This window comes from Nomia melanderi, chromosome 2, assembly GCF_051020985.1.
Source record: "Nomia melanderi isolate GNS246 chromosome 2, iyNomMela1, whole genome shotgun sequence".
NCBI lineage: Eukaryota > Metazoa > Arthropoda > Insecta > Hymenoptera > Halictidae > Nomia > Nomia melanderi.
Window position 1 is genome coordinate 9,073,399 of NC_135000.1, and position 228,120 is coordinate 9,301,518.

The 228,120-nt window shown below is 41.3% G+C and overlaps 17 protein-coding genes and 2 long non-coding RNA genes across 29 annotated transcripts; 12 read left to right on the forward strand and 7 right to left on the reverse strand.

The window, feature by feature from the left end:
• Positions 1-44,888: 44,888 nt before the first annotated feature.
• LOC116425774 (uncharacterized) lies at positions 44,889-66,967 on the reverse strand. Of its 3 annotated transcripts, XM_076374228.1 has the most exons (4): positions 66,714-66,967; positions 66,440-66,544; positions 52,582-53,008; positions 44,889-49,158 (listed from the first exon to the last, which is right to left on the reverse strand). In XM_076374228.1, the coding sequence occupies exons 3-4, from the start codon at positions 52,798-52,800 to the stop codon at positions 48,295-48,297; spliced, it is 1,083 nt and encodes a 360-aa protein (XP_076230343.1). In that variant the 5' UTR covers positions 52,801-53,008; positions 66,440-66,544; positions 66,714-66,967; the 3' UTR covers positions 44,889-48,294. The 3 variants fall into 3 exon arrangements, with proteins under 3 accessions (XP_076230343.1, XP_031829772.1, XP_076230342.1); XM_031973912.2 differs by lacking the exons at positions 66,440-66,544; positions 66,714-66,967 and adding an exon at positions 57,767-58,507 and having other exon boundaries at positions 52,582-53,002; XM_076374227.1 differs by lacking the exons at positions 66,440-66,544; positions 66,714-66,967 and adding an exon at positions 57,767-58,507.
• On the forward strand, positions 64,411-66,357 carry Max (MYC associated factor X). 2 transcript variants are annotated; one of them, XM_076374229.1, is made up of 4 exons: positions 64,420-64,588; positions 64,644-64,703; positions 65,130-65,364; positions 65,446-66,357. In XM_076374229.1, exons 1-4 carry the CDS (start codon positions 64,550-64,552, stop codon positions 65,625-65,627), a joined length of 516 nt encoding a protein of 171 aa, XP_076230344.1. In that variant the 5' UTR covers positions 64,420-64,549; the 3' UTR covers positions 65,628-66,357. The 2 variants fall into 2 exon arrangements, with proteins under 2 accessions (XP_031829844.1, XP_076230344.1); XM_031973984.2 differs by lacking the exon at positions 64,644-64,703 and having other exon boundaries at positions 64,411-64,588.
• A 3,774-nt stretch (positions 66,968-70,741) lies between the features above and the next one.
• Positions 70,742-75,132, forward strand: Hex70c (hexamerin 70c). The gene is made up of 6 exons (XM_031973890.2): positions 70,742-70,963; positions 71,117-71,450; positions 72,055-72,473; positions 73,192-73,508; positions 73,731-74,086; positions 74,744-75,132. Exons 1-6 carry the CDS (start codon positions 70,742-70,744, stop codon positions 75,130-75,132), a joined length of 2,037 nt encoding a protein of 678 aa, XP_031829750.1.
• A 4,530-nt stretch (positions 75,133-79,662) lies between these two features.
• HEX70b (hexamerin 70b) lies at positions 79,663-85,359 on the forward strand. Its single transcript, XM_031973889.2, has 7 exons — positions 79,663-79,881; positions 80,723-81,056; positions 81,751-82,000; positions 82,478-82,646; positions 83,205-83,521; positions 84,021-84,373; positions 84,935-85,359. The coding sequence occupies exons 1-7, from the start codon at positions 79,663-79,665 to the stop codon at positions 85,357-85,359; spliced, it is 2,067 nt and encodes a 688-aa protein (XP_031829749.2).
• Positions 85,360-88,194: 2,835 nt separating this feature from the next.
• Positions 88,195-93,869, forward strand: Hex70a (hexamerin 70a). The gene is made up of 7 exons (XM_031973982.2): positions 88,195-88,457; positions 89,041-89,377; positions 89,933-90,173; positions 90,769-90,937; positions 91,452-91,768; positions 92,395-92,747; positions 93,395-93,869. The coding sequence occupies exons 1-7, from the start codon at positions 88,239-88,241 to the stop codon at positions 93,796-93,798; spliced, it is 2,040 nt and encodes a 679-aa protein (XP_031829842.1). The 5' UTR covers positions 88,195-88,238; the 3' UTR covers positions 93,799-93,869.
• A 1,185-nt stretch (positions 93,870-95,054) lies between these two features.
• Positions 95,055-97,947, forward strand: LOC116425817 (WD repeat-containing protein 43). Its single transcript, XM_031973983.2, has 7 exons — positions 95,055-95,431; positions 95,765-96,259; positions 96,335-96,776; positions 96,851-97,157; positions 97,247-97,491; positions 97,562-97,771; positions 97,870-97,947. The coding sequence occupies exons 1-6, from the start codon at positions 95,234-95,236 to the stop codon at positions 97,756-97,758; spliced, it is 1,884 nt and encodes a 627-aa protein (XP_031829843.1). The 5' UTR covers positions 95,055-95,233; the 3' UTR covers positions 97,759-97,771; positions 97,870-97,947.
• A 172-nt stretch (positions 97,948-98,119) lies between these two features.
• betaggt-II (geranylgeranyl transferase type-2 subunit beta) lies at positions 98,120-100,294 on the forward strand. Its single transcript, XM_031973815.2, has 6 exons — positions 98,120-98,310; positions 98,629-98,733; positions 98,817-99,173; positions 99,244-99,388; positions 99,572-99,747; positions 99,813-100,294. The coding sequence occupies exons 1-6, from the start codon at positions 98,308-98,310 to the stop codon at positions 100,029-100,031; spliced, it is 1,005 nt and encodes a 334-aa protein (XP_031829675.1). The 5' UTR covers positions 98,120-98,307; the 3' UTR covers positions 100,032-100,294.
• LOC116425737 (protein-lysine N-methyltransferase EEF2KMT) lies at positions 99,663-101,942 on the reverse strand. 2 transcript variants are annotated; one of them, XM_076374461.1, is made up of 6 exons: positions 101,694-101,942; positions 101,479-101,622; positions 101,223-101,414; positions 100,640-101,141; positions 100,436-100,569; positions 99,663-99,781 (listed from the first exon to the last, which is right to left on the reverse strand). In XM_076374461.1, exons 1-5 carry the CDS (start codon positions 101,838-101,840, stop codon positions 100,460-100,462), a joined length of 1,095 nt encoding a protein of 364 aa, XP_076230576.1. In that variant the 5' UTR covers positions 101,841-101,942; the 3' UTR covers positions 99,663-99,781; positions 100,436-100,459. The 2 variants fall into 2 exon arrangements, with proteins under 2 accessions (XP_076230576.1, XP_031829674.1); XM_031973814.2 differs by lacking the exon at positions 99,663-99,781 and having other exon boundaries at positions 100,317-100,569.
• A 252-nt stretch (positions 101,943-102,194) lies between these two features.
• LOC116425784 (CUE domain-containing protein 1) lies at positions 102,195-104,816 on the forward strand. The gene is made up of 5 exons (XM_031973937.2): positions 102,195-102,518; positions 102,600-102,755; positions 102,871-103,243; positions 103,336-103,431; positions 103,524-104,816. Exons 2-5 carry the CDS (start codon positions 102,624-102,626, stop codon positions 103,658-103,660), a joined length of 738 nt encoding a protein of 245 aa, XP_031829797.1. The 5' UTR covers positions 102,195-102,518; positions 102,600-102,623; the 3' UTR covers positions 103,661-104,816.
• A 131-nt stretch (positions 104,817-104,947) lies between these two features.
• Positions 104,948-116,930, reverse strand: LOC116425730 (WASH complex subunit 4-like). 4 transcript variants are annotated; one of them, XR_004234766.2, is made up of 10 exons: positions 116,781-116,930; positions 116,205-116,378; positions 115,864-116,125; positions 115,394-115,761; positions 114,332-114,489; positions 114,140-114,242; positions 113,922-114,062; positions 113,669-113,834; positions 111,537-111,810; positions 108,775-111,075 (listed from the first exon to the last, which is right to left on the reverse strand). XR_004234766.2 is itself a non-coding variant. In XM_031973809.2 (9 exons), the coding sequence occupies exons 3-9, from the start codon at positions 116,084-116,086 to the stop codon at positions 111,008-111,010; spliced, it is 1,227 nt and encodes a 408-aa protein (XP_031829669.1). In that variant the 5' UTR covers positions 116,087-116,125; positions 116,205-116,378; positions 116,781-116,930; the 3' UTR covers positions 108,775-111,007. The 4 variants fall into 4 exon arrangements, 3 of the variants coding, with proteins under 3 accessions (XP_076230553.1, XP_076230552.1, XP_031829669.1); XM_031973809.2 differs by lacking the exon at positions 111,537-111,810; XM_076374438.1 differs by lacking the exons at positions 113,669-113,834; positions 113,922-114,062; positions 114,140-114,242; ... (3 more) ...; positions 116,205-116,378; positions 116,781-116,930 and having other exon boundaries at positions 104,948-111,072; positions 111,537-111,690.
• On the forward strand, positions 116,876-121,204 carry LOC116425733 (centrosomal protein 20). Its single transcript, XM_031973812.2, has 4 exons — positions 116,876-117,025; positions 117,598-117,653; positions 117,736-117,945; positions 118,027-121,204. Exons 2-4 carry the CDS (start codon positions 117,626-117,628, stop codon positions 118,161-118,163), a joined length of 375 nt encoding a protein of 124 aa, XP_031829672.1. The 5' UTR covers positions 116,876-117,025; positions 117,598-117,625; the 3' UTR covers positions 118,164-121,204.
• LOC116425729 (something that sticks like glue) lies at positions 118,353-131,582 on the reverse strand. Its single transcript, XM_031973805.2, has 16 exons — positions 131,268-131,582; positions 130,463-130,645; positions 130,143-130,377; positions 129,821-130,060; positions 129,577-129,743; positions 129,127-129,483; positions 128,103-128,364; positions 127,783-128,026; positions 127,392-127,701; positions 127,241-127,310; positions 126,873-127,160; positions 126,539-126,766; positions 126,124-126,417; positions 122,172-122,414; positions 121,604-121,837; positions 118,353-121,363 (listed from the first exon to the last, which is right to left on the reverse strand). The coding sequence occupies exons 2-16, from the start codon at positions 130,626-130,628 to the stop codon at positions 118,924-118,926; spliced, it is 5,778 nt and encodes a 1,925-aa protein (XP_031829665.1). The 5' UTR covers positions 130,629-130,645; positions 131,268-131,582; the 3' UTR covers positions 118,353-118,923.
• A 912-nt stretch (positions 131,583-132,494) lies between these two features.
• Der-2 (Derlin 2) lies at positions 132,495-137,239 on the forward strand. The gene is made up of 7 exons (XM_031973811.2): positions 132,495-133,045; positions 133,145-133,210; positions 133,294-133,461; positions 133,562-133,684; positions 133,753-133,916; positions 133,989-137,024; positions 137,123-137,239. Exons 1-6 carry the CDS (start codon positions 132,953-132,955, stop codon positions 134,089-134,091), a joined length of 717 nt encoding a protein of 238 aa, XP_031829671.1. The 5' UTR covers positions 132,495-132,952; the 3' UTR covers positions 134,092-137,024; positions 137,123-137,239.
• On the reverse strand, positions 135,971-138,469 carry LOC116425731 (protein phosphatase PTC7 homolog). Its single transcript, XM_031973810.2, has 5 exons — positions 137,876-138,469; positions 137,435-137,614; positions 137,153-137,351; positions 136,743-136,999; positions 135,971-136,156 (listed from the first exon to the last, which is right to left on the reverse strand). Exons 1-5 carry the CDS (start codon positions 138,102-138,104, stop codon positions 136,107-136,109), a joined length of 915 nt encoding a protein of 304 aa, XP_031829670.1. The 5' UTR covers positions 138,105-138,469; the 3' UTR covers positions 135,971-136,106.
• A 728-nt stretch (positions 138,470-139,197) lies between these two features.
• LOC143176925 (uncharacterized) lies at positions 139,198-150,759 on the reverse strand. Its single transcript, XM_076374455.1, has 6 exons — positions 150,540-150,759; positions 147,890-147,961; positions 144,014-144,147; positions 143,151-143,583; positions 141,942-142,127; positions 139,198-140,142 (listed from the first exon to the last, which is right to left on the reverse strand). The coding sequence occupies exons 1-6, from the start codon at positions 150,749-150,751 to the stop codon at positions 139,425-139,427; spliced, it is 1,755 nt and encodes a 584-aa protein (XP_076230570.1). The 5' UTR covers positions 150,752-150,759; the 3' UTR covers positions 139,198-139,424.
• On the forward strand, positions 143,746-159,220 carry LOC116425736 (uncharacterized). Of its 3 annotated transcripts, XR_013001477.1 has the most exons (11): positions 144,142-144,338; positions 144,502-144,575; positions 144,648-145,357; positions 147,103-147,185; positions 149,006-149,150; positions 151,309-151,620; positions 152,165-152,232; positions 152,332-154,147; positions 154,662-154,810; positions 154,911-155,043; positions 158,672-159,220. XR_013001477.1 is itself a non-coding variant. In XM_076374462.1 (6 exons), exons 1-3 carry the CDS (start codon positions 143,889-143,891, stop codon positions 144,778-144,780), a joined length of 303 nt encoding a protein of 100 aa, XP_076230577.1. In that variant the 5' UTR covers positions 143,746-143,888; the 3' UTR covers positions 144,781-145,795; positions 147,103-147,185; positions 149,006-149,150; positions 151,309-151,438. The 3 variants fall into 3 exon arrangements, 1 of the variants encoding a protein (XP_076230577.1); XR_013001478.1 differs by lacking the exons at positions 154,662-154,810; positions 154,911-155,043 and having other exon boundaries at positions 152,332-152,518; XM_076374462.1 differs by lacking the exons at positions 144,142-144,338; positions 152,165-152,232; positions 152,332-154,147; ... (1 more) ...; positions 154,911-155,043; positions 158,672-159,220 and adding an exon at positions 143,746-143,984 and having other exon boundaries at positions 144,648-145,795; positions 151,309-151,438.
• Positions 153,078-225,335, reverse strand: LOC116425764 (mind-meld). Of its 2 annotated transcripts, none has more exons than XM_076374440.1 (19): positions 225,184-225,335; positions 179,982-180,032; positions 173,265-173,407; positions 172,952-173,008; positions 171,406-171,485; positions 171,005-171,074; positions 170,772-170,918; positions 165,842-166,042; positions 164,400-164,474; positions 163,525-163,697; positions 163,276-163,445; positions 162,530-162,693; positions 162,259-162,426; positions 161,167-161,474; positions 160,933-161,046; positions 160,212-160,293; positions 160,013-160,108; positions 159,529-159,688; positions 153,078-153,853 (listed from the first exon to the last, which is right to left on the reverse strand). In XM_076374440.1, the coding sequence occupies exons 1-19, from the start codon at positions 225,266-225,268 to the stop codon at positions 153,078-153,080; spliced, it is 3,120 nt and encodes a 1,039-aa protein (XP_076230555.1). In that variant the 5' UTR covers positions 225,269-225,335. The 2 variants fall into 2 exon arrangements, with proteins under 2 accessions (XP_076230555.1, XP_076230554.1); XM_076374439.1 differs by having other exon boundaries at positions 165,842-166,045.
• LOC143176926 (uncharacterized) lies at positions 159,580-162,559 on the forward strand. The gene is made up of 4 exons (XR_013001479.1): positions 159,580-159,717; positions 161,135-161,491; positions 161,953-162,316; positions 162,447-162,559. It is a non-coding gene; the product is annotated as an uncharacterized LOC143176926 (long non-coding RNA).
• Positions 163,692-170,617, forward strand: LOC116425735 (uncharacterized). The gene is made up of 5 exons (XR_004234769.2): positions 163,692-163,808; positions 164,103-164,193; positions 164,253-168,459; positions 168,526-168,676; positions 169,432-170,617. It is a non-coding gene; the product is annotated as an uncharacterized LOC116425735 (long non-coding RNA).
• Positions 225,336-228,120: the final 2,785 nt, after the last annotated feature.

The window sequence follows — 228,120 nt, forward strand, 5'->3', positions numbered from 1 at the left end:
CCGGGCATAATTAATAACTTCGGGGTACCCGTTCCATCGCGCTCTTTCTTTTTTCTCCTCCCACCCCTCCCCCTCTTTCTTCCCTCCCCCCGGCCTCTTTGTTCCCCAGGGAAGGGCTGATTTATGATATCGGCCACGGCACTTATCGAAACTTTAAGGATAATAAAAGGTCGGGGAAGGGAGCCGGGAAGGATTAAGGAAAGTGATGGACGATGACCGATCAGCGCCGTCACAATAATGATCCGCGTAAATAATAAGACTCGTTATGGCTCCCTCCGCCTCGGCCGCCATTCCACTCTCTTTGTTTTTCGTCCTTAATAGCGATCGGGCCGCGTTAACCCCGTCGGGGAGCCGGACAACGCGGGATTACGGTAGTGAGCGTGACGCGCCACGGGGAAAGAGGAGCGAGATTTTTTCGCGATGGACACCGGAGACGGTCGTTGCCGCGGGAACGGACGTCGCTCCACTCCGCTCGGCGGGGACAATATGGACGACGATTGTGGTTTCGAGACTATTTGTTTTCGGTCGGTGTTTCGCGTTTCTAATTAGCTTGTATGTAGGTAAATAGAGATTTGGGAACGAACGTTGCTCGACTACGCTTGATGGGGACAATATGGACGATGCTTGTGGTTTTGAGACTATTTGTTTTCGGTCGATGTTTCGCGTTTATGATTAGTTTGTATATAAGTAAGATAGAGATTTAACCCTTTGCACTCGGAAGCCTTTCACTAGAAACGATTCAGCACTTTCCTATAAGACGTAGACGACATTATTTGAAACGAACTAATGAGAAAACGTACGTAAATTAAGAAACAGAGCTATTTTATATAGATATTTCACATAATATTATATATGACATTTTGTAATTTTTTATATCGAATGAAATGGTGACTGAGAGTCACCTCTCGAGTGCAAAGGGTTAAGGGTTATCGAGAAGTCTGATGGCCGGTGTTATGTTTTCAAGTGGGTTTCGCGAGCTGAGTTTGATTCGGTGTTGGGAACTTGTGAGGATGAAGGAGGATTTTAAGATAAGCAACTTTGGATGGTTGGAGGTTTAATTAAGGGATTAATGATGCTTGGGAAAGGGTTTCTATTGAGTTATTGAATTGAGTGGTGAAGTTCTAGTCGAAATCTGTCGCAACGTTTGTGAATTTTTCATTGAATCTTTGGTTCGATTTTACGGTGGGTGATGCTGTTGAGGTCTCTGGAGACTAGTGGTGTTGACTCTAAGTTAGGGCTTGGTAGAATTGCTTCTTTCAGTGAAATTTGCAAGTTGTCTTTGAATAGTTACGTTGAATCGACGATGGTTGATGTTTCTGAGGTCTCTGGAGACTGGTGGTATTGACTTTGTATGGCTTCTTTCAGTGAAACTTGGTAATAGCTTTGAATTGTCAGGTTGAATCGATGATAGTTCATGTCTTCAAGCTTCCTAAAGACCGGTAATAACGACTCTATCAATAAAACCATATCAAAATCGCATTTCCGACACAGTGAATCCTCAGAATCCATTTCCTCCATCGAACACCGAAAATACCAACAGCGTAAAAAACTCGAAACCGATCATTTCAACGGTAATTCCAGCGTTAACCCCTTGCCGTATTTACTTTTGCTACTAAGCTCGTGCAAAATGTTTCTATTAGCAGTTTAGAAAAAACGCAAAGAAGTTATCCACTGCACTTTATGTACAGATTTACCTTCAAAATAATATATTGGTAATAAAATAGTTTTTTGTTTCGATCCATGCGCATTGAACAATATTGATATTTATCAAACTAATCCTGAAACATTCATCACGAGTCTCACTCGTCATTATACAGTAAGGGGTTAAAGAAATCAGTCCCTTGTCGCAAAGCATCCGACCTCATAGAATTCACACGGAAACGGAACCATCCGTCAGAACAGTCCCACGTGAATGCTCATCAGTCCCGCGACCCAAGTTTCACTGGCCGCGTTAATCCCGCTGTTTAAGCCCTCGTAAGAAAGTCTAATTGCCGTTGGGGCATGAGACGAAAGGAAAAAGGAGGACCTCCCTCCCTCTAAAAACGTATTACAGGAATTACCGGGGCGCAGAAGGAAGCCACCGGTGGAAACGGTCCCTTACCCACGGTCCGAGCGAAGAAAGGCCCCGAAGTGCGCCTCCCACCGAAAATGCCAATGATTAAGCAGCGCGCGTAGGAAACGGAGTCGCTTATTTCGCGGTTCCAGGTCGTTTCCCAAGCGAGCATTACCGGAATTAATGCGCCGCGATGTGCCATTCCGATGCAGCTGAATAATACGGCCGTCCCCGGCGTCTGAGCAGCGCGTTTTTCGGTTCAACGTGCGCGAGACACATTGTCTTCGCGATGCTTTCGACGCGGCCCGTGGAAAACCGTTGACTGCTCGCTGGCTGCCCCGGCCGGCCGCTCCACCCCCGCAGCCCTCTTAAACTCGCGCATATCCGCGTATCGCGGTTAATGTGCATGTTTTACGGTCGCAGGCTATTGTTGCTGCTCTTCCTCCGCCCTCCCACTGACTGGTTAACCGTGCATAGGTCGGGGGCGGTTCAACCGCTGCTTTCAAGGTTCTCGATCGATGCTCGGGGATGTTAAGGGTGGGATTGGGGCTGACTTTGCGATTGCTGGTTGATTGATCAAGGGTGGAGGGTGGATTGTTGTCGTCGACTGTTGCCTTTTGGGGTTCTGGAAGGAATACTGAAGAAGTCTGGTAGCTTTGGGATTTGTAGGATCGTTTATCTATTGTTCTAATGAAATGTTGCTCTCTTTCTGAGTATAATCTAGTCCTCCCAAATAGGAGCTTCTATCTAAGGCCTCACAAGATTCATCATATCGTTAAACCTTAGCTCCTACATCCTCTAAACCTCAAATACTCAATAAAAAATTAACTGCACATGATTCGACACAACAAAACTCTGAAGCTGAGTGTTTAATATTTTTAAACTTTGCATTGCTGAAACACTGAAATAATACCCTTGTTGCTCAATTGATCTATGAATGATCCTTAACATTAGAACTACGTACCAGTCAAAATGACTGGTTTCGATTTGTTTGTTTAGCAATTATTGATATCTTCGAAGCAGTGAATATTCGAAATGATTCTGAAAATAATCTATTGTTACAATTTCTATAGGAATTGCATATTAATCGTATCAAATGCTCGGTAGTTCTAGTGTTAAAATAATTCTGTTGGTTTTGTTAAGTTCATCGATTCATTTCGTCGATTCTGATTAATTTTATCGATTCTGATCAATTCTATTAACCGTTTGGATGCTAAACTTTTGTGAACATTTACTAAAAACGAAGTGATTGGGTGTGTATGCGGAAAAATGAATAAGAGTACTTATCTAATGAGATCACAAATATTGTGTTATTACAGATATCAAAAAATAACATTTATTCTCTACATCTCATCAGAAAATCTTGAATACTTTCGCAAAACCTTCAAGTGAAAAGAACAATAACCAATGAAATACACCAAACTATCTTCCAAGTAAAACCAAGAACACCTAATCCCGCCGACTTCCCTGAAAAATCCCCACGAACGCAACGACGGCAAGAGGGTAGCAAAGTGCAACGCAGCCCCAGCCAGCCGAAAGTTTTCCGTGAAAGCCGGCGCGGTGGCTGTGAAAAGGCAGAGGGCATTCACGCCGATTATCCAGATAATGGGCGTCAAGAAATTTCGGTGGTCCGTTCCGTGAACGAGCCGCGGCCCCGTGTTGCCCCAACAACGGGGCGCGCGCGACTCCGTCTCTCTCCGGCCACGATTCGCCGGAATGATTCACGGTCCGGCGTCGACAAAGCGCCAACTCGGCGGTTCGCAAGAAAAACGAGCCACGGGCAATTTATTTTAAATATAACCGCCCGATTCGCCGAGTCCGATTTGTTCTGGGCATTAAAAGGGTAACCCCTCCCGCCTCTCTGGCCCCGGGCGGCAACCCTCATGCACGAGCCAGCAATCCGTACAACGCTACCCCCCGAAAACATGTCTGTAATTCGTATATAATGGACTCGGGGTCTATCCAGACCCTCCGCCGACGACGCGGCACCCTTCGTACGTGTTCCGTGTTTCGGTGTTTACACGCACACCCGTGACACGGGGCTACCGATGGCTCGGGGGTTGCAGGGAAACGCTGGCGGCTGATCTTTTCACTGCGCAGCTTCGCAGGATTCGGATTTTTCGGGGTAATCGGAAGTTTAGGGGTGGAAGTGGATATTCCGTTGGAATTCTGGTGCATTCTGGGATATGAGGCTACTTTTTCGTGTTTGTTGAGAGAGGTTTTGCGTTGCTTTTGGATTGTTGAGGGGTAGTTAACCGCTTGCGCTCGAAAGATGTGTTATGGTTGAGATGTTTTTGGGGTGAAATTGCTAATGAGGTTTTAGATATTGATAGTCTTTTCTGACTAGATATTGATAGTCAATTCTGGTGCATTCTGGGATACGAGGCTACTTTTTCATGGTGGTTGAGGGAGGTTTTGCGTTGCTTTTGGATTGCTGAGGGGTAGTTATCCTCTTGCGCTCGAAAGATAAGTTATGGCTGAGATGTTTTTGGGGTGAGATTGCTAATGTTTTATGAATTGTTTAGGGGAGGCATGAATTGTGGGAGGTGAAAGTGGAAGGTTGAAGCTTGAAAATGAGAGTAGGTGTGGTGTTGTACGGTTTTGGTTGTAGAAGTTGTAATAATTCAAAGTATTGGGGGAATTATGAATGCCGAACGATGCTGATTAAGCTAGTATGTTTTGAATTGTTGTAACTTTATGGAGAAAAGTGGTAACATGATCTCTTTAGGCTCATTTTACAGGGCGAAGCTTCTGTTATAATACCCTGTAATTTGTTTTAATTTTATTGTTGTAAGAAATACAAAAATAAGCATATATCCTCGTAGAACATTGTGACACCTATAACCTATATACTAACAATTCGAACATTTCCGGAAACGTTGAAAAATTATTTAGGTGGATAAATCCAGCATAGTCTTAAAGCTTAGAGTCTCCCCTTTGTAATGATCTAATAACATTCGTCCTACGATTTTTTTTCGCCAAGTTAATCGGAATAATTCATATGTAATATGTTAGAGATACTTGGTTCTTTTGGAATGTAACACTCTGTGGAAAATAGTTCATAGGCGAAGATATTGAATGTTTTTGAACATTATTTAGTTGTCGACTTTGATTCAAGGAGCAATACTCTGAAACTATTTTCGCGATTTTTATAGACGCGAAGTTTTTTAGGGACAGTAGAATACAATGTAGAGTAAAAGTTTGTAAATCTAGTTAAGAAATTTCTTAAGAAATAGAAGATTAATTAAGATAGGGGAATCCAAAAATATCCAGAGATCCTGTTTCTGAAGATTAATCAAGTTCTATACGATTTTTGACAAAAACGAAACCAGGTACTTAACAGAAGTTAAAGAAAAGATGTTTTGTTAATCACAATATTTGAAAATGAAAACTGAGGTATTATTCAAGTGCTCTTATAAGACATTCTATTTTATGCTAACCGCCGGAAGTAAACGGAGCAATGGCGTGCCGGAGTCACTAACTCGACGTTCAAAGAAACCTCTAAGAAAGACGTTATTTTATTGTTACATTGTTATTTTACCTCCATTTTATCACTAAAACCTTCTAACACCGAGTTTAATTCAAGTTAGCAAACATATCCTCAATGAAACCTCCAAAACAATATTCCACGTCAGTTCATAACAACAAAACAAATAATTTCTATACCATAGTATCTACACAAAGTAAAAATAAAAGATTCCAGAGCAACAATTAACAAAAAGTCATCTCAAATTAACGTAAAGCACAAGAAACTGAAATCGACCCAAATCTTCCCAACGATTCATTCCATCGTTAGTAATTCATTAGAAAAAGAACAAACGTTGATGCTTACGTCTAGATAATAGAAAAATAGTGTTTCATTTATATTTAAAACTAGTAAACAACATTTAGATCCCTCAAATTCAATTGAAAATGTTCGCCTCGAGTCGAACACGACATTAGGCGAAGGAGTCAATGAAAATTTAAGTTATTTCTAACTTAAAAATAATTCACGAGCCATTCTCGTAGTGTTTCTCTTTCGCGATTCCGTTTCCAAGATGGAGGCTCGTGTCGTTCCGTCGATTCCCGCTCCGTCCAGCTCACGATAAAAATTCCGATAAAGAGTTAGAGAAACCGAGCGGCCGATATACTTGGAAAAACCACAGAACGCGGTTGGAAGGGGGACAACTGCAATCGAACGCCATTATTCTCAAATTATAGACTCGTTTCCGGTTAATGGCGCACCGACCGCACACGCTTATCAAGACGTTCGCGCTTCGTACATTACAGAGTCGTTGCCACTTCGATCATCTCGTCGTAATCGCTTCGATTTCGAGAAAACTGAAATTTATACGTCGGACGTTTCTCGAGCGACTTCATCGCTGTCGCGTGCGACTTTATGTCCATAAATCGTTGATCGAAGCTAGAAGCATTGGAATTTTTCAATTCCAAGTTCTTTTTGATAAAATCTAATGTTTTAGAAGCTCGTCAATGGACTTTCGGTAATTATGATAACGAGAAACGAGCGTAACGACCGAAAAATCGAGTTTCGAAGTTGAAAAGCACTCGAACTTTCAGCTTCAGTCACCTAGAAACCCAAGTGCAACGTGGAATAATCATTTCCTCTAGTATTGCTGTGTCAAAGAAAATAATTAAACTCCTCGTTAGTATATCACGATGATTGAGGAGCCCATTAATAGACTTTCAGCAGTCGAAACATCGAAAACCGAGCGCAACATCTCGCGAATATTCGCCGCGGGTGATTTATCATCGATTTTTCGTATCGCCGGGCGACAAAAATACGCGTGCCGGCCGCGGGGGACTGACGTCGGATTTTTCGACAAGCGGAAAATCAAATTCCCCGGACAGCGGGGGCGGGGAATCAATTATTCGGCCGCGAACGCGGCAGATTCTCATTCCGGCCGGCGCGGTGGTTTATTAAAACCGCGCTCTATTTTCGAGAATTACACCGGGCCGGCGACTATAAATCCAACACGCGCCGCGAGCATCCGAGGATTTGATTTACCGCCGGGAAACTGTAAACGTAACGGCGGAAAATTTCATGCCGGATGCTTCGCTCGATTCGAAAATGAATTTCCACGGGAGTAATCAGAGTGGAATCGAAGGAGTTTTGATTTTAAAAATATTATAACAATTAAATTTTATGAACTGAATGTTCCAAAACACAAGAGACATTTCCAGAACATTCCCTAGATGCATTAATTACTCTTCATTGTCAAGCAACGATATTAAATTCCTTAGTTTACGTAAATTCCGTGCAGCGCTCGTTGAGGAACGCGAAAGAAATGAAACATTAGAGCAATTAACAACGTATCGAACATCCGAGTACCCGAGGAACATTTCGAAAAGACGTGCCAACGAAGCGGATCCCCCTGGGATCGACGAACCGCCGAAGAACGATCATCGATCGGCACCTCGCAAAGGACTCCGTTAACGGGTGCGACGAATCGTGATTGTCGTCGTCGCGATATTGCCGCGACAACGGAGAGGCTGCGTGCAGAAAAGAAATCGAGACCGGCGATAATATAAATTGCCTGTACCATTTATATAATACATAATATAAGGGAAATTATGAAACGCGGCCGTAAACGATGTGTCTCAATTTACATACTCATTAACTCCGCGAGAGATCGTATCGTCGCGGTGAGCTTTTTCATTTACAAGCAAATGAAGTTAACTTTTAGCGGCCGCTGCGAGTAATAACCCAGAAAGAGAGGAGAACGAACGAGATAGAGGATACGTATATACATATATATATATATATCGTTACGATCGTAATCGTCGGCGGTGTGTAAACGTGCACGTGTGACCCAATTCAATTAGGCATTAGAAATGAACCGCGATTACGCGGCTGGCCACGATCGTAACGGGCACGATAAAAGCCGGGATGTTCGTTTGCATTCTAATCAATCGGACGGCTGAAACACGAGAAGAAGCAGTGACATTTTAACGATTCCTACGAATTCGATCGTAATTAATTATGCAGATGCTTCAACGCCGAGTTAACACCCGAACGAGCCAGCCGCATTTTCATTCGAATTATACGACCTCCTTGCGTACGCTCGTAATTAGCGCGCGAAACGTAAATCTCGGTACCCGTTGTTAATAATTAGATGGAAGTCTGCGCGTTTCATTCCCAGGAACCGAGTTTTACTTCTCGCGAGACTCGCGGGAACGTTACGCGCGTTTTTCGTTGATATCTCTGTAACCGAGCTGATTATCGGGTCGTTGCTCGGTAGAGTTATTGAGACGACGTCTGGGAACTTGTAAACGATGGCTGGAACTTGAAAATTAACGGAGAAAGGAGTTGTCGGCGGTTTTTGGGGGAATTGACCGGTTCGGACGGAGATTTCGAGCGCAACTGATCGGTCGGGAATGAGAATTTAATGAACGCGGTTACACGCGTGGAAGATGGTTCGTTTGATAACTGAATATTGTATAAACATTACCTGATTCTCAAAAATTCAGTAACGAAGAAGGTTATTAGAGGTTTTCTCCGAAACTGACCGGCTGAAATGCAGATTTCGCGAGGACATACAGGTGATCAATCATAAATAACGATTAAACAAATGCGACTGGACTTACGTAAAATACCTCATTTATTAACTAAATATCCCAGAAACATGGCTTTGTTTCCAAAAATTCAACACCGCACGAAATTCCTCGAATTTTTCACGAAGTTAGTCGGTCGAAGCGCAGATTTCGTGAGAAGCGGATACCGACGAACAAGCGCAAGTAACATTTAAACAAATTGGACGAGAGCGTTCGTCGGCCGGCGAAAGAACTGTCGGATAGGCGGAGAAATAAATAGAGAAGGCAGATATATCGGCGGTCGCCGGCAGCAAAGAACGCCAGCGGAAGAAACGAAACAAAGAAAGGCGAGGCGCGCACCGTAAAAGGGTGGCTCGACAAAATGGCCCCCGAACGGGCTCCTAATGGCCGGCACGGGCCGTTTGCGCGGCCATGTTACATAACTCTCCTACGGAGAGAGCGTAAATACGGTCTCTCTTAAGGAGAGCGTTACGAGGCGTGCTTGCTCGCCGGCATCTCTTCTCCCCCGTGCTGCGAACGCGGCGCGTACGATTTTACGAGCGACGCTAATGCGCCCCCTTCGCGGCCCCGCACCCTTTTCTGACCCCCTCGATGCTATCGATAGGTATCGACGCGAGTCCGAGCCTCGCTGGATCCCCTATAAATAAATTATTCGAGAAATAACGCCGATCTCCCGTCGAATATCGCGGAAAAATTGAATCCCTGCCAGACGCGGCGCTAGTTTCATTCGAGTTCCCTCTATAAATAAAGGATTTCACAAAGATCATTCGGTTTTTAAACAATTTTATGAAATCACTGGATCTAGAGGAACTGTACGAGTTGATATTTATCCATTTTAGCGAGCTGAATGCATGATACGAGCCGCAACATTCGTTTTTTCTGAAATATCGTGGAAAAATCGGATATGGCTGAACTGCTTGAATCACTTGTTGTCGATGTTTCCGACATAAACAAATGACTTATCAGCAATATTCGTGTTCTATGAGCTCCTCGGAACTTCGAATTACAAAGCACTAGACGATAAATAATATTTCCACGACGCTAATCTAAATTCCTAAATCAAGCAGCGATCGTTTCGGTCGAGTCGCTTCAATCTTTTAGGTGTCGCGGGGGCATAAATGACTCTGATCGAGTTATTATTACGCCCACTCGGCGGAACGATATTTCAAAAAGCTACGGAGAATAAAGGGGAGGCAATGGAGCCAGGGGTCGCGGCACGTGCCGGCCGGAATGCTGATGATTTAATGAATTCCGCAAAGAACAACGCGCGCGGCCAGCGGCCACGGAGAGGGTGCCGGTGTCACGCCGCTGGAAAAGAGGAAAGCCGTAACAAGCTTACGCTCTTAAGCCGCGCACGCCGAGTTAATAACAATGCCACCGAAATAACAAAGCCCTGCCTCGACTCAGCTTTCTTTCGTAATCCCCTGGTAATCCGCAATTTGCTTCCCAGCGACATTGGGTCAAGTGTTTTGGCTGCTTCAGCAGTTGAGGGTTGATGATTGACTGCTAACTTCTTTGTCTGTTGTTGGAACAGCTGTCGTCATCTTGAGAAAGTGTTTTAAATCATTCAGGATATGGATTAATGGGGGTATGGCTTTTTAACTGAAGACTGTTGGCTGGCTTTGTTGATATTGAAAAGCTTTGTTTTTGTTTAAGAGGTATTGTAGAAGTTTCTCTACTTTCTAATAGCTCTTCCTCTGTTTTCTAAAATTTTAGAAACTTCCCCTATTTAGTAGATTTTGTAGAAACTTCTCTATTTAGTAGATTTTTTAGAAACTTCTCCTCTATTCAGAAGATCTTTTAGAAACTTCTCCTAGCTTTCTAAGGTTTCTAGAAGCTTTTCCTTATTTTCTAAGTTTTCCAGAAACTTTTCCCCCATTTAACAGGTCTTTTCGAAGTTTCTCTTAGCTTTCTAGGGTTTGTAGAAGCATTTCCTTATTTTCCGAGTTTTCCAGAAACCTCCCCCCATTTAATACGTTTTTTCGAAGTTTCCCTTAGCTTTTGAGAAGCATTTCCTTATTTTTCGAGTTTTCCAGAAACTTCTCCCCTATTTAACAGGTTTTCTAGAAGTTTCCCTTAGCTTTTCAGAAGCATTTCCTTATTTTCTAAGTTTTCCAGAAACCTCCCTCTATTTAATAGGTTTTTCCGAAGTTTCTCCCAACTTTCCACGATTTCTAGAAGCTTTTCCTATCTTTCTACATTTTCTACAAGCCCTTTCTCTTTCCTATGTCCTCTAAAAGCTTCCATAACCTCAACTAGATCCAATAAATAAAAATCCCAATCCGCTCATACATTGCTCCCTTAAGAATTAAAGCACCCAATCTACCCCTACTGCCAGAAATAGTAATCCCAACGTCACCAATGAATCCAATGATCAGATTCACACAACGGGCGGAGCTCGCTGAAACAACGGAACAAATCGTCTCGCAACATAACTATCGATTATCTCGCCCCATGTCGCGCCGCAGCCCCGTCCCATCGAAATCCATTTAGCCGGGGGTTTCCCCAAACCTTTTAACTTCGGACGGTGTTTGAACGATCGTCGTCGGCTTGGCAGTTACGGCTGGCAGCAAGCGGCAAATTGGATCATTCAAAACCTCGGCCGGATTCTTAACGGTCCACCGAGCTCCGCGGTTTGAGAAATGTCACTGTGAAAGCACGTGAACGGCGAAAAAGAAACGAACGGACGCAACAAACGGCTACGCCGGCCCGATGGGAACGGATCACCGACTGCGTTCGACCGATAACCGCGACCATGGATTTTCAGCGGGAAACAAGCTTCGCGACAATGTTTCCTTCGGACGAAGACGAACGCGAAAGGTGGCTGAACTCGAGTAAATAATGAAGTGTATGAAGTTTCGAGTACGGCTGACTGAGGCGAATCGAATCGGATCGATTTGGAATTAACTCTTTGCACTCGAAAATTAGAAACTACGTGTTAATCTCTTACTGTTTTAGTAATTCGATCATTTGATTGCGACTCAGTGTTGGAAACATGAAAATTTCATATCAAAATGTCGACATTCGTCCGCAAAGGGTTAAATTCACCCTTTTCAAACGTTCGTCGAATGTTAACCCTTTGCACTCGAAAGTTTTTCACTAGAAATATTCAATATTCGATGAGATACAGACGATGGTCTTTGAAACTAATTAACGAGGAAACGTATATAAATTAAGAAGTTATTTTATTTCAATATTCCATATATTGATGTATCATATAAAGTTTGATATTATATACAAGACTTTATAATTTTGAAAATCAAATCAAATCGAGACTGAGAATCATCTCTCGAGTGCAAAGGATTAAATATCAAAGTTTAACAGTTTTGCTATGTCAAATCAAGTGATGACTGAGAGTCATCTCTCGAGTGCAAAGGGTTAACAGCGAGAAACTAATGGTTGAATGGAATGGATGTTTTTTCTATAAGTTTGTTATGAATAGAGGTTCAATGTCGGTGACGGAAGTTTTCAACAATTGGAGAATCGAGTTTACAAGCGAAGTGGAAATGGGAAAATAGGATTCACTTGAAATTCTGGGGAAAATTAGTAGTTGAAATACAGAATGAAGGTTCTTTTTTAGATTTCTTGTTAAGACGTTTAGTATTAGTATCGGTGGAAAGAGAATTGGAAAATTTGGATGCCTTAATAATCATATTAAGTAATTAGAGTGATAATTTATCGTTTGATATCGCGAAACTTGTCTTCGGTACCATTGAAATTTAAATCGCGAAGATCACAGTTCGATCTACCGTGCACATCGTTTCTACAAAATTCAAGGAGAAGCATTGCAAGCAGAAAAATCGATTGAAAGGAAAACTCGATTTTCGAGGGTCCAACGAAGAAGCTAACGCGGATCGAAGAGTTCGGTCGCATTCATCGACCGACGATCGGGCAGCGGATTAATCGTCGGCGCGGCAAAATCCGTAATTCACGGTTTAATTGTTTAACGCGGTTAATTTTCCAGCGATCATCAACGGCCAATTGACTTTTATTCGCCCGTGGTTCGATCCGCCATATAATTTCGCCGTTAAGGAATCCAATTAATTATTCATCTGCGCCGGACTATTCAACGAAAACAGAGGAAAAAACCGTTTCCATTATCCCCCACGATTAACATCGCAACACTAATTACCCGTGCGCGTCTCGAGTGTACACAAAGGAGGAACGGCAAACATCCGAGCGGAAAGGAAAAGGAAAAAAAGGGGGTGGGTGGGGGAAAAACGAGAAAAGAAACAGGGACGAAAAAGGAAAGGAACCGATGATGATTATCGTGTGTGTGTACAAAGCGTACGTTAGATAGAGTAATTATTTCAATAAAATGTAATTACGGGGTTGCCGGCTATCCGATTACACAATAGTCGATACACCTACCCGCCGTTAACCCGTTCCTTTATTTTTGTCCAGGCGAATCGCACGCGCGCGCGAGCGCGAACGCACGCTGCTCGGGGTCCAATTAAAGTTTCTTCTCACGTGAGGAACGAGACTTTTCATAAAGGGATTAAAGCTTAATTAGTTGATGAATTACATTTTACGAGGCCGCGTTTTATCACTTGCACGTCACCGAGCGTGTATTTTAATTACTTTATACGACTTGACGCGAGAAACCGCCGCGGATCTAATCCCCCGAACTCCCGACCGCGAAATCCATTCGACCCGCGTCTTTTGCAAACAACAGTTCCACCATCGAGAAGTTAATCGCGATTCCCGCCATCGCGCGATCCCGACGATTGATTGCGCGTACAGTGGCTCGGGAAAATGTTTCTGGCACCTGTGGAAAGCTGACGGTTCTTTCGGGAATCGGTTCTTTCTAGTCTCCGTTAACCTAACTAAGGATTAAGCGGTAAATTCCAAGGAATGCACGGGGAGCGAGGTGTGCTCGGTCTCGCGTTTGTTCAAGGATGAGGAATTGTTTAGGGGAGGAATGAATTGTGGGAGGTGAAAGTGGAAGGTTGAAGCTTGAAAATGAGAGTAGGTGTGGTGTTGTACGGTTTTCATTGTAGAAGTTGTAATGATTCAAAGTATTGAGGGAATTATGAATGGTGGACGATGCTGATTAAGGTGCTATGCTTTAAATTGTTGTAACTTTGTGGAAGAAAGTGGTAACGTGATCTCTTTAGGCTCATTTTAAAAGAAGAAGCTTCTATTATAATACCCTGTAATTTGTTTTAATTTTATTGTTGTAATAAATACAAAAATACGGATATTTCCTCGTAGAACATTATAACACCTATGACCTATATTCTAACAGTTCGAATGTTTCCAGAAATGTTGAAAAATTATTTAGGTGGATAAATCCACGGCAGTCTTAAAGCTTAGAGTCTCTCCTTTGTAACGATCTAATAAAATTCGTCCTACGATTTTTTTTCGCCAAGTTAATCGGAATAATTCATATATAATATTTTCTGTCTCTCGATGCGTATTTTTCGCAGTGACTGCATTATTCTGTTGTTATTTATTAAGGAATGAGCTTCCTAATATTTTTTCCTAATTCTCGATGACAAACACGGTCATTTCACAGTCCTGTAACACGGACATCTGCAACAGATTTTTGCCAGGGGTTGTATTCGCACGAATCACCGTTACGTTAATCGCAATGGAAACGAGCATTCGCATGGCGGCGGGAATGTAAACGGAGATCTCGACGCGCGGACACGATACAAACACGCGATTAACATTAACGCGGAGAACGAGGCCCGACGCACGCGGGATGAAAAGAATTAATTATGACGAGCAGCCCGTTTGAATGAGAATACCGGGCTTCCTGTTTTAACCCCGCTGCAGCCATCAATTTCCTTGCGCATTTGAAATGTTATTAAAGAACATAGGAACGGCTAATCATGTAACAATTATCTTACATAATTCTCGAAGGTAAAACACTGCTAAAAGTTTAAACATATCAAGCCCATTAGGAACGAAGAAACTATTAAAAAACAAAACTACTACTTACTATCAAATATATAATCTACTTTCATCAAATCGTCAGATAACTAGCAAAGGAAGTTAAACGTAACATTCCCAAAATTATAACTTTTCGACAAATTTCAGAAATCTATAGTTTGCCTTGACAGTCAACGTATTAACCTTTTGAACTCTGTAGGCTCCAGTATTGCACCAGTTATAATATTAAATATTTGAATAGATCTTAAAGAAACTACCATAAAATTATTCGATTTACCAAACTTCATGCTAAGAAGGAAAATGAAAGATCGAAATGTTACAGCATTTCTAATTTTCTAATTTTCAAAATAAAAATTAGTTGTAGTTGCTGATAGATCACAAAACAACCCTGAGTCCTAAGGGTTAAATGTAAAATATTTAACATTAATGCGTACTAAAACTATTCGATGTTCACATGCAAATTTTGTGCTAAGAAGGAAGATGAAAGATCGAAATGTTCTAGCATTTCTAATTTTCTACTTTTCAAAATAAAAATCAGCCACAGTTGCCGATAGATCACAAAACAACCCTACTAAGGGTTAATATCTCGAATCTCCACATTCGACGATTCGTCTAAGACGGATCTCCAAAGGGTTGAAAGTTCTCTCCACGGAAAACAACGAAGAAACGAGGGTCGGCCGCCTTGAAATCGATCGACCGCTAAGGAACACGCGGAACAAACACGGAAGTCGAGCCGATAGCTGGCCAGAATCATGATCACTGAGCGCTAATCGTCGCGGGTCGCAACGGAGCAAGATTCCCCGAGATGATCGCGGCCGATAAGCCGAACCGGGCGTCGGGGGTCGAAACGATCTCGTTTCTACACATGTTCCGGGGGTTAATGGCACGGGAATATTAGATTCGCGCTCGGCGGGGTGGTTTTCCTCCGACGCGGGTTTCGGTGGGGATGAAAACCAGATGCTTCTTTATGGCCGAGCCACCCCCGCCCACCCCGTCACGATCGCGCCGGATGATCTACAGCGAGGCGGGGAGTTAACGAGCCGATACATTACCCCGAATAATAGGCAGTGCAACACGGATTTCAACGTCGCGTTGCGGCTCCCTCGATTGCCGTATCGATTCTTCGCCGAGGACGGTTACTTTCTTTCCTTTCTGCTGAGATTCTCGCGCGGAATTTGTCGGTTATGAGTCTAACGCGTGAATGTGTATTTATTTATTATTGTGTTGTTGTTAAAATTAGGTTTTTATTAATATTGTTATTAATATTAGGGAACTAGTATAGTTAGTGTTATAGTATTGTTGTTACTATCACTAGTGTTGTTATTATTAGTATTAGTATAGTATTGTAATTACTAGTATTGTAACAGTATTATTACTATTACTGTACCCTTCACTACTGTTATCCTATTATTATTATTAGTGTAGTATTGTAATTACTACTATTGTAATACTATTATTACTATTACTATAGTATTATAATTAATACCATCTTACCAATAATTACAAGCTTTGAACCATTATTGCTCTTACCATTATCATCAACAATCACAATATTCCATACCACGATCCACACAATACCACTCAACTATCATCAAAAAACAAAAGACTCAACAATTCGATTTCCTCGCATCAACCTGCAACTACCATTTTCCACGATCCACTCTACCACTTCGCTCCTCCGATCCCTCGATCGAGGGTGGCGTTCACTTCTCTTAATCTCCGTCGCTCTCCGGATTCGGGCGAAGTCAATTGAATTACCCCGAAACAAAGCGAAACCGAGTAATCCACGAATTTATTATCCCCGTCGCCGCCGCGGCCGAGCGACCGGCAATCGCCGATCGAAAACGAAGAACACGAGGAACCGGGGGGGGGGCAATCTTCGGAATAATCATCGGAACACTGCAAGACTATCGGCACGACACGATAACTTCGGGGATAAAATCGCGCGGCGCTGCTTCATCCCGGCGCGTTTCGGCTTCTTACGTCAGCCGGGCTCGAGCTTGTATAAATATTTAAATAAGACCGACAAATAAACAAACAAATAGCCGCGCGGAAGGGGCTACGCGAGCTGATGAAGCACGAAAGAGAAAGAAAGAGTGAGACAGAGTAAAAGAGAGAGAGAGAGAGAGAGAGAGGGAGCAGAGCGTCGCTTCCACGGAGAGCCGCAGCCATGCGGGAATAAATAAATAAATGATTTTCAGCGTGTCGGCATTTAGACAGGCGGGGATGGCTTTTTATTTGTAGGAATTCGGGGCTCGCCAGGTTCGCCGCCTAGTAATCAAAACCCGCCGAAATTCCCAGGTTTCGCAGCGGTTATTACGCCTTCGGGCAGGCTGCTCTCTCTCTCTCTCTCTCTCTCTCTCTCTCTCTCTCTCTCTCTCTCTCTCTCTCTCTCTCTCTCTCTCTCTCTCTGTCACTCTCTCTCTCTCTTTCTCTCTCTCCCTCTCTCTCTCTCTCTCTCTCTCTCTCTCTCTCTCTCTCTCTCTCTCTTGCTCTGACTCTTTCTCTCTCGCTGGTCGCTGGTCTCTTTCCATCGGCTCTTTCTTCTCTGTTCATCGTTGGCCGGTTTGTTCGGATCGTTGATACGATTTTTCCGTCACGGTGCTTTGCCAAATTGCACCCTCGAAATTCCACGGGCCTTTCTTCCCTTGCACCTTCGCCGGCTTCCCCTTTGTCGGGTTCGAAGGACATCGTTTCGGTTGCTCATTGGTTCGATCGATTAACTCCGCTTTTCGAGTTTTCGGTTTTATTGGGTTTTGGTGGGTTTGAATCTTTGGGTTTCGAGGATTCGTTGGGTATTCTTTTGGTTTGGTTGAGGAAATGGTATTGGAACTTTGGTGTGAGATTGGTGGATGTGTGAGGACGTTGGTGAATGTTGGTTTATGTTGTTGGCTGTGCGAACTCCTTTTTGCAAACGGAACACGTATCAGCAGGGCAGAAGCATAGAAGAGATCAGAGATGATAGAAGATTCTGAATTCAAGGAAACTCTACTGCTCCAAGCCCATTCAAACTTATCCAAACCTCAGAACGCTTCTCTAAATATAAACTCCAAACAATCATACAAATCCTCAATCACCAGATACACCAGAACACAAAGAACGATAGCAAAGAAAGATACAAAACAAAACCAAAGAAACTCTTACTCCAAAGCACCTCCATCACCAACAACTAAATACCCATCCAAACCCCCAATCACCAGCTACACCAGAACACAAAGAACGACAGCAAAGGAAGACACAAACCAAAACCAACTACGAAAGACAAAATCAAAGAACCTCCACTGCAAACCACCTCTACACAAACAACTAAACACCCATCCAAATCCCCAATCACCAGCTACACCATAACATGAGTAACAGTGATAGCGGAGGAAGAAGATACGTAACAAAAATTGTTATCGAAGATCATCGCCGATGATCCCGAAGCCAAAGGAGTTCGAAGGGTGACGGCGAAGGGGTCGAGGGGCGGAGGAGGCTCCGCAAGGTAGAGTCCGCGGGAGGAAGGGGGGAGGAGAAGGGTGATGTTCCCATGATGGTAGGTGCGGGTTCTGGTTCCCTCGGTCGAAGATGAAAAGATGAAAGGCATCCCGGCCGGTGAAGCCACCGCTCTGCTTCTGCCTCCCTAACCCGCCGCGCGGCTGGACCTAACCATCCTGTCTGGTCATCAACACCTGACCGTCTTGCAACATCGTCTGCCAGCCTCCTTCTCTCACCTCTCCGTCTTCCCCCCTTGACTCCTCTCTCGCCCCGTTCGTCCGCTGCACACCGTTCCTAACGTCCTTCTCTCTAACCGAGCCGCATCTCACCGTCTCGTTTCGTTTCTTCCACTCGCTTTTTTTCCCTTTTACTCCGTTTCTCTTTCTCTCTCTCTTTCTATCTATCTATCTACCCTTTTGCTTCGTTTTTCTCCGTTCCTCCTTCACCCCCATATTTACAGTGAGTCACGGGGGGATCCGCGAGTCCAGAGCTTTCGGAGGGAACTCGAAATTGGTAGAGGGTCGGTGGTCTTTTGGAGGAAATTGGAGCGTTCGTCTTTGTTCGACGGGATGCAGGATTTTTTAGGCTTTCGACGAGGTTTTCAACTGTTCGGGGTTATGGTTGCATGCGAGTTGTGGAAAGGTTGAAGTTTGTTTGGGAAATAATGTGTTGCTGTGGTGATTCGGAATTAAGTTCGATGAGTTTTTGAGTAAATCGGAGCGTTTGTGTTTGTTCGGTGAGCTTTCAAGATTTCAACAGGTTTGATAAGTTTTCTAGCTATTCTTCTTATAGGTAACTTTAATTACAACGCTGTAGAAAAGTTTATTATATGTCTATACATAATACTAATTTAAAATTGAAAAGCCTCGATGATCTGCTTATACATAGTTTGCAGAAAATTGGATCGCGATTGGATTCATCGAAAATTTTGAAACTTTTCTCTATTACTACTAATACTACCTACTTAGTAACAACATAAACCTGCAATAATAACAACGCATCTCAATTACAAAATTTCATATTAGAGTATTTCCATTTTCTATATTTTTCTCAGCAAAATCCTGCGACACTCAACACGTTAACGATATATACTTCGAACAAATACACCAACGAAATTCAATCATAAAGCAAAGTGGTTAAATTCATCGGAAAACCAAAAGAGAAATTAAATCCACAAGGTACGTTTTGCTAATAATAAATGGTTCAAACAAATACACCAACGAAATTCAATCACAAAGCAAAGAGGTTAAATTCATCGAAAATTTTAAAACTTTTCTCTATTACTAGTAATACTACCTACTTAGTGACACTCAACATGTTAACGATAAATAGTTCAAACAAATGCACCAACAAAATTCAATCATAAAGCAAAGTGATTAAAAATTCATCGGAAAACCAGAAGGGAAATTGAATCCACAATATGTTGTATATGGTACATTTTGCTAATAATAAATAGTTCGAGCAAATACATCAACGAAATTCAATCATAAAGCAAAGGGGTTAAATTCATCGAAAATTTTAAAACTTTTCTCTATTATTAGTAATACTACCTACTTAGTGACACTCAACATGTTAACGATAAATAGTTCAAACGAATACATCAACGAAATTCAATCATAAAGCAAAGTGGTTAAATTCTACGGTAAACCAGAAGGGAAATTGAATCCATAAGATACGTTTTGCATGCGTTTTGTCACGTCCCGGACCGACAACCCCGGCAACATTCGCGAGCCCGGAGGAATTCCATCCGTCAAACGAGGCGGCCGAACAAAGTAGGAGGCGAGTGTGAGAGAGCCCGTCTCGGAGAGGCGAGAGAGGGCTCCGGGCTATACGCATTCCTCTCTCTTTCCTTCTGCCTCTGCCTATTTCTCCGTACACCTCGTAAAGCTGGTCCAGAAGGCAGGTCCCTCGGTGTTCCTTCGTCTTCCCTCCCCATTTGTCACTCGCCCTTTCTCCCCCCCTTTCCCCTCCCCCTCGCCGACGGTAATTCGTTAATTAAATACTACACCGAACGCGACAAGTGGGGAATACTGGGAACTTCTTTGCTGGATTCTTTCGATGCTACTTCTCTTTAGAGAAACTAAAGATTGATTGAAGATTGAAGAAATTTGGGAATAGAGGGACGTTGTTTGGCAATGTACACATTTGGTAACATTTCATTTTCCATTTACTCAATTGGTATTGCTCCTCTTTTTTCATTATCCTAGATGGAACTGGAATGTTGTACCTTCTAAGTTATCTTATTTGCTACGCCTTTTAATCCTTTGAACTCGAGAGGTGACTCAGTCACTTGATTTGATTGAACTATGAAATTGAATATTTAGTATTGTAAATGAAACTTTGTATTGCTATAGGAAATATTGAAATAAAATTACTTTGTCGCTTAATTTATCTGTGGACTATCGTTAAATTCGTTTCAGTGTCGTCTGTATCTTGTCGAAGAATGTTAGATATTTCCAGTGAAAAACTTTCAAGTGCAAAGGGTTAACCCTTTGCGGACGAATGTCGATATTTCGACGAGATGAAATTTTCATATTTGGAAGTCTAAGTAGTAAACAAACGATTTAATTAATAGAATCGCAAGAGATTAGCACGTAGTTTCCTATTTTTCTATTGTTCAAGTAATTGTTATATAATTTAGCTTCATCTGTTGACTACTCCAAAATCTCTAAACCGAAGAACACTCGAATCCGTACAAGTTACCATAAACGTCTAAATAATCCCTCCCAATGCAAAGTGAAAGCATCAAAACCTATAAATTCCCACATTGTCATCGTCAAAGCAAAACTCGCATTTACCCTCGAACAGTTAAACAACAGATCTCCAAACCAGACAACAAAGCTACGTCAAACCTCATAAAACCTACCTTCAAGCTCCTCCACCGAAAAATCCCCAGAAACCCAAAAGAACCCAGCAAATACGGTCAAAATGACACACGTTGTCGCAAGTAGCAACCCCAGTAAAACTGCGAAACGCATTTACCCTCAAACAGTTAAACAACAGATCTCCATACCAAACTCCTCCACCGAAAAATCCCCTGAAACCCAAAAGAAACGAGAAAACACGATCAAAATGACGCACACTGTCGCAAGTAGCAACCCCAGTATCCGCAGCGTAAATACCATCGCCGTCCAACAAACAAAGGCATCGTTTCGAGCGGCGAGCACCGACAGGCAACACGATTCCGAGCGATCCCGTAGATTTATTCCTCAAAACGTTGAAAAGGGGAATCGTCGAGTTCACGGTTTCCTGGCGTGCGTTGAAAGATCCCGCCGGAGGTGCGGAGCGAGACCGACTCGGGACCAAACGTATAAACGGAAAGGGACCGGATAAAAGAATCGACCGAGAAAAAAGACAAACGTACAATCTATATATATACATATATATATATATATATATATATATATATATATATATATATATATATATATATATACAAACACGGATACGTTAGTGCGGACGAACACAGGTAAGACAGTACAATTAGTCGAAACCCGAAACATGTCGTTCGCGTGAGGCTTGAATGGATCCGCATATCCGTTGCGTGCCGAAACGCCGAAAGGATTCTTCCCCTGCAACCACCTCTCCCGCCCCCCCCTCCTCGCCACCCCCTTTCATCCTGAATTTCAATGGGGGATTTCGCAGGGCCCCGGTCGCTAATTAATTCTTTGAACCGTGATTCGCCGGTGGCGTGTCCCTTTATTTACAAACAAATAATTTGTTCCTTTCGGGCCGTCGTTTATTCTTCTCGCGGCGTATTACCGATCGCCTCGACGGTTTACTTTGAAAAGCGGTGTTTCGCTGGCGAGATGATTGTACCGGTGTCCGGTGATTCGTTTGCTCGGGTTTCGAGTGGTTGGTTGTCGAGTCGAGGACGATGGGGTTGATGGAATTGCAGAGAATTTAACCCTTTGCTAGTTTTTCACTAGAAATATTCAACATCCTCCGGTGAGATGCAGACGATGTGCTTTAAAACTGATTAATGAGAAGGAAAGTTATTTTATTTCAATATTCCATATATTGATGTATCAAGTTTAACCCTTAACACTCTACATAGTTTTGTCATATGTCAGCAACTCCTACCGATTTTGATAGTAGTCCTACTGAAAATTAACAATGTTATAACATTTCTTAGACCTTTAATTCCCTTCTTAGTACAAACTTTGTATATTTCGAAGAATTAATAATCTTAAGGTAGTTTTCTTAGAATTCATTAAAATATTTAATATTAGAACTGCTGCAATGTTGGAGCCTACAGAGTTCAAAAGGTTAATATTATATGTAAGAATTTATAATTTTGCAAATCAATCGAGTGATGATTGAGAGTCACCCCTCGAGTGCAAAGGGTTAATGATTGATATGTCATCTTTAGAAAAATTGTTGCGCGTATTTTCTGTTTCTTCGATTCAGTATTGAACAAACACTTCAAATACATTGAAGTGATAGTATTTGAAAATCGTTCTGAATATTCGAGGCTTTAAAGATATCAATAATTGTGATATCAAAGTAGTTATGTTGAGCTACTTGATAGTTCTAGTGTTGAGTGCGAAGGGAAAATTGAAAGAGTGTTAAGTAAATGTAGAACAATCAATGACAATACCTTAGAATATTAAGAAAACGCATATCAAATATCGAAAGATAATAATTCAATTCGCATAGAAGCGAATTAATTTAATTATCAATAACCAAGGCGTCCAAAATGGCTGCACTTTTGCTGAACAATCGAAGAACACATTAATTCGGAGATAATTAAATGCCAGAGTACATAGAGTGGTATTTACTCGATGATTATCGCGCATCTGGCAGCTCCGTGCGCGATCCTCGTTCGAATTAATTCAAATTAATTAACTAATCAGTTAATAATTCAACGAGCACTGGCAGAACAGAAACGAAGAAGAAAAGGGAAACGTTCGTGATAGGTGTGCGTACGGTACTCGCCATTGTTCCCCCGGCCGCTTGCGCCATTTTAAATTGAACGACCTTAGCAAAGAAAATTACGGGTCGCCGGAGTACGCAACAAATAATACACGCCGCCGGCCAATTTTCCCAACAATTAAGCCCCGGCCGGGACATGTAGATTCTGCGTAATGATCTATTATGTACAAACTGCCGTATAACAATACGAAATTACTGTTACTAGAAATATCGGGCCGCCGCACGGAAGACGCGAGCCGGACGAATGAATCGGTCCGACGAAGATGGATCGTTCGGATAAATTGATGGGACGATCCAGTAAGAATCATTCGGCTTGTGAGAATTTACTCGTGCTCTTGGATAAACATTTATTGAGAACAATTGGCGTTTTAGTGGCAGTACCTTCGAAGGACAAGGAAATCGAAGGAAAATCGAAAAGTTTCCAAAGATTGATGCTTTCGAACCTCAAAGTTTTCAAAGATTGAAGCTTTCGAACCTCAAAGTTTCCAAAGATTGAAGTTTCCGAAGATGAAAGTTTCCAAACACCAAAGCTTTCGAACCTCAAAATTTCGTCTTGGATAAACATTTATTGAGAACAATTGGAGTTTTAGTGGAAATGATATAGTACCTTCGGAGGAGAATCGAGTGAAAGTAGTTTGGAATACTTCGAATGTTATAGAACAGAAGTTAATCATAGAAAATGAATAATAAGAGATGAAAGGCAGAAATTGTGTAAAAGGGAGACTTATGGTATTCCAGAGATCGTAAATTATAGTTGTAGTTGATTTTTATTGAAATCCAGCCAGCAGCTTTTCAAATTTCCTCGTGGAAACTTTCTCTGGAGTTTATGGCTCTACTCATCATTAGCGCTACTTTACTCTGGTTAGTTTATTCATTAATCTGATCGGTTTAAATCATATAACACTTGAAAGGCGGTGGGACATTGTTATTAATCAAAATCAACTGGCATATCGTTTTGGGCAAACATTCTTCGTAAATTATGGTAGGTTGTAACCATTAGACTGGCCGGAAAGCCTCGTCCCGTTTTTTAGGGGAAGTTTCGATGAGAACTTCACTTTCCTCGAGCTTTCTATTATCTTTTACTACGTTTATTGCGGTACTTATCTATGTAGTACAATATAGATACGAAAACAATCGATCAAATTATCAAATTTCAAACAGAAGTCGGGACAAAGATATTTTTGTTGTAAAATTGCCAATGATGTGATATACACTGTAGACTCTATTGTTTTTAATATTGTTCCTAGATTGTTTTGAAATGTATCACTATATATAAAATGATTAATGAAGGCAATGCAACGGTCGACTTTCTAAAGCAGGATCATTTGCGTCAGATACCCTAAATATCTATAGCCCCTAGAATGAGCACTCATAGAAACAAATATAACACATCAGTTCAACATTTTTCCACTCAAATATTAAATAATCTAAAAAAACATAGTTAGTCCTACCAGTGGACAGTTCACACACAAGTCGACGAAAGAACTATCGACTTTCCAAAGCAGGAATCACCAAATACCCTAAAACATCCATAGCTCCTAGAAAGAACACTCATAGAAACAAATACAACACATCAATTCAACATTCTTCCCCCAAAACTTCAAACAACCGAAAAACCATAGTTACTGCTACCGACGAACAGTATATAGAAGTCGTCGAAGGAACGACCGACTTTCCAAAGCAAGAATCACCTGCGCCAGGTACGCCGAAACGTCCGCGGCCCGAGAAATAGAGGAAAAAGTCCGAGAGCAGGGATGGAGGGGCAGTAATTCGCCTCGGCCGAAAAAGTAATGGAGTTTAGAGAATTTGGGAGGTGTGGGTGGGCGCGGGGTAATGGCACACAGCGAGAGGAAGGAAGGAAGCTGGCTTGGAAGATGAAGCGCGGCGGAAAGAGTGGCACACCTGTGGCGAACAAGAGCCACGCTGTCTGGAAAGGTCGATCCTGTTTTCGGGCCTCTCACCTCTACTCGTGCGCTCGCGCCTCAGCACACGGTCGGCCGGTCGGCTGGCCGGTCGGCCGGTCGGTTTTCGAGCCCAACAAAGGCCCGCGACGATAAATCATCCGTCGGAGGTTAGGCTTCCAGGGCTGCCGGGGATCCGAGATCGAGATGCTCGAGCGATCCTTCGACCGGGAACGCGGATCGACCCGAATTCACGGTATCGCCGATGAATTAGGCACTGTGGAAGCTCTTCTATCCGATGAACGCTCTTTCACCTCTCGATCCCTCTAATTTGTTGGTTTCTCGATTTCCCAGGTATTTCCTAATTGCTTCGGCGTGTGGAATAGACAATTAGGAAAATTAACTGTTAATTACGGATATTGTACTTTGAATCGTTTCGTTGCTGGAGGATTTAGTTCCTAATGTATTCTCTGGTATTGAATTAAGTGCTCGATTATCTGAATTACTAATTCTGAGTTTTTCTACGATTTCACTGTTCTATTGTCTAATGTATTTATTACTGTGCTTGTTACTTTTCTAGGATTGACTCAATTGTTTTATCCTTTACCATCGAAACTTGATCCCAATTAATTCAATCGACCCGCTCTAATAGAGATTCGTTAAATCCGCTCTCTTAAGTAAGAAACTACACCAAACTTAACAGTACATCATACTACATAAACAGTAAACTGTTACACTAATTAACACAACACAAAGAAGCTTTCTCAATACAAACTCACAATTGTCTTTCAGCGAACCTGGCACTCTCGTCTGAGTGGTAGACTCGAAGGCGCACGCCTGATTGGCCGAGACGCTCGCGCCCACCAATCGGGTCGCGCGACGAAGCCTCTGTCCCCGCCCCTGTGACGTCACGAGCGCCAAGTTCCCAGCAACCAAGAAATAATCAATATATTCAACGCCAAAGAGGAACTCTTCGAGACGACAGCGTTCGAAAGAAAATATCAGGATCTCGCAACAGCAAAAAGCGACATCTGATAAGACAGACGAACGTTACGCACGTGTGGCTCGCCGGCAGAAAACTATTAATCGCGGTCACGATAATTATCGGCGGCACTCGGCACGGCGAAAACAATAATAAAACCCCAGGCGGAAAGGCGCAAGCGCGCCATTATAAATCGGACATTATAACGTACAATTTAAAATTCATTGAAAAATAATTCGAAACACTCTTTTACGCGTCCGAACGTCGCTACAATTTTCGAGATAATTGTTATCCTGCGTAAGAACCGCCGCCGCCGCCGCTCCAACCGTCGGGCACAATTTATGTTCCGCGAGCAACCCTGTATCGTTTTTGCCCAAGTTCATTACCCACGTATGGTTATAAAGTTGAATATTTTAATGGTTTTCCGTGACTCCCCGCCGCCCGTATATTAAATCGATCGATTTACTGCTGCACTCTACAACGCGGCGAGCGCCGCTTTCCGAACAAGCGCGGCCGGTTTAATTAAAACTTTACAGGCGTATTATTTCTACCGGGCATTAGGTGTCTTATCGCAAAGCAAATTTCTCGGTTTTTCATTCCCTGCCTCGCGAGCGAACAGCGAGAGCGAGCGTGCCTCTTCCCTCTCGCTCCGGCGCGAAGGTGAAGTCAAGTTAAAGTTTTCTGCTCGAGGAATCAAGGCGAAATTCCGCCGCTTAATTTCCAATTAAGACGACTTATTATGGGCTACGCGCTGGTAATTGTTGTCTGGTTACCTCTTAACGCGAACTGCGAGAACAACGTGCTCGCCGATTTTACCGGAGGACTAGACGATGCTTTTCGTAGGGTCTATTTGTGCTTCGATTGATTCTCGAATGATGTTGTGTTCTTCTGATCGTGATACTTTTTCTATAGGGATTCAGTTTTTGTTGGGGACTACAGCTTTGCAGAAACAAAGTTTCTAATTAATGCTTCGAATGAAAGTTTCTAAGGATCAAGGCTGTCGAACCTCAACATTTCCAAAGGTTGAAGCCTCCGAGATTAAAGTTTTCAAAGATCAAAGCTTTCGAACCTCAAAATTTCCGAAGATTGAAGCTTCCGAAGATGAAAGTTTCGAATGATTGAAGCTTCCAAAGATGAAAGTTTCCAAAGATTGAAGCTTCCAAAGATCAAAGTTCCCAAGCGTCCAACCTTCCAAGGACCAAAATCTCAAAAGTCCAAAGCTTCTTCTAACCCAAGCTTTCAAGAAGCAAAGCTACTAAACTATCCAAGCAAATCAAATGAAACTTTCCAATGACCAAAACACCCAACCACCAAAATCTCCAAGAATCCTTCGAAACTTCCACACATCAAACCCCCCTAAAATCCAGATTCCCAAAGCTGAGAACCTTAAAAACTCCCTACTCTGAAACCCCAACGCCCGTAAAGCTCACCGTTCGCAAAGCTGAAAGCTTCCGCTAATCAAAGCTCCCTAAATCAGCCTTTCTACACGAAAGCATCTGTAAATGAAAGCTGCCGCGAATGGAAGCTCTCGCAGATAAAAATCTGGACGAACCCGGATCACGGGCGAGCCCAGTTGGTTTCGTGAACGAGATCTTCCGTGAAGCGAAACTTCGCCGGCCGAGGTCGAGATTAGTTCAATTAAACGGCCGAGGTATTATTCGTGCCGAATTGAATTCAGTTTCATTTTACTCACGCGCGGAACACGCGATTCGTTTTGTAGTACAAGACAGTAATGACTGTAAAATATTACCCCTGTTTCTCAATAAGACATCGCCGCGCGTACCCAGGCCTGATTCAACATTCACCCCGAGCAAAATCAACTCCCAGACGAACTAAATTATTCCCTGTCCCGCGATCATCCGCCGGTGCGCGCCGCGAAATTACTGTATTCGCGCTTCCTTTCCGCGAATCCCTTTTCCTCCCGGGTCCTGCGGAAGCAGCGCCGCGCGGAACGCCGGCCCTTTTAACCCATTTCGCATCATTTATGAAAAACATCGCATCACCTGCGTGTTTCTGTCTTTCTTATTACACTCCTGCGATTAAACTGTGCGAGTTAAGTTCCGTAGGTAATATAATAGATGACTGTAATGATGAGAATAATAATTAGAATAATCTGGAATTTTCTTGATGAAGAACAATAGTATATTGGTTTATCCTTTTTGAGAGAATAAATCGAAGGATCTGATTAAAAAGGATGATGATGATAGTGATAACATTGATCAGTGATAATAATAATAACAAGGACAATCTGGTCGTTTCTTGAAAAAGAACAATGACGCCAACTTAACTCGTTACAAAGGGAACAGATCGTCGAAGAAAAGGATCTGACGGAAAAAGTGAAGTAACGATGATGGTAATAATAATAACAACAATATCGACTGCATTATTCATTAATTAGTTCTATCCCGAGATTGCGCATGCATTCTAACGATGCAAATGGGTTCACTCGCACGGTAAATACATAGATTAACCCTTTGAACCCGCGAGGGTAATCGTCGTTCGATTAAACCCAGGAAAATTATAAATTGTAGAATACAACGTGGAACTTTTGCATAACGCACCAACGCATGAAACGGTTTTTCTGGCAATTTCATTTGCAATAAATCTATTTTAATCGAATTACGAGCGAATGTGCTCGAGTTCCCCGGTACAGGTTCAATTAACACTAAAGCATCGGAATAAAATGGCCCATTGATTCGTGTGTAGATTATTCTTCAATTATTCTTCGTCGTTATCCAAGATTGCTCCTCGCATCAAAAGTATCATCAATATCTTATCAGAAAACAATGATCAACGCTAAAACTACCGAAGAAGAATGACATCTCCAGTTTCTTATAACAATCAGAACAACCGATTTTTAGAAGAAGAAGTGGAAATGCACTAATTTCATCGACGATCTTCCCCAAGAATGACTTTATAATTAAACTACTTGCAAAATAAAAATGTCAAAGTGTGTCATTTCCACCCATCCCTTCGTTCCAGTGTTAATTGCATCGTAAGGGTTATCAGAACAACCGATTTCCTGAGACTTGAAGGGTCTCAGTCTTGTACCTGCAGCAATACACTAATTTCATCGACGATCTTCCCCAAGAATGACTTAATAATTAAACTACTTGCAAAATAAAAATGTCAGAGTGGGTCATTTCCACCCATCCCTTCGTTCCAGTGTTAATTGGATCGTAAGGGTTATCAGAACAACCGATTTCCTGAGACTCGAAGGGTCTCAGTCTTGTACCTGTAGAAATATACTAATTTAATCCACAATCTTTCCCAAGAACACCTTAATAATTAAACTACTTGCAAAATAAGATCATCGAAGCGTGTCATTTCCATCCATCCCTCGTTCCAGTATTAATCGCATCATGCAACGGATTATCGGAACAACCGATTTCCTGAGAATTGTGTTAATCGCATCGTGCAAAGGGTGAACGTCGAATCGCGTCGATACAGTAAACAACGTTAATAACAACGCCAAATAATCTAATAATATTCGTCGCGCTATTCATCGTTGGCGCCGTGCAGACGCTAATGACGCGAATGGATTGGCGACGCTAAATCTTTTATTATCCCCCTGGGGAACGCGTTTTATTGGCGAAAGTGCGGTTACGCACTCGCAGGCGCGTTTAGAAATCGACATTTTCCCTCGTAATCGGACGCCGGTGCCGTTTTCACCCGATTCGCCGAACGACACCGCTGATAAAAGCGGAGCTTTTTACTCTTTCGCCGGCCCGTACCAATCGTCCGATATCATTGGATTACACAAGGACCGTTAAAGCCGCGGTGTTTTTACGGCGATGACATTTAACACCCGTTTAATGGACCACGCCGGCCATTTACAGAGGCGGGTCGTATTAGGTCGGGTAACTCGGAATGTCGGCCCCGCGATTATTCGCCAATCGACCTGCATTTGCTTTACGCAATTTTTCCGCGAAACAACGTTGCTGCCTTTTGATTTTGGTCAGAGACAAATGAGCTTTAAACGATCCGCCGGAGAAATATGCGGCGAGTGAGTTATGAAGAAAGTTGCTGGTGGTTTTGTTGAAGCAAGGAGATTAATCTGTTGGTATTGTGCTGTGGGAACTCGTCAGTGGAATTTATTTGGGCAGCCAGTCGGGGAAGGGGCTTTTCGAGAGCTTTGTGAAGAGCTTACTGGAGAATTTTATTAAAAGTTTTCTGAAGAGTTTCCTGAAGAATTTTCTCAAGAGTTTTCTCAACAGTTTTCTCCAGAGTTTTCTGAAGAATTTTCTCGAGTTTTCTAAATAGTTTCCTGAAGAATTTTCTCGAGAGTTTTCCGAATAATTTTCAGAAGAATTTCCTCGCGATTTCTGAATAGTTTCCCGAAGAATTTCCTAAACAATTGCCTATACAATATTCTACACAATTTCCTATACAATTTTTTACAGAATTTTCTATACTACAATGTTCCACACAATTGTCCACAGAATTTCCGAAAGAATTCTGAACCCAATTATCCAAAGAATCGGTCGAACAACTCAAAGTTTCATATTGCACGATCTAATACCAGTCTACCGTTTGATTTTTTAAAGTTTCTTCCTCGCAACGTAGAAACTGAAGTTCTGCTTCCACGAACCAGTCCATAGAAACCGTCATTTGCATGCGCATCCGCGATCTAATCGTTATTCATTAAAAATTTTCACCGTCCGTGGCGGAACTTATTCCCTACCGAGTCCAATAACTCCGAAACAATACGCTACTTACATCTGGCAGCTGGTCGTTGATTCAGCTAGTCGTGAACGTGGATTCCTCCCTTGAATTTCAGCCAATCCTCGGTTTCCGTCGGCGCGTCGTTTCCCCTTCGACACTCCTTGCTGCAATTCATTCAAATATAAAACAATTAACATCTGAAAACCTTGTTCCTTTTCGTTTCGAGAGACATTTCTATAATCTACTTTGCTATTAATTAGAACCTTATAATCATTTAACCCGTTCGCTGCTATTCGTTTCAACTGAGAATCGTTTCGATCGGAATAATTATATATTATATTAAATATTATATTTAATATTATATTAAACAAAATGTTGCCAATGGAAAACATGAAAGTAGCTGAAAACCTTGTTCCTTTTCGTTTCGAGAGACATTTCTATAATCTACTTTGCTATTAATTAGAACCTTATAATCATTTAACCTGTTCGCTGCTATTCGTTTCAACTGAGAATCGTTTCGATCGCAATATTATAGTAAACAAGATCTTGCCAATGGAAAAAATGAAAGTAGAACAGAATTATTAATCATTATAGTTCAAATATAAGTATTACTCAGTTCCTTTGGATTCTAATTAAATATTCTTCTATCAATTACTGTGTTGTAGATCAGACATAAAATATTCATAGGATTTTTCTCTGTTTTAGTAAATAATTACTGGCAAATTCTTATCGATCACTGTTGAACAATAAACATAACTCAAATAAAATGTTATTTTTCTCTATTCCAATAAATGACTGACGAAGTTGTATCGATCACAGTTGAACAATAAATATTAATTCCTTTAAACTCAAATAAAATATTATTCTTCCGTTATACATAGAATTCTCCTCCTTCCAGTAAATAATTACTGACAAATTCTTATCGATCACAATCGAACAATAAACATAACTCAAAGAAAATATTATTCTCCTCTTTTCCAGTAAATAACTATCGACAAATTCTTATCGGTCACAATCGAACAATAAACATAATTAAAATAAAATATTATTCTCCTCTTTTCCAGTAAATAATCATCGACAAATTCTTATCAATCCGAATCGAACAATAAATATAACTCAAAATATTGTTCCCTCATCCATAGAATTCTCTTCCCATTAAAAAATTACCAACAAATTCTTATCGATCCCAATCAAACAATAAACATAACTCAAATAAAATATTCTCCTTTTCCCACTAAATAATAACCGACAAATTCTTATCAATCCCAATCGAACAATAAACATAACTGAAAGAAAATATTCTTCCCTTATCCATAGAATTCTCTTCCCATTAAATAATTACCGACAAATTCTTATCGGTCACAATCGAACAATAAATCCTAGGGAAAAGAGTTGGTGATCCCACAGGAACACGGTTCGTTGTGATTCAGCGAATACCGGCGTTAGCCGAGACGCGAAAAACGCAGAAACGCTGAGACAAAAGGCGCCGGGAATCCGCGAAACGGAAGACAACGGAGCCCGCGCTGGCCCGTGTGTTCCGGTGGATCGACGCCGCCATTATCTACGGTGTGGTCCATTGTTGACCGTGCCGCCGACACGGCGATCCTTCACGGATAAATAAATAACGCGATGAGAATCATCGGCGAGACAGCTCTCTGATATTTCCAGTGTATCGTCGCGTTCCTTCTCGTTTTTCGTTCGATGCATCGCACCAAGAATGCACAGTCTGCACACCTTTCAACCCTTTCAACACTCTGGACATGGATATACACGACTTCCGATCTTTTTAATCTCACGTGTGCTATGGTGACAATCATACGTGATTAATGTGTCTCGGTATTATTCGATCTGCTGAAGTTGAAGCTAAATTATTACAATTTAATTACAGGTTAATTGATTGTGAATTGATAGAATTTATCTTGAGACGTAGAAATATTCTGCAACTTTTGAGACAAATTGAGTCATTCTTGTCTTTTTGTATTTATTGAGCAGATGGGATTCTCTAGGAAATTAACGAAGAAATTGGTTCAGTAAATTGATAGAGATCTGAATGGGGAAATTTCAAAGTTGACTGTTCAGTTTGACTGTTTGAAATTTGGTACTGTTGACACCAGCATTGGGGTTGATACGTAATCCAAGTGAAATTATGTATTTTCAAAATCATTTCGGGTATTCGATGCTTATAAAATAATAATTAAGGAAGAAGGATATTAAAAGATCGATCAATCTTTACTAGACTTGCAAATTAATAGGTTGCAATGCAATTAATGCAATTAGTGCAGGTTAATAGACTTTAGCAATAGCAAGGGAATATTAGGTACATCTAGAAACTGATGATTTTCAATAAAATAAAATAGAAATCAATATAAACACAATTTTTCTATGGTGGAGATTTTCGACTGTCAAGGGTTAAATTCTAATTGTGATCGCAAAAACGATAAAGATTGATTATCCTCGAGTTCTCAATAACAATGAGAGTATCACTGAAAATAATTTGCGTAGGCAAGATCCTTTAATTGCGTTGGTTTCATGGAATCTAGTTAACCTATGTCAATCTTGATGTACACGCCGAGCGTCGAGCTTCTGTTTTGTTTGTTTCGCGTTGAATGCGTCAGCCGTCGCTCGAAAACGCGATCGCTGGACTCGTGTTCGCCTCACTATCATACAACATCGGTGATTCGATAAATGACATTACGTTGGAATAGATAAGGACGTCATAACTCAAACAATTGCAATCTTCGATGGCTCGCTAAAAAAAGAGCTATTCTTTCTATCATTCGAAGATAATTTCATTACTCGATCCTTTCATTTAAATATTCTCTTTAATACTCACATTTCTTGCTAATTAGTAGGTAAATAGTATAAGTCATCGAAAAGAACCATAACTGTAATCATCGAACTACAGATCGTAGTACAAGTTCAAATTTCTAAGAGTACAATTACGAACTACTAAAACAATTACAAGCATCTCACTATAAAACATATAAAGTCTGGAAATTACCGTGTCATATGCATTTTGCGACGTTGTACTCCTAAATTTCCCATGAATGCATCAAAGTAATCATCAATATTAGCATTAAGATCTGAAAAATAGAGTTTCTCGAACAAAGAAATCGCAATCCACCTTTCTAATCCGATTTGAGCCGGTTATCTACGAATAATGTTATCAAAAATGTCCATGCAGGTAATGTGTACCTACAAAATTGCTCTGGAAAATGAATATTCCCTTAATCAGTTAAGTCATCGTAAAGCTTGACACGATACTAATTCTTTCAGCGATGAATTCTTGATTTCTCCACATAAACATTAACTTTGATCTTTCATTAAAATCTACTTTACGTGCATTCGTCCTTCGACGAGTACGCGCTCCATTTTTCAATTTTATTGCAGAACCAGAGGTTTTTCCAACTAAATTCCACAGTCAACACATTGCGTACTAATTTTCAGAAAACTGAATTGTGCAGATTTTCAGTGAGGTCAACTTATATCACTATACATAGAAAAACTCAGATATCGTTATGTAATATATTTTAAATAGATAATTCGAATGAAATTTAATATCTTCTTCAATGCTGTAATTAGCGAAGTTCCATAGCTAAGTGTCTATATAAAAACGAGATTTCTCTGCCACGGAGATTTCATATTTTGCTTATGAACTGTATTGATTTAAATAAAATATTAAGTTACATTCAAGTTTCTTTAATTTTATATATTTTGATATCGTTTCTCAATGTTTTCAATGCTTTGTAACGTATACTATTCTTGACCACGTGTCCCTCAAAAATATTTTGTTACAAAAATTAACAAAACACTGAACGTTAACCGACTGTTCCTACGAGTACACTCGCGACAGCCAAAAATCCTTCGATTCCTCCGCGAGTGTACTCGTCAAAGATGGCGAACCGGTTAACGATCCGGCCGAACGAGGAACAACAAGCCGCGCGTATTTACAAACGCGCGGGCGCATTAATAATCTGAAAACGCACCGGCGAACGCATGAAAACCCGCGGTCTCGTTACAGGAACACCCAATACCTCGGCAAACAAGACAAATTAGCTAGAAACGCGGGAGGGGGGAGGGGAGGGGAAGAGGGAAAAAAGCGAAAAGGATCGGCGGTGTGTATTTATAACCGAGCGGAACACAATCTGCTCTGTCTACAACTGCATTAACGACCCAGAGCGCATTCATAAATGCATGAAATCCGCCATACGTCTCGTTACCGGACGAAATACCATCGCGAACAAGATAAACCTGTTGCAAAAGAAACCGGCGCTGTTTATTTATAAACGCGTTAACCAGTCGGCCGTGTTGCCCGACGAGCGCCGGTCACCTTAAACTCCAAAAGCAACGCTAATTTACATCCGCAACGATTCATTATTTATTCCTCGTGATAAACTTTTCGATACACTCCTCCTCGTCTCGCCTCGGTTTTCATTGAATCCGATGTTTATCAATTTGATCGAGTTTATTACGTTTACTCGTTACTCCGCTCGCCTCTCTTAATATATTTGATTGTGCGGCAACGCTACCGTCTCGCCTTAGTTTTTATTCAGTTCAACGATTATCCGTTTGATTAACTTTATTACGTTTACTCGTTGCTCCGCTCGGTTTTCTTAATATATTCGATGTGGCAGTACTGCTTATAATCACTTCGTGAAACGTATTCGATTCTTGAAAATCTTATTAGAGAATTGATTGATTCTAATGCTGCTTAATGCTAACCAGCGAATGAGTAAATAGAGGATTAATCGATAAATGGACGAGATTAACTGCAATTGTGCAATACGAATGATACGAGCGAAAGAGGGCGAAGTGTTAATCTTCTACGGAACTCGGATTTTCAACGAATCCCATTATGCAAATCGCGAGATATTTTTGAAACTAAATTCCACAGTTAACTGGTTAATGAGTGCAGCGTGACTACGTGGCGAATGGAATGGCCGGCGAATAATAAGCGAAAAGAACGCTCGTCCGTCTTTCGAGTAAAAACCGCTGCGCCGGCTGGGTTCGTTTACAGATAAAGCAGAAAATCCACAGCGATAATCAGAATCAATTCAGTTGCTCATAAAATATTCATACCGATCGCCGGGAAAAGGGAGGTGTGCGCTCGCGCAAAAATCCCATTCACCTCCGCGAGTGATCACAGGATTACAGGCTCCGAGGCGTCCGCAAGTAGGCACAGTTTGCGCAGTTTTTTCCGCCGCTAACTACCAACCGAAGAATTCCAATTTTTTCCGAAGCACGTGAACGCGACGACGAGCTTTGTATTTCGGTTTTCGTCGGAGTCGACGTGTTGGTTGAATAGTTTGGCGGAATAACGATCGTTGCAGAGGATTCGGAGATTTAGAGAGATTCTTGGTATTATGGGAACTGCAGGAGTTTGAGATGTAAGATGGTGCAATGGATGGAAGTTTGATAATGGAATTTTATGGAGGTTTCCGAGGAGTTTTGGAATTTTTGGAATGGCTGAATTTCGCAATTTTTAAAGGATAGGATTTTCAGGCGTTTGATGGTTCTAATGTTTAAAGGTTTCTACGTTGGGACTTTCGAACGTTCGAAGTTTTCAACGTTGGAACTTTTAAACGTTCAAGGTTTTCAACGTTGGGACTTTTAAACGTTCAAAGTTATAGACGTTCAAAGTTTTCAAGGTCGAAATTTTCTAATTTTCAAACTTTCGAACGTTCAAAATTTCAGGCGTTCAAAGTTTTAAACGTTCAAATTTTCAAACTTTCAAGCTTTCAAAGTTTTCAACCTTGGAACTTTAAAATCTTCAACTTTTTATACAGTAAAGCTTTTGAACGTTCAAACTTTCAAATGTTCAAATTTTCAAACATTCAAGCTTTCAGACTTTCAAACTTCCAAACATTCAAAGTTTTCAACGTTGAAACTTTCAAATCTTCAAGTTTTTAAACAGTAAAGCTTTTGAACATTCAAACTTTCAAACGTTCAAAGTTTTCAACGTTGCAACTTTCAAATCTTCAAATTTTCAAACGTTCAAAGTTTTCAACATTGGAACTTTCAACCGTCTAAATTCTTAAACAGTAAAACTTTCGAACGTTCAAAATTCTAGGCGTTCAAACTATCAAACGTTCAAACGTCCGATATTTCAACGCAATATCCCTGCCCTGTCTTTCCAAAACACAACTCCCGTTAACGAGTACAACACAAACCAATAAAACTCCAAGTAAGTTGAAAATCCCCGTCAAATACATTAATCCCGACAGTGTCGAAAAAGAGAATCATACCGATCCCGATCGCGCTTCTTTTCACCAATGGAAAAGCACACAAAAGAGACTGGAATTAACGTTCCATCGGCGTGAAATAATTTCGCCCGGCGGATCGGCGCGAGATCAGAACGCGCGCCGACGGTAATTCGATTCACGGGACCCGAGGCGTCTTATCTATAAAACGAGAACAAATTCTCGATGATCGGTTACCACTCTCTCTGGAAACGATCCCGAAGAAAGCGCCGGCCGTTATCGCGCACAGTATGCCCAGATTTTTCGATGATTCTAACGAATCAACATTTCAAAGAAACCAACGGCAACTAAGCAATATTCATTTATATTCGAGAAATCAAACAGAAACATCGAAAACTCGGAGAAACAGCGAAATTCTATAACAAATCTAAATGCGATAACAAGAAATGAGGATATAATATTAATTATGATATTCCAGTTAATATTATATCATTATTTCTTGTTATCGCATTTAGATTTGTTATAGAATTTTGCTGTTATTCTGCCTCCGAGTTTTCCATAAACTAATTATGATATTCCAGTTAGCGAATGACTTCGATAAAATGAATATAAAATATCGCGATCGATATCAGGGTCTTCTACATATATTATTAGAGAATTATGTGGAGTATTATTCATATCCCGACGTAAACTCATATATTTTTCCCCGGTAATTATAACTTATCTTCTTTAATATCAATTTCATTAGAGTTATTTACGGACTCGAGAAGATTGGGACTGAATTATTCCCGTTAACACGTTGCACTCGACAGTGTTTCGATGGAAATAGTCAATGTTTCTCGATAACAGTCGGCATACTGTGAGACTGACTAATGAGGAAACATGCATATAAATTAACAAACAGATATTTCATTTGAATATTTCACGTGTCGATGGATTATGAATATTAACCCCTTGCCTTAGAGCAACGTTTTTAATGTGGTTTAACAAACATTGATATCATTGAGCTGTGTTAAATTCAAATGAGACATTATTGTTCTTATCAATCTGTATGGTTTGTACTAAATGCCGTATATTTATACTAAAATGGTTTACACTAAATGGAATGTTTTCTTTTACATTATTAATGATAAATAGTATAACAAATGTACCTACAAAATTCAATCCTAAGACAAGAGGTTAACCTTTTGTACTCGGAAGCATTTCGTTAGAAATACTTAACATTTTCTAATTAGACACAGACGACATTTTTTCAAATTAACTCAAAGAGAGAAACAAAGTTTTTTCATCTGAATATTTCACACGTCAATGCATTATATATAGTTCAAAGTTGAATATCAAATTTTATAGTTTCGCTACATCAAATCAAGTGGTGACTGAGTCACCTCTCGAGTGAAAGTTAATACAGATGAAACTCATCTCGATCGCTTCGATAATTTCGATCACTCTTTCACAAGAGCAAAGGTCAACTTCCGTTCGAGATCTTCACCAGAAATCCGACAAGACACTGCGCAAAGGAGGTTAAGACAGTTTCCCGGACTACCGTGCGGCGGTAAATTCGCCGGAATAGTAAAAGGCAGATTTAAGAAGGACATTTCAGCCGGCCAATTTATTAAGTGGGGCCCCCATAGAGGATGAATAGCTCGGCGGAGTTTATATTCTCGGTTTGTTCGCGGGCAGCGGCGCGCCATCGGCAGCAGCCCATGAGAAACTGGTTCCACGCTTACGCCTGGCAGGATATAATAACGCCAGTCAATTTACAAAAGCGTATTGACTGATGTTTATTGACTGTGTTTGTTACAGTTCGCCGTGCGAGCGGCGACGTCGTTCGCCGGCCATTATACCGTTGTCAACCGTCCCGATCCGCAGCAAATTATGAAACAATGTGGCCGGGATTGTCCTGGATATCCTTGTTTATTATGTGGCACTCGTTCCAAGGAGCGCGATTTGAATTATTACGCTTTTACGCTGGTTTTGGAACTGTAACCTTGATTTATGCGTGCCAGAGCACGCTGCGCGGAGGAGAGAAGGCTTGAATTATGGTGGTTTTACAGTTGTTTCGGAATTGGACTCTCGACCTGCACTTCCTCTAATCCTTCGGGAACTCTTTTTCTACGTGTACGTCTTCACGATGCGAATATCGATTGTTGAGTAGTATTTTGATAGGTTCGATCTTAGGATTTAGTGAATGGAATTGCTTCTTTTCGGGTGAAGTTCGTGGTTCTTGATGTTGGATGATTTAAGGGTAGGTTTGAGTTTTAAAGTTTTATACTGAAAATGAGTGAAAGACAAAGTTACAGCGACCTCAGACACACCAGATCTCAAAGAATCCTTCACGAAAATTAAAGATACTAGTAGTTCGAAGGATTTATCAATCAGACAGTTATCCTCAAATGCTAGATCTTCCAGGATCCTTCGAAAAGACAAAAACTAGCCCTAATTCAAAGGATTGGTGAATCAAAAACAAAGCTACAGTATCTTTATAGTATCTAAATCTCCCAAAAAACCAAAAATATCTCTAATCCAAAGGACTTTTCAAAGCCGAAATAACAACGTCCCAGAGTCCCGAAACGGGACCACCAGTCAAAAGAATCTCACAGATAAAAGACAGAGTAGCATCCTGAAACTGCGCAGGTCCCACGAGCCGGTAGAAACTAAAGAAAGAAAGAAAAACCGCGATCGAGGCAATCCCGCGGCCGTTTATTCGATCGACGAGAGATCCCGGGACAATCCCGCGCGGCAATCAATTCCGCCGGCAACGGCGGAGCCGGGTTTGTCTCTCCCCGGTTAAATGCAAATCAACGGGAAAGGGAACGGGCATGAAAGGCGACTCCATTGCTCATGGTCCGCGTCGGATCGTTCCGCCGGTATCAATCATCTAAACGGAACGGCGAGAGCCGGTCCGTCTGTTTTCCGCTCGAAAAACAGAGGAAGACTAATACCGCCGAAAGAGGAAGAGGAAGAGGACGAAGACGAAGAGGAGGAACGGAAGAAAAAAGAACTCGGTGGAAGCAGATGAAGAAGAAGACGAAGACGAAGAAGACGAAGATGACGACGAAGAAGAGGAAGAAGAAGAAGAAGAAGAAGAAGAGTAGCATTGACGATCGTCGAGAGGCGGTTCGAAGGTAGTCCTTTTATCAGGGTCTCGAGTGAACGCGAAGGAAGGCTCGTTAAGTCCGTAGCGGTCTACGTTCGAGCTTGCGCGGCGAGCAACCAAGCAACCAAGCAACCGGCCAGACTGAGCTATAATGGCATAAATAATGACCGGTCTCGGTACTTACGCCCGTTTTCTTCCTGCCACTCGACGCACGACCGCTCGGCCTTCTCTTCGTCTTCTTCTTTAGCTTTAGCTTCTTTAGCTTCTTTAGCTTCTTTAGCTTCTTTAGCTTCTTCTTCTCCCGGCTTCTCTTTTATATTATTATCCGGCTCAGAGAGGAATATCGCAACTACTGTCGCTACGAAATTTCATTAATGCCGAGGTGGTCACCGGCGCTACCGAATTGCTCGGGAATTATTGCGGATTAGCCCTTTGCACCTGGGAGGTTCACACTGTTGACGTTTCATGTGGAAAAGTTATTAAAACATTGCGTACCGGCTAATTTTCAGAAAACTGAATTGTGCGGATGGGAATTTTCAGTGAAATCAACTTATATCACTATACATACAAAAACTCAGATATCATATTGTTATGTAATATATTTTAAATAAATAATCAATTCGATTCGAATTTAATAGTTGTTTAGATGCTGTAGTAATTAGCAAAGTTGCATAGCTAAGAGTCTTTATATAAAAACGAGATTTCTCGTTACCAGTGCGCAATGTGTTAACACTAGGTTTACGGGCATTTATTGTACACTTCATTCTATTATTCCTAAAAGAATTGCTCGTTTATTTAGATTGTGGAAACTGGAGGTTTGATAGTAGGTAATTGGGGTACATGTGTGATCGCATCAATCAAAATCGGCGTAAACATTTACAAAATAATATTTCTAACATCCAATATGCGTCAATTTGACGCGTTCCGTAAACCTAGTGTTAAATTATGTTATTTATAAGGGTGGAATATGGAAATAATTGTATCACTTCGTGTTTCTGGTTAATAACTTTCCAGTGAGAAGAGTTAATGTGGAGGGGAAATGTTTATGGTGAGTAAATAGTAATACAGTAAGTGTGATTGTTGATAGTTAATGATAATAGCGTTCGTCGTTACTGTGAAGGCTGTGTTGTATCGAATTATTCGGTTTTGATGAGATCTATAAAGTATTCGATGATGTAACGCGATGATGGAGGTCGGGACTACGGGAAATCATTGGTAATTCGTTCTAGTATCGTTCGTCTTTGTTCTGAGGGAATCATGTCGCGACTATTAGAAGTTCCTTTGTTTTCGACTGTCTTTGCTCTATTTCGGTTGTTTAACCCTTTACTCTGTTTTCTACTGTGGATTTAGAGAATTGATTGTTGTTTCGTGAGACTGGAGACTCTTTCATCGCGCAGGGCAATCGAGTACCTTCGGATACTGACGGACGTGCGTACGCGCCCATACCTCCGAAAGGGTTAATCCAATTTGATCATCTTTCTTGACAGTTTACTTGCCGGGTTCTGACGGGAATCGGTAGCGACGGTAGCGATGTTATTAACGCCGGGCCGCGCCGGGGAACGCGGTGAGGAAAAAACGATTAGGGGAAACGCTTTCGACTGAATTCGAGGAGAGAATGTTTGGATGTTCGAACTTTGAACTATTTGAGATATTTCTGTGTTTCGATGTTCGGAATGTTTAATGTGTTTGAATGTTTGGATGTTTGGAACGTTTGGATGATCGGTATCTTTGAATATTTGAGTGTTTCGATGATAGAATGATCGATCACTTTGATGTTTCTGATATATTTCAGAGTTTGAATGTTTGAACTTTGAACTGTTTAAGATATTTCTGTGTTTGGATGTTCGAAATGTTTAATGTGTTTGGATGCCTGGATGTTTGAAATGTACGGATGATCGGTATCTTTGAATATTTGAGTGTTTCGATGATAAAATGATCGATCACTTTGATGTTTTTGATATATTTCAGTGTTTGAACGTTTGAGTAACAGAATGATTGATAATTTTCGTGTCTTTGGATATTGGAACGTGTGAGTGTTTGAATGTTTCAACATTTCAACGTTGCGTTTCAAACATGGCGCACAGAAGTGGCGGAACCATATTGTTTGGCAAAGTAATTTTGCTTTACGTTAAACACCACCGCTCGCGTGTGCCAAAGGCGCGATCAATCGATCCTGCGAAGGTAAACAGCAATGTTTCCAAGTAAACAGCCCTCCGCCAACAGTTACACTACTAATGAATCATTTTTTAAATTGATTCCTCATAGAACTCGCTAACAATATAACCAAACTTCCCATTACTGAACAACAATATTCTTCACAAACTTCCATCCACAAAAATCAACATTCTAAACCATACACATCCTCCAAAATTCTCCAAATACCCAAAGGTCTCAACAAACACTCAAAAATCTCACACCTAAACTCACTAATCTCAATCTTTCATCAACTCAACCCTTGATTTCGCACGTCCTTTCACCAAAAAATACCGAAAGGATCATGAAGACTTACTGCTTCATGACGTCCGTGCCATTTTTTCATCGAGCAAACAAGAAGATCTGTCGACATCCTCCAAAATTCTCTACTAAAATACCCAAAGTCTCATCAATAATGACTCAAAAATCTCACACCTAAACTCACTAATCCCAATCCTCTATCAACAACTTAACCCTCGATTTCCCACATCCTTTCACCAAAAAATACCGAAAGAATCACGAAGACTTACTGCTTCAGTGACGTCCATGCCATTTTTCCATCAAGCAAGAAAAAAACCGTCGAAAGGGGTTGCTGGGACCACCAACGATTTCGTTCCGTTATTGAATCTCGAAGGTATCGAGATTACGGTATAATCGTATTGATAACAGCGCCGTATCCCCGGACTCCGGTCGCCCTGTCCCCGGCGGTTTCCCATTTGCGAGGACAAAGCCCCTTTTAAACCGCTCCCTTTGTGCTCTTAATTCGTTGCCGTGCGTGAAATCAACACGTTTTTCCACTTAATTCACGGACACGCCTGTTCCTCGCGCTTTCCTCTCTCTGCCGCGGTGGCTGCTCTCTTCTCCTTCGTTCCACGTTTCCCACCTTTTTTTTCCCCTCCTCCGCCTCCTCCACTCCTCCGTCCCGCTCGCTCTCGCGCCTTCTGTTTTTCGAGGCTCTATCGGAGTCGACACTTTCGTATCGCCCGCTTTTCTGTTGTTCAATGTATACTTCCTGTTCCCTGCGGGCTACCGGCTTGGGCCGCAGCGCTCCGCTCTTCGGGGTGGTCCGGACAATGATTCGAGAAACCGTGATGATCGTTGCGTAAAATAAGGGGAACGTTTATCGGACGTTTGTCTTGGGAGACCGTTTTTCTACCGATTTCGGGGCGAGTGGAACGGTGCGATCGTGAGTGTCGCGTTGGTTTTCGTGTGATGGGAGCTTTGAAACGTTTATGGTGGGTTGGGAAATGTTATTTCGATTCTTTTCTTCCGTTAACCCTTTGCACTCGGAAGTTCCTCACTAGAAATGTTTAACATTTTTTGACGAGGCGAAGACGGTGTTCCTTGAAACTAACTCGAAGGGAAATCGCAAGTATATTGAGGAACAAAGCTATTTTATTCCAATATTTCACGTATCAAGGCATTATAGAAAGTTCAACATATAGTTTTTAGATTTTATAGTTTTATAGTTTTAGAATTTATATCAAACGTTAGACGAATACATTCATATCCTCATTTAGAGCCTTGAAATCTTTTCTAGATCAACGGAAGATTCTCAGACACCACTTCCCTATCCTCATTCCATCGATTCTCCCACACAATTCCATCACCTATTCTATCCTACAAACCTTCGCATCAACACCACAAGCAGACATTAACCCCTTGTACTATTTACTTTCGTTACTAAGCTCGCATAATATTTTACTATCGACAATTTGTAAGAAATACAACAAAACTTTGCATTCTACTTCAGGTGAAAATTTCATTTGAAGATAATTTCAATAATTTCAATTAGATTTCAATTGATTCTTGTTAAATTAGTTTAGAAATCTTCATCTCACTCGTCATTGTACGCCAAAGGGTTAATAAAGCAAAGCGATTCCTCCATTCACTATCTATTCAAACATCTTAAAACCTCAGACACCCATTCCCTTCAAGAAATCTCATCTTACTCATCTACTAAAAATTCGTCGCGTGAACTATTTAAACCCGGAAAACTCGAAAATCCATCGAACACGTCGAACAATCGAACCTCGAAGGTTTACGATCGCAACGAGCGTCGTTGCGCAGGGAACACGACGCGGCCTCGTAAATAAGGTATTAAAAATGCTTCCAATGTTTCGGCGTGCCGGGCAATTATTGCTATTAAGCGAAAAAGTACGAGCTCCGCTACTTTCCGGCTCGAAATTCCGTCTAATTTAATATCCCTCGCCGATAAATCATTCGGGGCTTTCTAATTTGGTAGGAGGTCCTGCGGCCTGGACCAAAATTGGCCCTTTGTCGGAGGCCCGGCCGAAGTGCGAAGAATCCCATTAAACGCCATAAAGGAAGAATTTCTTTTTTCCTTCCCTCCCCCTCCCAGGCCTCATTCTCTCTCTTTCCTCCTCTCGCCGTGCTGCTCGCCCTCTCCCTCGCTCCTCCTTTCGACCAGTCCCTCGATGATTCTTCTCAATTGTCTCGTGTTAATTATCTCGGGACTCGATCGACCAATTACCAGAACTGTCTTGACACCGTGGTTCTCCGCGTTGCCCTTAAAATTCGATAGAAGCGAATCGAGGGAGAGGGAGGGCAATTGAATTTTGGGGAACGGCCTGGTTATATGGAAATTTCGACGTTCGAGGCAGTTAGAGGGTTGGAATTCGAGAATTGTCAGGAATGTTGTGGAAAAATTGCTTAGGAAATGAAAATCATGGAAATATAATTCTAATGAAGATAGAAAATAATAAAATTATAAAATTGCTAGTAAAATAACATCACAAAAATGTGAAACATTGACAATTTTACTTCAGTGTCATTGTCTTTCCGACAATAAAACAGATGTTTTGTTCCGCTCTTAATTAAATTAATATCGAGAATATAAGCTTGTTGGAGAGTCCATTAACATTCAACTTCCGTCGAAATGGAATAAATTCAATCACTTCCAATAGGTCCATTAGGAGAATCGAATTTTTATTTGGAATTGACAGCACATGTTTCAGGTATATACAATAATTTATTTAACCACGAAGCAATGTTTACATTTACGGGCGTCTTCGTGTGAGTACGATCGAGTACATGAATTATATTGCGCTCGCTGATCATTCGTAAATCTCGCAGGTGAGCTTATCCAAACGAGAGAAAGGAAAAGAAACGATTTCACAGGCGAGTAGAAACACTCGTTTGCCAAACGAGAATCGAAAATTCGATACTTTTGAGTGTCGGTCGATAGAAACGACCCTTTCGTCGACGTTCGGTTTCGAAAAATTGCTTTCTTCCTCTTTCCCTTTACTTTTTTTCAATAAATCAAACGTGGAGGGTATTCTCCGTTCTGTTTATTTCTCGAATCGGTGCAGTGCGTTCGTTCGAAAAGTGGGCACGATCACTTTTTACCCACACTGTACACTTCCTCGTGATCCTCAGCGAATCTTGGCCCAGCTATAAATTATATAATTACCTATGGGGGACGATAGAGTGACTATTAGGGGCTACAAGTATAGTTACGAGCTCGTCGATTCTCGCGCGTTCGATTATCCAGTGAATTTCCATGTCTCGAGTCGAGTGCTTACAATCGCTCGCGGGTACACCCGGAGAAAAAAGTGCACGCGCACCTCTTCATCCTTTCTTTTCCATCGGGAATGACGTAGAGTTGTCATTTCGAACGTTCAATGAGATTCTAATGTCGAAAATTCGATAAATTTTGCTTGAGAATTCGACTTTCCGTTTGAATCGCGTTAATTGCGCTAGGAGAACGTTACTGTGAATCGTTGTGTGTTGATTAACCCTTTAATATTTCAGAAATTAGGGCAGATCGAGGCGAATCGGATCAGTTCAGATTTAACAACGAAAAACTAATGATGTTTTAGCTTCAATATGAGCCAAAAGAATTTTGGAAAAACTGAAAAGTGAGAAATATCCGACCCCAAATTTCGGAGTGAACTCCTACTCAAGCTTCCTCGATTCATTTTTTCTTTGATTCACCTCCCTCATAGATCACTGTTTAAAATCCTCATTTCACATAGACATTCGGTGTTCATAAATTCTATAAATTCTATGTTAAAGTCTCAAACATTAAGCAAAAGAATAATTTCCTCTCTCCTCACTCGAACGATTCACTAATTTCGCAAAATTCCTAATTGCAATCAGGAGGATTTGAAGTCTCGAAAATGAACGATATTTCCGGTTGAAAATCGAAGACCGATCGACCGATCGGCACGTTTCGCCTCCGACTGTACCCGAGACAATACGTTTAAAGTATCTTTACGTATCTTACGGTTTCGTTTGAGTATCTTTAAGTGTTTATCAGGTATACTTTACTTTACTTATCGCCTCTCAGTGTATCCGAGTACTCCTACATAACGTGCGCGTTACATAACCGCGAATATCGTTGCGCCGCCCGCTTCGAGGAACCGATTCCGGGCCATCTTTTTTGCATCGGAATCGTTTGCAGCCGATTATCCGGGTTTTCAGCTGTTCCATCGGCACGGCGGGACCTCCGTCGCTCGAAACAACGCGAGATCGCGACTTTGATTCGGTTGTAACCCCTTGCCCGGCGATCGCTTTCGCAATCTCGCTCGCTCGGATTGCTCGATCGTTAATAATCTATTAGGAAAAGAGAATAATTCCACGTTCATCTGTGTTCTAGTTCAACGCTAGAACTGCCGAGCACTTAAACCGTCTCGTTAGCATTCCTTTATGAATGCTACTAGCGTGAATTTATTAAGTTTTTATTGGTTTGTATTTCAGTTCAGGTATTACTAAATCAGCTTCTTTAATCAGTTCTTAAAGAAGTATCTGTACCTTTGTAATCATTGATAAGTTTGACCTACTTGATGGTTGTAATGTTAAAACGTAACGATTAATAATAGAAATATTATAATAATTTGAATTCGAACATCGTTTGAAGAACTTTTGACGCGATATTGCGTGGCAAGGGGTTAATATTGCTTTTTACTTGGTAGTGTATAATTAGAAAGTGTTGGTTACTCGAGAAAATAGTTGGAAACGTTTCAGTGATATTTCTATTGATTTCTTCATCTTTTAAATTTGAGTCTTTTGTGCTGAATTGATTCGATCTGTTAGAAAATGATAAAATTTGATATTGATTCGCTTCAAGTTCGAACAACGGAGAATCCACCGTGTATATTTACAATATTCAGAACACCTCGCTGGAAAATGAGTACACAATACAATGTCACGAGACAGATGTCCATGTTTCCGTTCGTTAAATACGTTACTAAACTTTAAATATATTAGTATATTCAATTTATCGTTTTATACCTTTACCTATCACTTCTCTCGTTCTTCCCGTCGTTAGATCGTAATCCATCATTTTCTTCTTCTGATTTCTCGGAACATCTTCGAAAATCAATTCCAATGATCGGAAATTAGAAATACGTTCCCGCTGATCTCGGCGGCGGATCGTCGGGAACAAAATGGCGGATCGTCGTCACCTTTCGTTGGGTTCGAGAAAGCTGTTGATTAATGGAACCATCGAACTTCAACGTCTTTCAATTTTAAAACTTCAAACTTTCGAACTTTCGAACCTCCATGCTTCAAACTTCCAAGATTTTGCATTGTACCACTATTGAAATCATGATGACGCTATTATAAGAAATTTCCCACAACGATAAGAAACGTTACAATCCAAATTCTAAGCGAATAACTTTAATTGCTCGATGGTTCCACCGCCAAACGACGCCAAAAAGCCAGAAGAAACAGCCATGTCATTCTTCCCGCGGCCGGTCGATGTTGGTGAACCCTCGAATAACCCCTGACCCGCGAAGAAAGCCGACGGATCCAGGAAAAACGCGATAACTAGCGTATCGACCGACTCGCTTAACCTAGGGTGACCGGGCGCCTCGACTTTTCGGGGTTCGCCCCCGTTTTCAGTCGAATCTTACCGTGCCCGATATTCAACCTCTTACCCTATCACTTTCTCCAGCGTTACACTCGCCAGAGCATCATTACTAGAAGAACAAAGTAACTCCATGTCCACTTTCTAATTAAAACTCGGAACAATCCAATCGCGTCTACAAGCAGCATTGAAAATCTTCAGCTTCGTCAAATAAACACTGAACATCCACAATTTCTAGGCTCGATTCTTAATTCTCCAATCATTACACATCGAAACATCATCATTCCTAGATCCCCTAAAAGCGCAGCAAGTCCTCTTAACTCTATCAACCTCCTCGCACCGCGATTCCCACCGATCACCCTAGAAACTCAGTCCAAGCGATCCGCCATTTCCAACGACCGCAACCGTCTCCACGCAGCGAAAAAAAAGGTTAACAATTCCAGACGCCGAATCCTCCCGACCAAGTCTCACGTGTCAAGAGTCCCTCGATCACAGACATCCGTCCCGTTCAGGTCGCAGTCTCGTAGGGCACCTTCGCCATGCCGAACGGGAATCCGCCCGCGTAGAGCGGCCGCGGCGCAAGAAGATGGCCCCTCTTGTCCTCGATATTCCTACTGATCTGCTCGTCGTCGGGAGCGATGATGTTCTCAATGGTGAACGGTTTCTTCTTCTTCTTCTCCGGCTGGACGGCGGTCTGGCCGGGCACGGCGACGTCCATGGGTACGCAGCCGTCGGCCATCTTGACGTCCGCGCTGGAGCTCCTGGGCACGTCGAGGAACGGCCTCGACTCGTTCTTCTCGTGGATGCCGGGCTCGCCGGCTGCCGGGCAGAGCTGCCTGCCTTCCGGTAACTCTGTCTGGAAGTAGGACAGCTGGGAGACGTACGGGGACACCTGGAACCCCGGGAAGCTCCAGTTGCCGGTCTGCAGGAGGTTCGCCGCGTCGTATCCGCGGAGGATCTCGTCGGTCCCGGCGAGTCTCTGTCGGACCTCCGGCGAGAGGAGGTAGTAACCGGAGCCGGGGTCCGGTGTCGGGAAGCCTGGTGAACCGTTGCCGCCGGAGGTCATGGTCAGCCGACGCTCCTGCAGCTCCCAGCGCAGCAGGTCGTCCCGCAGCCGGTGCAGGTTCGCCACGGTCAGGCTGCTCGACTGCACGCCGGGGCTGATCGAGAGGACCGGCGACGACTCCGAGTGTGGCGGAGGCATCGCCGATGCCAACGCCTGCAGCTCCGACTTCAGCAGCTCCTTGTCGGGCTTGTGCAGCTTGAACCGCTTCCGGCGCCGCAACAACGAGCCGTTCTCGAACATCGAGAGCGCGGCCGGGTGCAGCGCCCAATACGCGCCTTTGCCAGGCCGGTGCGGCCCTCTTGGTACCTGCAACCAACTAGTTTTTAGGGTGTGAGAGGGTGTTGGTGATGGTTGCTTTGGGTGGGAAGGTCCTTTGGATTCAACCTCTTGATGATTGATTTTTAAAATGTTCCTGATTAGAGGATTTCAATCTTCTAACTTAGGTGAGGATGCTTGGAGATGCGTGGTAATTGTTGTATTTTGGTGGAAAGGTCCTTTGAGTGGATTGAACCTCTTGGCTGGTGATTGATTTTTAAGGTGTTCCTGATTAGGATTGTATTTGGATGGGAAGGTCCTTTGGATTCAGCCTCTTGATTCGGGATTGATTTTGAATCTGTTCCTTCCTGGTTAGAGGTTTTTGCCTCTTGGCTAAGGCAAGATTCCTTTTGTAAAGGAGCTGTAGCTCCGGGTGGCGAGGTTCCACGCAGACTGCGCGTAATGAAAGTAGCATTGCGAACTGCGACTGGTGGAATTTTCCACGCAATTATGTCGGAATAGGCAACGGTTGCATAGCTGTCGGTGACGGAGAAAGAAGTGAGCCGTTATCCGCGAATTCACTGTAATGGCCTACGGTAGCTAAAAGGTTAGCTCCGCCGCAGTCATTGCTATCAAGGAAACTGAAGCCTCAGAGGCTCTATCGAACTTATCTATAGAAACAAGAAGATTACAAAGCAATTGAAGGAATTCTTGTTCCAAAGGTCAGTCGATGAAGCTAAGCTTCGATCCTCTTGTCTTCGACACCCTAACGTATCATTGGAAAGTACATCTTCCAACGAACAGAATCCCATCGAACCTATGCAACGCAAGATTGAAAAACCTATCAAAGCCTCCTCCCAGTTTTGTCCAAGAAAGTTGCTTCGACTGCCTCCACAAAGTTTCCTCCTTCACAAATCACTAGGATCGCGCCGAAAAACTAATCTGTGTGTTGTAACGATCCCCGATAAAACGACAGATAAACGAGCAACGAAGATAATAGACATTAAGAGGGTTGAAGAATTGAATTTCGAGAACCGGAGTTCCCGAGCGCGCTGCAGCGACACCGCATCGGTTTTTGCTCCTCGTTCGAGCTGCCGACCATCTGTTTCGCACCTGCCCCGGCCCGAATCGATCAGAAACGCGATCGCCGCGGCGAAGGATCACGAAACCGAGCCGTCCTCTTTCCCCGTGACTTTCCATCGCGAAATCTCCGTCCGCACAAAACCAACAACCCGCCTTTCGGGGCTTGTCTGCCATCATCGATCCAGATACACTCCATCGAACGGGAGACGCTGCGCTGCGCCGCGCCGCGCCGCCATTTTGGACCAGACCGAACACGCGTGGCTAATTCACTTTCACTTTTAAACGCCGGCAAATGAAACGGACACGTAATTCGATAAAATCTACACGGCCGGGAGTACAGAACACTCGCGGGATGCGCGAGATCGTATCGGAACGCGAAGGAAACGCTACAAGATTTTAATTCCCCGATGTTTATCCGTTTCAACAGCCTCTCGAAACATTCACCGAAAAATATCTGTTCGACCACTGTAATTTGCTATATCTTTATTAAACCGACTGTCCACTCGATGTTTACTTATTCACCGCGAATCCTTTGATTTTTATGTATCGACGCGCCGGTATTTTGATCGGGAACGTTACGATGTTATCTGAAAGTGGAACGAGGATCGCGTTACCGCGGATATTTATGCACACGCGGCGACTGTAAAATCGCTTGGCGCTTCTGTTTCAGCGAACCGACGGACGAAACCAAAAGCAATTCAAGGGGACGCAAAAACGAGAGCACTTTGGAGTTACTTCAGTAAATCGGCGGGAATCGACTGAAAAACTGCTTCAATTGTACTGTAAGTTTATGGTGATACTTGTAAGACACCCCTTGCCTTACAATGTTAGACCCGTGGTGAACATTTCCTTCGAATTCAAAAATTATTCTGTTACATGCAACTTCTTTCTCGGTTCAATAAATTAACCGACGAACTGGCATCGATCACACTTAAAAAATCAATCACGAGGCAAGGGGTTAACAAAGTTTCACGCCGCACGAGGAACCCGATCCTTCTCATCGTTCCGATAAACAGTTTCAACGTTTGTATCTCGGCGAACTCTTCAATCGCGAGAGCGCGGCTCCATTGTCGATTGTCCGGAATCATTCCCCGGCGTAACGTCGGCTCGGAATCATTTTTCCCTGTCCCCGGACCGGAGGAATCGACTTCCTCGCCGCGTGTAAACAATGAGCCGAAATCTAAAGAGAAGGATCGCGTCCCATCAATCATGTTCCCACTTTCTTTATCTGCGGCCCGATCAGCGCGGTTACCAAGCGGAAAAGAATTACCCGCCGGCTGCCTCTCTTTGTAGCGTCGCCATTGTTTCCTAATACTCGCGCGACCAATGGCCGTTTTAAGTTCAAGGCGAGCCGAACCAACGATTCCGAATCAACGGGCGTCACTTCGGGAGCCCGTAAATCCTGGAGAGATTCATGATCGCCGTGAATGCTCGAGTTCCGCGCGAATTCGGGACAGAAAACCGCCGCGTTAGAGGGTCGGCCGCCTCTAACGAGCCGCGACACGCGACAGGATTCCTCCGCCATCTTTAACTCGCCCCACGGCGCGGCCGAACGACCGTTTTCTGGACGAAACTCGATAACCTGAGAATTACGAGCGATACTAACAAATACTTCGGTCAAAAGTTGTAAGATAGAGCTAAACATACAGTGGTTACATTTTTGTTATCAAGTTTATTCGACAATGGACATTTCACGTTTGAATTCCAACGTTATAGATAGCGGAACGGAGTTCATTTGCATAAAACATTGATTTTTCAAATGAAGATCGCTTTGTATAGCAGAGAGTACGTAGCAACACATCGGTAACCTTCGATTTCAGGGATTATCGAACAAAAAGAGGCTTTACGCTTAGCATCGTCGAATTATGCTTGAAATTGATGACCACGGGGGACTCAGTGAACAGGAGTGATTAAAACGTGGACAGGCCGAGACAAATTAGCATCTTCGGTGAAGGAGTAATTAAAAGAATTCCGGGGGACTGTCGGAACGGGGACTTCCACGTGAAATCTTGGACAGATTGAGATAGATTAACGCGGGATTCAAAGATTATGCGCGTGAGAAACTGGAAATGACTCCTTGGGATTATTAATTATCCGATCGGCGGATTAAAGAGGATCGTACAGAAATCCAATAGAATCTATATACACAATGATCAAATGGCAAACGGTCTCAGCAAACTCCTATCATATTTCTAAACGCTTTGAACTTTGGAACATCTTGGCGCAAGAAGGTTCACCTAGAACCATCAAAAGGTTCAAACAGAGGACCCATCGAAATAAATTTGTCCAGCCCTCTCCTCGTCTACTATAAGACTCGAAAACATCAATCGCCGTTGGACACCTCTAATCCCTTAACAGGCAACGGCGAAGTCCTGAAAATAGATTACGAACCTTGATGAAACAGTCGTTAAAAGACAGATTGTGCCTCAACGAGTTCTGCCATCTGCGTGTGTCCTTGCGGTAATAGGGGAACCGGTCCGCGATGAACTTGTAGATCTCGGCTAGGGGCAGCATCTTGTCCCTGGACGACCAGATCGCCATTGCGGTCAACGAGATGTAGGAATAGGGCGGTTTCTGGTCGCCGTAAGTGTCCCTCGACGGTCGGGGCATCTTTCGCGCCTCCCTGCGTCACCTTGGTCCTCGCAGACAGACAGCTAGCGTCTGGTACACGTCCGTTCAGGCCCTCATCGCGGTTCCTTTGCACGGAGCACCGCCGTACGTCACATTTTCTCATCGCATTCCCCTTTAACCGGGTGGACAGCCGACGTCGGGCTCGATTTAAACCGTGGACGTCCTCATGTCAACCCCTGGCCTGGAACTACGGTTGCTATTTAGTCGGAACATTTGTCTGGGATAGAGGACCTTGGGACCGTGGACGTTTGTGCCTGGAACCTGGACGTTTCTCGCTGTTTCCTGAACTTTTGCTACTTGGAGACTCCTTCGAGGTTCAATTTAACCTTTCATCGGAAGCTTTTATCGACAAGTGTATTCATCGTTTCCTAATGAGATGTTAGTGGTTCTTTTCGCAACTGTACGTGATATACAGTGGTGGAATTATTCTGTTTCATTGTTTCGTTTGTAGGTGCATTGTATGAACGTTACTACCGAATCTCAACTTTGTTATTTCACTATATAGAACCAAGTGACTAAGTCGACTCTTAACCGAAAGGGTTAACGGAGCAATGCTATGTATAGTGGCGTGGGACTTTTATTTGCTGGGTCGTTAAGTGTTGTGCTAGGTCACTTCTGCGAATTTGTTTCCGCTTGTTGTCTGAGTTACGGCAGTTTTTGGTAAGCTTGAAATACTTCTGGTTCGTTAAGAGTTAAGGGTTGAATTGGATGGTTGAGATAGATGAAGCGATGAGAAGATATAGACGTAAATAGTTCGGTCATTACAGAGAATCTGAAGCCAGAATAATTGGAGGAAATGTTCCATTCGTTGCAGATGTTCTAAATATTGATAAGTTCCCAAGATTGTTTCGTAGATGTAAATTTCGGAAAGCCCCGCGAACCGATCAGACGGCTCGAAAATGGTCGGAAGTGAGACGTCGCCGGAAAATCGTGACGTTTATTGTGGGACAGGCTGACAAACGCGTAATAAAACTCACGAGGGTTGGCTCTATAGGCACCGTCATCGTTTTATGGGAATCGTAGCGATGTTCCGATCGCATAACGACGGGGGGCCATGGGTTTATAACTTCTCTAATTCCCGAGGTCTTCATCGGCGCGCCGCGTCCAGCTCATTTGGAGCTCGAACGCGAGAACGACGAAAACCGACGATCGTTTATGGGAGATCGGTTTCGGAGTCGTCTTCCTAGGTCAGAGGAACTCGAGCAGATGCAGAAAAGCCGACGGAAACATTTCTAAACCGAGATACGCGTCCTGGAAGCTGAACGTTCGAACAGTTTCCTCCGATAATGAATTCAATAAACAACTCGCCCGAGCACGAAAGGCGTTTCAATTACTTTCAATCAGTTTTTCCCTTTGTAATCCGTTGATTGCGAGTTTCAGACGAAAGTCCCATGCGACGCGAGTGCTTCGTGCAGCTGCGGATGCGCGAGAAAAATGCACGTGTTCCGTGCATTAGTCGCAGGATGATATGGATAGAAAGGGCAGTTGCGAGTGACTGACACGGTAATTGGCGACTGACGCACACTCGACGCGTTGCTCCCCGCGAATCGTGTCTCTGAATTATACGTTTACGCGCGGGGTCCATCGAGACCCGTATTTGCACACAGCGAGACTTAAATATATAACTTTAAATCAGTTTTTTCTTGATTGATTAACGATCGCCGCGGAACGTCGAGTAAACGCGCGTGTTTCAGTGTTGCGTTCGATGATTATACGTATTATTCGGCGAAATGGAGCTGGTACGTGGAATCCCTTGGAAACGAGGAATAAAAGGAGCATCATTGTTCACGTGCAGACGCGTTTCTCGCTGAATGACTGTAGCATTATTGCGAAAGAAAGGTTTGTCCGGTGAAAAAGCAACGTGACGGATGGTTCGACCGCGAGCAACAATGAAAGAACCTTGTTCCCCTCGGCGAAGTGACGAGAAAATATGCAAAGATAATTGCTGTCCGGAGTAGTTAGCGCTCGATGTCAATAATCATTTTTAAAACATTTTATTTAAATGACTCCCGTCCACGAGGGGGTGAGTGCTCGGTTATGGTCGGTGTTTTTACGGCCCGCAGGTGGGGCGCTCATTGTTTTCTCTTTTTCACGGTTCATTAAATATTTATTCACGTGCCGGGGACCGTAGTAAACCGTTTCCAAACAGGCGCCGCGATCGAGCAGTTTTTGTTCGGAATAAACGATCCGCAATTAGAAACGACGAATAATTGCTCGAATTAACGGGACGAATCGATTTAGCGCGGACGCGTGTCGGCAAGAGTAAACTTTGTGCTTGAATTATCGGCCGAACGTGAAACAGTAATTAGTTTCACTGGAAAATCGCATCGGAACCCCGCAGAATATTTATCTTTAACACTGCCATTCGACGAAACTAATATTGCCACGGATATTATCGTCTAAAACTGTAACACGTTACACTTGCAAGCGCTGTAGCTCTTTCTGCTTTCGATTTCCCAATTCAGAAGGCTCGTTGGATCTAACACTAGAACTACCGGCCTCAAAATGGCCGATTTCAAGATTTCGATTATCATCTCTTGATTATATCCAAGATTTATATTATATTTCCATTACATCCACCGATTTCGCCATTGTTAAAACGATAAAGCTTCTCTCGTGACGAATCTCAAAGCAAATTCTAATCTCAAGAAATCTGCTTTATCAATTTGTACAAAAATAGCTCAGTCGTATTGCTTGGTGGTTTTAGTGTTGATAAAAAAATATCGCGATGGAGAAAATCATCGCGAACGCTAATTGGAACAACGGTGGAGGATCGATGCCAGATAAAACACGAATTTCCCAGCGTTCTTGAAAAATGAATGAGTTTTTTCATTAACGATAACGATCGGCTGTTTCTGTTGTTTGTTTTTCGCGTGGCCCGTAATCCTTGTAGCGGTTTGAGGGGATCACGTCAGCATTAGGTAACAGAGAGGTCGGATTCAAAGGAGATTAGGCCGCGTTAGGTTGAGATAGGATCCGAGCTGTAGGCAGCGGCCTTTTTGGACCGAATATCCGGTTCTGACTCGGTTGTATCTCCAAGTTTCCCGCTGAAGTGGGTCAATGAAGATTGACACCGTGCACACAGCCACCGGGCACGGTGCAGCGACAATTATTTCGAGGAATCCCAACAAAAAGGGCTCGATGGGCCTACATCTCGTTTCGACTGAACGAAAAGTGAAATCTGGAAGGATTAAGGAACGAGACATGTGGATTTGTCGAGAATCGATGACTTTATGTGTTACCAACGATGTTTCCTGTTGTTTGGTACCAAGTGGATTCAATCTTTTGTTTATCTGATTCGATATTTAAGTCTTTCGTTAAGTCTAATCTGTTTATACTTGCAATAGAATGTGGTGACTTTGAAATTTAAGGGGAGTAAGTGAATGTGAATGTTCTATTGTTGAAGGAATGAAGTTAGGCGATGAGGATATGTTGATAATGTGTTGTAAAGTGTTAATTTGGAACTGAAGTTTATGCTGAAATTGAGTGTGACTTTGGAAGTATAGTTTTAGGGAGAATTCAAGTTTAATTGGCTACTGTGAGGTGTGATTGATAGAACAATTGAGGAACAAGACGAGTGTTAGTGTTTGTCAAGTTTTGTTGAATACTTTTAATGGTTGTCATTGCGCAGAAGTAATGGTCGCGCGAGGTTTCAGCGATATGACGAGAATTGTGACGAATTATTCATGGAATAATTAGAATTCTTTAATTTGAGACTATCCTGATGACTTTTAAACAAGCAGCGTCGCAGGTTCTTTAATGCTGAAGAACTACGACTGAAATGAAATTGTTCTGCGAATAACTGCTATCACCGTTGAATCAACGAAAATGAGGAGAATTAAACTAGTCACACGCCTAATCGATTTGTTGAACTGCATATAGCCTGGGCGATTCACTCAAATTGATCGAGACTCGTTTCTCCGCATTCCCCCGCGAATGGTCAGTCGTTACCGACGGAAACGGACTTCGAAAAGCGCGGCGACCGCTCGCGAGTCGGATCATTCTCGCGTGACAACGGTGTGTTGTGTGTCGTGTTGGATCATCGAATATTTACTTTGACTTTCAATATCGTGGAGTATAGACCGAAAAGGAAGTAACAGGGAGATACATCCTTTGTAGACGGTTTAGAAGAGAGTCTAATGAATTGGTTAGGTAGTCTAGAATGGTAGATGATAGTTGAGGATGTAATGTAGGGGATAGTCTAGAGGATAGATTAGGGGATGGTCTAGGGGACTATGTAGACTATCGTTTAGAGGATAGGCAGGAAAATGATATAAAGAATACTCTACAGAATAAATAGAGAATAGTTCAGAGGATAGTCTAGAGGATGGTCTAGACAATCAGTTAGAGGATAGTCAGGAAAATGATCTAAAGAATACTCCACAGAACAGTGTAGAGAACAGTCCAGAGTAATCTAAACAATAGTTCAAGGAATGGTCCATAGAATAGTCAAGAAAATGATCTAAAGTGATTTAGACAACCGTCTAAAGAACAACCTACAGAACGCTTTAAAGACCAGTCTAACAAACAGTCCAAAGACCAATCCAGAGCACAGTGAAAAGCATACCCTAAAGAACAGCCGAAACTTGACCATCAAAGAATCATCCTACAACATTTCGTTCAACTTCATCCCCAAGGAACTTCATCCTCAACGAAACCAACTGAACAATACGCAGCATTAACACTGCAAGACCTAACACGAAGGCTAGCAAAGACCCAAACGACAGTCTCAATTGTCCAACGAACAGCACCAGGTTCCCAGCGTGAAGTCCACGGATCCGTCGATCGTTAATGCGACCGTCCCGCGGATGATCGATTGTTTTATCGGGGAACCGCCCGCTCTGTTTGCGGATGCAAACGAGCGTGCTTTAATCACGCCCGCGGACACCGGCTAATTAGCGCGAGACGAGTTCCTGCTGGTTATTAAGTTGACCCGCACACATACCTGCCATGTCGGGCGGATTCCTCGAACCCGTTCCGGGTATATCCTTGCAACAACTCACTGTATCTCGTTCGTTTTATTGCGAGCCGGCCGCCCGGCGAATCCCGTGGAACCGTTCCTCTATTTTTCCCCGAGCACGCCGGACCGACTCGATCCAGGCCCAGCGCGAACACGGTCCCGGAACCTCCCGCTCCCTTGCCTCCGGGATGCGCTTATCGACGAGTTAATTGGTTTCCGCGACGAGGAATATAGGTTTCGCGCGGGTTCCACCGGAAACTCCCACCGGAGACTCGCAATTTCCTCGAACGAACCCCGTGAGACCGCTTCCTTTCAATTAGATTCCGTTTGCAACCACTCAAGCCGTCCGTCCTCCACCCGAAACCATCGGAACACGCGGAACTGCCCCTTTAAACGGCGCCCGGCTCCGTCCTCTTCCTCGGGGACACCGAACTGGCCTCCATGATCGATAGATTCGCCCGCCAAGTCCTCGGAACTCGAGTTTCCCACCAACAAAACAACACTGCACGCAATCCTGCTCAGAATGTCGCGTTCGAGCCGTGTGTCGACTGCAGTTTGCGGCGTCTCTGATCGATCCCAGTCACTCGCCCGCACTTCCGTCGAACGGCTCTTCGCCGGTGAATTTTTCCAGGCGACGAGATCCACGCGAGGCGAAACACACGCGGCCGGAAACCGAGCGATGGAAAAACCGGAAAGGAATAGGAAAATCGAGCAACCAGCGCCGCGTCTCCAGGGACACTGCGCTCGAACGGTACCCACACTACCGATGCAGCTGTTCGACCCCCTCCCCAGCACCGGCGAGCCCGGGGAATGAGCGATTGGCCGGCTCCGGCCGCGCCCACCGCGCCTCACTCGCCGCCGAGGCCGAGTGGGCGGCTCGAAATCCCTTCCGCGGCGATGCTCGCGTTTCTCGGTGCCGTCAGGCCTTCCACGTTTCGCCACTTCTGTCGTCGAATCACCGGTTTGTTAACATTGCTTTCATTAGGCATTGAAAGTCGATGATTCGGACCTGTTGGTGACTGCAAACACGGAAATCCCATTGGATTGACGGGTCTGATTTCAATGGAGTTCCTCGGGCTTTGTGGGTTTATGGTGTTACGTCGAAATTGATACCCGGATTGCCAACATATGGCGGGTTTCAGGTGTCTCCTGCTGGAATTGCTCGGAACCGAGGTTTTCGATTGCGGATCGTTGAACCGAGCAATTCGATCGATGAATGGGACGAGAGTTTTTGGAGAAACTTCGTGCCAGCTTTGTGGGAGGTTCCTTCGTAATTTAGAGGCGGTTGCGATTGCTTTGACAGGTTGTGTTGTGGTTTTAGATGTTGGGATGTTGTCAGGATGAAATTGGTATGGTTATGGTCAGAATATCTTCATTGTTGAAGCCAAATAATGGATGGTGGGGTCTTTCTCGATGAACGATGTACTGCTCCTTGAATTTTGTGCATTTTAGTATTGGGGAAATGATTGGAGAAGCTTCTATTTTGTGAAGGCAATATTGTTTGAACCCTTTCTTCCTGGTAAATGTGGAGCAACTACTTAATGAAGCGAGAACTTGCAGGCTACTCTTTGTCCAAGCTTCGTGAAACTTTTTCGGAGTATACTGATCTTCTTCAATCAAGATTTATGCCGTCAAGTCATTAATCTTATGATAATTCACTGTTTGATACGTTAGTTTAAATTCTAAGAGAAATGTAGGTTGACAATCAATGTGACATCATGATTATTCAGTTTCCTTTCCGAAGCTTCAGTGAAGTTATCTATCTAAAATTGTTCTTCTGGCACAATAGTCTATGAAAATTCGATTTTTGCTTTTGTGGATCAGTTAAATAAACAAAACCCTCGATCTATCATTAGTCTAGTAAGAAAATGTTGAGTCTTCAGTAAACAATACCAGCAAATTATTTACTCAACCAAACCCAATCATCTCCTTTCGATAATGCAAACATTACCCAAAGAACACAGCAAGAACTAACCAGAAATGCACATCAACAAAACACAAAAAACCATTTCAGCAACGGCAACAAAACGACACTCATCGAAAACGAGATACTCCCATCGAACCAGCACGACTTTCCCAAAGAAAAACGTACGAGTTTCCAGCGGTGAACTGAAAAACACCGAATAAAATCCGGCAACATTCCCTCCGGCCGAGGTATTTACACGCCGGCAGTCCATTAACACCTAAAATCGTCTTCTCGCTGTCGAAAAGAAACTGGCAAACTCGAGAGTCGCCCCTTCAACGTTCGGAGACAACCTACCCGACATCCGTCGCGATGTTTAATCCCATTACAGGAGACTAATGGGACGCTCCGGCCCGCCTCGAAAATAATTATCGCGTGCCCCGCGAAAAAACGATCTGTCCCGGGAGAAGGCTCGAAAAAAGTCCGCCGACTTCACGGAATTTTTACGAGCGTCCGGCCGACAGTTAAGGCGTTAATAAATCCCGACCCACACAGCGCCGGGGGAACGCGCATCCAACAAATCATGTACAAAAGACGAGCGTATTTTCCCCCGGCCCCCGTAAGTCCTTCGATTACGCGCATATTCAATCTCGTGATCCAACTAATCCTTCCCTCGTAGACGCAAAAACACACATTCGCCTGGTCTCGCCTCCCCCCCGGCCCCTCGAGCTCCGTTTACTACCACCCTCGCGTGGCGGTGCCTGCCTCCACCAGCCTCTTTATAACCGAGTCGTTAATTATTTTCGGTCGCGCCCCCCGCCAACCCCGTCCCGGCGCGGCGAGCGGCGTGGGCGTGGCCGGCGTCCAACCACGTCGCCGTTCTCCTGTCTCTCGCACGTGGTGGGCGCGGCCGGCCCACGCACCGCCGGTCCCCGCGCCGCGATTCGCCAGGGGCGTGGCCACGGAGGTTTCAATCGGAGTCAGCAGCTTTCGCGTCGTGACCGGCCCAGAAAAAAGCGACCGGGCTGCGGGAAGATGACGACGGGAGAGGCGAACGGGAGATGGGAGCACGGAGAACGCTCTCCTCTTCGAAAATCCCGCGCGGTTCCGCCCCGGCGAAACGGTAGCAGCCACGCGCGGAATATTTCGATCGATCGGCCCGAAACGGGCGTCGATGGACGTCGCTGACGACGGAGACGGTCCATTCCGACGTTTCGGACGGTCTGTTCTTCACGGATGCGACGTGTGCTTTGAAGATGGAGATTAAGGGACGGGAGACTTTGGTTTGAACGGTATTCTCGCGACTTTTTTCGAGTTTGACGGTGAAATGAGGAATTGATGCGATGAGAGTCGAAGTGGGATGGAAGTATTGAGGTTTGGAGAGATTTTAAGTTGCGATTGGGGAATTTGGAGTTGAGCTACTGCCGTGGCGAATTGACGATGTTGTTGGGTGCAATTTGTCGGTGGAAAAGAGATCATTGAGTTAATAAAAGGAGAATCTAGGATTCCTACTGTTTCCGCTTATTGTAGCTGGGTTTTTGATGAAGATTGATGAGAAAGGAAATCAACAGAGGTTAGTTTTCTTCATCAGTGGTTATTTGAAGTCGGGAGGGAGTGAATGAGTTTGAATAAGCTCTTAGCCTGTATTTTACTGCGCATTCCACTGTCAAAGGCGGTTAAACACTAATGGATTCGATGTTGTCGAATATTTTGTATTATTTTACGTCTATTTCCTAAAGGAGGAGGAAACCTGTACCCGCGCAATACAAATTAAGAAAACACTTTGAGTAATACTTACTAACCCTTCACCTCGCGATTTCTTTCGTTGCTGCGTCGATCAAAGTGAAAGTAGTAATAACCTCGTGTTTCCTTACTGGAACACCGATATTTACAGACTTCTATTTCAATCTATCATACAATCTGACTGGATGCCAATAGCAAGGGATCAAAATACGTTAACAACTTCTTTCACATTTCAAATCTATAATGACACAGTAATGCTCCAACCACTAAACAACTGGTCGGAAATACAAAATCACATCTGAACAACACAACTATAAATCAAACAACAATGTATCAAAAAAGTTCAAACATCGACACACAAATCTCCAACGCAACAGCAAAATTTACATTCACGATTCCTAACAATCCTAACAAACATAAAATCAACAACATTCTCTGCACTTCGGCTCCGACATTCCAAATCGAAAGCCGCAAACGAATCTCCAACCAAAAAGAATCATCCAAACATCCCGAGACCGATCCCATTCAATACTCGGACACACAATTTCTACGCAAGCCATTATAAAGATTCAAGACCGTGCGAACTGCAGGAGATCAAAGAAAAAGACACCCAATGAGCGTCGACAGGAGAAAAACGAAATTCCCATATCGCGAGAAAGCAGTTCCCACCTCGCGAGCATCGGCGCAGCCGTTGAACGCGATAATCCAGCTGGTCCACTTAGCGGCCGCTTCCACCTGCCAGCCTGTTTAGCATACGACTTCGCCATTCCTCCGAGGCCGGCTTCACAATAGCCTCCGACAATGCCGAAACGAGCTCGGCACACGTGCAATCATCGCGGTTAATGCATCGATCGGTAGCGGCGCGCTCTAACTTCCGACCGTTTATCCGCGGATCTGCTCGGCCCCATCCGTCTTTTTGCGCTGGCTGGCAAGCCAATTCGACGAATTCAATAACTCCGGTGTCCCGTGCGCTCCCGAGCAACGACCTTGCCTCCCACCCCTCCGACGGCGAGAGCCGAGCGTCGCGCGGCCGCGATTGGCCGCTGGGCGTGGCCGCCACGCCTAGCGCCGTTGCCAGGAGACGGCGCGAGGCGTCCTAGCGTTCGCCGCAAATCTATGGACGTGGTGTCACGCTCCAGAGAACCGGATCGTCGATCTCCGAGGCTGGGATATTATCCCGGCTATCGCGGGACCAGCCCCTAAGAACGGGCCCAACGAGGAACGCGAGTTATCGTTTCTTCGTATTGATTCTGCGAGCCCCCACCCCTAACGTGGACCAATACGACCGGCCGCGATCTTCCTCGATCCCCTTGTGCACGCTGACATTTTCTTCGCGGTTTCCGATTGATTCACGTTCCCCCGCGGTCTGTTGCCATTCCGAGACGAGACTTTTGCGAAGGGATTATGTGTTTTCTTACGGTCTCGCCGGCTTCCCTGTGTGTACAGTGCTCTGTACCAGCACGGGATCGGCAATGGAACCGTTATAATAGGCACGTGTTTTGCTGGCCGGTCGGGCTCTATTGAAATTTGAACATCGTTCGATGCTTCTGGGAATCGTTCAGCTCCGCGGCGTTGTTTTTCTCGAATAGAGATGGATTTGACTTCAGTTGTTTTATTTTGTTGTTGGGTTTAATGGGGTGGAGATGAGCTTTCCTTTTTAGGAAGATTTATGTGAATTTATCGAGATTCACGTTTTAATCGTTGATGCCAGATTTTTGATGTATTGTTTGCACTGTGTAACAGTGTGTTGGATATTCTGAGCTGTAAAATTAATGTGCAGTTGATTCTGATAGTTTGTATGCTACTGATCATTGGATTCATGATCCTGGAAGTTTTTTTCTAGGAATTTTTGTATGTACCAATGTTATTAACTCGTGTTCCCTTGGTTTGTTCACTGTATTGTTGCAAGTGATACATAAATTTGTCATTTCATGCTTGTAAAAGTGATACGTGCAATTACAAATGCAAAGGACAAGCGAAATTTACGTCAGTTGATAATTTAAAGCTATAGTAATCATATTATTGCATTAACCTAGCAATTATAAATAATCTCTTAGGAAAACCACCACTCTTTTGAAGCATTGACTTTCAGATTTCTAAAAAATGTATAGCTTCTATACTTACTAATTTTTTTATATATAATATAGATTTAAATACCCTGCGATACCACTGCAAAGGAAAAAAAAGCTTGATATACGAAGTCTCAATCTCATTGCACTTCCCATATGCTTCCGACAAAAATTTTAATTGCAATATATCATTAAAGTGCATTGTAGCGCCATCTAGCGGCAAAAGTGTGTACTAGCTGGCTAGTAGCTTGAACCTTTCTGCCACAGATGGCGCTGGACATTGTTTTGGTATTCATTAAGTAAATGATAATTAAAACTAGCACCAATCGTTAACAATTATCAATATCTTTACAAAGATCACGAAGAGCGGTTTACAATAAATAACATACGTTTGAAATATTCACTATGTTATATACTAATCTATTATTATTAACAAACCTAATTATCTAAATGAAATTTTAAAGCATAAAACAAACTTTTCATCAGATTTACATTTCAATTGTATGTCTTAAAATTAGAATATTTAATGACAAATGGTAACGTGTCTATTGGTCAAGCATGAAACCTTTAATAATAAAAAAAATCTAACAATTTCCCTTAGCATTCAAATGGTAATGATAAAATAATTATTTCTCAACTAATTAATTTCAATGAATTTCTGAACCTTGAAAACTATGGAGACAAAACGTAACTGAACTTATTAATAAACCTAATTATCAAGCATGAATCCTTGAACAATAAAAAGACACCTAACAAGTACCTTTAGAGTTCAAGTGGTAATGATAAAATGATTATTATTCCATGATTATTTTCAATGAATCTCCGAACCTTGAGAATTATAGGGACAAAACGTAACTGGACTTGTTACTGTAAAAATGACGAGGTTGGTAAACTTTGATGACCCATGTTTTCCTATCGAGTTGTACGTGTTTCTGTTGTGAACAGATAGTGTCCATCCGCACACAGTCCACCTACACACATGTATACGTGTTGTTCGGGTACTCGATAAAGCCTTTTGTTTACCAATTACTCCGGCAACCGAAGGGAATTATAATGAGTGACGATGACCGAGACATCGACATTGAGAGCGATGTAAGTCCTTAAAACCGTCCTACCAATGAGTCCTATTAAAAAGTTCGTTTTCCAGGAAGGCGACGATTCCGATTCTAGACAGAGACATTCGAATAACACCCAATATTATTCCCAGGTAAGCCTCCTATTTACTCTCTGACTGATTAATTCTCCTTTATTTTACGTTTTCATTCATTAATCGATCGGTTAAGTGAGCCAAACCGATCCTTTGAGCGTCAAATCGTAACGCCTTTGAGGTTAGTTTGACGTTTCTTACGTAAACAACCATAGAAAACAATCAGTTTTTGTTTGAGATGATTTGTAGAATCTCGTGAATTCATTGTGCATTTGTGAGGGTGGATTTTGTGCTGTTTTCAACTGGGATTATATGTATCTATTTAGATGTTTACGTGTAGTTGTTTGTAAACAAACATAAGAAGTAAAAGAAAGAACGAAGGAACAGTGTTGATCTGAATTAACATGAATCACACTGGTTTTTTTTAGAATAGTGTGATCTAAAGTAATGTGGTTGTTTCTAGAGAATTTTTATTTATGTTTGTAGGCGGAGAAACGTGCACATCACAATGCATTAGAACGTAAGCGTAGAGATCACATTAAGGACAGTTTCTCGAGTCTTAGAGACTCTGTACCAGCATTGCAGAGCGAGAAGGTTGTCAGCAGAGCACAAATACTAAAGAAAGCTGCCGAATATATACAATTCATGCGCCGTAAGAATTCCTCACATCAGCAGGATATCGATGACTTGAAACGACAAAACAATCTTCTGGAATCTCAGAGTAATTATACTTTTATTATTTTAACTGACAAGTAGAATTAAGGGCTATTCAATGTTTTGTACCAGTCGGAATTGTTTACAGTTCGAGCTCTGGAGAAAGCAAAAATAACGGGAAATTTCGCAGCCGAAACTTGTGAGGTCACAAAATCGGAAGGAGTACCAATGTCGGGGTACAATGACACAGAGTCAGAGTCTTCGGACAGTGAAGCAAGCAGAACCGTACGCCAATCAAAAAAACTGAAAGTTGGTGGACTTCATCATTGACCAATGGTTTGACCCAAGCTTTGTTGTCTTAAAAACTTATTTTCTCATGACAACCGAATTCTATATAGATATTTATTCCCCCTCCCCCCGAATGAAAAGGAAACATAAGGACATTTATTCACTGAAAGATGAAAGGGTAGAGGAGTGTGTCAGTGAGCCGTTAAATGTCTTAGAGCCAGTGTACAAAAGCGTACAAAATATAGGTAGCGTTATGCTTATTCGAAGATTGATATAAAAGAGGAATGCATTGTGAAACACCTTTGGGAAAGCCTTTTAAAGTATTGACTTTATAAATTTGTAGGATGTTTAGAGTTTTTAGAGTTATTTTATCGGCCGAATAATCATTTTCTAGAATTAATATTGTATAATAATATTATCAGATTCTGTTGTTTTTTTAGATTATTGGTAATGTAATGTTATTTTTGTAATTACGTTTCAAACGATCGTACTAATTCCGTGATGTTCCGACAGTTACGATCTTAAATTAAATTTCTTAATTACTCTTTTTTTTCTTTTTTAATAGTTATCCATTCGACTATGTATGTATCGTAGTCATTGTTTTTTCAAAAAAAAAAACCTTTCGGACACTGTAATTATTTCGTTAAAAAAAATACGTGCTCAATTGTAATGCGAAACTTGAATTTATTTGATCGTTTTAAAAAAAAGAGTTTAATTATATTAATACAAATTTTAATATTATTGTAAGGATAATAAAAAATTCGAAAAACCATTTATGCGATTGTCTTCACTTTCGTTCCCTCGCGTGTTGCCATAAAATAATAAAATAATATAATTAATATTTATTGACTTACCGGTCGGTGAACTCTTCGCCATTTTGGTCGTTGCAACCCTTTTGGAGAACGGCTCCACGAACCCCATAGCTTGACAATTAGATTCTTCCTCTTCTTGAGCACAATCTGTAACAAAATGCCATTAATTTATATAAAATGATAGGAGAATAAATAAATTTACATAATTGAATATTAGTTTTATACATAAATACATAAAATCTGTGTTATTTTATCGAGAAGGATAAGCTAATGCAGCAAGAACGTGGTACCGCGGAAGGGAAAATTTCAAACTTACATTTCCATTAAATAAATCTTTCTCGGTTATTTTCACGTTTTTCACTTGTTTCAACGACAAACACTCTGAAAAAACCACTTTAAACTGCAAATTATGCGGGAGCGAAAGCAACGCGGTTTCCTTACGAGAAATTCAAACGCACTATGGTCGCTCGAACGTGATTGGCCGAGAATATTGCAAACTTTTCCCGCCATTTCTCGCCACATTTGAATCGCGCGGGAATGCATGAAAATGTCAAACTCACATCTCGTTTAAATTATAAGAAAATTCGTTGCAATAAACGCCTCGCAATGATTTATTTATTATTAATTCTATTATTACTATATTATAGAATTATTTTCCCGCTTATATTATTAACAACAAAATAAAAATAAATAAATACAAAATATACATTCTCTCTGTTTCAATATTAAATTTTCGTCCATGACGTCGTTAATCAACATTTTAGAAAACTTTTGACTATACTTGTACCTCATTTCATTATATTTTTACTGTTTACTAATTAGAAGATCAGCGCCTGCAGATATGCAACCTTCTTGCACCCCTGTACAACACACCATCAAGTCAAGCTGACATAAAATAATTAAATCGATAACGATAAACTTATTAATTGTTTCAGACGATCATTAATTTATGTTTCTATCTATAAATTAAAATCCCTCAATTGTCACCTCGTTAAATGCAATTCTAACACAAAAATCAAGTGTACAGCACACTTCTTTGTTCCAAGATTCCTTTATTCAATTACTAGTACACTTTAATTGTACATTTTACATTGCTTTCTGCATTTATTCGTCTTGACGAAGCACTTACTGCTTTCCAATTTCATTTTATCCCATGGGAACGTGATATTGCAGACTGGCAGCTGAAGTTCTCGGTCCTGGAGCGTCATTGGTGTCCGAGGGATGTATAAATAATTAATGAAACGGGCGAATACTCTCAACGATGCTGCCTTATCGCGAAACGTCAAGATTCAATGAAAATAATGCTCGAACAAATCAATTACAATTCAATAATCAATGTATCTAACAGGTGAAACTTACTCTGCCAAAAAACTCGACTTCCTTCAAATATTTCTGTAACTTGGTCATCCACAAGTCGAATTGTTCGTCGACAGCAACGTTTGGTACATTATTTTCCACGTGGAACGTATGCAAACTTCTCCCGAGTCTCTTATCGTTCAGTCGTTTCAAATATTTATCCTTATATCGTCGCACATCGTTCTCCAAACTTATTATTCCGAACTTGGCCACCGTGATTAGATTAGCGAATTCTGACATTGCCAAACGAAGATCTGCTTCGGCCACGAGAAGATCCATCCTTCTCGGTTCTCGTATTTCACTAATTCAATTTTCCAAAGTATACATGCAAAATTTCTAATACAATCGCAAGAGAGAATAGATTTTCGAAATCTGTTTTCCTCGTGTCATTTATCGGTAACCATACAAACTTGTCCCTTGAAATTTCGCAACTATATTCAAACTGTAAAGCATTTATGCCAACTATAGTAACTATAATATAAAATTGTTATTTCTTATTTCAAAAAAATTTAGTTCCCGAATAAAAACCTTTGGGAAAAACACATTTATTCTTACAGTATACACTAACTATTCTATCATTTTTAACAAAACCAATGTTATTTAATGCGATAACCAAAGAAATAACGTTTCAAAGTGATACCGCCGTACTAACTTCATTCAAATTTCATCAAATCAGATCAAATTAGATCAAATTTCCATATTTGGAAGAGTAACTCGCAAACAAACGGTTCAATTACTCAAACAGCAAAAGATCAGTGTATAATTTCTTTTCATTATTTAAGCAATCGATATATAATTTAACTTCATCTGCTGAAGGTTTCGTATATTTCAAAGAATCTTCGTCAAAGGGTTAAAGGGTTAAAGTTAAAGAACAGCGGAAAATAAAGTCGCCCTCGTCAAACTCTTTGCGACCGAATCCAATTAAAACAGCGAATCGATTGGAAATTAACTTGGTCGCGGAAAGAAGGGAATTTCCCCAGATGGAGAAAGTTCCGCGATAGTTTCGCTCGGTTTTCAGTCTGCATCTTAGCGAAACGCAGCGAAAAACGATCGAACAATTGACAGAGGCATGTAAATGAAATTACGGACCAGTCACCCCGCAATTGCTCGTTATCGGAAAGGCGATTGCAATTTATTCGAGCGTTTTGTTGACCGCTCGGACGTGGAAATTTACGAGCGAAGCCTTCGGGAACTATTTACTCGCCGCCGCGAGAGATATTTACGAGTGTCAAAGGTGTTTGCTGAAATCTGAGGCACCAGTCGTTTTTTTATGGACTCCTGTTCTATCTTTATTATAAAAGTTCCTGCACGTCGGACGGTATCGTGCGCGATAACTTGTTCAAGTCGCTTTCATACGCGCAGATTGCAAAACGTCGAATTGGCCGAGCTAACGATGGCTGAAATCAGAGTGCATTAGGAAAATAAATGATTATCTGAGAACAAATCGATTTATTCGTATGATCATTTTCGTAAATTTATGTATTACAGTTATTCCATGGCGATTCCATAGGGTAAAATGAAATCAGAAAGGAATAATTGCTGCTTTAAGATGAATAAATGAGAAGAACAATGTGAAACAATTAAAGGGAACTAGTAATTAACTGAAGGGATCTTAGAACAAAAAATCTGTATTTGATTTTCACGTTCTAGATGCATTTATTGAACTGACAAGAATTCGATGAGTAGAAACATAAATTAGACGTCGTTAGAAACGATTGATAAATAATTTGATTTCGTTACTTTATTTGTGAAAGTTCTTAGAATAAAGTATGTTCGGATGGTAGAAACATCGATAGATAATGCGAGAGTTTTTCATGTGAATGCGAAGTTTCTGCAATGAAATTTTCAAAATGTAGAATGACTCATTTTATTAGTTATCAGGCTGATAAAGCAATTACATAATGTAAACATCTTGAAGTTCAGATCAAGAGAAAGTTTCGTACAACTTATCGGCTTCATTGATAAACGAAGAAAACACTTCTGTTTTTTGTAGAACGGGATCAACAATATTTATCGAAAATTGCAGTAGAGTGTAATGGAAGAGAACAGAAAAATACAATAGCTAGTGTTGCATGATGCAGATAATAATGCAGGCGTTAATATCTCCTCCCTTGTTTTCTTATTTTTCAGTTCAATTTTTGTTTGACGTGCTCAAGTATTTTCTTGACCATAAGATTACCATTTCACGTCGATGAGAAATTATTTGGGTCACCTTTTCATACTGTGGTTCTACTCAAAAAAGGAATTCTGTAATTTTTTGATAGAAAACGCAGGATTTAGGAGTTTTTGAGCTTACGACTTTCAAAATGTAGAAGTTTCGGAGTTTGTGTCTTAAGACTTTCAAAATTAAGAAGTTTTATGAGTTTAGAATTGAAGACATTTAAAATTTAGAAGTTTTAGAGGTTGAAACTTTTAGATTGTAGAAGTTCTGAAGTTTCAAAGCTCGAGACTTCTCGATTTCAGAAGTCTCAGAGTTTTAGATCAACTTTTTCGAATCTAGACGCTTTACGGTTTCAAAGCCTGAACTTTTAGATATTAGAAGTTTCCGAATCTCAGATTCTAAAACTTTCAGAATCCAGTAGTTCCAAGATTTCAGAGTGAAAGATTCCCAAGATTTAGAAGCTCCAGAGCTCGAAACCTCTAGATTCTAGAAGTTCCAACGCTGAAGGCTCCCAAAATTAAACGCGTCAGACGCAAGACTTGAGAATCTCGAGATTTTCAAGCTGCAGCGTCTCAAAGGTGAACAAAGCAGATATTTTTTTGGTAACAAAACATCTTTCGACAGATGCGTGTGCCAATAATCAATGGTAAAAACACGCGACACGTTTGGGGCGGTATCGTCGAGAAACGATATGGGTCAGAAGTTCAGAGCGATTACTTTATTCCGAATAAGTATAAAAGCGGCCGGTGCAAGCACACCCCGCCACACATCGTCCGATCCGGTGAAAGGTAAGGGCGTGCAAAGCTTTTCCGAAAGAAAAAGGGGAGATGCTGAAGATCACGTTGTTGCTGGCGCTCGGCGCCGTTTGCGCCGTGCACGGCGCGAGGTTCGAGGAGAACCGCACCGCCAACATGGAATTCCTGCACAAGCAGAAGAAGATCTACGATCTTCTTCTCTACGTCAATCAGGGGGACCTGATCGACGCTGAATTCTACGAGACTGGCAGAAACTACAACCTGGAGAGCAACATCGACATGTACAAAGACAAGGTGACCATTTTTCCTTCCTACGATTTCACGCGTTTTTCGAACGCCGATTTGTAATAGGTTGAAAATTAGATCCGAACGATTTACAGTCGAGCAACTGGATGTTTCTAAAACTGTGTCCAGCGAAATTCGAATCGATTTGTCGGTTGGTTTCAGTATGCCGCGCAAAAGTTCATCTGGTGGTACAAGCAGGGATCGTTGCTCAGCCGCGACGCCATCTTCTCGATGTACAACCAGGAACAACTGTACGAGATGCAACAGCTGTTCGAGCTGCTGTACTCGGCGAAGGACTTCCAGACCTTCTACAAGACAGCTTGCTGGGCCAGGCTTAACTTGAACAACGGCGTCTTCGTCTCTGCCTTCACTGTCGCTGTGATGTACAGGGAAGACTGCAAGTACATGATACTGCCAGCGATCTACGAGATCTACCCCAATCTCTTCTACAGCTCCAACGTGATCCAAGATGCACAGAACATCAAAATGTCGAAAGGTAGTGTTCTGTGGATAATTGTTCTGGGGAATATTTGTTTCTTTTACGTTTGAACGCCTTAGTTTAGGAGCTTCAAGCGTTGGAGCTTCTGAATCTTAGAGATCAGCTTTTAAAACCCTGAAGCTTTGAGATTTTAAAAGCTTGAAAACTATGAAGCTTCTAGAGTCTAGAAGTTTTAAGCTCTGAAACTCTAAAGCTAATTGTCAAAGGCTTCGAGCTCTGAAGCCCTAGAGCGTCGAAAATCCAGAAACTTCAAGCTCCGAAGCTCTAAAAATTCCAAAGCCGAAAAGTCTCAAGTTCCAAGACCCTAAAGCTTCTAAAGTCCAGAAATCTCCAGCTCAACCCCTAGAATGTCTAGATTCAAAAAGTCTCAAGTTCCACAACCCTAAAGCCGCTAAAGTCCAGAAATTTCAAGCTCAAACCCTAGAATTTCTACATTCAAAAAGTCTCAAGCTCCAAAACCCTGTAACCCCCAAAATCCTTAACAATCCATCCCTCGGAAAAGTCGATTTTTCGCAAAAGTCGATTTTGCTCCCTCAAATTCATTCTTCGAAGAAAACGGATTCCCAGATCTCAGCAAAAATTTCTGAAAACGTCTGTTCAGCTTTCAGCGGAGCCCCAGCGATCGGAAACGTAGAATCGTACACGATCTACGCGAACTACTCCAGAGCTTACATGCCCTACATCGACTCCGAGTACAAAATGGACTACTTCATGGAGGACCCAAGCTTGAACGCCTACTACTACTACATCCGACAGATGAACCCGTTCTGGATGTCCAGCAAATACGGAAGCATCTCGCAGGAAGTTCGTGGAAGGATTTACTACTACGTTCACCAGCAACTGATGGCTAGATACTACTTGGAACGCATGTCGAACGATCTTGGTAAGATCGAGGACTTCGACTGGTACAAGCCCATCTACCCTGGATTCTTCTCCACTCTGACGTACGCGAACGGTGTCCCCGTCCCACAGAGGAACAAGTACTCGTCCATCCCCTTCTACAAGTACAAGTATCTTAAGGTGAATATACTTAGCTTGTACATAAACTTGTTCGCTTAATGATTTCGATTGAGAACTTTAGTTAACAGTCCTGGTATTTTTGGAATTACTGTATTGTCTTGGTAGAGAATTGAGTTGAAATTTGAAGTATTGTTTCAGTAATTGTAGTATTGCTTTGAAAATTGCAGTATTGTTTCAGTAATTGTAGTATTGCTTTGAAAATTGCAGTAGTGATTCAGTAATTGTAGTATTGGTTCAGTAATTGCAGTATTGCTTTGATAGTCGAAGCATTGATTTGAAAATTGCAGCATTGCTTTGATAGTTGAACCATTGATTTGAGAACTGCACTAGTGATTAAGTAATTGTAGTATTGCTTTGAGAATTGCAGTAGTGATTCAGTAATTGTAGTATTGATTCAGTAATTACAGTATTGCTTTGACAGTTGAAGCACTGATTTGAAAATTGCAGCATTGATTCAGTAATTGTAGTATTGCTATGGAAGTTGCAGCATTGATTTGAGAACTGCAGCATTGATTTACTAATTGCAGTATTACTTCAAGTGTATTACTAGAGAAAGTACAGTGTTGCTTCACCAACTACAGTGTTTCAATAGCTAGAGTATCGAGTACAGGATTGCCTCAGTAACCACAGCTGCTTCAATAATTGCATCACTTTGAAAGCTACAGTTCAAAAACTCCTGTTAACCAATGAAGTACCAACGAACGATTCTCTATTCCAGGACGTCATGGCCCTGGAAATGCGCATAATGGACGCCGTCGACTCCGGCTACCTCTTAGACGAGGAAGGAAAGAGAATAAACATCTACACACCGGAAGGTTTGTACTTACTCGCGAACGTGATCGAAGGAAACATGGACTCCTGCAACAGGAGATTCTACGGCATGTACGACGCCCTCGCTCGCGACATCCTTGGCTTCAGCTTCAACCAGCAGAACAAGAACAAGCAGATCCCCAGCGCACTGCAATGCAATGCCATGAACATGAGAGACCCCTCGTTCTACATGCTCTACAAGAGAATCATGAGCTACTTCCTCAGGTACAGTGCTCAAACTACCTGTCCACTTCGAAGATTTCGTTTTCAACCTTTCTTATACAAATTAGAACAGTTCTTGAGATTTGAAGCTTTTCGTTGTTGAATTTAGTCCATAGAATAGTTTAACACGATCATGGTGATGGAATTTATGAAGTGACTGATTTAATAGTTCAAATCGTTGAGTGCTAAGTTTTTAACGTACAATTTTTCGTGTGATTTTTTCAGATACAAGAGAAACCAACGCATGTACTCCCAGTCTGAGCTGGTGCTGCCTGGAGTGAAGTTCGATTCCGTGAACGTCGACAAGCTGACCACCTACTTCGACTACTGCGAGACCCTTATCAACAACGCTATCGCCGTTGAGAACTTCAACCGTGGAAAATCCCTGCGCCTCAAAGCCCGCCGCCTTTGTTTGAACTACAAGCCGTTCTCTTACAAGTTCAACATCAACTCTGACAAAGAGATGAAGGCTATGCTGAAGATCTTCCTTGGACCAGACTACAGAGACGTGGAACAGGACTATGTCTACCTGAAGAAGTACTACTACCAGTTCGTCGAAATGGACAGATTCATTGTGAACCGTGAGTAAAATGATCTTCGAGGTTTTCGAGTTATAGAGGTTCGAATTGTAGGTTTCAAGTTGTAGAGATGTTTGGATTGTAGGATTTTTGAAATTATGGAGACTCCAAATGTTCGAACCATGGAGATTCGAATTATGAAACTTCCAAGTTTTAGAGATTCAAATTACGTTTTCAATTTATAAGAATTCCCAAACTCTAGAGAGTTTCAAGTTATAGAAGCTAATCCATAGAAACTCAAACTACAGAAATTTCCAAACTATAGGGATTCGAATCACAGAAACTTCCAAGTTATAAAGATTCAAACTATACTTACTCCAGAGATTTTAAAATAATAAAAATTTCTAAGCTACAAAAGCTCAAACTACAGAAATTTCCAAACTATAGAGATCCAAATCATAGAAACTTCCAAGTTACAGAGATTCAAACTACATTCTCAGTTTACAAGAATTCCCAAACTCTAGAGACTTTCAAGTTACAGAAGTTTCTAAGCTACAAAAGCTCAAACTACAAAAACTTCCAAACAGTTTCAAATCGCAGAAACTTCCAAGTTACAGAAGCTTCTAATCTATAGAACCTCAAACTACACAAACTTCCAAACAGATTCAAATCGCAGAAACTTCGGAAACCCTAATCTAAACCCACCCTCTTTCTTTCCAGTCCGCCCCGGAGCGAACAACATCGAGCGCCAGAGCTCGGAGTCGATGTTAACGATGCCGGACATGATGCCGATGAACATGTTCTTGGAGAAGCTGAACAAGGCGATCAGCGGCAGCGCGCCGTTCATGTACTCCAACAGACAGTTCGGTTTCAGCGAACGCCTGACCCTGCCCAAAGGTAAACCAGAGGGCATGAAGTACAAGATGTTCTTCTTCCTGAGCCCGGTCGACGAGGGCAGCATGCGCGAAAACGAGTACCCGATGTTCGGCAAGATCCTGACCGACGGCAGAGCACCTGGATTCCCATTGGACAGACCAATGTACGCCTGGAACTACACCATTCCCAACATGGCGTTCAAGGACGTGATGATCTACAACTTGGTCGAATAGACACCGGAAACCGGCCGATCCACACGTGGATCTTCGAGATTCTTAGATTAACCTTGTGACATGAGACTCGTTTAATAAAGAAACATGAATATATTTGTGTCTTTTCTTTTGTTGCATTTGGGTAACTTGGGAGGGATGGTCTTTTTGGAATTACTGCGTTATGGAGGTTATTGGTTCATAAGGAAATTAACCGTTCGGATGCTAAACTTTCGTGGATATTTACCGAAAATGTGATTGGGTGTATGCGAAAAATTAATAAGAGTAGTTATCTAATGAAATCACAGATATTGTTTTATTACAAAAGAATAACATTTATTCAAATAAATTTACTTTGATTTATTTCTTGAAGAACATCGTAAGAAAATTATAATTAAGCGTCGAAATCCAGTGGTAATGAGATCGAGCTGTTTTACCTGGAATTATGTTGATTAGGAGATCGAAGACGCTTTGATGACCCAGGCAATGACGAGGTTTGGCTGCCAAGAAGACATCTTGAGACTATTTTACGTTCATGAGAAGAAGTTCCCTTGAACCTTTATGTTATGTTATGTCAAAGAGGAGAATACTAAACTGCTTCTTATTTTTATTCATTTTAGTTTCCACTGATTCGAACGTATTTTTCAAGCAGCCTATACAGTTCCTCCGTTTCTCCCGTTCACAATATTTTCGTCAGCCTTCCGAATCAATTATCCTGCAGACATTTATCCATGAAATGAAACAAAAATTAGCTGAAGAATTTTAGATCTTCAAATTTTTCGAATCTAGACGCTTTACGGTTTCAGAAACTTTTACATATTAAAAATTTACGAATCTCAGATCCTAATATTTTCAGAATTCAGTAGTTCCAAGATTTCAGAGTTAAAGATTCCCAAGATTTAGAAGTTTCAGAGCTCGAAACCTCTAGATTCTAGAAGTTCCAACACTGTACCTCGAAACATCGAAGTAATTAAAAGCTCTGCCAAATGCAACAACGTTTGACAGTAATTTTACAGAATTTAAAGTGTCTCAAATTATTCGTTTCATTTCTTCATTCTGTAAAATGTTCAGCTGCTGCACGCTACAAGTCATTTTCTTAATGATACGCCATTTTTGACACATGATGTCATTTTTAATCGGTGTGCCGCTGAAATGGCTCGCTCTGTCAGATATCTTTGACATATTGCCGTCATTTCTTTCATTTCACATTTGTTTCTTGCAAACAACTTTCCCTAACATTCCACTGTACAGATAATTAGTAACATTAATTAGTACATCAATTCTTTAACCTATTAACACTAGAACTACCGAACACTAAAATTGACTTTCTGAAATTGTTCTAAGGAAACTCTAAGAATCTATCGAGATTTCAATTCATTTACAATTCAGTTTGCACAGTAATTTCTCAGAGAATTGACTGGTATCTTTTCAATAATTGTAAAAATAATAAACAATAGTAGTTTTAGTGTTAATACAGATGAGCATGCTGTGGAAATTCTTGGAAGACTGTTGTGAATATCAATAAATACATCATTCGCGAGATTTAAATGCAGTTTTCCTTTGAAACTATGATTATTCGATGATAACAGGCTTATCTGGTCCGCCGATGATCCGATAGGAGCCGGATGATCAAAGTTTCTCGATGATTATACCGAGCAATGATAAAGTGACACTTTCACCGAGATATCGGAGGTCAGAGGTCGTTGATTTCGCTCGTCGGAGAACGATGCGACGTTAAATGCCGCGTATCGGGCAGTTATCAATCGCGAATTACTCTTTATTGTAATCTAAATATATATAAATACTCATATTTTTAAATTTAAATACAGAGATTTCACTGGAGCTTACGTCTTCGTTAAATGCGATTAACTGAAACATTCGATTCAACTTTACAACGTGTTTCGTTGATCGAATCGAATGTTCCCCGCGCGATTTCGATGTATCGTAAATTCACGTACGAAACGAGAAGATATTGTTTGAACCATTCATATAATTTAAGAATCAAAATTGTGTCAAACATTTTAGAATCAGCATTATGTAAACCGCTTAGAAATTGAAACTATTTGAACGATTCAAAGATCGAAATCATTCAGACGATTTAAAAATCAAAATTGTGTCAAACATTTTAAAATCAGAATTATGTAAACCGCTTAGAAATGAAACTATTTGAACGATTCAAAGATCGAAATCATTCAGACGATTTAAAAATCAAAATTGTGTCAAACATTTTAAAATCAGAATTATGTAAACCGCTTAGAAATGAAACTATTTGAACGATTCAAAGATCGAAATCATTCAGACAATTTAAAAATCAAAATTGTGTCAAACATTTTAAAATCAGAATTATGTAAACCGCTTAGAAATTGAAACAATTTGAACGATTCAAAGGTCGAAATCATTCAGACGATTTAAAAATCAAAATTGTGTCAAACATTTTAAAATCAGAATTATGTAAACCGCTTAGAAATTGAAACAATTTGAACGATTCAAAGATCGAAATCATTCAGACGATTTAAAAATCAAAATTGTGTCAAACATTTTAAAATCAGAATTATGTAAACCGCTTAGAAATGAAACTATTTGAACGATTCAAAGATCGAAATCATTCAGACGATTTAGAAATGAACATCATTCCAAATATTTTAACATCAAAATCATGGATACCATTTAGAAACCAAGATTATTTGAATAATTAAAAAATCTGAATCCCTTAAGAAACTAAAAAGAATTGTCATTCGATGATGGAAACATCTGAACGTCTCGCAATCCGAACGCCAGCCAATAACGCGTTGTTTTCATTAACAATCTCCCTCCCCCGCGGCATTACAACATTGTAACATTGTTACGTCGTCGCGCGTTAGTTATGTATTTGTACCTGATTATGACAGAGTTTATCGAGAGGCGTCTGGTAAACAGGATTACCGCTTCATCGGATGATCTGTTTGTCATTTCCAGCGGATCCGTCAGTCATTTACAGCGTGCAGATAATGCAATCGCGTTGATACTCGTCCCAGTCGCGGTTCTGTAACACAATCAGCGAACGGTTGCGTAACGGACTGCAGCAACCGTGCGAAAAAAGAAAGCAGCAATTAACGTGAATCACTTAAACATGCGTTCACGTTGATAACGAGTGCTGCCCGTATTCTTTCGAATGTATGTCACCGTATCCGAGCATTTTCACGTATGAAAGCGTCATTCAATTGTAAATAAACACCTCTTATCAGTGGATTGTAATTGTCTCGGTTCATTGTATCCACGTTTCGCTGAATATGTTTACTTTCGTTGGACATCGAGGAGTTAATTAATGAAACGTACTTTTCGACTCGATCTTAGTGGTCGATCGTTTTAGCTGTTTCCGATTAAACGAGGATTGTTGAAGACGTTTCACATGAATTATTAAATATTAGAGTATGCGATCGTCTGTTGTTTATAGAATTTGATTAATTGATTGCGATTTCTCGCTGTAGCGGAGGCCAAAGGTTGAGTAAACGAATGAACGTTACACTTCAATCGATCGGAAGTGATTGAAAGTAATAAGGAAATTTTTAATGGAGTTATCGAAGTTAATAAGTTAATTATTGATGAAGTACTTGCAGTATTGTATAACAATAATTACAGCAACAGGATTATTAACACTAATATTAGATTAATACCATCAATTTATCGTTAAGCTATCATCAATCTCTATTTGCATTGTTTCCCATAACTCAACAGATGCTTAGTTAACTCAACAATATCAATATCAATATCATATTGTGTCAATAATCCTGCTGTCACTGTTATGTTAGTAATACTGATACTAATATTATTCCTCTGTAATCAATAATTTCTGTGAGATGAAATGTTCAGATTCGGAAGACCAAGTCATGGAAAAATGATCTAATTAGTCGAACAGTAAGAGATCAGCAGTTTTCTTTCTTTCTATTAATTAGGCAATTGATATATAATTTAGCTTTACATGTCGAAGGTTTTGTACGTTTCAAAGAATCTTCGTCCGCAAAGGGTTAATACCATCAATACCATCATTAACACAACACAATTAACACAATACTCCCATTAACCCTTTGCGGACGGATGTTAGTATTTCGGTGAGATGAAATGTTCAGATTCGGAAGACCAAGTCGTGGAAAAATGATCTAATTAGTCGAACAGTAAGAGATCAACGCATAGTTTCCTTTCTTTCTACTAATTAAGCAATTGATATATAATTTAGTTGAAGGTTTCGTATGTTTCGAAGAATCTTCGTCCGCAAAGGGTTAATACCATCAACTAACCCTTGCCAAGCTACCATCAACCATTTACCCACAATTTCCCATCATCCAACAAACTCCATACACACAGCATACACAGCACCCACAATAAACGCTAAATCCTTAATTATCTATCGACTATTACGATAATAGTCCGGCGAAAGCAGATAAACCAGCCTCGCGACCTTATCCCGGACCAGCGAACGATAAACTGTCGGGATTATCGTCGACCTGCAAGCATTTCGGCAGAGTATATAAGCCGAGGACGGTCCCAAAAGCAGTAACTCTGGTTCCTAGTCCCAGAATGATGAAGTCAGTGCTGTGGATCCTGGCCGCCGTGTGCCTGTCGGTGCACGCCGCGCACCTGCCCACCCAGACCGCCGACAAGACGCTCCTCCACCAGCAGAGGGACATCTACGAGCTGTTCTGGCACGTCGACCAGCCCACCGTCTACATTCCCAAGCTGATCGAGAAGTCTCGCACCTTCAACATCGCCGATAATGTCAACAACTACGAGGACCAGGTACGGAAAACCGGGGAACGCCCGTTCTCCAGACACGCGTCTCCTCGAATAACGATCGTTGACCCTTTGCACTCGAAAGTTTCTCACTGGGAAATATTTAACATTCTCCGACGAGATATAGACGACACTGTTTAAAACTAATTTAACGAAAATTCATGGATTTAACGAAAATTTCCATTGCTGATCGAACTCTTGAATGATTGGAGAAGAGAGAATTATACCGATCTTTCAGTGATTCGATCGTTCGCTCGTTGTAGATTGAAATGCTTGAGGGCAGTGGAGAATATGGAAGCTCCAATTGGAGAAACGGGGATTAAAGGAGATAGACTTGAGGAATATGGGGCAACTGGGACGTTTAATTGGAAAGTGCATTCAGGTTTAGTCTAATTGTTTCGAGAAGCAATGCAAGATTCGATGCATTTTTTAGGAGAGAGTCTTTTATTTGAGGAACTGATTAACTATCTGAAACGAGAGATATTCAAATTTTATTTGTCTTGATATATGAAGGACCAGTTTGTCGTTTCAACTGTAGAACTAAAAGATATTAGGGGAATACAGTTGGATAAGTATTTAGAAATCATTACAATTCATTTTCAATAACCAAACGTTCGGACTAACAATTTAGTCCATTTTCAATAACCAAACGTTCGGGCTAACAATGTAGTTTATTTTCAATAACCAAACGTTCAGGCTAACGGTTCTTATTCTCAATAATCAAATATTAATCTAGCAATTCAGTTGAACAGCGAAAGACAACGATCAAACTAAAAATCCTCAGATTTCATCTGACTCCCTCGATCCGAATTCATCCCCTAATTCTGTCTAATTCGATTGGTTGCAGGAAGCCATAACGGAATTCATGAGCATGTTGCAACATGGAATGTTGCCACGTGGGAAAATCTTCACGTTCATGGACCCGGCGATGAGGCACGAGGCCAACATCCTGTTCCGCGTGTTGTACAGCGCCAACTCGTACAACACCTTCTACAACACCGCTGTCTGGGCCAGGTTCAACGTCAACGAGATGATGTTCATCTACTGTCTGAGCTCCGCCGTCATCCACAGAGCTGACCTCGCCAACGTCAGGCTGCCCCCGCTGTACGAGGTCATGCCTCACCTGTACTTCAACGAAGACGTCATGCTTATGGCCACTAGGGTCGCCATGGGCGAAACTAGTTAGTATATACATTCTTCATATGAACTTTAGAGAGCCGAAGCTTTGAACTTAGCCTGACCTAGCTTTTCGATTTGTTAGATAGTGGAGCAGTTAGACAATCTTCGAATTTGCCTTTTTCATTGTTAAACGTAACTTTGTAGCTTTCAAGTTTGCTGTTTTTATTGTTAACGTAGCTTTTTGATTCGTTAGATAGAGATATTGTTAGGACAGTTTAGAGTTTCCTTTTTTCTTTGTTGGAAGGCCTAGATTCTGTTTTTATCTATGATTAGCTGAATTAAGGGAATGATGGTAATTAATAAGTCCTTGAAGTAGCTTTTGTTCTAACAGATCAGGCTGAAATTACAAATTTGGAAGGTCTAGATCATGTTGCTGTCTTCATCGTGTAATAATTCATAAAAAGTCACGATAATAATTAATAACCAATAATTAACGTCACTGTCGCACAGTTCGAGAAATTCCTAATATTCAAGACCTACGTTATTCCTATCTCTAGCGTATACTAATTAATTTAGAATTATTATTGTCAATTTCTATAAGTTTACAGCTTATTTCTAGTAGTTAGCATTTAGTTCAGTGGTTACTAAGTAGAACTAAGCAGTCATAAAACGATTAGTCCAGTCGTTAGCGCATAGAATCTCGAAGATGTTCTTAATCATTTAAAAGTTCTTAATAATTTCGTATTCCTTTTTCAGTGGAACCAAGCAAGGTCGTCGGTGGCGTAAGGCACTTCGTCCTTCCAGCGAACTACACCAGGAACTGGCTGACCACACAGGTCATTCCCGAGCACAGGTTGACTTACTTCACCGAGGACGTCGGTCTGAACTCCTTCTACTACTTGGCCAGCAAGAACTACGAACACAGCATGGCCTTACCGGCGACTACTGTTCGTGCCCAGGAACGCGGAGAATACTACTTCTTCCTTCACAATCAGCTGTTGAACAGGTACACTGGATTCTAGTGCAAAATTAAAATAGAAGGTCCATTAATTTCACAAGTTAAATTAGTAGTAATATAAAGTAGCCGCGAGTGCGGTGAATTTAAATGCACCGTCATTTTGCAGCTTTATGAGACTATTTATGTTACAACTCAATGTTCAATGTTCAATATTAATATTTAATATTTAATATTTAATATTTAATATTCCTTTGTAATTATAATTCGTTTGTAATCCCTTTGGAATCACAGAGTCCCTAATTAGAATCAGAAACAATGAGTCTCCAAAATCCAGTTAAGAAACTAAGTTTGAAAGTATTAATGAATTTAATATTTAATGTTTAACATTCAATACACAATATTTTCGTGCTCAGTTTCTCAAGTGAACTTTAAAGAATACTCATTACCTCGAACTCTAATTACTCTTAATCTCGAGAAACGAGAGCTAAAAAGGATTCACCGCTAACAACAGGCTGTTACTTTCAGATACAAGATGGAGAGACTTTCAAACCGCTTAGGCGAGATCCCATCCATCAACTCTGACAGGCCAATCGTCACTGGATACTACCCCAAAATGCGCTTCCCTAATGGCCTCCGCTTCCCAGTGAGAGAAACCAACGCTGTCGTGCCTCTCCACATGCAGCGAAAGATTCAGGTAACAATTTCGAATGCTCGAACGAGGCTTCTTCTTCCAATCTCAATTCAATTAACCCTTTGACTGCGGTGATAAAAAATGAAACCATCTAATCAAGTATCCATCCACTATAGAAGCATAATTTATAGGAACTATAATCAATTTTTGCGAATCTTTCGCGAAAGCAAACGAGTTAACGTGTATTGCTTGCTCTCGTTTAAAACAAAGTTAAAGGGTTAAACGAGTATTCAGTCTCAATTCGTTAAACTGTTCGTTGAAGACTAATCACTACTGAACAACTTGTTAACCAAACTACCAACAACAATTGCAATAACTCACGAAGACTCCCTTAAACCTTCACCAAAGCAATTCTTTCTATTCAAACTAAATGATTTCACCCATCCTCCGCCCAGAGATCGAAGAATTGCCAATAAACAAATATTCCCAAGCCTCGAGAATACTGATTGAATTCTTCCAAAGACACCTCCGAAACGAATTACTCCAACAATCGTCGTTCAACCATCGAATTCAACGAATCATCCATTGAGTTTCGTTTCAACTTCGCGTTTGACGTTCCAGCTGCTGAGAGACCTGCACACGAGACTCTCCGCCGCCATTGACGCCGGCTACCTGATCAACCGCAACGGAGACCGCATCAACATCTACACCAAGAAAGGATTGAACCTGTTGGGAAACACCGTCCAGGGTAACGCCGACAGCGTCAACAGGCGCCTCTACAAATCGATTGACCTGGTCGCCAGGGAGGTCTTCGGGTTCGGCGAGCTGGCCACCAGCAAATACGGAACCGTGCCCAGCGCGCTTGGCTTCTTGAGCACCAGCATGAGGGACCCTGTCTTCTTCAGCATCTACAGGAACATTCTCAGCTACTATCACAAGTTCGTATTGAGTTCCTATCGAAAATTCGCTCGGCAGTTGAAAGTAACTCGTGTCATTCAGACGAATGTTTCAGCATTTCAATGCTTTGCCATATTGTTCGCGTTCAGTATTTGAGAAAATAGCGATAACTTCAATATTTCACTGAATCAGTTTATCCAATCACCAGAAAATCATCTCTCTCTCTATCTCTCTCTCTCTCTCTCTAGTAATAGACGGAGCTGTTAGTTCTATGGAATCAGTTGAATGACACTCCTTAGAACAATTATCTTACTTGCAATTTACTTGCCACTCTCTCGACAAATGACAATTCTTCTTAGTGTTCCGAGAGAACTGTTGGTATCTATTAGTAACAATGTAGTCATTGTAAATATCAAAAATGCCAAGAATATCCCGCGAAGACAGAGAAACCGATCAAACCGTCGTTCCTCCTAGCGATCGAGTAGCAGACAAACGAAATGATGTCTGCGCTAGAGACTAAAGTGTATGTTTCCTGTGCAGGTACAAGGAGAACCTGCCCACTTACACGAACAAGACTCTGATGTTCCCTGGTGTCCACATCCAATCGATGCGCGTCGACAAGCTCGTCACCTACTTCGACACCTTCAAATCCATGCTGAACAACGGCCTGCCGATCCGCAGTCAAAAGGAAGCCGAGAGCATGCTGCTCCTGGCTCGCCAGCAACGACTCAACCACAAACCCTTCACCTACCACATCGACGTTGTCAGCGACAAGGCAGTCAAGGGTATGGTCCGCATCTTCCTCGGACCGAAATACGACTCGAACGGACACGAGCTCCAACTCGAGGACAACTACATGGACTTCATGGAACTCGACCAATTCAGCGTTGACCGTACGTATTACACGTTCCCCTTGTCATCAGATTGCTAACCCTTCTAAAATATCGAGTGAACATGAGGATCTTCGTAGAAGTACAGCTCCAAGTTAATTTGTAGAATCGAGTGATTTATACGAGGTTCCTTCAATCCTCGTCAAACTGACAAAGAGTCATTGAGATTCTTAATTACTAATATTCTAGTTTATAATCTACTGTTTACCTCAAATAACCACTGTCAACAATACCCTCAATCTACCGAATTATCTATATTATCTATTATCTATATATAAAGTAATCCTTGAAATATGCCGAACCTTCAGATGAAGCTAAACTATGCATCAATCTCTTAATCAGTCAAAGAAAACAGAATCTATACACCAATCTTTCGCTGTTCAAGTAACTAAATCATTCGTTTACGACTCAGTCTTCCAAATACGAGCGTTTCATCCCTGAAATGTCGGCATTCGTCCGCAAAGGGTTGAACATCTCCATCTGTCTTTCTTGAACTGACTCCCGACAACTTGACAACCAACTAAGGAAAGTAATTGCATAACTGAACTGTACAATCTCTTCCAGTGAAAGTTGGACACAACAACATCGAGAGGAACTGCGACGAGTCCATCTACGTCTCGCGCGACGAGCTGCCCAGCCACTCCTTCTACAAGAAGATCGTCGACAGCATCGAAGGCACCGACACCCTGACCTACACAGGCATGCCGTACGGTTTCCCTGACAGGTTGATCCTCCCCAGAGGCAGAGCAGAGGGTATGCCGCTGAAAATGTTCGTCTCGGTGACGCCGATCGACGAGACCCAAGTGGAGAGCATCCCGTCGCCGATCTTCGGCACACTGCTCACCGATGGACAGCCCATGGGATTCCCCTTGGACAGACCAGTCGACTGGGCACACCTCAACCTGACCAACATCCTCGTCAAGGACGTGCTCGTCTATCACACCGAGGAGCACGAGCTGAACGTGCCGTCCAAACGCGACTTCGAATAATTCCATCGTTTGCTTAATGCGTTTTTAAGTTAACTTTTGCTCATTGGCATTGATGATGCGCTCGGTTCCACGTGGGAACGGAGGAAAAGAGATTTGTAAAGAGATAGAATAAAGTTTATTGAGATATTTTCAACCTGCCTGTTGGATCATTTGCGAGATCTTTCACCCAAGAGTCGATCGTTTCGAGAGACGATCGGTTAACTCGATTTTCCTTTGTTTCGTTTTGTCCTTTGATGCGGTGGCTTTTTGGTTTTTCTTCGATTTCTTTCGTTGTTTGTTTTTTTTCATATTATTGGTTGATTTGTTTGTCTATTCGTTCGCATTGAACCTGTGTATGAAGAATCTGCGAAAGAATCGATGGAACAAGGAAGATTATTGTGAATACTGAGGATTAGAGGTAGAACTAGAGAATGTTAGAAAGTAGAAAGGTAAACTTAATATTGTTAATTTGTTACAATTAGATTTGCAGTGATCGAGCCACAGAACTGTCTGTGATTATAAATTTCTATGAAAGTTGTAGATCATGTTTCCTATTAATAATTAGAGCACATCGAATGTAATATGAAAGTAATTTGATTGAAACCTTACTCTGTCTTAACGATCTGTGTTGGTTATGAATTTATAGGAATTTGATTGAAAGTAATTTGATTGAAACCTTACTTTGTCTTAACGATCTGTGTTGGTTATGAATTTATAGGAATTACTGGTGTAATAAGTGATTTCGTTCAATAAAAACTTGTTAATTTTTAAATCGATGTTCTTACTCAGTTATTGGATTATAATTGATGAAGCACTCCTTAAAGTCACAATTTTTCTGTCCCCTTTCATTGAAGAGGAACAGCAGTATAAAAGGATCATTTAATAATCTTAATATATATTATACCATTAATTATAATTATAATGTCCATTTATACCTGTTATAAACGTCTACACAACAAAATAAAAATTATACATCGACCAATAGTGTGTTTAATTCCATGAAACAATCATTTACAACTCCCAATGTGCAAAATCCTCTTTATCAGTTAATTATTGAGTTATTCAATTATTAAATTATTTACTTAATCCATGAGAAATTACGATCTCCTTATAATTTCCAATAGATTGACCATACTTTCAGAAATCTAGCCGATTCCGTTCGAACAAGACGAATCGAGGCATAATTCACTCTTACATCCAATTAAGATGTCCGTTCGAACGATTTTTCAATTCTCCTAAATGGTACTCGTTGTATTGACAATTGTTAGTTGACAGAACGGCGCGGAGGATCATTAGGAAAATTATCGAGCGTGTCGAAGCTTGTTACGCCGACGAGAGACGCGTCTAATTTTCCGGCATAAATCACGGTTTTATCATGCAGACGAAAGAATCGCGGATTATTAATGAGCCGTAAGAATCGGCGAAGAAAAGGAGAGCTATGATACCGTGCCGGAGCAAGTGTTTCGCCGCGATAAAAAGGTATCTCCTCTAGATACCGTGCTTTCACATATTTATGTTTCTCGTCTATCGAGCGCTAACAAATCCCGATTAAATCTACGTAAACATTTATGCACTTTAATCGCGAGTGTTACTTAATCGTCGTGTCACTCGTACACAGATTAATTTCTCCGTACTGCGATTAAAACTATTAGGTATAAACTAGACCGAGGCGAATCCGAAAATTTGTTATTCATACACATTAAATTTGAATATCAGTGACATAAGATTTTAAGAAACTTAAAAGTCTTTGTTTCGTAAGCAAAACACTAAAAAATAAGAAATATCCTTTCATATTCTTCGACACTGAGTTCGCTTCGATTTTATAAACATTATTTATATTGTAGCAAACTTTTACAAGTAACTATCTATGTTTAAACCTCTAATTTCTAAGATCCAAGTGAACTTCTAGGACACAATAAAATAGACTACGATAAATGACCGTATACCTATTGTTAATAGGTAATTAATCTCTCTCAAATATTGTTCAGCGAAGAACCTTTGACCTTTCCTTAATTCATTCTCACCCAGTTCCTTTATCAATCATAAAAACCACGATACTGATTGGACTTTCATGATTTTATTTTGATGAATGAACGAAATTCAAAGTCTTGCGGCTTTCGACCCCGATATCAGAATGTCAAACGGATTTCGATAACTCGTTTGCGTGATTTTCGGTTTCTGCGTTCGATTATAGACGATATTGATACGAAGAATTGTTGTTACATAACGCGTCCATTCCCGCGAGCAACACAATCAGTTACGCTCGAATTGCGCGTAACGATTCGAGAATCGGAAGGCGCCCGTTTTGAAATTTCGCGGGCGAACGCCGACATAATGGCGACTCCAGCATTCGGCACCGAAGCCCTAAAACGAACGAATAACTCGATTGTTCGACTAAACACATTAACTATCATTCGATATTCACTAAAAGAACAATTCAGTCTACACAAAACTATTTTCTAGGTTTTTTAATCAACCAATAACAACGAAACTATCCAAGCAGCCATATATCAGCACGCGCTTCCCGCATTTCCATCATTCAATTTTCACAGAAACAATTTAATTACTCGATAAATCAATCGAGTATATGATTCACGTTACATTCAGAAAAGTGTGTTATCGATAATACTTATTAATAATACTAATCGCGTTAACTCCGAGATAAATTTCGTACGCCGAAGTATCTCATCGCGATCACGGGTTCAAGGACGAAGAAACAGCAAAAAACAGCAATCAGTTTCGCGGGTCGCGACCCGAAACCTTACAAAAACAGGGCCCGGGTGGGGAACGAATGTTTTCTGGCGAGGGATCGTTGATAGGGATCCCCGCGGGATATAAGAACGCCGATCGCCCAAGAGCCGGAGCGTTTTCAATCGTTGGCTTTTCAATCGGTGAAAACGATGTCGCGTCTGTGGCTGTTGGGACTCCTGGCGTTCGTCGGTTTGGTCGGGGCCAATTATTATGACACGTACACCAGCGACCAGACTTTTCTGGCCAAGCAGAAGAAAATCTTGAATCTTCTCTACCACATCCCGCAGCCCGATGTCGTGAACCCTCAGCTGTACAGCAAGGGCCAAGAATGGAGCATCGAAGCTAACATTCACTCGTACAACAAAACGGTAATTATCAAGTTCTAATTCTCTGGTTTCACTTTCGATCCTCCTTATTTTCCAACTTGTTCTTGTTTCATTCCAACCTACTAACTCTCCTTTATTTTCTATCGTCTACATTTACTATATATTTGACACTAGAACTACCAAAATGACTGGTTTCGATTCTTTTGCTTAGCAATTATTGATATCTTCGAGGCATTGAGTATTCGAAGTGATTTTGAAAATAGTTTCATTTGAGTGCTATAAGGAATGTCTGAAGAAACTGAAGATAATCTATTGTTACAATTCTTATAGAAATTGCATATTAATCGTATTAAATTAGTAGTTCTAGTGTTAGCCTATCGTCCTCTTATTTCATTCTCAATCCATCCCCTTTTATTTCCAATCGTTCCTTCGTTCAACTCGTTACATTCGCTTGAGTCCCATTGTTAAACTAGATTTCCTTCGCTGGGCTTAAAGTCCGTCGTCGATTTCTTAGGGAAACGATCAATCGATAACAAACAAGCTTCAATGAAATTCAAAGAAGTCGAATAGGATTTAGTAAACGTTCCAAGGGACTCGATGAACAAATTGTTCCTCGCGATTTCAGGAAGTCGCGGAGCAGTTCCTGCGGCTGTACAAAAATGGCGTGCTCGGACGCGGGGAGGTGTTCTCCGTTTACTACCCGTCGCAGCTGAGAGAGATGGTCCAGCTGTTCAAGCTGTTCTACTATGCGAACAGCTTCGACGTGTTCTACAACACAGCCCTCTGGGCTAGGAACCACATGAACGAGGGCGTTTTCGCGACCGCCCTTTACACCGCTGTAATTAACAGATGGGACACCGAGTTCATCCAGCTGCCGCCGTTGTACGAACTGTACCCGTACTACTTCTACAACTCCGAGGTGCTCACCAAGGCCCAGAACGTCGGGACTTACAGCCCGATAGGTAATCATCATCCAAAGTAAACGTAGTTTCCTTAACCCCTTGCTTTGCTAAAGTGTGCGAGGCGAAGATTTCAAATAGAATTTACCGAACATAAATATTACTTCCTTTCAATTCGAATGGAATATTATTCTGTTGTCGATTACTGTACTGTAGAGCGAACGTAGACAGAATGCCCATAGAATTCTCTATTTTCAATGAATTATTAACGGCAAGGGTTTAACACTGGAACTACCGAGCTCCATTGCTAGAACTTCATTCTTTCCTTCAATAGTTTTCATATATTAATGAAAGAAGATTTCGGAAATGGTCATTTTAGTAGCTACAGTATTAACCCTTGGCACTCCAGGTTTTGTAATCTATCAGCAACTAATTTTTATAGTATTCCTAACGAAGAGATCTTTTATTTTCCTTCTCAGTACGAAATTTGGATGCGTGGAAAATCAAATAATTTCAGGGCAGTTTCTTTAAGATTCATTAAAATGGTGCAATACTGGAGCCTAGAGTTCAAAGGGTTAAAACTCCAGCAATGCAATGATAACGAAACTGAAATTTCAGAGCTGAAGAAGACTGACGGATCAGACATGTACGTGATCATGGCCAATTACTCTGGCTGGTACATCAACCGCGAATACGATCTGGAGAACAAGCTGAACTACTTCGTCGAGGACATCGGTCTGAACGCGTACTACACTCTCTTCCGTTTGCAATATCCGTTCTGGCTGAGCAGCGAGGAATTCGGTTTCCCGAAGAACCGTGGCGAGGAGTTCCTGTACAACCACCTGCAGCTGTTGAACAGGTCAGTCTTCAACCCGTTGCTCTATGATCTCTTTCGTTCTATGATCTCTTAATTAGAAGTACTTCTAATTAAGCACAGCTGCGAAAGAGATCATGGAACGAGTAAGAAACGATAAGAACTCGATACTGACTCTGTTTACGTTCACTCTGAAGCAAATTGGAATTTGAAATATCACTTCATATATTTCGCAATATTTATTATAATATTATGTTATAATATTTAACCCTTTGCACTGTCACTTGATTTCACGTAGTAAAACTATAAAATTCGATATTCAATATTTAACTGTATTTGATCGGTGTGTAAAATATTCGGAAAAGCTTTGTCTCTCAATGCACTTGCGATTCCTCGAGTTAATTTCAAAAAATATCGTCTGTGCCTAGTTAGAAAATGTTCAATATTTCCAACGAAATACCTCCGAATGCAAAGAGTTAATATTATAACTGGTGCAATATTGGAGCCTACAGAGTTCAAAGGGTTAACACGTTGACTGTCAAGGCAAACTATAGGTTTCTAATCCTAGAAGTCAATTAGATTTAGTCATGTTGTATTATTGTTAAGGATTTCTATCATCAAACGATTCGAAATGAAACAGGTACTATCTGGAGAGGTTCTCGAACGACCTGCCAGCCGTCGAGGACTTCGACTGGAGCAAACCGTTCGTCCCCGGATTTTATCCGACCATGACCTTCCACAACGGATTGCCGTTCGCCCAGAGGCCAAGCTGGAGCCAATTCCCGGTCCACAAATACGGATACATCAAGGTAAGCGAGAAACCTAGTACAAATAACGATTAGACAACGATGAACCATGATTTCCCATGACAGCCGCGATGGGAATAAGAAGAACACGGTAACGAACGTAAAAAGGTCGAAAGACATGTCGTTTAACATGTCGAAAGAGTATTCGTTGCATTATTAACACAAAGAAAAAATATAATATTCAATCGTTCGATCGATTTGCATTATTATCATTGCATGTTCATTCAGCTGAATGTCACGAACGTAAAAAAGTCGAGAGACGCGTCGTTTAAACGGAATTGTCGCAATTTCATAGAGTAAAATACCCAAATCGAGAAAATATAATATTAAATCATTCGATTGATTTGCATTATTATTATTGCGTGTTCGTTTAGCTGAATGCCACCGCATTAGGCAGCATTATTTATAATATAGGAATCTCTTCAATTAATCATAGTGTAATTGAGTGAACTATAGTAATCCTATTCGGTTGGCGGTCATCGATGACAGTTTTAACCCTTTGATCCTCTGCGCGCAGAAAATCAGGGACATCGAGTCCAGAATAAGCACTGCCATCGACTCCGGCTACATTCTCAACAAAGACGCTAAATGGATGAGCATCAACACCCCAGACGGCGCTAACATTCTTGGCAACTTGATCGAAGGCAACGCTGACAGCATGAACAGCAACATCTACGACAGTTTGGACAGGCTGAGCAGAAAGGTCTTGGGCTTCAACCCGGAAACCTCCAGCAGAAACCAAATCTGGCCCAGCGCTTTGGAAGCTTTCCCCACTTCCTTGAGGGACCCTGCATTCTGGAGGCTGTGCAAGAGAATCAACGAATACTACTACAGGTAGGTCGTTTGGAGCTTTAGCTTTAGCTCTAGTTGTAGCTATAGCTATAGCTTTACTGGAGTTATAGTTCTAGCTTTAGCTTTAGCTTTAGCTCCAGCTATAGTTCTAGCTTTAGCTTTAGCTATAGCTCTAGCTTTAGCTCTATTTCTAGCTCTAGCTCTAGCTATAACTATAATTCTAGCTATAGCTATAATTCTAGCTTTAGTTCTAGATCTAGCTTTAGTTCTAGATCTAGCTATAGTTCTATCTATAGCTATAGTTCTAGCTTTAGTTCTAGATCTAGCTATAGTTCTAGCTTTAATTCTAGCTCTAGCTATAGGTATAGTTCTAGCTTTAGCTCTAGTTCTAGTTCTAGCTCTAACTTTAACTTTAGTTATAGTTCTAGCTCTAGCTATACCTCCAGCTATAGCTCTAGCTCTAGCTCTAGCTATACCTTTAACTTTAGCTTCAGCGTCAGCTTTAACTCTAGCCCTGGCTCTAGCTATAGCTAGCTCTAGCTTTAACTCTAGCTCTATGTCTAGCTGTTACTGTAGCTCTACCTCCAAGTTCTAGCTCCAAATTCCATCATCTTCCAAACCCAAATCGAGACAAGGATCGTACCTCCAACGCTATGGAATGATTCCAGATTCAAGCTCCGCCAGAAACCGTACAGCATGGACGAGGTCCTCTTCCCGAACCTGAAAATCCAATCTGTCACCGTTGACAAACTGACCACGTACTTCGATCAGTTCGACGCGACCATTAGCAACGGTCTGTTAATGCGCACCGCTGCCGAAGCCGAGTCCACCTTGGTCAAAGTTAGACAATACCGTCTGAACCACAAGCCATTCAACTTCCACATCACCGTCAACTCCGACAAAGCGACGAGAGCTGCCATCAAGATCTTCCTTGGACCCAAATACGACGCCCACCGCAAATTGGTTGAGCTGCCGGAAGGATTCAGATACTTCTACGAAGTCGACAACTGGGTTCTCAACCGTGAGTTTCTATTTTTCTTGATTATTTCGATGTTTTTGTTGAGTATGTAGAAGTAGACACGAATTGTCGCTGGAAAATTGGTGCAAACCGGTTGAACCTGAGAGATATTAATTGTTTCTTTCATTTTGATTGGCTAACTAAAGTGTTGGATATTAAATAGCAAGTTTCTTGTTCAGTATTCATTGCTGCTCTAGTTCTAGTTTTATTTTAATATTCATTGTAGCTCTAGTTCTAGCTTCACTTTATTATCCATTGTAGCTCTAGTTCTAGCTTCACTTTAATATTCACTGTAGCTCTAATTCTAGCTTCACCTTAATATTTAGTATTAAACTCTATAATTGTGTTACATCAAATCAAACGACGGCTCTACAGTACAAACGATCGAATGAAGTAAATACTTGGTGTCCATGTAACACGTCCCATGCCACGTATACCATAATTACCGCATAAGCAAGATACAACTAAAATTTCCATGGCACAGCATGTATTAATCAGAACAATACAATTGTATAAATGAAGTTTCATGAAATCGTAAGCAAAGAACCGCAGTCCAAACGAACATGGTATTCGGACTGTCGCTCTCTGCCACCTGAACGAAAAGCAGAAAGTCAGCTGCACATGTTAATCGAGCTTATTGTCTTCCACAGTGGACGCCGGTGTGAACAAGATCACCCGCAGCAGCAACAGCAGCTTCTTCTCGTCCGAGGACCCAGAGCCGACCGAGCTGTTCTACAAGAGAGTGCTGAAGGCAATCGAAGAATCCTCCACCGTCACCACCCAACGGAGAATCGCCGGCTTCCCCGAGAGGCTGTTGCTGCCCAAGGGTAAGAAGGAAGGAATCCCATACCAATTGTTCGTCTGCGTCAGCCCGGTGAACGAAGAATTCCAGTACGAGTCCAGAGTGTTCGGCAGCTACACCTTCGACACGAGACCGTTCGGCTACCCTCTGAACAAACCAGTGCCAGGATTCAACTACGATGCACCCAACATGATCTTCAAGGACATCATGATCTACCACAAAGACGACACCGACACCATGATCACGTACTAACCGGGTGTACGCTTCCCTTCGTTACTTTGGAACTTATCTTTGTAGCAACTAGGTGTTTAGAATAAATGAAGCTTTATCGGTAGAACGTTCCCGTTTCTTTCCAACTCGTTCCCTGGTTTTTTGGTTATTAATGCAGTAAATTGAAGATGGGAGTAGTTGGTTTGAGATGATATAGGTACTTAGCTTGGATGACTGCGATGGAGAATGCGGTAGGATCTGAGAATGGTGAGGACAACGGTTGAAAGATGGTTGCGTTTAACTTGAGTCCTGTTGAAACCAGCCGTCATTTTTCAATATTCAACATGTCAAATTAAAGCTGAGAGTCTTTACTTTAAGATAGAGTAATGTTCAATCAGCTGTGATGACGATAACATACTGAGAAATGCGATAAACCTCTATAAGGATACTAGCGTTATGCTTGACTTTTGAGAACCGTTCGATTTTAACTCATTTCCTACAGAAACAAGCAATTGCTGATTACCGTAGATTACCTCATTAGAAAGTAGAGACTGTCAGCTTTAATTTGGTATGCCGAACATTAAAATACATTGCCTGGTTTCGACAGGACATCAGTTAGAAGATCATCATTCAAAATCGAACCGATTTCCCGCTTGCGCAGCACCATCTACGAACAAACCGTTGAAACTACTAGCCAATTAGCTTCTTCCTTTCAAAGCTAGATGGCGCTGTTTAATCAACGCCATCTAGCGGCAGTTTAATAATACTATTTGGCTAGTAGTTTGAGCGTTCTGTTCGCAGATGGCGCTGCACGCGCTGGAAAATCAAAATTACTGCATAAAATGGATTAATTAGTAGAAACCAGTTGAATATTCTATAGTTTAGCAATTAGAAGATCTAAAGCACATCCTCAGCTACTTTTCTGTATAATTATCATTACGACTTTCGCTCGGATTAATTAATTATTATCGATTCTCCAGAACGTTGTCCCTCAGTCATCCAAAATTCTATACTAAGCTGCACGGAATTAATTAATTCTCTGTCTTCGACGACATAATTAGTGAACTTTTATGATCAGAGTAAGTAGAGTAGACTTCTAGCAACATTCCAGTACCAATTTTTCCAACGTCCGTCGTTTAATTAATGAGTTATTGGCGATTTTCGGAGTTCTTTCTTTTTCAATGCTTGTGACGAGTAAGACAAGGACAGCTAATTGTCAACGCCATCTTGGATAAAACTACCAAGCTACTAGCCATTTAGTATAAATTTTTGAACGTTAGATGACAGTAGAATATTTCTGTCCTTGTCGCACCTGTGTCTGACCTTGTCTGACTTGTTACAGTTACAGGAAATGTTCTCCAGTTTCAAGGTCAGCAGTTTTAATACTCGATTTGAATCGCTCGATGGCGCTTGAGCGCACCGTTCACGAAAATGCGTGAGACTCCCATAACCTCACCGCACTGCTTATGGCAGAAGCATGGCGAACGCGGTTAATTGCTCTACGTTTTCGTCCGACGGTGAATATTTCGCTAATTGCGGGGCCGATGGGAAATTGAAGATTTGGGACACGTCCACCGGCCGTTTGAAACAGGAGTATGTTTCTAATTTTCATCTGTCGTCCCCTTGTTGTGTTCTGACCTGGCTTTATGTCAACTCTTCATCAACAAATACCACGGTGAGCCATGTGCTTTTTTATTTCTGGCCCGATCGGAATCACGATTTTGTTGGATTTTGAATTTGCGCACGGCACCGGCCGAATGTTAATTAGAGGTTCTCGTAATTACGCCCGCGATCGTTTCTGTGTACTTTCTTTGTTTATCGGGTGAGTAGGTTTTACGACAAATTCGTAGGTTATCCCGGGAACGCGGTTTATAGTGTTTGTAATACATTTGTAGTATATTGTGCGGATTATATTTCATAGCCAATTTAAGATAAAATTTATACATGAAGATTAATATCCAATGATTTTGTTCCTGGTGGGGTAAATTAAATTTATATGATTGTTTAGCCTTCACCATGGAAGAAACGCAGAAAGAAGTCAATTTCAGAAGAATCAGCTCCCAAAGGCATCATTGCTATGGGATCCACGAATGGCAAGCTGACCCTTTATGATACAGCAACATCCTCAGTCAGTACTCAATTGGATGACCACAGCAGTACAGTCACAGCCGTAACTTGGTCTGAAACTGTTGGTTTATTCAGTGCAGCGGATGATCATCACATTATTCATTGGAATCTTAAGGAGAATGGAGTGAAATGCAAATGGAAATCTGGAAAGGGGAAGACAACGTCTTTAGCAGTTTCAGAAGATGGGAAAAGCTTGTTGTCTGGAGAAAGAGTTGTCAAATGGTGGAACCTATCTACCAAACAATTAATCAAAACGTTTACAGGTCATGCTAATCAAGTAACATGTCTGTCTACTGTAAAAATACCGTTTGGAAGTAACTATGTAATTAGTGGAGCATGTGGCGATGGTTGCCTTAGTGTTTGGACGTTAGATGAGGTGAGACACATGCTTTTCCGTATGCTTTTAGTATTTCTGAAATGTTTTCTGTGCATTAACGAAAAATATTTACAGCATAAAACTGAGAGAACAGCTGTGGCAAGCTTAGCTTTGCAAGATGATGCAGTAAGTGTTTCCGTGAACGTGTCAGAGGAGTCCCAAGTTGTTGTATTGGTAGTAACTAGGTCAGGTCAAGCACACATATTTCATTGTCAACAAAACGGTCGAACCAAACCTCTGAAACCTAGCTTGAGTATTGCGGTAGCGTCTGATATAAGTCAGAAAGACGGCGTTCAACAAATTCCTTTGTTACACGCGAAATTAATGGAAGACCAAAAATTACTATTAGCATACGGTACATATCTTAATCCTACGTTTGAAAGGGTAACTCCAGACTTTTCCGAGAAGGTGCAATGTTTGGTGCGCTCAGAAAATAGGAAAGCTAAGGACAAAAAGGAAGAAATTTCCAAGGTGAAGTCTACTATAATTGAGGATAACGTGGAATACCTTACACCAGGTATTTGTCTCCTATTATTTTATTCTGGTAAAGTAGTGAACTAGATTAGGTACTCACAGAATTGTTTTATGTAGGTTTAATAGAAACTGCACCAAAAAGGAATAGAAGCAACTCTGGATCGCAATTATTATTGAAAGATAGATTAGAAAACCTGAGTCTAAATGCAGAATCCAGCCCTGCAGGGAAAAGTACTAGTTCAGGTACTAATAGGACGCAACTTTTACTTCAAGGATTGAATAGTAAAGATAAAACAATTCTGAGCAGTGTATTCGTCACGAGAAACGAATCTATCATTAGGAATACTATAGCTAAATTGCCAGTACAGGCGATTGGACCACTAATTAAAGAGCTGACCATCTTGCTCCAGGGTAAAACTTTAACGTAAGATTTCCAAACGTTGAATGATAATGAATTGAATAATAAATCATTCAGTTTGTAAGTATTCATCTTCTTTCATTGGTTTCTTGTAGGAGTAAAATGGCTGTGAGGTGGTTGGAAGCACTGTTAATAACGCATGCAGGCCATTTACTATCACAAGCAGATCTCATGCAATTATTTGGACCCATTTTGAGTTTAATCGACGCCAAGCTAGCTCTTCTAACAGAAATTTCTAGACTCAGAGGTCGTGTGTCCCTCATTACAGGCCAGATCTCACAGACAGTTGAAGAACAACATAAGGAAGTTACAGAAAATTGTCTTGTCTATCAAGATTCAGGTTGTAATTGCATTGTAATCACTTTCACTGAATCTTCTGAATTGTATTTAACGGAGATAAATGCGAACAGATTCTTCAGAAGAAGATGACAGAATCGAGGATGAAGAGTTGGAAAGTGAGTCCGATGAAAATTGGGAGGAAATGTCAAATCAAGAAGACCAAGAGGATGAACAAGAAGAACAAAATGATCAAGATATCAGGAGTACAAATTCTGATGAAATAGACGAAAACGATAATCAAGACGATGATGGATCTATATCCAGCTAAAATGTTCACTTAGGTATAACTCTAAAAAACTTATGACAAAGTCCTGATTCATCTTCTATCCATTAAGTAACTAATGAAAATACTGAAATACGATTTTTTATTTTATTTCAGAAAGTATTCACTGGATATAAGGAATATGAGAAAGAAAAGAATATGAAATGTTAAATAAATGACGTTTTTCTACACCAATTACTTAGTTTTATTATCATTGCGTTAATGTCGATTTATTCTAATTATGAAATTATTATTATTATTAAATAATTACTATTGAATTTCTATTTCTGAAAAGAAAAGAATTTGATTAAAAAGCATTGAGAAACAGTAGGAAATATATATTATTTTTAAACGCTTGCGCCTTCTGCCATCTGTCACAAGGGGTGTAAACCTAGGATACGATTAAAGGTTTAAGGTTAGAGAGACATCGATCATTTATATGTTGCTTGAAAATTTATATAGAAAACTCGAAGGGTGTAAACAATTTTGCAATTTTTTAAATGTATTTAATTTGGTGAAATATAGTGACCTGGCATTTTTTTAAATCTTTATAATATGGTAAGTAAAAGAAAGATTAAAAAATAATTGGCTGGTATAGGTTATCATTTAGTACGAGCCGTAAACTTATTTTTTAAATATAACATATACGCGTGTCAACATGATTTTTCAAATCTCATTACTTTTTCGAAATAAATTTTTATTTTACAATTTATAACTTTAATACGTGAAATTACATCGTGACTTACAGAGTATAAATTTTATTTCTCAACAAGAGGTATTACTTGTGATTTTTATGTAGTAATGCGTTTTTTATTACAAGAATTAAAATGACATTGAGCATTATTAAAATTAAAATGTGTGTATAATATTTTCTAGCCAATGTTAGAACATGACATTGAACTTCCATCACCGGTTCCTGATTTGCTGTTGGATAAACATGCAAACTTTTTACTCGCATACGACAAGGATAAGGATGAATATGTAAGTAGTCATGTAAAACGTAGCTGATTAAAATTACTCGTACAGAAAGTAACTACCAAAATAAAGATATGTCTGTATTTCAGAAATATTGTATAACAGAACATTTACGAATGTCTGGCATGTACTGGGGATTAACAGCATTAGATCTTATGGGGAAACTTGATCAAACTAATCGGAGTGAAGTTCTAGAGTTCATAGCTCAATGTCAAACAGAAAGTGGAGGCATATCAGCATGTTTGCAGCATGATCCACACATTCTCCATACCTTAAGTGCAGTACAAATATTGTGCATCTATGATGCTCTCGATGTCATTGACGTGGGGAAAGTTGTGAAATATGTGAAAGAGAGACAACAGCCGGATGGAAGTTTCACAGGTGATATCTGGGGTGATGTTGATATCAGATTCTCTTTCTGTGCTGTGGCAACTTTGGCACTTTTGGTTAGTATCATGCCAAAGTAAAAATTAATTATATATAAATGTGAAATAAAACAGGACAATTTTGTTTTAGAATCAATTGGATGCTATAGACGTTGATATGGCTGTTAAATACGTGATGAAGTGTAAGAACTTTGATGGTGGCTTTGGATCAAAGCCAGGAGGTGAAAGTCATGCTGGCATGATTTACTGCAGTGTGGGTCTTTTGTCAATAACTGGTAATTCTTTCTTCTTTTTTGCAAGTTCCAATAACGAACAGTACTATAATTACATTCTTGTCTAGCAGCTCCTACTGTCTTCTCAACCTACATTTCAAAATCAAGATATAAATAATCTAACACAGATTGAAAAATCTGAACAATTTTAAGTTATTGTCAAACCATGTCAAATAATTCTTGTAGGTTGCCTTAATTTAGTGGACGCAGATCAATTAAGTTGGTGGCTTTGCGAGAGACAACTCCAGTCTGGAGGATTAAATGGTAGACCACAGAAATTACCCGATGTTTGTTACTCCTGGTGGGTACTTTCATCGCTCACGATCCTTGGACGACTTCATTGGGTCAATAAAGAACAGTTGGTACGTATTCTCTTAGATTTTCCACGTGGTATACCTGCGAGTGATTATTTAATATTGATTGACAGGTGAAGTTTGTGCTGGCATGTCAAGACACAGAATCAGGAGGATTCAGCGATCGTCCAGGAGACGTTGCTGATCCTTTCCACACCTTATTCGGATTAACCGCGCTGTCCCTCTTAAATGCTGATTATCCTCTTAAAAGGATCAATCCTACGTTTTGTATGCCGGAATATGTTATACAAAGGTTACAGCTGAAACCTTCCAGACTAGACCAAAGCAATTGATATTTAATTCCAAATAATGAAACTTTTACGGATCAATAAGAGAAGCGGAAGTACGGCATAAGTCTCTTGCACGAATTATTTTCTCTTCTTTATTTAAACACTGGAAAATTATTCATTTGTACGATGTATACCGAATGTATTATAACATAATATTGAAAAAAGAATGTGTGCTCAATGCAAGTTACTGCAAATAAAATTATAATTAAATCGGATGGACACAGGACAGTAAAAATATATGTTTAATGAAGTTACTTGGGAAATTATGATTGCTTCTTGTATCTCTGTTGAATATTTATTATTATTATTTTTATTATTATTATTATTTTATTATTATTATTTTATTATTATTATTATTTTTTATTATTATTATTTTATTATTATTATTTTATTATTTATTGTATTACCGTAATATATTACACTGCTAATTGTCATTCCCGTTTCTGAGAAATTCTTAGCACTTTAACAGGTGTATTTGTTACTTGTATGAGTATCGTTTGTTCCAGTGTACTGCATTCTTCATAAAACAGACCGTGTATTCCTAAAATGGAAAGAGGAATGTTATGATGTGTTATCATAATTTATAATGTTCATTGGATTAAGTAAAATACCTAAGAAATTCAAGAACAGAGAGAAAGTGTCTGCATTACGAATTGTTCCTGAAATAATGGCATATCTATTGCTAAAGGATAAAAAAGTCTTTAGTGCCAACACTAGAGCATTAAAAGAAAGAGGTTCATATACAATATCAGCTCCGATTATTACATCTGGCACAATCCTGCCTTCATTCAAATACTCATTCGTGTGTTCCCAGTTTAATTCCATTACTTCAACATTTGTATCTTCATATTCCATTTGAAATTTTACTCTATCATTTTCTACCCGCTTGTTCACATGCACGGCCTCTTGATTGTTTAATAAATTAAGCTTAACATTATTGCAAGCCATTTCTAAAACAGATTTGTGAAAATCCGTGAAAATGTATCGATTGGGAGAGCAGTTTTTAATTATGCACAGTCCTGTTAATCCAACTCCACAACCGAATTCTAAAACAACTTTATTGTGAAATTCATTTTTGTTCTCCATGCACCATTTACTTAGTTCAAATGCTCCCTATAAGTAACAAATAATATTACAATAAATATTGTTACTACTGTAATAAAGAGATAATTTTACTTTCCAACTACATAATACCTGCCAACAACATAATCCTGTTGTACCTTGTGATATGATATTTGTACTTTCTTGTATAGTTATGTAATCAGATACATCATCATCTTTCATCAGAAAATGTCGATAATGAATTACATCGCTTATTGGAGAAGATATTAAATTACAATATGCATTGTACAAGTCATCGTGAATTTCACCACCTTCTTCTTCAATCTAAGCAAAGAACAGTAACAATAATAAATGATATATAGTTTTTATGTAATTTGCTTTTCTATACCTTGTTCATAAGCAATTTTAAGAATGCTCTCTGATATGACCGTTTCACAGGGTACTTTTTTATTAAATCATTACCTATCGTATTGTCCAGAATTTCCTTTTGGTTATCACTTATAGGAAAACAATTAATACTTTCTTCAGGGTGCTAAAACGAATGTACAAACGAATAAAAAAATTTAATAAACAATTTAAAATAATAATTGAGAATTTACATACAAATATATCCATTTTATCTATGGGTGAGCAACAAAGAAATTGATTCATTAAATTGGCTACATCAAATAAATTCTCATTCATATTGTTTGTTGAATCATCTTCATTAGTCTGATGATCATTAAATACATGAGATAAATTTTCATCCATTTTATTTAATAAAGAACACGTTAGTCCTAGAACGAGTTAGTGCTCATGTAGCAACAATGCATGAACCATGAAATCATTCCTCAACCTATATATACATTACATTTTTAACTAAAAAAAAAATTTGGATTCTTTATATACAAAACAGATTTTATTATTTCATACTGCACACATGTCAATATTAATAATATTTCGATATTCGAATGATCAGTATTCGTTACTCTTTAATGAAAATTAATATGAAAAGAACGAACTAGAAGAAAGTTGTCCAGAACGAACCAATTAAACAGTAAGTACAAAATGTGATCGCCAGATCACACTAGATTTTCGTATTCATTAGAACGTGAAGGTAGAACGAGTTTTCTTTCTATAAAATAAATGAAGGGAGACTGAACGAACTTTGACAGCTGACAAGTCTTCCCTTGCATGTGTGAAGTGCTGCTAATATTGCATGTTATAATCAGTTATGTGCATACATATTTCATGTACTTCACCGGTGCAATATAAAATCAATTAATTACAACACATCGTAATATAATTGATTGATCGAAATAACACTGTAGAATGTGATTCTCATTTTGGAGTGCCATTGCATTGATTTAATAATCAAAAAATGATATCATAATGGACAACTTGAATACTCACGTTTTTAATACATTTTAGATATATGAATTTATTAAGGTAAGTTCCACTAGTATTGTATCGTAAAATTTATAACAACTCCTTTAAGACTTTACTGTTACGTGTGACTGCTCAATTTAGATAATCGGAGTATCTGTTCACGTAATGGCCTCTGCTATGGAGCAACAACAGCAGCAACAGCAACAGCAACAACAGCAACAAACCACCCTGGAATTCTACCAGGCGATGGCTGATTTCAAAAATATGTTTCCACAAATGGATGATGACGTTATAGAGGTAAAACTATAATAATTTATTGTAAACTTTTCATGTTTAAATTAATATGTACTTTCAATTTCAATTTTTGATAATTATGTTTTAAAGTACTGTGTTATTTGTATGTAATTTTTAGGCTGTATTGAGATCTAATCAAGGAGCTGTGGATACCACAATTGATCAATTGCTCACTATGAGCACGGATAATGAGAATGAAAAAATTAGAAGTGAATTAGAACAAAACGAGAAATCGCCGGGTACCTCTAAGCCTCCAAAAGCTGATTCAAATATAACATCAAAAGCTATACGTAAATGGCAACCAGCTTTCCTAGGACCATTGCCAGAAACATTTCTTAGACTTACACAACAAGTTCCAGAAGAGAATCTTGATCTGTACTCGAAAGAGAATACCATGTTGGAAGATGAAAGAATTGTCATGTTCCTTCAAAATGAAGAATTCATGGCAGAGCTACGTTGGAATAAAGATTTTTTGTCAACTTTAGAAAGCGGTATGTAACATTTCATTAATAAAAATGATTTACTATAATAATAGTGTTGCCTTATTAAATATATACAATTGCTTACTATATTTTCACTTTAGATTCAAAGATACCAGGAACGAATCTCGAAAAATATGGCCAAGCTGGCCACGACGATGAGGATCTCTTCAAAGAAAGACTAAAACATATGGGCAAAGGTAAAAAAATATATTAATTAGAACACACTTGTTACTCTATGTATATATACATAATCAGTAGTATTTATATGATTTTAATGTTATCCTTGTAGTGTCTCGACGTAAGTTTGCACAGCTTACCAAAGTGTTTACGCGTAGTAAAAAACGTGGAGGTAGACAATTGCTGACACCTACAGCTTCTTGTGATGATTTGCTGAATCCTGAGGAGTCATCTAGATCTCAGTCTTAGAAGTTTTACTGATATTCCTCGCTTCATTTAAAATGGGACAATTTCAGCAATTCATACTAATAGTAATACGTCGTCCAAAAATGAAGAAGAAGCATATCTATACTAACATACATAAATGAGAAACTACAGAACAGAAAGAATTGAAACTTGTTTGTTTATAAAAATGATATAAACTAGATATCAGTTAGGAACTCAGATCTGTTTGTCGTAACGTCGCACGCAGTGCTTAACGCATCGATATTTATTTCGCCGCTTGGGTATAATTTCAATCGGAAGCTCGGAAAGATCAAAATGCAAAGTATAGATATAAATCTATGTACGTTATATAAAAAATTGCAGAACTGCAGAATATTTCGTATTTTAATAACTTAGTACGTATAAGTACACAGTCTATATAGTAACAGTACAATAATTACTGCCATTACACTGTTAAATCTAAGGATTTGTGAAATGTTTTTTTAAAAAGGCTTTTATTTACGGTAAAGTGATCAATTTTACTTCTTTTGTAAATCGTCGTATTACTTTTACAATTCGTGATTTTAAAATAATATTCGTAATACTTTTAAGAGTTTTATAACTGTTTTTTCTTTTTTTCATAGGAAGATTTAAGTAATTTATTTTTGTTTAAGGCATTACTGTTTGTAGCGATTAACGAATGTTGTTAATGTATAAGGCAAATAATGTTCATAGATACTGAATAAACATAGTGAAAAAATTTAGCCAAAGTATTTAAAGAAAACGACTGCTAAGAAACTCGCGACTTTGCGTTCTGTCTATTGGCGATGTAAGAGTTTATTTGTAACATAAGGACGAACTTTTCAATTCCTTGATACGAGAAAGGGATCATCATCTTCTTTCATTATTTTACGCGTTAATGATAATTTCAAATGTGTACACGTTTGTCCTTTAGTACTTAGTTATTCGCAGCTGTAACTGGAAGTGTAATAAATTCTAGTCGGTTCATCTAGCCATTACTTAATTAACGATAAGTATCGAGCATTGCAATATTGTTGATATAGGAAACATTTATATAATTGAGCATAGGTAGAATATTTACAAATATGATAGTACATGCCACAGGCGTGAAAATAAATTACAAATACTGAGCTCAAATATACAGATATAAAAAGCAAATTATATTGTTTTCAATGCCCCTTCGAGAAACCGTTCTGTTTCTTTTTTATCTTTCATTCGTTAACTTATACTTTTATTCGCTCATTACTATGTGACGTATGATCAAGTTACAAAAGGATTACAAAAGTAAAATAAAATTTATAACGTATAAAATAGTTTAAAGCTGGTTTTATAAAGCATACAATAGTATCATGTATATTGTACAATTTTATGTTCGTGAAACAGTAGTGTATGTACAATATAAAATAAAGCTAAATTTAAAATTAATTAACAGTCTGACGATGCGCACCGTTAAAGCACCACTCGCTTCTACCATTACGTATCCGACTGTTTAAAGAATACTCTGGCCCCGGACAAACTATAATAGAGCAACTGAAACTCAGCGCTTCTCTCCTTCAAACGTTTCAACGTTAATGCCCTGGTTTGTTGCAATTTCTCGTCGCCATGATCACTTTTACTCTCCGCTCTCTCCTTCTCTATGCTCAGATGTTGCTCAACTGTTTTAAACCAATGCAAACTATCTAACTCCAACGACTGATTCAAAAGAGCATTTATGTACGCGATCCCCATTGCGAAACCGTCGTCAGTAAATGCTGCACCTGTTTGGTTTTTTTTAAACATTTTCTCTTTATTTGAAATCGAGTTATCCACAAAACTTAACGTTAACGGGGGTACAATAGCGTAAAATTGTTGTAAATGATGCGACTCGGTGTCTCTGAACGCAGATGCGAACACGTCGACGAGAAGTTTAAAGTATTGTATTCCCTTGGTGAAGTTCTGCACCAGACTTGCGATATCATTTTCCAGGCACCTAGCTGCTGCTTGAGTTATGGGGCTGTAATTCAAGTCCTTGCACATTTCTTCGAAAGACACGGACGAGTTGATGTCTGGCAGAAACGAGATGGCATTCGAACTAGCGTGTAGTCCACCAGATCTGATCAAACGTACGTATCCCAATGCGTTTCCAATTTGAGTTATCAATTGGCGAAACTGATCCAAATAACTCAAACCATCAGGCGTCATGCCAAGCTTTCTGATCCCTTTCTGGAATTTTTCTGCCCTTTCATATGTATAAGGTGTTGCACCGTTTTCTCTTTGAGTCTTGATGAACCGTATGTCTCTCATTAATCTGGATTTTATATGCTCGTCGAAAAGAAACTGCGAAAATGTATGCAGTTTCACGCGAAGAAACTGATACACAAAGTTGACTGTTGTACTCATAATACCGGTACCATGTGTCCTAATTGAATTGGCTATATGTCGAATTCCAATGGTGTTTAAATGCTTGTTGTTGCTGGTGTGTTCGATAAACGTTTGAGTATTTAAATTGTACAAATACTTTGAAACAAATACATGAATGTTTCTCATAATCTCTAAGGCATCCAGACCTTGTTCCAAGGTCTGTGTTGGTAAGTGATTTTGTACAGTATTCAGATTTAGTTTATAATGAGCAAGAGCATGCATCATACGATAAGTTCTCCAATCGTGCAGAGCCACTGTGGTGAGATTGTAAAATACATTATCGAGGTAATGTTCAATAAACCTTTTGGCATATATCATATTGTTAGCCAAAGGTAGCGGTAAAGATTCCACTACTCTTCCACCATCTTTTGCTCCAATATTAAATGGATTAGTAGAGTCTAACTTCAAGTGTGCATGAACATGCAGTCTCAAATTTTTCTCAATCTCGAGACAAGAGGGTTCCAATATGTTTTTTGTTAAAATCTCCTTCAACTGTAAGATCCACTTGCTTTTCAAATCTGATCCTTCCTGTTCGTTGATAGTACTATTGAATGCACCAAATAAATGAGCAATATGACTTATATTCAAATTACTGTCTGCTACGGAAGAGAGGTATGCAGGGATTATATTTTGGTGATGCAATAATATAGAATAGTCGCAAAGTTCATTCATAATATTATGTAACTTGGTAATGGTATCATAACTGTCTAATAAGAACCTTAACTTCAGCATATCTTCCTCTTTAAACGTATCCGTTAATTGGCTGGCACATGCTAAAGCACATCTGATTATTAATCTTCTGTCCGCGCTGGCTGGTCCATTTAATAATTTCATGCTCAGGTTTATGAGGGATAAAGTGTCCAGTCTTTCTTTGCTGTAACCTTTGTCTTTCTGGATCAAACTTTTCCGTGTGTTTTCTAATGTAATTAAAATGCAGTAGCTCAGGTATTGCAACACCTGACTTTGTGATTGCACTATAACTGGTCCCAGTATATAAAACATATTCTGTAAAGACTTTTGTATTTCTATTAATCTACAGATCAATTGAACAGTATTACGATACATTGGTTTAATGAGTGCTGCATGCATGTTCAATATAAAAGATATAGTTTCCTTAATTTGGGATAACAAAACAATTAAATCTATCAATAAAGATTGTTTTTGTCCAATGTCTGAAACTTGGAGACTAGACTTCATTGAGATAGTCTGTATTTCAGTGGACCATGTAACAGCTCTTTGAATTAAATTGTTTACAGTCTGAGATAGTTTTTGTGTCCTAGAGGACAATAGTTTCTCTCCTATTTGCGGACTAATAGCATTAGCAGCTTCTTTTGGTACAAAGTCACTCAAAAATTTACTGGGTATCCAAATAACATTTCCAATCAAAGTAACAGCATAAAATTTCTTGTTGTTCTCGAGCACTCGTTTAATTAATTTTTTATCACAGGTACCAAACAATTTTATTGCCACAACAAGACCGATATTTACCCTGATCCAATTCTTGGTCAATGTTGCACTATTGTTAAATTTGTTTTCTATATCTAAAATCAGGTTTTTTAGATAATTAGTAATCTGTTCGCTCATCATAGGACCTTTACTTACATCCATCACTCGTTCAATAGTTTTAGAAAAAATGCCCTTCTTCAACAAACTTTCTTGCAAACACTTCAGTAACTTATCAAACGTATGAAGTTTTGATTCCATTATACCAAACTGTGACGGATTGTGGATAATGGAACGTACGTTCATTCTATATTTCTTCCATTTCTCTAACAATGATGGTTGAGATTCAATGATTTCATCCAGGGTCAGAACAATTACGAACAGATCAATGAAGTGTTCTATTAGTACCGGTAAATAAACTATTACAGTGCTAGTGTTACCAGACAAACTGGACAGTTGCTCGGTTGTTAAATGAACAACGGTCCACACCCTGTTCACGAAAACGGACAGGTCTTGCAAGTCAGAAAGAAGAGACGTAATGTTCTTTTGATTATTCTCAGCATTTCTTTCCCCGTGTGTAAATAGCTTTTTATAGAAAGATTGAGCCTCTACCTCAAGAAGTCTGATCTCTCTGCAAACTGCGGCAACGGCGGCAAGTAATTTCGCCAAATATTTGTTCTCCATTTTTGTCAAAGATATAATACTAACATCCTCGACAGGCTTGTACACCAGCCGCAAAGGGCCCTCCATGAAATATTCTAACGTGGAATCAGCCTTCCACGTTTTCTCTGCCAATTGCTCAAAAAACTGACCATATTTTCGCAAAAGTATTGAACCTGCTGCTTTGTATATTGTTTCGTCCTTTTTCGCGTTCCATGCTGTTGATTCCATCATTGCTACGTCAATTATATTTTTTCAGGTACACCCACTGACATAGTGGTTATCCACCCCCACCACGGTCGCAGATAGAGCGCGTATCAATTCAAATTCAGCGCACGTTCGCGCCATCTGTACAAAAAAGAGACAAGCGATTCAGACTTGTTATCGACGGATCACTTTATCGTATAACGGTATCAAGTGAAATTAATATTTTCCCGTTCGTATTCTCGTTTAATACATTCCACTTATATAAATAACATACGCAATAAAATAAAGATAATGAAAAAGATTAGGACTCGCTCAATACGTTTACATGGTCACGTATATTTTTAATGTAACGGGACTGACTAGATTCTAATTAGACATGGAAGGGATAAGATATGGGTGCAGATACAAAGAATAATTTTGCATAGATCTTTGTTTTTTTTTTCTAAAACTAACTTTCTTTATTCCTTTCTCGTTAAATTTTTCATCATTGTATTCAATATGATTAAATTTCTTTCACTTCATCCATATCTCTTTGTGTTATCTAACTATTATACTAAAAAGACACCGTATATGATTATAACAATGAGAAACAATAAAAAAACAAAGATTACTAACGGATAATTTACATTCATCGAACAAACCATTTACACGTCCTTCATACATACATACGTACGGTATTAGTAGAGTAAAATAAAATCACATGATCCTCGGTTCTTTTTCCCCATAATTTTGCAGTGTATAGGAAAACAGTATGATTATCCAATAAAGTAGATAAATCAACGTATTCTTATATAATTAGAAAGAAAAACGAAAAATTGTAAGAATACCCCTTACACATATGATAGAATAATTATTATCCAACTTTTAAACTAGTTATAATATTTGGAATACAATATTCTCAGAACTATAATTTTACATATAAAAAGTCTTCTTAATAGTACGTATTACAACCTTAACTGGGCATGAATTAGATAATTAGCAACATTTTAAATTTCTTTAATGCATTCTGCTAAAGACTAGACAAAACTTGTCTTCAAAGATTTTCTTTGTTCCATTATAGTTTCTTTTCCTAAAACTGTATCCAATCATCGAAACCTGAGATTTTTATATTAAATTTCAGTACGTAATACTTTCACTATTTCCATTCCAAGTAAATCATAAATTACCAAAAAAATTATGTTCCATATATTCTCTCTCTTTTCGTTTTTCGTTTTTTCAAGAAAATGAAAATTTGCCTAGAAATTTCACACGCGAAACGTTCAATTTCACTGTGCGTGTATTGATTTTCTTTTTGCTCGTATCACTTATAATTATAATCGATTCTAATCATAATTACTGCTGGTAAGTAAAATTAGAAGTAACGCTAACATCGTTTCCCAAACGAAAGGAATGATAATCGTGACTATAATATTATTGTAACGATCCTCGATAATTTTACATCATTAACCGTTAAAAGTTATATGCATTTTTATTTCTCTATCCTGCAATGTATATCAATATAAATATTCCATCAATGTAGCTTACGTTGCAATTGTTTATTTTTTTTTTATATTCTTTATTATCATTCTGCGCTTTTTGGCGTAACTTCCTGTTTCATTCTCTATTCTGAACGCCATTACCCAATGGCATTATGAAATATCATTATGATTTGCGCAATAATTCCTCCAAAACTATTTGCAAACAGTTTTTAACTATCTTTAAATAGTTTTGATGGCAAAAACGACCAGTTGCCGACGGGAACTGTCGATACATTAGGTACTTCAACGAGCAGTAATGTATTATCTCAATGTACACGTTCAATAATGGACAAATCATTAAGCAAATTAATGTAATAATGTACGTAAAGTAAACATTCTTTGATAATTATATCAATAACAACATCACTCAAAATGTACAATGGGTAAATAAATATGTTTGTCAATTATTCTAAAATAAAGACCAGTTTAAATGGTCCCATTCTAGAAAGTGCGAAGGAAATCATTTACTGGAGGTGTATACGTGAGTTACCGTCGGCCACTTTCTTAAAAGATATTGAATGAACATGTAAATTAGTGCACAGTAATATTGTATATATAATTTCCTTAAAAAATGAATAAATGAAATGCAAGTAAAAAGGCACTATATCTGGGTATGGGAAACAATCAGGTATTTAGGCCTCCCTAATTTTTCTCGTTTTTTTTTATATACCATATACTTCCAGTAAATCACAGATCTTTCAGTAAAGAAGTTACGCCGTTGCGATCGAACAACTTTCATTCTATTACATACGTAAAGTCTTGTTCGTTTTGGTACTAAACATACACATGTCGAGAGGAAAATTAGTGTAAATTAGAAATAGCCACTCTTGAATCAGTTTGGTGGTATTCGATAATACATTGGAAGCATAAAGTAACATTTTTCCGTCATTTTTATAAACTAAGATGGAACCATTATGCTATAAACGATGAAATGTCCTTTTTTTGTCCATTATTAATAATACTTGACTAGTTACGGGAGAAATTATTAATTGGCAAGAGAATGTTCAATTGTTCCACGCATAGCATACCATGCCATGTTTTCAATGATGTTGAGAATACATTTCATCGTTATGTAAAAAGACCGTTGTTGTTTTTTTTTCATATTGACTGTCGAGGATGACACTCATCTAACAATCATTTTTCATTAAACAGGAGTTTCATGATCAGTCTCTTCAATTCTTCCCAATCTCCATGCATTTGGATCTCCAGCTGCTGCAAAGTAATAATAGAAACAATTTTTTCACTTATCTTATCTAACGAAACATCAGAATATTTAATGCAATTATATATATCTGTAACACATGAATCATGTTTATGTACAACTATAACAAAGTTTCTTCCACGATATGAATTCATTAAATGTAATACACCTAAAGCAATTCGCATGTGTAAGAGAAAAACCAATAACTAAATTAATCCTTCGAAAATAGCAATGAGAAAAGAGAGAAAATAAAGAGAAATGTACATAAGGTAGTATATATTACTATCAGAATTTATATTTCGGTTTATCAAAGTCGAACTTATTGTAGAATGTGCAACTACTATTTATAAAATTACGAATCACTGATCCTCTTTGTACATAATCTGATAGTAATAATCTAAATCGTATCTCGGATATCACTAACACGGAACAAAATATAAAACAAAATTACATAAGCACAAGGACAACTCACCTGAATACAATAACCAGAAGAAAATAACAAATGAAGTTACCCGATGATATTTGTATAACATATGGATATCCGTTGTGTAGAAACATAATACATATACATCACGTACAAATTTGTGCTAAGGTAATTGCACAGCCTGTGTCACAGGAATATTATAAGGAAGACTGAACATTATTGTGTTGCACAGGATCTAAGGGAAGTGTACGTAGGTGATTGATATGATGCAAAGTGTTGTTCAGCACTTCCTGAGTCGTGTACAGCAGCGGCATTCTCTCTTCTATCCAAAGCAAAATCAAAATTGATGCACAATTATATAAAGTGTGTCGTAACAAGTATATAAATATATGTTATTAGTGTCGTTGCAAACGCATGCATAATTTGCCATGCAACTAACAATTCCGAGTTATACTTTGTAAATAATTGGAGGTAATCATTTAATTATTTACATCCTACGGTATCATAGGACATATAGATATGCTATACGTATCTGTAAAAATTAAACAAAAAATCAAGTTTAATCTCGATCAGGATTGTTAAAACAAAATCTCGAAAGGAGCACGTTTGTCATGCAAAGAATGAAACGCGTGTAGTATTATTAATTCTAGGATCGTTAATTGAAGAGTGATTAAAAATATCCTATTCCTATTAGGAATAATTGTAAGATAATATAAACATTTATATTTAGCAAAATACATGCCCATGCATAAGTTTAACACTCAGACTGTGATGCCTGGGCCTGTACGGATCCCAGCTCTAGACATAATCATTTACATTTCTTAATAGTATTCAGACATATGTTGTATAAATAATAGAGTCCGAACAGACACCATTGTTTGCATCACAGCCTGGACAGTCTGTCATATGAGTGTTAAATTAGATAATTTTCTAGGTAAGAATCTTTATAAAATCCAAAGTACATTTGTATGTTAGTACATTAATACTAAAGTCAAAATATTAATATCTTTCGCAGAACTATGAATGTTTATAATGACTCTTACATCGGATATAAACTTATGTGTTTAAAAGTATTCTGTCAAGAACAACAATTAATTGACCTAATTTTTCCACACATAATACTAAAAGCTTACCTCCAACCTTAACTGATGTTCAAAGTATCTCCCCCCTCTGTATTCATACATCCAAATAACTTTCCGTGTAAAACACAAGGAAAACAAGACTAAAAATATACTAATATTCTGCAACACAAAAATGCAAATACATAGAAAAAACAAGCATGAAACAGAACTATTGTAAAACGAAAGTACACGTGGAAATGAAAGACCGTTCGTTTATTTCTTTTTTTCTTCATTTCAACCTTCGTTTTACATTGGTCTTGTTTTCGCGTTCGTTTTTTCATGTTTGTATTTTCATCAATTTTCTTGTACTTCTGTGTATGTACTATTGTTTTCTGTGGAAACTTATGTGGATATCTGTGTACAAAAGAAGGAGATGAATATTGAATACCAATTACAGGCAGAAGTTAAGTTTTCAGTATTACTTTTGTGAATCGAAACACTATGTATGAGAAACTTCTCACGAAAGATCTTATAACTGAAAAGTTATGCCTTATTGGATGTTCGTGTATAGAAACTCCTTTTAGTATTTAAACGTATGCAATTGATCCTCAAAAAATGTTTTGTGCTTTTACAAATATCTTATATAAGGCAATATTATTAATAATTAAACAAGAAATGGAAATTCTTTGAATTGTTGAGAATGTAAACAGTAACATATTTTTTTCTTGTGATTATAGGTATTGTCAACCATTGTGTATTCTGGATTATACATGTATAAAAATACAAATAACTTAGAAACTAATTAGTATTGTTAAATCTTTAGTATGTATCATTGTACATATATTACAGTATTATTTTGTTACTTTGTCAAGTATTGGTATCAGCTACGAAAACTACCAGGACATGTACATAAATATACAAATAAAACAGTAAAAGGTATAAATAAAAGAATTGTAGAAGTCTAAGAATACGAGTTTCTATATAAAACAATATATTAAAAATTTAACTTTCATAAACTTAAATATTGTGAAAAAAACGTTTAGATAAAAATATTAGTAACGAATACATAATGTTTTTTCAAACTTCAATTCTATGTTGTACAACATTGGAGATACTTACCTTGAAGTTGACGACTGATGAGAGCGGTAATACTTTGACTGTCACCAGTCTTTTTCACAACGAAAAGTTTGGTGTCAGGATCATTTTCTAAGGTTCCAATACCACCTAAACCAATTACTTGGCCATTTTGTTGTTGATGACTACTAGCAGCCATTGTTTCACTGACCTAGAATTGTGACATTTATACAAATGCATATAGATTAAAAATTGTATTAAACAGGCTGAATGTTATAATTTTAGTTCGTACATATACCTGCATCAATTTTTTGACTACATCCCTTCCCAAAATATGATCAAACACTGCCTGCAGAAATTGATCACTAATTATGCTTAACTTTAACTTGTCTCTATGCCATAATAATATTCTTGATTCTTCCATAGCTGTTATTGATACCTGCATAAAGAATTGTGCAGAATATTTTAATAATATTTTTACAATGAATAGATAAATTATGGAATAGTTTTATAGACCTGAAAGTATTCGTCCGTGGAGACACCAAACCATTCTGGAGAATCCAGGAACTGATGTGGGAAGACAATGTGCAATGCTCTTCCATTTTGTGATACTACTAATCTGAAAAATTGATACGAAACGATTACATAATTTGAAAACAAATGTGTTTATTGTACAAGACAATTTTAAAGTGTGTAATGTGTACTTACTTTCCAGAAAGTACCAAAGATAAAGAATCAACTTTTGTCACTTTTTCTTGGGCATAAACTTCTTGATATTTCAACTGTCGTATAACCTTCATACAATTTAATACTTTTTTAAACTGTTGACGTGATACCCTTAATGGCTGGAACACTGCAATATATACCTATACGAACAAGAATGAAAATAAGATATAAAATTTACACAACATGATTCAGTATAAAAAAATGAAAGTAAAAAAGTCCCCTTCACGAATATTTTGCACATATAGATATTCACATTATTTCTGTTAAAATTATCATTTATCATTCGGATTAGAATAAGTTATGTTAACACAAAATTATTTTATTTACAAAACTTCTTGATAATCGAATATTCAATTTCTTACTAATTAAGAAACGATCAGTTTAATACAAAAAGCATATTCTATAAAGTAGTTGCTCATATTACATGTATGAAGATGCAAATGAAAGATAGTATAAAAAAAATTCCAGCATAATGCAGATGCAATAGCCAAACGTACAAGCAGTTTACAATAATATCTATTTCTAATATATCTATCTATAAGGTCTAATACGATAATATTATTCTACCTAAGATATGTAATATTACACTACAAGTAATAATTTAAAAATATGGAAATACAATATGATTTTTTGCAATGTACATATATCAAATGTTGCTTTAAAGGTAAATAGACAACTTGATACCTGGAATTACTCATATCAATTTTACACTGGCATACAATACATCACTACCATAGTACCTATGTCAAACATTTCTAACTCTTGAAATATTTTTTATATTAACTATTTACCAAAAATGCATGAAAAATTGTTTGGACTATGTGTTTCAGAAAAAGAATGTATATAACTATAGTTATTTTAAGACATAGTAATTGTTATTTTAGGAAATATATAAATATCAATTCACACACCTAATATCGAATGTGGTTTGCACATTAATGCCTAAATGAATTGTACACGATTAAATGTATACAATGTATGAAAGCAACAATGTTCTATAATACTGAGTTAGAGAAGTTTTCCTTTATTCTTCTCTCAGCTTACCTCTTCAACTTCCCTTGAAAACTTGATAGGCCTGAGCTTGTAAAGAAGCGTGCATACATGGACGAAGTTGATGGCAACAAATAGAGCATTCCAGAGAGCAGCGTCCAGCCAGCAAGCTATTGTCCAGCCCCACAAAGCAAGAAAGGCACAGCCCACGAGTAGAGTGCACCTTAAATAGAGTACACCATGTATGCCACTTGGAGCAAGGTGTGACAATAGAAAGAAGGCATTTGCTAGTTGAAAGTAGATGTGGTTCACAGAAATTCCTTGATAAGGTTGGCAGGTAAGAACTCCGTACAGAAAAGTTGGAGGCACTATCGGCGAATGTGGAGAACCAGATCCTTGACTGACCACTGAGAGACCAGTAGCTGTAAAACATTTTAATATAGTCCAAACAATTCTAATAGAGCGTGACCCATACAAAATTTAATTATCATTTTAACGTGCGTGTATATATATTGTATATATACCCGCTCTATTATCAGTGGTCACATTCCTACATTCGTCGTTTTCATGATGTGTCGAAATTGGTAGTGATACTTCTGACGCAACAGTATTATGAGGAACATTAGATGCAGCTGCATTTGTTAAACTGGCATCAATACCAAAATACGTCCCAGAGAAGAATACAAGGAATAAAATAGAAGCACGCCAGCCTTCTCGGCTTCCTATAGGATCAAAACAGATCCACATCCCAGCATCACCACCAAACTAAATCAATTTCTTCTTACTCTGCAACATCGAAGTAAAGGTCCTTCAGTTTTGAATATGCGGATAACATAGATAAAATATGTATTCAATCATCGCATACTTATTCATAAAAGATATTAAATCGAATGCTATGTGCCACTCGCAAATGTCCTATCATCGTTCACATTCTACTCTCAGCTAAAATTAGAGCTTGAAGACAAATACCATCTTGCAGATTTCAAATTAAGGAAGGGTATTTGCATTACCAACAGCTGCAGGAAGACTATAGAAACATCTGTAATACAAATATACATATATACATATATATATAATATATAACACGACACATGCTTCCCTTGTATATTTTTCCTATTAATACTTCACATTTATCTCTTTTCCACGAATATCCGGGTATAATACATCCTAGAGACGTACAAGTAAATTGATAAAAAAATCATCTAACATTTTCCGTTAACATGACAGAATTGTTAACCAACACCGTTGGAACATACAATTAAACAAGAGAATATAAATTCCACTGTTATACGCGAAGATTTAAACTTCTGAAGTATGTCGAATTCATTAAGAAACAGCGTACATGGATTAATTACGTTCAAATTCGTTCTCGCAGTATTAGCGATCGAGTGTATTAAAGCACGTTGCAAAAGTATCGTATCGAAATCGATAAATAACTTACTCATGGAAAATTTGAAAGGATGAGAGCGTACGCAAGGCATACAGATGAAAAAATCAACTGTGACGTCGAGTGATATGATAGTTGAGAAATAAACTGAACTCGTACACGAAACAAACTTGCTTATCTAATGAACGTCAAACTAGCAGAAAGACGTTACTCTAGCAAGGACAAGAATACAAGCAACGGTGTGGAGAACTGGGAAGCAGAAAGGGGGATAAAATAGGCCACGCGGCCCCTAATTTAAGGTTCGTTCGAAAATTGACTAGCAAAAACTAACATGACACGCGAAAAATTACAGACCAAGCGCTCTTATGCTGCAACAAATTAACTATAGACTGAAACGTATAGGGTGGCGAATCAAACGCAACGAAAGCCCCCCACGCATTCAGTTTGAAATTCAAAGTTTTTACAATCTATGAATGGCGTTCAACCCGCATCTTCATTCATGCCTAATTATTCGTTACATCTAGGCGATCTATTAAATTTAAGCACGCATTTAACACGGCGTATTTAAGTTAATTTAAATCAATCGTTCACCCACGCACTACTTTTCGCGAATAATCATTTTACATTTTAAACAATCGTCATTTTACTAAACGTTAAATTATTTCGATTAATAAAATTTAAATTTAATTATATATTAAAGAAATAAGTAGCGTTGTACATGTTTCTACTCAATTTTTGGATATTTTTGAAATAATTATCATAAACTTGAAGATAGCTTTGAACTGCGCATATTATCTACGCACATAGTACCGCTTTAAATAAATTTAAATAATGATGACATTTGACTTATATGAAACTATTTTTTTTCTAGTTTTCTTCTACGCATCTGTTGAAAAACAATGGCAACGGAAAAGGATTTAATTAATGGTATTTATTAATTATAATTTGATTGAAAGTTTCACACATTATGGTATTCCTTTTTAATTTAAGAATTACTTTATTGATACAGCTGTAAGGGAATCACTTGTACGTACTGGAGAACTGTCTCGTATGAAGGCTGAAATGCACACAAAAATCATACAAATATTAGACAATTCGAACAGTGGGAACAAACAGAAATTACCAATACCACCGCAAGATATTACACTTCTGAATGAACTTATTCGTAACTACCTAGATTGGATGGGGTACAAATATAGTTCTACTGTTTTCATATCAGGTATTAAAGCATGTATTCTACACATAATATACATTATAAATGAATATTTATAAAGACGCTTGAAGAAACAATATATTTCAGAATGTAATTTACCAAAGCAGCCACCGGATAGATTTTTAATCACCCAAAGTTTAAGAGTAACAGAAGACGATAATGGTAGAGAATTACCACTACTTTGCAGTATCTTGGAAACAATAAAAAACATAAGAAGCACTTGAATATATTAAATTATTTTTCCAATGAAATAAACAAGATTAACGTCTTAAAGAAGTTTGAATCGAATTTAATAGAATTTGACACGATCAACAATGATTTTGGAAACAATGAAATTTTCATATTTCGCACGCGCACGATATTTTATTCAACAAGAATAAAGATAAATTAAAAGAATTTCGTCTTTTTATTTCGACATCTTTTACATATTGACAGTACATTACGAAAGTACAATATAATGATGAGATATTGGAGATCTTAAATATAACTGCTGTTACTTTCTAAAGTATTGTACCGGATTCCTTAGTGATAACCATTATCTACTGAATGCTATTAATATACATCACTTCCTGTAATGAATTTACTTACATCATTTTTATTCTTGAAAGTGAAATCGTGAACAGTTACATGTAAAGGCCTTAACAACACTTCGAAAATTAAATATAACAAAATCAAATGTCATATTTCGCTTATTCATTCGTTACTTCGTTAAATGTTTCATTCCCAAAAAGGTATTAACTCTATTCGTAAGTAGGTAATAAATCGATAATGACTGTTTCAAAATGAACTTTGAACACCGTTATAGCATTATAAATAGAGGAATAACTTTCTACTTTTGTTTTGCATCGGGATAATCCATCTTGTTTCGGTGCATAGAAATTCTAAATAATTCTGGTAGATTAGAATCTTATTATTAAAAAGCGTTCACAAAGAAAAGTTCTTGTCAGAATTCAACTTTAAAATAGTCAAGGATATCTAGCGATATCATTTGTGCTTCGACTTTTTTTTCTTCTTCGCTTGTTTATTTCTACTCTTTGATTTCTTTGATTTCTTTTTGTGTTTTTCCTCGTCGCTACTCGAGTCGGACGAATCCGAATAAGAATCTGAATCCGAGCTACTGTCCCTTTTAACGGACTTCTTTTTCTTGTGCTTTTTGTGTTTCTTCTTCTTCTTCTTGTGTGACTCATCCGAGCTGTCCGAGTCTGTACTAGAAGTGTCCGAACTACTGGATGAGTCTTCGCTACTGGTGGACTTTGATCTCTTCTTAAGTGCCTTCAGATCCATCTCTTTATCCATATCAGGTTCATCGAGTTTCAATTTCTTAGGAGGCAATGGCATCATTTTACCATCCTCTCCGTCGGATTCAGAATCCGAAGCACTATAGTCTGGTTCGAAGCTCGCTTCGTCAAGTATGCTACGCTTACGGTCAGAAACGAGTCTCGGGTTTTTCCGCTGCTTCTTCACGGTCTCAGCGATAGGCGGCTCAGGATTCTCATAACTGATCTTCGTCTCATTAGCCTCCGGTTTATCCTTCATAACAAGGCTGTCTTTATGTTTCTGTTTCTTCTCCAAATTCTTCTCCTTGTCCTTCTTGTGCTTCTTCTCCTTTCGTTTCTTGTGTTCCTTGGACTTGCTCCTGCTCCGATGCTCTTTCTTCCTCTTTTTGTCCTCCTTCGACTTCTTGTCTCTCCTCCTGTCATCCTCGTCCTCCTTGCTCTTTAGGAGACCCACCTTAGGAATCTCGTTTCTTTTAAACGCACAAGTCGGCGTTTTCCCTCTTCTCTCCCTGTCCCTCTCCTTCTCCCTGTCTTTGTCCATCCGGTCCCCTTTAGAATCGTTCCTATTCGACCTGAAGTCCCTGGAGTCCATTCTCGGGTCTCTTTCAGACCTCATGTCGTGTCGCTCGCTCCTGAAGTCGTTCCTGTCCTTCGAACGGTCTCCTCGGTTGTCCTTGCCATCTCGTTTCCTGTCGTCGAGGAACACCTTGCGCTCGTTGCTCGGCAATGACAGCGACGAGTCGACGCGTCTGTCCAGAAGAGGAGAAATCCTCTTGTCCCTGCTCCTGGGCGACCGACTTCTGGACTGCGTCTCGCTCTTCGTCTCGCGTCTCTCCAAGAAGCTCTTGATAGGGCTAATCTTCCTTTCCTTGTTCTCCTCTACCTTCTCGCCTAACCTCTCCTTAGCGGAGAGTCTCGTGGGCGAGTACGTTTCTGGGACTGGTTTGAACTTCGTCCTGTCCAATTTAGCCTTCTTCACGGGTTCGGTGATCTCGACGTTCCTCTCGTTCCGTCCGACGTTTATGGTGACGTTCACGCTCTTCCTCGGCTCCCTGTTGGGCTCGGGTTCGATCACCTTGGGCTCTGGATTCTGGTACAACACCTTCCTGCTTTCGCTGATCTTCTTTATCTCGATCGGTCTGATGGCGTTGATGGCTTTCTGGAATATCGCGTTCTCCGCTCGCTTCAGTACCTCCGACGTGACCACCTTCGTCGATTTCGATTCGTCCAGTTGTATCTTCTCTATGGAGGAGTCGCATACTTCGTCTGATTTCTCTATGGTGTCGTCCCTCTCCCATTTAGAAAGCTCAGGCAAGGGAGCTAAGAACTCGTCCTTCTTGGGTGATTTGTCTTCTAACAAGATGTTCTTCTCTTCGGCGTCGTTCTCGGAGAGCAAAGAATATTTCTCTGTGATAACGGTGTTTATTTCAGTGTCGTCCAAGCCGCTGTACAGACTGTCGATGGGTTTGATCTCTGATTTCAATTCTGGGATCGGCTTGAAATTTGGGTTTGGAGGGTTTGTGCCGAACTCCGTGTGATCGATCCTCTCCGGACTGGCTTCGTTGAACTCCGGCGGCTCCGGGTTCATAGCTAGAGACTTGTCTTCGAATTCCTCTTTCATTGCCTCCTCGATCAGAGCTTCCGTAGGGATGCATTCTATTCTACTTTCGATATTCTCGTCCTCGCTGATTGGCTTCATCGTGTCCACCTTCTCAGGCGACATTATCTCCTGCCTGTTCTCCACTATCGAGTCCTCCTGCTCAGACGATTTAATCGGTTCATCCTTCGTTACCTCCTTCTGTCCCGCCTTCTTCTCCTTCTTCTTTTTCTTTTTCTTCTCTTTCTCGTCGTCCTTCTTCTTCTTCTTTTCCTTAATTTTCTTCTCCTTCTTCTTCTCCTCGTTCTTCTCCTCGTGATCCTTCTCCTTCTTCTTCACGCGTTCGGGAGACAAGTCTTTGGCATCTGTCCTGGACTTCTGCGAGTATGGGGTCGGACTCTTCCTGGTCTTTTTCCTTTCTACGGAACGCCTCTCGTAACGCTCGTGTCGGTCTCTGTCCTTCTCGGGCTCGTAATCCCGTTCGCGCCTGTCCTTCTCACGGTTGCGATTCTTGTCGTCTTGTCTGTGACGGTCTCTTTCATCCCTGTAACTGAAGCATTAAAAGCATCATTTTATGTAACGAATAAATTACAATGAGACATTCTATTTCTGGACTAGTGCGTTATTGTGTTCGCTCGCCACCGACGTCGCATATTTGTGGTGGCTGGAGTCCTGTATTTTACATAATGAAGATGAAATTAATCCTATAGATATTAGAATATTAGAATATTACAATTGAGAACATCATCACTGGAACAGAAGCTAACACGTTAAAGAATAAAATACCCACCGATCTTTATCATAGTCCTTTTTCTCAACATGTCTGTCGTCGTCGCGACGATCACGCGTGTGCCTGTCGTCTCTCTCCTTTTCCTTTTCCCTTCTGTCACGTTCATCCTTTTCACGTGGTCTATCGTCATGATCTCTGGGCAATACTTGTCTATCGCGATCCTCTCGATCCCGATTCAGAACTCTGCGGTCTCTATCGTCCCTTTCACGCAAACGATCATCGCGTTCTCGTCCCCTGCAAAATTATTTCATCTTAATTTATAGGATCTTGTATCTGCCTTCTTTTTAACACGCTGTTAATATTTTATATTAACGATATACCCTTGTGCTGCAACGAAGAGCTAGACTATTAGATTATGTATTACATTACATTCAAATCAATAATATACTTTTGATCTATAGAATATATGAACCTTAACATTATATGTGTTGTTTTCTTTCTAACACTTTACAGTGTACACCGGCTTACTTAAATTAAATGGTGTTTTATTGCAATACGTTTTATAATTAAGTCAAAGTGGAAAGGATTGGTAAATGTTAAAATGTACACCACACAACTATTCGATTACCTGTCCTCCCTCAATCTATCTCTTTCTTCAGTATCATGGTCTTTGAGAGAATGCTCACGATCCTCTTGATCTCTCATTAAACGTCGGTCTCGATCATCGCGTGAAGATCTATCAGAATGCTCGACCCCTGGAGGTGATAGGTCATAGTAACCCTCTGTACCAGGAGGAGCAACGTCGTCGAATCTTTTGTGAGGAGTATCTCTCAGGGGGCTGCCAAAACGTTGAGTAGATGGTCCGGGATACCTGTTGACAAAAAATTCATAAAAAAACGTTTATATTATTGTCGAATCACTCCAAAAACGGTATTACGTATTAAGTGTTCTTTGTTTTTTCTTTTCACTATAAAAATGAATATTGTTGTAAGTTCCTTAGCTTTACAAAGTATTAAAATTCAAATAAAAATAAAAATTCTTATACAATTTCTCAATGCGTACCCTATAAATTTATGTTGAATTCATTCAAATTTATTACAGCGTTCAGATGTACAACTCTGTTTCAATAAAAATATTTATGAAAATATATTAGTGACGTTTAATTATATGTATATATGTATATATATGTATATGTATATATACATACATATATATATATACACATATACTTTGACGGTGAATCAAAGTACACTTTTTCTTTGTCAATTCAAATGAACATCGTTAAACAAAAGTTAATTATTGCTGTTTTCTTACTAAATCACTGCCATGGAAAATTGAGACCATTGTGAGAGAAAATTACACTAAAGCTGAAAAGATGAACAGATAAAATTACTTAGTACCAAATGGATTAAATGTATATTGTCTATTATATCATAAAAACGAAAAATAAATAAATCAACATTTATAACTTGAATTATAGTCTGAATGCAATTGAGGAAAGTGTGGATCATATTGATTGTACTTGTTTGTATATTAAAAGTACAGAAATTTACTCACCAAAAAATTATACCGAACCATACAAATACTACTAAATCAATAAACACAGTATACAATGAAGTTTGAAATTTTGGTTTCTATCATTTTGATAGCATATTCGAACAGGAAAGCGCATACTTGTAACAATTTATGCATCAAAGACTTAAAAACAGACAAAAGGAAATGTACTTTTTCTTATTTTTGTTATGTTACAAATGTTGATTTGGCCCTGAATTCACCTGATTCAGAAACCATGCAGATCTGTCAATCAGCTGGGTAGCTTCCAGAATCTCCATCCGTCCTTGTCGTATACACTTTTCCTTGCTTCTCTCTTCTTCTTTCACTTTTTTTTTTTGGTTATTTGTATATTTCATAACGTAATATCATTATGTACATACAAATAATATCTTATGTGCATGCAAATGATAAAATTATTCACTCAACGATTATAGAAATAAAACGAATTGAAAAAAAAAAAAGAAAGTGAACATAGATATCTGTGTTATTTTCAAAAAATATTTCCTTGTGTCGCGTACACAAAAATTACATTCTTTGTAATAAGCAATACAATTATACCACTATAAGGATATTAAAAGAAAACGTAGTATTATGAAATACAGTATTAAAAGGTACTTATGCTGCTACAAACGTGTATAAGACTCAGTGTTTACATATGTGTCCGAGTAGAAGTGTAATCTATGTTTTGATACTATAATCTTATGTAGATAAAACTGATGTTTATCGTAAAACAACGATTCAAGTTCATAGTTTGGAAAAATATGTTGGAATATGTATAAGTATCTAGCTTTTTGTAATATTTCCTTAAATCCCTTTGATAAAAATTATTTAAATATTAATATCACAGAAACATTTGATAAAATAAATATATTATGCAGTGCTAAAAATATTTTTGAACTATGCAAGACACAAATGTCTATCAGCATTTATCCCATTTGCCATTAAAACGATATCGATCAATACGTTTTTCGACAATTCTGTGAAAAATACTTAAACTTCTTTTAATTTAATATGTTAATTACATAAGCTAATCGTAATTCGTATAAAAGAATTCATAAACATTTCTCAATGTTCGTACTGTCAGTGATACTATTCTATGAATCAGTGTATAACAAAATTATATGCGATAATTACCTATATATAAGATATATAGCATATAATTATTTAAACGAACTGCTCAATTATGTAAAATAGGATTGATGAATTATCACAGGCAGTACAATGGCTTAATTTAATTCTAGATTGTATCGGTTTCCTAAATTACCTTACTGCAAACCAATACATTCAACATAGTATAATTTAATAACAGTAGTAGATTTTACATCGAAGAACATGCAATTAGAAAGGATCATTAAAAATAAAAACCACTTTGTTATATTACGAATTAATTATTTTTTGAAAAATATAATAAATACCAAATAAGTAGAAAAGAAATCGAAATATCTTACTGAAAGTGCATAGCACGTAATTAGATCCTTCAAATTGAATGTTTTTCAATTTACACATAAAACCTAAGTTGTTATTAAAACGACACGTATTATTTTAAAATCAGTATCACTAGCCTTGTCAGCATTAATTGAAAATTCTTTGGCATGCAGCCCTCTCCTTCCTTTTTTCAATTCTTTATAATATTATAATTAATAAATTTCATATGCATGAAACAAAGTTTTTTGTACTAAATACACAGCCTTACTAGATTCACAAATTGTTCACTATCCAAATATAATTTGGACGAGTCAGATTGTTAGATTAAAATTTGTGTAAATTATGAATAAAGTAGTAAGGTTCTAAGAATTGCCTAAACAAATCAAATATCATCTTCAAGAATCATTGGAATATCTTTACGAAATCTCTCTTCGTAATGTATACAGTGTCTCTGAATAAAAATACAGCAAAAGAATACAACAGAAAATACACATACTATATGTATAAGGTACACACACCAGACCACACACCCATGTATTAACTTGCATCGAGTATGTACTTCGTGTCTATAAACAATTAGGAGGATAATAACGTACGGCAATAAAAAATATGAACAGTCGTTAATACTATACTTTAGTGAGATCATTTGTACATAAGTGATTTATGCACCATAAATGTACTTATAAAAAATATATCTCATAAATTAGATTGTAAACGAGGCAACGACTGCTTTCAAATTAATTATTGATCCATAAAACAGTCGTTACGTTACGTACAATCTAATCATTGATTTTCAAATTGATATTTTATACTTCAATCAATTCATTACAGTCACGATTATTCATTAATAATAATCTCTCGCGTTCAATTAAATATTCGATTATTCTGGAATGAAATATGCACCTCGATCAGAGGAAAGATTAAATGCTTTACATTTTCTAGTTGCACTAGACTGATATAAATCGGTCATAGAAAATCTCACCGCACACTACTACTAACACATCACTTCGCCGATGGCACAAAATTTCTGTCATTTAAATAGTTGTATAAATCTGTCGTCCGATAGCTTTCATTTTATTAACTTTCATAAAAAAATGCATCTCAATAACGACATGATACTTGAGACTTAAAACTGTTCCATATCGTGCGTAAAACTTTCTTAAAAAAAGGAACTTCGTCAGTTTATTTAAATTGAAATACCAAAGTGACTCATAACACATACATACATAAATACACACGTGTATACGCTAAATTATCAGTTTATACAACTATCTTTGTGCGTGCGTGTGTATGTGTTTGCATATTTTCATAAACACGTATGCATATGTATGCTGGCGCACACATATATACATATATATATATATATATAATATATATACATATATATATACATATATACATACACACGTGTGTTGCGTAAGAAACGTATTTCCGTACACATTATTCTCTTCGAACAACATAAAATCAATCATATCGCTCGTATTACATATATCATGATTCCGGAGCGGTTTACTGATCTTAAACCGGGACAGCGGCATAAGGTACGGTAGACTGTCTGCTTAGCGTGTACATGAATTAAAGTACTATTGAGGCGGAAATACCTGTTGTAGGAATCATAATAGTCTTTCCTGTCCGTAGGTGGAGGTCCCAAAGACATAAGCGGCGGTGGGTGACCTCCAGTGACTAGATGCGGCAACAGCGGTGGTATATTATGTTGAGTCGGTTGGTTCCTTATAGGATATCTCGGTATCGGCCTGTCCCTAGGAGGTAAATCACGCTCCCGATCTCTGAATTGATAATCATGGGCAGGTGAATCATTGTAGTAACTATTATACCCTTCTCTGGGCTCGCGTGATCTTGGTCTCTCCCTGTCACGATCCCTCTCTCTTTGGAATCTGAAAGTTTCATTTCAATTACATTTCTTAAACATGTTACGGTACCATATAATATTATATTATAATGATTGTATCATATAATATTATAATTGTATAATAATACAATTACACATATGCAAACCTTAGAGGTGATCTAGCCGGTGATCGATATCTAGAAAGTACTTCTCTATCCCGATCACGGTCTCGATCACGCCGATCTCGGTCCCTTTCTCTATCTCTGTCTCGATCCCGCTCTCTATCTCTTTCTCTATCCCGTTCTCTATCTCTGTCTCGATCCCTTTCTCTATCTCTGTCTCTATCTCGCGACAAAGATAATCTAGGGGATTGACTACGCGAATATGATCTAGACCTGTAAAATATTCATGACAATATTCATGAAAATATTGTAAATCGAATATTTTATGCGGAGGACATTGATGGACGGTGACTCGAAATACGAGAATAATTTGATTTACCTGCTAATCGAGAAACTTCTGCTTCTTGATCTACGTTTCGGCGTGCGACTTCGCGCTCGCAAAGGTAATGGCGATCTCGAAGACCTTCTCTTTGAAGGAGGGCTTCTAGATCGACTTAAGCGAGCCGGGAATGGTGATCTACGGCCGAATGAACGCGATCTAGATCTACTGTAACTGCGAGATCTTGATCTTGTTCTGCTTCTTCTTCTATGTTTGCCAAGCCTCCTATCTCGTTCATCTTTCTCCCTCAACATTCGCTCGAAAGCTTCCAAAGGATCGTCGATTATACTGGAAGATAATGTTAATGACAACATAAGTTAATCGTCTTCAAATTTGTCACAATTTTCTTCTGGAAAACGTTAACTCACCCAGGTGGATTGCCATTGTGTATATTTCTACTTAAACCTGGTGGCGGCGGCTGTAATCCTCGGTAACTAACTGGAAAAACGTATGCGATAATTAAAACATGTTTAAGTCTTTTTATTATGTAAGAAAATTTAAATATTTTTAATTACTTACTATGGTGCATGCCTCTAATTGGCCGTGGTGGTCCATTATAGTTTCTAGGTGGTTGCGACGGTCTGTAACCTTGTTGTTGATATGGAGGTCTTTCATATCGAGGTGGTCCATAGTGAGATCCTTGTTGATGTGGGTACATAGGTATCCGATGACTCATATATGGATCTGGCAATAAAGGTGCATTATGTGGTGGTACATTAGGTGGAGGTTGGTTATAACTAGGTTGTGGAATACGATCTTCTCCTGGTGGAAACGGTAAAAGAGGTGGCTGATTGCCAGAAGAAGGTACATGTAAGTGTGGTTCGTCAACCTAAAATGTATATTCATGTTAAGCAGTTTGGCATCTTGGGAAAATTAAGTTCTAAGATTTTATTTGCTGAGAAATACATACTGTTGGAGTGCCTGGTCGATCTTCAGTTGATCTACGTATAGCACTATCATAATGCATACTAGGAGGATAGTGTCCATCATCTGGTGGTAGTCCTTGATAACCTTTTGATGGAGGTGGGTTCATTAAGTGCGACAATGGTGCTCCTTGAGAACTATAATCACTATGTTGAGAATGTCTAGGAGACAAGGATCGTCTTCTACTTAATGGTCGCAAATTTTCCATTCTACGACCACGTTCTCCACTTCTGAAGAATAAAACATAAAATTAATAATCTGAGAAGACTAGTGAGGTTTTGGTTTCTATTCATTCGATGTTTTTACCTGTCACGATGACCATCTCTGCTGAAACTTCGTCTACGTTCTCTTGGTTGCCTTTCTCCCAAGTATTCATTCTCACGATCTTTCTTTTCTCGGCTTGGAGGATCACTTCTTTCTCTATCCCTTTCTGGAGAACTACCAATAGCAGGAATTGGAAGCAATGGCTCTGTTCCAGGAGGTGGTGGTACCTCAGTTTCTTCGTCTGTAGTCAACTTTGTTACAGAATCACTTTGCAAATCAGATTCTGATGTTGATTCAGGAAGAGCTATTAAATATGAATAATATTTAGCATAATGGCTTAAGCTTTCCTTCTATTGCATTGAATTTAGAGATTTCCAATGATTTATATTTATAAACTTGTACAATTTAGTATTTTGTCTTTACATTTGAGGTTAGGTGCAGATGATATCTGCTAATTTATAAACATAAATGTAACTTAAATATTATATAATGCGTTAAATTTACGCAAAAATTGAACTCATTAAAATGTAACAAGTAATTGCGATGTATATTGCTGTATAACAGAAAAAATATTTAAACTGAATTTGTCGTATATGTTCTATAATGGCGGTGACTACCCGGCAACTTCAAAAAAAAGGAAGCAAATTTATAATAAGAATTCATGTTACAAAAATAATTAGTTTCTCTTTATCGTGATATTTTCTTGGTTTTAAAGATATATAAGTAAATAAAATTAATTTATATGTTCTTAATTATATTTACAAGTAAAGTACATGAATTATATCAAAAAATAAATGGAACAATGGGTAGTTTTCTAGGAAATTTATAGATTGTTTGCTCTCACTTAAAATTGATTATTTTTTTTATTAGAATAAAACAAGATCATTTCGAACGTTCTATCAAACATTCCTAGACTGATATGTTCCTAGTTTTAAAGAGTATTAATAAATAGTTGAATTAAAAACAATTTATTTGTAACACAGAAAGAAAATGCTTAAAAGTAATAACTGAAGGGTACTATAAAACTTACTTACAACGGATTATAGACTTATTAAAATCAACTTACTTGCTGTTTGTGGTTGTGCAGTGTTTACTGGAAATTGCTGAGGAGCAGACTCAAAATTTGATGTTTGTGATTCTGTATTTTCTTGAGAAGTTGCACTAACTGCAACTGGAGCTTGAGCGGGTTTGCTTTGATTTAACGTTTGACTGGTATTCTGATCAGGTTTTTGTTGATCTACTTGTCTATTTATTTGTGTCGGCTGCCTATATGTCTGTCTCTTAGCATACCCTGTCTCATTCTTAAAATTCATTACCGCATTTCGTAAAAAGCGATTCGGTATAAGAGTTTCCGGTGAAACATCTTTTTCGTTGCAATCTGGACATTCGTGTTCTTCGGATTCTAATAAGAATGTACGGATACCTATTGCACAATATACAAACACGATGAAAAATATTGGTCATACAGAGCGAATTATAATCGTTAATAATATAAATGAACAAGAAAAAAAATTACATTCGTCGCAAAATGAATTCCCACAGCATGGTATCATTACTGCATCAGTCAAAAGATCTTTGCAAATGTTGCACAACAAGTCTTCTGGAATTTCTGGTTTTTCCACAGCAGGCTCTGGATCTTGTGAAAATGGTGGCCGTTCTTTTTTACCTTCTTTGTACGCTTGACTGTAAAAATGAAATATTATAAATAATACTGGCAATGTAAATTAAACGAGTTCATTACTTTTTATGGTGAAACTTACTGATCAATGGCTGGAACAGCATATTGGCCTGTAGGAGTCATCATAGCACCAGGAACTCTTGGTCCTTCTACTGGAACCATAAAACTTCTAGGAATGCCTGTGCTTTTCTTAATTTCTATGGGCTCTTGGTTTGTTCCGAGTGGACAATTTTTTATCCAGTGACCGGGTTGATGGCATTTGTAACAGCGATAATTTGCAGGTACATCACCAGTTTGATTGGCTCCACGTATCTTCATGTAACTGTTAAAAACATTTATTATGTATTAATAAGTTAATATAGGAACTTCATATAGGAAAGACTTCTGTTTGAAATTTTGCTTACTTTGATGGATCATAATCTTGTGTTGATTGTGTCATCATTGCTCGAATTTTATCCTCTTCGGAGCCATCGAGTCTTGTCAGGTCCACAGCTCGACCAAGATTCGCTTCATCTTTTAAATTACTAAACGATGGGGTTTCATTTCTATCCCAAGATCGTTTCTGTTGTACTGTTAATGGAACTCTGGCAACAATAAGGCTAGTATTCTTCGCGATCAAAGCATTATCATCTGTATAATCTGAAAAATGAATTCAATATTACATGTTAACTTCAATGTTGCACTGTAGTTACTATAAAAAATTTGATAAGTATAATATATTTGCCTTCTTTTGTCTGCGCATTTGTTATTTGCAAATCAAAATCGGTATTCTTTCCTATACGTTTCTGATGGAAAATAGCTTTCTTTAAGTCAGCTACAGAAATGTGCAGTCCATCAAAGGACACAGTATCATAGTCCAAAGTGGACTTAAATTTATAATGTACTGACATTTTGTTATTTACTTATCCTGTGAACAGATATTAAAAATTTTAAAACTTTATGAAAATCTCTTTTTAAATAATATTATATATTTACAACATATAAGTATTACTAACTACATTATTATCATTAGTTTGTTCATAATTACAGACAATCTGAGTAATACAAAAAATGATTACAATGAAAATAAATAGTAATTAATAAATGAAAAATATTGTAAGGAGGAAAATCAAACAGTAAGCATACAATGTATATGTAACATTTTAATATATCTTTCATGTATTCTACCAAAGGTGTACTCATTGGATCTATCTTAAATATCATACAGCACACATATATATTCCATTAAGTATATCATTGAATTTGTCATTTGTAATATTGTAAAAAATCTCTGAAACATTTATGCACAAAGTTCTCCAACATTATACGACAAACGAACTCGACTGGTATACATACAAAGTAAGCATACTATGACTACAGAAAATGTAGAAAAGTAGTCCTCTTTTGTCATAATAGGTTAGTAGAATTAGATATACAATACTCCGGAGTGTTCGAAGTCGGTTAATTAAGAATGTATTCAAATTACTCGAGAGTTTGAGGCACAATGTTCGCGAATGAATAAAAAACGAAGATAAAAGTGAAATTATTACCTATTAACAAGTACTCACTACAAAATGAGTAAATTCAAATCGTGCAAGCGACAAACGTATTTTCATGGAGAACATACAAACATGATCCCCGACTTCTGACATGTTGCGGGGTCTAATAAATTTTCTGTGATATCTCTCGGGAATCTGAAAATCATCAGATATCTAACCTGTACACACGCGCGTGTAACGATTCCGATAAAACCGAGACACTACGAACAAAACACTGCAATCGCAAATCTGAAAAACACCAATTGACTATATAATTCAACCGTGAGTGTAGCAGAGACGTTCGGACATTGAATTTATAGATGGCACAATCAATAGGGCATACACGAATATAAGAAATACAGGGTGTCGTAAAAAAAATGTTACCATACACAAGAAAAATATTTCAGCGTAGTTCGTTATAAAAATTGAAAGAAAATTTAACGATATTTAATAAACACTTTATAAACGATCAAATTATTATAACATTCTTTTTGCGACACCCTATAGTTGTCCACATTTATTCCAACTTCCGCGGGCAGTTTAACAACGTGAGCACCCTCTATGTCGTTGTATTCTATGATCGATTCGTAGCGCCAAAATTGCTCGTGACAATAACAGTAATTAATTTATTATTTTGGCGCCTATTCGCTTCGATCGTATAACCACAGACGAGGTAACTTATCTACTATCATCGACGAGGTATAAGAATACGTATTGCAAGCTTATGGGATTTGTGTCACATGTTCTAAATTACTAATTTAGAGAATGGTGAATAGGAAAATTACGAGCAAAATGATCGAAGTTGATTAAGTAGTAAATATGGTAAATTGATATACAAATGTCACGAACTTGAGATATGTACCGACTGTGCATACAATGTATTTTTTTATCAACATGTGCCCAGCGTACACGTGTTTGAACCATGCCAGTTAATGTAAATGAAATAAAAACACGAATGGAAAGAAAAGAAAATTAAAATGGTACTCACAGTATATGCTCGTTTTTGAAAGGCACGTTTCAGAGGTATACATGTAGGTACTTACACTTGCTGCCTAATTGTTTCTGTTAAAACAGAACATCTTAAAAGATAGATCGGATTGTTAAGTAATTATTGCGCCATTCATAATTATTAAGATTTATGTATATTTGATTTGGTTAAGTAAATTTTGTCAGTGAATTGGGACACCTCCAACGGTGTCGATAATTCAGCATAGTCGATAAAATATTGCATTGCATGCTACGTCTCTTTAACTTTTTAGTCTGTGGTTTCATTATAGAGGTCGTTAGGTATGAATTAAACACGTATCATTGTCTATAAATTGTATAAATAAATTAGTTTGATTATTATGTTTTTTATATAGACCTTGGTATTTCTCTACGCTCGTTTGGAAATTTACAAAATCATTCCATTGTATAGGTAACTTGGGTGGTTTCAGGGAATAAAAAAGTCACAAAGTTGTTATCGATAGCGGTGAATTTTCTGCGGTGAATTCGAGAGATCGTGTTATTCGATTGTGACAAAGTTCACGTATTACGTGTACGAAGCTGAGAGCATAACAAATTTGTCGTGATGTGGGTAATGATTGCATTCAGATAACGCACAGTAACGAGCATCATGTGATGAGAAATTTGAGGGAAGATAAACCTGGGAAGAATATTGGTCTTTAGGTGTATGGAAGATCATAAATATTACACCAATGGCCTATCAATCGTTTCGGGAAGAATACATGCAAATGCCAGTAGTGACACGAGCTTATACAACAGCTTGTGTCATCACGACCCTCGCAGTGGTTAGTGCAAAGAATTGAATTACAGAGATTTTTCCACGTGTACAGAACACACTGGTTTGTGATACGATCATATATTCATTTAATTCTTTCTAATTTCAGCAACTAGACTTAGTATCCCCGTTTCGACTATATTTTAATCCAACATTGATTCTAGAACAATATCAGGTAAAAATGTTGCAAAGTAATCTTCATTCTATGATTCTTTCTTGAGGAATTTATAATTATCCTTGTTGTGTCAAATTTCCTAGGTATGGAGATTAATAACAACATTTCTGTTCTTTGGGAACATGGGTTTCAATTTCTTCTTCAACATGCTGTTTACGTACCGGTACTGTCGTATGCTGGAAGAGGGTTCTTTTCGCAGAAGAACAGCAGACTTTGTAATGATGTTCCTCTTCGGAGGCATATGTATGATTGTATCCTTTTAATATTGATTCAGTTAACTTCAGTAAGCTGTATAGAATACAAAGACATCGATAAAATGTGTTCAAAGAAAATTCCCTGAACTAGTTATAGGTGTTTGCGTGTTTTGTTAATTTATTATTTCTGGGTCATGCATTAACTATTATGTTGGTGTATGTATGGTCGAGGCGAAATCCATTTGTCAGACTCAACTTCTTTGGACTATTAAATTTTCACGTAGGTTCAATTTTGTCTTATGCTTTTAGCATTTAAGGAATATAGATTATTTTCATGTATTTTTTTAGGCACCATATTTGCCTTGGGTGCTCCTTGGGTTCACTGTACTTCTTGGTAATGCGTTGTGGGTAGATCTAGTTGGTATGGCTGTAGGACATATGTATTATTTTGCGGAAGATGTATTGCCACGTTTAAGGGGAGGTTACCGTGTTCTTAAGACTCCACAAATACTGTAAGTGTTATTACAAATAAGAAAGGAAATATGTTTTAAAAATGTTGCTAAGAATACAATGTTTGTTAACAGTAAGACTTTATTCGACGCACATCCGGAGGACCCAGACTATACCCCGCCACCTGGAGACCGTCCTGGTGGATTCAATTGGGGGCCAGAAGCGAATGTGCAATGATTCTAAATTTCAAGTCCTGCTTCCAAACCATCTCTTACCAATTGGCATATCAAGTAAATTTTTCTATTATTAGATATACGACATTGTTCCTTGATTTTCCCAGTTACTAACAAAAGTACTAAGTAATTACATTGTCTATGATACTATGCAAAGTATAGAAGACATCTATAACGACGATAAGACTTCCAATTTTTTACAGGGGTTACAATTTTTCACACGAGAAACTTTGGTATTAAGTGGAATAGCTGTCTGTTTTTCAGATTATATATTGTGCAAGAGATGTACACTGAGAATTATAATGAAAACAGTATTTCCCAGATAATCGACTATTGTGATACATTTATAATACTGACGATTTTTAGAGATGTATACATAAAAAAAAAAGAATCAAATTTCATGTTCCGTGTCTTTACATTTATTTGTGATGATTATAATAGGTATAATTTACGAAACACCTACAAAGTACAAAATTTAAAATATGCGTGTAAAAATAATTTTAACTGTTTTACCGTATTTTGCTTTGTCAAATTCATTTTGAAAAAATGTGTCTAATCTCGATAAATTTGTTTCAATGCTGTTTTCGTAGTTGTTATAAGCACTGTGCACAGTATAAATTTTTGCTGCAATGTTGTGCCTGAATAATATACAATTTTAACTAAACATAAAAGGTTGCAACTCTTATGCTCTTCATATATAATGCCTTTTGTTAGAAAAAGAAATACTTTTGTCATAAAATGTGAAGTACTATTTTTTACGTTTTACAGAGTCATGAAATTGAAACCCCTGATCCTAAAGAAGTTCTAGTATAAAAATCTTTAATAATTGAGTAATGTAAATACTTTTATTTATTCAGGTGCATTAGAAAATTCGTTTAATTTTACATTATTTACAAGGTAATATATTTGATAACGTGTTTGTCAACAGAATGCATAATACTTGCTAATAATAATACAATACATCACAGTCTTTTTCTTTCGTTGTGGGCATTTGATACTAAAAGAAACCAATAGAAAATACTTGTAAGTTATATGGTTATGCAGAAACCAGTAAATATTTAAAACTATTGGGAAGTAACATTGCTTTTCTTGTTGTTGTTTCCGTCGTTTCCATCATTTCCATGTATGTATGCACGAGTGGAAACAAAGCCTAACAAGTTGCGATAAATATTGTGTATATATTCCAATTGAATACACATGTTTGGGTATATTGGGTTACACGGTGGTGTGTTTAGGTGAATGTATAGTTATTAATTGGGAGATTTATTTCTATTTCTATTCAATAGAAAGGGTCGTTTATAGTGTTTTGTATCCTAAGGTATTACTTTACACTGTGATGTATTCGTATTGCCAAACAAACGAATGCATCCACAATACCTATTAGGAGAATACATTGGTCAAACCTTCTGCGACAAAATGCTTGTCTGCAAAAAGTTTAAACATTGCAATGAATTTCCACTCAAATAATTGTTTACAACTTACCAAATAATAGTCATTTTGTAAATATTAGATAAAAATGTTATTTATACGACCATTGCAATTAAATAAAATGGTTTGACTTAGTTTGACATATTACTGCTGTACACATTGTATGTATATCATTAATCTGTATGTAATAGTATATATACGTATTGAGTCTGTTTGCAAAAGATTCAATGCATTTATTTATTACAGTTAATTTTTATATAGTACATCTCATAGTTTGTCAGTTTTTACACGTTTTATCCATAATGCATTACAGTGTTACATGTTATTGTGCCATATAATACATAGTTATTATTTCACACAGTTAGTAAATAAGCAGTCATCAAATATTTGGTGCATGTATCGCTTTCTTATTATGAACACGAAGGAGATAAATGAAAGAAAGAAAAAAAACGAGATGATTTACAAAACCATTTATTTAGATTTAAATAATAAATGATTATTATAACAGAATATAATGATGTATAACTAGGTACATATACGCAATGACATGGACTATAATACAATGATCAAGATTCTATTGTACATATTTTATTATATTGCCACCGTTGCTAAAAGCACTGTAATGTCATCTGGTTTACCACCTGAAAAATACAAAACACAGATTGTGGATACACATTTACTTATTGATTCATTTGAGCTATCCTGAAAAGTAAACTTCCATTATTAAGATTTTCATTTAGGACAAATAAAATGAAGATCTTATTTATTGAATTTATTTGAAATCAACAGATCTTTCTCGGTAATATGTTTATTGTTAAATCAAATAGTGTATTCGTGTAAGTTGTTTGTTTTAGGTGTAAGAATTGAACAATATTTAAGGTACTACAAAAGGAGAGTAAAGTTAATACAAAGTCACCACCAAAGTATAAAAAATAGGTACATACATAAGACATAAGAAATTGTGAAATGTATGCTTTAAATAAATTGTATATATTTTTTATTGAAAATTATTTGTATTATAAGCGATCAGGATCATGTAATGTAATGTAATGTAATGTAATGTAATGTAATGTAATGTAATGTAATGTATAATGTAAAACGTAATGTAACGTGACGTAATGTAAAGTAATGTACAATGCATCAATTTTTATGGATTAGACAATATTGCCAATAAAATTGATGCATTCCTTTGTGGTATATTTGGTATATCAATATAATATTGCATACCTATAGTGTCAATTCCATTCTCTCTAGCACTTTGGGCGAATGGAGACATAAATGCGCCATCGAAAGCTAAGCTACGAGCCATCCAGGCTATTGAATTGGCAACTCCTTGTATTTTAGTGGGATCTCTTTCCCCTTGAACTTTACGCATTTCCGTAATAAGCAATTGGTCAGGCACATTATCAAAGACCCCGTCTGTTGCCAATAAAATTACATCGCCGTCTTCTACCCCAAAACTCGATGTATCTGCAGATTCTGGGCTGAAGCAGAAATAGAAACAAAATGGTACACTATACGTTAATGTCCTTTCATAGAAGTCTTCTATGCATACAAGTGCTTTACATAGCAAGTACCCCATATATTAATTCTTAGTATACCCCCAGGTATATTTATCTTCATAGAAAAGACTGTACCTGTCGCTAAGTACTAGACCAGAATGTCCTGGAGGTGGAAGAGACAATTGAAATGGAGTATTAAAGTAGTGTTGCTGTTCGGAAGAACGATGAACTACTTCCCCTTTTCGTACAACTACAAAACCACTGTCACCGATATTAGCTGCATAAATGCTGCTAGTCTCTCTATTGAGGACTATAACACACGCCGTACTGCTACCTGAAATAATATTTCTCCCATATTACAGAAAGCATAATATATTTCTAAACATTATCATCAGACAAAATGGATTCTCTTCATACCTAATATGGGTTGTTTATTTTCTAGTAATTCATAGTAACTACGTGCTAACAAACCAGCTGGTTCCGAAGGCTTGAACCTGCCCATAGAGACCAGTCTTTCGCAAGTTCTCATTAGAAAGCTAGAAAATTCTCCTGGATCGATTCCATAATGCCTCCATCCTCCTACACCGTCCGCTACACCTGCAGAATCAAAAGAAACATTTAATTATTCGATAACATCAGTTTGGTAAGCGCCCAAAATGTTAATTGCAAAAATACGCAAGAGTAATCTTGCATCTGATACAGGTAAATAAATAGCGTTAACAATCATCTAGCTAAACCAAATGAAAAGGAAGCACTAAAGAACAGAGAAAAAAAATAAAGAAAGAAAGCATCGGGGAGTAGAAGCATAGCAGTTTGTGTACAAACATTGTGAAACACGTATGCAAAGGCTGTTGTTACCTATCACTTCAACAGCTTTAAATTTGGCACTGAACCAAGCGTCGTCACCGAATTGCCCTTTGCGTACACGTCCTCGCGAGAAGTCTTTGGGAAAGCCACATACCGCTGATATAAAGGATGCTTCGCGATGTTTTTTCACGTTAGGGTCGGCGCACGCTGTATAATTTGATATACCATTCCATATCGCCCGAGACAGTAGCCTCCCGGTCCAATAAATGGACTGCATCATACGGTGAGGCTCAAACTCTTGTGTCGCACATCTTTACCAACTAAACAACGAATCTGCATGAATCGTGCAGCACGATTCACGAGTGTGTCGGAGGCATGTTTCTGAAAGAGGGTCTGATGCGTGATGAAACGTCAATCGGATCGATCCTCGTTGTTCCTTTCTGTTTCACTCAACATCGATTCAACACCGTCCTCGGAACCTGATCCACGATCCAAGCAACGAAGATCGGTCACCGCGATTCCTAATGAAATTATCTCCTGCTGGGGTTTGAAGCGAAAAAATCCATCCACCAGCGCTCCGTTAAGAAACCAACAACCTGAACCATCTTCAGTTATCTCACATCGATGAACAGAACAGTGCTCCCCCTACTCTTGAACGTCGAAAATCACTGCGAAGCATTCCCGTCTACTAATACGGTATTCCGTGGCGTGAATTGCACTGGATAAGTTAATTGTAAAGTTACCTTATTGTTCTAACTATTTTGAAGTTTATTTGGGAATTAATGCATGATACATATTATTAATACCGTATAATAGAATAATAAATGTCGCAAGGCAATTGAAATTTTAAAAGCGGTGATATTAAACTATGATGTCCGGTGTGACAACTTGATATTATTACGTTTCGTAATTAGAGATGTCACTCGTAATTTAAATGAAGGTATAATATTTAAGTTAAATTGTAATTACTGGATAATTGGAAATTAGACTGAAGAGGATCATAGTGAACTAACTACGAGTCAAAAATTGTGCTGCAATTCTCGAATGGGGTCCATTGCGATTCTCGAATGTTCCTTCGATTCTCGAACGTCGCTCTTTCGATTCTCGAATGGGAATTCAAATTTCATTGTGGGTACTCGTGCGCGTAACAATGTGAGCATGCAATTTTATTTTAATACCGCGATATTTGCAACAATTCTTGTTTGTATTGATGATAATTTATTTGAGATTTGTTTAAATATCTTCAACTATATGATTTTTTATATTTCAGATTTCTTTTCACGCATGTCGATGACAATAAAATAGAGGAGCATGATGCGAGGTAAGAAAACGGGAAGGTTTTAATATAATAAAATAACAGCGACACGTGTCTTTGAGTAAATCTCTTTACTAATGTTTATTAATAAACATTTTATATAGATTATTTTAATTCATTATAATTTAATACCTGTCTGCTGTTGTTGTTTTCTTGTTGTTGCTCTTGCTGTCGCGATCGAATAAGTTTATCGTTATATTTACACTATTCAGTATAAAATGCGAGTTCAAGATTAAATCACACCACTATGTTTTATGGACACTATCTGTCATCGATTAATAATTATCAATGCTTGTACTCGGGAAAATGCGAAGGGGGCAGTAGGGCAGTATTTTCGTTATCACTAGTGTTGTTGGTATTTAATTCTTTAGGGGAACCATTATTTATGTTACAATCTAGACTAAATGTATCGTCTAGTGGGCATTTGTTAATATTAGGCAAGTGATTAACATCGATTCCACGAACATCAGGGAGGAGCTTTTGTTGTTGATGGGATTGAGCATTTTCAGTCTCGTCATTGTCGAGACCATTGTTGTCAGTATGGGGTGGGGATGGATAATAGCCACGCTGCTGTATTGGCAGTTGTTCCACCGGCAGTTGGTGTTGTTGTTGACATTGATGCTGTTGTGACGACGGCTGCTGCTGCTGCTGCGGCTGCTGCTGCTGCTGCTGTTGTTGCTGTTGCTGCTGCTGCGGCTGCTGCTGCTGCTGCTGCTGCTGCTGCTGCTGCTGCTGCTGCTGCTGCTGTTGCTGCTGCTGCTGCTGCTGCTGCTGCTGCTGCTGCTGCGTGTGATGATGGTGGTGATGTTGTTGCTGCTGAGATTGTTGGTGATGTTCACATTGGCCATGATGATGGTGTTGCTGCAACAACTGCATCGAACCACCGTCAGTCATTGCAGGTGGCGGCGGTGGCGGCGGCGGCGGCTGCTGCGGTGGCCGGTGTTGCACTCCGTCCTCACTAGTCCATCGGGCTAGTTGTTGTTGAGCTTGAATAAATGCATCACTAGAAAATAACAAGATTACACGAGCCCATTGGATCTATTCCACGACCACTAATGCTGCATACGCGCGTCTAGGCCGCGGACACGCGGTTATACTCGCCTCCAACAAGCTCCTAACTCTCAGACTCGGCCTCTTACCTCGTCAAAGACCAGTGTTACGCGTGCACACGCTCTTTACTTGGGATCACAATCCTCTCCAAACTGTGCACAGGGTGAGAAACAGTATACTTTTCAAGATTGATATATTTGTACGAATATTTCAAATCGATATCTCTTTCCCCAGACATTCTACTTGGCAGACTGCCATTGACGAAGGCAGATACCATGAGAGACAAGATAAACATGGTAATTTTCAACTGATTCAACGAAGAATATCACAGGCGTACGTACACATATATACGTAAGCATATACTCTGTACACTTGGATAGAACTGGTCTGTTCGTAAAGGTAAATCATTAGAAGCAATATTCTCTCTGCGGTTAATTGATTGTTATAACGCACGTGTATGTACAGATCATCTTTCGTACAGCGGGAATACCTTGCTTCGAGTAACCGTTAGCTGACCACGGTAGATGGGACAGATAGATGACGCGTACATATACGTGGATGCGCATTACGTACACAGAAAGCCGTCTAGCCGTCTAGCGCGTGCGAAGCTCTGCAATTGATAAACAATGATCGCACACGGTGCGACAGAGGAGGAGAAAGGAAAGCTTCAGATAAGGATAAGTGCCCGATCGTTGTAGCGCGTCGTGAACCGCAGACAATCGATTTCCAGAATGTTTGTGTTCCCGATACCGTCAAGTAATGAACGTATGTACCCGGCATCGGTTCGAGCACGCTCTACAGAAATACTCGCTTGCGCATTTAAAGAGACGAGGCCCACAAGTATATACTCTAAGAATTTCGAGACGACTTGCCAGCACATTCACAGCGTATCGCAAAAGCAGCTGAAACAGTAGAATAAGTAGCATGCGAAAGTTGGTGTGTTCGGTTTGCATCCGATTCTGTGGAGGAGACTCGACAAACAGAGAAATATATACATATGTTGTCTTCGCCCATGTGATTCGTTTCTGTCGTGTCCACAGACCCGGCGAAACACTGACTTGGAAATTTCACCGAATATAAAAGACGAGGAATATATATGCCGAGTCTATTTATATCCCGTTTTTCACTTGATTCACATTTGGGATAATGTTCGTCGAGATGCTCGTGGTTTAGTGGTTGTCTTAGCTGAATCCGGTCTCTCTCGAGAATCCACGCGTTCCCGCGGGCATGCACCGATCCTTATCTGAATGAACGTTCACTGCGGTGATGGGAATTGATGTGAGGAGCCAACATTGTCACCGCCTCTTCAAGGTATCAATCATTGTTCTTCTTCGTACCGGATCGATAAGAGAATTCCCTCGAGCTTATTCGAGATTATTCGCACTCGATCATTGTTATCGTGTCAAGCGGTTTAGTCTGATAGCAATAAATACCCTGTGCTTTCATATTTACAGGAAGGAGCTTGAGGGGGTTGGACCTTGAAGAAGCTGAGCACGAGCCGCTTGCTACTCTAAGTACTCGCGGCGCGTTATCGAGGAGGGACGCAGTTTTCTGATCAATCGTCGATCAACGTGACGCGACCAGTCTCGTGCTGGATTAATTGAACATTAATCGTCTGGAAACTGGTGAGAGGAGACTTAGCGGAGGGATTCATGTACCGGAGGACTTCAACAACGACGGTTTTCACTACGGCTCGGTGGATTTCTGTATCTACGGACAAGCCCGTTTCTTATTGAAAGAATCTGCGGATACCTTTCACTATCGGGCGTTTCACCCCTAGCATTTGAGCCTCTGTCAGTGTCGGCAGTTTCATAGATACCCTCCTCCACTTGCATTTGATGGGAGTGTCGAGTGTGCTGATGGGTGCCGTAAGGACTCGACGACGGCTGACGGCATCGACCGTAGGTATCGTCGCGGCCGCGGCTACACCTTCTGCTTCTACGTAGGAAATCGAATCAGTTCCTTTAGAAGTGGCCCCATCTACTGTTTAAGTACGTCTACCCGTTAGATGGTTAAGATGGTTACAATGGCGACATTATTCGTCTTTGCTCTTTATCCGCGAGTCCCAACTATCCCAAATCAGAGTCTCCCTTTTGCTCCCTCCGCGTGGAGCCAAGAGAGACACGGTATAAACAGACTCTGCATTATGAAGTCGTGCGGGTAAACCTTCGCCGAGGTGTTACCAGCGACCTCGTGTGATAATACTGTCACTACGCTAACGCTACTAGTAGTCAGACGCGTGTCTGGATGGGTACGGTATTATCTCGTTGTCCGAACCGAGTCTGGCTGCGCGAAACGGTTCTGAGACAGAGGTGATCCTCGTTAGCGTTTCAGTTATTCTCGAATGAAGCTACTTCGGACGTCTACGGGACACTTTTATGTATTACGTATTCACTTGGATTAAGTAGGCAGCCACGTAGATACTCGTTTCATAATTATTCCAGGGGAACAACCGCCACGGTGACCGGGGAAGCTCTACCAAGCCAAGTGGCACGGTGTTTCTTCAACGAGACAATATCGTGGTCGTATACGTAATCGAGGAAAAGCAAAAGATACAAAGACAAACTGGCCAGAGAAGAGAAAATGTAAGCAACGACGCATCGGTGACAGAGTAAAATGTAACAAGAGTGAGCTGGTGGCAGCCGGCGTGAGACGAGTTCCCTCAAACTAGAGTACGTATCGCGACGAAGGTGGAGTATCTGAAATGTTCCCAATATTGTCAACCCGATTCCTTGGCGACTCCCCGTGTGACGCTGTTTTCAGAACTGACCGCAATTCTTCGGGGTCTCAGCCGAGGTCTCGGAAGACCGGCGGAGACGAATATATTCGGCTGCGAGATTCAAGCAAAGGACAGCCGTTCGAAACGACGTAGAAGCGACGAGAACGCGCGAAGAAGATAATATATGTAAGCGTGTGGCGAATGAAGCTTTCTTTTTGGATCTTTCGCTTGTCAGTTCTTACCCTTGGGAGGACTCGCTACAAACGGACGAATCTATTCTGTAGTGGCGATCAGCCTCGCTCTCGGATATCCGCATCTCCTCGGAGCCGCACGGACTCAAGTGGCTGATGTGACGAGACGAGTGACGCTCCAGCTGCTTGATGAGGTCCTCCAGATTGCGGATGCGGAGCACGCTGCAGGTCCCTTCCTCGCCCTCCTCCTCGTCGTCCTGGTTGTCGATGTCGTCCTGACCGTCCATGTCCTTGTGGCAGGTGTCCGGGTAGCCGCACTCCGTCAGAGGTTTCCGCAGTGTCTCGTCGTTCACCATGTTCCCGCCGGCGGAGGTTGTCTCCGACAATTCGCGGCGGATCTTCGCTTTCCTCAACGCCTCCATGATGTTCTCGTGGTAGCCGTTCAAGCTGTCCATGCGATCCAGGTTCATCACGGTACCTCCTTCTATACTCAGTCAATTATAACACCGATTATAATCAGCTCTGTTCAGCTGGGGGTCCTAGCAGACAGAGGGTTTGCATGTAGACACCTCGAACTTGTTTAACCCTGTGTGTTCTGATATTGTAATAATATCTTAGATACTTTAACAGAAATATTTGTCCAATTACTAGAGCATACGTAGGTTAAATACTTGTTTATACAGTGTCTCGATATTCAGTTTAGAAAAGAATCTATACAAGATAAGCTGTGGATTGATTTTAATCAAATTGGAGCTTTAAACTAGCCTCAGAACATAAAGGGTTAACGAAATGATTCGAACACAAAGTTATCGTTCTTTTAAAGGAACGCTGTCTTATGTCGAGGCGACAACGCCCTCCCCTATTGGTTTGCGTGGGAGTCTGTCTGTGAGTATAGCCAGCAGCTATTACAATACCGTAATCGGGGTTTTTCTTTAAGATTCCCTTCCCAGGCTTGTTCGGTACATCAATGAAAGAAACAACTTCCTCGCCTCCCGTACCTCCGTCTTCCTCATTAATGGCGAGCTTCCTCGACTGCAACCTGTGATCCCTGAAAATGGTCAGGCAAAAGAACAATTGGTGTCACGCATTCGACAGTGGTCATTCTACGGTTTTCTTGTGTCCGACGTTCGCGGATCCTCGAGACCTGCCGTTTCGAATCTAGACCTCCGAGCGTGTCGGGGATTAATTTGCTTCAAGAAATAATACCAATCTGTCTAGGAAAGGTGTACTCGACTATCTGTACGTACCGCGAGTCTTATCAATTCACGAAACAAGTTCACTTGTACCAATGTGTTTCATATCATTTGAATTTTACTTTGACCTTTCGGCACAGTCGCCTCCCCTTTCTTTTATTACCGTGCATCCAACGTGTACGTGCTCATATATTTCTCATATTTCTCAGGTGACAGTAGAGACGGACTTTCTTTCACTCGAGGACCAAAGGAGTGGTAATTCGCTCTCTCAGAAGCCAATGCAGTTAAGTAAATTCTTTGATACTTTCTAATTTTCATCAATTTTAATGTAATAAATAATCTTGTTTTGTTGCAGAGCCTGCCCTTTGAGCAAAGACTTCATATATTTCTCTGGCCAAATTAATGAACTGAAGATTCTCAAGACCAATGCATTAGGGGACATTAATTTGCTCAAATTTTGTTTTCTGGATTTAAACATTGGCTTCTGAGCGATTCGATTATTACACAAGAGCAAGTCCGCTCTTTCAACCAGCATTTCCTTCAGATAACTGGGATCCATTCTGTCTAAAATTACGCGCTCTCGATCTCCCCGCGAACGTTGCTCTCCTCATTAACAGTTCTCTTCCCGCGGGAAGCTGATTTTATCAGGGAGTGTCGTAACATTCGCGAAACAGCCTTTTTTCGTTCAGTCGCGATCACGTAGCGACGCGTTCCTTCGCCTTCACGCTCGTGTCTCGTCTTCAGTCGAGCCACCGATTGAACACGTGACACGTGTGACAACGCGAGCGACATTCAGCGTGTTTCCCGACAGTCTGTGAACCACGGAGAATGTCCAGAATAATTCAGAGATTGTCGCATCGACTCTAGGATCATGCCTCTTCAAAGAAAAAAAAAAGAAAAAACATTTCCGTATCCGTGCACCTCGATTCTTTCTTTTCCTTTCTCGAGCAGATCTTTTCTGAATCGTCCTGCGAACGCTGTTACGTTGTTGCGCACGAATGGCGGACTCGGCCAATTGTGTTCCCGTCGTTCTGCAGCGAGATCATCGTCGTCGGACTGATTTTGGTAAGCTCGCGTGGCTGTGAAACTCGCCGTTCCACGGGCAACGATCCGCGACGCGAGGCCGACGATCGGCGTCTATCGGTTTCGTTTACTCGATTCAGCGGGTGCAACTAATAAGCGAAACAGCGTTTCAAAATACAGTGTGATAAATGAATGTTCTCCTTTCTGCGAGGGTCCGGAACGAGAAGAGGTGTCTGCCAGACCGTGGATCTTTATGCGAGTAAGAATGCCCGAGAGAGTCTACCCTTTTCAAACGAAGCGAAATGATGATGAAATTCATTGGAACCAATGTAATTTTGGAAAATCGTACGAGCAACGAACGCATAAAATCCGTAGGTCCAGTAACGAACGAGGCATGCTCGAGGTGTGCCATTTCTGTGCGAGTGTTCCGTTTCGTACGACTGTGCGCTGCATTCGAAAGAAAAATCATGCGGTGCTGGGGTGAGAAAGTACCAAGCGGCAACTCTACGCATGCATCTCATTCTTTTCTCGTCTACGTGTCTGTGTGTCTGTGCGTGTACGTGTATATTCGTTTCACTCTGTACTCGCGCCCTCGTACGCGGCACTGTCCGGAATAGCGTGGCAAGATTCACCCTCGAATCGCTTTGCGAATCGATGGATCATTTCCTGATCGTGTCACGTTGATCCGTACCGTACCGCATTCGCGCGAGGAGCGTGAGTAGACGTACGATGCGCGAGAGAACAGAAATAGAAACGCGAGAGCGATTGAGAGATCGTTTCCGTGTGGGTCATGTGGATCGATGAATGGCTATGGTTTGAACGTGAGAATCAAGCGATCTATTCACGGGGAAAGTGACACGGGGAGGTGCTCGTCTCGTAGCACCTTGAAACTTTTGGGCCAAATGCATCGTGCCGTTATGCGATACGCTAAAACGAAAAGAAAAAGAAAAAGGAACGTCGGTTCTTGTTACTTCTATTCGAACACCGTTAAACCAGACACGTTGTCGTCGAACGCCTCGAAATCGTAAACGTGTCTTAACACTTAGCCAACCGAATTTCATTGCTGCACTTAGTTTTAAAATTGTGCCCGGAAATGCAGCTTTTTTAAAATTATTACTGCAATAGGAAATTGAACGTCAGTTATATGTTTTGACGTGGAAATTATTGAATTTTACCATAGTTTCTCAGCTCTAACTATAATTTGTTCATCATTACTTTTTTCTGTACTCAGAACAAATGGCTATAGCAGTCGTTTGCGGCAATGGGTTAACGCATTGTCAGTTCTGTTTATTTTCCTTACTTAGTCAATATTGAACTAAGGATATTTGCAATTTATTCAATTCTTTTCTCGCTGTTATAAAGAATAATTTCCAATGAAGTTTCTTAAATGAGTTTAATTGAAGTTAACAATAAAGGTTATAGTTATAGTTATTTTCTCAGGCGGTTGCTAAAGTGTTAACAATTGTTTTACAACTGAGAGAAGGAGTAGTTCGACTCATGCAAAAGCGAGGTGAAATTGGTTCATTTCTGGAATCATAGTTTCTTGAAATAATGGTTCTCCACGAGCAAGTTTTATCGTACACGACTTATGTCATCGCACAAAGGATCATTCGCTTTTCGCGTGCATCACTTCCGTTTCGAACAGAGAAATATTACCGTGTCAGGCTCTCGAGACCGATCAACCAAAGAGAAAAGGAATAAAGGCATACGAGTCACACGTTCGCTACCCAGTTATTCATCAGCTTGATGTATCTATCAGAACATAACCGAGTATATTTCTATTACAGTTATACAATGACGAGCAACGGTGTAGCGCACGCGAAGAAACTGGTCGATCCTCCCTAATCGCGTGTTTTCATCCGAATCGTATGTAAGTGAGAGTATGTAAGTGTCTCTGCCTCGAAAGGGCCACATACACTGCCAGTGAAAAGTCTGAAACCACTTGATACGTTACAGAATTACAGATTCGTATAAAAGAAAACAACAAAAATCATCTATCTCTATATTCAACTGACACATCTCTTTTGTTACAATTTCTTTTGTTACAATTACTGAAAAGCTACAGATGCTTCTCCAAGAAAAATTAAAGTTGATTCAGTAATACACTGAAATACAATTCAAAAGAGCTCTCAACAAGTACACAGAAGTTTTTTAAAGGAATCTAGAGAAGTCAGTTTATCTAAGTAGTTCTAGCGTTAAGAGAACTTCGCAGAAAGTTCCTCTGTGAACCAATCGATTGGTCCCAAACGATGCTCCGGCAGTGTACACACAGGTATAGAGTATAGAGTACAGAGTATAGTGTCTCGCCAAAGTGAAACACCTTGCGTTTATCCCACACGCGCGGTCCCTTTCCGGCCAAGAAATGAAACAAGCCAGGACTGCCGCGTGCGTGTCTTTCTCCTGCTGGGAGAACGACAAAGGTATCTGCGCGTGTGCCTGTGCGTGTGCGTGTACGTATATTCGTCCTGGCTCGTTCCGCTGGGATCGAGGATGTATCAGGGGTCGGGCTGGGATGTCGAGTCAGAGATCATTGATCAACTATGGTGACATAACGGCGAGACACATGAGACTTACTTGAGTCTTGGCCCGTCTGCGGTGGCGACGTTATTCGGGTACCGAAACAGCACGCGCTGGGTGTCGCTGCGGCTAGAAATATACTAATATAGGCATGCCGCGGGTATTTCACGATCCTAGAATCCTTTGCGGTCGGGTAAGGGCTGTGGGAACCCGTTGTCCTCCACGGGCAAACGGTTTCTCCGGGAAACCGATCAACGTTTCCGGATCGCCGACCGCAAAGGGTTGTTCAAAGCTGTGTAGAGGCGTATGGTGTGTCGTCGGTGTACGTTCTCCTGCGAACAACTCTCTCTCTCTCTCTCTCTCCCTCCCTCCCTCTCCCTCCCTCCCTCCCTCCCTCCCTCCCTCCCTCCCTCCCTCTCCCTCCCTCCCTCTCTCTCTCTCTCACTGTCTCTCTCTCTGTCTCTCTCTCTCTCTCTCTCTCTCTTTCTCTCTCTTTCTCTCTCTTTCTCTCCCTTTCTCTCCCACTCTTTCTTCACCCTTTCATTCTCTCTTTCTCTCTCGAGACACGACGAGCCGCCCTTGATCCGTATCTCGAGCTAACTATAAGATTCCTCCAAGTGTTCAGCGTTTCCTTCTTTCTTTCAACCTTTTACGCTCTGAAGATACTGTATCTCCTTGTAGGTAAAGAAGTGTAGGAGAGTATTGATTGTATTTTGAGTAAGAGGAATTGATAGGAATTAACCCCTTGCCTTATAATATCGTGCCAGGCTCGTGATTTCAAGTAGCACTGGACAAATAATATTATTTAATTTGTTTGAGTGCAAATTACATATTTCTCTGTTATCAATGATTATACCTTAGAGCACACGTTGATATAGAATAAGACTGGAATTTCTCTTATTTTCATTATTAAGAACAAAGTGGATAGATCACAGTTTACAAATGGCAAGCAGCAGTTTAAATCATAGGGCAAGGGGTTAATAAGTATTGTTAAGATTATTCGTGATAAGTGGCTATGGCTTGAAGTTGAAGTACTGTTACCATTGAATTGTTGCTTAAAATTCAATTTCATTCAGTTTAGCTTTATAAAATTAGGCTCAAGTAATGAAATATTTATCTGTAAGTAGATGTGGAAAGTAAGGATAACTGTAGTGATAACGATACTATTTTCAGGTGGTGAAGGGTCAAGAAAGAGAAACGGACACTGTCGTACGTTGCATGTACCGCGAGACAGGAAACCAGCGTATCAAGATAGCAGGCCCTACGCGAGACGACTCGTCGACGAGCTGCACTGTGACCTGCCCTCGACACCCTCGAGGCAAGGACCGTTTTCTTTTCTCCCGTTGTATGTATATAGCTCGGTGTACACGCGGAGAAAGTCGATTTGTAAACGAGACTTTTTGTAGGTGTCGAATGAATGCCGTGTGACCTGAATTCGTGTGACGCAAAACATTAATGGAAAACCAATAGATAAAGTAGAAGCGAGATGTGTGTCTTTAGCGATCGTTTATGGATCCTTTTTCAACACTAGTTTGTAGCAGGGGTCTTCCCTAGTTTGCCTCTGAGAAGCGTTTACGTATCGTATACATGTATATATATAACTCTAGTCTATCTGTTCGATGGAAGATTAGAGCAAAACGTAACAACCCTTCGAATTTGTCGACTCTGGATCACGTCCCTTTCAGATTTACAAATTTCTCTTAGCACTCGAGACAGGGATTCTCCCTGGTTCCCCTCTGACAATCAGAAACCCGTATCGTATACATGTATATGTTTCTATTCTGCCGGTGCAACGTAAGATTAGAGCGAAACCTGGCGATTCGATAAATCTCTGAAATGTTTCCAAAGGTGTGAATAGTACTCCGAGTCTTCTTCACTCTTTATTTGAGTGCAGCGTGTATTATGAGACTTTGGAAGGCGCTTGCAATAATTTGTATTGGTGTTTTCGTAAACGGTAAACATTAGAGAAAAACTGAAGAGGAGAAAGTAGTACATTTTACTAGCAATAACAGCAAATCTAAATTTTCTTGTATTTCCAATATTTCTCTAGAAACAAAGGTGATTTTTTTAAAAGGAATGCTATATTTCACATCATAGAAAAGCAGACATTAACACTGGAACTACCAAGTTAAACTGACTTTTCTAAATGTCTTTATAAAACAATTCTCTATTCATTACGATCTCAATTGGTTTATATTTCAGTGTAGGTATTAATCTTCAACAATTTCTCAGAGAAGCATCTGTGCCTTCTCAGTAATTGTATAAAAAGAAATTAGTAGTTCTAGTATTAAGACAACCTCAACCATCTACTATACTGTCCTTCAGACTCACACAAGCACAGGAATAAGAAATACATTTAACACTTAACGTTTTCCTCTAATGTTTATCATTCACAAAAAACCGATATTATTGCAAACACCCTGTGTCCTTTATTTTGCCCGTTTCGCACCAAGCGTACGCAGACCGGACAAGCGATAGAAAACTGCTCGCAGGACTCTCGAAGGGTTCACTGGACGCTTTCACCCGACGCTTTCCCTTCAGGGAAGCCTCGAGATCATCATCGACAGTTCAGAGCCTTTCTCGAGACTGCGAATGGTTCCGACGAGCCTAAATCACGCGGCCTATCAAGTGTGTCGTTCTAAACCGCCGGTTCGACCGAGGCAACAAAGGATGATTACGTGTTGTTCCTTATCGCGTACTGTCGTACCTGTAACCGGGCATATTTTGGAAGTTGAGAATGTCGCTGTTCACGTTGTCCAGCACCGCGTGCTCCGGGTGGTGGTTCTTCGGCGGCGGCGGTTTCTTCACGTACGGCTGATCGTACTTCTGGACGGTGCTCTTCCTTCTGCGAGAAAATACCGGATTAACGAAGGCAGCCGGTTCCCCGGGTTCGACGATACACCATATATAGAACATCATTTAAGAAGCGCATGCAGACTACGGGCTGAGGAAATTTTTCGTTCCTTTTAGCGTGAAATCTTTGAATAGACCGCATACGTGACTGTGAGTCCAGCGAACGTTACATTCACACTGTAACACGTTAAGCGCCACGAATCTCGAGCGTTTTTTTCTGTAGTTCTGCTTTTGTAGTAAAGCAGGGACAATGATTGATAATTTACAATGTTATCAAGTTATGGTAAATATCTTCATTTCACATTTGTTGTTTTGTACGATTTTAGTTATTTAGGAACGTCACCGGTGACCAACATGGCGCTTGACGTGTTAATAATTAGAACACATTCGTCTGTCACGTATGCTGTCCACGAGTCCTTTGAGAAATAAGAAATTTAACGTGCGCGATACTCTACAATAAATAAGTGTAGTACTTCGGTTTCAGGCTCTGAACGTGAGAATTCTTTGTATAGGTAGACGTTAAGACTTTGTTAATCAATGATCGAATCGTTTAATCGCAGTTAAAGGAACAGATTTTCTAAAGTAAGATGATCGAATCATTCATTTTGTATTATTGTTTCCAGGTGGTCAGAGGAAACCGAACGTTCCACTTGCGTCAACACTGAAATAATCGCATCGTATGCTCCGATCTAGCGAAGCTTTAGCGCTCGTCTATCCGGGATTCATGGGCGTGGTGTCATGCGTAACAACGGAAAGAGTTAACCAGTTAAACGGTGCGCCCCTCGGCTGGCTTTTCAGCCACCCTGGGTTCGCCCTCCGCTGCGGTACCCATTCATCGAATTCCCAGAATCGAAGAGTGTCTGTTAAGATACACGATGCGAAGGGGAGGACGCGCTTCGCTCCTCTCCCTCGTCGCGCGGCGCAACCGTGCAGAGGTACGTCCTACATGACCCGATTCAGTAACATTTAACCGTTTGCACTAAGAAGTTTTCCGCTAGAAATATTTGAACATTTTCTAATAACGATATTTCATGAAACTAACTCGAAGAGAAATTAATTAATGTTACTAAATCAATTTCCAGAGAAGCATTTGTTATCTTTTCAACAATGGTAAGAGAGATTCATTTTGACCCATTCGGTAATTTGTGGTAACCCCTTGCCCTATGATTTATTTTTCAACTATGATTGGCACAACTACTTTGCCATTAATAATTTATTAAGAGACAAATTTTAGGTATATTCTCCATGTTTGCTTTGAATTATAATAATTGATAACAGAAGGATATTTCATTTGTATTCACAATAATTGAGTAATATTTATATTTAAGTTCTGTTTAAAACCTTCAACGAGTCTCACGTTATAAGGTAAGGGGTTAAATATCAAATTTTATAGTTTACTGCATCAAATCAACTGAGAGTAGCTCTCTAGTGCAAAGGGTTAATATCATCTGTCATCAAAATGAAGTATCTTATCAACAGATTCTTTGGAACCTCTACAAAGCTTCAAGCCCAGTGAATTTCCACGTGTGGTTCTGTATAAGAACCAGGTACACAGTACTAAGTAAACCACTATTAACCGCAGCATTATTTTTTCAATGTAATTCTTTCAACGTTCAGATATCTAACACGAGACTTTTGTTATCCAGACGATTCTGCGAAAGCGATCAAGACATCTTTACTCTCTCCGAGTAGCCAAGTTTTGCCGGCGCGTTTGCTGAAAGCTTTTGCGTGGGAGTTTTGCGGAGATACAGGGAGGAGGTGTCATAGTCGTAGCAACGATCAAATAGCGACACGGTGTCATAAGGACGAGATCATCTTGTCACTCTCGTCGCAGTGAGTTTCGAGTTGGTTGTCAGTGTGTGTCGTTCGTTGCGACGAGTATCGTGCGCGTGTCGTGTCCGCGCGGCGGCGCGGCGGCAGCGGCAGCGGCAGCGACTGCGGCAGCGGCGGCGGCGGCGGCGGCGGCAGCTGCGATGATGCTTTCAAGCTATTGTCCGTTTTTCTTTTTTTTTGCGATAGAAATCATTGGCGAAGCGCGCGCGCGTCGGTGTTTCTCTCTTTCGTCGCGAGAAAGCACACGCGCGCGCATATACGTAGTGAGAACAAAGTAATAGAACACAAGGGTAAATCAAGATAAATTGATACGAACTGAAAATAAATCGTAAGCGAAAAAGAGAGACAATAAACAGTTACGGACTCTAAAGATATACATGTAAATATATATGCACGGTGGTCTGTTCTTGCGTGTTAGTTGGTTTAAAGGGTGACGAAGGGAATGAGGGAGCGAGGAGCAGGGAGGATGGATTGTAAATGTATCATTGTTTTTATTATTGTGCATATATAGATATATATATATATAGAGAGAGAGAGAGAGAGAGAGAGTGAGAAAGAGTTAGAGATAGAGATAGATAGAGAGAGAGATATATAGATTGATAGATTGATTGATAGATTGATAGATAGAAGATAGGTAGATAGATAGATAGATAGATAGATAGATAGATAGATAGATAGATAGATAGATAGATGGATGGATGGATGGATGGATGGATGGACGGATAGATAGATAGATAGATAGATAGATAGATAGATAGATAGATAGATAGATAGATAGATAGATAGATAGATAGATAGATAGATAAATAGATAGATAGATAGATAGATAGATAGATAGATAGATAGATAGATAGATAGATAGATAGATAGATAGATAGATAGACAGACAGATAGATAGATAGATAGATAGATAGATAGATAGAGAGATAGATAGATAGACAGACAGATAGATAGATAGATAGATAGATAGATAGATAGATAGATAGATAGACAGACAGACAGACAGATAGATAGATAAATAGATAGATAGATAGATAGGTAGATAGATAGATAGATAGATAGATAGATAGATAGATAGATAGATAGATAGATAGATAGATAGATAGATAGATAGACAGATAGATAGATAGATAGATAGATAGATAGATAGATACGCATACAAAAAAGTTTCTACGTGTATGTTTCTGCACACTAACCTGAGACAGAGGGAGTAGTTTTTATGTACTACGACTGACCTGTAGCAGAGAGCCATCAGAGCAAATACTATGAAAACACCCCCTACCACCGACATGAGCACAGCAACTAAAAATACAGTGTTAGAGCCGTGGTAGTTCTCTGTGACGATCGGACGCACGCGGGTCAGTCAGTCAATGTCGCATCGTGCCGGCGTGTCACCACGGTGTCAGCGATCGTCGATCGAGCCCGGCGCGATTTCGATCGAGATCGGTACACGGTATTTTTTTCGTAATCCGAGCGTCCCACAGCATGCAGACAGGCAGAGATACCAGTGACAGACAGAAACAGACAAGAAACAGAGAAGCCAGAATCAGCACATATACATATACGTCGTCGACACCGAACAGAAAATGGCCAGAATTCTCATCCCCTGTTGAACCTTGATCGGATCACGTAGGTTCACTAAGTAACTGATGTATTGGGATTTAATATCATTTAACCCTTTGCGGACGAAGATTCTTCGATACAACCTACAACATATGAAGCTAAATTATATATCAATTGCTCGACACTAGATTTACTTACTGTATTGTTCTATTATTAGGGAAATTGTTATCCGTTCATTCAGATCTTAGAAATTAGAGGTTTAAGAGTAGATAATTAGAATACATATTTGCATAACTGCGTTAAAAATCGAGGCAAATATTTAGCGAATAATGCTTGTAAAATTCAATGTGAGTCGAATTGACTAGTTCTGTAAATCTAGTGTTAATTAAGGGGAAACTATGTACTGGTCTCTTGCTGTCCGACTAATTAGATCATTCGTCCAAGAATTAGTCTGCCAAATCTGAACGTTTCATCTCACCGGGATGCCGACATCCGTCCGCAAAGGGTTAAACGCGTCCAGCTCAATCGAGCGACACCTGTAGTCTATAAATCTGATTAATCCAACGGTTTCACCTTGCAGTGGCTTTTCTCAGAGGACGAGGATTCTGGCCATCCCCGGACGGTGCTCTTTGAATTCGATGATGCAGGCCAGCAATTCTGGCACTATTCGACGAACATGGTTAATTTGATTCACACGTTCGCTACCAGCGTCACATATTCGTAACGGCGGTAATCCTATATGTTACACAATGAAAATCAAATTAATCCTATACATACTCTTATTAGATAGTACATTAAAGTTTCATTTTCATTTTTCTAATATTTCTAGATCCATTGGATTTAAGAAAATCGAGGAGACCGTCACCGAAATACTGCTAGCGAACGTGTCAACACGTTGAATGCGATATTGAAGATACAACATTGAATCACTGAATTGAATTGTGTTACTGTCGCCGCACTAGGTAATATCATCAACAATATAGAAATGTTTTCAAACATTTAATTGAGTGAATCATAGTAATTCAATTTGGTTGGAGGTCACCGGTGACCCCCATAGCATTCAATGTGTTACTATCATGGTAAACGGAGAAGAAACATTTATGAAGTCATCGACAATCATTATCCGGATGCGTGCTCGTTACAGGCGTGGACCATCGTTTTTCCAATACTTTATGTGTCTGTGGAAGCCTCGATCGAGACCGGTGGGATCGAACACGCGTGTTTCAAGGCGGCTCGCGATTTACCCGCGGCGGATTTCGAGGCCAACGGCTACTTGGTCGAATGGATTTCAGTTAACAATTGTGACTAAACGATTTCACGCCGTCTCCGATTCTTTCTCGCGGGACGACAGGTTCTGTTGTCCGCTAATCAGCCTCGGTCATGCTTTTATAGGGCATACAAGCAGCTGGCACATTGGCGTTTCGTTCGTGATGGATCATGTGTCGAGTAATCGCGTTCCAGGGGATTCACAGATATATATTAGTGTGTCTAGCGGAACGACGACGTCTAACGTGTATTTGTGGAGAAGGCGAGGCGCTGGATTATGGGATATGTTGTCTCGTTTTCGAATCGGTTCACGAGCGACGTTCGGCACTGTCGTTGTTGTTTACGTCGAGGCGTGTGAATCCTCTGTAACACGATGAAAGTGGAATACGTAAATCGCGCAGCTCGTGCAGCATAGTCACGACGGTCGTGATCATTCAGATGCACTATGCGAGCACGAGCACATCCATTGCATACCATCGAGAAGACAGTAGTATATGTAACACATTGTCGGCAGCGAGTTTGAAGGCGGCTTGATAAGTGAACTGTTTAGTTTGACAGTGACTCGAGTCCATTTGAAAAAGATTAAGGAACTATTGAAGAATAAGATTTTATAGAATTGTAATTAGTGTAAGGATTAACACGGTGAATGGCTTACGATTTCATAGAGCAACATGAAATGGAGGTAGCATTATTTAGAATATAGAAATGTCAAATAGACTTGAGTTACTTTCAAAGTGAATAGATCAGATGTTCGCTTTTTGTAACGTTAACGCTAGGTTTACCTTGCGGGGCGGATCATTTTGACTCATCTTGAACTTGAGGGAATTAGAGGAACTGTTTATAAGTAACAATAGACGTAACGTTGTATAATGTTAACACTAGATTCACTTAATACACGTTATCGTTCTTAGAAATTTCTATAGTCGATGGAAATTAGAATTTCAAGAGCAGAGAATTATAAAGAAGACTTGAGCTATTAACAAACAATATGTAACAGATATTCATCCCCCAAACTGACGGGTTACGTGAATCTAGTGTTAAATATAAATTTCATGTACATCTCAAGATCATTGTACAGGATTATATTCTCAAGTCCTTTAAAAACGTGAGTTCATGGGTTAAATTGACCCGTACACATAGGTACATAAGAAATATCGGTAAAACTAGTGTTAAACAGCAGAGATATAAGCGGTTAACAATTCCTTCTCGTATCTTAGCTTTCAAACTTTCTGCTCGCGTGGTATATAGTATATGTATATATATACAGACATACATATACATATACAGAGAGATAGAGATAGATAGAGATAGATAGATAGATAGATAGATAGATAGATAGATAGATAGATAGATAGATAGATAGAGAGAGAGCGAGAGAGAGAGAGAGAAGGGGGGGGAGAGCGAGAGAGAGAGATAGAGGGAGGGAGGGAGGGAGGGAGGGAGGGAGGGAGGGAGGGAGGGAGGGAGGGAGGGAGGGAGGGAGGGAGGGAGAGAGAGAGAGAGAGAGAGAGAGAGAGAGAGAGAGAGAGAGAGAGAGAGAGAGAGAGAGAGAGAGAGAGAGAGAGAGAGAGAGAGAGAGAGAGAGAGAGAGAGAGAGAGAGCCAGAGAGAGCGAGAGAGAGAGAGAGAGAGAGAGAGAGAGAGAGAGAGAGAGAGCCAGAGAAGGAGAGAGAGAGAGAGAGATAAATGAACATCGAATAAGTAGGCTAAGATGAATTCAATATATCATGAGAGCATTGACGGCCGCGTGCGATGCCTGATCATCCAGCTAGCCACGAAATTATACTTGACAACGAGAGACAGAGGTGGTTGGCTTCGAACCCACATACTCAAGTGAGTTCTCAGTTTCCAAGCACTCTGTGATTTTTGCTACTGTACCTGTAGCAAACAGCCATTAGTGCAAAAGAAATGAAGACTCCTTTGACCACACCCACCAGGATTACTACCATCCACCCGGTGCTAAGGGTGTTGTTAGTGCCTTCTGAAACGACCAATCACTTCGTATCCTACACTTGCCCCCGATATCACATTCGATCACTGTACACTGGATCCTCTGCCTTCGTAAAGCTTCTGTCTCTGTCTCGTTTTTTCTCTATCTTTCTTTTTTTTAATTAGCGAATTGAATTGACAAATAGTGTATATCTATTTCAAATCTAACCACCGCGCGAGGAACGTTACGCTGGCCGAGGATCCGAGTTGACTAATCCCTGAAGAGTTCGAGCGCTTAACAAGCCTCCTATAGAGGTGCACCGTGGTCCGCTGTCCCTGAAACGCTCCCCGACCGAACTCGTGCGGACTCTAATCCATCGTTTCGTTCAATGGCCCATCAGCCGCACGAACTTGGATGAAGAAGACTCAGTCACTCGTCTGGGCGAACGATTAGCGAGTAGGAATATTCTTTAAGCCTTTCGATATAGAACTGTGCCGATGCTCGCTTAAATTTTACAGTGCCGTGTCTCTGCTGTGGAATCCACGCAGCCGGAGAAAGAGGAAGCTGTTTCCTACTAGGAACTGACTCGGTACAGACAGACAGAGAATCGATATAGTGGATAGGAGATAGGCAGAGTCTCTTGAAAATTAATTTGAAAGAAATTTCAATTGTCATTTGGATGACACCTGGAATGTAATGTCAGTGAATTTCTGAGATCGTTCTGGTTAAAATGAGTCAAAACACGATGGGGATCGGACCAGTTTCACCGAGTTGCTGTAATTAATGTAATTAACGGTTCGTTCCCATTGAATTGATGAGACTAGATTCACGTCGTGTTTGGGCTCATTCTAATCAGACATTTTTCAGCAATCCATTGGTACTACATTTGAGGAGGTAATTCTCGTTGCATCGAGTTCGAGACAGTGAGCGTACTGTGAAATTTAGCCGAGCAGATCTCTGTGAAATTCAAGCGAGCCTCGCCGAGTACTTCGAGTCATTCGATGATTCTTCAGGCTTGAAAAATATTGGATGTACAGCGTGGTAAGTCTGAAATGTTCCCTGGGGAAGCGACTCGAATCTGAGAAGGTTGAGAAACCTGTTTTCATTCTACTCATTCTAATCTTCTACAGAGATCTAACCCTTTGCACTCGAAAGTTCGCTAGAAATCTTCAACGCCTTCTATTGACACATAGACAACATTGCACAAACATTAATGTTAAATACTGAATTGTATGATTTTCTGTATCAAATTAAATGACTGAGTCACCTGTCGAGTGCAAAGTGTTCAGGGAATGGAGTTTAACGAAAGCTTTACATTCCCCACTTGTCCAAGAAGACTGATCAATCGCGCAGATGCATAAAGAATGCAAAATAACCGTTTCATATTTCTTTCAGATTCGCGAAGCTCTCTGGACATGGGATATCGACCACGCAGCGATCTTTTCAAACTCGTTCAGCTGTACGATGGTATTCGTTCGACTCGGAAACAAGCTGAAGACCAGTCGGAGACACCCCGATGAAGCCTTCCAGCCGATAAGCGTCATCGCGAGAACGTGGCCGGTTGTGGCCTCGAGCTAGCGAGCCTGTTCATCTGTGATATGCGATCGTTCCTCTGTCTCGGCGGGTCGCGAGTAATATAATATAATATGATATAATATAATATAATATAATATAATATAATATAATATAATATAGTATAGTATAGTATAGTATAGTATAGTATAGTATTGTATAGTATAGTATAGTATAGTATAGTATAGTATAGTATAGTATAGTATAGTATAGTATAGTATAGTATATAATATATAATATACAATATAATATTATAGTATATGGAGTATTGTGGAAAAGTGTAATTGAGTGAGCTTATCGGCCCGTGTTACATAAAGGTACGGTGGAACGCATCGTGTGTTATGTGCACAGCTGATGGTATGGCCCCAAATAATCAGGCGGCTAACGGGTAATTATTCTTCGCCTTATCATGAATTCAATCGGTTCGTTTAGCCGGACCACTGGCCGCTATGTTCGTTATTGATCCGTTGGTTTATGAAACATTCATTCTTCCCTCGATTCTGAATTTCTTGTCGATAATGATCGTGGCCAGTGATCTAGGGTTTCTCGAGCTTATTCTAGAATTTGGAGAGAAATCGAAACGACGCGATCGTTGTCGATTTCTCGCCATTCATCCTCGCCGGTAGTATGTTAGTTTAAACGATCGTTGTTCACCGATAGTCGGGCGATTCGCAACTTACCGTAGGGGGTCTCTTTCTTGTTCATCTTAATACTTGACCTATTTTTACCAGGTGTTTCGCTCAAGACCTTGGGTGGAGGCGTGGTGATAGCTTGCTGTATGGAACAGTCTGGTCCGTCCCATCCTGGATTGCAGTAGCACTTGTTCATGTTCGTGCACACCTGGAACAGCCGGCGTGTTCGTTGAATAGGTTGTTGTTATTATTGATGCTGAACACTGAGACTACTGAGCACTTAACACTTAGGCGACCGCCTAAAAAAACTGTAACTACAATTTTCTCCATTATCTTCAATTGAACTCATTCAATTCAATTGAGGAATCATAAGAATTGTAAATCAAGAAGTTTCTAAGTCAAGTCAATTGCTCAGTAGTGTCAGTGTTGAAGTCGTTCTTATCTTAAAGAGATCTCTAAGGATCGATGAATCATTGTAACACCATGGCAGGAAGGACGACTTTGAGAACATGAATATTAAGCTGCCACTTACGCCGTTGCCCGAGCACTCGTTGTCGTTCTGATTGGTGGGACACTTCTCTTTGTCTATGAGCGGGAACAGGCTCACGCAAGTTTGGTTCACGCACACCTGAAACGAGTCACGTTTGACACGGTGCTGTCGGCCAGATCGAAAACAAACAGCTCCCCGGTTCGCTTTACATAATCTGTTTGTCGTCCGCGCGACAACTTACCAAATCAACTCCGCAGGATGTTCCGTCGCGAACCAATCCCATGCTAGGTGGTCCCGAGCCATCCACTTTGCCGGAGATCGATCTGTCGAATTCGTTGGTTCGAATCAGATTACTCGAATAAAAGGCAGACCTACACTCCTCTTCAAAAAGATAGGTGTCCTATCTTGAATTTCTCAATGACGCATGCAACATTTTACATGTGTGACGACTAATTTGAAAATATTATCACCTCGAGATATGCAGGTCAATGAACCATATTCTGAGGTCATCATATTTTCAAACTAGTCACACATGTAAAATTTCCCATGCATCATTGAGAAATTAATTAATGTTCCTTCAATGAGCCATATCTTGAGGTCACAATATTTCCAAATTACTTGTCACACATGTGAAATTTTCCATGCGTCATTCAGAAATTAATGAACCATATCTTAATATTTTCAAACTAGTCACACATGTAAAATTTGCCATGCATCATTGAGAAATTAATGAACGTTCCTTTAATGGACCATATCTTGAGGTTACAATATTTCCAAATTACTTGTCACACATGTGAAATTTTCCATGCTTCATTGAGAAATTAATGAACAGATATCTTGAGGTGATAATATTTTCAAACTAGTCATCACACATATGAAATTTTCCATGCGTCATTGACAAATTAAAGACAGCACTGGCCCATCTCTTTCAAGAGGAGTGTACTTCCCCGAGGACCACTTACTTGCACTCGTATTCCTTGCTCTTGCTCGATATTATGATCCGCGAGTGATCGATATCAAGGATCACAGGTTGCTTGCTACCCTGCTGGCAGTGTAACGACCCGCAGCGCACGTTTCTGAGGACAGTGAACGAAGAGAAACATTTTAGAAAGCTACAGCCTTGTGTCTCAATTGTATCTCAATTGGAATCAATTTTTATTCCAGGCCAACCGAGGGTAAACCGTCGAACTACTTACTCCATCTCGCATTTGATGTAATGGCCGTCCGTCCTGTCCGTGCCGCAGTGTCCAGTGAACGAGCCTTTGGCGTTGAACACCTCGAAGCAGCGTATATCCGCCGCCATTCCGCCGTATCCCCAGATCTGCTCGCACTGTAGATCCAGCGCCGGACAGACGCCGTTGAAACAGTACCCTTTGTTGTCCGAGCATGGGTTCCCATTCTTTTTGTAAACATCCGGTGGACACTGGCCTGTTTGACCCGAGCAGACTTCCGGCAGGTCGCATTCGTTCGTTGATTCCCGGCAGACTACTCCGGGAGCCAACAACTGCGCAACGAATCTCAGTCAGTGGTTTTATAGGCTTTCGAATTCACCCTTTTGCCAATCAAGTATATGCTTCTATATATATATATATTTTATTCCAAACAATATCAAATATTATATTCATAAGTGGCTTTTGGCTGAGAGTCGTGTAGGAAATTGTTTCCAATTTCATTAGAGGTTAAAGACACTAGGAAGACACAATTAGAAAGGCTGTCTTTATGTAGGTACCTAATTATATAGATAATAGTCTTCCTAGGCACACATCAGTATCAGTGTCTTTAACCTTGAGGAAGTCAGTTGCAATGATGGCAACAATTTCCTACACAGCTCTCACCCCACAGCCACTATGAATACAATCCAAGGCATGAAAGCACTAAAGCTACCACAGGAAATATCAATTATGCAATAAGAAATCAACCTTTTGTCATCAACAGAGCCTCTACTGTTTCCATCTCTCCTTATCGTACATCTTGATTCGCAGAAAAGATCCTCGAGGAAACATCAAGATCTCCATACGAGGTACCATCACTTGCAGCGAACCTGGCACTCGTCACATCATATGGACGGAGCCAGTCGCACGGTAGCTCCGCCCGCCGCCTTCTCCAGCTCCAAAACATCCAATCGCAAGTCCAGAAAACACTTTCCCCTCTGACTCACGACGCGGCGTGCCCCAGCGAATCACACACCAAACCCGAGAATCCACGTGGACAAAGCGTGCACCGAGTCCGACCACTCAGACATGAGTGCCAGGTTATCTGCAACGGTGTCCTGACGCAGGATACGTTACCTTGCAGTCGCTGCAGCATGGTCCAGCCGCGCACTGCGCTTCTCTCTTGAGCTTGCAGGTGATCGGATCGCAGCAAGGATCGAGGTCCTTGCACTCCTCCATTGATCCGCAGTCGCATTGTTCCCCGTCGTCTATTACCTTGTTTCCGCAAAATTTCCTCAGCTCTAACTGTGCGTTGCGTTCCGCAGGGCAACGGGAGGACCGAGGCAGAGAAAACACGGATTAGACGTTGACAAGAGACCAGCTCGACCGGATCGACCGGGGACCTTACCTCGTTTGGTTTGTTAAGAAGACAAACGCCTTCGCCCCGCTGCAGCATCTCCGCATAGTCGGCTTTGCTGCAGTCCGAGAATTTGTACGGCTGCACGTTGTCCAGCCCGACGATGGACTGGGCCATGATGCAGCCGTGCCAGTCGTGGCACACGCAGTCGGTCCCTGGAAATCGTTTCCCTTGGTCAGTGCAGGTAGATTACAGCGTGAGAATGGATGCATCTTTGTTTCTAACAAACGTTCAAGGCACTGAAATACTTTAGATCAAATTATCTCTAATACTAGGCTTTTCTGTTAACACGTTGACACACTCGCTACTGTCTGTGGCAATCCTGTATTTTGCACGATGAAAATGAAATCAATCCTAACATTGTTAGTAGAAGTCTTTTTGAGTTTATACTATTTTTTAAATATGAAGCTGACCATTTTTTTAAGTATGTCCAGACAAATTCACCTGTGTACAGACACACTCGCTGTCATATCTGTGGCAATCCTGTATTTTACATGATGAAAATGAAATCAATCCCATGGACATTGTTATTAGAAGTCTCTTTGAGTTTATACTATTTTTTAAATATGAAGCTGACCATTTTTTTATGTCCAGACAAATTCATCAATGTACAGTGATCTTCAAGGTCATGCAAGGTCAGAAATAGTTAATAATAATAGTTTAGGATGATTCTCCATTCTAACCATAGGTTTATGTTACAGGTGAGAATAGTGGATCGCTCTCAGTAAGATACTAACTGTCATTGTCATGGTTCATGCCAATGTTGTGGCCGATCATGTGCGCCATGGTGCCAGCCAGTAAGTGAGGCTCGTAAGTGTTTAAATCGACGCTAATTCCTACGGCTGTGGGCTTGCATATGGTCGACGGCGCGGCTACCCCCGATTCTCCGCCCGAGAAGCTGTCGCCCCTATGGATGAAGGTTTCCCCGTTTTTATTATTTTGTTTTATATCGTCGAGAAGATAATACGTCGCGCTTTGTTACTCACGTAAGCAATTGGGCGGTGTCGAACGTCACGTGGTACATGTTCCTCATCGCGTAATCGTTCAGCTTTTTCAGAGCGTTCACGATGTCCATGTCTTTATTAATTTCCGCCTGGTTCTTGCCCTGCCAGGTTTCGATGTACGTCACGGAGACTCTAGTGTTCAACATACGGAAATACTGCAAGCAAAAAGAAGAGACCGTTTCGTGGAGGAACGCCCGTGGAAACGATGGAGTGCAGTGGTGCTCGCTTAAATTCAACAGGAATCTGCTCGGTTTAATTTCACTGCGGTATAACGACGATCCTCTTACTACTTATTGTCTTCTAATGAATACAAGACAGACGTCAAATATGAATGTGAGACGAAGAAAGTTTCAATGGCGATAATTCTAACTTTACCTTCTCAGCACCAATGGAATGTCGATGTGTCACTAACTAAATCATTTGTTCGCGAATACCTCCAAATACGAAGACCTGATCTCGCTGGAATGACACTCGCCCGTTAAAATAAGCCCAAACGCGACGCGAATCGCTCTAGTTTCATCAATTCGCTGGTAATGAACCGTTAATTACATTAATTACAGCAACTCGGTAAAACTGGTCCGATCCCCATCGTGTTTGGACTCGTTTTAATCGTGACAATCTCAGAAATTCATTGGTGCTACATTGGAGAAGGTAATTGCAATTGTATCGTTTTGATTCTGTGTACTATATCGATTCTCTTCTTTTGTCAGGCTGTGCTCGAGTCGATTCCTAAGGCAAACAGCGTCCTCCTGTGTTTTCTGCTGAGTCGAATTCCACTGCTGGGACTCGGGACCGTGGAATTTAAGCGAGCATTACTGTAACGTGGTTTAGGACCGCCTACGACTTCTCCTACTCACCAAATCAGCGATATTGGCGACTTGGATGACATCGTGGACAACCTCCGTTCTACGGCTACCGTTCCTCTTCTCGAACTGGGCACGGAAAAGAACACGATAGGACTCGGCGCCACGCTCGACTCAATCTTCGTTTTATTTCACGCCGCGCCGCGCCGTTAAACCGAATCGGCGTCGACTCGTTCCGACCGTGTTGATAACGATTATCGGCGAGGTGAATTACACCCTCGAAAAATCGAACGGGCCACGAACTGTTACGCCGATGATCGCCGACACCCTTACGCTTTTACGATCCTCCACGTTACTGTCGTGAGCTCTTTAACACTATAACTACCACGTTGCTCAAAATGACTAATTCCTAATTTCTTTTGAAGAAACGATTGAAGCTGATTTAGTAATACCTGAACTGAAATACGAGCTAATTGAAATCTTAAATTCACGCTTGTAGCTTTTGTAAGGAAATTTTGAAAAGACGGTTTAAGTGCTCGGTAGTTTTAGTGTTCCTGTTCGTGGACGTTGGAGCTAAGGGATGGTTCATTGAGGACGAATTCTGCATCTTTAATTTCAATCTCCATCTTAAATTTGATATCTGTGATGAGTAAGTTCAAAATCTTATGACCTCGTTGAACTACATATCTCGAGGTCAGAATATTTTGAACGTAGTCGTTACAGATATTTTCCATGCGTTATTGAGAAATTAAAGACAATCTGGGCTATCGTTTTCAAGAGTCCATCGAAGACGAGTTTATCTGACGAGTTCATAGAATAATCCTCGCCAACGTTCGTGCCGCACTGGATTCGAAACCTAGTCCAGGTTGCAAATTCTTGCAACTGGGTCAACGCATGCCGAAACCTATATAGCCGACATTAACATACTTCTTTGCGGCATGAGGGGACCAGTGGACCACCCTGTGTTTGTATATGCGACGGATGTTTCTAATGATTAACACTTTACCTAGTGACAGACGATTAAGATTTCTCAGTATATTCCAGTTCTCAATGCTATTGTGCTGAGTTAGAGTAATGCCGATGATAGAGGCAATATCTATATTGACACTAAATTATAGAGGCAATATCTATATTAACACTAGATTATAGAGGCAATATCTATATTAACACTAAATTATAGAGGCAATATCTATATTAACACTAAATTATCTATAGAAATTCCAAAAGTCTGTTGAGACTTCAATTGATTTACAATTCAGTTTGTGAAACATCTGTTATCTTTGTAACAATTGCAAAAAGAAACCAGGTGTAAGTCATTTCGACTTGTTTGGTAGTTCTAGTGTTAATGATTCGTTTAAGTAAGACTCGTGAATAACAAAGGATAGGTAAAGTGTTAATCCTATAGTTTCATTGGAATTTCTGTCAAGTAACATGTGTAACGGTTCGTGGCTGATCTTTCAAGGGTATAATCCCCTGGAATGACGAAATGTTAGTACCATAGCCTTATCGATAATGATGGCAGTTTCGATGTATTTGGTTGCCTCACGGACGTCTCTCTTGTATCGATTGGAGGTGTTCTTCGATAGGCCCAGAACATGCTTCTGCCGACGGTTCTTCGAACGCCGCTCAAGGCTGCCCAAGTTAGCGCAGCCTTTGTCAGCCTTCGTTCGAGCCTCAAATATAACGTGAGGATGTTTCTGCTAAAAGAGAGGCTTGCATATAGTTAACATCCTCCACTAGCTGCTTTCTGTACAATTCGATTAGAGAAACTTCTCTGTCCTCTTTGAACACGTTCACTGTCACCGATGACCAGAGCTTTCACAGTACAAGAAAATAATTGACTTGGAAGATAATTGATTTAAAACAATAACTAGATAATAGGGTAATACAAGAATTGTCATATCAAATTCTTGCTTTGTATCTTTGCCATAGAAAGGATAACTGATAAAACTGTTTTTCATGGCAGTCAACGTGTTAACGCTCTGACAAATTCAGAGATTTGGCGACGTCTTGTAGAAAGAATTTTCTCTTTACTTTGATTGACAGTAATTGTAAAATTTTAAATTCATCATTAAACCTTATGTAAGGTATCAACACGTGAAACAAAAATAGAACAGTTCTGTTTTTTAATTCATGCAAGATTCTTTGCGTTAATTAGTGTTATCAATATTTTATTAGGAAACAACAAATATTTATATCAAGTATCATCGAGTGGTTTAATCATTACAAGACGTCGTTAACAATTTAAGAAAACATCCCTCGCGTGGCACGTCTGTCCAACGCAAGAGGTTGAGCCCGAATGGAAGAGAGACACGCGAACGTTCATTTCTGATAATTATCGCTTTTTAATCGGCGTGTCAAGTATTTACACGTGGATCTCCGCTTGACGGTGGGCGTGGCGCGCAGAAGCAGCGAGGGGAAGTTAGCGCACGGTGCGCCCCGTTTGATTCAGTTCCAAGTTTCTAATTAATTGATAATCGTAGTTTGAACAGTCCCTGATTCCGCTGCGAAGCCATCGATCATCTCCCCTCTCGCTTGACATTTTCTGTTTTCTTTTTACACTACACCCACCGGAAGCCTACTTGTAAATAGGCTCCTCGATGGTTCTATTAACCCTTTGCACTCGGGAGACGAGTGCACCACTTGATTCGACCTTGGTGAAATTATACAATCTGTTATTTAATGTTGAACTTTGTATAATGCCTTGACACGTGACATATTGGCGTAAAATAGCTTTGTTGCTCAATGTACTTGTGATTTTGATTGAAGGAATATCGTCTTCAAAATGTGTTAAACATTTCTACTGAGAAACTTCTAAGTGCAAAGGGTTAACGAGTCTTTCGTTATTTTATAAAACTGTCAGATCACGTTGCATGATGATAGTTGATACTATTATTGGGAAATTGATTGAGAAAACCTCAAGATCAATGATCTACAAAAGAATATTATATAATACTATTAACACAAATTGCTTGAATTGCAGTAAGAAAATTGATATTGAATCAAAAGATTGAACACAAGAAGCTAGATAACAGTGTTATATGCGTACTGTACTAGCAAAACGTTAATTGTTTCTATTACTATTTTTCTCTGTTACAAAGGAATTAATCTTACTAAAACAAAACGTGTTGACACTAGATCTACGGAATTAATTCTACACTATATTCTACCGCTTCTAGAACACTGTTTCCTTATATAGGTCAAGAACATTGTATCTTCAAAATTAGAGTATTGCAATGTGTGTTCATAATTGTGTGAATCGAAGTCGACGTGAACAAAATCATTTTTACCCTTTGCACTCAAGATGTGACTCAATGAACACTTGGTTTGATACAGTGAAATTCTAAAGCCTGATGGTTTTTAGATGGTTTTCTAATCTATCAGCAACTGCAACTAGTTTTTATAGTATCCATAGCGAAAATGAAAAATGCTATAACATTTTTTAGATCTTTTATTTTCCTTAGTGCAAAATTTGGATGTGTGAAAGATCTAATAATTGTAGGGTAGTTTCTGTAAGATTCATTAAAATATCTAATATTATTCCTGGTGCAATATTAGAGCCTACAGAGTTCAAAGGGTTAATACTAAACTGTCTATCACTCTGTGAAATATCAAAGCAACATTTATCCCTCAATGCATCAATTAAATTATTTACATTAGTCGCAACAAGCATATATATTTTACCAAAGAGTGTTGAATATTTCTAGTAAAAAACTTTCGAGTGCAAAGAGTCGAAACATTCAGTATCCGTCGAATTGACGAGTTCCGTGGATCTAGTGTTAAATAAGTGGTAACATGTTAAGAGAGAAAAGAGAGAGAGAGAGCTCGAACAGGATCAGGAAAATCATGAAAATCTTTTTTCTCATCTCTTCCTTCGTTCCGTTGTATGTATTACTCGAGGTCTCTTTATGAATAATAACGAAGCCTCGCGCATAGATGAACAACGTTTCACTTGGCTCGTGCTTTCAGCTTACGTCAGGCGGATTTAAAGAAAAAGAAGGGAGGGAAACGGCCAGACTATTTTCTTCTTGTCGTAGATGTCTCGATATTGAGGCCGTACAGAGAAGAAATTGTCCCGGTTTCTCAAGAATCGCCGACCGTTTTCTCATCTCCGGTAATCGTAACAACGTGAGCGATGAAAATAACGATGACCTTATTAATAATGATGTCTTTGTTCCAGGAAACAAACGGTGGACCGGACAATGACGCGCTCGTCCGGCGTTGCAACGAAAATCTCAAAGTGATGCTTTGTGGCTCGACATATTCAACATCGTGGCTCGCCGAATCGAATCACTAGTTCACTCGATGAAATCATTATTTCAAACATCAAGGTATACCTGCTCTGATTTTGATGATTCTCAGATATATTAGGGACGTGATTCTAAATAACTTTCCTTTACTTGTTGCCAGTGGAAGGCTCCAGTTGCTACTATACTGAATTCTATCAGTCATCTTTCTGAACTCATCAGAATCATTAAGGGCTAAGCATTTCTGCAAATAGTTCCACCTAATAATGCAATTCAACGCTGGAACCACCAAATGTGTCAAACTGACCATTCCTAAATTCTTCTAACTCAGTTGAAGAGATAGCTGCTTCTCTAGATAAACTAATTGATTTCTTAATAAACAAATGCAATTCTAAGTCAATTGAAGTGTCAATAGCGTTAGTAGCTGTATAAACATTTAAGAATATCAATTTGCTTGGCAGTTCTAGCGTCAAACAAACTTCCATTCTCTACACTTTTCTCTATGAACGTGTCAATATATCTGAAAATCATCAAAATCATTGAGGAGCATTTCTGCAAATAATTCCACCTAACTGCAATTCAACGCTAGAACCACCGAATGTATCAAATTGACTCTAGCTCAGTTGAAGAGATAGCTGCTTCTCTAGATAAACTAATTGATTTCTCAACAAACAAATGGAATCCTAAGTCAATTGAAGTGTCAATAGAGTTTCTGTATAAACATTTAAAAATATCAATTTGGTAGTTCTAGAGTTAATCAAACTTCCATTCTCTACACTTTTCTCTAATTCCTCATTCAACTGCTACCAAAGAGATTCTAATTGTTGCAACTTGTTTAGGTCGTTGCGGAAGCGGGCAGCTGTACGAAGAAGACGTGTCGACGAAGAAACGTAGACAAACGTTGTCTTCCGGAGGAGACAACGCGACTGCAACGGAAGCCGGCAGCGGAACAAGGTGAACCGGTTTCGTTACCGCGGCGATTACTTGCTTACGAGTCGGAGCCGGTTTAACTCGATCCTCCCGCTTCGTCTGCCGCGCCAACGAAACCGGACCGGGCGTGTTTGCGAACGCGGCAACGCGACACTGGCAAACGGATCCTTTCCAGTCAAACACACAGGGGGTCGTGCGTCCGAAACGTCCAGCGTCACGAGGACTCCGGCCCCTGTCGTCGCGAGGTCCCTCCCCAATTGGAAATTAACGCCGTGGAAGCCAGCGGACCGGTCCGAATGACCCATTTCGGATCTCTCGTTCTCCAATTACCGAGATCGCGACCGCGCGTTTCCGCCCGCGGAAATGATTAACCCTTTCGTCCGGAATGCATAGGCGCCGGGGACGTTTTCAATGGACAGCTAGGAAACGCCTTGGAGACAAAGGGAGAGTGTGGAACGTATGAACCGTTTATTTCGAGAGTGACTTCAGTAGAGAGTTAGTAAAGATTAGAGAACGGTTAGAGAATAGAAAGATTATGTAGGGTTAGAACTGTTGTGCGATTAGCTCTTGAGTTTTTTGAGAAATTCACTTAAGCCACTTTTACAAATGGTTCATAGCTTTGCTTATGAATGACTGTTATTAGTGTCTTGTTTCTTTCTGGGAAGTTTCAATTTTAATGGAAGCTAGGGAACTAGCACTTCTTTGCTTAAGATTGACTATTATTATTGGTGGTTATCTTATGTCTTCCATTGTAAAGCTTCAGTTTCATTTGGAAGCTAGGAAATGCTTAGATACAAAGGGAAACTAGATTTTTGCTATGACTGATTGTTATTATTAGTGCTTGTCCTGTTTCTTTCAGTGGAAAGCTTCAACTTGCAAGCTAGGAAACGTTCTAGATACAAAGGGAAACTGCATCCTTGCTTAAGATTGACTATTATTACTAGCAATTGTCTTATTTCTTCACTGAGAAGCTTCAATTTCACTTGGAAGCTAAGAAACGCCTAGACACAAAAAGAAACCGTACATCTCAGCTTAAGATTGACTATCATTAGTATGTCTTATGTCCCACTGTAAAGCTTCAATTCCACTCAGAAGCAGCAGTGCCTCAGTCTTTGGTTCAGACTCAGACTATACTCAGGGACAAAAGGGTTGAACGAGTTCCTCCTAAACTCTCCATTCCCCGCCGAGCTTGCCACCTGTTCTATTACTATAGCCGTTCGAAGGGTCTCGCGACAATAGTGAAACTGACCGACAGATCGCCGCCGTAGAACGGATGAACGACGAAGGTCTCGTTGCCTAAATGAATGACACCGCTGAGACCGTTACACGTGTGAAAGGCAGCGCTGGCCCCGGGATAATCCCTGATGGTGCCGTGATAGTAGCAGTGCTCTATCTCCTGCAACAGATTCCTCGACGTGGATAACGTTGCCGACGAATGCGACGCGCATCCCCCTTCGCGTTGTCTGTCCGCCGGTTTCTTACCTGTTTAGAACTTTGTTCCGCGCCCTTGACTAAAAAGTCTCTTTGCTGGAGATTCGGTGCTAAAAGTTGCCTGTAACAGAGGGAACCGTCGCTGTGAAATGCATTTACCGCGAGGTTCACGGGTACGGAACGGCGAAAGACGCCTGGGAGGGGGGACATATTTTCCCGGGGAAACTGGGTATCGATTCAGTTTCCCGTAAATTGCTTTTCCATTGTTGCTTCCGCGCTTTGTCGGCGAGAACTTGCCAGGGAGAAACGGGGGACAGCATGGGAGAAAGAGAGAGAGAGAGAGAGAGAGAGTTGCGTGTGTGTGTGAAAGAGTGAGGGGGGGGGGGGGGGATATTTCGAAGAGAAACCGAACTCGCGCGGCGGTCTCTCGATTTCCGCGGAAATCCACTTACGTATTTAATTCTAAGTCTAGGCGCAATTTGTAACTAAAGGCCTTGATCAAGAGGGACGTCCGATGAACGTGTCTCCCCGTCTGAAAATCAAAGATTCAGGTTTAGTGCAGCTTAGGCTCTCCAAATTGTTAACCCTTTGCACTCCGTTCGCTCTGCTATAGGCACAATGTGCGTTGCTTCTTGGAGCTTATGTGATTCATCGTTAACACGTTCGTCGACAGTGGAAAGTTTAATAAGCTATACAAATAGAAACGAATGCTGTCCGAGGGTTGAAGTGCGTAATACTTTCAATAGATTAACATTAAGAATGTTTGTTTTGTATTTCAATTGTGAAGGCGGTTTTGCGAAAGATTTTCAGTTAAAATAGAAGGCTCTTCGAATCTTAAGAAACGTATTGCTTTAATTTTTATACAAACGTGAGAATAAGTCGCTCTAATTGCTCGGTAGGTTTAGTGTTAAGGATATACAGAATTCAGTTCATGACAATGTGCTTATAAATTTCATTGTTACGGCATTCGTGTCATTTTGATGAAATGAAAATCAATGCTATAGCGTTACGTCCTCGAACGTGTTAATTGTATGCTTTCTTTTACTCGAGCAACAGATTAACGAATGTAATTAAGAGAAATTAAGAATCCATGGATATTTATCTTTTCTTTCTCAAAATGAAATCTTAATTTCCTTAACCAGTTAACTGTGGAATTTAGTTGGAAAAACCTCTCGTTCGCGCAATAAAATCGAAAAATGTACTCGTCGAACGCAGCACGAACTATATTTTAATGAAAGATCAAAGCGAAACAAAGAATCATTACATGTTTATGTGAAAAAATGAAGAGCTCATCGCCGAAACAATTATCACGTCAAGCTTCACGATGACGTGTACACTCGTCAAACACAGTTAACTGGTTAACCCATTGCCGTATTATTTACTTTCGAGCTCGTGCAGCATTTTACTATCGACAATTCAGAAGAAACGTAACAAAATTTTCTGTTGCCTTACCACTTCGACTGCTAAGTAAACACTCGTCAAAACTCCCATGTACTCGAAACAGTTTTCTTCCTTAAGTAGAAACTAAAAGGTCAAGATTCTTCTTATATCTCATACATCCAACAAAATTCGGTTCGTTCGATACGTTACCAAGAGAATTCATATTCAAGTTTACATGAAAAATAGTCTCACCCGAATTTGGGTGACGTGGCAGTCAAAGTGTTAAGTGGAAATTTCATTTGAAGATACATTGACAACAGCAAAATAGTTTCTCGTTTTGATCCGTGAGGATCGAACAAGATTGATCTTTATCAAACTAATCCGAAAATCTTCAGCACGAGTCTCATTGTACGGCAAGGAGTTAAAGTTCCACATAAACGAATCAGCACGTCCGTAGCGCAAAGGGTTAAGCCGCGCAGGAATGAGCGTAATTCCTTCCCCGACGCGACTCGAGCGTAACGCGCTCCGCGAGGCTCATAAGAAACAGCTCGATTCGTGGACGGACAAGGAATCCGCTCGTCTCGGCCGAGAATCTCGTCGCCCATCGATCACACTTACTTTCGTCCTGCCTCTAGAGTTCGGATATCCGCTCTCGCTGTATCCTCTTTGAGGAAACTGTAAACGACGGAGAAAGCTCCGGATTAATAGCGGACAGGGTCGCCGGCGAGACGCGAGTGTCTCTGCGAAAGACGATCCTCCTCGAGCGAGGGTGAAGCGGAGGGACGGGATCAAATGGAACGCATCGGTGTTCCCGGGGATGTTCTCAGTTTCCCGGACTGTTCGAGGCGCACCGCTTTCCCAAAGACACCCCGCTCGTCCGGCGAGAGAGTACTCGCAGAAGCGCCGCGTCGTCGCAGTTCATTTCATTTACCTTCGAAACTTCTCTCGTGGATATCCCCATTTTCTCGTGATGCCGTAACTGTACCGGGTAGATGATCTGATAGTAATGGGCCCCGATATTTCGTACTAGCTCTTGGTTCTGTCGGTATTCACGCAGTAGTCGTTCGACCTCACCTGAAATCAATTTCCCGCTCGGTGAATCGAATACGTCCTGCCAATTCACCGCCCGGTATATCTCTGGTTTCATCTTCTGCCCGAACACGCGTGTATATATGCACTTGCTCGTCTGTCTGTCTGTATGTCGACTAAGGAACCGATTCGTCCCAGGACGCGCGAGCGTTTGCTTCAACTTCTGTTACTGTTTGTAGGCGTTTAGATACAAAAACTGTTTTGCGAGCCTATCCTAGCAGCAATAAAGTCCAGGGACCCATTGCTTGTCGTTTTATTAGTTAGTCCGTGGATTGAGCCCAAGGTAGGCAATAGCTACGTTTTTTTTATATCTAAACGCCTATGTGTTATTGTTATTTCTTTCTTTTTTTCTTGTAAGATTTCTCTCGTGTAAACTTTCGACGAGCTGCGATTAACTCGAGACGATCGGAGGGTGCCCCGAACCGTGTTGCCACCCTCCTCGCCCGGTTCACCCTCTCATCGAGTCCGGGTGAACGCCTCCGTTCAAGCCCCGTGTGCAGGGGACAAGTCCGCGTTTTTCAGGCGCGAGCGATGAACCATTCCGGACTGGGCTAATTACCGCTCTCTGGTTCAAGGGTGCTCGGTTCGTATCGTTCGGACGCGCCGTGGATTTTCTACGGTGGGTCGGACCCGCCGAGGGATTCGGGGACGGGCTCTCGCATTCTGAGGGATAAGTGCGAAGCGTCCTGTGAATTTCATGAAAAGCAGATGGAACTTGGGGAAGTCTGAAGAGAGGGAGAGTGTTTCGTTTAGGAGTTATCAATGGACTCGACGGTGGACTCGTTTAGTGGTGAGGTAGTCTGATAGAGATGTGTCTTCAGTGGTGGAATGATTGTTCCAGGTTTCATGGGTGCTTGTACAGATTGAGGATGGACTGATTGAAAGAAGGATTAGATGTGTTAGTGTGTCAGTGGAGTACTGGAAGCTGCTGTCAGAAGTGATAACTATATTTTGCATGGTAGAGAGTAGTCAGTAGTAAGGCATTCTGATAGATCTGTGCTTTAAATGCTATAATGATTTCAGGTTTTATGGGTGCTTGTACAGATTGAGGATGGACTGATTGAAAGAGGAAGGATTAGATGTGCTCCTGTGTCAGTGGAGTGCTGGAAGCTGCTGTTAGAAATGATAACTATATTTTTCATGGTAGCAAATAGTTAGTAGTAAGGCATTTTGATAGATCTGTGCCTTAAATATTGTAATGATTTGAGGTTTCATGGGTACTTGTACAAATTGAGGATGGACTGATTGAAAGAGGAAGGCTTAGATGCGGTGGTGTGTCAGTGGAGTGCTGGAAGCTGCTGTCATGAGTAACAACTACATTCTTCATGGTAAAGAGTAATCAATAGTAAAGTATTCTGATAGATCTATGCCTTAAACGATGGAATGATTATTTTAGGTTTCATGGGTGCTTATACAAATTGAGTAATGACTGATTCAAAGCAAGAAAGCCTAGATGCTAGTCCTCTATCGACGGAGTGCTAGAGAAGCTGCCGCCACAAGTGACAAGTACATTTTTCATAGTAGAGAGTAATCAATAGTAAAGTATTCTTATAGATCTATGCCTTAGACGCTGCAATGATTTCAGGTTTCACGAGTGCTTATACAAATTGAGTAACTGATTCAAAGCAAGAAAGGCCTAGATGCTAGTTCTCCATCGACGAAGTGCTAGAGAAGCTGCCGCCACAAGTGACAACTACATTTTTCATAGTGAACAGAAATTCGATCAAACGTCTCAACGAGATTGAAATCTTTTAAAAGCTTCAACGGAGTAAGTTCTATGAAATGTTTCTCTTCGTCTTGAAAACTGTAGAGGACGTTCGAGCGGTTCGTCTTAGGCGACTCGGCCTGTATACGAGCCGGGCCGGGCCGGGGCGGGTCGGCTGAAGCGTACTGGGAAATTCGGGTTAGGCGTGCCGGGATATTTGAATTAGACGCGCAGGGAAATTCGGGTTAAGTGTGCTAGATAACCCGGCTCGAGTTTGCGTCAGGTCTGCCGGAAAATTCGGGTCTGTTTGGGAACTATGGCCGGGGCTGCGTTAGACGGAATCGGATTCGTGTTTGCCATTCAAATTCCGAATTTATATTTAGGCATCGACGATTCCCGGTCAACCGAACTCTTTGCGGTCCTACGTCGAACCGAGTTCGACGAGATTTCGTTTGATTTTCGTAATCGCGACACGCGACTAGTCACTGCTTCCCCAATGTCCTCAAGAGTTAAGAGATTAACACGTTCACACCGGTGATTTACTCTTTCCCATCTCTTTCTCAAAATTGATGGAAACATTGAAACGATCAATAAGTGAATTAACTTTGCAGTACACTATTATTAACTTATACTAAACATGTTCATTTACATCAGTTATCTTGTTACAATGTTATCTAGTCATTCAGAAGTGTCACCAGTGACATGGAGCTTAACGTGTTAATTGTCAACTATATGACGTTTCCTAATTAGCAAACCATTTGACGAACCACATTCATGGCACCGTCTAATGTAACATGAAAATGTCATCATTGGTACCGTTTAATGTATATTACTGTGAACCGGTGGTACACGCCGGTGTGAACATGTTGAACAACGTTTCACGACACAGCTATTCATTTGGAATACTGTTCGTCGAACGATTCTCGAGTATTCAAAGAATTTTTCGAGGAAACGTGCGAAGAGTGGTTGTGCAACGCTTGTTAAGGATGCGCGTTGCGTTTCGCCAAGATGGCGCAGCCGGAATAGCGAACGTATAACCGGCGCAGCGGCGGTTATGCTAATTCTACGTGGGGCGACTCGTTACTCAGTCGGTAATGCTCTCCCGCGGACGCGTTCCATCGCGATAAAATTCAATTAAACTTATTACATGAATATGAATACAGCTGCAGTGCCGGTCGTTCCCCTCTGCGCAGGGCACGAATCAACGTTATCGTACCGGTCTCGACGAATGCGGGAATTCCCCGGGAACTCTTCGGCCTATATTCTATGTAATTGACGATTAACACTGGAACTACCGTACCGATGTAACTTCCGGTTCTCTTGCAACGATCGATAGCTTGGAAGCATTGAGATTCGAAATAACTCTGCAGATAGTTTCATCTAGTACTCATTTTTAAATTTCATTGACATGCGTTTTTTGTTCAATTAACTTCATATCAATTCATAGATTGTCCTATTAATTTTCTAATATTAATGTTTCCTTTTCTGTTACCACTAAGAAAAGTTCATCTAGTTTCTCCACCCTCATTTTGTAAACAGTTGTCTAGTCACAGTAGAAATTATATACAAAGTGTTGTTATATTTACTGATAAAAATTGCAGCTTTATCACTGAACCTAACATTTTGCAAACACTTATCTCACTGGTCACAGTAGGAATAAGTATATACAATGCTGTTACGTTCAGCGATGAAGCTTGTTGCGATTTTAGTGCAGAGGTCATTTGATCCTCGACCTGTATTCTCGCGTGGCTTCCAGCACTCCGCCAATAGAGGACTCTAGGCTTTGCTCGCTTCTATTCAGTCCAGACTTAATCTGCACATAAGTTGTATACAGTTCAAACCTCCTTTCCAACAGATCCACAGGACGCTCCACTCGATTTCCGCTCGACAAACTCGACATTTTTCACTGGAGAATTCAAGTCTGAAGAACAGCGAGCAGCAGGATGATTAACACGTTGAATGCCGTGGGTCACCGGTGACCCAGCCAAATCGAACTACTATAGTTCATTAATCAAACGATGATCATTCGAAAACATTTCTTATCACGGTGCCATTCAGCCAGATCAACGTGCAACAATGATGCAATTCAAACGAATGATTCAACCCTTTGCGGACGGATGTCATTTCGGTGAGATGAAATGTTCAGATTTGGAAGACTAAGTCGTGGAGAAATGATCTAATTAGTCGAACAGTAAGAGATCAGCACGTAGTTTTCTTTCTTTCTATTAGCCCTTAGCACTCCACATGATTTTGTAATCTACCAACAAATCAACATCTCTTAGATTTCTTTATTTTCCTTCTTAATACAAAATTTAGATATATAGAAGATCCAGTAATCTCAGGATAGTTCTAAATTTATTCATTAAAATATTTAATAGTATAAATGGTGTCATAGTGGAGCCTACAGAGTGCAACGGGTTAATTAACGCCAAATGATGTAACACAGCAAAACTGTAAAGTTCGATATTTAACATTAAACTTTGTATAATGCGTCAATGTACGAAATATTGAAAGAAAATAGTTCGCTTTCTCAATGCATGTGAGATTTCTTAATTCAATCTAAGAAAATATTGAATATTCTCGATAAAAAGTTTCTGAAGTGCAAAGGGTTAATCAATCGATATACAATTCAGCTTCATACGTCGAAGGTTTCGTATGATTCTTCGAATCTTCGTCCGCAAAGGGTTACCATTCCGTTCTTCCCATTTTCTGTATTTCGTTCTACGAAGTCGCGCGGCGTTCGGCGTGTTAATTCGAGGAGAGGCGGTTTGTAATTCAAATGCAACGAAACAGGATCGCGACAGGAAGCGGAGCGCGCCGCTCGGCAAACGAAAGAAGATCGGGGACGGCCGATTTTCACGGTTGCCCGATCGAACGTTCACGCCACGTTGGCCACCCCTTGTCCGTCCGTCCGTCCGTCCGTCCCGACGCACCGTGTCCTCGTCGCGCCACGTCGTCTCGAAAATTTAACTCAATTTAAGTTTCGCGTTTCCAGGCAATCACCGGCATGTTGACTTAACAATAAACCATTCTCCGCGTCCGAGAAGTAGATGTGACCGCGGATCGCGTTTCCGAGAGGGAAGTGCTGCAATGCGGTCGGCCCTCCGCCCCCTTTGCGGAGCTTCCTTTGCGTACATTTCGCCGGGACATCGCAAGAAAATGGTTCCTCCGGTTTTTAACAAGACAAAGCGACGGAGATGAAGCTGCTAAGAGGGTTCGATCGAGCGTTCCACCCCTGGTTCCCCCTGGTTTCCCGTGATAAATCGAGAATCTCGTTTCGCCGATCGACTGCCCGGAGTCTCTCGACCGTTCCCTACGACCAGGACAGAAAAATAATAGTTACAACGTTCGAATTCGCCGTTCGGAAAGGTCGGAGACTGACGCGTGGCACCGCACGCGTGCGGTCCTCGCACGCGAACCGATCGTTAGACTGTGAGCGTATCGATCATCTTAATGGCCTCATCGATAATATCGCTATTAATTCTTTGCCCTGTCAGGTTGCCAGGCTCACTTCTGTCCAGAGTCCTAGAATCGGGTGTTGGAACCAGCGGCTCGTATAGGACTGTGCAACTGCAGCAGCCGCAATTTCTATTCGGTGTTACCGATAACGTTTAACCCTTTGCGGACGGCGAGATGAAATTTTCATGTTTGGAACGCTAAGTCACAAAGGGGTGATTTAATTACTCGAATAGCAAGAAGTCAGTAGCTTCCTTTTTTCAATTATCTAAGCAAGTATAATGTAGCTTCATCTGGTAAACGTTTCCTGTACTTCAAGGGATCTTCGTCCGCAAAGGGTTAATATAATGAGTGCTTTCTTGAATTCTTTCTTTATACTTGTACAATATACAGCAATGAACCTTTTGCACTCGAAAATTCTTCAATTGATATTCAGTACTCTCCAGTTAGATGTAGACGAGAAAATTAATTTATCAAGAAATTAATTAGAATATGTCCAGTATCGATGCAGTATGCAGAGGTCAATGGTGAATACCAAAGTTCATAATTTTGCTGACATTTCGAGATGAAATGTTCATATTTGGAAGTCTAAGTCCTAAACAAATGATTTAATTAATGGAATCGCAAGAGACTAGCACGTAGTTTCCTATGTTTCTATTGTTCAAGTAATTGTTACATAACTGAATTTATATAATTTATTGATTAAGCGATTGATAGATAATTTAGCTTCGTCTGAAGGTTTTATACATTTCTAAAAACCTTCCACAAAGGGTTAAATCACGTCTAGAGTGTAAAGGGTTAATGTCACTAGCCATCCCCAGTGTATGAAAGACACAAACATTCTAGAACAAGTCTACAAATTTTCTATAGAACATTACCGCACTAATTCCATCTACGAGCCGCCGATTAGAACATTAACGAGGCGCGAGAGATCGTTCGCGACCCCTGTAAATCGAGGGGAAACCTTCGATTCGTTTATCCTTCCACTTCGTCCTTTACCAGAAGGTGTAACGGATGAAATAAATAAGAACGGCACAATTGTATCTCGCGCTCGTTCAACCGGTATCTCGAGGGTGGTCGGTCGGCTCGCGTCAAAGGGGAACGCCGACGACGTTTGACGAACATCTTCTCCCCGTTACGCGTTGTCTATTTACGCAATCGTTTCGCAACTCGCCTGTGCTCGTGCTCTTTGTCCTCGCGTCAAAAGCGGGACACTCGTCGTCGTCGGTTCCTCTGCAATTAGAGGCGAGACTCTCTCTCCGCGGAGTTTCGCGGCCGAAAAGAAAAGAACAAGTAGGAGTAAAAGTAGAAGTAAAAAGGGTACGCGGAAAAAGAAGAGAGAGAAAGGGACCTAGAGAAGAGGGTAATAAATCTCTCGAACGTCGGGCGCATACTCACCAACAGGAGTCTCCTCGCTCCAGAAGGAGTCATCTAAGGTGTAGTCGGCTTCTGCAACCAAAACAGGAAACCGGTGATTCGACGATCGTATCCGAAGGACCGCGATCATTCGTTCCGCGCGTGCGATTTTCGTGCGAACCAGTTTCGGGGACGGGCCCGGGGGGGAGAGGAACGGATTCCGCTCGTTCCATCCCCCGACGTCGCAGAATTTCCCGAGTTTCGCCGGAAAATTCCTACGGGAGGCACTCGTCGTCGTTTCGCCGCGAAACCAACTTCCGCGCCCCGAGGAATCTCGGATGGGTTACCTGGGAATTCCGCGACGGCCCGTCAACTTCCCCCGGGGAACTTCTCGGGGGCCGCGTTATCGTTCAGCCCTCACACTCTCACGCTCGCCTCGAATTTTTTCATCGTCAGCGACGACGACACGATTCATCCCCCCCGTTTTGATTGTTTTATTTCTGAGATACTTTCACTTTTGCCCTTGGAACACAGTGCTGCGACTAACCGGAAGTCCTTTGCGCAACCCCTTGCTCTACGTCGTGTCGGACTCGTGGAGATTATAGTGTTTGAACTCTTTGCGCTACGAAGGCTCCTCTGAGTCACCGAATGATTTGACACAGCGAAACTGTGAACTTTGATGTTTAACACGTTAAGCGCCACGAAAATCTTAAGCGTTTTCCCATAGAGTTTGTCTTTTGTAGCAAAGAAAGATAGGAATAATTGTGAATTGTTTGGCGTTGCAACGTTTGCGTCACACTATTATCAACTTAGTTGCTTTATTAAACATTTTTATTTCACATCGGTTGTCTCGTGTGTTACGATTGTTTTTTAGTCGTTCAGAAGCGTCAGTCACCAGTGACTGACATGGCGCTTAACGTGTTAATATTAACACGTTGAATGCCATACGATTTCATGGCACAAAATACTTGAAATGGAAAGAATAAAATATTGAATCATTCGATTGAATTGCATTGTTATTATTACAGGTTCATCCAGCTGAATGTCGCCACATTAGTCAGCATTATTTATAATATAGAAATGTTTTCAAATAATCATGGTTTAATCGAGTGAACTATAGTAATTCGATTTGGATGGGGGTCACCGGTGACCCTCATGGCATCCAACGTGTTAACCCTCTATAGGCCCATGTAACTTTGAAGTCACGTATCAATATGTGGCATCTTCTTGATTTATTTCATTTCGCGCTTAAAGTGGCGAATAAAATTAAGTAATCGGTTGACTTAAACTTTTATGCGCTCAGGTGTGAAAGTTTAACGTCATTGTGACTTGAAAGTTATCAAATATATTCGTTTAATGGAATTATTGGAACTATTGAATACATTGTTAATTCATATTTATATGTGGATATTTATTAATTTTGTACTGCATAGATTTTGTTATAATCATGAACATAAATGAGGTCCATAGAGGGTTAAACTTTGTATAACGCATCAATGTACGAGATATTGAAAGAAAATGGTTCTCTTCCTCAGTGCATGTGAGATTTGTTAATTCAATCTGAGAATCGTCTGTATCTCATTAGAAAATATTGAATATTTCCGGTGAAGAACTTCTGGAGTGCAAAGGGTTAAATATAGCTGTTGCTTCATAAGTCCGAATTGAAGATTATTTTTCTATTGATCGTAACGCTTCTGAGTAAACGTAGAATAAGTGTAGTTTCTTTTTATGAATTGTGGACGATAATATATCACTGTTGAAAGTTGGGAGGGAAATCATAGGTCAAGGGGTTAAGTGTATAGGAGGTTCTGGTATGGGTTCCTTTGTAAATGTTATTTAAGGAGTGTTCCAGTTGATTTTGATTGATGCCGTTGCTCGAGTATGTATTAACTGTTTCTTGAATCTATCATTTTCAGGATCTGAATAAACGGATATCAAGTTTTCTGGTGGCAAGGCGCTGTATGGTACAGAGGAACATTAACACTTAAACTACCAGGTAAATGATTCATTCTAATGTCTTCTCTCTGCAATTATCACTGGAACGAGCACTTGAACCGCCTTATTAAGATTTCAGTTGGCTCATATTTCAGTTTAGGTACTAAATCAACTTCTTTAACCCATTCACTGCTAGTGATGAATATACTCGTAGCAAAAGATTGCCAGTTTGGTACAATCTTGATTTTATTTGAAATGTATGGTAATATAAAGCAAAATAAATTGAAAGTACAAATGAAATCACATATTTTATGCTAACAGTGAATGGGTTACTACAAGATTTATCATTGTTATAAAGGAATAAGGAATATTGTATAAAATACCTAAAATTCTCATGGCAGAGAACGTGTTAATAATTTCTTAAAAATGTATCTACCTTTGCAGTAATTCTAGAAGAAATTAGGACAAGATGATTCTCTAAGGAACCATAGAAATTAATTCAGCAATACATAAATCTATCAACTGACCTAGAAGACAGAAGCAGTCTTAGGATTTCTACAGAGGAATTTCAACGAGTCAACAACTTGGTAATTTTAGCGTTAACCCTTAGCACTCCAGATGGTTTCATAACGTGTCAGCGACTCCTACCAATTTTGATGGTAGTCCTACTGAAAATTAACACCGTTATAACATTTCTTAGACCTTCAATTCCCTTCTCAGTACAAACTTTGTATATCTGGAAGGTCTAATAATCTTAAGGTAGTCTTCTTAAAATTCATTAAAATGTTTAATATTACAACTGATGCAATATTGGAGCCTAGAGAGTTCAAAGGGTTAACAAATAAGAACTTGAACGATCCACGGCGTTGAACCGTCGCGGAACGATTAGATTCGCGTTCGTTATCCCGGATCGCCGGTCGTACGGGAGGAACGCACGATAACTCGGCGATTATTTATTAAAGAGGGTCGGACAAAACCGGTTGGGGGGTCGGATAGGCAGTAATTTCGAGCGCGCGCCGATTACCCCCGGCGGAATTTGTCCGCCCGTGAAAAAAGAGGCTCTCTCCCCTACGGGGCCTCCTCTCTCACCCTTATAGAAACAGCCGGGCGTCATTGACTATCATCCATTCGAGGCCCTCATCGCCTCCGGCTTGTTTTTCGTATACTACCGTACCTCGAGAACTAGGCCACTGGAAAACCAAGTTCTTTTTACCCGCGGCTCGTCCATTTTATGAATTTTATGAAACCCTCGCCGCCGCCCCCCCCCCTCGTGGACAGATGGTTTGTACGGAGATGAAAAAGTTTCGCGGGCTTCAATGAAACTTCGGAGGAAACTTGTTCCCTCGCTATCGCCCCGCCCACCCCCGTTGCATCGAAGGGCCAGCCTCGCCATGGATTCGATTCCAGAGATACTTTCGGTGAGTCCACCGTTCGCGGCTACTTTACTCTTTGAGTGGGTTGCGTCTTGTTCTAGTGAACACCCTGTGTAATCGTAAGAACTGTTGGAAATAATCGTGATGTGAATAGTAATGGTAATAATAATAGAATGATATATCTATTGAGTGTGTTATATTGCACTGAACACCTTATATGATAGTAACTGTTATTCTATTATTATTGCTATTTAGTAGTACTATTGTTATTCATATCATGATTACTTCTAGTATCTATTGAGTGTGTTATATCACATTCCACTGAGCACCCTATATAATAGTAGTAACTGTTAGAAATAATCGTGATGTGAATAGTAATAATAATAATAATAGAATAATTATATATTCATTATATATTCCTATATATTCACAGTAACTATTATTCTATTATTATTACTATTTATTACTACTACTGCTATCCATATCATAATCATTTCTATTACCCATTGAGCATGTTACCACCATGCCAAAAACCACTCAAACAACCTACATTTAAATTCTCTTACAATCTCCATAGAATTTCCCATCTATTCCTACATTCTCCAATTAACAGCTCCAATTCCTCTTAAGAAAACCCCATCAAACTTGCTCACTCCATTATCCATCCAATTACCTAACCACACAGTTACCATAGGAAAACACCGTCGGTATAGTTACCGATGTTTACATTTTACACCGCTCCAGGGTTAACTTATTACCCCGAACACGACATCTACAACAATTCGAGGTTCGAGATTATTTGAACTTCAAGTCGTAACGGCGACTCGTTTCCGTCAACCGACAGTATCGTCGCATCGTCAGGCATAAATAGATCTCCACGAAGGATAACGAAGACGGTGAGTAAGTCTGTTAACACGTTAAGCGCCATGTCAGTCACTGGTGACTGACGCTTCCGAATGACTAGAAGACAACCGATGTTGAATGAAGATGTTTAATAACCTAACAAAGTTGATAATAGCGCACTGCAAGGATTGTAACGTCAAATAATTAATAATTGTTCCTGCTTTTCTTTGCTACAACAGAAAAACTCCAGGGGAAAACGCTTAAGATTTTCGTGGCGCTTAACGTGTTAACGATTTCGCGGGCGTTCGACGAGTTGGCGAGGCCCGAATGCGGCGAGCGATCGTGTTCCTCCGCGGCGGAAAATCGACGAACCGTGACGGTCACTGATTGCCGGGTGCGATGGGACGTGACGGTTCACAGGAATAGTCCGCGATGCCGGTTCCAATCCTGCCGAGATTTAGGTCGGCGGACCTCGCGTCCTCGGCGAAGGATATTGCCCTCCTTCCGAGGTTTTTCAAAGAAACCGGATCCTCCGGGGCGAGCGACTTTGATCAGACTCCGGATGGTTTTCCCCGCGACGTATACCGCGTCGGGGGCTGTTTGTATTACTGATTGGGCCGCCGCACTCTCGTGTAACGCTCGTGTTCTTTCATGTACAGGATGTCGCCGAGCGGAATTGAAGGTATCGATGGCGACGCCAGCGACGTGCTGCCGTCTGTGGACAGGACTCGGAAATCTGACTAGATGGAGATTGGTTGTTGTTCGATGGTAAGCAGTCCTTGCTGTGACATGATTTTCATTTGAAATATTAACCCTTTGCACTCGGGAGGTGACTCTCAGTCGCTATTCGATTTGGCACAGGAAAATTACGTAGTGTAATATTTAATGTTTAGTTTCGTGTGATGCATTCATATGTGAAATATTAAAATAAAACAGCCTCTTTCTTCAATTTATGTATTATGTATCTTTGGTAGAAAACTCTTGGAGTGCAAAGGGTTAACCCTTTGCGGACGAAGATTCTCTGAAATATACGAAGCCCTCGATAGATGAAGCTAAATTATATGACAGTTGGTTGAACAATAGAAAAATAGGAAACTACCTGCTAATCTATTTGTTTACGACTTAGACTTCCAAATATGAACATTTCATCTCGTCGAAATGTCGACACTCGTCCGCAAAGGGTTAACACGTGGCGCACTGGTAACGAGAAATCTCGTTTTTAATGAAGACACTTAGCTATGCAACTTTGCTAATTACATTTAAAGAAATATTCAATTTGATTCGAATTGATTATCTATTTGAAATATATTACATAATATATCTGAGTTTTTCTGTGTATGATGATGTGAATTGATCTCACTGAAAATTGCCAGTCACAAATTAGTTTTCCGAAAATTAACTGGTACGCAGTGTTTTACCACTTACACCCTTGCCAAAGATAAATAGGATTAATTATTAATTGAAATATTAAGTTATATTCTTATCTATTATTCATACTTTTTAGGTTATCGAGTATTCCTTCGACTGCAAGTGGAAATATACAGCAATGGTCAGACGTGTATGGCAACTTCAAGCTGACTGATGTACTGATCGTCACTTATATGAATTTAAACTGAGGAGCACACTTTTGACATCTACCAAGCCTGCAAACATTATGTTTTGCCACTTAGTTTAAAGTAAGTAGAAGAACTATAAAAATATTCATGATATGTATGTTTCTCCATTTCTTAATTAAATACTAATACCATATCTCATGTTTTGCCTGGTTCAAAGTAAATAAAAGAACCATAGAAACATGATATGCATGTTTCTCTATTTCTTAATTAAATACTAATAACATATCCCATGTTTTGCCTGGTTCAAAGTAAATAGAAGAAACATGTAAACATGATATGCATGTTTTTTTATTTTTTAATGAAATAGTAATAATATATCCCATATTTTGCCTGATTCAAAGTAAGTGAAAGAACCATGCAAGCATGATATGCATGTTTCTCTATTTTTTAATGAAATAGTAATAACATATCCCATATTTTGTCTGATTCAAAGTAAATAAAAGAAACATACAAACATGATATGCATGTTTTTCTATTTTTTAATGAAATAGTAATAACATATCCCATATTTTGCTTGATTCAAAGTAAATGGAAGAACCATGCAAACATTCATGATACACATATCTTTCTATTTCCCGATTAAATACTAATAACAAATATCTTACATTTCTCTCGTTTCAAAGTAACCAGAAGAAACACGAAAACCTGCGTCCATTGAATTTCCAGTTTACCAGTGGAGCGTTTATCCAGTCTTAATCCCCGATCGAACATTCGCCGCGATGGCGGTGGTTCCACGCGTCGCCTGTTAACTCGATAATTAATTTCAGCGGCAGTTACTTAAACGTCCCCGGAACTGTTTCGAATTGGTTCGAATGTTGTCTCAGGTCGCGGTGTAACAGCGTCGCGGCCCGTAACGCTCGCGCGATGAAAGTAAAGGTTTCGGGAACTCGTGTAATTTGTCGAGTAAACTGTCGACGGCTGACACTGCCGGCGACGCCGTCGACGACGATGGTGACGACGGCGGTTGCGACGGAGTTAATGGGAACGGGGTGGCCGAGATTTACGGAAGTGAATTCGGTTTGCGGCCTCGGTTCGAACGAGTCGCTGCTGGATAGACGCCGGGTTGTTAACGCGGCAAAAATTTAATTAGTTTTTATCGATTCGAACGAACCGTGGCTTGTTTCCGGTCGCGAGTGGCCCAGGGAATCGGTAAACCGTGCACGCTCTCCGAGCATTACGCTGCACCGATTTAGAATGTTTATAGATATTTGTTTCCCGAACACTCGATCGTTGATCCACTCTGTTTTCCTATTTTTCAGAAAGCTCGAGGATGCAGCTCGAGTAGAAGCGACGGTTACTGGAATCGCTCGCGATTAACTCACCGGAAGACGGAGGAGCTTCGCGACCGAGGAACTCTCGTTTTCCCTGTGCCCCGGGCCTTTTCAACAATTTCCCGCCACTTTCCCTGCCTTCGTCTCTAGTATGACTAAGCTGTGTATGGTTTCAACGTTTCGAAACTCTCACCGATATTTGGAACCATCGAGGGACAGTGTTCTCGCGATTAGGAGCTGAAATCTGGACTGCAACTGGGTCCTTTGCAAGAACAGACAGCATCCAAGTGATCTACGATGCCTCCAGGTTAGTATTGTATAGTATTCTTACAATTAGTAGCTAATAGCTAGGATCCTTTGAAAGAACAGGACATCATCTAACTGATCCACAAACTTAGTCCTGGTTAGCATTGTATAGTATTCTCAAGATTGGCAGCTGAAAATCTGCTGCCAAGTTTGCAAGAACAGACAGCATCCAATTGATCCTCAAACTTATGCCTCCTGGTTAGCATTGTATAGTATTCTTACAATTAGTAGTTAAAAATTGGAATTACAGTCGGGTCCTTTGGAAGAACAGGACATCATCTAACTGATCCTCAAACTTAGCCTCCTGGTTAACATTCTATAGTATTCTCTAATAACTAAAAATCAGGACTATTTGTGAATCAACTAGATGCTGCCCTCTGTTCTTTCAGTTCCGATCTTCAGCTACTAACACTAGATTTACAGAACACGTTAATTAGACGCACATTGAATTTTACAATCATTTAGTAAATGTTTCTGATTAGCCTCCGAAAATCAGGACTGCAACCGTACTAGCGAGAACACTGTACGACGCTAGCCCAGAGGCATAAGTTTCTGGATCAATTGGACGCTGTCCTCTGTTCTTGCAAAGGCAGGCGTCCTCTCGCATAAGGGAACGCGACAACGATGCCTGGCTACTCGAAGTGGCTCCGTAATTAGTGGGATCACCCTTTGACCGGGAATGAAAAGTGGGAATCACCGAGTCCGCTCGCGAGCGTTAATTGCGTCCGTTCCCTGTCACCGTTGGCATCCGGGTTGCGGAAGACTGGCCCCGGGATCAAACATGGGGCTAACAATAGCCGCGTCGCGTCCACCCTGCACGACTCGCGGCGTTTTCATTCCCGATCGATCGAAACCTCGATCGGATGCACAGAGGGAATCGCTCTGGTATCTGTTTTTTATCTTCTTACCTTTGTGTCTAATTTTCATCCCTTATTTCTATATCCATCTAACCTCTGTCTCTATCTTGTAGCTCTGGTGTCTATCTACATTTTGTTTATTTATTCAAGAACCAACGATTCTCTTTTCCCAGCTTCCCAATTGAACGATCTATCTTCAAAGTATTTCTTTTAATAAGATCCTTTTTTATTAAAAACATTTACTATACAATTTTTAATTTACGGATCAGACAGGAAATCACTGTGTTTTATATTTTATTAGCTTTATGTCTAAGTTTCATCCGTTATTTCTATATCCATCTAATCTCCGTCTCTATCTTGTAGCTCTGGTATCTATGTACGTTTTGTTTATTCAGTTACCAACGATTCTCTTTTTCCCAGCTTTCCAATTGAACGGCCGGGACGTTGCTCGCGACTTCAGGAACGACCAGCGGGAAGTTCCCGACCCTAAAATCCGGTGAAACACGCAGATCCCGTGACTGTGGACCGCGCTTACGAGCTGCTCCGTATTTCTACCCCTTTGTTATCCTAGCCTCATCCTGCCGCGGCTTAAAGCGGCTTAACCGACGTCTCTGTTTCTCCGTCGGACGATTTTAATTCGTTGCAAAAACTGGGGGAGAAAGGCGGCCGAAACTCTTGCGTTGGGAAGACGCGCCAGGTACGTCGAGATGTTTTTGTTACAAAATTGCTGATGACATGTTATAAACAGTATAGTCGCATTGGTTATACTAGATTGTTCTGAAATGATACAGAATTATTAACCCTTTGCGAGGAGTTTTTGAAATAGTGAGGAAGTTAAGTGGATCAAATTCCTAAATGCTGGAGACAGAGAAAACTAATCACTCTCTTATCATTTGAACGCATCAATTGTTTATTCACAACATGAAAATAATACTCTTACGTTTCCTGTATACAATCTGTTAACATAAATGCTATGTGGGTCACCGGTGACCCCCAACCAAATCGAACTACTATAGTTCATCAATTAAACCATGATTATTTGAAAACATTCCTATATTATAAATAATGATACCAATCGCGGTGGCATTTAGATAGATCAACGTGCAACAATAATTATGCAATTCAAATGAATGATTTAACATTATATTCTTTCCATTTTGTATGTGTTGTGTGTGTTGAATGTCGACATTTCGACGAGATGAAATTTTCATATTTGGAAGTCTAAGTCGTAAACAAATGATTTAATTAATGGAATCGCAAGAGATTAGCACATAGTTTCCTATTTTTCTATTGTTCAAGTAATTGTTATATAAATTAGCTTCATCTGTTGAGGGCTTTGTAGATTTCAGAGAATCTTCGTCCGCAAAGGGTTAATAAAGAAAATTAGGCATCCAAAATAGGTAAAAACAAAGTTCCTCGCGCAGAATTCTCAAATCTGTGCTGGCAGTTACTTCGCCAATAGAGAGCCACTCCTAGTCAGAGTGAATTTTGTAAGTATATAAGCATCCGTTAAACTTTTAACGGATCTACTAGGCTGCCTCGCTGCGACGAGTGCACTGGTAGATCCCAGACGAAATGCCTCATTCGCACTCTGCCAAACTTTTCTTAGTTCATCCTTTTTCAGTGCGTTCCACGGTCGCCTCGAATCTCTAAATTAAATCGGAGCGCAAGAGGCTACAAACCAGTGGTAACCATCACGGAGAAAAATAAGTGGGTGTCATAGAATGTCATGGAATCGAACGAGAAAAGCCGAACTCACACCTTTCCCCATTTTTATTCCAGGCACGGGCTATTTCGCGTCTCTGTTTCCTTCCTCTCGGCATTGTTACCGATCGCGGCTGCTTACGCGAGCATTTCCGGCGAGTTCTTTGGGCGAAGGCGATGTCTAGCACCGGAAAACCTGCAGGGTGCCGTACACGTCGATGCAACGACACGGGTATTAACAACACTTTGACTGGAGAGTGAACATTCGGCAAAATTCCTATGCGGAGGAAACAGTTTTCTTAACGCTAGATTTACGGATATTTAGTGTTCGTTGTATCTTAGGAAGATGGATATTTGTTTAGATTTTGGAAATATAAATAAACGATTAGAATGTATATTTGCGTAACTGTCAGTCAAAATTGACTCTGACATTTTGAATGTTTATAGAATTCAATGAGTCAACTTGACTCGTTCCGTGAATCTAGTGTTAATAAACTAGAAGCTAACATTGTAATGTTTAAGTTTCTGTAAAATAGTGTCACATGGTAGGTGAAGTGTTAAAGGATTCCTGAATGTACTGGTACGAAGTCTGTGTCAGTGTTTCCCAAGATAGCAGGTGAGTGAATTGAATTTCGTTTGATCTTCCGGTACAGGAAGACGGAAATAACCAGAAAACTAAATCAAAATATTTCGGTTCCCCAGTGCTAAATGCGTCGCATTGATTTTGTAAATCTGAACTTCCTCTGAGACGGGAGACAACTGCCGACAACCAATGCTAAAAGGTCCAATTTAAATCGTCAACCGCCCTCGTCCCTCGCTGCGTCTCAAAAACCAAAGTCTCCTCTAAAGCCCCGCGGCTCGCATTCCCTTCTTGGGAACTAGGACGAAAGGAGCGCATTCCTGTCTGTCGAGAATGAAATCCAAGCCTCGTCGAGCGGTTCGCGTGTCAAAGTCCTCGATCGAGTTCGTAAGCCTTCTAATTGATCTCCATTCTACGGGAATATCGTGCCACTGTATTGTTCAAAGAATATCCCCGCGTTCTCCGCGATAATTACGAAAATATATTCATCGCTCTCGTCTTTTTCCAGAGCTCGCGGAACCGTGAATGGAATCCCATTAGGAACGGAGCATCGAGGACACGTTCGTTCAGCGATCGGCGATCCGGTTCCGCGCGAGAACGCCGCTGGACGAGGATCGGCGGGGTTACGTCCGTGACGGAGATAGATAAATAGATAAGTAGATGGACGCGGAGGAGGATGGGGCGACGGATAACTAGGCCGAGAGGGAACCGAGAGGAAACCGAGAGGAAACCGAGAGGGAACCGAGAGGGAGCCGAGAGGGAGAAAGACATGGGAAGACAGACTTTCGTAGAGGGTGGAGTTAGAGGGTCGAAGGAAAGAAAACGGGGTAAGAGCGAGGAGCGGAGACCGCCGAGAGACGGACGAAGACGCGCCGAGCGAGGTTCAGCGCGAGTGGGAGTAAAGAGAAGCGGACCCAAAGAGGGAGGAGTTGAAACGTTTGCGAGGAAGACGGAGGCCGTGGGAGCTGTGGGTGGCAGTGCGAGCGAGACGGCGCGGGGGCGGGGGCGAGCGGGACGCGGATCCCGGAGCGTTCGGTACCATTGCATATCCCGCACATCTCGCAGGTGCAGGGCGTGGTGCCTTGTCGGCAATATCGATTACAAACCCGGGCGGTTGCGCATTCACGTCGACACGTGGACGTGGACCGGCAACCAGACTAAATTTGTGTTGCCCTATATTTTAGGTTCCTGCACTCATCTGCCTCTCAAAGATTGATTGCTTTTCTCTCTAGCGGCCGGGAGCCAGCCGGTCCCGTTGCCTATCCTCTCTCGTCCTACAACGGGCCGCCACACGCGCACGAAATTTCTGCTCTCCCCGGCGCCGCGGCGTGTCCAAGGGATCCGTGCCCCACCCATTCCTACGCGACTACACCCCCCCTCCGTTTCACCTTCTCCCGGCCTCTCCACCGTCGTCTGGACTCTCTCCCGACGAGGATCAGGTTTTCCGGTCGCGGAACGGTGTTTCTTTCAGTCCATCCCCGATGGAGAAATTTCGGTTCACCCCCCTCCCCGATTTCAACCGGGTGGCTAGAGCTTGCGGTATCCTGGCGGATCCTTTGACGGTCCAGCGTTCGCAGTCTCTGACCTTCAACCCCCTACCGCCAGGCCCGACGCGTCGTTCTCCGCGTAAACGGGCTTAACGGTTTTCTTCGCCCTCCTTCCGCCTCTGCTCCGCTGCCGCCACCCCCCCCCCGGCCCCGAAGAACAACTCCAGAAACAGGACGTCGACTCCACCGGTTAGAGCCAGCAGACCGTGGGGTCTCTCCCTCTTCACCCCCTTTTTTTCTTTCATTCTTCCTTTCCGCTACCCTCCGCCCGCTCGCAATCCAGCACCCCCGGCGCCCCCGGTGCCCCGCGCCCCTTTGCCGCTCCGCGTCCGAGTCGATACTCGACCCAACATTTTTATCGCCACTCGGTTCTTCTGGATACCGCTTGAATTTACTCGCCGGCCCGGATCTTCGGATCCTTTAGCCCTCTTTCGAGAGTCCGTGAACCGAGGGACGAGTGCCACTCGTTCCCAACGATACCCGGCCTCTGTTCCCGATCGGAGGGGCCGCCGCGATTCTTCCGGAACCATCGGCGCTCTTCGATTATTCGATCCCCGTATCGCGGCCGGATCGACCGGTTCCCAGCGTGCGATGCGATTGCTGCGGGTCGCCCGCGGCCCTTTGATCCACGAATTAATTCCGGCTCCGAGAGTTTCTTAGAAGTGAACGGCTGCTCTGTCAACGGCAGCGAGCGGAGTAAAGAAGACAGGTTGCATTCGTAGCGCGGTAACCTAACGCGTTCTGCTATCAGCTTCGGTTACAATTCGGTTGGTCCCCTGTCGTCCGGTTCAACGGAAACGGGGGCGGTCCGTGGCACGGGTCAACGGGTTCATTACGCAACGTTGATCTCCGTGTTCGCGATCCACGGCCCATTAAATCCATCCCGGAGGATGGCAGCTTCTTAAAGTTGCGTTACACCGGATCCGCGAGGATTACGAAAGACGTTACCGGCCGTGTTACGCAAGAGGATCGATGCTCCGCCCCTTCCGCCCTCCCCCTCCCGGCGGTACAGTCGCCCGCGGCCCCTCCCCTCGCTCCGTCGTCCTTCCTTCGTCGCTCGTTCGCCCCCTTCTCTTTCTCTAACGGTTTCGAAATCCCGTTTAATTCCACAGCGTTCGCGGGGATTTTAATCTGAAAATCGCGGCGGAGCCTTTCAACGCCTCCTGATTGCTTCGAAACTACCGAATTCCGGGCGACAAAGGCGTCACGCGAGCCGACGACCCACTAACTCGCTGTGCCGCGATATTAAAAAAGAGAGCCGAGGCCGTCCTGCCACCGGGGTTAATTCGTACGTAATCTCGTCTGTGGTTGTGTGGCAATCGCCGGGGTGGAGGGCGGGGGGGGGGGGGGGGGGGGGAGGCCGCCGCGGAGGGCGTGCGGCCGTTGGGATGATGATCCGGGGCCGCAGATATCGCATTAGTAATTTAAGCCGCGGTCGAGCAGGAAACCGGCGACGATTTCCACCCTCCACCCACCGTTCTCCTCGCGCCACCCACTTTCGTATCCTTCCACCCACCGCTCCGCCCCGCTGGCCAGATTTCTCATCGCGCGTACCAGCGAGACGCGCTCACCGATTTTTAACGCATTCCGCGCCACCGGAAATTTCGCTTGTATATTGCTTGTGAGTGCACTGATTCTTTAACCCTTAGCACTACAGATGGTTTTGTAATCTAGTAACTGCAACTAATTTTTATAGTATCTCTGGAGAAAATTAGAAATGCTATAACATTTCTTAGATCTTTTATTTTCCTTAGTGCAAAATTTGGATGTGTGAGAAATCTAATTGTAGAGTAGTTTCTTTAAGATTCATTAAAATATCTAACGTTAGTCCCGGTGCAGTATTGGAGCCTACAGAGTTCAAAGGGTTAACACGTTCAATGCATGGTTTCATAGAGCAAGATACACGGAATGGAAGGAGTATACTATTTATGCAATATTGTTATGTTGAATTACGTTATTACTGCGAGTTTGTCTAGCTGAATGTCACGTTGAGTAGCATTGTTTATATATAGGAATGTTTTCAAGTAATCGTTGAGTTTTCAAGTAATCTATTGAGATTTCAATTGTTATCTTTCCTACATCTGTTATCTTTTTAATCATTGAGAAAAGAGAATCTAGGAGTGGATTTTGACCCACCCGGTAGTTCTAGTGTTAAATGTTAGTTACATTCAAGTCTCTGCTGACGTTCCTCACGTTTTCAGAACGTGTAGCTATCTTATGCCACATGTTTCCTAAGATATATTTCCTCAGAAACATTGGGCGAAATGGTACACATAGAAATTTCAGTTGCACCTTGCTTATAAGTGCACTGATTTTTCAAATATCAAATCACATTCAAGTTTCTGCTGTTTGACGAGAAATATTTTTCCAGGAACCTTGGGCGTGTACCACAAATGGTACACGTGGCACGGAACGTGTCGGAGAACGCGGAAACGAATGAACGAGGCGGAGCACCCGGTTCCCAGGAATCTGCGAACCTTCGAGGGACCCTGGGCAGGCGTCGGCGCTTTTGTATCGACGGTCGATCGCGCCTGTACCAAAGTTGTTCTCCATTCTTCCATTCCGTTTAGCGGGCGACCGCGTACGACTGCAGCGCGCAGCTCGATTAGCCGGTGAAATCGATCGAAGTGGTTCACGCGTGTTCGTCGATAACACGGGCACGCTCTCGAGGCATTCGGTTCATGTTGCGTTGGAGTACTCGACCGAACCTGAGACCCGGCCATGGTATTTCCGATCGATCAGGCGAGAACCACTCGTCCCCGGCTACTCGAAAATATCGGAGGGGGCGTTTTAAGTTTTCATTTGAAAAAATCCGGTGACCCGCTCCGGGTAAAGATCTTTCGCGAGCGCACCGCGTTGACCCCGATTTCGAGCGTGTTTTCGCCACTTAATCGTAGCTGCGTGGAAGCCTGAAACGATAAACTACAGTCAGGCTCGCTGGAAGAATGGTAGTCCCTTCTTAACGTCGGAGCACCGGCACGGTCATTTTTCTCCGGGGTTTCGTGAGACGTCACAGGCCTGGGAAAATCTTCTGGAAACCGTTCCCAGCCGTTTCGCCATCATTGCAGCTGGCTTCAGGGGTTAAAGACACATTGGTGTGTACTGTGTTGCTAGGAAGATGGTATTTGTAGAGGTGACTAGTGGATCTTCTGGATTAGAAGCTACCAGTAGTTCTTAATTGGTTATCCGAACAATTAAACACTGCTGGTGCCTACTGATCTGCAACATGAACTAGGTAGCAGTTTAGTAGTGGCATCAGTAGTTGCCAATAGCTTTCAATTGGTCAGATGAATAATTCAAAGCTACTGGTAGTATTCTAGTAGTAGCATCAGTAGTCAGTAGTAGCTTCTAATTGCTCAGCTGAACAATTAAACACTACTGGTGATACTACTACTAGACTATCAGTCAGATGACACTGCATTGAAGATCAACGATAGCATAGACAGATTTTCCCATGCGAGTATTTACATGAAACCATTATCAACTCGCTTGAACATTTCAAGATTAGACCGCATAAATTAGCGACGAGTTTTTCTAAATTACCACAGATGTCACCGTGTTTAAGATCAACATCAGACCCACATAGATTTCCCCATAGTATTTACTTTGATCCTCATTATCGACTCGTCTTCGACGTTTCAACAGGATCAGGACGAGTAAACCAGCGACGAGTTTTGTTCTAGGTTATGGAAGACCCGACGCGACATCTGCGCCGCGAACTATGCTTTCCCGCGCGCACTCGGGCCAGCGGGTGATGGATGATCTCGAGTAAAAGTTGGACACAAGTGCAGACCTGGTGTATACAGCCGCAGTTCCCGTGGTCGTGTAATTAATAGTCCCACATTTGCATCCGGCTGATATTATTCTATGATCAACGAGTGAAACTCGGCCCGGGTGTAATTGAACCGCGCGTCCCATGAAATTATTAATCGAACCGGCACCGAACGAGGATCAATGGGGTCCGTGCCGGTGACAGAAACGTGCCGCCCTCGCCGCTGCATTCTATAGCCTTCCTTTGCCCGGTGAGTAAATACTTGTTCTATTAAACCTTTGAAATATCAATCCCAAATTTCCACGCAAACATTCCAGATTAAATTCACCTATCCGACGAAGGAATGAAAAATTCAAGGGACGATTTACGATCGATCGCTCTGGCCGCAAGAGGATTTTGAGGTTATGTCCTCGACGCTCGACGAATTCGAAGGTATGATTAGGGGAGGCTGATTTATCCGACGATCATAGTCTGAAAGATTTCTGCGGAATTTTATGGGGTAAGGGTCGGGCCGGAACTTGACGGTGTTTACGGGCATCGCAATTAGAGTAACTTTAATTGCTGTCGCCGGACCGGGCACAAACATCACGTTCCTCCCCGACCCTTTCCGTGTCTTCCAGTTAGTGTCGCTGCCAGGGAAATGGGTTGCAGCGAACAATTAACCTTTGGGGAAAAATGCGCGCCGCGTACCTCTCCCTGGCCAGATATAATCGAGGCGTGTTCGTTATTAAATTTTCACTCGGATAGCGGCCCGCCTCGTTATCCCTCCCGATAGTCTGGGTTTCAAATAATGCGCGGCTCGTCTGAGGAAACATTGCTCGCGATACTGTTCCTCCCTGAATCTTTAGCCCTTTGCACTGGGAGGACGACTCTCAGTCACCATTTGATTTGATACAGTGTAGAATCTGATATTTAATGGTGAACTTTGTATGATGTATACAATTAATTGAGTTGTTATTAACACATTGACTGCTGGTCCCAGAAGCCAATTTGGTTCAATCGTATTATATTATTCTTAGACTGGTCCCAAAAGCCAATTTGGTTCGATCGTATTATATTATTTTTAGACTGGTTCTAGAAGCCAGTTTGATTCAATCGTATTATATTATTCTTAGTTTCTAGTTGGCGTTCTAGACAATGCAAACTACGAGTTATCTAGTTAACAGTCATGTTAACCCTTCGCATTCTGAAGTTTTTCACTGTAGATATTCAATATTTTCAGAGGAGACATAGATGACATTGAAACTAATTTAACGATTCACAGATAAATGAAGCAACAAAGCTATTTGATTTAAATATTCCACATAGCAGTACAATTCATTTAGAATACTAAACATTCACTTCATAGTTTCGCTGTATGAAATCAAGTGGTGCAAAGGTTAAATTGTAATTGTAATTCCTCAGTTTCACAGAATGTAATAATACTAAGAAACGCGTATACTAATTACATACACTTACAATTGTCATGCGAGACTAAACAGGTCTCAAAACGCATATACACGTTCACAGTCCATAGCTTCAGTTAGATGCATATATGAACCCATAGCAGTCAAAGGGTTAAACTCGGTCACGATAAAGCAATCGCAGTACTGGTTCTCTTTATATCTATATAAATAGAGGCAAACGAGAAAAATAAACGAACATCGAGCTCGACGTAGGATCGGAAGAAAATCCTGGCGGAAGATTAAAGGAGAAAGAGAACAGAGGAAAGAGAAAGTAAAGGTGAACCGTTGTTACTGCTAAAGTGCCACGAATCGATGAAAGACCCGGAAGAGAGCACGGGTTGCTTTGTAAGGGGACACGCGAAGATTGCACTCGCGAGAAGATCAAAGCCCGGCAATCGGATTACAAGCCGAAAATCCTGAAATAATTCAACGCGACGGCTTGTTCCGGTATTTCGAACGGGTTCACCCGACAGTCTTCCCGAAAACGAGGACAGCGCGACATTGAACAGCCCGTCCGCCCGTCCGGCCGGGGAAGGAAGACAAATTTTTTGCCCCCGATAGATACTCCACCATCGGCGTTGTTTAAACAAAGAAAAAAAATGGAAAACGGTGCTCGTTGATGACCACCGGTCTTAACCGAGCGTTTCCCATCGTCCTCCTAATTGACAGCTGGCCAGAGCCCGATGCTCCCTTTGTTTTTTCCAGGACGGTTGGCCTCAGTGCTGCATTTTCCGTCCCTTCTCTCTCAGCCCTCGCAATCCTCCCCATCGCGTCACTCTCTTTCTCTCTCTCCTTCTCTCTCTCCTTCTCTCTCTCTTTCTCTCTCTCCTTCTCTCTCTCTCTCTCTCCCCCTCCCTCTCTCCCTCTCCCTCTCCCTCTCCCTCTCCCTCTCCTCTCTCTCTCTCTCTCTCTCTCTCTCTCTCTCTCTCTCTCTCTCTCTCTCTCTCTCTCTTTCTCTTTCTCTCTCTCTCTCTTTCCTGACGAAATTACGTTGCTCTCCGGCGGACTGATATTTCGCGAAAGGGCTCGTGTCTGTTCGTGTTTTGTTCTCGGAACGGGCTGATACAGAGGCTCGATGAGAGGAGGCTGCGTGAACGTATCGTCGGCCCGAATGAAAGAGCCCGGAGTCGTCCCGGCAGATAACGCTGACGTTGTCCTGCACGCTTGTCCCGACCAGCCCCCAGTTATTCAGCAGCCGTCCTAGCGGGGGACGGTGAACCAGTTAACGGAATTATTATCGCGCGCCTGTGGATTTTTCCTGCGCCGGATAACGTCTCTCGTAACCCTCCTCCCACTTTAACCCGTTCGCGTCTCGTTCAAAGACAATGAGGGAACGTCTACGTTACAACGCGCGGCCGAGTCGCGTTTGCGTTAACCGGCGAACAATGCGAGGTCTCGATTCCATTTCTACCCCATTTCTTTTCTTTTTTTTTTTCATCCCGGGTCTCCCCGCGTTTCCGCCACTTTTTCCGCATTTCACGGTGACGTCTTTGAAACAATAAAGACATTCGAGGACGCCAAGACATCTGCTCGCGATACGATCCGAAATCTAATCACCGTTACTACTCCCATTCGCCCCGGCATCTTGCCGACGAACGGAGCATGAAATGGCGGCGCACGGTCCGCGGGATTCAACGGGATTCCACGAGAATTCCGCGAGATTCCGCGACGCTTGATTAAAAACCGGCCGTTCCGTTGTAACCTTACCGGCGTTCTCCGGTTTCGCGTCCGGGTAAACGAGCAGCCCGTTCCCCGGCTGCACGGGAAATTGCTCGAATTTCGTGGAACCGGCAGAAGTAACGTCGCTATCCACCCTATCGGGCTGGAATCACGGGCGGATGGGAATCAGCGGGAGAAAAATGCCGCGCGATTAGATCACGGTTCGGTTGCCGGCCCCTTTCCCTCCCCGGGGGCCACGGAATAATCCTTCGCCGCGGAAATATAAAACGCACCGACTCGCTCCTCCGCGAGAGGAACGTTTCCCGGCAGCTCCGCGGTTCCCGGCTGCCATTCGGCTGGGATTAAAGGCGATCGAACCTCGGGGCGAGTCCGAGCGAACGATCTAATCAATTTCGATGGTCCCTTTGATCCGACGCACAGCTCGAAATAAATTCGTCGTTTGTTCGACGAATCGTCCGGAGGAATCCGCTCCGCGGCCCGTCTCGCCGGAACACTCCTTGTTCCATTAGGAGAACCGTTCGAGGCGGCATTCGGCTCAGGATAAATAGTTTGCGCCGGGAGAAAGGTCTTTCGCCTCGGCAATTTATCTCGAACGTTACGCGGCTCCATTAAGGACCCGGGCGGAGATAGGAGAACGAGAGAGGAACTCTTTCAATCCGCGAAAGACCGCTGCCAGTCTGGCACAGGGGTTTACGTGCGCGAGCACGCGACGCGCGCGCCGCCCGTTAAAATGGTACTCCCATGGAAGAATAATCCCCGGGGTTTCCAATTACCCGACGGTTCCTTCGAAATCGAAGTTGATGGTACTCTCAGCGATCGTTTATTTCGCTGCCGGGCGCGCCGACGGTCTGGCTACAACGTTTACGACGATACAGCCCGTTCGCTGCTTAACACTCGCCCGTCGTTAAACGATCCCCCGAAGATCGACGACTAACTGCCGGCGGTTTCTTCGTACATTTGGAAAACCTCTCGGACACGCGTTCCCCGTTGAAATCATGCGATTTCGCATCGGAGCTTCAAACGAACTTTTGAACGCGACGAGGCTGCCGAGAAACGCTCGACTACGGTTCCGATCGAGCGAGACCCAATCGAATCGAGTTCTCGACGTTTAAAGTTCCCCGGGAACCCCCGCTCATCGCGTAACGAAACAAAATCAATAACCCAGGGTGAAAAGGGAGTTTGAGACGCGAAGGAATCGACAGCTGCCGCTTTCGCGAGCAATAAAGCTAAGAGGTCTCCAAGATGGAGGGCAGTTAAGCCTTAAGGATAGCTCGCGAACTTTTTCACGATTATCCGACGGATTATATACAGGGTGCCGCCGAAATCGTGGCGTGGGACGAAAGTGGATCAGACTACATCAGTGAGAAACGTGAAATAACATTTTCTCATCGGTGGTATAGACAAAATTTCATTTTCTTCTCCGCGTGCAATACGTTTCTCGCTTAGAATCATTTCCCTCGGATTCTCCAATACTTCAAGAGACACCTCGCACGCCTCTGCCCGTTCCCTTTTCACCGGCAACGACGGGATCTTGAGATTCTGCGAGGCGTTGCACCGCGGCGACGCTCCGTTCGCGCCGGAAGACGACAAACAGGGTGAACTGCTGCTCGAGTTCGATCGAATAAATATACAATCGGAAACTCCTCGGAATATTTTCTCCTCCCTGTTTATCTTCCGCATTCGAGAAATCTTCGATGAAATAACTGCGAGCAGGAAATTCTGGTTCCCCGAGTCGTCTGCTTATTTAGATGGGCAGCTCCGAAGGTAGCGTTTTCTCTTTTAAAACTGCGAGGTACATAAATATTGTTCTACCCTCGAAGAATACGCGCAATTCAGCGAGGCGTGCACGCAGTTACGCGAGCCGTACTTCGAAATCTTTCTCCGATCTGGACCGCGCGCGGGGAATCAGCTAGACAAGCGTACGGTCCTTTGCTCTGTAATTAGTTCGTCAGTTTGTTCCCGCGAAACTCCGATCTCCTTTGTAGTCTCGCGATATCTCTCGGCGAACGAATTTCCTCGGCCGTTATCGCGAGCCTCGGCGCGCGACTTCCAAAAAGCGCATTCGGGAATGCCGTGGCCGAGATAAACGAGAAGGAAGAGGAGAGCCCCGTAAAATTCGATAACAGAATTTAATCGGGCCGCGCCGTCAATTACGCGATATTTTTCGATCAAAGCGGAATATCCCGCGAGACACTCCAACTTTTCGCAGGATAATCCGGTTCGCGTCGAGCCCGTCCCGTCGGAGGTGGCCCGGAAAAGCCGTCCGGGGAGAGAAAAATGTCCTCCGAGTTCAATTCCGTGGTAACGAAACATTTCTCGCGGCCCGATGAAATATCCTGGCGAATTCCTCGGGAAAACTCGCGTCGCCGCTGGAACCTCGTCGGTATTCTCCGTCGTAACTTCCCGCCGGCCATCGCGCCGGCTTCCGATGAAGGTTTATGCGCATTCGTTTCAGATTTCAAACGCTTTACCACTTTGAAAATCGGTAAAGCGAAGGAATTCTAAAACGAATACCACGCTTTTGGCTCGCGGCGTCCGCCATCTTTACGGGCGCGCCATCTTCGTTGTCCTCGGTCCCTCGCCGCCATTGCCCACTTCTGAGCGCGGCCGTTCTCAACCGTCCCCGATGCCCAATGAAATTTTCCGTATCCCCTAGAGAAAATATATTCGCGGAAGCACGATCTACCGTCTCGAAATTCGATGCAGTTTCGCGATTTGCGATTTATAGCGCTGTCTATGATAAGTTGAGAACCGTCAGGACAGGAACAGAACGCTCGTTACGTCGCGCTCTCTTTCTTCCCGCGACTGTTTCTTCCCCGTTCCTCTTCCGTCCAGCCTGCCATTGATAAAGTTCGGCCCAAGGAGGACACAATCGCGCCCCGATGCAGCGGGATCGTTTTTCGATAAGGGTCGTTAGCTGACAGCGAAGCTGACCCCGCTTCCTCGCGTTAATCCCGTTCCGTTCTGTCCATTTGCTGCGAGAAAGTTCCCGGAGCGGGGAAGTTCGGGCTCCGATAAGCTCCGGAGTAGGAATATTTCCGCGATGATTCTCTCGTCGGGATCTTGTCCGCGCCGCGGACGGAATACAGAGCGGCGCGCGGTATTTATTGGCTCCCGTCCCATCGCTTAACTCGCTTGGCATCCGGTCAAAAGTGATTCGACCGTTCCTGGGAACGTTATTCGAGCCCCGACGACCCCGTTTATTCCCCGACTCGGTCAACTTTCGTTCTGGAATCACCTGGCGACGAGGACGACGGGCTGAATCGTGACGGTCCTCTGAAACGAACTTTTCGGGGCTCGGCGAGTCCTCTTTCGGAGGTCTGCGCGGACATTATCAATTTCGTAGCTCGGAGAGGTTCACGGGGAACAACGCTTAATGTCGTTTACGATTGAAATTGAAACGACCCGACAGTTTCCCTTTGGAGCCCGGCGGAATCTCTGGACCGTTTCTTTCCGGCATGGTGGCCGAAAGGACCGCGTTTGACCTGATTCCTCGGCGATCCTCGCCTCGGGGCCAAGGTTCGTGTTTATCCGTATCAAATATTCTTCAAACGCCTCGCGAGAGAGCGGCCGAGGAAGACGGGGGAGAAAAACGGGGACGGATGGAGTGGTTTTGAAACGGCGACGGATCGCGACGCGAAGGGATTAAATTAAGATCCCCCGGCGCGCGTTCCGTTCGAGAACCAATTAGAAATGATTCTCTCCCCCCGACAACATCCGCGCGAAAGGGGGATGGCAAGGCCGGAAGTCTCGCGTTCCCGCGTAGTATCGATGAAACTCTTCACCGGAATCGAGGAGAGCCGCGTCTATCTTTTTTGCTTCCTCGGACTAACCTGCCGATTCTGACTTTCTTCAGGTATATCGGCCAAGGTCGATATCTACGACAGCTGATCGCCGGGATAAGCATCTACCAGAGATAGCCGAGAGGAAAATGGATACGGAGCGAGCAGCTCGCGTCGGTGTTTGGTGTCTACGGCAGCGGCGCCGGCATCGTTCGCAAACATGGGAGATTGTGCCTTTCCAGTGGCTGTTTCCTCGATACGTGTCCAACAGGCGCCGATAAAGGGCCTGCAGAACCCTTCCTAAACAAAGGGACCATCCACGTAAGTGTTTTCAATATTTACGGAAGCCGGAAGCGACGCCGGACCTCGTTGCCCATCGAGCGGGCGTTTCAGTTCGCGCACTCGCCGCTAGATGGCCGACAGCTGCCCTTCAGGTGACCGTTAGGGGCTGTTGGCTTTCTCGCTCGCGGAAGCTGCATGGAGGAAGGAGCTGTATGGTTTTCAGGCATTATTCATGCGGCCTTGCATTGTTTTATGGCTCAATTTCGATACACTGATAATAGCTGTTAAGCCCTTGCCCTTTGATTCTTCAACTGTGACCAACACTTTGTCAGTAATAACTTAGTAATACAAGAGAAAAATTCGATGTATATACGTTTGCTCTGCAATCTAATGATTGGCAACAAAAGAATACTTTATTCGAATTCAAAGGAGTAATATTAATGTTGGTTCAATTCTATTTATAATGTTCACCACGAGTGTCACACGATATTGTAAGGCAAGGGCTTGAATCATCTTTCTTTTTATGTTTGAAAATCCTTTGGTTACTTTCAAACGCAGCTCTGATTCGTGCTTGCAGAATAAGGATTGACCCTTTGCGGATGAAGATTCTTTGAAGTACAGAGCCTTGAACACATTCTGCTGAATTATATATCGGATGCTTTTAATACAGGGAAACTATGTACTGATCCCTTGCTGTTTGAGTTGTCAAATTGTTCACAACTGAGTGTTCTAAATATGTGAGTTTGAGCTTGGTAAAACGACATCCGTCCGCAAAGGGTTGAAGAGTACTCTTTTGAGAGAATGAGTCGGTTATAGAGTTTGTAAAGTACAAATTACTGATATTTTATATTATGAATGATGGAACAGATCCAAGGACGCATCGAATGACACTAGAACCACCGAGCACTTAAAGCGACTTTGAAAATGTCTATAAAAATTACAATCGTTATTAAGATTCGAATTGGTTTAAACTTCAGCTTAGCCGTTACTCGATCAGCGTCTTCAGTAATTCCTTAGAGGCGTTCGTACCTCGCAAAAAATCAAGGAACAGATGATTTTAACCCATCTGCTAGTGTCAGGCTGTAGACAGCGACTGCTCGTATCGCACAAATTAAAGAATCGTCCGGAAGTCGCCGCCGGGTTCGAATCTCCAACGGAGCTTTTCCCAGGAAATCGAAAACAGTTGGGGCATACTCGCGTTGCGCGGCCTGCAAAACTTTGAAACCGCTATTTATTCTACTATGAAAAAGAAGGAATAATGGTTCCGCTTTCGAGTCCCTCGATAAGATAAATTTACCTCCGGTGAGAATACGGAATGAACGAAAATAAGAGGAGCGTTGAAAACGGACTCCAGCGGAGTTAGAGAGCAAGAGAGCGAGAGAGGGGGGGGGGGGGAGCGAGAGAGAGGGGGAGAGAGAGAGCCGGCGAAAGTGCAGCCGAAAAAGGGTGAGCCTGAGCCGAGAGTTGGCTGTGGCTAAATAAAAAGCGACTCTCCTGGATCCCTTTCACCCCCATGCTTTCAAGACATCGCGAGCCTGAATTGAAAGCAGCTCAAAACTAAAGATGCTCTCGCGATTGTTCGCCGCTCGGTTCTCCGGCGGAAATTAGAAGAGGTCTCTTCTTTCTTTCACGGGGCGAGCAGAGAAGAGCGTTCGGTTACGAAATTTCATTTTTATCGGGGAGAGAAGGGACTCGCGAGCTTGAGCGGGTCGCGCGCGATCTCCGTCAATAAAATGGCCGCCGCGGACCCGGGAAATGGCGGAAAATCTAGCGTTGTAAGAGAGATGATCGTGGATATTCTTGTTTTACAATAAATAGGTGTTTATCGATACGATGTAGATTTTGTTTGGATATTCTTCGAGATCGGAACTTGGTTACTTTGATATTTCTCGCGAGAAGATGCGACGCGGTGTAATTTTAAGCGCGGCGTTCACGATTACGCGGCTTATCCGTGTACCGCGCGCGCGTTTCACGGGATCTATGACGGAATTTAATTTAGATCTGCTCGGGTTCGCGCGTAGCCGCGTCAAAGGCGCGGAATTTCGGAATTCCGTTCGTCGAGAGCGGGAAAAAGATTGAAATAAAACGGAATTCCCTTTGATTCCGCCCATGTTATAATGCGATTGCGATACAATTATAACAGAATGATAGCGCAATTACGCGCCGCTGTTTTTGCTGCGTTTCATTTGGGAATGAAAACATTTGGAAATTGGAAAGCTCGAGGCTCAGAACATTTGAAAGTTTGAAACCTAAAAATAATGAGAATTTGGAATTTTTTAAATTAGGAAGATTGGAATTTTGTAACTATGGAAATTCGGAACTTTGTAACGTTGCAAATTTGGAATATAGAACATTGGAAAGTTTGGAAATCTGTAATTTTTAGAATTAGAAAGTTGTAAACGTTGAAACTATGGAAATTCGGAACGTCAAAGCGTTGAAAATTCAGAACATAGAAAATTAGAAAGTTCGAAGGCTGGAGAATTAGGAAATTCGTGAAATCGTTTGTTCTCTCGTGAGTTAGAGCTCACTAGCTTCCGCACAACATAGTAGAGACACGATAGAACACCCTGATCCTTGTCAGACGAGACTGCTCCGTTGGCCGCACGTGCTTCAGACACGATGCCTTCGATACGACGTTCAATTACAAACGAGTGCCGCCTTGTTAGCCGATGGAAACTCATTAATTTCGCCGGACGGATCGAAACTTTAACCGTGGCCCCTTTGAGGCATCTCGAGGCTCATTAAATGCTCGAGCATGTATGCCCGAGACACGAGGCGCAACTCGGTGCTCGTCCTCTTTCGTTACTCCACCAACAGAACGCGAATTCGGGACTCGTGCTCGGTATCACGACATTCCAAACGTTTTCGTCGTACAATCTTATTCCAATTCGAATCATTTGAAGTTCCTCGTCGAAACTATCCAAAACATCGCATCTATCATCGAAGAGTCAGGAAAACTCAGAAAGAACTCACCTAGACCTTTTCATGGGACAATCTCATTCCTCTAATCCAAATCATTTCAACCTCCTCGTCGAAACTATCTAAAGAGCGTCGCATCTATCACGGAAAGATTCAAAATAATCCAGAAAAAAAGGTTAGCCGGAGGTTCCAATCGAGTAAATTATCGCCAGGAGTGCATCGTTTATCGAGGGGGTTGGTAAATTTCGTCGGCGCGGAATTGAAACTCTCCCCCGATGGAAATTGCGTGCTCAAGCCGGGGTTTACGCGGGCGTCGCGTTCGCAATAACTCTTTCTTTGATCCCTCATTCGTTTCCATTTGTTGGGGGTTGCCGGGGCGAGCGTTAACTCGATATTGCGTTTCAGTCATGCAACGTTCGCCGACGGACGACGCCGCTGCCGACGAATAAACCCGTCTGCGCCGGCTATTTTCGTCCGCGCCGCGACGCGACGCGAGGCGAGGCGAGGCGACGCGACGCGTTTTCGAGGCTTAAGTCTCGCGCTTTGAATTATCGGGCCGTATACATTTCTTTGGATCGCGGTTCCGCGGCTGCCGCGACAAAAGCCAGACTCTAACGAACGGTTCAATTTATTCCGAACCTGAAAAATAAAAAACTCGGAATACCCGACGCATTCAATGCCCGGTTTCCTCGCGACACAATGCGGATTCGCGCAAAAATTATTCGGCAGCGCGAACTCGAAGGACTTTTTTTTCTTTTTTTTTTCCACCCTCGTCGTCGAGCCCCGTCTCTTTTTATGCTGGTATTTCGAGTGATATGCAAATCTCCTTTGCCACCGGGAAATAGATAATACGGGAACGTTAGGAACATTCGAGTTTTCAATGGACTTCCGGATTCTGTGACGCTTCGGAGGATTTTCGAAGGGTGAACCTATGCGGGGATGAATTCCTTTTGACGACCGACAAAGATCAGCTTAGTTTTTGTTTAACTGTAGTTCGGTTTGTTCGAATTGACTCGGATCGAATCGAGGCGGACGGAGATACGAGGAATATCCCGAAAAATGGACGTCGACGATAGATTTACGGGTGTATTGTACAATTTATTCTATTGTTCCTAGAACTACGTTCGTCTGTGTCAATTGAAAATTGTAGCTTGAAATCTAGAATATCAACATGGAAATCACGTTGTTATTTTAACCCTTTGTAGGCCCGTGTAACTTTGAAGTCGCATATCAATACATTGGCATCCTGTTAATTTATTTCAGTTTTCACGGCAAAGTGATGAATACAATTAAGTAATCAGTTAACTTGAACCTTTCTACGCTCAGGTGTGAAAGTTCAATGTCACTGTAATTTGAAAGATACAAAATATATTAATCTAATAAAATTATTCAAACTATTGAATACATTGTTAATTTGTTTTCATATGTTATTCATTAATTTCGTACGGCAGATATTTTGTTATAATCATGAAACATAATTTGGCCCATAGAGGGTTAATATTTACAATTAACTGAGTATCGTGCTAGTTTAGTAATCTAAACTTGAAGCACCAGTCTATTAAGGGTTGAAAAATTCAATATCCGTCAAATTGACGAGTTCCGTGGATCCAGCGTTAATCTAAAATCGAATGTACACGTGCGATAGATCGTCGACGAGGCTAAACGGCGGATTTCCAGTTTGATCGTCCGATGAAAGAGGTACCGTGACCGGAGACACGTGTTTGACGATGGGAATTTAAATATTCCGGGAATGATTACCCGTCACCGAGCATCGACTCCGTGAATTTGATCGTTCCGTCGATTCTTCCGCTTTGCCAACGATTAAGACGGAAGCGGGCAGAAGAGAAGTTTCGGCCGCGCGTCACGAAACGTCTCGAGCCAGCTCGGAACGATCGCAATTACGAAACTTTGATGGCCGGTTAACTCGTCACGCCCGCCCTTCCGCCTGCCGAATCGATCGAACCTCGGCCCAATCGCGCGTTACTCGCCGCCGCCGTATCAATTTTCAAAAGTTAAACTGGCACGGGCCTTCGAAAAACCGATTTCCTCCTCAATCCTGTCCCGCACGGACCGACGTCTGTCGACGTATCGTCCGTACCGTCGGTTTATGAAATTCGATGAAGGAGAATCGTAATTAACCGAAGATTTATTCAGACGACGTTCTCAGCGTGTTTTGAGATGCTTCGGATTTTATAGGTTTCGTAGATTTTGTAGATGTTGAATTTTAGATGGTTTTACGATGTTTGGGATTTTATAGATTTCGTAGATTTCATAGATTTTATATCTTTCATAGATGTTTAAGACGTTTAAAATATTATACATTTTTAAGATGTTTAGGACTTTATAGATTTCATGGATTTTATAGATTTTATAGATTTTATAGATTTCATAGATTTCATAGATTTCATAGATTCCACAGATTTTATAGATTTTATAAATTTCATAGATGTTTAAGATGTTTAAGACGATTAACATGTTGACTGCCGACTAGACAACTCATCTGCACTATTGCCAATAACGCCAACGAGTGATCTCATACAAACTTCAACAATAATACATGATTAAATCAAATTGGCATCTAGAACCAGAGACCTACAATTCACCTTGGCAGTCACCATGTTAAGATCTTTCAGACCACAGATTCATAGATTTCATAGATTCCACAGATTTTATAGATTTTATAAATTTCATAGATGTTTAAGATGTTTAAGACGATTAACACGTTGACTGCCAACTAGACAACTCATCTGCACTATTGCCAATAACGCCAACGAGTGATCTCATACAAACTTCAACAATAATACATGATTAAATCAAATTGGCATCTAGAACCAGAGACCTACAATTCACCTTGGCAGTCACCATGTTAAGATCTTTCAGACCACAGATTCTACAGATTTCCAAGACGCCTGAGTCTCCATAGATTCTCCAGACAGCACGGACAGATCGGTACAACGCGACCAGCGCCTCGATATCAAACACAGCCGCTCCATCGTCCATCGTTTCGTCGAACGATCGGTTCGATCGCGCGGAAGACAAACGCCGGAAGGAAGGAATAACTTTCCCCAGGACGTTACCGGCGCGTGGGACCGCGATATTTCGGTTAATGGAGCGGCGAGCGACGACTACGACGACAGCGACGACGATGGCGATGGCAACGGCCGAGCCCGCGGTCCGATATTATCGTCGCTCCGACCCCGCTAGATTTATTTCCTGCTTCTCCCTCGTCCTGTTCGAGCAGAATAAGCACATTTGCTCGTACGCGAGAACAGGCCGGATTTCAGAATTCACCCTGCAACTCCCCTTCAGCGCCGTCACACTCCTAATCGCGCAAATAACCTTCCGCCGACCCGTGCAAATCGATTCCAGTTACCGATCGCCGCGCGTCCCCGTTTCTCCTTCTACGCCGCACGCTTCGATCCGGTTTTCATGGGAATCTCGCGCTCGATTCGCCGAAGGGCTTCGATTTCCACGGTCCCGGGGCTTGGGCGATCGAACGATGGCTTTTCTTGTTAACCCCTTCACCCGTTTTCCGATCTCTCCAACTCTTAACCCATTTGCGTGAGCGCGTACATGCTGTTGTGTAATTTGTTTATCACAGAAAAAGGAAAGATGCATTTTGTGAGTGCAATGATCGTCATGTGGCTATAGGTTTTTACCTTTTCACGCGTTTCAAACTATTTTTGACGCGAGTGAAACATTTATGGTGGACCAATGAGTTTCCGACTTTTCCAATAACCGTTATAAAATTGACTATAGGAAATGCCAAAAATTCAATTGAGAAATTATTCAATTCAGAACATTCTAAGTGAAGATCTCAAAAGATGTCGACTGTCATTCCCTAGAAGTAGTGTTAACCTTGCCATACAATGAGACTCACGATGATTTCTAAATTGATTGAACAAAGATCAACGTTCATAGTCCACGAATCAAAGAACTATTTTCCCATTATTACTGTATCTTCAAATCAAACTTCTTAAAGCTGATAAATGCTCATTATTATCATTGCACGCACGGTGTGTAGGTCTTATAGCCTCGGAAATCAGTTGCGCACACGGTGTGCAATCGATCTCGAATGGGTTAACACATTGCGTACCGGTTAATTTTCAGAAAACTGAATCATATTCTTGTGTAATGTATTTTAAATAGATAATCAATTCGAATTCAATTTTATATTCTTTCAATACTGTGGTGATTAGCGAAGTTGCATAGCTAAGTGCCTTTATAAGAGAACGAGATGTCTCGTTACCGGTACGCAATGTGTTAACACGTTAAATGCCACATCGGTCCGTAGGGACCGGACTTTTCGTTCAGGCCCGGCCGGTCCGCGGACTTTAGGTTCATATTATACGACCGCGCGTGTCGGTCCTTACGCACTGATGTGAGACTAAATATTTTGCTTGGTTGACATCGGTTTTTGTTCAGTGAAGGCTTGAAAAAAAAGAATATAATATTTAAAAAAAGTTAATATAGTTTATTAAAACAAGGTAAACAGAGGTGTGGTTTGCTTTTACATTCATTGTAGAAGGTGCTAACTTTTTGTGTTAAATTCTTTGCCATCTTTGAACCTAATATTCGGGAATTATTATTATATCATTGAGAAAACTCCGGTCCTCAAGCCGATATTTCGGCTCGTCCGTCAGTGGTGACGGCCGCGTCTGGGCCTGAACGGAACGACAAGCAAGTCGGGCTGGGCACTTAACGTGTTAAGAAACGTATCGTTTCGCTAAATAATTGTAAACAACTGGTACCAAATTCTAACATTATCAACGTAACCGACGTCCGTTACGCTTGCGTTGAAAGGTTCGGTCGGCAATCGGCCGATCGTTTCCCCGGCGGCCCGTGCCAGGAGCTGTCCTCGAAGGGAAGACGCGTGTACCGCGAAATCGGCCAAAAGTTCACGTATTAAAAGCGGGCCGTGGCGTCGCGCAAGGCCAATGAATTAGAACTGGCGCTCTGCCATTTCAATCTCGCGGATCTTGCCCGAGACAAGAACGCCGGAAACTCCGCTCTCCGCTCCGCGGAGTTCCATCATTCGGCCGGGCAGGGCCGAGTTGATTAATTGCGCTGCGATCGATTGATTCCTAGGGGGGTTTGCAAACCCGGGGACCGGGAGCACGCTGCAAAGGCAAACACACGCGAGAGGGACGAGAAGGGAGAAGGGAGGGAAAAGAATTTTCGCGGCCGTATTCCCCGGGAACGTTGCTCTCCTCTTTTCCTCGAGGGTCGCCCGGGATCGGCGGACGTTGTCCGAAAGGTATTTCCCGATCGTGTAAATCATCCGGCCAGAGAAAAGGGAGAAGAAGAGCGCGGCGAGATCAATATACTTTCGAGCACTCGATGCGCGCGAGCCGTTGTTCCGTTCTTTCCTCGTTTTTTCGCCGTGACAGTGGGAACGTCGGCAGCGAAGATCAACAGCTTCGGGAACGATTGCACTGGAGATTTACAAATACGATCGGAGTCTCGACTGACGATTGTTAGACTTGCGTTGGGTGTACGGGGGTAGGGAATTGCCGATTTTCAGAGCTACTGGACGGATTGGAATGACTTTCTTTTGAAGTTATTGAATGAATGCTGATGTTTCTCTGAAGTTGTTAACTTGCCTTAGGATTTACTTGCTTACGATCGATGCAACTGGTTTGTTATTAATAGTTTATTAAGGATGCTGATGTTTCTCTGAAATTGTTAACTTGCCTTAGGATTTACTTCTTCGTTGTGATTAATGCAACTGGTGTGTCATTAATGATTTATTAAGGAGGAAAACGAAATTATATGGATGTTCTATATCAATCTTTGCTACAAAGTGTAATGATATCTCATTTGAATTGAAAAGGATCGAGCAAACGTTCATTTTAGTTAATTTCTGTTTGATATCTAAGGCAAGGGGTTAAAGAAATTGATTTAGCAATGTAGAATGATCTTTTATTGAAATGGGAGAGATGTAATAAATATTTATTAACACTAGAACTACGTACCAGTCGAAATGCCTGGTTCCGATTTGTGTTTAGCAATTATTGATATCTTCGAAGCATTAAATATTCGAAATGATTTCGAAAATAAATAGTTTCTGAGTACTATAATGAATGTCTGAAGAAACTGAAAATAATCTATTGTTACAATTTTTATAGGAATTGCATATTAATTGTATTAAATGCTCGGTAGTTTTAGTGTTAATAGACGTAGAAAATATCTAATGAATATTTGTGTCCATAATTATGAAAGAGATCCAATTCAAAATTTTCTATTTAATTTCTCTATACAAGCAGTTCCCCTAGATCAATCTCTTTAATACCCCAAAGAAATATCCATTATCTTTTCAGTAACTAAAAACAATTTCTCATTCCGATTCGTCCGTTCTAATTAAATCACACGATCGAGGTACCATTCCGTGAATCCTTCACGTTGGTTACCTCTACTCGCTACAGGCTGGCTCGAACACTTTCGCCAGCGAGCATAGCTGGAATAACGAAAGAGATTCGATAAGTTGTCGGTTCGGGGAACGGGTGTTATTAGTCGAATGAGAGAAAGGGAGCCGGCGCAATAAAGAAATATTTGCCCCGCGGGCACAAACCAACGGCCCCGATTACCATCGTCTGAATATTCCATTCGCCTGCCGGCGATCCGAGCCAGCCGAGACTTCCAAAATGATTTTTAATCATCCGCGCGCGTGTTCCCGTAGCTGCGATCCGTGAATATTCCAACGGTCCCGTGACCCTTATCGCGCCCTATCATCCTTTATCACGCTCCAAACCCGACCGAAGACGATCGTTTCGATCCGCTGCAAGTAGATTGAATGCTCGAGGTATAGAACGCACCGTCTACATTCACGTTCGAGCACCGTTCTACATCTTACAGATAAATTTAGTCTACATACACTTCGATTCTAGAACGCGCCGCGAATCAGCTTCGAAACACCGCTGCGTTCCTTGGGAAGGTGTAGCTTGTTTCCATGTTTCGATAGTATTTGACTTGTAATTCTTCTTCGTTTCCCTTTAGTTTTTCGTTAGGATATATTTTAAGTGAATTTGACCTGCATTTAACGAGTATACACTTCATTATTTCATTTTATTGCGCGCACAATGAGAGATTTTTCAAACTGAATTCCACAATTAACTGGTTGCTCCATGTTGATCAAATTGGTTGAGCCTAGCGTTAAGCGTAGCTTGCTCCTAATCACAGATAGATAACCAGCCCAGTGTGTCTAATTGGTCAGACCAATTAACTCTCTATCTTATATCTCCTTTCAGACTTCGACATCTAAATTTGAAAGCGAATAAATCGTTTCAGCTAAAGAGACGCAAGGAACGGTTCCTAACAGACTTGCTCCAGAAACCTCTGACACGTCTCACCCCTGTCTGAAAGGCTGAAACGAATCGAGCGAGCATCGATCAGACTTCCATCAGCCCCCCGAAGGAACGTAAACGCGGAGATCTCGGTCGACTCATCGATTCCTCCCTTCCGCCTCCGGTGTTGGAGCAACCTGTACATCTTAGAAGCAGCCTGAAGTGGAAGGGAGGTTAAAGGGCGAGCCTTTTGTCCCGGTTTCATTCGCGCGACACGTCGCGCAACGTGAATTGCACGTATTAGGTGAGTGCGGCGTTGCGCAACCGTTCCTCGCGAAATTGCGAGCCTCGCTTCGTCCTTCCCCGCTGGACGCGTGGTTTTCGCGCTGAAAGCTGCTTCGGCTCTGAACATGGTTAACCCTTTCGTTGCGAGGATATGTCATCCACTCGATGACCTCTGTGTACCAAGCGTCAGCGTGGTACAACGTGGTCAACGTGGTAATTGTATTTTTATTTATAATTGCAAAATCTCCGAATATGTTATGTAACACTTAACCAGTGAACTGTGTTCGAAGAGTATACACGTCATAAAGCTTGATACTAATTCTTTCAGACGAATTCTTTATTTGTTCATATAAACATGTAATTCTCCTTTTAATTAACCCTCTGTAGGCCCATGTAACTTTGAAGCTACATATTAATATAGTGGTATCTTGTTGATTTGTTTCATTTTGCACGGCAAAGTGAAGAATGAAATTAAGTAATCAGTTAACTTGAATTTTTACACGTTCAGGCGTGATAGTTCAACGTTATTGCAACTTGAAAGTTACAAAATATAAATGTTTAATGAAATTATTGAAGCTATTGAATACATTGTTAACTCGTATTCATATGTGGATATTTATTAATTTTGTACTGCATAGATTTTGTTATAATCATGAAATTCGACCCATAGAGGGTTAAAATGTACTCTACGCGCATTCGTCCTTCGACGAGTGCTCCATTTTTCGATTTTGCGGAACCAGAGGTTTTTCCAACTAAATTCCACAGTTAACTGGTTAAAGAAGAGTACGATCCGGACAATGTCAAGGTAGCGTCGAAAGATGTAAGTCACCAGTATGCACACTTTGCACAGTGCTCCGTTCAGTGGCGTAACGAAAGGGTTAAACTGCATTCGGCCGGTAAGCGAGCAGATCTACCGTCCCTCGGACAGGAATAAGAGAAAACCGGGCACACGCTCGGGCGGAACGACGTGGCTGGCGCGTGTCCACTCGAAATTACAGCGTTCTTATTCCTGTCACACCTCGGCCACCCCCTGACGCCACTGCAGAAACAATCTCGGCTCGGCGTCGCGCGATCGATCACACCTGGACCCTCGTGGAAACTTCAACTCGGGACTGTTGTGCATGATTTTCTGCGAGACGGATTGACGGTCTTGGGAACCGCGTAGAGCTGGCTGAACTTTGCGTACCGTACGTTCATTTCGTTCACGGACAAGTTCGGATGCGTCAACTCGAGCTTATGTTCACGGTTGTGGTGGGAGAATGGAGATAGGAGGATCTAGAGGGAAAGAATCTCGAGATTAAATTGACAATGAAGCTACCAGGCGGTCAGAATGATCCGTTTCTGATTTCTTCACTTTTAACCCTTTGCGGACGAAGAGTCTTCGATACAACCTTCAACATATGAAGCTAAATTATATATCAATCGACACTAGATTTACTGACATTTACTGTATTGTTCTATTGTTTTTAGGAGAATTCTTATTTGTTCATTTAGATCTTAGAAATTAGAAGTTTAAGAGTAGATAATTAGAACACATATTTGTATAACTGCGTTAATAAAAATCGAGTCAAATATTTAGCGAATAATGCTTGTAAAATTCAATGTGAGTCGAATTGACTAGTTCTGTAAATCTAGTGTTAATTAATAGAGGAAAGTACGTGATCTCTTATTGTTCGACTAATTAGATCATTTCCCATGACTCAGTCTTCCAAATCTGAACATTTCATCTCAAATGCCAACATCCGCAAAGGGTTAATCTTTAGAAAGATGACAGATATTTCTCTGAGAAATGATTGAAGAAACTTATTCATCAATACAAATTGAATTGTAAATCAATTAAGTTTTGAACAGATGCACGCTTAGTTTCTATAGAGAAATTGCAAAAAGTCAATTACTGCTCGGTAGTTTTAGTGTTAATTCGTTTACGTGAGTTCAAAGGGCACTTTTATCGAGGCACTTAAAGAGAATAGATGCAATGCGCCACTTGTAATCGTACAGTGTGCCACATTTGGCGCGTGCGCCACGGTTTGGCCACCTCTGGCGTGGATTACTGATTTACAGGGTGTCATGTGGATGATTTTCTGTGTTAAGAAATAAGTGGAATAGTATAACAATTGTTGATAGGAGGCTTTGTGTTAAAAATAGTCGATTTCGCGGCGTTCGTTGCAGCGAACCTGGCACTTTCGTCTGAGTGGTCAGATTCGAGGCACTCCTATTGGCTGGGACCCGAGCGCCCAGCGACCGGGTCGCGTGGGAGGGAGAGTCCCCTTCGGACTCGCAATTGGACGTTTCCGGACGACTGTCTCCGCCCTCTAACGTCGCGAGTGCCAGGTTCGCTGCAACTGACGGTAGCGCTGTACTACGGAGTACTATAATAATATAGAATTATATATGATAATGGTATTATCATTATAATACAGAGTATTATTATATATTTCATACGTTAGAACGACGTGTTGGAGAGCTTCATAAAAGTTTCATCGGAGGAATTACGTGTGCAACGGAATGGATAACGCGTTTAACGATTTCTGGAATAATAAGGTTTACTTTAACTCCCGTGCTGTTGCATTTTTAACTCTCGAGTACAGTAAACAGTTTCGCTGGTAGTCGTTGTCGAGTAAACTTCGATCGAGACAATGATCTACAGTCGGATAGTAACGCGTAGGAACGAATCAATTTTGCTCTATATTTTCGACTTGTTTCTCCACATCTCCAGTTCCGTAACTAGTTATAAGACACTCGGTATATTATTCCGAACGATGTTATTGCCGAAGTCGGTGCCGCGTCCCAATGAAACGAGTCATACTCGAAACTTCACTTCGATTGAAATCTCGATCCCGATAATGGCCGGTTCTGGTCTCTCGAGCGGCGTGGACAGCGCCGTGTTCAACGGGGTCGATTCACGGGAAGTCGGGCCGGATATCTAGTCCATCATCGGTGACCCCGAAGAATCGCGATTCCTATCTTCCCGCGGGAAGGGAGAAGAAACACCGAGGGACGAGTCCGAGCCGCGATAACGATAACGATCGGGGGCGGCCGAGGGAGAGAAAAAAAAAGGAAGCAACGGCAATGGCATCGGGGCGGCGCGATCGCACGCGAGGCTCATCGCGAGGGTGCAATTACGCGAACGGCCGATGATTCGAGTCATTTTCCACGTGTCCGTGAATCCCTCGGTTAACGTTGTTCGACAGTTTGATTGCTGTCACTCGAATTCGGGTGATACGGGATTTTATAGGAAGTTATGAAAGTTTGTTCTATGATTTGTTTCCTAGTTGCTATCTATGGAGGTGTTTTACTGTTAATTAGTTAGAAAAGGGGAATTCTAGACTTATTCGGGTGACACGAGATTTTATAGAAAGTTAACCCTTTGCTCTATGATTTCTTTCCCAATTGTAATCATTGGTGGTATTTTATTGTTCTTAATTGGTTAGAAAAAGGAAAATTCTAGATTTATTCGGGTGACACGAGATTTTATAGAAAAAATAACTCTTTCTTCTATGATTTCCTTCCTAGTTGTCATCAACGAAGGTGTTTCATTATCCATAACTCATAAACTATGAGGGGAATTCTAGACTCACACGAAGCTCAACGAATTTTCCAATCTCAATTTCCCTCTCCTATTTAACCACATCCAAACGACACAAAATCCCTAACTAATTTATCACAACGTTCCCCGTATATCCACTTCAAGCCCCATCGAAAATACCTCGAAACAATCCACTCGCCATACGAAGATTCCGAAAAACCTGCCGTTATTCGCCGACACACCCTGTAGAGAGCATCCCCGGCGACTCGGGAGTTCCCCAACGGATTCGCTGGAATCCGCGATCCTCGTTTCTCCGTCGATCGCGTCGCCGCCGGGAACGAACGTCGATAACAATAATTAAAATATTAATATCGAGATTCCTCGGAGTAGTTTCAATTTAATTAGAAGCCCGGTGGCACCGACGCGCGTCCCTCGTTTCTTTTGCCGCCCCCGCCGCGACGCTCGATCGATTTCGATTCGCGTTTCCGTTGAAAATCGGGTCTCGGCGCACGTAGGTATGCGTGTCAGTGCACCCGTGACCCATCTCGGTTCTTCGATGACATCGTTCCACCCTCCGCTCGCCGTAAACGTGTGACGAATATGGCGCCATGGCCGATCCAGGGGGTGGCTCTCGGGGGCGAGCGAGCGCTGCTCAGCAGTTGCGAGCGCCGGCGAACGGGACGAGGGAGTGGCGGAGGGAACCTTCGAACCTTAAACGACCGAATTTCAAACGTGCGTCGTTCCCCGGGGATTTCGATCTACCCCTCTGTAGGGGTAAGATGCTTGCGGTAAGCAGAAATAAATGCTTGGCTTAACAGTAGGTTTGCCGACATTTTCTTCTGTGATGCATGTTGCATTCGAGAACAAGTGGAGGAGGCTCTAATCCATTGATATAAGTCATGGGTTTGAGTTTTTCGAAGTTTTATGATGCATATTGTACTCAAGAAAATGTAGAAAAGACTCAAACTCATGTGTTTGAGTCTTTCGAAGTTTTATGATGCATGTTGCACTCAAGAAACAGTAGAAAAGGCTCAGACTCATCACTTGTAGCGATATGGTTGAGTTTTTCGAGGTTTCATAGTGCATATTGCACTCAAGAGAATATAGAAAAGTCTCAAACTCGTGTGTTTGAGTCTCCCGAAGTTTTATGAGCCATGTTGCACTCAAGGAAAGGTGGAAGAGGCTCAAACTCATCGCTTGTAGCGATGTGTTTGAGTTTTCCGAGATTTCATGATGCATATTGCACTCAAGAGAATGTAGGAAAAGCTCAAACTTATGTGTTTGAGTCTTCCGAAGTTTCATGATGCATATTGCACTTCAGAAAATCTAGAAAAAGCTCAAACTCATATGTTTGAGTCCTGCCTGCATCTAGCAGAAGAAATATAAACAGTTTCTGCCATTTCCCTCGAGAACTTAAAACGGGGCAACTGACCGAATACAAAATTCGATGAAAAATTGTCTCCCCACAATCTAACTCACTTCTTACCACCAACCTTTAACCCTTTGCGGACGAATGTCGACATGTCAACACTATGAAATTCCCCTATTTCAAAAACTAATAAATAAATGAATGAATTACTCAAACAGCAAGATCACTAGCTTCTTCTTTATCATTTAACCAATCAATATATAATTCAACTTCATCTGCTAGGTCATCCATATTTCAAAGAATCTTCATCCGCAAAGGGTTAATCTCATTCACCTTTAAGAAACACCCAAAATTCCAGTGCTAGCGTGAAAAGCTGCAACTACTATGTCGTCCCATGCACAACGTTACGTGCGGTGAAAACGGAAATAGCATTTGTCTACGTTATCGCGCTAAACTATCCGCTACACGGCGCCAGAATGAAGAAGCAACTTTCTCGACGAATTCCCTCCAGCCTCCCTTCGTTTCCTCGAGCCGATTTTCGTCGGGTCAAACGAAGGGTCAGATTCAGATTGAATTCCGCCGATAATCGTATATTCACCGGGGGAAAATGAGCCGAAGACGGATTCGCTCGTAGCAATTCCAATAGAATTCTCGCGTTCGTATAAATAGAATCTGTTTCCCGGTGTTGCGCAACGGCGTCGGGCGAGTTTCAGGCTGAACGATCGTCCTTCCCCGATTCGCGTAATTTCACGGGGCCGGCTTCGTTTTTATTGCGCCGGATAAATAATACAACGCCGTGAATTGTCGCGACCGCGGCTCGTGAGACGCATTCGGCGAGCCGTGGCCGCGTGTCGATGGGCATTAAACGATAAAACCGGCGGGTAACCGCGATCGAATCGGTGACAGTGTTCCTTGGGAAAGGAAAAACTCGCCGTGTGTCTTTAGCGCACGGATAATGAATACTCGGAACTGTCAGCGCGCGGTCAGGGGAACACGGAATTAACCCTTTGCACTCGAAAAATTTCTCACTAGAAATATTCAATTGATGGCGAAACCTTCAGCATATGAAGCTGAATTACATATCAATTGCTTAATTAATATAAGAAAAGAAAACTGCGGTCTGATTTCTTGCTATTCGACTAATTAAATCATTTGTTCGCGAGTTAGTCTTCCAAACTGAAACATGAAAGCTGAAGAACTGATTGATTAATGTAGGAATTAATGGAAGGTTTAATGGATAAAAGGAAATGTGAAATTCTGAGTGAAATTTAACGGTAGATTTGCGTTTGTTTTATGGTTTATTCCATTGGATCTAGGGAATTGTATTTATATGGGGAATTAGCTTCGAAATTAGAGTATTGTAATGTGCATTCGCATAATTGCACGAGTCAAGATCGATAAACTACTAAATAATGTTTATAGAATTCAATATCGGTAGATATTGTGTAAATCTAGTATTAATAATTATTTCGTTGAGGATATTACAGAATAACTGAAACTCGCATACACTTAACCCTTCGCCCTACAATTTCTTTCCGAACTGCGATCGATCTAACCACACTGTTATTAATAATTTATCGAAAACAAGAGAGAATTCCAGTCTTGTTCTGTATCACCGTGTGCAGGGTATGATCATCGATAACAGAGGGACAGCATGCAATTTGCATTCGAACGAATTGAATAATATTTACGCTTGTTAACGCACACTACCGAGCAGTTGAATTGATATTTCGAAATTCATGTATAGAAACTCTAGTGCATCTGAAGCTTTAATCGATTCGCGTGCTGCTGAATCAATTTCATTAACCATTTCTCAGGACATCTATTATTTGAATAACCGCGAGAAAAGGAGATCAGGAATTTCTTATTCCGACCTATTTGCTAGTTCCAGTTAACGATTCGTTTTTAAATACTCGTCAATAATCACGAATAGATAAAGTATCAATCCTTTAACCGTTTGCGCACGAAAATTTTTTGAAATGTACTTAACCATCAACAGATGAAGCTACATTACACATTAATTGCTTAACACTAGAACTACCGACTATTTAATACGATTAATATGCAACTCCCATAAAAATTGTAACAATAGATTATTTTCAGTTTCTTCAGACACTCATTATAGTACTGAAATGAAACTATTTTCAAAATCATTTCGAATATTCAATGCTTCGAAAATATCAATAATTGCTAAACAAAAAAATCGAAACCAGTCATTTTGACTGGTACGGTAGTTCTAGTGTTAAACAATAGCAGAAACAGAAACTAGACGCTAATTTCTCTTGCTGTCCGAGTAATTAGATCATTCGCCTGCGACTTAATCTTCCAAATATGAACGTTTCATCTCGAAATATCGACAATCTTCCGCAAACGGTTAATTTCATTATAATTTCTTTCCTACCGATCTAGTAGCTTCAATGTGAAATTCCGTTCGAAATCTGCGGTTAACACGTTAAGCGCCATGTCAGCCACTGGTGACTGACGCTTCTGAATGACTAAAAAACAATCGTAATATACAAGACAACCGATGTGAAATAAAAATGTTTAATAAGGCAACTAAGTTGATAATAGTGTAACGCAAACGATGCAACGCCAAACAATTCATAAGTATTCCTACTCTTCTTTGCTACAAATGACAAACTCTATGGGAAAACGCTTAAGATTTTCGTGGCGCTTAACGTGTTAATTCCTTTCGACCATTCGCCGGCCATTCGACGGTGCACAGGATGAAAGCGGATAAAAATTCGAAGCGACCGTGCCTCCCATAAACAACGATACCGAAGATTCGCACAGGTTCGTGCGCGATCATTGCGGATTCCCGGTTCCCCGTTCGATCTTCCCATTTCCCGGTGCGTCCGGTCCGCAGGACCGCGCTCGTCGCCCATTTCCTTCTCAGGACTCGTATTTTTGCGGATTCGATTAGTCGACGGCCGGCCGGGCGGCATAATTTCCGAATTTCTCGCTGGACGCGCGAGATAGCCGATGGTCGGGTTGCAGAGCCTGGCAATTAATCAGGCCGATTAATCAATCGGATCCCGATACGGTGCGCGCGGACGCGTGGCATGTTTACGACAGAAACTTAATTGCACATAATATCGCGCGACGGTGCGAGGGCCAGGGGCGCCGGGAGAAAAGAGTCTTTAATTGTCAATTTCGATCGTTAATACGGTAGTGCCTCGATAATGGCTCGCCGACGAGGAAAAAGGGGACGTGGAACGCTGTTGCTCCGGCCGGACGACTGATCGATGGACCAGTCTCGAGGCGGTACCGTGGTTTTCAATCGTAGAACTTCTCTGTCGAGAGTGTAGATGAACAAGTAACGAGGCTTTACAGGACAATTTAGGCAACTAGACAGTCGTGTAAATCATTCGAACGAAACACTTTTGCGATCTGTATTAAAGTTCGACGGGAATAATGACAGCGATTCGAGACAAGCAACGAGGCGCTACTGTGGTTGTCGTACAATCTCTCAAGAGTATAGATGAACAAGTGACGAGGCATTACAGAACAATTTAGCCAACTAGACACCAGCACAATTCGAACTTGGAATTGCTCCCGAGGTCTATATAAAAATTCGACAGAAATAATGACAGAAGCATTATTGAGAAGCGGTTCAAGACAAGCAACGAGGCGCTACTGTTTTTACAGAATCTATCAAGAGCAAAACTGAACAAGTAGCGAGGCTTTACAGAACGTGGTCCACTGAATCTCTCAGCAAACCTTTCCTCGACAGCCCATCGACGAAGACAACCGAAATTTTTTCTACTTCGACATCCTCTGCACGCGCTCCGCCGACATTAAGTTGTCGAACGAGCTAAGTATCATTGATTTAACTCATCAAGGAATGACGAATAGAATGCGCTTTGCTCGAAGTCGATTAATCGACCGGTAAAAATTAATTTCTCGGTTATCGTGCACGCTAGTTTGAAAACCATCGTGTCGGGATACCACAGTTGAAGTTACGCGGACCGTTTCGAGATACTCGCAGCATGAAAATGAATTTAGGAACTTATTACGCAATATCCGAGCTGTAGAGAATACCCTTTCGTCGACGAACGTGCCTCGTCACGCGAGTGCGAGCGTTTCAGTTTGTTTTTCTGCTGAGAATATCCATGAATGTCATTAACACGTTGAACGCCGCACGATTTCGTAGAACGAAATGCACAAAATGGAAGAAATAGAATATTAACCCTTATCACTCCAGGTTGTTTTATAATCTACGCAACTGTAACTAATTTTTATAGTATTCTCAGCGAAAATTATTCGATCTTTTATTCTCCTTGTTAGTACAAAATTTGGATGTGTGAAAAATCGAATAATTTTAGTTTCTTTGAGATTCATTAAAATACTTATTATTATAACTGGTGCAATATTGGAGCCTTCGGAGTTCAAAGGGTTAAATCATTCGATTAAATCGCGTTATTATTGCACGCTGATCCTGCTGTCACCGCATTCGGTAGCGTTGTTTATAATATAGAAATATCGTCGAATAATCGTCTTTCAATTGAATGAACTATAATTCGATTTAATTGGTCACCGGTGACCCCATGGCATTCAACGTGTTAAAGACCGATCCTCCGTCTCGAGCTTCGATCGGTTAAGTATCTTCGTGCATCCCCTTAACACTTTCAGAGCCACGTGTACCATATATGGTATTAATTTCTGTAAGAAAATATTTTTCTGTAGTAAAATATTAATATTCGCTTCGTCAAAAAATGTTAAACATTTCTAGTAAGAAACGAGAGATGACTATCATTCACCACTTGATTCGATATAACAAAGTTGAAAGGTCTTATGTAGAATATTAAGTTCTGTACGACGCATCGGTACGTGAAATACTGGAATATAACAGCTTGGTTCCTTAATTTACGTGTTTTCTCATTAGTTAAATTCAAAGAATGTCGTCCATATTTTACATAAAAATTTTGAATATTTCTAGTGAAAATTAGTTCGAGTGCAAAGGGTTAATACTTGAAAGAGTCCCCTTAAGAGGGTTGAACCCCAAGAAAAACCATCGATCTCATTGAACCCAGCGACACCCGCTCGGTCCAGTGTAACAAGTTTCACACGACAAACCAAAGCGAAACGAGCCGAGCGACGTCTCCTACCCAATAACGATCTCCGAGAGTCATCCCGAGCTTCGATCGAGGCAGTACCGCACTCGAATCCACGGCTCCCGATTCCGGGAACACCAAGAGAGAGAGAGCGCCCAGCGAACGATCGAAATCGTCGTTTATTTACCGGGGTAGAGCTCGCGTGCGTGCGTGCCTCGGCAAGGCAAGGCGAGGCGAGGCGAGGCGTTACGAGGCGAGGCGAGGCGCTTCGAGGCGCGGCGCGGCGAGCATGCATCACCGACGGGGATGCGGGGATCGATAACGCGCGGCACGCCGGCCAGTAATATCTGTTCCGCGGTGAAAACAGAGGCTCTCGGCGTGTCCCCCTCGTGTCCCGCGATCGGTACTCGCTCGGATCGTCTCGATCGAAAGCACGGTACTGCATCGATGATTCTTCAACCCCCCTTTCCCAGGCAATCAGACTCTGGACAAACGACAGGAACTATAGAACGACACCGATGCGACGTTTCAACGAGAACCCCGGATCAACGTGAATTCCCGTGACTCATTCGAACTTTCTGCTCAACAGATTCAACGGCGGCGCTTTGTCGATCGTATCGCAGGCCAGAGTAAACAGAGGTCGTCCCGGAGAGGCCCGATGCTCTAAATCTCGAGGCGAACCGCGAACCTCGGACTGGGACATGCTCTGGGAGCTGGTTCATCGCAGGAACGGAGGTTAGCGCGATCCAGGCTGCTAACGCGGACAGTTTTCGATGGTTGTCATCGTCAACCCCCTACCCTCGGCCGTGGTAACGCGCACTTGGCACTCGTGTTCCCGTGGAGCACTCGCGGGCAGCGGTCCCGCGGCAGGAAGGAATTGAAACCGCTGGGAGGACGTCGGCGAGAGCGGCTCGAACCGCTGCACGGGGGACGGACAGAGAGAGAGAGAGAGAGAGAGAGAGAGAGAGAGAGAGAGAGAGAGAGAGAGAGAGAGAGAGAGAGAGAGTGAGAGAGAGGGCGGGGAGAGAGAGAGAGAGAGAGAGAGAGAGAGAGAGAGAGAGAGAGAGAGAGAGAGAGAGAGAACGAGCGAGCGAGAGAGGAGGTTTCGGGGTCGGCGTGTATCAGGTTAGGTGGGAAACGTTTCAATCCCTCTCCGTTCCGAGGGGGAAGGATAACAATCGAGGGAAAATTCTTGGCTGCACGGTCCGCAACAGGCAATCGTGTGTAACCGGAACACGCCATGCCAGAGCCTCCGCGGACGACGATTAACGACCGCGAAGTAGAAAGAAGGATGGAGAGAGAATTCAGCTAGGGATGCGGACGGAGAGAGAGAGAGAGAGGGGGAGAGAGAGAGAGAGAGAGAGAGAGAGAGAGGGATGGAGGCTTGAGCTATATAACGAGAGGGAGGCGGCTGGAACGGGCCTGCGACGCGAGCGATGTACGGAATTACGGGATCGCGTGACGGCAACTGGTTAATCAGGAAGAAGGAGCCAACCGGCGGCTACCCTTTCGAGAGAGCTATGCTTTAGCGTATCCCGGGTATCCTCCTCTCTCCCCCCTTTCTCTCTCTCTCTCTTTCTCTCTCTCTCTCTCTCTCTTTCCCTCTTGTTCTCTCTGATGCATGCTGGAGAATCTGGAAACGTCTTCTAGGATTCTAGGGGTCTATCAGCGATAGAGGATGCAATGGTTGTTCCGAAGGTAGGGCACGGGATGGAGTGGTGTGCTCGATAGGTGGTTGGACAGGTGCGAAACGATCGTGCGTTACGGAGAGGGTTAGTGAAGCTTGCAGGCAAGAAGATTAGATCAGTTGGTTACCTCGCTTGGACGTGGTGTCGGCGGTGTTAATAAATCCAGGTACGGCAATCACGAGAACAAAGAGTCCACAGTGTAGCCAGAACATGTTTACGTCTTAACAACATTGTTCAATTCCATTGTACGTGACGCTCGTGAAACACTACTACGATGGCGTTGCTGGTCATTGCGCGCATTATTCCAGGCGGTACTACCTGCTCGCCGGTCGGATCATGAGTACACGGCTGACTCTCTGTGACTGGGTTACGCGCGGGTTCGTCCGTGGGAGAGGTGCCGACAGAGAAAGAGACGGGGCTGGCGAGCGACAGAGAGAGAGAGCGAGAGAGAGAGAGAGAGAGAGAGAGAGAGAGAGAGAGAGAGAGAGAAGAAAGAGAGAGAGAGACAGACAGACAGACAGACAGACAGAGAGAGAGAGAGATAGAGAGTGGCAGAGTGACGGACTGCCAGAACGAGGGAGGAGAGGCGAAGCGGGGACGGAGAGCGCACAGCCAACGGAAGAAGAAACCTGAAGGACTCGAAGCCGAAAAGAACCCCGAAACAGAACAGCGACTGATACCGCTCGGAAACGCTCGGAAATCAACACAACGGAAAGACAGATCACGCGGAGGATCGAAGGAGCAGGATGGACGAACCGGTTCACGGTGTTAATCTCCCGAGTAAAAACGAACGTCGTCGTCCTAGAGCATCGCGGGCTCCGCTTCCGGTCGCACTGAGACGCGTACACGCGATAATGCACGCTAGCGCACTGCTCCCCGAATACGAGACGACGTATCCTCTCGCGGTCCGGCCGTTCACGAGAGACACCGCCGAAGAAGGATCGACCACCCTCAGCTCGACTCGACTCGACTCAACTCGACTCGCTCGCTTGCTCGCTCGCCTCGCTCGCTCGCTCGCTCGCGCGCGCGCGTCCGGAGAGAGAGTGAAGGTCCCGGTCTCGGAATCACGCCTCGGCTGCCATCTTCTACCTACGCCGGGAGTCTGGAGTATGAAAATGTTCCACCGCCTCCTCCACCGGTCCTCCACCACCAGCCACCCCTATTCCCTCTCTCTCTCTCTCTCTTTCTCTCTCCCTGTTAGGAAGCGAGCGCTGCGCGTTCTCTCGCGCTCCACCCCGCCCGCACGGGACGCAGAGAAAGACAGGCCGCGCTAGAGTGGGAGAAGAAAGCTTTTTCCGTACAACCCCCTTCCGCGCGGCCAACCTCTCCACCCTCTCTGTCGAACCTCCGCGTCGCCTCTGCTCCCAGATTCACGCAGCTTCTCTGTACACCCTAGGCTGCCTTCGTTCCCGCGCACCGCGCGGCCGCGCACCGGAGGGGAAGGGCGAGCGAGGGAGAGCAGCCACCTCCACCAGGGTTGGTGGCCCACCTCTTATCGATTCCTGCGCCATTTCCCGTCATTCCTGTCAAATCAATAACGCGGCGGCGGTGCCGGCGGCCACCGTGGCTCCTTCGCCACGGATCAGGCGCCGATAGAGACGCGAAATCCCCTAGCTGCCGCCGCCGCTGCTGCTGCTGCTGCTGCTGCTGCTGCTGCTGCTGCTGCTGCTGTTCAGCGTTCGAGGGACCATCGCGCCTGCTCGCCCCCAGTTCCTCTTCGTCTAGTTACTCTCTTGCCCGGCTGTACCCGCGGCCTTCCGACGATCCAGAGATGGGACACTGGCCGGCTCACCTGCATCCCTGCATCCCTGCATCCCTGGTTACCTCTGGACCTCGTCGTTGCCCGGACGTTGCCCCGTCGGTCGCTCTCTCTGTTCCTCCGACGAGCGACAGCCCCCGGCCCGGTGTGCCGCTGTCTCTGGGCCTCCCTGCGACCCTCTCGTTCTCGCTACGCGCCTGCACGATGCCGCTGCTGCTGCTGCGAGCTGTTAAGGATAGTGCAGACTGGCGGTTGCGCGCACACGTGTCCGCTAGAGATTCTTCGGCCAGTCTTTCGGCAGACTCTTTTGGGAATGAGTATGCTCTACGCTGAGGATCATCTGGGAATTTGTAGATGATCGTTGCTGGAGACATTTCTTGGGTAGCGCAGAGATTAGAGGTTTCAGGTGAATGTTCGGGAGACTCGGTTGGGAATGAATGATTTCTTTGGATAAATGGCGAGAGATCGGCATGTAGTTTCTGATTTTTGTACTGTGTAAGGCATTGTAGAATTTAGATATTTTGAATCTTCGTTTGTGAAGGTTAATAGTCTTTAATATTTTCTGGAGATTCGTTTGGATCCGTTTTCGATGAACGTGTCAGCAGAGGAAGATCGGTGTAGTTCGTTGAAGCGATCGAAGGCATCATGGGAGTTTCCTGTTACAAAGAGGACCAGTCGTAACAATGAAAATTCGGAAAATTGATTTGGCAACGTGTAAACTTAACAGTAGACGTATGAGACAGTTCAAAATTACCTGATTTCCTCTTTTCGTAGTTATTAAAAAGATAACAGGTTCTCCGAGAAATCACTGAAGAAATTGATTTAGCAACACGCAAACTGAATCGTAAATCAATTAGAGTCTCGATAGACGCACCCTTGAAGTTGCCGCAGAGGAACTTTAACAAGTCAGTTTAATTACTGGGTAGGTTTAGCGTTGAAACTTATTTTCTCCGAAAACGGAGGATTGTCGAAAATAACCACCAAGATTTTTTATTTCTAGATATTTAACATGCATAGAGTTCAATTCAAAAGAGATTTCTATATCTCGCCCTCTCCTTAGTGTTGTCTGGTCAGGTACCGACTCATACTACTCCCTTAAGAGACTGTTCTTCGTCAAATGGAAACTTCATGCTACCCATAGACGAACGTATGCAGCATCCCATCGTTCGTTCCTTCAGTCCAGGCGTTAAAGATTGCTCTAATCATTAACCCCTTGACCTACAATGTCTCATGAAAATTTCAAAGTGATCTCAAGAAATCTAAGAAATCTATCAATCGTCCTTTAGAGTAAACATAGACACAGAT

Excerpts from the sequence above, each read along its gene's own strand:
- LOC116425774 (XM_076374228.1), bottom strand. The coding sequence starts at position 52,800 with ATGCCCCGACCGTCGAGGGACACTTACGGCGACCAGAAACCGCCCTAT. Across the intron at positions 49,159-52,581 it reads TTAACGACTGTTTCATCAAG|GTACCAAGAGGGCCGCACCG; the intron begins GTTCGTAATCTA and ends AGTTGGTTGCAG.
- Max (XM_076374229.1), top strand. The coding sequence starts at position 64,550 with ATGAGTGACGATGACCGAGACATCGACATTGAGAGCGAT. Across the intron at positions 64,704-65,129 it reads ACACCCAATATTATTCCCAG|GCGGAGAAACGTGCACATCA; the intron begins GTAAGCCTCCTA and ends TTATGTTTGTAG. Across the intron at positions 65,365-65,445 it reads CAATCTTCTGGAATCTCAGA|TTCGAGCTCTGGAGAAAGCA; the intron begins GTAATTATACTT and ends AATTGTTTACAG.
- Hex70c (XM_031973890.2), top strand. The coding sequence starts at position 70,742 with ATGCTGAAGATCACGTTGTTGCTGGCGCTCGGCGCCGTTTGCGCCGTG. Across the intron at positions 70,964-71,116 it reads TCGACATGTACAAAGACAAG|TATGCCGCGCAAAAGTTCAT; the intron begins GTGACCATTTTT and ends GGTTGGTTTCAG. Across the intron at positions 74,087-74,743 it reads GGACAGATTCATTGTGAACC|TCCGCCCCGGAGCGAACAAC; the intron begins GTGAGTAAAATG and ends CTTTCTTTCCAG.
- HEX70b (XM_031973889.2), top strand. The coding sequence starts at position 79,663 with ATGATGAAGTCAGTGCTGTGGATCCTGGCCGCCGTGTGCCTGTCGGTG. Across the intron at positions 79,882-80,722 it reads TCAACAACTACGAGGACCAG|GAAGCCATAACGGAATTCAT; the intron begins GTACGGAAAACC and ends GATTGGTTGCAG. Across the intron at positions 82,647-83,204 it reads ACATGCAGCGAAAGATTCAG|CTGCTGAGAGACCTGCACAC; the intron begins GTAACAATTTCG and ends TTGACGTTCCAG.
- Hex70a (XM_031973982.2), top strand. The coding sequence starts at position 88,239 with ATGTCGCGTCTGTGGCTGTTGGGACTCCTGGCGTTCGTCGGTTTGGTC. Across the intron at positions 90,174-90,768 it reads CACCTGCAGCTGTTGAACAG|GTACTATCTGGAGAGGTTCT; the intron begins GTCAGTCTTCAA and ends GAAATGAAACAG. Across the intron at positions 92,748-93,394 it reads CGACAACTGGGTTCTCAACC|TGGACGCCGGTGTGAACAAG; the intron begins GTGAGTTTCTAT and ends TGTCTTCCACAG.
- LOC116425817 (XM_031973983.2), top strand. The coding sequence starts at position 95,234 with ATGGCGAACGCGGTTAATTGCTCTACGTTTTCGTCCGACGGTGAATAT. Across the intron at positions 95,432-95,764 it reads CTTCATCAACAAATACCACG|CCTTCACCATGGAAGAAACG; the intron begins GTGAGCCATGTG and ends ATGATTGTTTAG. Across the intron at positions 97,492-97,561 it reads TCTTGTCTATCAAGATTCAG|ATTCTTCAGAAGAAGATGAC; the intron begins GTTGTAATTGCA and ends AAATGCGAACAG.
- betaggt-II (XM_031973815.2), top strand. Across the intron at positions 99,174-99,243 it reads TGGCAACTTTGGCACTTTTG|AATCAATTGGATGCTATAGA; the intron begins GTTAGTATCATG and ends ATTTTGTTTTAG. Across the intron at positions 99,389-99,571 it reads GGGTCTTTTGTCAATAACTG|GTTGCCTTAATTTAGTGGAC; the intron begins GTAATTCTTTCT and ends TAATTCTTGTAG.
- LOC116425737 (XM_076374461.1), bottom strand. The coding sequence starts at position 101,840 with ATGGATGAAAATTTATCTCATGTATTTAATGATCATCAGACTAATGAA. Across the intron at positions 101,415-101,478 it reads TAAAATTGCTTATGAACAAG|ATTGAAGAAGAAGGTGGTGA; the intron begins GTATAGAAAAGC and ends TTCTTTGCTTAG. Across the intron at positions 100,570-100,639 it reads TCTGTTCTTGAATTTCTTAG|GAATACACGGTCTGTTTTAT; the intron begins GTATTTTACTTA and ends TTTCCATTTTAG.
- LOC116425784 (XM_031973937.2), top strand. The coding sequence starts at position 102,624 with ATGGCCTCTGCTATGGAGCAACAACAGCAGCAACAGCAACAGCAACAA. Across the intron at positions 102,756-102,870 it reads TGGATGATGACGTTATAGAG|GCTGTATTGAGATCTAATCA; the intron begins GTAAAACTATAA and ends TGTAATTTTTAG. Across the intron at positions 103,244-103,335 it reads TTTGTCAACTTTAGAAAGCG|ATTCAAAGATACCAGGAACG; the intron begins GTATGTAACATT and ends TTTTCACTTTAG.
- LOC116425730 (XM_076374438.1), bottom strand. The coding sequence starts at position 108,373 with ATGATGGAATCAACAGCATGGAACGCGAAAAAGGACGAAACAATATAC.
- LOC116425733 (XM_031973812.2), top strand. The coding sequence starts at position 117,626 with ATGGCAACGGAAAAGGATTTAATTAATG. Across the intron at positions 117,654-117,735 it reads GGAAAAGGATTTAATTAATG|CTGTAAGGGAATCACTTGTA; the intron begins GTATTTATTAAT and ends TTATTGATACAG. Across the intron at positions 117,946-118,026 it reads TTCTACTGTTTTCATATCAG|AATGTAATTTACCAAAGCAG; the intron begins GTATTAAAGCAT and ends AATATATTTCAG.
- LOC116425729 (XM_031973805.2), bottom strand. The coding sequence starts at position 130,628 with ATGTCAGTACATTATAAATTTAAGTCCACTTTGGACTATGATACTGTG. Across the intron at positions 128,027-128,102 it reads AGAGATGGTCATCGTGACAG|AAGTGGAGAACGTGGTCGTA; the intron begins GTAAAAACATCG and ends TTTATTCTTCAG. Across the intron at positions 127,161-127,240 it reads CACAATGGCAATCCACCTGG|TATAATCGACGATCCTTTGG; the intron begins GTGAGTTAACGT and ends ATTATCTTCCAG.
- Der-2 (XM_031973811.2), top strand. The coding sequence starts at position 132,953 with ATGGCCTATCAATCGTTTCGGGAAGAATACATGCAAATGCCAGTAGTG. Across the intron at positions 133,046-133,144 it reads TCATCACGACCCTCGCAGTG|CAACTAGACTTAGTATCCCC; the intron begins GTTAGTGCAAAG and ends TTCTAATTTCAG. Across the intron at positions 133,211-133,293 it reads TGATTCTAGAACAATATCAG|GTATGGAGATTAATAACAAC; the intron begins GTAAAAATGTTG and ends CAAATTTCCTAG.
- LOC116425731 (XM_031973810.2), bottom strand. The coding sequence starts at position 138,104 with ATGATGCAGTCCATTTATTGGACCGGGAGGCTACTGTCTCGGGCGATA. Across the intron at positions 137,615-137,875 it reads TAAAGCTGTTGAAGTGATAG|GTGTAGCGGACGGTGTAGGA; the intron begins GTAACAACAGCC and ends TTGATTCTGCAG. Across the intron at positions 137,352-137,434 it reads AAATAAACAACCCATATTAG|GTAGCAGTACGGCGTGTGTT; the intron begins GTATGAAGAGAA and ends ATATTATTTCAG.
- LOC116425736 (XM_076374462.1), top strand. The coding sequence starts at position 143,889 with ATGATTCGAACACAAAGTTATCGTTCTTTTAAAGGAACGCTGTCTTAT. Across the intron at positions 143,985-144,501 it reads GTTTGCGTGGGAGTCTGTCT|GTGACAGTAGAGACGGACTT; the intron begins GTGAGTATAGCC and ends CATATTTCTCAG. Across the intron at positions 144,576-144,647 it reads CTCTCTCAGAAGCCAATGCA|AGCCTGCCCTTTGAGCAAAG; the intron begins GTTAAGTAAATT and ends GTTTTGTTGCAG.
- LOC143176925 (XM_076374455.1), bottom strand. The coding sequence starts at position 150,751 with ATGATGTTCTATATATGGTGTATCGTCGAACCCGGGGAACCGGCTGCC. Across the intron at positions 143,584-144,013 it reads AAAGAAAAACCCCGATTACG|AAGGAGGTACCGTGATGAAC; the intron begins GTATTGTAATAG and ends GACTGAGTATAG. Across the intron at positions 142,128-143,150 it reads TGTAGCGAGTCCTCCCAAGG|AAGCAGAAGGTGTAGCCGCG; the intron begins GTAAGAACTGAC and ends TTTCCTACGTAG.
- LOC116425764 (XM_076374439.1), bottom strand. The coding sequence starts at position 225,268 with ATGTTCTGGCTACACTGTGGACTCTTTGTTCTCGTGATTGCCGTACCT. Across the intron at positions 173,009-173,264 it reads CCACGAGAGAAGTTTCGAAG|TTTCCTCAAAGAGGATACAG; the intron begins GTAAATGAAATG and ends CGTCGTTTACAG. Across the intron at positions 170,919-171,004 it reads CGGAACAAAGTTCTAAACAG|GAGATAGAGCACTGCTACTA; the intron begins GTAAGAAACCGG and ends AATCTGTTGCAG.